Source organism: Xenopus laevis, chromosome 7S, assembly GCF_017654675.1.
Source record: "Xenopus laevis strain J_2021 chromosome 7S, Xenopus_laevis_v10.1, whole genome shotgun sequence".
NCBI lineage: Eukaryota > Metazoa > Chordata > Amphibia > Anura > Pipidae > Xenopus > Xenopus laevis.
Window position 1 is genome coordinate 99,555,426 of NC_054384.1, and position 224,665 is coordinate 99,780,090.

The 224,665-nt window shown below is 40.0% G+C and overlaps 6 protein-coding genes across 14 annotated transcripts; 2 read left to right on the forward strand and 4 right to left on the reverse strand.

Annotated features, from left to right (window-relative positions):
* Window positions 1–15,912: 15,912 nt before the first annotated feature.
* On the reverse strand, window positions 15,913–39,441 carry kcna7.S (potassium channel, voltage gated shaker related subfamily A, member 7 S homeolog). 2 transcript variants are annotated; one of them, NM_001085636.1, is given in 6 exon segments: window positions 16,265–17,338; window positions 34,688–35,365; window positions 35,492–35,712; window positions 35,783–35,837; window positions 38,254–38,257; window positions 39,431–39,441. In NM_001085636.1, coding segments are annotated over 2 exon segments (1,470 nt in total). In that variant the 5' UTR covers window positions 35,288–35,365; window positions 35,492–35,712; window positions 35,783–35,837; window positions 38,254–38,257; window positions 39,431–39,441; the 3' UTR covers window positions 16,265–16,468.
* An 18,306-nt stretch (window positions 39,442–57,747) lies between these two features.
* sirt2.S (sirtuin 2 S homeolog) lies at window positions 57,748–79,446 on the forward strand. 4 transcript variants are annotated; one of them, NM_001095167.1, is given in 16 exon segments: window positions 57,748–57,874; window positions 61,334–61,380; window positions 62,874–62,913; window positions 64,393–64,503; window positions 64,591–64,632; window positions 64,794–64,900; window positions 66,983–67,039; window positions 68,962–69,030; window positions 69,126–69,255; window positions 69,544–69,603; window positions 69,740–69,795; window positions 72,024–72,100; window positions 72,328–72,379; window positions 72,496–72,563; window positions 76,214–76,280; window positions 78,686–79,446. In NM_001095167.1, coding segments are annotated over 16 exon segments (1,242 nt in total). In that variant the 5' UTR covers window positions 57,748–57,762; the 3' UTR covers window positions 78,833–79,446.
* Window positions 79,447–88,796: 9,350 nt separating this feature from the next.
* LOC108697265 (G-protein coupled receptor 161) lies at window positions 88,797–98,073 on the reverse strand. 3 transcript variants are annotated; one of them, XM_041571619.1, is made up of 6 exons: window positions 97,938–98,073; window positions 96,635–97,037; window positions 94,320–95,041; window positions 91,870–91,974; window positions 90,808–90,924; window positions 88,797–89,171 (listed from the first exon to the last, which is right to left on the reverse strand). In XM_041571619.1, exons 2-6 carry the CDS (start codon window positions 96,994–96,996, stop codon window positions 88,912–88,914), a joined length of 1,566 nt encoding a protein of 521 aa, XP_041427553.1. In that variant the 5' UTR covers window positions 96,997–97,037; window positions 97,938–98,073; the 3' UTR covers window positions 88,797–88,911. The 3 variants fall into 3 exon arrangements, with proteins under 3 accessions (XP_041427553.1, XP_041427552.1, XP_041427554.1); XM_041571618.1 differs by lacking the exon at window positions 97,938–98,073 and adding an exon at window positions 97,774–97,931; XM_041571620.1 differs by lacking the exon at window positions 97,938–98,073 and adding an exon at window positions 97,601–97,753.
* A 273-nt stretch (window positions 98,074–98,346) lies between these two features.
* Window positions 98,347–112,843, forward strand: snrnp70.S (small nuclear ribonucleoprotein, U1 70kDa subunit S homeolog). The gene is made up of 10 exons (XM_018228230.2): window positions 98,347–98,487; window positions 101,703–101,858; window positions 101,948–102,010; window positions 102,774–102,828; window positions 103,007–103,071; window positions 103,754–103,816; window positions 104,450–104,531; window positions 110,458–110,559; window positions 111,406–111,493; window positions 111,763–112,843. Exons 2-10 carry the CDS (start codon window positions 101,712–101,714, stop codon window positions 112,490–112,492), a joined length of 1,395 nt encoding a protein of 464 aa, XP_018083719.1. The 5' UTR covers window positions 98,347–98,487; window positions 101,703–101,711; the 3' UTR covers window positions 112,493–112,843.
* Window positions 112,844–121,563: 8,720 nt separating this feature from the next.
* ptprh.S (protein tyrosine phosphatase, receptor type H S homeolog) lies at window positions 121,564–194,457 on the reverse strand. Of its 3 annotated transcripts, XM_018228231.2 has the most exons (19): window positions 193,831–194,452; window positions 150,580–150,625; window positions 148,042–148,317; window positions 146,483–146,758; window positions 146,017–146,292; window positions 144,446–144,721; window positions 137,271–137,537; window positions 135,653–135,964; window positions 133,390–133,656; window positions 133,125–133,209; window positions 131,041–131,100; window positions 130,772–130,859; window positions 128,906–128,996; window positions 126,535–126,611; window positions 125,986–126,120; window positions 125,752–125,874; window positions 125,010–125,170; window positions 123,735–123,870; window positions 121,564–123,607 (listed from the first exon to the last, which is right to left on the reverse strand). In XM_018228231.2, exons 1-19 carry the CDS (start codon window positions 193,885–193,887, stop codon window positions 123,461–123,463), a joined length of 3,156 nt encoding a protein of 1,051 aa, XP_018083720.1. In that variant the 5' UTR covers window positions 193,888–194,452; the 3' UTR covers window positions 121,564–123,460. The 3 variants fall into 3 exon arrangements, with proteins under 3 accessions (XP_018083720.1, XP_041427555.1, XP_018083722.1); XM_041571621.1 differs by lacking the exons at window positions 146,017–146,292; window positions 146,483–146,758 and having other exon boundaries at window positions 193,831–194,457; XM_018228233.2 differs by lacking the exons at window positions 144,446–144,721; window positions 146,017–146,292 and having other exon boundaries at window positions 193,831–194,456.
* Window positions 194,458–209,350: 14,893 nt separating this feature from the next.
* LOC108697992 (lysoplasmalogenase-like protein TMEM86A) lies at window positions 209,351–212,957 on the reverse strand. The gene is made up of 3 exons (XM_018228446.2): window positions 212,725–212,957; window positions 211,516–211,774; window positions 209,351–210,246 (listed from the first exon to the last, which is right to left on the reverse strand). The coding sequence occupies exons 1-3, from the start codon at window positions 212,773–212,775 to the stop codon at window positions 209,819–209,821; spliced, it is 738 nt and encodes a 245-aa protein (XP_018083935.1). The 5' UTR covers window positions 212,776–212,957; the 3' UTR covers window positions 209,351–209,818.
* Between the last annotated feature and the right edge of the window lie 11,708 nt (window positions 212,958–224,665).

The following is a 224,665-nucleotide window of genomic DNA, read 5'->3' on the forward strand; positions in this document are numbered from 1 at the left end:
GAATAGAATAAAAAATACTTCAAAGTATTTTTTTGGCTACTTCGACCATCAAATTGGCTACTTCGACCTTCGACTACGAATCGAACGATTCGAACTAAAAATCGTTCGACTATTCGACCATTCGATAGTTGAAGTACTGTCTCTTTAAAAAAAAACTTCGACCACCTACTTCGCCACCTAAAACCTACCGAGGTACAATGTTAGCCTATGGGGAAGGTCCCCATAGGCTTTCTAGCCAATTTCTAATCGAAGGAAAATCGTTCGATCGAACGAATTGCGCTAAATCCTTCGACTTCGATATTCGAAGTCAAAGGCTTTAACTTCGACCACTAGTAAATGTGCCCCTTAGTATGTTATAGAACAGCTGATTCTGAGAAAATTTTCAATTGGCCTTCATTATTTCTTTTATATCATTTTTGAATTATTTGCCTTTTTCTTCTGACTCTTTCCAGATTACAAATGGGGGTCACTGACCCCATCTAAAAATCAAATGCTCGGTAAGGCTTCAAATGTTTTTTTATTGCTGCTTTTTCTTACTCATCTTTCTATTCACTCCCTCTCCCTCTCTTATTCATATTCCGGTCTCTTGTTTAAATCAGTGCATGGTTGCTAGGGTTGTTTGGACTCTAGCAACCAGACTGCTGAAATTGCAAACTGGAGAGCTGCTGAATTAAAAGATAAATAACTAAACAACCACAAATAATAATAATGAAAACCAATTGCAAATTGTCTCAGAATATCACTCTTGACATCTTACTAAAAGTTAATATAAAGGCGGACAACACCTTTAAGTGACTTCCCATCAAAAATTCTCCTTTTGGCTTTTCTGAGCTATGATTGGTCTAAAAGCCCTGTGTGTCCTAGACCCTATCTATATCCTCACATTATAGAACAGGGAATGTCTTTAAAGGGCATATTAAGTCTAAAATAGAAAAGGCTAGAAATGCTGTATTTTGTATACTAAATATAAACATGAACTTACTGCACCACAAGCCTAATCAAACAAATAATTTTTGCTTTCAAAGTTGGCTACAGGGGGGTCACCATCTTGTAACTTTGTTAAACATCTTTGCAAGACTAAGACTGTGCACATGCTCAGTGTGGTCTGGGCTGCTTAGGGATCGTCATAAACAAAGCTGCTTGAGTTCTGCATGGCTGGGAAGTAAGGCGGGGGCTCCCCCTGCTGTTCATAAGTATGATTGTTTCCCTGCTCAGCAGTTAGGGACCGTCTGACAATTCCTATCCACAGCAGTAAATGAAGGGAGAATTTCACTGCATACAGTCAGGTTTCTTATAAAAACGGTACACATTTTTTAATTAAAGTATATTGGAGATAGGTTTCTTTTTCATTAAAGAAAGTAAAAATGGGATTTTATTTTTTTGCTTTTACATGCCTACTAGAGATTTGTTTGTTTTTTCCAAAGGATACTCTTTGAGTTTAATTGAACTATTCTATGCATGTACAGAACATAAAGAAGCTCTATTTGATACATTTAAGGAATGAAAGGGAGCCTTCTTCTGTTAGAGACATAATGTACAGTTCCCGGTGGAGCATTTGGAGCCGCTCTATAAATCTACAAGTCACAAACAAGCCTTTGTCCATGCAAGGAATTGTTGCCATCTGCAGTTCAAGGATTCCCTCATATTAATTTATTTTTTCTGCTTCTTATTAGAAGACGGCATCCCTTTAAAGAAAGCATAAGGAGAGCTTTCACCTTCCAACCAGCAGCTGTTTTTATCTGTCTTTCGGGCTGTGATGTGTGGCGAATATTACTGAACCAAGCAGGTGCCCAAGATGAGACGAGGATCTGCGTATGTAACTGAAGAGGCAATCATATGCCGAGTGTCAAGTGATCACACAGCGTGTTAGCTCATTGCCTTAAAGACTGCGCCCTCCTGTAAGGTAAGACAGGGATTTGTCCTCAATGATTTGTTATTCAATATAGGGATTCCCTTGCAGGGTACTCTTAAAGCATGTGTACTTTAGAGAAGACACCCTTTCTTGGAAGGTCTTGCTTGGTGTTCCACCAAAATGATGCAACAAAAACCATATTGATTACCCTGGCCTTTGATTATTCATGACTCCACTCTCATGTATCATTGCCAAATGTTTCATTACGGTTTAGCGCCGCAAACGAAATATGAAAAACGCATGTGTTATTTATTACCATGATGTTTTGATATGCTGGGACTGCTTTACTTCTACAGGAGACCTTGTTATACAAATAAGTCCATGAAAAATCAACTGGATATGGCAAATGACCAGTCTTATAAAGAGATATTCCAGGAACGAATGAGACGCCTCGTTTATTGTAATATAATCAAAAGAATATTGGGGTGAAACGAAAAGAAAGTACACCCTTTTAAATCTACTATATTAGCCTGGTAGAGTTGGCACCACATACAGAAACCAAGACAATTGAGGATAGAAACATGAAATAAAGACCTTTAGTGCAAGACAGATGTGAAGATTCGAGGAGATTTAGTTGACTCTTCTTTGGAAGACTAATCTTCCCGAAATAGCCTTTCCGCCGGCTAATATCTAAATCGCTGACGGGATGGCACTCAAAGCGCATTGTTTTCTGAAGTCGTCTGAAGTTGCCTCACGAGATCTAGCCGGAGGGAAGGCTTTTTGTGGAGATTAGTCACCGGGCAACTAAATCTCCTTGAACCTTCACATCTGTCTCTGCTCTTAATGTCTTTGGTAAGTAAAATAGGATTCAGGGATTACAAAGAAATCCTTGCATGGAAGGGATGAGTCAGAGTAGCATATAACAATTTCTTGCCTACCATTGCAAAAGTTGGTAGTTGTGGATACCAGTAACTTCCCAGCACCCAAAGGAGCTTAAATTATAGCATGGAGAGGACCACTTAAAGGAAAATAATGATTGAGGATTAACTTTAAAGGGTATCAATTCTTAAAAAAGTTACTCTAGCTGAGGGGCAGGCTGAAAGAATCCACAATCCCGATGGGGGAAACAATACTAATGCAGGGAAGGGTGCTCTGCTAACAGATGGCTGCACCCAATGCAGGTGGTCATACTGATGCCTTTATATGTACATAAATAATGAGGGCCCCCAGAGCTGGAACATTTGGTGGAAATGCAGATCACTTTATACGGGTCACGTACATGCACATTTTGAGTAATTTCTGGGTGTGCACCCCAGTATGGATTAGGGTTGCCACCTGGCCGGTATTTTACCGGCCTGGCCGGTAAAAATGATGGCTAATCCCAATGTTATTAATAGGGAAAAAAGATAAATATATAGGAAGGCCGGTATTTTTTTCCAGAAAAGTTGGCAACCCTAATATGGATACACGCACATAGAGTAGGCACCTGATGGCAGACCAAGACAGAAGTCAATATTTCAGCTGTAGTGTAATATTCTTAGCATATGAAGATAATCTTAAAATGTTTTTCTGGTCACAGGATACACCTAACACGGTAATGTAATATAAAGTCTACTGCTTGTCTATATCTAGTATCTCAAACCAACCAATCAGATGTATGGTTTCATACAGCTGGCCAGTAAATGCTGTCTACTGATTGATTGCTATGGGTTACTAGACAAGTAGTAAACGTAAGACCATTTATTACATAAGTTTTTCTTAGTCTGCTGTCAGCTAACTGTTCTGACCTTCAGTTATGTAACTTTAGCCCCACTCATCAAACCAGTCACTTCAGGAATCATATGCTGCTTTAAGAATTTTTTAACCCAAAATCCAGCTTCAAGGGTATTTCACTCAGTATTGGGTCTTCAAAAACCAATGGCACATCTGTGTTGTGAAGCAACTTGTTTGCAGTTCTGATTTGTTGCCAGTTGTTCAGTCTCAGTAAGCTCTATATTGTTATAGGAATGCTACACTGAACAATGAAAAGGGAATTACTATTGTGCAATGTACTGTATTAATTAATATTTCAAGAGTAGACACAAGGATTTTTGAGGACCATCAACAAGTTGGTTTTGAAAGCTTCGAAAGTTCAACCAGGAGACACTCTTTTCCCTACCTGAAGTGAACGTTTTATTCAGTCATCTAAACAATGCAGAACACATTAGGGGTTGGGATAGACAGAGGCTCCCTCATCGTGGATGCCTTCTAAGTCTCTGTGGTGCTTATTTAATAACAGTGGGCAAATCTGAACTCTATACTTCTAGGGTCTAAACTTCTCTGAAAAGCTTATTCTAAATCAGGAGCTTTGATATGAAATAGCCCTTAATATAAATCTGAAATGGGTTGGGCTGGGCCTGAAAGTCACCAATGTTTGGGGCTGGGACTTTTATGTAAAAAGGAAACATCTGGCTTCCAGCTAAATAAGGATAATATGAAATAAATGGGCCAGCAGTTCCAGTTAAAGGTATCATGCTGAACCTTCTACACCTGTCTTGGCAAATTTCTACTAACTTGGTAATGCAATGCTGAATATTATGAAAAAGATGAAAGAAGAGACTTTTCGGGGACTTCTAGAAACAACCAATCACATGTCAGATTACTGGGGGATCTTAAAAATAATATAGCATCTAACAATCTCTTTAAAAAGTCTTCTTCTTTCAGGATCATCGGTGGAGAACAATTTAAGCAAACGCAATGAACATCATCAGAAATGCGATTGCATTAAGCCAACTCATTGTGCCAGAAAACCAATCTTGTCGCCTGACCTGGCAAAAGTGCAGTGTTCACTTGCCTTCAACTGTTGGTGAGTGCTGGTTGCAAATTTGGCAAAACTGGTGTCACATTCATGTTAGCAGAAGAGCAGGTGCAACAATGTAAGAAGGTCTCCATGAGCCCCAGTGAGCCTGGGATGGCATATTGCCACTCAAGCCCTCATACCTCATTTGCCATCAGTTTCCTAAGCCTACCCACTATCTACCCATATGTAAAAACCCTTTCATGTTAGATTCTAAACCCTTCAGATTTCAATCTGTGTTTATTTCTGTGAAGGAACAGGGAATCAGATATATTCATGACATGGACCACTGAGATAAGGAAAGGGAGAGTACAAGCAAGGTTGGACTGGTCCACTGGGACACAGGGAGGAAACCTGTTGGATCTCACTGCCTCAGGGGCAGATCTACAGCTGTTAAAATGTCCAGCTCCTCCCACAGCTGCTTTCAATCTGACACTAGATACAGAACCCAGGCAAGGCAATCCATTCTTACCACCAATATAGAGTTTACCTGACACAATACAGGGCTCTATTGTGGTTTGCACCTGTGAATAATGCCTACATGCCTCCTCCACCCCTCATTGCCGTTTGCACCAGGTTTTGGAACTTTGTAAATGGCCCCTCTGGTATCTGTTGTATGTTGTAGAGATGGGCAAACAAATGGGACTTAATAAATGAGTTGGGAAGATCTTGACAAAGCTACGGTCGGTATCGAAATGGCTGTCGAGGCTTGGTGATGCATTTGGGAGACAGGGCCCCTCTCTGAGAAATTGAAAGAAGCTGAATGGATATCAGGCTGACCCGATAGATGTGGCACGGCTCTGTGGCTGTAGGACTTGACAACGGTCTGTAAAGCTCTTTTTCTTTTTCATGCTCAAGCAGGACATTTTAGCATCCGGAATTATATCGGCATGGCATCCATACACATGGCGTAGACTCCAACTAAGCAGGTGTAGGTGCGATTTGAATTTGCTAATCCAGTCATTGAATCGAACACAGAAAAATTGCCTATGGGTATTTAACTTAACTGAGCTTAAACTACAACAATTAGATATTACTGCCAGAGCATCAACCTAATTATTTGTTTCTGGAACATTGGGACAAGCTTCCACTATAGCTTTATAACACGCACTTGGGTTGTCAGCCTGAGCAGGCCTGAATTTACCAATCTTATTCAACCGCTGGAATATCAGTTATATTGAATAACTTACTGTAATCATGCCAACACATGACCTTGGTCTAAGATAAGGCTTCTGAGTCCCGGGTCACAGTTACATTTATTCTTACAAATGCTTAATATTATTTTACATGTTATACTTCGACCTGTTTCTTATTGTAGGGATAAGGCGATTACCCAGTATACAGGTATTTAATCTTTTATGCATTTCCCCCGCATCTGATTTATACTTATTGGATTGTGAGGTTAAAGGTCATGTAAAGGCAAAAAAATAAAATCCCATTTTTACTTTCTTTAATGAAAAACAAACCTATTTCCAATATATTTAATTATAAAATGTGTACCGTTTTTATAAGAAACCTGACTGTATGCAGTAAAATGCTCACTTGATTTACTGCTGTGGAAAGGAATTGTCAGACGGTCCCTAACTGCTCTGCAGGGAAACAATCATACTTATGAACAGCAGGGGGAGCCCCCGCCTTACTTCCCAGCCATGCAGAACTCAAGCAGCTTTTTGTATGACGATCCCTAAGCAGCCCAGACCACACTGAGCATGTGCACAGTCTTAGTCTTGCAAAGATGTTTAACAAAGTTACAAGATGGTGACCCCCTGTAGCCAACTTTGAAAGCATAAATTATTTGTTTGATTAGGCTTGTGGTGCAGTAAGTTCATGTTTATATTTAGTATACAAAATACAGCATTTCTAGCCTTATTCTATTTTAGACTTTACATGCCCTTTTAGCATTTAATTGAGAGGGGTCCCTTCTCCCACATGCAATACCTCTTGTTTTTAATTTGCTTTTAAATATGCATAATGGAATGGTTGTGAATAAATATTGCCTTTTTTATTTACATATTTTGACCGTCTAAGGATTTGTGCCATTCATGGGCTTATGGTTGGTGGTTAAGTCCCAAAAGTTTTTTTTGTATATATTTCATTTGAGTTGGGAAGACAAAACAGGAGTTAGTGTAGGGGAGCAGCACACAACGAAGTCCAGAATGTTTTGAGCTCCATACTGTTCTTCCATGTCAGGATTAGTTGAAAACAATCCAGTTTAGACCCACATGGAAGATGAATACTCCCTAATGTACTAGTTTTGCATCAGCATTTTAACATCCTGTACTGTGTGCTGTGTTACACTAAACTCCAATTTCATGCTCCCCAGATTATGTGCTGTATAGAGACATGAATAGTATTATATTATGCAATTTATGTATGATCCCAAGAGCTGAAAGAAACCCTAAATTGAGCCCAGATACCCTTTAAGATAGGAGTACTTACCCTGACTTGTAATCGTACCTGTATGTCTTATTAGTAACAGTATATTGGTAATAAAGATCTAAGGGGCCCCTTCTCATGACCAGTGTTAGTTACAACCATTTTTAGACCCCTTTCTATATTTGTCTGTACCTTTCTGTGGAAAGGAAGGAAGCAATAAAATGGACCAGCAAGTAAAGCTTTCCTCAAACCAGACCATTCTAAGTAACATATTTGCTTTAAGGAGAAGGACACAGCAAGAAAATGTGGAAAATGATATAAGGAATCCCCAGAAATGAAGAACGAGAAAGCCATTGACCTCAAAGTCATAAAGCAAGAGTGGCTGTCATATTATAGTCATCCCACACGGTCCAGTTACAACTACTCTGAGTACAAGAATTTTGGATATTCTGGCAGCCTAATTTTAACCTCGCTGTCTCAGCAGAAAGAATAGACACCTCCTCAGGAGATTTAGAGGATCCCTGGCAGCAATAAACCGATGTTCCATTCAATACTTAAAGGAGAGGGAAAGCTACGGAGGCATTTTATTGCCAATAGATTAGCTGTACTAGTGCAAGCTAGAATACTATATTTATTCTGTAGAATGTTTTACCATACCTGAGTAAAAAGCTCTAGAAACTCTCTGTTTGTTTAGGATAGGAGCTGCAGTATTAACATGGCGTGACATCACTTCCTGCCTGAGTCTCTCCCTGCTCTGGGCTCAGATTACAGTAGAGAAGGGAGGGGTGGGGGGGAGAGGAGCAAACTGAGCATGCTCTTGCCCAGGGCAATGAGGCTTAAGCTGAAGGTAGGAAGTCTGATACAGAAGCCCATGAGTACACAATAGAAGGAAAGAAATGCTGTGTTTCTTTTGACAGAGGACTCAGAGCAGCATTACTTTGGGGGTTTACTGGTATATTTAGATGGACCTTTCTGATAAGGCTTACTTAGTTTTAACCTTTCCTTCTCCTTTAATGGCCAAGTATTAGGCTGTATTTCGGTACTATTGCTTTAGGGTCTGCAGGGGGCTCTAGGACAGCAACTACCATTTATCAAACACCATACCAACCCTGTATTCCTGAGGAATGGAATTGTCTTTAGCCAGAGTAGACTCTCCTCCAAATGGACATGATTATATCATATGTCCAGGAAAAATGAAACTAAGAAAGCAGCCACAGAAGTGAGGGGAAGAAAAGTGAAGGCACAAAAGAGAAAAAACATAATTAAATGGGGGGAAAAGCAGGAGAAGAGCAAAACTGCTAAAAAGAGCTTGAAGCAAAGAAGACACAAGGGGCATATTTGTCAAAAGATGGTATTGACAATGTCCCATGATTGATAGTAAAAAGGAAATGAAAAGTACAAGAGCAATTAAAACATTAATAAGAATTAAAAGAAAGAAACACACACAAAGATAACGGATCAGATTCAATTTGATGAGAAAAGGTTTAGCTCTTAATTCAATTTCAATTCAAAGAATTTCCCTTAGAGCCAAATGCAGCAATACAATGAGAAAATCTTATCTCACTGTTTATCACACAGAAACTCTTCTGAAATCTATAGCTGGACATACATAGAGAGATCCACTCGTTTGGCAACCTCTCCAAATGATTGAATCTCTCTCCGATATACCAACCTTGTCGTGGGCGATATCAGGCTAATCTGATTGTGGGCTCAAGGACCCAAAAATTGGATCACAATAAGCAGATAATGGGCAACCTATGCGGTCCTCTATCCGACAGGATTTTAAACCTGCCTGAACAACATCTGGCTGGCTTTCACTCAGATATCGATCAGGAAAGCCCGTCGGAGGCCCCATACACTTAATCTTTTGGCAGCTTATATCTTGTGGTGTATGGGTGTGTATGGGAACTGAATTAGGAGAAAACTTTTTTTTCTACTCAAATTGAACCTAAGGTGTTAAACCATAAAATAAAATGTTGTCATTGATTTGAATCTGGCCCAATATTTGCTTAACATATTGTGTTCAGGTGGTATTTGCTGGTAAACAGTAACTGTCACAAATCGGCACCCAGAATCCAGAACCAATGCTAAGCTCCCTGGTCTCGGCTCTTGCTTCCACCTTTAACAGCCGCCTTTCAAATCGGGAGGAGCCCTCGGCTAATTGGATGCCGCCAGGTCTTATTAAGAGAGGAGCCAAGCGAGGGTTCTGGACGAGCAGAGGGGCACGATCGTTAAACAAAGTCTTTGGGCAGAAGGTCACAGTTCAAGGATTAGACGATTGGCCGGGTCGGTGCAGGCAGAATTCTAGCGGAGTCAGACAAGCAAGGGTCAAAGCCAGGAGATCAATCAAGACTTGTCCAAACAGGCACAGGTCAGTTTACAGAGAGTAGAATAGTCGGATTACAAGGCAAGGGTCTGGATCACAGAAGTCAGAATAGTCAATCAGGCAGGGGTCAAAAACAGGAATCAGATATCAGGAAATACAAGACTAGCACCCAGGAACTCACTAGGATGAACCAATAACGTGCAATGAGAAATTACGCAAAGTCCCTTTAAATAGGTTTGAATTTCGCTGACATCATCACGCCAGTGTCAATGCGCCTATAAAAATGGGAAATGCGCGCCACACGTGCCCTACGGAACTGGCACTAAGAGAAGAGAGGAGCAGCGTGGTGGGCGTCCCCGCTGATGGCGCGGCGGGCATCCCTGCCGCCCCCCTAGACCACCAGGGTAAGTCCTCACAGTAACAGATGTATCTAAATCGTTAATGCCCCCCTTGCAATAGGGGATTAATGATTTAATTGGGTGCTTGACAGTTTATAATCTGACAAATTCTCAACTGATGCAATCCCTTTAATTTTTTAATAAACTGCCAGTTTCTCTGCTGTTTTTATCACCCTATCACTCTTCTGCCACATTTCATATATTCAATATTACATTTTTTGCACAAACCCAACCAACAGATTCTGCCACTACATGCCATCTTGATATAAATGATACTTTTACACTTGAACATCAAGAAAATTGCCTCTGAACTTCTTTTATTTTAATCTTATGGACAGCACATTACAAAGAGGACCCTACATTATCCTTACTGAAGAAATCCACCCCCACCCAAATTATCCTGAGGCAGTTGATTTTCAGCCTGCAGAATCGTGTGGCATTAGCCTGAGACTTGCATTCTGTAGGGATACAATCTATAAAGTAATGATGTCATGTAATGGAAGCTAGAGAATTCTCATGGGGGAGTGGTCTCTGGGTGACTAAAAAGCCAGAGTAGGCTGCATCAGAACAGATCACCACTTTAGCAATAATTATTGCTAAAAATGTTCCTAGACTAACATAGTCTCCCTATGGCAAGAGTATAAATTTGCTTTCATTACAGCTAGACACCACATCAGATATAAACCTGCTTTGTTGAATGAGGTTCATAGATGCTCTAACATAGACCTTTTGGTTTTCACCTAATGACCGTTAGGGAGTAACATAGTAAGTTTAGAAAAAGAAACACGTCCATCAAGTTCAACCTTTTACGTCTATATAAAACCTGCCTAACTGCCAGTTGATCCAGAGGAAGACAAAACTCCCATTTTAAAGTCACTCGGATTTGCAGTAGAGGGGGGGAAATGCCTTCCTGACTCCAAGATGGCAATCACACTACTCTTGGATCTTGGATCAACTTGGATCAACTTCAATATTCCTTCAGTATAAAAGAAGGGTCGGACCAGACCCGCACCCTGAATCATCTTCCTGCCCCAACTGCCATTCTCTGAAATGGTCGCGGCAAAAAAAAAAAAATGCACACAAGCAAAGAAGAGAAGACGAGAACGAGAGGCAAAAACATGTATACATGAAGCACATGCGGCAGGGCGCAGGAGGTCCAGAGGGGGGGCCCCAGTCCGACCCTGTATATAAGTAGGTGGAATGCTACAATGATGGAGTCAGAATGCCTTATACAACTGTATCATAATCTAAATATAGCCCAGTTGGATTAGCCACCAATTGGCAGGTGGTCAAATGCAGAGGGCAGTTAGGGTGTAGCAATGTGCATATGGCTCCTTTCCTTATAAAATGTCCCCTATTAACTCAAAGGGCAGTCACAAAACAGTGAAGCTGAGAACAGTCATCAATATATCTAATGTATCAGTGAAAAGAACATGACCTTTAGGAAATCCAGGACCTACATGAACAGCAGTTACACAATGTATGATTCTAGCAAAATACATATTGGGACACTTCTGCCCAGTACCACAGTATATATTGTATGTGCTTACCAGTTAAAGGAGAAGGAAAGGCTACAATTAAGTAAGCTTTATCAGAAATGTCTATATAAATACACCAGTAAACCCTCAAAGTAATGCTGCTCTGAGTCCTGAGTCAAAAGAAACACAGCATTTCTTTCCTTCTATTGTGTACTCATGGGCTTCTGTATCAGACTTCCTGTTTTCAGCTGAAACCTCCAGGGCAGGGCTTGAGCATGCTCAGTTTGTTCCTATCTCCCTCTCTCCTCCCATCCCTGTTGTAATCTGAGCTCAGAGCTGTAAGTGAGCAGGGAGAGATTCAGGCAGGAAGTGATGTCACACCAATCTTATATGGCAGCTTCTATCCTAAACAAACAGAGACAGTGTCTAGAGCGGTTTACTCAGGTATAGTAAAGCATTCTGCAGAATAAATATAGTGTTCTAGCTCACACTATTGTGGCTAATCTGTTGGCAATAAACTGTCTTGGAGCTTTCCTTCTCCTTTAAGTGTGAGTGTTGTGTAACCCATATAACTCTTATCGACAAAATGCACAAGGGATATTATCAAGATCAAATACACCATTACAAAAACAAACATTTGCAATAAATAAACAATTTTATTCTTAGATAAATATACGTTTCACAAAATGGTTTTGTGCTTACATTTATTAAGAGCTGACCCGCCCATGTGGGCCAGTGAGGTGGCTGCCATTTTGTTGTTAGTTCCGTGTAAACATTCTGCCAACATTTTTTTTTTTTGCTCATTAGAATAATTGCAGATATGATCATATATGTAAATTATACCAGTTCACTCCAGAAAAAGAAAGAAAGAAAACATCTAGCAATTAGCTCTTTCCTTAAAAAAGAAAAAGTAAGGAGATTCATAATACTTACAACCAAGGAGCAAGCGAGTTCAGTTTCAACAGTTCACACTCTGAAGTAAAAGCAAGCTTCCTATTCCCATGGGTGCTCTGAATGCTGTAGTCCTCCTGAAGTCGCCAAATCCTCCAATCAACTCTTCCAACCAGAAGCAAAACTGCCACAGGCCACTTGGGTGATTCTGTCCATTTGTACCCTTGTTGAGTTGAAAGACTCAGTAAAGCAAATTGGCAACATAGCATGCCAAACCTTTCCTGGCAAAAATCCTCCAGTCATTCTATAATGTCCTAACAACCCCGCTATGGTAGTATACGAGGTAGACATGAAATGAACCCCCACACATGCCAGTATTTCTTGGTATTTTAGGGATAAAAAACCAAACTTACTGTTCAAACATTTTTTGGCTGAAGAAGAAGCAAATTAAAGATGAAGCTCAAGTTCTTTCAAGCACTTGACACATTAGCTGAACAGGGCTGTAAACAAACTTACATCCATAAGAGGGTAAAATGCAAAGCTAATTTCATGTAAACATTCTAAAACCGTTAAATCAATCGTTTTACAGTTTGGAAGCAATGGTTTACTAAATGCTGTGTTTGAAGGCTTTTCAGCAGGGATCTCACTGGTTGCTTGAGTTGGAAAACTCGCTTAGATCATTTTACCAATATATTTAGACAAAGCAGCAGATATACTGTGGTTTCTAAGATCTCTTATATCATTAAAACATGAGTAGACATCATCTTCAGATTTGGCCTTAGAATACTGACTGTTACTGTCCTTTATAAGCATTTTTCTGTTTGTTTGTGCTCCTTGAAACTAAGCAGGAAATCAAAAAATGATTGTCTTTAATAACATTCAATATTTGATTTCGGCCAAATATCGGTTTGGACATCTCATCCAGTATATGCAATGGTGCATTCAGATTTCCAACCAGGAGATTCCGATTTCTGGTTTACAAATGATAAAGGCTACTAAGAATATTAAGACAAAAAACACTGCAAAATGTTGATTTCTTTATGACTGCAAGAAACTAAAGTGGACTGTATAATATGTGTTCCGATTTAAGACAAAGCTTCCTGCTTATTATTTGGGTTCCTACAAATGAAAGAGGCAGCAGATACTTGGAACACATATGGAAATTGATGGATTACTAAAAAAATCAATTATCCTACAAGATTTGATCACGTGAACTCATTATGTAAGATAACGAAATCACTTTATAATCAGGGGCACTTCTAATAAATGTTAGCTTATGGGTTGCTCTGAATGTAGACTGGTTACATTTAAATGAATCCAATCCTTGCAGCCCCTCTACCTGGATTGTCTAAACCAGGTGTCCCTAAACTTTTTTTACCCAAGTCAAATTCAAATGTAAAAAGAGTTGGGGAGCAACACAAGCATGAAAAAAAGTTCCTATGGGTGCCAAATAAGGGAAGTGATTGGCTATTTGGTAGCCCCTATGAGGACTGGCAGCCTACAGGAGGCTCTGTTTGGCAGTACACCTGGTTTTTATGAAATCAAAACTTTTCTCCAAGCCTAGAATTCAAAAATAAGCACCTGCTTTGAAGCCACTGGGAGCAACATGTTACTCACGAGCCACTGGTTGGGGTCTAGACATATTTTTGAGTTTTTACATTATCTGGTAACCTTGTAAAAAAAAGCAGTTTAATAACCAAAAGGACATAAATTAAGTAATCTTTGAAGTGGACAATATACAAAAGCCACACACATATATATAAAACAAAACCACTAGCAGCATAAATAGGACTTCTATTGAAATGAGTTCTGCCTATCTTTAAATTAAAAAAATCTATCTTTTTTGTCATTATAAAGTTCAGGTGTTATTCTGTTATTCAGAATTCCTGGGACAAGGGATTCTCAGGATATGGGCAGAGACACACGTGGAGATTCGGGGAGATTTAGTAGCCCGGCGAAAAACCACCTCTTCTTCGGGCGACCAATCTCCCCGAACTGCCTTCCCGCAGGCTAGAATGTAAATCGCTGGTGGGATGGCACTCGGAGTGCTTTGTTTTCCAAAGTCGCCCATAGTTGCCTCACGAGGAAACTTTAGGCGACTTTGGAAAACGAATCTATCCAGCGATTTTACATTCTAGCTGGCGGAAAGGGATTAGTTGACGAGGAAGAGACGATTTGTCTCCCGAATCTCCACGTGTCTCTCTGCCCTAAGGGGTTTTTCTGTTAGTTGTAGCTCTTCGAAAAAAGTATATTAGAATCTATGACTTATCCCATGGGGTAACCTGTGCTGATATCCCAAGATGTACAAAGGTTAAGTTTAAGCATAGGACACGTCCACGGCATTAGTTATACCTGCAAATAGTTTTATTCAGGCAGTGGATCACACATACTACATGTTTAGGGATCTCCACACTACAAAAAAAATATTTAAACATTAATTGAACCCAATAGGATTCTTCTGCCTCCAATAAGGATTAATTATATCTTAGTTGGGATCAAGTACAAGATACTGTTTTATGTTTTATTACAGAGAAAAAGGAAATCATTTTTAAAAATGTGAATTATTTGTTTAAAATCGAGTCTATGGGAAATGACTGTTCCGTAATTTGAAGATTTCTGGATAACAGGTTTCTAGATAACAGACTCCATACCTGTATTTAAAGGGCATGTAAAGTCTAAAATAGAATAAGGCTAGAAATGCTGTACCTTGTATATTAAATATAAACATGAACTTACTGCACCACAAGCCTAATCAAACAAATAATTTATGCTTTCAAAGTTGGCTACAGGGGGTCACCATCTTGTAACTTTGTTAAACATCTTTGCAAGACTAAGACTGTGCACATGCTCAGTGTGGTCTGGGCTGCTTAGGGATCGTCATAAACAAAGCTGCTTGAGTTCTGCATGGCTGGGAAGTAAGGCGGGGGCTCCCCCTGCTGTTCATAAGTATGATTGTTTCCCTGCTCAGCAGTTAGGGACCGTCTGACCATTCCTATCCACAGCAGTAAATGAAGTGAGAATTTCACTGCATACAGTCAGGTTTCTTATAAAAACGGTACACATTTTTTAACTAAAGTATATTGGAGATAGGTTTCTTTTTCATTAAAGAAAGTAAAAATGGGATTTTAAATGAAAAATTAATTATACATAGGTTCTCTTAGATTGGTAGGCTGATTAAACCAATCTGAAAAACCGAGGAGATGGGATTAAGTGTCAAATGAAGGTGCTTTCAATTTCACTAGTCTACACTGCTTTGAGCAACAGATAATAAAACCGCTACGTACTTTTTAATTTATAATAGGCAGAATCCATTTCTAATAAAAGCCCTAACTTTTTTTTAGCTTATGCGGTAGGTTTATGACCACGCGTATATTCATCACTAGCATTTGCTCCTCCCTTTACATATTCGTTTTGTAACATTTAGAGATCTAATTTGGATCAGTACTGTAAACACTGATATTTTTAAAATATTGAATTTATTTATGTCTCAATCTTAAACCTCATCTAGTTTTCCCCATCTGATTGAGAGCACAGCTTTCCAGTCTTAAAGTTCATAGAAAACTCTTCTAGTTGTCATTGCTGCAGAACCTTAATTCTAGACATGCGTTGTCTTAATTTTATTTTTTTATTTTAATGTTCAGATTTGGCAACTAATGTACTTCTAAAAGGCCACCTTATTGCTCAGTCTGCATTCCGGCCCTGAATTACCTTTGCAGACATATTTATGTATTCAGTCATTTGCTGTCATTTGAGTCTTCTCTCCTCTGGCTGTTCCCTTCAGGCTTTCTCAGCACATGTAATTCAATAGCACATGTCTGTAGTTTCATAGTTTCATGTCAGTTTGATGGCCAGATGTCCCACTTGGGATCTTCATGGGGCATCCTTTGCCTGTTGGTACAAAGCCTCCTACTGACCAATAAAAAAGTGCAAGATCTACTGGGCATCTATGGCTCAGACAACATCAGATCATGTAGTATACTCACTTGAGGTTCAGTCCATCAAAATGTATCCTTCTTCAGGTGTTTAAGTTTGCTTCACTTCTCATCAACGTGGCTCTTTGGTGCCTATAATACTGCTTTTAAAGCTACAAATTATCTTCAGCTGCTTGACAACTTTTATAAATAAATCAACAATTTTTAAAGTTCCAGGATGAAATTGTGCAACGTCTCTGGATGAGGTTGTCTCAATGAACAGTGTTCTTTGTTGGAAATCCAAGATAAAAAGAAATCATTCTTTGGCTGACTCTTCATTGTAAATGTTATAATTTAAGACAAGGTTGAAGAGACAGTATTAAGTGAAGACATTCCAAAATCAAACTTCGGTTATCAAATGTGAGGGCTGGCCAGGAACCAGCTGTCTGTCATCAGCAGGGCCTAGTCCATCGAGGAATTCTGCCTTGGAATTGGTGACTATATTTCTAAGTTTGCTTATCATAGGACTCTTGTCTTTTCCTTTTGTCTTTGGGGTAAGTGGAGGACTATTAGGGCATGACCCAACATGGTCGTACTGGCCAATATCTGAGCATTCAGTTTCTCGGTGGTAGAAATAACTAAAATTGGATACAATGACTGGCACTGGCAAGGAGATGGTCAGCACACCGGCAATGGCACAAAGAGACCCAACCAGTTTCCCACCTACTGTTTCAGGTGACATATCTCCATAACCTACTGTTGTCATGGTGACCACAGCCCACCAAAATGCTTCAGGGATACTTGTAAACGCTGTATCCGCATGATCAGCCTCAGCAAAGTAGACTGAGCTGGAGAAGAGTATAACTCCGATGAAAAGGAAAAATATCAGAAGCCCCAATTCCCTCATACTGGCTTTCAATGTCTGTCCCAAGATCTGTAAACCCTTAGAGTGACGGGAGAGTTTAAAGATACGGAAGACTCGGACCAAACGGATAACCCTGAGGATGGCCAAAGACATAGCAGGTTGCCCTACACCTTTGTTGCGAGCGAGTTCAGTACCCAGCGCAACAAAATAGGGTATGATGGCCACAAAATCAATCATGTTCATTATGTCCTTGAAGAAAGCTGCCTTGCTAGGGCATGCAAAAAACCTCACTGAAAGCTCAAAGGAAAACCAGCAGATACAGATGGTCTCCACAATAAAAAAAGGGTCCTCGAAGGGGCTTTTCTCCTTCAAATGGTGTGTGCTGTTAGCCCGATGAAGATGTACCTGCAAGAACAACAAAAAAAAAATCTGAATTATTTATAACAAAAAAGCAATAATCACACATTTTGAAAAAATATTAATACATTTAAATTACCAGACTTCTTTTTAAAAAAGCGGTAGCATTTTAAAAATGAGACCTGTTTAATTTTAAGAACATTAAGGGGCAAATTTATCAAAGGTCGAGGTGAATTTTCGAATGAAAAAAATCCAAATTTCGAGTTAGTTTTGTGTACCTCGACTAGGGAATAGTCAAAATTCGATTCGAATTTGCAAAAAATTAAAAAATTAGAATTTTCGGAATTTATCATGTACTATCTCTTTAAAAATTCTAATTCGACTATTCACAATCTAAAACCTGCCGAATTGCTGTTTTAGCCTATGGGGGACCTCCTAGAACCTACTTGGAGTGAATTGGTGGGCTTTGAAAAATCGAAGATTTTTTTGAGAAAAACGTTGAATCTAATTTGATCGATTTCGCTATTCCTTCGATTCATACAATTCGAATTCGGCCGAATACGGACCTATTCGACCAAAAAAAAACTTCGACTTAATTGCGGTTGGTCTTTTTAATTTTAATTTTCGAAGTTTTTTCAATTTGAAATTCGACTTTTGATAAATATGCCCCTAATACACATATATTATTATATCATTATTAAATGATTAATAATAGTAGAATATAATCACAGATTAGACTTGTACATGTATTTTGGAGTCAAACATTTGTATTTCTGATCCCATATTAGTATGGCTGGGGTCCCAGCTTTTTCTAAACAGGATGTAAACATACCTCCCAACATTTTGGAAATAGAAAGAAGAACAATTTTTTTGACCACGCATGGCCACACCCCCTAATTACCAGGTAATGAAAGGTTGAATACATTTCTGTGGTTTTTATGTGTTATTACAGTATTGCTAATGAAGGTGAATTGCCATTTAAGATGCAAGTCACAGTTTTCCCAAGAGACAGCTTATCTTAAATAGTTTTTTTGCTTATCTTAAATTTTAACAAAAGTATCTAAGTGCCTCTCTGCCAAAAGCCAATTAAGTTTTAGAAACTTTGGAGCAGATTCATTAAAGGGCGAAGTGGCCGACTTCAATTCACCAGAAATCCCATCCCATCCGCAGGAACATCGCCAATTCACCAGCAGGCGTAGAAGACAATTTGGTAGCGAAACTTGACCATCGCTAGCGTTTTTTCGCACTCTATTGCCAGGTGACTTTTCGCTCTGGTGAATGGTCATTACATTGCAAATTCAGTAAATTTTACTGAACGTTACCTCTTTCGCCAGAGTTTACTTCGCTACCTCAGACCAGGTGAACTGATAAAACAAAGCTGCATCTTCCTCAATCTTATGTCACTTACATCATATCCTATATGCTGGAAATGCATTAAAAACGCTGGCGACTTTTCTTTTTTTAAAGAGGGATTGACTTCAAATTCAAAATTTTTGTTAACTTATTTGCACCGCAACTTCGCATTTTAGTGAATCAGCATAGTGGTAACGAATTTGCGCTTGGCAAAGTGGCGAGGAGTGGTGAAGCAGTCGATGACGAAAATTTGCCCGTTAGTGAATTGGCTCTTTTTCTGGCTGTACAGTGCAGGAGATCAAAGAAAAAATCGGGACATTTCAGTAACAATCCGGGACTGCAGGTTGAGATGTAAAAAATCGGGACTGCCCCGTGAAAAACGGGACAGTTGGGAGGTATGTGTAAAATAATTTTACCAATGTTATGTGCTTCTTATTGTGTTTTATCCTATTGTTTTTTCTTTATATCTTTCCATAATTTTATGATTTCCCCATTTCCCTCTGACTTCAACCATCTGTCCCTTGGCTGCATTTTATTTTGCTTTATAATATACTATTGCCTTTGTAACTTTCTTTTTATCTCTAACTTAATACGAGCTCCTGTTTTATCATATATAATTGATATATTAATAAAGTACAAGAGGGATTGAAGAAATGAAAGCTCTCTTCTTCTTCTCTTCTTCTTTGTATACCATGATAGGAGCACTTACAGGTCTGTTCTAGCCCCACTCACTTCAAAGATGGTTAATGAACAATACCACTGATAAAAATTGTAGTTCTAGGGGCAGATTTAAGGGCAAAGTGGCCGTTGCTAGCGAAAATTCACAAAAACAACAATTCGCAGGGACATTGCCAATTTACTAAAAGGCGTACAGAACAATTTGCCCTTTCACCAGGCAAATCTTCTCTCAGGCGAACGATCGTTACTCCGCAAATTCATCAAAGTGTGACTTTTACAATATGTTTTTTTTGCCACTATAAGCTATATGTAACCGCCATATTTAGATAGATGTAAGCGCAAGTATGGTAATGAAGCCAAATATCTGCGTCAAATGCCGTGCCAAAACTTTGCATTTTGATAATAAGCGTATTCACTGTGAATTAACATTAGCGAAGTTGTGCAAAGTGTGGCGGAGCCTTCTGAGGTGAAAATTTTCCCTTTAGTAAGTTTGCCACTAGGTCAACTTAAAGGGGACCTGTCACCTAGACATAAGAAACTGTATAATAAAAGTCCTTTTAAAACTAAACACAAAACCCAAATTATTTTTTTTAGTTAAAACAAACATCCCTGTTATAAACACATTTAAAAGTCTCAGCTGTCAATCGTATATTTTCTGCCCCTCCTCTATGCCTAAAACTGGCCACAGACGCAAAGATCCGATCGTGCGAATCAACGTAAGATCGGACTTTCCCATCTCCCAACCTGCCACTAACCATTCAGATCAAAGTCTTACCATTCCGACCAAATAAAGTAGTTAAAGAACAGATCAGCTGATGTTCTGCCCCTGATCGTATGATAGACAAAGCTGGTGACAGTCTCCCACTGAAAATCGTACGATCGGCAATAAACGCAGAGATTTTATCGGCAGCCAACAGAACTTTTCTAACCGCTCCGATCGACCAAACAACCGATCTCCACCGGACGAAAAATGTCTGGACTCTCCACACACGTTCCGAAAATCGTATGAATCCTCGATTCGTACTATGACGCCATTTCTGGCAGGTAGAATGCTTTCCAAAGTTTAGCCTGAGACTTCCCTTTCCTGCAGTGAAGCATTTTCTTTGTGTACATGTGACAATGTGATTTACAGGTGGTACGTCGCACTAGGGCTGATGCCCATGGAAAGATTTAGCGTAAATGATGGATAAAAATAACTTACCATAGAGCATTAAATAGCTGCTGTCTTCAAGCATTTCAGTTTAGTGACTGCTGTAATTTAATAACCAGTGCCTAAGCTTTAGCCTATAGATAAAAAATTTTAGGAGTATAACTGGATTTCCTTCCTAATATTTTCAGTGCTCTGGAAGTTCTAGGAGTACAAGATGTTCTTGAAACTATAACTCATTCACTGATACATTGTTGTTTTCCTTTATGTGTAACTTTGTTATGAGCTGTTGGGGGGCCCAAATCAAAGGGTGGATTTTCAGATGGAATTTAAAAAAAAAAAAAAAAACAACTGCTGTCATAGGACCTTGATGGTCTCCAAAAATCCAGACCAGTTTTAAATGCCCTTGCGTTCATCTAAGGAGTTTTCTGTTTCTTATATAAATGGAGTTAAAGAACTCACCAAGAGGACAGGGAAGGAAAAGGAAGAGCCAATTACAGGCACATTATACTCACTAATTATACATTTGGGGGGATATTTATTATTTATCGGAAGTCCGATTGTATCTCAACATTTTCTGCTACAAACCGATCAAATCTGCTCCGGTTTTTTATGCTTATTTATCATTATATTTTCCCGAAAATTCGTGATTTTTAAAAAATGTACAACTTTATAAAAAAAAAATCACGAATTTGGGATTTTTTGGGGATTTTTGCATTCGGAGTTTAGTAAATAAACCCCCTTGGATAATGATACATGAATTATCATTGAAACATGAACTCCCCATGGTACAACTATACTCACAAAATGACAATAACCTATGTGTCTGTTTATTTGGGCAGAATTAACAAACTGTGGGGCCAATTGGTCTTATTTGTGGTCTTATATATCCCAAAAACTACAGCTCACTTACTGTTTACCTATGTCTGGAATATTCTATGAGAAGCAGGGAACAAACACTATAATCCTAAAATTGTCTTCTTATGAGGTTTCAAAAGAAACATTATGTATTGAATTATTGATATAGAGCAAGGTGCTCAAACTTCAACAGACCGTCACTATAAATGTTGACTACCAAATATCTCCAGCTAATTAAATCCCAGTTATTTTTGTTATACAGCCTCCATCAAACATCCCTTTGAATAGTTAAGCGTCTATGCAAAGTGCCCTCATTATGCTCAAGGGGAACGCTCTGAACATAATGACTGTGCTTTATAGGCAGGAGAGTTTTATGATGTCTGATGAGTGATTTAATAGGATGGCTGAAGGAGAATGACTGGAATTTCTGCTCGTCCATCTTCTGACATCCAGGCAATGTTTGGTTTCAGATTTTATAGGTGGCACATTGTCTGTTTGACGTTAAGGTCAAGGTTTTTAGTCATCTGGCTGGGTCCCAATCCATTGCTTTGGGTGACAGCCTCAGAGCCCCAGCTTTTATTGTTGTGCGTGATTCCAGAGATAGAGATCAGGGTGCCAAAATGGTTTATTTGGCAAATCAGTCAGGTGCCCTCCATGTGTTGCTCAGCTACCACTCCCAGTAAATAGAGGCACAGGAAAAAGCTTTAATGCCACATACAAATCAATAACAAGTGCATTCCAGGAATATCTTAGCTATGCTGTGAACTCAACAGAGATGGGGCAAGTGCTCTATGTTCCATGAAGCAATAGTTTGGCTACTCTTAATTACATACATATATAATAATAAGGAAAGATACTCCGCCTTCCATGGATAGAACTAATCCATAGACGAATCAGATATAGGGACCATCCGGCACTAGCCAACACAGTGGAAATATGGGACAAGATTAGATCCAAATTTGGACTTCACAAACATCCTTCCCCTTTACTCCCAATAATAAACAGCCCAGCCTTCCCACCGGGACAAGGTTCCTCAAGGTTCCAAAAATGGCTTATTCATAACAACTTACAGTTAGTTCACTTTATGGAAAAGGGCAAACTTATCCCCATTGATAAGATGAGACAATCACACCAGATGTCCGCAGCCGACTTATATGCACTTTCCCTAATCCGGCATTACTATGGAAGCATAGGAGGGGACAAAGCTCTAAACAGACATTTGCTTCCATTTGAATCAATGTGCGCCGCAGATTAGTTCCCTACAAAAACTTCTACAAGAATCACCGCAGGCGCCACCACTGGAGAACTTTCAGAAATGGGCTAGAGACCTGGAAATAGACCTAGGAGAGTCACAATGCACTACAATAACCGGCATGCTAATGAACAGCTCAAGATGCTGCAGAATGAAAGAGACCAACTATAAAATACTCTCGAGGTGGTGTCTCTGCAAAACCGAACAGAGGAAAAAGTGCAAAAATGTAGCAGTTAAAGGAATTTAGCTATGGCTTTGCAACAACTGATCTATTTAGAGGAATGGTTTAGCTGGCCATAGACGTGCAGAATTTATTCTTTGTACGACAAAAGATTGTTCGTTTTAATGTAAAGATCTACTAACTAACTATTGCGAAAAATAAGTCGAAAAAATAACAAATCAGACTATAATAGGGGCACATTTACTATGGGTCGAATATCGAGGGTTAATTAACTTTGGATATTCGACCGTCGAAGTAAAATCCTTCGACTTCGAATATTGAAGTTGAAGGATTTACCGATTTTCCTTCATTCGTACAATCAAAGGAAAATCAAACAATTCGAAGGATTTTAATCCATCGATCTGAATTTTCCTTCGATCAAAAAAACCTAGGAAAGCCTATGGGGACCTTCCCCATAGGCTAACATTGATGCTCGGTAGGTTTTAGGTGGCGAAGTAGGGGGTCGAAGTTTTTTTTAAAGAGACAGTACTTCGACTATCGAATGGTCGAATAGTCAAACGATTTTTAGTTTGAAACTTTCGATTCGAAGTCGAAGGTCGAAGTAACCAAAAAAACACTTCGAAATTCGAAGTATTTTTCATTCTATTACTTCACTCGAGCTAAGTAAATGTGCCGCTATGTATGGCCAGGAAATATCAGTGACAGTCACCCATGGATATTGTCAGATACATGAAAAGGTATTATCGTTAGCCAACATTTTCTCACCATGGTACAAAATTATTCTGAGCCCAAAAAAACAGAAATTTCGAACAATGGGGCAAATTCACTAAAGGGCGAACTTTCGCCAATGCAGGCTCCTCCACAATTCGCACCACTTCAGCAGGTGTAAATTCGTTACCACAAAGCCGATTCACTAAAATGCGAAGTTGCGTATCTGTAGCCAAACGCTGGTGACGTCTAACTAGCGTTAATTCGTCAGCGTGAGCATTTCATAGCAAGCTTTCTACGCGTTCATTTCGAAACTTCGTTAGTACTCTTATGCTTTGGTCAATTTGAATAGAGCAGGTACATATAGGTCATATATATATGTCTTTATTAGAGATGTTGGTGCAAATGCTTGAAGTGGCCACTTATTATTACAAATGTCCAAGGAAGCAAAATAAAAACAAAAGAGATCCTCTTATGTCCTAGACATGAGCCCACCCTAAAACAAATGTGGCATGTCCCTCATATTGGTTAAAAAAAGTTGTTTACACAAAAATCTTTAATACTTAGGATTTTGAAAGCAATCCTGCTTTAAAAAATGAAAAAATGCCAGCGTTTTTTGAAACTTTTATGACTTTTCGTCATACAGGATATGATGTCACTGATATAAGATCGAGGAAGATGAAGCTTCATCTTATCAATTCGCCAGGTCTAAGGTGGTGGTAACATTCTGTAAAATTGCGGAGTAACGGTCGTCCACATGAGCAAAAAATTTCCTGGCGATAGGGCGTGAAACTGCACTAGCTATAGTCTTTTACGCTAGCGAATTGTCCTCTACACCTGTTAGTAAATTGGTGAGGTCCCTGTGAATTGTATTTCTGGCAAATTTTCGCTAGCGACTGCCACTTTCAAAAATGAAAAAACGCCAGCGTTTTTTAGAACTTTTATTCTAATTCGCCAGATCTAAGGTGGCGAAGGAAACTCGAAAGAGGTAAATTTCTGTAAAATTCACACTTTAGTGAATTTGCGGAGTAACGATCGTTCGCGTGAGCAAAAAATTTGCCTGGCGATAGGGCAAGAAACTATACGCTACAGTCTTTTACGCTAGCGAATTGTCCTCTAAATCTGTTAGTAAATTGGTGATGTCCCTGTGAATTGTATTTCTGGCAAATTTTCACTAGCGACTGACACTTCGCCCTTTAGTAAATCTGCCCCTATATCTTTGCGTCTATAGCCAGCTTTACACAAGAAAAATACCTCAATGGTAACGCAGCAGCACTGATAGCAAACAAACAGCAAAAAGGGTGAAGATTAATCTCCTAGCCTGTTTTAGGGTAGAGACCCATGGTCAGATTCGGGGATATTAGTCGCCTGGCAACAAATCTCCCAGAACTGCCTTCCCGCCGGCTAGAATGTAAATCGCCGGCAGGATTCATTTTCCGAAGTTACCCGAAGTTTCCTTGTGAAGCAACTTCAGGCGACTTCGGAAAACAAAGCGCTCATAGTGCCAACCCGCCGGCAATTTACATTCTAGCTGGCAGGAAGGCAGGGGAGGCAGTTCGGGGAGATTAGTCACCCCAAAGAAGAGGAGATGTGTTGCCGGGCAACTAATTTCCCTGAATCTGAGTGTGTGTGTCTGCCCTTAAAAACCAGGACTTTGCTTTAAATAAACATTTTTAACATGTAAAGGGTAAAAATAACTGACAATGGAATTGTTCTAATTTAATCAATGCATTGTTGAATATCTGAAACCTTTTTATCGGTACATTTATATCCAAAATGTTGCTTTTGTTACCGTACAATAATAAAACCAATCTTTCCAGTTGAGGAAAGCCGAGCTGAGAATCTGGCACTTTCTCAAACACATAAATACATCATAGGACTCAACAACTACAGTGAGAAACCATCAAATTCATTTTAAAAATGCCAGGAGGGGTAGGGATATTAGGATTTCTATTTTAAGCAAGTGTTGATGCCTTCTGGCATTACTGCTGGAATGCATAGTCCATGTGTGTAATGGGGAGGAGGGAATTATGTTTTACTTTAGGCTCAGGTGAACGATGCACATATGGGGGCAAATTCACCTGCAAAGTCTTTGGCCCTTCACCTGACACAAATTCGTTACTACTACGCTAATTCACTAAAATGCGAAGTTGCGTCTCTGTAGCTGAACGCTGGCGAAGTTTCTCTTGCGTTAATTCAGCTACAGGTTTGCTGATTATTAAATTCTGATGCTAATTGCACTGGTTTCTGTGCTGCCATGTAGTAAATATTTGTATTAATTACTAATCAGCCTTATATTGTGATATTTCTATTCTATGTGTACTGTATATTGTGAGTGGGTCCCTAAGCTCAGTAAGTGACAGCAGCACAGAGCATGTGCAGTGAATCAGCAGAAAAGAAGATGCGGAGCTACAGGGGCATCTTTGGAGACACAGATCTTTACTGCTAAAGGGCTGCGGTTGCCTTGGGCTGGGACAGAAGCCCAATACATAATGTACAACATTTCTAGCTACTTATTTAGTTAAGCTTTAGTTATCCTTTAAGACATATGACTTTAAACCTCTATATATTTTTTTTTGTTAACAGTCAATGCTATTTTTAATTTTTCTTTTCATTATAAGGGGATTAAGAGGATTCACTTTCATCCAAATCCAAAAATGATGGCTTTCTTGCACCCCTACTTAAAAGATGTGCCATGAGACCCAATAACTTCCATACCGCGGACATATCCTGGGACATATCTGAAATGCAGACCCAAAAAGAGGCTCAGCTGGTAGTGGGCAGGATTTGGGGGTATCATATTGTGAGGTAAGAAACTTTTAGTACAGTAAAGTCACATCAAATCACAACAAAAGCCAAAGGTATATGTTAACTGATATCTATGCAGAGAATCAGAACTATGTTGAGGGTATGTAAACACAAGGTATAACTTTTGTAACCAGTCATAAATTCTAAAAATGTATCATGTACTGCTAAAAATCCTTATATCAAACCCTTCTACTAACATTCAAAGCCCTTCCTTCTCTACTACGGGGCAAATTCACTAAGTGCCGAAAATGTGCTAGCGACGGCTTCGCCGCACTTCGACAGGCATAGTTTCGACAGGATCCGAAGTTGCGCCCAGGGAGGCGAAAGATAGCAAAGTTGCGCTAACTTTAATTCGCCAAGCAAAGCGAAGTTGCGCTAGCGATGCCTAATTTGCATACGGCGCCAAGTTAAAGTACAATGGACGTATATGTAGCAGCAAATACATTACACTACACAAGCCTGGGAAAGCTTCATAAAATAAAATAGAGTTGTTATTTTGCCCTATACATGTGCCCACTGTATAGTTTAGATGCCATATGTTAGGAAATGTAGGGGGAAGGAGGGTACCCCCAAAAAAATTTACGATCTTTTTCATCCAATCACCCTTAAAAAACGCCAGCATTTTTTGGGACTTAGAAAAAAAAATTTTTTTGAAGAAAGTCCTACTCTGTTGCACTTCGCCTGGTCTGAGGTGGCGAAGGCAAGTCTGGCGCAAGAGGTAACGTTCAGTAAAATCGGCAAGTTAGTGAATTAGCGTAGTTACGACCCTTCGCCGTAGTGCAACTTCACCTGGCGTAAGGGTGCAAAGTAGCGCTAGAGTAGGTCTACTTCGCTAGCGAATTTATGCCAGCACCTGTTCGTAAATCGGCGAAGTGGCAAAATGACGCCACACTGGCGAATTTTCGCCACTTCGCCCTTTAGTAAATTTGCCCCTACATTTCTTCTTATGTCTCGCTATATGTTCCTGGTCGTCTTCTCTGCTCCTCTCAGAGCCATCTTCTCTTCACACCATCCACATCCATTGCCACCTCTCGTCTCAAACCCTTCTATCTTGCTGCTCCTTATCTCTGAATTCCTCCGTAAGGAATCCTCTCTCAATCTCTTCAAGAAAAAACTAAGAGCCTACCTTTTGGAGCACTAGAAGACTCCATTTTATCCAAACAATCCAACTTTTTAAAAATGATTACTTTTTTCTCTGTAATAATAAAACAGTAGCAGAGATCCAGACACCTAACGAGAAAGGCAGAGCATCTTAATTGCATACAATTACAGATAAAGGAAATGGTTACTGATATAAATGGTTATTATTAAGTACAGGTATAAGATCCCTTATCCAGAAACCCGATATCCAGAAAGCTCCAAATTACGGAATGGCTGTCTCCCTGTCACGGCCGGCACCCAATACCAGAACAGGTGCCAAGTACCCTGGTCTCGGCTCGGCTTCACCAGTAGTGTGAGCACCGTTGGGCTTCGGGAGGAGCCCTCAGCTTACTTGGGTGCCACCTGGACTTAACGAGGGGTACAAGGCAAGATGTTCTGGCTAGCAGAGGGGCACGGCAGGTAGCAGAGTCTTTTGGGCCGAAGGTCACGGTACAAACGGAACAGGCAACAGAATCGTCAGACAGGCTGGGTCGAGGCAGGCAGATAACAAGAATCGTCAAACAGGCAAAAGGGTCAAAACCGGGTGATCAATCGTAGGGTTAAACAGTAGAGTAGTCGTAAGCAGGCAAGGTCAGGATCCAGAATTCAGAATAGTCAAATAGCCAGGCAGGGGTCGAAAACAGGGATCAAACAAGTTCAGAATACAGCAAAAGCTCAGAAAGCACCAGGAACGAAATCCTATCACGGGCAAAGTCCCACAGCCCTAATGGGCTTTAAATAGTGTTTGAATTGCGCGCCCTTGCGCGCCCTAGGACGCCGGCGCCTGCGGCCTACAGAGCCGCTCGTCGAGGCGGGCGTCCCCGCCGAGGGGGCGACAGGCGTCCCTGTCGCCCCCCCCTAGACCACCAGGTATGTTCGTTAGACTCCCATAGACTCCATTTTATCCAAATAATCCAAATTTTAAAAATAATTTCCTTTTTCTCTGTAATAATAGAACAGTAGCCTGTACTTGATCCAAACTAATATATAATTAATCCTTATTGGAGGCAAAACCAGCCTATTGGGGTTATTTAATTTTACATGACTTTCTAGTAGACTTAAGGTACGAAGATCCAAATTACGGAAAGATCTGTTATCCGGAAAGCCCCAGGTCCCGAGCATCCTGGATAACAGGTCCCTAACTGCCTTTAGCTCAAACAGTCATGAACTTCTCCAAACTAAAAAAACAAAGGTTAAGCAAACTAAAGAAGTGGGTGTTTTCTTCTGAAACTGCATGGCTGAATAGGTGATGGAACTCAGGGGATGGACAACCTCGAGTGGAGCTCAAGGTTGCTCCAATTTTTTACTACTCTTGAGCAGACGCGTTAACTTGCAATTTTTATACACATGTATAACTAATAGCCACATAGATTCCCTAGATATGCTGAGGTGCACTTTTTCGATGCATGGGGAGATCTCTCATAGGATCAGTAGATATTATTACACAAATAGAATCACTGGGCAAAACCAACAGATGAAAGATGAGGTTTGTGTTGTACAGACCTTTCCAAGAAAATGTTCCACTGATGGCAGAAATGCTTTTTCCATGATACACGGGGCTATATAAACGAAATTATCCAAGATCAACGCTCCACACCCACCTTGTTTTTTTTTTAATCTCTTCTCAATCTTTAAATCAACTGCACTTTACTACAAAGTAGTACTCACTCAACCCTTTTTATTCTCCTATTCTACTTACTATACTATATATATATATTTTTAAATATTTTTCCATTATTAAACCTCTTTTTTCCCATTAAGAAATAGGGAATGAAAAAACCCGATGGGCCCTGACCCTTAATGGGCCCCTGCCAGGCCAGACCCCTTTCCATTTTAGATTCTAACAAAAAAAGTTATTTTATGCGCAGCCCCATCTGCGCGTAGCGCCATTCACACAGGTGCCCCGAGCAGCGCAGTCACGCAGGAGCACCTTCACGCAGGCGCGCCATACGCGCTTGGTGCGTCACAGTAGGGGTGCGGGGGGGTCGGAGGGGGGCCCTGTACAGTAGTCCCGGTGGGCCTGGGGCCTCCCAGTCTAACACTGAATAAGCCACATGGTTAGAAGCAAGAGGCTCACTGACACCTGGACCCACTTGGTGTTTTTCTGGTATCCCGGTGGGCCAGTGCAACGCTGGGGAGGGGAGACACCTTCATAGACTACCAAATACCTCCTGTATTCATGGAGGGAACACAGGTCTCTGCTCTCCAAAATGGAGCTGTTGAAATTTAGAGAAGTACAAAATCTGAAAAACATTCAGCTCATTTTTATACTTTGCACCCAATTCCGCACTTAGTAAATCATCTCTACTGTTTCCAAGGCTTTTAAAATGTGGAAAAGGGTCTTACCAATGGCAAGACTAGATCGCTGTATCCCCCATGATATGGAGGTTGAGCAGTCAACAAGTGCAGCAAGATCACTACTGATATTCATTTCAATGACCTCCATTTCCACGAAATGCCCCATGTTAGTAGTTAAACAATAGAACAAATTTAAAATGCCAACAGTTGCATTTTTTCCCATCTTTTTAAAGTCCACATGCTGATAAAGCCCAGCTAATATATAAATGATTATAGTTATGCAGCATTTGATGTATAAGCAAATATAAATGCTCCATTATCCATCTCTATGGTTTTGCTCCAGGTCTGGCTGACTGAGCAGGGATAATAAACAGATTAGCCTGGAGAATCAGAGGTTAAAGTGATCCATGTGTTTGGTAACTGTAACATTATACACACCGCTTTATATTTCCAATACACTGTTCTTGCTTTCCATATGAAAATATACCAGTTTTTCTCAACAGTGGCATGTAATAAAGACACAATTATTAATATCTGAGATATTGTAATTAGAGATAAATGAGTTGAACATATTTCGGGGTAGAGGTAAAACACAGCCCTTGGCCAATGGCAAATTTGCTTGATATATTTGCAATTAATAATGGCTGTGCCATGAGCTTACACCTTTAGGGCTCTTACAGACGAGCGTTCAGCCGCAGGGGAGCGCAGGAGTAGACGAATTTAGTTTTTTTCAATGGGGCTGTACTCGCACAGGCGTATGTAGGCGCCGAACGCAGGTTGAGATGCAACATGCTGCATTTTTCCTGCGTTCGGCACCTACATGCGCCTGTGTGAGTACAGCCCCATTGAAAAAAAACTAAATGCGTCTACTCCTGCGCTCCCCTGCGGCTGAACGCATAAAAACGGAATGCAGGGGAGCGCAGCTTCAAACGCTCGTCTGTAAGAGCCCTTATTATAAAACAATTACTCCCATGTCAACAAAGGGGAAAGCAGCTGAATAAGGGGAGATTATGGGAATATTTGCATAATGGTCCGGTTTCAAGCCATTACTAACTACTGAATACAATTTATAGTGGGGAAATTGCATCTACCCATACAAACCAATCGGCAATACGTTTTGATAAGTCTACTACCAGTTAGAAAGTGAAAACAAAGTTCAGACTGGTTGCAATGAGCAACTGCACTTGAGCAATTTAGCAATAAATTAGTAAATCACATTGTGTGTCTGTGTGTAAGGGTGAGATTCTTATGGTTTCTCTGATTAGACACAAAGGGGCAAATTCACTAACCTGTGGAAATTCGCCAGCGCCAGCTTCGCTCACATCGTAACACTTCGCCAGGTGTAAATTTGCCAGGACAATGCTAATTCACTAAAACCCGAAGTTGGATCCAGGGCACCGAACTCTGGCAAAGTTGCGCAAGCGTTGGCTAATTTGCATACGGCGGGAAGTTAAAGTTGAATGGACGTATATGTTGCAGCAAATACATTACACTACACAAGCCCAGGGAACCTTAATAAAATAAAAAAAAGTTGTTATATTGCCCTACACGTGTGCCCACAGTATAGTTTATGTGCCATATGTTAGGAAATGTATTGGGGAGCCCGGGTACCCTAAAGAATTTACGGGCTTTTGCAGCCTATCACCCTGAAAAAGTAAAAGACTCCAGCATTTTTTGGCCCTATACATTTCACTGCACTTCGCCTGGTCTGAGCTGAGCTGGCAAAGGCAAGTCTGGCGGAACAGGTAACATTGAGTAAAAGGCGCATCTTAAGGAATTTGCGAAGTAACGCTCTTTGGCCAGAGCAAAACTTCGCCTGGCGTAAGAGTGCGAAGTAGTGCTAGAGTCTATCTCCTTCGCTAGCGAAGTTACGCCTGCGCCCGTTAGTAAATCGGCGAAGTCCCGAAATGATGTCTGGCTGGTAAATTTCTGCTAACGTTGGTCACTTTGCCCTTTAGTGAATTTCCCCCTATGGGTGTCCGAATAATGTTGACGTGCAACGGTTTTGACGCAAGCCACTTTTCTGACGCACGTCCAAAAATTTTTGACACTAGCGAATTTAGATCTGCAAATTTTCGCAGCAATTTCATGAATTTATTCACGGGCGGCAAAACACGGAAATTCACAGTGAATTCGTGCCTGACAAATTTATTCGCCCATCACTACTAGTCTCGTATTTCCTTGTGGTCTGTACCAACAGAGGCCAAAGCGAAAACAATAAAAACTGATCAGGCTTATTTCCTTTTATTTTACTCTGCGTCATGGAACATGTCATGAGGATGCGGCATTATATATTTGACATTAGTCCAGAGGATCATAAGTTGATGTATACGCCAAAGAAATAAATATATTCATAAATAGACATTTTCATAGACTCCCATGGATGGACCTCTTTATCAAAGGGACCGTTTGTAGAGCTCACTTTGTTCCCATGTCCAAGTTCACTGTACTGACAGCAAGCCAGAGAGGGATTCATAGTTCTTCTAGGGGGGCCTAGAAAGGAAAATCAGGGTCCAGTCTGAAATTCAAATATGGTGAACTATTTGCTGTATCGGATACTCTTGTAAATCTAGCAGGAGCATTATTATTATTATCCTTTATTTACATAGCGTCGGAGTGTTCTGTGGCACTTTATAGAAATTGTTCATCATTCACAGTCCCTGCCCCATTGGAGCTTACAGTCTAAGGTTCCTGCCACATATGCATACTAGGGACCTGTAGTCAATTCCACCAGGGCACCCTAGGCAACCCACCCAGCAACCTCACCCCCCCCTGCACAGCTCCCCCTAATGTTGCACCCTAGGAAGGTGCCTCTTCTGCATACCCCTAGTTCCAGCCCTGAATTCCACGCAGATATAGGGAGACCACAGACATTTGCTACCTGGCCAATCCACCTTAGGTAAAGACACAAGGGGCCATTTACCAACACATTCACAACTGTGGGTGGTCCACAATGTATACAATGGAGCAGCCAAATTGAAGCAATTCAGTGTGGTACTTGCATCCAAACCTGGCCCTGTGCTTTTATACTACATTTCATGCATCTCAAATGCACCTGCTGATGCTGAGGAACCCTTGAGCTATTGCCACCTTCATGTGGTGGTAGCTCTTTGGTTCCCAAAGTGGGTTGCACCATAGGCACACCAGGTGTGCACCAAGTGAATCAGATACAAATGCTCGTTTGCATGCACTCTCCAGAAGTGACTCATCCTTTACTCTGGAAATGCAAAGTGCAACTTGTACCTGATTTGGGCACAATCGCAGCAGATGCAACTCTTAAAGGGATACTGTCATCAGAAAACGTGTTTTTTTCAAAACGCATCAGTTAATAGTGCTACTCCGGCAGACTTCTGCACTGAAATCCATTTCTCAAAAGAGCAAACAGATTTTTTTTATATTCAATTTTGAAATAATAAAGCTGGAATTGTAGCAAAGTAACACTGCACTCTGAGTGTAAAACATGGTGTATTGCTGTTATAAATTACCCCTATGATGTGCGCAGTCCATCCTAAAGATGAAGAAAGATGTGCAGGTCACACAATAAAATAAGATACAGTATAATATTCTAATATAAAGTGCATCATTTAGTCATCTGTGAATCATTCCTATAAAGGCATGCATTTGCAAATAATTCAGTTATCAATTTAATCCAACATGCCCAACATTTTTGGGGAAGGCTAATTTTTGATCTATTGGAGAGTTTACTCTGATCCAAGTTTGTGCTCCAGGTTGTTATAAAAAGGCCTTTCATAAGTAACTATTTTAAGCATTACTGCTTTAATTGCAGGGTACATGGGCCATCAGTACAAACTGCATATTATTGTCTATTTCTGTCCCAGATTTGTACTGATGCAGGAAAGATCACAAAACTGTGTTATTCTATCTGTGTCAAACTGGGTATAGATACTATGCCCCGACCTTGCCCCACCCTGAGACTATTTAAATCTCTATTACTGCACCCTGTACTCTCTCTGTAAATAAAAGTCATGTTAAAAAATATACATCCGTCAGTAATGCAAAACTGGCTTTCTATTTAGCACACAAAGATGAATATCATGGGTAAGGAACCACAGATGGATATCATTGAGCTGTGGTATGTGATTCCAAGCTGTGATATTTGTTATGACCAATCCAATTGTTGAAGCACTGATTATAAATACTTATTGCTTTACTGGCCTTATAGGGTCGAATATTGAGGGTTAATTAACCCTCGATATTCGACTGCCGAATGTAAATCCTTCGACTTCGAATATCGAAGTCGAAGGATATACCGCAAATAGTTTGATCGAACGAAAAATCATTTGATCGCACCATTAAATCCTTCGAATCGTTTGATTCGAAGGATTTTAATTCATCGATCGAACAAATTTTCTTCGACCAAAAACCTTCCCCATAGGCTAACATTGCACCTCGGTAGGTTTTAGGTGGCGAAGTAGGGGGTCAAAGTTTTTTTTAAAGAGACAGTACTTCGATTATCGAATATTCAAACGATTTTTAGTTCGAATTGTTCGATTCGAAGTCGAAGTCGTAGTCTAAGGTCGAAGTAGCCAATTCAATGGTTGAAGTAGCCAAAAAAAACATTCAAAATTTAATGTTTTTTTAATTCTATTCCTTCACTCGAGCTAAGTAAATGGGCCCCCTAATGTGCACAGTCTTAGTCTTGTAAGATGTGTAACAAAGTTACAAGATGGTGACCCCCTGTGGCCAACTTTGAAAGCATAAATCATTTGTTTGATTAGGCTTGTGGTGCAGTAAGTTAATGTTTATGTTTAGTATACAAAATACAGCATTTCTAGCCTTATTCTATTCTAGACTTTACTTCCCCTTTAAGTATAAGCTGTGAGTTGACCAGCTATAACACAATTATGTGGGAAAATGGTACCTTAGCTAGTTGGGCATGCTGGTAGGTGTAGCTCCCCAAAACCTGGAGTGACATAGCTTAACTATAGGAAAACAATATAAAATATAACTTACCGGTAAAGATACATCCCTGTCATCTCTGAATTCTGGTAGTGTTTCTAAGCAGAAGATGACAATGGAGATGAGAATGACCATAACAGAGATAATGGCAATGATTCTTGCTGCAGATGAGCTATCTGGATGTTCAAATAGAAGCCAGACCTGCTTCATGAACTCACATTCTGGAAGGAGTCTTTCCTCCTCTTTCATAAATCCCTCATCTTCCCGGAATTTCATGACTACATCCTGTCCGAGCTCATAAAATAATAACTCCTCCATAAAGACATCTAAAGGGACATTGGGTGGCCGGCGAAGACGACCCCCCGACTGATAAAAGAAAAGTATTGAGTCAAAGCATGGTCGGTTTCGATCAAAGAAGTACTCATTCCTCAAGGGATCAAAGAAGTGTATTCTCCTCCTTGGGTCTCCCAGCAGAGTATCAGGAAACCGACTGAGGGTCCTGACTTGGGTCTCAAACCGTAGTCCAGACACATTGATCACCACCCGCTCACAGCAATTCTTTTGCCGGCAGATTTCATACTTCTTCTGGTCTGGAATCAGGGCAAGGTTTGAGTTCCCAGTCACTTCATCCCCGTTCTCCATGACCGAGGGCATACTGGTATTCTCAGCGTTGTGCTGATTGGTTTAAACTATCCATAGTTCCAATGGCTAACTGGATATAATTAAATTATTGGGTTCTTTTCGTTACTACTTCTCTTATTTTCAAGTTTCAGCCTTCACATTCTTTTTTTCCCAGATACTTATTTTTCTGTCAGCATTTGTCTTCCAAAACTTACTTTTTGAACCTGTCGGTCCTTTTCATGAGCTTGGCTTCATCTTACATGAGAATAATACATTTATGTATCATGGTCGCCTGATGCTTTTTTCAGTCCCCCTCTATGTTGACTTTGCCTTTCCTTTCCCTTGAATCCAGCTTATTTCCAGTAACACTTTCTTTCATACAATGAACATACAATGCCTTCCTTCTCTTTCTATTCTCAGATCACAACCATTCCTGCCTTCTTTCTTATAGTGGCTGCTGTATTCAGTGGCTTAACGTTATGCTTGCACTCTTTCCATCCCCTTCTTTCCAGACCCTCATACCAATGCCAGTCCTGCGCTGTGTGCTGTAAACAGATCCACAGAGATGAAGATATCAGGTTCTCTTGACTGCAGAATCTAACAGTAGTTCCATGCAAAATAAAAATACACATCTGTGGCTCCTCCTTCCCACACTCCTTCTTAATGTTCGGGACCCTATGAACACGACAGGTCACTCCTGCTCCAACTCCAACAGTGTTCAGCCTCTAAAAATAATACCCTGCTAACTGAACTCTTTAGGGGAGTGTGCCTTGCTGCGGATTCCAGAAAGACTTTCTCAGTATTGCCTGACTTCTCACATGGGAAAAAGCAGGATGCTAATTCCCAATCCAAGTTGAGAAATCTATTTGGAAAAGCGGGCAAGTGTCATAAAAAAGAAGAACACGGCCTTGATTTTCAAGCAATTTAACCTAATACCCAATAAACTAAAACCATTCCATGCTGGGGTTGGAAACAATGGCCAGTCTTAGTCATTTTCAGCATATATGCTTGTATTATATTATAAAGACAAATAACTATGCATCTGGCTATACAGTCATAGGAAAAAGGTTGGGAACCCCTCTCAGCCTGCATAATAATATAAAAATAACAGTGGTATGTCTTTCATTTTCCAGGAACATCTGAGTACTGGGGTGTTTTCTGAAGAAAGATTTTTAGTGAAGCAGTATTCAGTTGTATGAAATGAAATCAAATGTAAAAAATTGGCTGTGCAAAAATTTGTTAATTTGAATGCATGTAACTGCTCAATACTGATAACTGGCAACACCAAATTGGTTGGATTAGCTGGTTAAGCCTTGAATTTCATAGGCAGGTGTGTCCAATCATGAGAAGAGGTATTTAAGGTGGCCAATTGCAAGTTGTGCTTCTGTTTGATTCTCCTCTGAAGAGTGACAGCGTGGGATCCACAAAGCAACTCTCAATAGATCTGAAAACAAAGATTGTTCATGGTTTAAGGGAAGGCTACAAAAAGCTATCTCAGAGGTTTAAACTGTCAGTTTCAACTGTAAGGAATGTAATCAGGAAATGGAAGGCCACAGGCACAGTTGCTGTAAAACCCAGGTCTGACAGGCCAAGAAAAATACAGGAGCAGCATATGCAGAGGATTGTGAGAATGGTTACAGACAACCCAAATATAACCTCAAAGACCTGTAAGAACATCTTGCTGCAGATGCAGGTGTATCTGTACATCTTTCTACAACTCAGCGCAATTTGCTCTTTATGGCAGGGTGATGAGAAAGAAGCCCTTTCTGCACACAAGCCACAAACACAGTCGCTTGTTGTATGCAAAAGCTCATTTAGACAAGCCACAGTCATTTTGGAACAAAGTGGTTTGGACTGATGAGACAAAAATGTAGTTATTTGGTCATAACAAAAAGCACTTTGCATGGCGGAAGAAGAACACCGCATTCCAAGAAAAACACCTGCTACCGACTGTCACATTTGGTGAAGGTTCCATCATGCTGTGGGGCTGTGTGGCTAGTTCAGGGACTGGGGCCCTTGTTAAAGTCGAGGGTCGGATGAATTCAACCCAATGTCAACAGATTCTTCAGGATAATGTTCAAGCATCAGTCACAAAGTTGATGTTACGCAGGGGTTGGATATTCCAACACACTTGGAAATCTACAAAGTCATTTATGCAAAAGGAGACGTACAATATTCTGGAATGGCCGTCACATTCCCCTGACTTGAATATCATTGAAAATCTATGGGATGATTTGAAGCAGACTGTCCATGCTCGGCAGCCATCAAATTTAACTGAACTGGAGAGATTTTGTATGGACGAATGGTCAAAAATACCACCATGCAGAATCCAGACTCTCATCGAAGGCTATAGGAGGTCGTCTAGAGGCTGTTACAGTTGCAAAAGGAGGCGCAACTAAGTATTGATGTAATATCTCTGTTGGGGTGCCCACATTTATGCACCTGTCTAATTTTGTTATGATGTATATTGCGTATATTGCATATTTTTGTTAATCCAATAAACTTTATGTCACTGCTGAAATACTACTGTTTCCATAAGGCCTGTTATATATATATATATATAAACAAAACTCCCAAAATTTTTTATATGACTTTCTGTATGGCAGCATGGAGAAACAGTTAAGGTAAGGCTGATGTGAACCAGGGGAGGCAGCATCAGCAGGGCTTCTTACACTTGTTACTATATATATATATATATATATTACAAGAATAGTACTCTACTTTGCGTCTCTCTGCACATCATTTTTTTTTAAACCTATGGATACAGAATATTGCAGGTTTCTAGGCTTCACTGTTCTTAAAGGAGAAGGAAAGGCTAAAACTAAGTAAGCTTTATCAGAAAGGTCTATATAAATACACCAGTAACCCCTCAAAGTAACCCCTCAAAGTCCTGAAACACAGCATTTCTTTCCTTCTATTGTGTACACATGGGCTTCTGTATCAGACTTCCTGTCTTCAGCATAAACCTCTAGGGTAGGGCTTGAGCATGCTCAGTTTGCTCCTCTTCCCCTCCCTCCTCCCCTCCCCTCCCTGCTGTAATCTGAGCCCAGAGCTCTGACTGAGCAGGGAAATGCAGGCAGGAAGTGATGTCACACCAAGTGAATATGGCAGCTGCTATCCTAAACAAACAGAGAGAGTTTCTAGAGCTGTTACTCGGGTATGGTAAAGCATTCTACAGAATAAATAGTGTTATAGCTTGCACTATTGTGGCTAATCTATTGACAATAAACTGCTTCAGGCCCTTTCCTTCTCCTTTAATGCCTTCATGCCTGTCTAGAAGATGGTGTATGTAGCACAGATGGGCTGGACTGTACCTGTAAAACACCTGTCTATCTAGTCTCGTAGGCAGTGTAGCCTGGGGAACCCCATGTATGACAAAGGGATGGGTGTGGCTTATGTTATTTAACAAACTTTTTCCTTTCTCAAGGGAAAGGCCTGAACATAAAACTGGATCTTCTTCTACACTGCTTAAAAAGAGGTTGCTTACTTATCCCAGATTTAGTTTTCCTAGTTAAAATTAAATACTTTAGATATATCCAAATAACGAGGCCTTGAATTATGAAATGGTGCATAAGACTGGAAAAGCAGAAACCAGCAAACCTCATCTTTATCACCAACAATAGTGGTTCAAAAGAGATAGGTGTCGATACAAAACAGCGCAGAGGTACTGCTGCAAAAGTGCCTTTATTAACACGACATGTTTCGAGCACCAAGGCTCTTTATCAAGTGTATACACTTGATAAAGAGCCTTGGTGCTCGAAACATGTCGTGTTAATAAAGGCACTTTTGCAGCAGTACCTCTGCGCTGTTTTGTATCGACACCTATCTCTTTTGAACCACTATTACTGGCTTTGGATGGAAGCAAGGTGCGGCGATACTTAAATCTAATGAAGGAGGAATAAGTACCAGTCTCTTTACAATTTATCACCAACAATAGTGACTTATTTGCTGAATTAGGTGCCCCTTGCACCTTCAACAACTGCCAGACTGCAAATCACATAATGTCACATAATATCAGTTGCATCATGTAATTGCCTTGGATTTTTCCTGCAATGCAGGTCAAAGCTATTTTTTAAAGGGTGCTAACTTTCCTTAATAAAATCAAGTTTATCTTGTGCATAGAGATAAATGTACATTCACTGCCACGGCAAATAGAATGATGTTCTGGCTGAGTACAACTTCATTAAATACTCACAAGGATCAAAAGGGTTTGTGATAGGATGTGGCTGTCATAAGAATGTATAAGCAGGTCCTGATCAGGCTAGTAGTGTTGGGCGAATTTGTCCTTTTTCGCCAAAAAATTCATGAATTTCCTGTGAAATTCGCGAAACGGCGAAAAACGCTGCTGTGGTCCGTTTTTGGACATCGTTGTCTCGTTTGGATCCTGGCACATGAAAATGCGCCGGTGTAAAAAAAAAAACGAATGCGTTACTTGGGCAACGGCAGCAGTTTCGCAAATTTATTCGCCGGCGGCGAAGCTCGGGAATTTGCAACTAATTTGCCCATGGCAAATAAATTCGCCCATCAATACAGGCTAGTAGTATAAACAGATAGCAGTTCAAATAACTGAATCATAATTAAAACCGTGGCATTGTAAAATGTATAGGGTTGAGGTTCTAACCCTGGTAAATTATAAAAGTGACAATCACTCTGTCCTGAGCTAAGTGCGTTCAGGGGCTAGTAGCAGTTCAATTTAAAGACAGCAAGGTTATATATGATATTTGCAAATCGTTGATTAGACAATAAAGGGAATGTCCTGCAACTTCTATGGCTACTGCAACTCAAGGCTGTTTCTCTGCCTTCTTATAAATACAGTCAGAGAAACGTGTGATCCTCTCCTATGTACTCCTTCCTGTATCTCCATTGGCTGGCATTGTATTGACTTGTGTACAGACACATGGGGGCAGATTTTCTTAAGGGCAAAGAATATATATATATATATATATATATATATATATATATATATATATATATATATATATATAACCTATATGTACTAGGGATGCACTGAATCCAGGAATCGGTTCGGGATTCGGCTGAATCTTTCTGCTCAGCCGAACCTGAATCCTAATTTGCATATGCAAATTAGGGGCGGGAGGGAAATTGTGTGACTTTTTGTCATAAAATAAAGAAATAAAACATTTTCCCCCTTCCCACCCCTAATTTGCATATGCAAATTAGGATTCGGATTCAGTTTGGTATTCGGCCGAAAGGATTCAGGGGTTCGGCCGTATACAAAATAGTGGACTTTAAGCATTTGCACCAACATTACAATTAAAGACGTCCATCCAACTTTTAGGTACCCGCCCTATTCAAATGAACCTAAGCGCAAGAGTGCTAGCAAAGATTCACTAGGCAGAAAAGAACGCCTTGGAAAATTCGCTATGAAATGCTCACCCAGCCGAAGTAACAATAGCGAACATTTTCCAGCATTTGGCTTCCGAGACGCAACTTCGCATTTTAGTGAATTAACATAGTGGTAACGAATTTGCCTTGGCGAAGAGGCACGGAGTGTGGCGAAGCGGTAGATGGCAAAAATTCACCCTTTAGTGAATTTGCCCCATGGAGTGGATTTCGGTGTGAAACTGCATACGTTCACTTTTCCATGCCAAAATTTAAGCATTTAAGTCACAGCACAAAACATCTGATGCAGATGAATTCTAAAGAGTTCAAATAATACCAATTTGGCAACTTCTGCAGCAATTCAGACAGATTCTGAGCCATAAACTCAAAAGCAATCTGTGTGGACTGATTAAGGGTAAGTACACATGATCCAGTTAAGTCTCTGTGAGCTTTGATTTATATATCTGGCATCGTAGTATTTGTGAGGATACGCCCTGCACCTGACTTGCTGCTAAAATGTGCTTAGATGTCAGATGAAAGGATGGTAGCTTACACAGACACCAACTTAAAGAGAGTCCCAATGTAAAAACCAAAGAAGTTTGTTATCTCACCAGTAATACGTAGGGTCTGGGTGCTCATGAGCTTGATGTGGAGTTATCCAACCAAAAGAGAAAAATGGCAGGCACTCATAGATCCCACAAACAGGCTTGTAAAAAAACAGAGAACTTTATTTAGGCCATAAAAATAGAAAATTACATAGCACATTACACTTAATATCATAGGCTTAATCGTAGGCTTAATCATAGACCTTATACAGGCACAATAGATCCATGTGTATATAACCAAAGACTAAGGGGGTCATTTAACAAACTCCGAATGCAAAAAATTCTTGATTTTTTTTAATAAAATCGGACTTTTAAAAAATCACACGCTAGCAATGCCTAATTTGTATACGGCGCCAAGTTAAAGTACAATGGACGTATATGTAGCAGCAAATACATTACACTACACAAGGCTGGGAAAAAATATAAAATAAAATAGAGTTGTTATATTGCCCTACACATGAGCCCACTCTATAGTTTATGTGCCATATGTTAGGAAATGTAGTGGGAATGGAGGGTACCCCCAAAAAAATTTACGATCTTTTTCAGCCTATCACCCTTAAAAAAGTAAATTACGCCAGTGTTTTTTTGGGACTTAGAAAAAATATCAACTTTTTTTGAAGCAAGCCCTATCTACTCTATTGCACTTCGCCTGGTCTGAGGTGGCAAAGGCAAGTCTGGCGCAAGAGGTAACATTCAGTAAAATGCCCAAGTTAGTGAATTAGCGTAGTTACGTCCCTTCGCCATATTGGAAATTCGCCTGGTGTAAGGGTGCGAAGTAGCGCTAGAGTAGGTCCACTTCGCTAGCGAACTTACGCCAGCACCCATTAGTAAATCAGCGAAGTAACAAAATGACATCAACACTGGTGAATTTGGGCTAGCGTTAGCTGCTTTAGTGAATTTGCCCCTAGGACTGATAGATAGGTTATATAGTTGAGCAGCTCAAGGCTCCGATGAGCAGAGTCAGAGGGATTAAGATCCCTGGTACTAATAACCCAGAAGTGGGGACTAAGTGCATAGACTTTTCAGCACAGGCTGAAAGCTGGGGTACCTTCTCTGTTGCTGCTTTACTACTGCTGTAACTGTTCCCTTGCCTGCAAGGATCAAGCTGTGTTCTTGGTGCTGTGAGTATAAACTAATCCTTTATGCTATATGTCCTATATTAGGTAAATAAACTCAGTTCCTGTTTAAGCATAAAAGAACCACTGGCGCCCAGTTCTTGTGCATAAGCACATTGTTACAGTTGCACTACACCCTGCCTCCACACCATTGCGAGGGCTTACACCTGAGAGAAATGTCTCATCCGTGGCACAAATATATGAAAGTAAGCTTATAATAGAGACTCAAGTTTATTATAGCGCTACACACACTAACGTTTTTGGACCAAAATCTGCTCAATGAGCACAGTGTCAGGAGGTGCAGGAGGGAGAGGCAGTACCAGGTGGGCAACACCAGAGGATCTGCCACAACTAGATAATACTAGGCCTCATGGCAAAATTGATCAAACTTTCCAGACAATCAAGCGGTACAGTAAATAATTGGCCAAACTTCCTGAGCAGTTGTGGGTATGTATAGCTACCTTAGGCATAAGGTCAGACAGGCAACATTCTTCTCCTGTGTAATCACTGCTAGAACGATGCCCAAACGGAATTTGGTTTTGCGTGTTTAATATAATTACGTCATCAGCACATTAGAAAGAGGCACAGAAGTCCGAGCATCTGTTATTGTGCATTTTATTGCTGCATCTGCTAAATCGATCAGGACTAAATTTGAGTAATTGTCTGGCAGAGCTAATTACCTCTTAAATACACACACACAGAGTCATAGCCATGGTGCCCAGTGTATACACATAAAGCAACACTGTAAACACTGTAAGAGTCTGCTGTTTGTGCCATATTTTCCTTATAACCTAAATTATATACTGGAGAGAGACTATTGGATTAGAGACTAATTGGATGGGGGGGGGGAAACTTGATAAAATCTTGCAAAACCCAAATCGGTCGTTTTTTTCGGGCTTTTTCGTGAAAAGTCAGAATGGCTAATTCCAGCGCAGACCGGTTTCAGCAAAGGAGATTGGGAGAACAAAAACAACATGTTGGTGCTTAAAAGGGTGGTTTGCCTTTAATTTAAATTTTATTATGTTATAGAATGTCCTATTCCTAGCAACTTTGTCATTGGTCGTTATTATTTGTTTCAATGATTTGCTTTCCTCTTCTACCTCTTTCCAGCTTTCAAATCGGAATCCATGACCCCAGCAGGCAAAAACAATTGCTCCGTGAGGCTATAACTGTATTATTATTGTTACTTTTTATTACTTATCTTCTTATTCAGCCCCTCCTATACATGTTCAAGTCTCTAGGCTCTTTTGATCATCCTGGCTACTACTTATAACCTAAATTTTATACTGGAGAGACTATAGGATTAGAGACTAAGGGGCAGATTTATCAAGGGTCAAAGTGAATTTGAGGGAATTTTCGAAGTTAAAAAATTCGAAATTCAAAGTAATTTTTTGGATTCTTTGACCATCGAATAGGATACTACGACTTCGAATTTACTTTGAATTTGTTTCGAAGTAAAATAATTTGAATATTCGAATATTCGATAATCGAAGTACTGTTTCTTCAAAAAAACGTTGACTTCAATAGTTCGCCAAATGAAACCTGCCGAAGTGCTATGTTAGCCTATGGGGACCTTCTAATGCATTTTTCTAAGTCTTTACACATCGAAGTAAAATCGTTAGATCGTACGCTAAAATCGTTCGATTCGAACAATTTAATCGTTCGATTGTATGATTTTACTTTGATTGTTCGATGGCCAAATTCAGTGAAAAATTCTTCGACTTCGATATTCGAAGTCGAAGAATTTGAATTCGATGGTCGAGTATTTTTTACTTCGAAATTCAAGCCTTGATAAATCTGCCCCTAATTGGATGGGGGAAAAACTTGATAAAATCGAGCGAAAACCAAAATCGAACAATTTAGGCAGGGGCGCTCCACCAATGATAGTGGCTCGGATCGGCGCTGTTCTGAGGTGTTTTCCGAATTGTTCGATATTTTCAGGCTTTTTCACAAAAAAAGTCAGAATTTTTCAGCTTTTTGCCCAAAACAGTTGAATTTTTGGGCTAATTCCAGTGCAGACCACAGAAACTTGTAAAAAGTAGGATAGGAACCTCTCCCATTGACTTATTTACAACCTCGGCAGGTCTGAGATAGACATTTTCAGATTCAGACTTTTAACATCCACTAAAAATTTGGATTTCATAGTAATAACAAAAACCCTTATTGTTATTGCTACTTTTTATTACTCATCTTTCTATTCAGTCCCTCCTATTTATTTCCCAGTCTCTTATTCAAATCAGTGCATGGTTGCTAGGGGAACTTTGTGCCTCAGCAACCAGATTACTGAAATTGCTGCTGAATAAAAAGCTAAATAACTCAAAAGCCACAAACAAAAAAAAAATGAAGACCAATTGCAAATTGTTTCAAAATATCACTCTCTACACTATAGTAAAAGTTAATTTCAAGGTGAACAACGCCTTTAAGTCAATGCTATCTGTTCCACTGTCTGAGTAAGATACACACATGGGCAGGGTCAAAGTGAATTAGAGGGAATTTTCAAAGTAAAAAAATTCGAAATTCAAAGTCATTTTTTGGATGCTTCGACCATCGCATAGGATACTACGACTTCGAATTTACTTCCACTTCGATTCGAAGTAAAAATTGTTCGAATATTCGACCATTCGATAATCGAAGTACTGTCTCTTTAAAAAAACTTCAACTTCAACACTTTGCGAATTGTTATGTTAACCGCCTACAAACTTTTTTAAAGTCTTTACACATCGAATAAAAATCCTTAGATCGTATGCTTAAATCGTTTGATTCGAAGTTTTTTTTATTCGATCGTACGGTTGCCAAATTCGGTGAAAAAAACTTTGAATTCGATATTCGAAGTTTTTCAATTCGATGGTCGAATTTCGAAAGTTTTTTGTACTTCGAAATTCGACCCTTGATAAATCTGCCCCTTACTAATTACCAATATTTACTGCGTCACAACTGGGACTTCTATTCCTTATTTTTTACTAAGTCAGTGGATTGTTGGTAATAATATACATGGGAATGCCTATTACCTGATACTCATTACCACGTGGGTGGCTGCTTATTTTCTACTTATTGAATTCTAATGATTACATGATGCCAGGTAATGTAATGTATAAAAGGCAAGACAATGGCTCTTAGTAACCCATAGCAACCCATTTGGGGACTTATTAAAATACATACAGCACTTTCTCTGTGTCTCTGTTACACCCAATGGCTCATTTGCTGACATTGTTTCAAGAGTCAGAACTAGAGAACAGAAAGACATCAACAAAAAAGACCATTTATTTGCAAATAGATGTACAATTAAATGACTGTGTATTGGAAAGCCGCTAAGAATTTTCTGTTATTATGCAACAAAGCAGTTTTTGGGTGGATACCCTTCTTTAATGTGAATGTAAGCTAGCGAGTTCTATTTGTGTACATAGATACTGGAGCGACTAGGTAATGGTTTGGTAACTGGATCTGAGGATGATATATAAATAGTGGTGTAAATTAGGGGTAATGTATTTGTAACCCAAGGCTGCGACCACTTTCAGCACAGGAGATTGGGAGAAGAAAACAACATGTTGGTGCTTAAAGGGGTGGTTTGTCTTTAAGTTAAATTTTAGTATGTTATAGAATGTCCTATTACTAGTGACTTTGCGATTGGTCTTTATTATTTGTTTTAATGATTTGCTTTCCTCTTCTACCTCTTTCCAGCTTTCAAATCGGAATTCCGGACCCCAGCAGGCAAAAACGATTGCTCCGTGAGGCTACAACTGTATTGTTATTGTTACTTTTTATTACTAATGTTCTCATTCAGACCCTCCTATACATGTTCAAAGTCTCTAGGCAATTTTATCTTTCTAGGAAAAATCACTAAGATATAGAGACCAACAGACAGTGAAGTCAGTAGCAATAATATTTATAAAGTTTAAAAAATATTTATTAGGACATGCATAGGCTAACACGTTTTGTGCCGAGTGGGCACTCATAGGGGTAAAGAGTGAAGTTCCGCCACTAGAGTGAAATTCCGCAGCTCTCAGTTCATTTCTATGGGATTTTGAAAGGCGTATTTATCAAAGGGTGAAAGTGAAAGTTCACCCTTTGATAAATACGCCTATAAAAATCCCATAGAAATGAATGGAGAGTGGTGGAATTTCACTCTAGTGGCGGAACTTCACTATTAACTTCACTCTTTGATAAATATACCCTAGACTTACTCATGTGCTTACTCGTAGGCTCAACTTCACCTGTCTTCAACAATGCAATGCCATTAAGTTTCTTTTCCAGATTACTGATATACTGTAAGTTCTCAGTAGTGGCAAACAGCAAAGGGCTCAAACACCCTAACAGTAAACGATTTCCAAAATTCTATCAGCTCCAAAATACTCCAGCTAGGACACCAATCTACTGACCATGGATATAAAAAAAAGTCCCGATTGTGACAGCTCAGCCCTGATTGTTACTGAAATGTCCCGAGTTTCTGTTTGATCTCCTACACTGAACAGCCAGAAAAAGATACAACGTTTCTAAAACGTAATTGGCTTTTGGCAGAGAGCCCAGAATACGTGGCAGGTGCACTTAGATACTTTTGTAACAATTCAAGATAAGCAAAGAAACAATTGTAACAATTTAAGATAAACAGGTCCCTTGGGGAAACTGTGACTTGCAGCTTAAAGGGGAATTCACCTTCATTAGCAAAACTGTAATAACTAAAAAAAATTGTAAATACAATTATACCGCACCTGTTACTTCGGCCAATTATTTCTTGGGTGCATGTCCAGAGACCTGTTCACAAGGGTTCTCCACCATACAAGTATTTTCATCCAATAGACAGCACTCCAATAGTATTAAAACCGTCTTTATTTGTAGGACAGCAGCACAGATGCAACGTTTCGAGCGGCACCCCACTGCTTGACAAAGAGTGGGGTGCTGCTCGAAACGTTGCATCTGTGCTGCTGTCCTACAAATAAAGACGGTTTTAATACTATCGGAGTGCTGTCTATTGGATGAAAATAACTAAAAAAAACACAGAATTATGTTTAAACTTTCATAACCTGCCAAATTTTGTATAACATAGTAATTAGGGGGTGGCCACAAAAATGGGCGTGGTCAAAAAAAATTACCAAAACTTTTTGTCCCTCTTTCTTTTTCCAAAATATTGGGAGGTATGGATACACAGTGCATTTATTACCAATATTGTTAAAGGATACGTAAACCTTTAAAATAAGTGAATGTAAAACTGACGAGTGCTGTTTTAAGCATGTTTGTAATTTACAGTCATTATTTTTTTAATGTACTGTGAATATAAAAGAATTTGTTACAGCAGCGCTGAAAGAAAGAAAGAAAGAAAGATAGAAAGATAGATAGATAGAAAGAAAGAAAGAAAAAGACTACTTGGTGGTCAGACTGGTCAGAAACTGACCAGTAGGTGGCGCTGTTGTAACAAAATTCATTCATATTAACAGTACAAGTATCCCTTAATATCTTGGAAATGTACACAGCACTCTCATCGATTTTACATTCACTTATTTTAAAGGTTTACTTATCCTTTAAAGATCTACAGAACTGAGATTACCCCTTGCATTTGGTTTTAATATAAATCGGTAGGCCCTTTCTGCTTTCCCATTTCGCTTTTAGGAGGTGGAAAGCTGAAAAGGGCAGCTTCCCCCAATGTGATGTGCACGTTTGGTCACAGCCAGTATTTTTTTTTTATTATATAATGAAAGGCTTAACTGCTCTCATACTCCAGAACTATCACTTCTTCTGCCAAGCCTGGGAGGCTTTTTGATTCTTAAAGAAGGATTTATCAGATTTCTTGGATTAAATAGTACTCTTTCTTAAATCTCATTTTCTTCTTTTCATGAGAAGAAAAAAATAGGATTGAAAAGCCCAGTTAAAAGGAGCAAATAATAATAAAGATTATAATAATGTATGCATGTATATGTCTATAGCATACTACATACATAGGGCTGTACCACTAAAAATAATATATTAGTAGAACAGACTGGTGAAATACAACGTGTAACAAAAGTGCAAATGCACAGTTACATTCAAATTTAAGGGCCTTATTTATCAAAATTTGAATTTATATTATAAAAAAAGTCCGACCAAACTAGAATCCATGATTGGACCGGATCTTGGACAAACTTGATAAAATCGAGCAAAAACCTGAATCATACAAGTTTTTTCCCGAATCATTCGATTTTTGAGCTTTTTCCAGAAAAGCCCAAATTTTACGGATTTTTGCTTAAAAAGTCAGAAATAGTTGGATTTTTGGGCTAATTCCAACTCAGACCACAGAAAATTCCAAATAGGATAGGGACCTCTCCCTTTGACTCATATACAACCTTGGTACGTTTGAGATGCTGGATTTTCAGATTCAGATTTTTTTACATCCTCGGGGTATAATTAATCTAGAAAGAAATTTCCACAAAAAATTTAGATTTTATAGTAAAAAAACTTTTATTGAAGTTTTGACATTCAGACTTTAATAAAGTGTTAAGGGATAACGTGTCCTGCAGCGTTTGCAATCTAAGTATACAGTATTAAATCATGATGTCTATGTGCTGATTGGCCAGCATTAATGGTGGACAGATGCGAAACTTCCTTAAAGTATGAGAAACATATCAATACCCCAGTGAATTTAATTACAATATTTATTTCTAAAGTACCTTCCCTGTATACAAAACTTTGGAATATTTTAAATTATTAGAATTAAAATAGTCTGATGCCAGGGCCCTTTTTAAAAAAACACCCATTACTTTTTTCCATCTGCAACCTCAGGAAAACATAAACTGTTTATAAATGTGTGGCTTGATGCCGTTATTAGTCCGGATGGATAGTTTAAAGGCTTTCTCTATTAAAGGGCATGTAAATGCAAAAAAAAATAAAATCGAATTTTTACTTTTTTAATGAAAAAGAAACCTGTCTCCAATAAAACCCTAACTGCTCTGCAGGGAAACAATCATACTTATGAACAGCAGGGGGAGCCCACACCTTACTTCCCAGCCATGCAGAACTCAAGCAGCTTTGTTTGTTTCCCTGTAGAACAGTCGGCGACTGTGTAGAGATTTGTATTGGATTTTATTTTGGCTTTACAACCCCTTTACTGTTTCCAACTCCAGCAGCAGGGACAAAATCATGGGGCCAAATTTTAAACAGATAAACTGGGATTCTATTTGGAGGATTATTTGGCTGCAGCCACTGGTTCTGAAGATTTGGAGAACGTTTGTATTAAACAATACAAAAACTATAAAATCCACATTAGATTACATGACAACACAGCACCCAATGCAGTCAGTATATTCTGATTATTAATCAGTCTTGCTGTATCGGCTTCTGGCAGATATTATTTGACTTGTGCTGTTTTGATAATTTATGACGATCCCTAAGCAGCCCAGACCACACTGAGCATGTGCACAGTCTTGGTCTTGCAAAGATGTGTTAAGGGATACTGTCATGGGAAAAAAAGGGGTGGTTTGCCTTTAAGTTAAATTTTAGTATGTTATAAAATGTCCTATTACTAGCGACTTTGCAATTTCAGTGCAGAATTCTGCTGGAGTAGCACTATTAACTGATTCATTTTGAAAAATTTTTTTTTCCCATGACAGTATCCCTTTAAGAAAGTTACAAGATGGTGACCCCCTGTGGCCAACTTTGAAAGCATAAATCATTTGTTTAATTAGGCTTGTGGTGCAGTAAGTTCATGTTTATGTTTAGTATACAAAATACAGCATTTCTAGCCTTATTCTATTTTAGACTTTATTTCCCCTTTAAGTGTGGGCCTGAGAGAAGTTTATGATGCAAGAAAGGTTCTGTAATGCCTAAGCTAGCCTATGCATGGAATGTAACACCAACACAAACAGAATGTACAGTGCTGCAATATTACCTTCTTCTTAAATTATTAGTACCATCCTGCAGTCAGTTGAAAATGGGCAGGTAGTGTGACATTACATTTGGGGGCGGGTCAGAGGGTCAGCATGCCAAAGGGTTGTAGGGTTGGTCTGAGCAATTTTATGCAAAAGAGACTGTTTTGCCATCTTTCCTGCCTTCCAGCTGCCTTTCCCCCCAGGATTCCAGCATGATTGTGGTTGCAAGAGGGCAATACATTTGAAACAATTGCACTGTGCCTACCACAATTGTGTCACAATTAAGCAGTAATCTGCCTGGCATCAGTTCCGTTGTGTGGTGTCTGCTTCTGATTCTTCAGACACAAGTCTGCTGCGCCTAATGACGTTGGGCAAGAAGGTAACCTTGGAGCTGGGGTTGGAGTAGCTTGGCAAGAACGAGGTACGGGTTGGTGCAGATTGGATATATTTATTCTACAATCACTGCTTACAACACAATGATGAAAAGTTGGCCATACCCAGGGCCGGAACTAGGGGTAGGCAGAAGAAGCACCTGCTTAGGGCGCAAAGCTGTGGGGGTGCTGGGCAGGGGCCTGTTCAAAAGTTCTCTACCTACCCCTAGTCTGGGCCGTTCGCTCCCCTGCTCCGCTCCTTCCCGCCCCGCGTCACTCCCCTGTCCCCTCCACCCTCTCATCACTCCTTCCCTCCCCTTGTCACTCTGCTTGTCACTCCCCTCCACCCTCTCATCACTCCCTCCCCTGTCACTCTCCTCATCACGACCCTGCCCTTCCCTTAATCTCCCCTATGGCGCATGTGCACTAACGCCTGTCGCGAGCATGCGTACGCGCGGTTACAAGGGGGAGGGGCAGGGGTAGCCGACCGAGTGCCTATGGCACCCTGTCATCTTGTTCCAGCCCTCAGTAACTTGACAGCAATCCAATTTTCTGCAAAGGGGATGTGTTCACAAGGCCCCATTTACATGGCGTTAAAGGAAAAGTAACTCCGAAAATGTATTAAAAGTATGAAAAAGTAATGTAAATATAATGTACTGTTGCCCTGCACTAGTAAAACTGATGTGTTTACTTTAGAAACACTACTATAGTTCATATAAACAAGCTGCTGTGTAGCAATGGTGGAAATTGAAAAAGTCTATATGGCACAGGTTAAATAGTGGATAACAGATAACACCATTATGTTCTACAGAGTTTATCTGCTATTTGCTGTGTAACCTCAGCCTTTTCTCCTTTGCTACACAGCAGCTTATTTATATAAACAATAGTAGTGTTTTTAAAGCAAACACGACAGTTTTACCAGTGCAGGGCAACACTGTATTATATTTTTATTACTTTAAAACATTTTCATTTTTTGATGTTACTTTTTTATTAGATGAAACCAATGAATATGGGGTAGTCAGTACATATATGTACTGATTGATTTTGTGAACTGTAGGCAGTGGTGTAACTATAAGTAAAGCAGACCATATGCCAGCTGAGCTGAGGGTCTCAAGGGGGATAGAGTCCCAGAGGGGTATTAACTCAAATACAGTATTAGTAAATAAGTACGAAAAATGTCTCATCCTCAAAGTTAAGGGCAGCCCTAAAATAATATTGCTGTGGAGCCAAGTAAATTCTATCTTATAAATGCTATCCATACTTAGAGCAGACTTCTCCACTCATTTGTAAGAAGCTCACTCGATTGTGTTTATATATAGAGGTATATGTATATAGCTGCCATTTAATTTATGGTGCTTGTAAAAGAGTATGTCACGGACATGAAACAGAGCCAAGGCGTAGTGGAAAATGTCATCATTGTAATCCAAAGTGAGTGTTACAACTGGCAGAATAGGACCATTGTATAAATAAATTGTAAAGATACCAGAGGCGCAAAAGATTCAAAAGAAGATATTTTATAGGCATTGCCATCAAAATATAATTTGAACTTCACTGCCAAAAGCTTCACATATTCTGGGCAGGGATTTGAAAAGTATAAAAATTGTGTTATGATTATTTCGTGTTTTTTTCTTTGTATGATGGATAATTATCTGTCGCCATCTAGAGTCTGTTTGGATGTAATGGGGACCCAGAGGAATTACATTATTGTAATTGCTATAAATGTGTGTGTGATTATATAAGGTGGCACAATTTGATCAAAAATCTGTATCAAGGGATGCAAACAGGGTGTCCAGAACTATAAGTCAAAGGGTAAGTATAGTAGGTATAGTAGAAAAGGGCATCGGTCTTGAGTAACCTGCTTCAAGTGCAGAAATACATTCTGCATCCTGCTCCCATCATTAAATGGGTTGTTCACCTTAAAGGGCATGTACAGTCTAAAATAGAATAAGGCTAGAAATGCTGTATTTTGTATACTAAATATAAACATGAACTTACTGCACCACAAGCCTAATCAAACAAATGATTTATGCTTTCAAAGTTGGCTACAGGGGGTCACCATCTTGTTACTTTGTTAAACATCTTTGCAAGACCAAGACTGTGCACATGCTCAGTGTGGTCTGGGCTGCTTAGGGATCATCATAAACAAAGCTGCTTGAGTTCTGCATGGCTGGGAAGTAAGGTGGGGGCTCCCCCTGCTGTTCATAAGTATGATTGTTTACCTGCTCAGCAGTTAGGGACCGTCTGCCAATTCCTATCCACAGCAGTAAATGAAGGGAGAATTTCACTACATACAGTCAGGTTTCTTATAAAAACTGTACACATTTTTTAATTAAAGTACATTGGAGATAGGTTTCTTTTTCATTAAAGAAAGTAAAAATGGGATTTTATTTTTTTGCCTTTACATGCCCTTTAAGAAATTTCAGGAAAGACAACTGCATATACCATAATGTTAAACTCACAGCTGAAAGGGTAATTCGCCTTCGTTAACAAAACTGTAATGAAACAAAAAATAAGGATCGCACACTCTATTAAATCAAAAAAGGAAAATTTTTTACATGCTAGTTACACCACAAGGCAACAGCATGTCGCCCTACGTGTTTTGACCTAAAACGGTCTTCATCAGCACAAGCAAATTAGGTAGTGAGGCCCTTACTCACCTGGTTAGGAGTGCTATTTGTACTAGTTGGCCATTTAATGTCAGATAAAAAGTTATTCAGTTTAACAAATACTGTGTGTGTGTCATTACTTTATTCCTAGTGGGGCCACCTGTAGGTGCATTCCTGGATTCCACTATGTGGAGGCACTGCACAAGTAAGTACCAGGTACCCTGTCTCTCCCAATACCACTGCAGAGTGGCTCAGGTTTATCCCATGCCATCAGGTAAAGGTGGCCATAGACGTGCAGATTTACCTTCACATCAGACGGACGATCGTCCGGTGCCATCTCCCAACCTGCCACTAACCATTCAGATCAAATAAAGAAGGAAAAGAACAGATCAGACAATGTTCTGCCCCTGACAGCAATCATACGAAAGTTATTTGCGACAAAAGCTGGTGACAGTCTCCCACTGATATCGTCAGATCGGCAATACATGCAGAGATATTATCGGTAGCCGACAGAAATTTTCTAACCTGTCTGATCAACTGAACGACTGATCGTCATCTCATGGAAAATGTTGGGACACTCCACACACTGCCAGAAAATCGTGCGAAATGGAGATTCATACGATCAAATCTTTGCGTCTATGGCCAGCTTTAGTGCCACACGTGGAGTGTAACACCGACAAAGAGGTGTCGAAAGGGTTACACAGTCATCCTGTAATTCGGCACTTTCTGGATAATGGGTTTCCAGATAACGGATCACATACCTGTACTACATTTCTACATTGTGAAATTGTACTTCATTGCATTTTCCTAGCCTCGTCATATAGAAAGCTATAGAGACATACTGTGGGAATTAGACAGTGGCAAGCATGGACGGCTGTCCTATAACAATTTAATTTGTCTCCTGTGCTTTTCCATTGAAGAATTGCCTACAAAGCAGTTTAGCCAGGAGCAGAGTAGGGGGTAGGGTCCCTAGCAATGCACAAAGGCCTGAGGCCCCATCCTGATGAAGGGAGGTTTATCCCCCCGAAACGTTGATCACGAGGTGATATAATAAAGAGGGGTGTCCCCCCAACTGCTGATCATAGCGTGTGTGCGGATCCGTTTCTTGTTTGCTGTTGCTAAGGGACCTGGCCGGGGTCGACGGAGAAACCAGCACCACCAACGCAGTGAGAGGAAGGGCGAGTGTGCGGTAGGAACATATATTACTGAGGCCCCATCTGACAGCAATTCCAGTGTCGGACTGGCCCACCGGGATACCAGGAAAACTCCCGGTGGGCCAAGGTGTCAGTGGGCCTCTTGCTTCTAACCATTTGGCCTATTTCATGGTCATTCCCTATTTCTTTATGGGAAAAAATAATAGAAGAATTTTGAAAGTAGATATAAAAGACTAGAAAATAAAAAAGGTTGAGTGAGGAGAGGAGGAATAATAGTTTGGAAAGTGGACCCACGGTCTAAGGTTTTATGGACCGTGGGTTAAGGTTTTCTGGTGGGCCAACAGTCTAAGGTTTTCTGGTGGGCCCCTAGCACCCCAGTCCAACACTGAGCAATTCGGATACATAAAATGGCGATATAAACAACAGAACTTGTCCTTTCAAGGCTATTTGCACAAAAGATTTTTGCTAAATGAAAAAAAAATTCTAGTCAACTTTCCAAACGATATAAATGAACTATTAATGGATTTAAAGTGACTTGTAATTGTGTGAACGCTGTTTAATTATCCTTTCTTTTCTCTGCTTCTGACTCTTGTAACATGGAAGCTCTCCTTCAGGTCTGATATAAAGCTGCTTTCCGTCACATTGTTCTAGGAATGAGAAACAGCAGAGCATGGAATTTAAAGGGGAACTCCGGCTTCCAAACCAATATATGATAAAGAGGCCCACATAACATTGAAACCCCTAATATACCTATGACAGTTACCTGTTTCTTCAAAAAGTATGAATAAATGCCATTTTCTATGCTGAAATCCAGCTGTTTAACAGTTCTTCTCTTTCTGCATCATTTGAAATCCTGCCAGGGAAGGAGGGACTAAACACTGATGTTACAAATTGTAACAACTTCTCCACAGTTACAGACAGCATGCATGAACTACATAACCCACAATGCATTGCACTATGATGTTCTGTTCCTTATTGAAATCACATGTGCAGGGAATTGTGGGGATTTGAGGATGCAGGCTAAGGACAGATGGCTGTTAATACAAAGTAACAGTAGTCAGTCAGCTCAGCAAAGTAGTCAGACAGATCAGCAGGAGAGCAGGGGGCTAGGCTTAGGGAACTGTCAGAAACTATTAAAAATCATGAAAAGTCTGCATATTTTTTAAATGATGTTTAATGCAAAGTTGCTTGAAATTATGTTTATGTTTCAAAAAGCTTAAGTTATGTTTTTGTTATGGATGCGCCGATTCCACTATTTTGGATTCGGCCAAACCCCTGAATCCTTCGCCAAAGATTCAGCCAAATACCGAACCAAATCCTAATTTGCATATGCAAATTAGGGGTGGGGGGAAAACATATTTACTTCCTTGTTAAGTGACAAAAAGTCACGCGATTTCCCTCCCTGCCCCTAATTTACATATGCGAGTTAGGGTTTGGTTCATCAAGGCAGAAGGATTCGGCCGAATCCTAATCCATAGTTACATAGTTAAATCGGGTTTAAAAAACACAAAGTCCATCAAGTTCAACCCCTCCAAATGAAAACCCAGCATCCATACACACACCCCTACCTACTTTCACATAAATTATATATACTCATATCTAGACTAACTATCAGGGTCGGACTGGGGGCTTGGGGCCCACCGGGGCTACTGCCCAAGGGCCCACCTCCGGCCCCCGCTGCCGCTCCGGCATGCCACACCGTGCTAGTGCGTATGCGTGCGGCGCCGCGTTTGTGCGCATGCGCAGATCTTTTATTCTACCGCCACTAGGGTTGCCACCTTTTAAAAAAAAAATTAACGGCCAGTGGTGGGGGCGGGAGTTAAGGTGCGGACCTTGATGCAAAAAGATATGGACACCTTAGTGGGTCCTTATGGGGACCTTGTGCTTATGTAACCCCTGCAGTTCTCACAGTGTACACCAGATGGCACTGTGCCAGAGTATAAAAGGTTTAGGAACCATGTGCTCTGGGTCCATTGCTTTAGCCCAACCAAGCAGGCTGGAAGGGAATGGGTAGTGCTGACCCTAGGCACCTTGGCCCTAGTAATTAGACAGCTATACTCGTTTTATAGATCGCTCTAGGAGTGATAGAGAGGTTATTTAGTTGAGCAGCTCAAGGCTCTGCTGAGGAGATTAGAGGGATTAAGATCCCAGGGTATTACTGACCCAGAGTAAGGAACCAAGTGTTGAGATAGGGATGTCAGGAGTTCCCCTAGTCTGCCACTGGAAGATATCCTGAAAACTGGGCAATACCCATCACATGCTGTCAACTTACTCTCTGCTGTACATTCCCTAGCCTGTGGGGATTCAGCCTATACGTGCTGTGAGTATATGCTTCCTTTATGCTGCTGTGTATGTTCTATACTCCATTGTGGATCAATGTGCTGAATGATCTATGTGCTATTGTTCAATAAATACTGTTCTTTGTTCAACTGTTAAAGAACTACTGGCGCCCATCATTGTGCTATCGCACCAGGTTACAGTTACACTACACCCTTGCCTCCACACCGTTGCGAGGGCTTACCCCTGAGAAAGAGAGCTCATTGGTGGTCTCAGCCCACCAAGGAAAGTAGCTAAAACTGCCCTAGCACAAGTCAGTTTACTATAGCGCTATATATATATATATATATATATATATATACACACACACACATATATATATATATATATATATATATATATATATATATATATATACATTCCTCTATATAAATATGTTAACTAGCCACTGCTAGCCACCATTCCCTTTGCGGTCAGTGCATGTGGAGACAGTCACTGCCCCACAATGTCACCACGTGCCCCACCACCCTCCCAGACTTAGCGACAGGGAAAGGTGGCAACCCTACTATTTACATTTTAATCTAACGCCAAAGTAGTTTTAACGCCACCTATGCGAATTCCATTCACAAGAATTGCTAGGAGTCTGAAATATATAGTGGATAATGTACCCCCTACTATAATTTATAAAGATATTATGTTACCTCGGAGTTATGTGACCAGGTCACATAACTCCGAGGTGACTATTAATATCTGTATAAATTTTAAGTGGGGGGTACATTATCCATTATAATCTACAATTTCTGGGTTCAGTTTTTACTTTTTGAAGATCTCTGTATTTGCTTTTTACATAATGCCATACTTTAGTCTATTTTGCTGGTGTCTCTACAAGTTGTTTTTTATCTTTAACTGCAGCTCTTTTAGGTACCTGTATTTTATTCTTGCTTTCTAAATGTCACACATCTCCTGCAGCTGCCTCCCTGGTGTCGCTCTTTTCCTCACAGGATTCCCCTACATTTTCACTCTCCCTCCCGTCCACTATCTAAAGTATCTCTCCCCCTCTGTGTAACATTATTTTCTTTTACTGCATCAGAGATGGGTCATGCAGGGAAGGCGGGGGAGCGAGTGGACGGGAGGCAGAGCGAGACTATGGTAGTGTAAGGGAGGGGGAGCGAGACTTCAGACACTGGACGGGAGGGGGAGCGAAAATGGAGAGGAATCCTGTGAGGAAAGCGATACCAGAGAGGCAGCTGCAGGAGACTTGTGACAGGAGTGAGACAAGCGATGAAGGAAAGAGAAGCCCTTCATCGCATAAAACCGGTAAATCACGTTGTGGGAAGTGATGAAATGTGGAGCCCGAAAGCTATAGTGGTGGGTAGCAAGTGTAGAGGAGAAGGCAGCAGCTGCGAGTGCTGTCTCTTTAAGCTTATAATCGGCGCTTTCTGACGAAACGGTGAGTTCTGATGTCATCAGTTAAAAATGGAGAGTTCTGATGTCATTTCAGTCACATGACTCACTGAAATTTGTGTATTATAATAAATAAAGTACCCCCAGCTGTAAAATACGAGGATATTAGAAGTTACCTCGGAGTTCCATGACCTGTATAAAAACACTTATAATATCCTTATATTTTACAAAAGGGGGTACTTAATTCACTATATAATTTACAGTCTGGTCCCATAGGGAAATGACCAGACTGTAGATATTATATATATATATATATATATATATATATATATATATATATATATATATATATATATATATATATATATATATATATATATATATATATATATATATATATATATATATATATATATATATATATCGGGTACTGTGTCAATAGGCGAATAACAAGTTGGGCATATAGGACATTGGACCCTTCAGCAAGTATACAAAACTCTCCTAGAAAACATGGCAGCTAGCAACATGAGCTGAACGCAACATCTCATAACAACACCGCAGAGTTGTAACACAGGGTGTACAGGGTGTGGCACTCACTTTGCACATACCAGATTTCTCCATTCCCATTGGTGAAAAACACGCCAATCAGATCATGGTCTACCAATTGCACGCTGCATCCGTTTACACCAATGGGCAGATGGCAAATGCCGACTCAATGTGTTCACGTGATCCACTGTTGTTGTCAAACCCGGAAGTGGCCGACGGTACAATGGCTGCAGGTATAACTGTGCTGGTGATATTGGTGGATTTAACGCTTTCCACTCGCAATAATTATCTCAATTTGCATGGTTTATATAAACAGTGCTAATGAATACGTATTGGGCATATATTCAGGGCCGCCATCAGGGGGGTACAGGGGGTACACCTGTACCGGGGCTAAAGGGGGGCCCGGCTGTGCTGAAGACTCGAAGTCGCACCGAAAATTGTATGTGGAGGAGAAGTGCAAAGTTAGGGATTATCTGCAAGTTCCACGATCAGTAAACTCAATTTCAAGCTGTGACACAATGCACAACTGGAGTTTTCATGGCAGACGATCCCTAACTCTGCAATCTCGCCCTGCCCCAGGGCTTTTCAGCCAATGACAGCTTCTCCCTTCCTTACGTCCCGCCCCTGTAAGCACACGGTTCCTGTTTGGGCTCTTTTCTCTATGGCATAGAGAGAGCTGAGTGGCAGCATCCTGGCGCTTGCAGAGAAACAGAACAGAGACAAAGCAGTGCTGTGTATGCTGTGTTTAATATTTGCTTAGCTATGGCTCTTTGTAGTGTCATATATTTAGCTACCACAGAGTTTCCCTAGTGCTGGTATCACTAGAAACCTGGATCCTGTTATATACAGTGTGTGCAATGCCCACCAATGTTTTTTTAGAAAAACATTTACGGAGCCCCTGGTGCCAATAGTTTTTTTTTAACTTATAGGGGGGGCCTGACCACCAATGCTTTTTAAAAAAAATATTTATGGGGCCCCTGGTGCCAATAGTTTTTTTTAACTTATGGGGGGCCCTTACCACCGATGCTTTTTTAAAAAACATTTAAGGGGCCCCTGGTGCCAACAGTTTTTTTTAATTTAACTTATAGGGGGGGCCTGACCACCAATGCTTTTTTATAAAACATTTATGGGGCCCCTGGTGCCAATAGTTTTTTTTTATTTAACGTATAGGGGGGGCCTGACCACTGATGCTTTTTTATAAAACATTTATGGGGCCCCTGGTGCCAATAGTTTTTTTTTTAAATTATGGGGGGGCCCTTACCACCGATGCTTTTTTATAAAACATTTATGGGGCCCCTGGTGCCAATAGTTTTTTATTTAACTTATAGGGGGGGCTGACCACCAATGCTTTTTTATAAAACATTTATGGGGCCCCTGGTGCCAATAGTTTTTTTTTGTAACTTATGGGGGGGCCCTGACCACCAATGCTTTTTTATAAAACATTTATGGGGCCCCTGGTGCCAATAGTTTTTTTCTTAATTTATAGGGGGGGCCCTGACCACCGATGCTTTTTTAAAAAACATTTATGGGGCCCCTGGTGCCAATAGTTTTTTTATTTAACTTATAGGGGGGGCCTGACCACCAATGCTTTATTAATAAACATTTATGGGGCACCTGGTGCCAATAGTTTTTTTAAAATTTATAGGGGGGGCCTTGACCCCCGATGCATTTTTATAAAACATTTATGGGGCCCCTGGTGCCAATAGTTTTTTTTTATTTAACGTATAGGGGGGGCCTGACCACTGATGCTTTTTTATAAAACATTTATGGGGCCCCTGGTGCCAATAGTTTTTTTTTTTAACTTATGGGGGGGCCCTTACCACCGATGCTTTTTTATAAAACATTTATGGGGCCCCTGGTGCCAATAGTTTTTTATTTAACTTATAGGGGGGGGCTGACCACCAATGCTTTTTTATAAAACATTTATGGGGCCCCTGGTGCCAATAGTTTTTTTTTTAACTTATGGGGGGCCCTGACCACCAATGCTTTTTTATAAAACATTTATGGGGCCCCTGGTGCCAATAGTTTTTTTCTTAATTTATAGGGGGGGCCCTAACCACCGATGCTTTTTTAAAAAACATTTATGGGGCCCCTGGTGCCAATAGTTTTTTTATTTAACTTATAGGGGGGGCCTGACCACCAATGCTTTATTAATAAACATTTATGGGGCACCTGGTGCCAATAGTTTTTTTAAAATTTATAGGGGGGGCCTTGACCCCCGATGCATTTTTATAAAACATTTATGGGGCCCATGGTGCCAATAGTTTTTTTATTTAACTTATAGGCGGGGGGCCTGACCACCAATGCTTTTTTATTACACATTTATGGGGCCCCTGGTGCCAATAGTTTTTTTATTTAACTTATAGGGGGGGCCCTGACCACCGATGCTTTTTTTAAAAAACATTTATGGGGCCCCTGGCGCCAATAGTTTGTTTTTTTTAACTTATAGGGGGGGCCTGACCACCAATGCTTTTTTTATAAAACTTTTATGGGGCCCCTGGCGCCAATAGTTTTTTTTTTTTAACTTATAGGGGGGGGCCTGACCACCAATGCTTTTTTATAAAACATTTATGGGGCCCCTGGTGCCAATAGTTTTTTTTATTTAACTTATAGGGGGGGCCCTGATTACCGATGCTTTTTAAAAAAACATTTATGGGGCCCCTGGTGCCAATAGTTATATTGTATTCTTTACTGTTTCTCTAAGCTGTGCTTAATGATATTTATTGTATGCTGATATTGTTAATGAAATGCTTTTAAGAGCTACAAATTATATAACTTTCACACCACTTCTCCCTAAAATTTTGACATGTTCCCCCCTTTTTGCAGAATCGAGCGAACCAGCGGATCTTAAGGCACAAGCTGAAGATTCAGAGGTAATCTACATCTAAAGTCTGCAGTATAAAGGTCTATAATGACTAAGCAGGGCAAAAAAATGAAGTCCCATTCTACTTCCTGTTCTGCATAAGTATAAACAAACCCCTCACTTCCCCCAGCTGCAGGTTATGATACAAGGGGCTTCTCAAAGGTATGTGATTTTTTTTGACCTTACTCATAAGAACAGAAAGTAAAATGTGTACCCATTTTGGAATGTGGGATGCAAAAGCCATTGACTCAAACAAAGGAGTAAACTAACAAAAGATTGACTTAAGGTGACTGTGTCGGCAGCTTATTGGCCCATGTATGGGGGCCCCCGACGGGCTTCACCGATCGAGGCCAGATCTCGATCAGATGGGACAAAAAATCCCGTCGGATTGCGGCCGCATCTATTCGTTGATGCGGTCCCACGATCCGACCACCCATTGCTATTCATTAGGATCCGATCGTTGGGCCCTAGGGCCCACGATTGGATCAGCCCGATATTGCCCACCTCAAGGTGGGCATATCGGGGAGAGATCCGCTCGTTTGATGACATCGCCAAACGAGCGGATCTCTCAGTGTATGGGCACCTTTAAACAGAAGCAAATTTGTGTTCTGGCCAAGAATTTAAACCAACTGATCTGATAAAGGCAGACTGCTATGAGTCAGTGCCTCTAGCCAGAGTGTCTGGTTTTATTGTCTAGTTGTTTACTGTGGCCCTTTAAATGCACTTTTTTAAATCTTACTTTAAAAGTAACAGAGAAAACATAGTTTGGTGTTCATTTACCGACTATTTGGTATTGCATAGGGGCTGTAACCCATAGCAACCAATCACATTTTTATGTTTTAATTATAGCAGGCTGAACTAAGCTAAGCTATTGGTTAACAGAGGTAACAACTTAGATGCAAATTTGCTCAGTGAAACAAAATTAGCCCACATGTAAGTATATTACAAAGTGTACACTTAGAAATTAGTGCTCACTCAACGGATCAGCAGGAAGCGGTGAAATGTTAAAAAGCAATTTTTATTTCCCGAACATCACTCCTAACGCGTTTCGTGTGTTTTCACGCGTACAGTGTCGGACTGGGCCGGCGGGAAACCGGGAAAAAACCCGGTGGGCCCCCGCCGGCCCAGTCCCGGTCCTAGATTGGCCCCCTGAACGGAAATAAAAACTGTGTGGCTCTGTTTAATCGCCATTGGCGCATGCGCGCGGTGGGCCCGACATTCGCGTATGTGCACAAGTTTTTGCGCATGCGCCCCCGAGGTTTACAACCCGGTGGGCCCCGACTGCGCCAGTCCGACCCTGCACACGTACTCATAGGCACAGAATTGTAACAGTGCCTTTTTTTGCTCTCTAGTAGGAAAATCTGCAAACTTTTTGATTGTGGATGCCCTTAACACTAAAGTAATATTGTGTCTGTGTGGTACTTTATTAAACGTGATCCACACAAGAATATATAATCTAATAAAATTGGTGTTTTTTTGCTCACAGTAATCTTTGTTTAACAGGACTCGGACTCCAGTGAAGACAATAGTGGTGCATCTGAAAGTAAGCTTTTAACTGCCAACTATGGGTATAAACAAAAATGGTTGTTTTTACTAAACTTTTTAATATTTTTGTAAAGGGGTTAAAACAATTAAATATTGCCTCACAACATTAACCTCCTCTTTCCACATTTTTCTTGACTTTTACATTTTATAATCATGAGAGGAAGTGCAATAACTCACTATAATTCATAATAAAATACACAAGTTTGTTTATTGATTTGCCAGTTATACTCCATAGAGCTGTGCCGTTTTTAAAAGCTACAATAACACTCATCTACAGGCAAATGGGGGACAGAAAACAAGAAATTAAAGGGATACTGTCATGGGACAAAAAATTTTTTCAAAATGAATTAGTTAATAGTGCTACTCCAGCAGAATTCTGCACTGAAATCCATTTCTCAAAAGAGCAAACAGATTTTTTTATATTCAATTTTGAAATCTGACATGGGGCTAGACATATTGTCAATTTCCCAGCTGCCCCAAGTCATGTGACTTGTGCACTGATAAACTTCAATCACTCTTTACTACTTTACTGCAATTTGGAGTGATATCACCCCCCTCCCTCCCCCCCCCCCAGCAGCCAAACAAAAGAACAATGGGAAGGTAATAAGATAGCAGCTCCCTAACACAAGATAACAGCTGCCTGGTAGATCTAAGAACAGCACTCAATAGTAAAATCCAGGTCCCACTGAGACACATTCAGTTACATTGAGAAGGAAAAACAGCAGCCTGCCAGAAAGCATTTCTCTCCTAAAGTGCAGGCACAAGTCACATGACCAGGGGCAGCTGGGAAATCTACAAAATGTCTAGCCCCATGTCAGATTTCAAAATTGAATATAAAAAAAATCTGTTTGCTCTTTTGAGAAATGGATTTCAGTGCAGAATTCTGCTGGAGTAGCACTATTAACTAGTAGATCAAGATGTTGGCTTTTTCAAAGCCAACATAACTAGGGATGCACCGAATCCAGGATTCGGTTCGGGATTCGGCCAGGATTCGGCCTTTTTCAGCAGGATTCGGATTCAGCCGAATCCTTCTGCCCAGCCGAACCGAATCCGAATCCTAATTTGCATATGCAAATTAGGGGCGGGAGGGAAAGTGCATGACTTTTTGTCAGAAAACAAGGAAGTAAAAAATGTTTTCCCCTTACCACCCCTAATTTGCATATGCAAATTAGGGTTCGGATTCAGTTCGGTATTTGGCCGAATCTTTCACGAAGGATTCGGGGGGGGGGGGATCCAAAAAAGTGGATTCAGTGCATCCCTACTATTAACTGATGCGTTTTGAAAAAAAAATGTTTTCCAATGACAGGATCCTTTTAAATGCATTATGTTATTTTTAACCTTGGGCCTTCAGAACACAGGGTATTTTTCCCCGTTTAAAAATGTGGTGCTATACTCATATGTCTTCACCATTGTATTGCAAACACAATGTAAATATCAAAATTTCCACTATTCATATTTAATTGTCTGTTTTTAATAGTGGATTTCCTGCGTAACCTCTTTTCCCGTACACTGGGCATTGGCACCCCAGAGAAAGTCCTGGATGAGCTGAGCCTGGAGAGTGTGAGCAAGTTCATGCTAAGTGAGAAATGTGAGTGTGAGCAGCTTGCACTAAAGAAAATTCTATTGATGTTTTTTCTGTGACTTTCCACTAATGTCTTTTTTTTTTTACTCATAGGCAAGAATGTGATCTGTATGGTAGGGGCTGGTATCTCAACATGTAAGTCTGGACATTTTTCAGAAACCTTATCAAACCGCAGTCTGTTTTCAATTTCCTTTCTCTCTCTCTAGTATTTTTCTTACAACTCAAAATAAGTATTCACCTTTTATAACCACTTCGCCCAGCCCTCCGTGACACAACTGCTTCTTATTCCCCTATAGCTGCTGGAATTCCGGACTTCCGTTCACCAGGAAGTGGGCTGTACGCCAACCTGCAAAAATACAACTTACCATATCCAGAGGCCATCTTTCAAATTGGATACTTTAAGGTACATACATCAATTAATTTATGTGGTAAAAAGTAACTTGATAAATAGTACTACAATACTCATTCTGGTGTTTTTGAAAGTCACAGTTATAGGAGAATAGCTCATAAAAAACTAAGCATACACTAAACTAACATCAGTGTATTAAGTGTAATACTGCTTGAATGCAACTTTATAATTCACTACAGTTTCACTCTGGAGAGCCACGTAAATCAAAGTCATTATGTTATTGTGAAAGTGCATTTCACGATAAAATTATGACGGTTCTCCAGAGTGAAATTTTTGCTGATTTGTAAGGTTTGAAAGATCTGGCAGTACCTCTACTCGGTATGAAGAACGCATTATCTACTGATATCTTTCTTTAAATGCCGCAATTCTGAGTAATCTCGGGGAAGTGCCTTCTTCCACATTTTCTTGTGATTACTCCAATATTAAAAGGTATTATTAGGCGCTTTATCACCCATAATAGAGGCAATCTCCTACATGTAACAAATTGCTGCATATCACTAAAATCATGGCATGTTCAGCAGGTCAGTGTGTTTGGCGACAACTCCTGGGAAGGAGCTTTAGAATATTAAATATGTGAATGCATTACATGTTCAATCTGCTGTTTTAGTCTTTTCTGCCAGTCAGTGCAGGCAGTGTCCGACTGGAACACCAGGGGCCACCAAAAACCCTTGGACCAGGGGCCCACCCAAACACCTTTAGACCAGGGCCCACTCTAAGTATTATTTTCTTTCTTTCCTCACTCAACCTCTATTCTCCTAATCTCTTTTCTTTACATACTATAACCTATTATTCCATCTACTTAGCCTCTTCATTCTCATAGAAATAGAGAATGGCCATGACATAAGCCAAATGTTTAGCAGCATGAGGGCCCACTGACACTTTGGCCCATCGGGAGTTTTCCTGGTATCCCGGTGGGCCAGTCCAACACTGAGTGCAGGGCACAAACTCCTTAGCACCCGAAAGGCCTCCTATTGTGTTTTGTTAGATATCAAGAGGTGGCATGGCCTGACAATAGATGGTGATGTGTCTCTTGAGTAGTGAACTAGATGAACTAGGCCAGAAATGTCATTCTTCATACCAAAAACAACTTTCTAGGATTTCTTATAACCTATGAAAAAAGTATGGTGTTGGGGAGCACCAACCATCAAACACAGTGTATGGTGTGCAAGGCCAAATAATAATTATATACAAAAAAAAAAGGGAGAGAAATTGAAAGAACTGGCCCTCACAGTTGCACCTTCCCATATATAACCTCTGAGGTAATAAGAAGTATTAAAATTAAAACATAACTTTTAATCGGCATTTAAAATCGATGTCCAAACAAAAAATATTTAAAAAGACAGCTAGAAACAGGACGTTGATTGACCGGGTAAAAGGAGGGTTGTGACGAGTGGTGCTGAGCAACCGTTTAACCAAGTGATAGGTTAATTCTAGTGGGTGTTAGGTATAGATTATGAACCAAATCAGCAAATGGCTAATTTGCCGTGCTGGTAAATACCAGTTCTGTGGCTAGTTAAGAATTCTAACCCACGGTTCATTCAGCCAGTTCCAACCCCTTCACCCTCATAGTACACCATCCGCTGTAAAGTGCTCTTCACTGTAAATGCCGTGTTACTTAGGCACTTAATTTTTCCAAAAAACTAAGATTCTGGCCCACGGATCATTTGACCACATCCAACCCCTTCACCCTCGTGATGCACCCTCCCGATCTGTTTTCCCATTAAAGTCCCTATCAGACGTCCTCTGATAGACGTCCTCCAGTGATGTTGCCCATAACAACCAATCAGCAATTAGATTTCCTGCAAGTTAGAAAACAAAAGCAAAGATCTGATTGGTTCCTATGGGAAGCATCACTGGAGATATTTATCTCCAATGTTAGTAAACACGCTTTCAGATCTACCTGAAAACCTTAGTGGTCACTCTTTTTTTATCTTACCTGGTCTTTAAAATTCAGTGTTTTTATTATAATTTGTAGGTATATCCCTACTGCCTTGGAGTTTACAGAGCAGGTTTTGTACCAAGTACACTTTGTATAAATACAATACATTTGTTTTATTAATTTATTTCACATTTTAGGAGAACCCAGAACCATTTTTTGCACTGGCTCGAGAACTATTTCCAGGGCAATTCAAGGTAAGCAACAAATGCTAAGAGAAATGAATTGTAGAATGGGTGTTTAAAAGTAGAAAAGTATTCCACTATACCTTTTTAGACACAGTTTTACTCCTTATTAGACACATACTAAATCACGGTGGATTAGGCTATCCAAGTTCCAAAAGATGTTCTGTAATGCATAAACATTTTTTTCCCAAAGCACATAATTATCAGTATGTACTATCCAATGGCTATTGCTAAATGTTTGCAGTGGGCTGATAGAACTTGAACAAATTTTACATCAGTTGTCAAAGCACTGGGAGAGGATAATAAAATAAGTAATGGTACATATAATGAAAAATTAAAGAGAAGATTGGGTATGTTGCTGAGTTTACGGATTTACTAACAATCACATTTCTATAACAAATTTTCCTATATTTAGAGATTTATTAAGTGCAAAATCCACAAAAACTTCTAATGCAATACTTTTTACAATCAGATCTTAATTAATAAATTCCATGACATTTTTTGTTTTAGAGAAAGTGAGTTTAGTCGTGTTTTCAAAAACCTCTAAAACCACTAAAACGAGACTTGATAAATAAGAGTGGAGAAGAAAATAAAGTGCACAGAAGATAAGAGAATAATGTTTGTAGAATAAAAGATAAATAAAAATTTACTGTAAGAGTAAAAAAATACGTACATGAAACGGGATAAAGAACGGCAAGCGAGAATTGTGGGAGACGTTAGAGTAAGGCATGTAGAAAGATGAATTAAAAGTAAAAGGAAAACATCATGAATGTAACCGTGATATGGGATGGGAATGAGACACATGATAGAGGGTGAAGAGCAGTGATAATACTGTGGAAAGAAAGGGAATAGTGAGTGGGAGAGGAGGAAAGAGTTTGATAAGATATTTTGGAGGAACCTAAAACATATGGTTGGAGAAGGAAAGCTTGAAGAAGGAGGAAAAGGCAAATATTTTGATGTGTTATACAGCTTTTTCTAGTGGCTTGCAGCTTGAAACCTTCATGGCAATTCTGTTTAAATTATGCTTTTCCTTAATTTTTGTGTTCTAAAAGTACCATTAAACAATGCTTGCTACTGTGACACTCTTTTCTTCAAGGGATCCTGTCATTGGAAAACATGTTTTTTTAAAAGTGCACCAGTTAATAGTGCTACTCCAGCAGACTTCTGCACTGAAATCCATTTCTCAAAAGAGCAAACAGATTTTTTTATATTCAATTTTGAAATCTGACATGGCGCTAGACATTTTGTCAATTTCCCAGCTGTCCCTGGTCATGTGACTTGTGCCTGCACTTTAGGAGAGAAATGCTTTCTGGCAGGCTGCTGTTTTTCCTTCTCAATGTAACTGAATGTGTCTCTGTGGGACATGGGTTTTTACTATTGAGTGTTCTTAGATCTACCAGGCAGCTGTTATCTTGTGTTAGGGAGCTGCTATCTGGTTACCTTCCCATTGTTCTTTTGTTTGGCTGCGGGGGGGGGGGGGAAGGGAGGGGGTGATATCACTCCAACTTGCAGTACAGCAGTAAAGAGTGATTGAAGTTTATCAGGGCACAAGTCACATGACTTGGGGCAGCTGGGAAATTGACAATATGTCTAGTCCCATGTCAGATTTCAAAATTGAATATAAAAAAATCTGTTTGCTCTTTTGGGAAATGGATTTCAGTGCAGAATTCTGCTGGATCGGCACTATTAAATGATTCATTTTGAAAAAAAATGTTTTTCCCATGACAGTATCCCTTTAAATAACCCACCAAACCTTCCACCACTTATCTTCTTCTTCTTTGTTATAAAAATTAAAATCATTTCCTGAAATCCTCCCTTCTCTTGATTTATTCTAGCTCCCCCCTCAGCTCTGTTCTTACCTTGATTTAGTTCAACCCAATCTTTAAGTTTAAAGTCTCCAGAAGAATGATGTATTGGTTTGCTTAATTTTCCAGCCAACAATTTGTCATTATTTTATGCGTCTGTTGAAGGAGAAGGGCCTGCTTCTTCGTTGCTATTCTCAGGTAGTAAAATTCATAGTCATACTCTTGACTGTTGTTTTTCTCGCAGTAGAACTGTCACCAGTGGTCTTTTAGTAATCATTTTTATTCTGTGTTAGAACATTGACACCCTGGAGAGGGTGGCAGGTCTGACTTCCGAGGACCTGGTGGAGGCTCATGGAACATTTTATAGTTCCCATTGTGTTGGCGCCTTCTGTGGGGCTGAATATTCTCTTTCTTGGATGAAAGGTAACTATTTCTTTATTCCCTAAAATAAGGGCGTAAAGCCAACTGCAGCTGTGCTAACTGACAGATGTAATATCCCTATATTACTATTGCAGAACTTATTTGTAGGTTAATTTAAAAATGTAATGTTATGACACTAGAGCAAGCATGTTTGCAGCAGTAAAAAATATATTAAAGGGATGTTGCTTAGTGGGCATATTTGTTATTTTTTTTCCCACTGACGAACACAATCTCTAAAAATGTTTTCTGATTGCCATTGTTAACTCTTCATTACTCCTTTTTTTCTTAAAGAGAAGATCTTTTCTGATCTGATCCCAAAGTGTGAAAAATGTAACAATTTGGTTAAACCAGGTAAGTGATTTAATGAACTATTAAGCTCTGAACAGAAAAGTAGATACGCTGTCGTATGGGCGATTTTTTTGCAAAAGATTAAACAGCTCTGCATAGCAAGCCTATTGATAATGACTTGTATAACATCTGCTTTTAGATATTGTTTTCTTTGGTGAAAGTTTGCCATCCAGATTCTTCTCTGCCGTTAAGTCTGTAAGTTAATAGTTATTTGATATCTGTGTTGTGTGTTTGTGTGAATGTATAGAAAGTGCAATATCATTTCTGACCCCTATTTCATCCATCAAGCCACCTGCCTTTCTGTACTTTATGAAATAAATCGAGTTTTTGAACTTAAAGGACAAGAAAAGGCTCAACCACTGGAGGTGCCTCCAGTAATAAGAACCTGTACTGTTTTTCTCCTGGCCAGTGTGTCATACACCCTGAGTAATTATCTCATCTGTCCTGTATGATGTACAGCAGTGATTCCCAACCAGTAGCTCATGAGCAACATGTTGCTCTCCAACCCCTTGGATGTTGCTCTCAGTGGCCTCAAAGCAGGTGCTTATTTTTGAATTCCTGGCTTGGAGGAAAGTTTTAGTTGTATAAAAACCAGGTGCAATGCCAAACAGAGCCTCAAAGTAGGTTTACAATCCACATAGGGGCTACCAAATGGCCAATCACAGCCCTTATTTGGCAGCCCAGGAACATATTTCATGCTAGTCTTGCTCCCCAACTGCTTTTACTTCTGAATGTTGCTCATGGGTTGTAAAGGTTGGGGATCCCTGATGTACAGCAATGTCTGAGGGTCCTTATCCCTCCTGTGTTTCCATCACCAACAACCTCACCACTCTCATCTCATTCACTCGTTCCTTGTTTTTTCCCCACGTTTTGCTGTTTGCTTTACCTTTTAAGGGCTATGGAAATGATTGCTGCTTTAAGGTGGCCATAGATGCAAAGATGATCGGACTTCCCCATCTCCCGACCCGCCACTAACCATTCAGATAAAAGTCTTACCAGTCAGATTAGTTAAAGAACAGATCAGCAATGTTCTGCCCCTGACAGCAATCGTACACTATCTATGTCCAACCAAACCTTGTGACAGTCTCCCACTGAAAATCGTACGATCGGCAATACACACAGAGATATTATCGGCAGCCGACAGAAATTTTCTAACCTGTCCGATCGACCAAACGACCGATCTCCGCCGGACGAAAAATGTCGGGACTCTCCACACACGGTTCAAAAATCGTACGAATCCTCAATTCGTACGATCAGATCTTTGCGTCTATGGCCAGCATTAAAGGTTACAGTTCGGTGGAAGATTCCCTTATCTTGAATATTTTTCATATTTATGACAAGTCTAATTCAGTGCTGTTTATTTATGCTTTCTCCTATAAAACAAAAAAAAAAACAGTTTTCAGTTTTTTGCTCTTGACAAGAATTCTATGCCTGGGGTGTAAACCAATATAACCTATGTAAATGTAAAAGAAAAATTGTGAATGTTACTAATATGACACTTAAAGTGGACCTGTCACCTACACATAAAAAACTGCATAATGAAAGTCCTTTCCAAATTAAATATGGAACCCCCAATTTTTTTTTCATTAAAACATCCATACCTGTTATAAAGGTGTTTAAATATCTAAACTGTCAATCAAATATTACCTGACCCGTCTCTATGCCCATAGAGGGGCAGTCAATTACTTTCACTTTCCATTCAGAACTTCCTACATGTCACTGCTTTCCTCACATTCCCCCTTCCCTCCTCAGGCTCTATAATTGTGTAGGGCACTGCACATGGACATTAGGTCCCTCATTCTGGTTCATACACAAGATTTTGGGGTGATACACAATTTCCCTTAATAACCCTGTCCACAAAATGGCACCTGCCTGCTTGCTGTGATTGTATAATTCCAAAACAGAAGGAAACAAAATTTAAATAATAAATACAGTGTAAGTAAAGTTTATTTTGCTCAACTAACATGATAGAAAAGAATTTGAAATTATTTATTAGGGTGACAGGTCCCCTTTAAATGGGGCTTTTGTTTTACCTTTACTGCCTGTCCTCCATCTCCAGACTTGTAGCCCCCCACTTTGGTTAAATTCTAACCTCCCTTCCCAGCATAAAGCACAACAGATGCCTGTCTTTTTTCATGTGCAAGCTATGCAGAATTTTAGGTTTGCGCCTTGCAGTGCTAGGGTCCTAAGTTTTAGGCAGGGCATTGTGTGCAAGGAATTTGTATCTGTTTTCTATTTTGTTTGGGTTTATCACACTTCAAAAATATACAGGGAGGTTAAATGGCTTGTGAATGTGATTGGAATCTTAGACTGTAAACTCTACCGGGACAGGGACTGATGTGAATGATGAACAATCACTATAAAGCACTGTGGAGTATCTCAGCTCTGTATAATAATAATAATTTCTCTTTTTCTAACTAAAGGACTTTCCCAAGGTTGATCTGCTCATAGTGATGGGAACCTCTCTGCAAGTTCAACCATTTGCATCTCTTGTCAGCAAGTAAGCTGCTTGTGTTGTATCTGTTGTTCAATAGATAGATATAAAGAAAGAAAAACAGACGCATATATGGGTTATTTTTAACTGTCTACAAATAGATTTTTGCCTATGGGGCAAATTAGTCATTGGAAGCAGCTCAGCTTTGTAAACTACAAGTATTGCTTCCCTACCTGAATTTAGCCTTGTTTCTACTACAAGACATTTCTTGATGACGTATTGGTTTATTACAGAGTTTCTAGTAAGACCCCTCGACTTCTAATAAACAAGGAGCTGACAGGTCAGGTAAGTTATGAAAATGAATAACCTTCATTTGAACTTTTAGCGAAGAAATGAATGTAGAGACGATGCTTTCACTTTTGCTCTTATGTCACTTGCACTCTTTCTATTTGTCATTCTAGGGCGACTCATTTTTAAGTGTTCTAGGCTTGGGGGGAGGCATGGACTTTGATTCTGAGAAAGCATACAGGTAATTTGAAAATCCAATTAATTTAGCATTTGATTGATTTCAGAAATTCTGGATACATAGTTTTGAGTTCATATTAAATACAATGATACCATAAATAAAGCAGCCTTATGTTTTTGCCTGGAGCAACAAATGGCTCATGGAGTTTGTCCGCAACAAATATGATGAATTAGTTGGGTGCACTAAGGAAACTTTAAAGGGATACTGTCATGTGACTTGTGATATCACCCCCCTCCCTTTTCCCCCCAGCAGCCAAACAAAAGAACAGTGGAAAGGTAACCAGATAACAGCTCCCTAACACAAGATAACAGCTGCCTGGTAGATCTAAGAACAACACTCAATAGTAAAAACCCATGTCCCACTGAGACACATTCAGTTACATTGAGAAGGAAAAACAGCAGCCTGCCAGAAAGCATTTCTCTCCTAAAGTGCAGGCACAAGTCACATGACTGGGGGCTGCTGGGAAATTGACAAAATATCTAGCCCAATGTCAGATTTTAAAATTGAATATAAAAAAATCTGTTTGATCTTCTGAGAAATGGATTTCAGTGCAGAATTCTGCTGGAGCAGCACTATCAACTGATTCATTTTGAAAAAATTTTTTTTTCCCATGACAGTATCCCTTTAAGGGAGTTATTTACTAAAATCTGAAAATCTCTCACTCTTTTCTTAAAACCACTTCAACCAAACTCCATTCCACATTTTTAGCTTATTTATCAAAAATCTGGTGCGGGAAAATACGATAAAATCGTGAAAAAATCCAAATCGTAGAATTTTTACGAATTTGACGCCTCAGACTCCAACTTTTTTGAATTATTGCCCGAAAACCACAAATGATTTGGATTATTGTACAAAAGCCAGAGTAGATCTTGATATCTTCCAATTGTAAACGGGACATCTGCCATTGAATTCTACATGACCTCAGCATGGTTTGAGGTGGAGTACTTTATCTATTCAGACTTTTAGCAGCATTGGGATTTAATCAATTACAAAAAATTCTAGTTTTTTTTTCTCTCCAAAAAATTTTGTCTTCCCCTTTAAAACTCCGACCAGAAAAAACTTTAAGGGTACAACTTCACGGACAATTTCTCTGCGTTTGTGCCGGATCAGACGTGCTGCTCTAAAACGCAGGCGTCAAGTCTGATGCGACGGAAAACAAGATAAGAAATACAAATGCCGGATGGTGTCGCAAGAGTTCATCTGACTCGACATGACTCGTCTGCATCTGACAGTCGCGTCGGACAAACGGTGCAATACCATCCAACGTTCCTGTTGCTTACCTTGTTTTACGTGGCATCTGACTTGATCCCTGCGTTTTTGTGCAGTGCGTCAGATCCGGCACAAACGCAGAGAAATTGTCCGTGAAGTTGTGCCCTTAGTTATAAATTATCCCCTAAATGTCTGTTTTGCCCACACACTTGCAGAAGGTTTGACTGAGACAGTACTTTTGTTTAATACAATTGTCAGACATAATTTCTGTTTCAGAATGCTAGATAATTATGAGGCAAAACCTCCCAATAGGGGGGCATATTTATTGTATATAATTTTTTTCAGTTATTAAAGGGATCCTGTCATCGGAAAACATGTTTTTTTTCAAAACCCATCAGTTAATAGTGCTACTCCAGCAGAATTCTGCACTGAAATCCATTTCTCAAAAGAGCAAACAGATTTTTTTATATTCAATTTTGAAATCTGACATTGGGCTAGATATTTTGTCAATTTCCCAGCAGCCCCCAGTCATGTGACGTGTGTCTGCACTTTAGGAGAGAAATGCTTTCTGGCAGGCTGCTGTTTTTCCTTCTCAATGTAACTGAATGTGTCTCAGTGAGACATGGGTTTTTACTATTGAGTGCTGTTCTCAGATCTACCAGGCAGCTGTTATCTTGTGTTAGGGAGCTGCTATCTGGTTACCTTCCCATTGTTCTTTTGTTTGGCTGCTGGGGGGGAAAGGGAGGGGGTGATATCACTCCAACTTGCAGTAAAGAGTGATTGAAGTTTATCAGAGCACAAGTCACATGACTTGGGGCAGCTGGGAAATTGACAATATGTCTAGCCCCATGTCAGATTTCAAAATTGAATATAAAAAAATCTGTTTGTTCTTTTGAGAAATGGATTTCAGTACAGAATTCTGCTGGAGCAGCACTATTAACTGATTCATTTTGAAAAAATGTTTTTTTCCCATGACAGTATTCCCATGACAGTCAGTTCAGAAACAACATTTTGAGCAGACTTGCAAAGATTTTATCATATAGGAAGCAATGGCATTTGACTCAAAGCTGTTACACTTTCTGGCAAAAATCCAGTGGGGGGAAATGTGAATATGGTGTGATTAATAATTCCAGAATGACAGAAGGATTTTAGTAGATGGGAAAAAGACTGAATTTCTATAAATATTCCAGGAAAATGTGACAAATCCAACTGAGCTTTGATAAATCTACCCCACAGTGTTTTTGCCATCCGCATATCACACTATGTACTAATACACACTGGGGCAAATTCACTAAAGGACGAAGCGCTTAACGCTAGCGTTAATTCGCCGATTCACTAACGGACGCTGGCGTAACTTCGCTATTGTTACTTTGCACCCTTACGCCTGGCGTATTTGCGCAACAGACGTAAGTACGCAAATTCACTGACGCGTGCATTTTTCTGAACGCTACCTTTTACGCCAGACTTCCTTCGCCACCTCAGACCAGGCGAAGTGCAATAGAGTAGATAGGGATTGCTTCAAAAAAAGTTAAAAATTGCTGGCGTTTTTTCTTTTTTTATGGGTGATAGGCTCAAAAAAAGATCGAAATTTTTTTTGCGGCTCCCCTCCTTCCCCCCTACATTTCCTAACTCATGGCAACTTAACTATACAGTGGGCACATGTGTAGGGCAAAATAAAAATTTTATTTGCTGTTTTGAAGGTTTCCCAGGCTTGTGTAGTGCTGATACGTATTCCTCCATTGTAACTTCAATTTGGCGCCGTATGCAAATTAAGCATCGCTAGCGTAACTTCGCTTTGCTTGGCGAATTAACGCTAGTGCAACTTCGCAACCTTACACTTCCCCTGAGCTCAACTTCGGATTTTAGTGAATTTGCGTAGCGCTGGCGAAAATATGCCTGGCGAAGTGTGGCGAAGCGGACGCTGGCGCAACTACGAATCTTAGTGAATTTGCCCCAGTGACTCCCTGTGAGGCTAGATTCTGTGGGCATGACCTAGTAATTAATAGGGCATATATGCCACAGATTGTTGTTTAAAAAAACACAAGACATCATCCCTACATTTTCAGATGTAAAATATACTTTAAGATGACATCACAAAATCGATTCATTTATTCAGTGCCACATCAGTCCCTATCACGTATACATGATGGTTATTCAGATTAGAAGCCAATTAACTTGCCTATCAATTTTTGGAGAGCGGGAGGAATATGGAGAACCCAGAGGAAATCCACACAAAGAGAATATGCAAACCCATTGCAGATAGTGTCCATTGCAGCGTAGTTCTAAACATTATTATGCCTTGGCTGCAGCCCATATACTGGTTAAACTTTCAGTCATTATTTGGTGTTAAATGATTATTATCAGTAAAACTGATTATAAATATTGTTGTTATAAATAATGTTTGAAAAAACAAAAACAAACCCTAATAGTATGTTTGATTGTAGGGACGTTGCATGGCTTGGAGACTGTGATGACGGTTGCCTTGCACTGGCCGATTTCTTGGGGTGGAAGGTACAGTATATGCTACTGATGACTCAATAAATTTGGTACTTTTGATACTATGTTTTGGCTCTAGTCGATATGGTTTAATTTTTAGTGAGGGGTTTGGTGGGTGAGAAAGCCATTCCACACACATGGGATAAAAATCACTGTCCAGCTTTATTTTGAATGGTTAAAACAACAAACAGGCATCTATTACAGATGTACTCCTACACTATGACATGTTAAATCACCTGACGCGTTTCCTGCCTCTTTCTGGCACTTCATCAGAGGTGAGGTCACAGGATATCCTGTGCCTTATATACCTGTGTTCATTAAAAAAATCTCAGATATGAAATAAAATAAACAAACAACATATGTTTTGTTTGTTACAAGTCATATTGGTCACAACTAGTATTGTCATAATATAATATTATAAGAAAGACACATTGATTTTTACACTTCCTTAACAATAAAACCATTCACTTATAAATCATCAGATGTACACATATATAGGATGTTATACACGCATTATGGCTGAAAAAAAGCATGTTACCTCCCAGTCATTATTGAGACCATGTGGATTCCTAGTCCTTAAGGTAAAAATCCAGAAAATTTCAATTATTCTCTTAATATCGCCTCCACGTGGTCCCAATTTGACATGTTCTATGCCCTGAAATTTAAAATGGGAAAAATCAAACCCGTGTACACATAGGGGCAGATTTAAGAAGGGTCGAATATCGAGGGTTAATTAACCCTCGATATTCGACCAGGAACTAAAATCGTTCGACTTCGAATATCGAAGTTGAACGATTTAGCGCAAATCCTGCGATCGAACGATCGAAGGATTATTCGTTCGATCGAACGATTAAATCCTTCGAATCGAACGATTCGAAGGATTTTAATACAACGATCGAAGGAATATCCTTCGATCAACAAATCACAGGCAAGCCTATGGGGACCTTCCCCATAGGCTAACATTGACTTCGGTAGCTTTTAGCTGCCGAAGTAGGGGGTCGAAGTTTTTCTTAAAGAGACAGTACTTCGACTATCGAATGGTCGAATAGTCGAACGATTTTTAGTTCGAATCGTTCGATTCGAAGTCGAAGTAGTAGTCGATGGTCGAAGTAGCCCAAAAAACACTTCGAAATTCGAAGTTTTTTTAATTCGAATCCTTCACTCGAGCTTTGTAAATCTGCCCCATAATGTGTCTACCTATAGCAGAAGTTCGTTTATTCAAAGGATTTATTTCTTCTATTTTTTCCAGATCTATGGGTATTAAATGCTCTCTTACTCTCTCTTTCAATGGCCTGTAGGTTCTGCCCACATATTGAACACCACTTTTTTAGTGAGACTGTTCATTTCTGCATTTCTATATCATCTACTATTTACAGTGATAGCAAAAGGAACTCGTTTATGGCAACTGAGAACTACTAAGCTAGTATTTAACAGGTTAAGGTGGCCATAGATAACATATATGTGTGGTTCACACTGAGCTGTTTTAAATGACTGCGTTATCTCTACCTCTATAATGTTACCTCCATTTTCATGCTAAGAGGATCAAGAGGTTTCTAGGCACTAACCAAAAAAAAGGCGTGGATTCACCTTGTTGTTGGTTGGCCAACTACATTTTTAAATATTAGGAATTAATAACATTGCAATTTATATTCAGAACTGTAGAACCAACTGCCTACTGCTTTGTGGTACAGGTATAGAACCAATTAATACTAGAAAATAAGATAAACATTATATAAACCCAATTGGCTGGTTCTGCTTCCAATAAGGATTAATTGTATCTTAGTTTGGATCAAGTACAAGGTGCTGTTTTATTAATACAGACAAAAAGGAAATTGTTTTTTAAAATGAGATAACTTGAATAGAATGCAGTCTGCGGGAGGAAGCCTTTCTGTAATTCAGAGCTTTTCAGATAACAGGTTTCCAGATAACAGATCCCATACCTGTATATTTATGAAACAGGTACCGTACATACTCGAGTATAAGCCGACCCGAGTATAAGCCGAGGTACCTAATTTTACCTACGAAAACTGGGAAAACTTATTGACTCGAGTATAAGCCTAGATACAACTACAGCCCTGTCTCCCAGCAGCGCACATTCCGCCAAAGCGACCCCCCAGCAATCAACCGGACTTCTTTGCAAAGTTGATGGTGACAGAGAATTGCCAAACGGATTACTGTGTGCATTGTCCCACTACCATGTGCAGAGGGTGCTGTGTGATATTGCCATCACTGTTATTCTTTCATATAACCAACAGAGGGCGCTGTGTGATATTGCAGTCACTGTTATTCTTTCATATAACCAACAGAGGGCGCTGTGTGATATTGCAGTCACTGTTATTCTTTCATATAACCAACAGAGGGCGCTGTGTGATATCATATATATATATATATATTTATTATTTTTTTTTATATATTTGCAGGCTGAACTGGAAGAATTGGTAAAGAAGGAACATGCAGAAATAGATGCAGCAGCAGAAGCAGCAAAGAAAAAAGAAAGCAAGCCAGACAATTCATCCAAAGAAGAGAGTTCTGCTGCAAATACTTCAGATGATAAAGCAAACAACTGATTTATGTTTTCTAGATTTAAGCTTATGGTATTTCTCACATATTCATTGACTTTTTAAAGGGATGCTAAACACAGTAATTGTATTTGCCTAGTTGTGCTTTGTACAGAAGAAAGCCTCTAGTATTTCTATGTACAGACTATGAGAAAACGTTTGGGCTTATTCACGTCCCCACTCTTCCCTTTGGTCTCTCTCATGTGTGACCTCTTCTGAGTGGTCATGTCTCTAGTGCCATGAGACTGTACCCCCAGATCTTCACATTAAGCCCCAGCATCTTGGTCACGTACCCATTTATTTATATTCTGCACAGATATTTAGACTGCCGGATAGACAGGAGAGGCTTGATTTATATAACAAAGCCAGAGCTTTAATAGCAATTGTCTATAGAGCTTTATACTTTGTGATGGCCATTTTTGAATGGTTGATAGTGGAGGACTGGCAGAGATTGGCCGAGGGTTGTCAATATTTCAATTGTTCTTGCTAAGTATTACTGTAATTTATTCCCTAGATCACCAGAGAGCTGCAGTTTTACATACACATAGTATTTATGATATGCCAGTGGCTGGAGACTAACTGCTATTTTCATCTCTTCTTAATAAAAATGAATGTTACTTTAATCAGCTCTAAAAGTTTCCTTCATCAACTGTTCTAAACATATAAACAAAATAGTGTACCAAATACTTGAACTAGTCCAGTTATTTAGAGCTGAGAGTGCAGTTTAGGAAACAGTGTCCTTTAAGGCTGGCAGAGGCCGCAGCTTCTAAAGTGCCACGTTAGCCCATCTGGAGTTTCTTTTATAATAATCGTACATGAAAAACATTGGATCGATAAATATGTGGATGATATGTTAACAATGCATTGAAATACATCTCTGTTGTTTATTATAACATGTTTCCATGGCCTAAACATATTCAGTATAATGTAGACAGTGGTGTTTTAATACAATGGTCATCTTTTATTTTCACTGGTTGTGGTTGGAATGAGGATGATGATCAACGAGGAAGATTAATAGGTAAAAATGAAATTAACAATAACGAAATCTACCCTTATAATAAATCTTAGTGGGTTTGTGGGCTTACTAGACCTAGTAACTAGATAGTATTTTAAAATTATATAGTGAATAAAGTACCCCCTCTTGTAAAATATAAGGATATTATAAGTTACCGAGGAGTTTCATGACCATATAAAAACATGAGGCCGAAGGCCGAGTGTTTTTATACAGGTCACGGAACTCCGAGGTAACTTCTAATATCCTCATATTTTGCAACTGGGGGTACTTTATTATAATACACACGTTTCAGTGAGTCATGTGACAGAAATGACATCAGAACTCACCGTTTATAACTGATGACATCAGAACTCACCGTTTATAAGGATATCATTTACAGGATATTCATGGCTTTTGTGTATTATAAATTGATAATGTCTCCCAAGACCTTATGAGGCACTTCGTCTCATTTTACAATCTGCTTGGGTAGAGATCAGTAGTGAGCAAATAAAATGGAAAACGCTACATTAAAGGCTGCAGAGTGATAATAATAAATAATAATTTAAATAATAAATTATAATAGTGCTGCTCATCCACGCCTCCTTGACTTCTTTAAATAGGCTGTTATACATCCAGTTGCCTTGAAGGGCTTGAAAAAAGACCTATACAGGTCTGAAACGTTGTGTTTTATCTGGGTCAAGAGCCTATGGGGCAAATTCACTAAGCGCCGAACACTAGCGTTACTTCGTTAGCGTTTGGCATTTTCGTTACTGCGCAAATTCACTAACGAACGCTGGCGCAGATTCGCTAGTGTTACTTCGCACCCTTACGCCTGGCGAATTTTCGCTACCGACGTAACTACGCAAATTCACTAACGCGCGCAGTGTACTGAACGCTACCTTTTACGCTAGACTTCCTTCGCCACCTAGAGTAGATAGGGATTGCTTCAAAAAAAGTCAAAATTTTTTCTAAGTCCCAAAAAACGCTGGCGTGTTTTCTACATTATGGGTGATAGGCTGAAAAAGATCGAAAATCTTTTTGGGGCTCCCCTCCTTCCCCCCTACATTTCCTGATTCATGGCAACTTACCTAGACAGTGGGCACATGTGTAGGGCAAAATAATTTTTATTTGATGTTTTGAAGGTTTCCCAGGCTTGTGTAGTGATTCTACGTATTCCTCCATTGAAATTTGAATTTGGCGCCGTATGCAAATTAACCATCGCTAGCGTAACTTCGCTTCGCTTAGCGAATCAACGCTAGCGCAACTTCGCAACCTTACGCTACCCCTGAGCGCAACTTCGGATTTTAGTGAATTTGCGAATCGCTGGCGAAACTACGCCTGGCGAAGTGCGGCGAAGTTACGCCTGGCGCAACTACGAATCTTAGTGAATTTGCCGCTTAGTCTCAATAAAGGCATTTTAAAGGACAAGGAAAGTCTAAAATAGAATAAGGCTAGAAATGCTGTATTTTGTATACTAAATATAAACATGAACTTACTGCACCACAAGCCTAATCAAACAAATGATTTATGCTTTCAAAGTTGGCAACAGGGGGTCACCATCTTGTAACTTTGTTATACATCTTTGCAAGACTAAGACTGTGCACATGCTCAGTGTGGTCTGGGCTGCTTAGGGATCGTCATAAACAAAGCTGCTGGAGTTCTGCATGGCTGGGAAGTAAGGAGGGGGCTCCCCCTGCTGTTCATAAGTATGATTGTTTCCCTGCAGAGCAGTTAGGGAACATCTGACAATTCCGATCCACAGCAGTAAATGAAGGGAGAATTTCACTGCATACAGTCAGGTTTCTTATAAAAACGGTACACAGTTTTTAATTAAAGTATATTGGAGATAGGTTTCTTTTTCATTAAAGAAAGTAAAAATGGGATTTTATTTTTTTGCCTTTCCTTGTCCTTTAAGAAAATACATTCATGGATGGTGCTGTCTGTGATACAAAGACCACCATGAATGTGAACATGGTCTTAAAAGTTCCTGTAGGTAGGTAACAGAGTGTGTTTGTAAAAAAAGGTAGTGGTCAACACCAGCCTCTATTATCGGCCCTCCACCACGTAGGCCAGAAAAATCCGGCCCTCTGTACCTCAGAGGTAGATAAATATGCTAAATACATTAAGGCTCATTTAAAATTGTTGCACAGGGTGCAAAGTGCAATTTACAGCAGCAAATCACCATTTTTTTATCCATAGTGCAGCTTTTATTCCCCAGAATTCAAGGGAGAAAGCTTGCACATTTCAAGTTGCATCAGTGCACCAAACCTTTTAATGCAATCCCCGGAATGGAACCCCCAGAACTCCATTCAAGCTGGTGGTAATTCCAGAGTTCCCTAGCTTCATTCAGTCACAGCCGCCTGAACAGGTGCTTTGGTATTCCTCACAAATGCTTGTAAATACAAGGAGCATTTATTGGCACAAGTACCTTTTTTGTGCCCATTTTTATGCTTTTTCCAGCCTGTCATACCTATCCTCCATTTTCCTCCAGGCCTTGAGGAAAACATACTATCGCTTGTGAGGCATTTTTAATTTATAACATTGTCACACAATCTATTTCCTCTCAAATATTAAAGGGCATGTAAAGGCAAAAAAAATAAAATCCCATTTTTACTTTCTTTAATGAAAAAGAAACCGATCTCCAATATACTTGAATTAAAATTTTTTTTTATAAGAAACCTGACTATGCAGTGAAATTCTCCCTTCATTTACTGCTGTGGATAGGAATTGTCAGACAGTCCCTAACTGCTGAGCAGGGAAACAATCATACTTATGAACAGCAGGGGGAGCCCCCGCCTTACTTCCCAGCCATGCAGAACTCAAGCAGCTTTGTTTGTTTCCCTGTAGAGCAGTCGGCGAATGTGCAGAGATTTGTATTGGATTTTATTTTTGCCTTTACATCGTCTTTACTGTTTCCAACTCCAGCTGCAGGGACAAAGATCATGGAGCCAGATTTAAACAGATAAACTGGGATTCTATTTGGAGGATTATTTTGCTGCAGCCAATGGTTTTGCAGAGTTGGAGAAAGTTTGTATTAAACAATACAAAAACTATAAAATCCACATTAGATTACATGACAACACAGGACCCAGTGGAGTCTGTATATTCTGATTATTAATCAGTCTTGTTGTATTGGCTTCTGGCAGATATTATTTGACTTGTGCTGTTTTTATAATTTGACAATCCCTAAAATGGAAATACCCAAGGATTGACTATTTATATGCTAATTCCAAGCCTACTTATGTGAGTGAAATCTCTTTTAAACTTATTTAGTAAAGGTTTTTTTTACACGATTTTGAGCACATCTTTTTAGAAACTAATGGATGCCAACAGCGCCTAGAAACAAGGGGCAACAATCCTTATACTACGCAAGCAATACTTATAAACGTCTGTAAGTATAAAAATCTGGAAACACAGACGGCGTCATTTAAATGTGTTCTGGTTAAAGGGCAAATTAATCCCACAGGTGAAGGAAAGCAGACACTTGCACCCATTGTTAATGAACTCTACGATCACTGCGGGTGTAATAATGAAGAAATACTATACTATATATTACCCTATCTTTGTCTACCCGGAGCTTACAGCGCTGGTTTACTCTACACAAATTTCATTGAGCATGTGCACAGTCTTGGTCTTGCAAAGATGTGTAACAAAGTTACAAGATGGTGTCCCCCTTTAGCCAACTTTGAAAGCATAAATTATTTGTTTGATTAGGCTTGTGGTGCAGTAAGTTCATGTTTATGTTTAGTATACAAAATACAGCATTTCTAGCCTTGTACTATTACAGAGTGGTGCCTGCCTGCTATTCAAATTTCTATTTTAGACTTTACTTTCCCTTTAATGATAATTAACTATATGGGGCTGTGCTCCCCTATTTATTTTAGCCACGGTGAGAAGCAGACACCATATTAATGATTTGAGGCACTCATCATGTTTCAGGTCCAAGTATGGGACCGGTTATCCAGAATGCTTGAGACTAGGGGTTTTCCAGATAATAGATCTTTCTGTAATTTAGAACACCATACTTTGATTCTATTAAAAACCATTTAAACATTAAAGTAAACCCAACAGGATTGTTTGCCTCCAATAAGGATTAAGTATATCTTGGTTGGGATCAAGTACAAGCTACTGTTTTATTATTACAGAGAAAAAAGAAATCATTTTGAAAAATTCAGAACTTTCTGGATAACAGGTTTCTGTCTGACCTGTCTAACGTTTACTATAGATTCACTGCTGCCTGTTGTGGCTTACTATACATCCTTTATGCACCCGAATGTTTTAAATGAATTAACACATTTAGTGTTCAAAGTTTAATCCACAATAAATGAAAAAAAAATAAAAAAAAAGCAGTTCTACAAAACTTATTTACAAAAGTACCATTCAAATTTATACAATATAAAAAAGCATGAAGTTATAAAAGTATAAAAGTTAAAAAAAAAAAAACACACTTGCACACAGAAAGAACCCCTTGCAGAAGAATTGCTTTTGCTTTATTGAGGACTAAGGGGGTTATTTATCAAAATCCGAATTAATCTTATTATTTTCTGAAATATAATCCGTCCAAATCCGCACGGGTTATTTCCCTTTATTTGATACATAAGGGGACATAACCCGTGCGGATTTGGACGGATTATACATTTTCCCGAAAATTTCCTGTTAGTGAAAAAACTGAAAAAACAAAAAAAAATACGCCCGTAAATTAAAATCGTATGAATTTTTAGGATTTTCCACTTGAACAAATTTGGGGATTTTTGCCCAAAAACCAAGAAAGAAACCCAGCGCAGATCAGGATATCTTCGGGACTGCTCCCATTGACTTATATGCAACCTCTGCAGGTCTGAGATGCCAGATTTTTTGATTCTGACTTTTTCCCATCCTTGGGGTATAATAAATTCAGAAACATTTGTTTTGTTTTTTTGCTAAAAAAAAAAAAATCAGGATTTATAGTAAAAAAAACCTTGAGTTTTTTTGCATTGACTTTAATAAATAACCCCTTTAAAGCCAAGACCAAAATCATGCTGGATTACATTGATATGAGGTTTATAATTGTCTTAATGACATGATTAAAGGATAAGTAAACCTTTAAAATAAGTGAATGTAAAATTGATGAGGGAGCTATTCTAAGTACTTTTGTAATTTACATTCATTATTTATTTTCTTTTTATTCCAATATATTAAGGGATAAATGTACTGTTAATATGAATGAATTGTTACAACAGCGCCACCTGCTGGTCAGTTTCCCACCAGTCTGACCACCAAGTAGTCAAGGAAGTTGTCAGGAGAAAGAAGGAGGCTGCTCTGATGTTCTTCTGCTTAGGAAAGATGTGAGAAAGGTTTCTAATTCTTTTCCTAAGCAGAAGAACATCAGAGCAGCCTCTTTCTTGACAACTTGACTACTTGGTGGTCAGACTGGTCGGAAAATGACAAGCAGGTGGCGCTGTTGTAACAAAATTCATTCATATTAACAGTACATGTATCGCTTAATATCTTGTAATAAAAAGTGAATAAATAATGAATGTAAATTACAAAAGTGCTTAGAATAGCCCCCTCATCGATTTTACATTCACTTATTTTAAAGGTTCACTTATCCTTTAAGTACCCATAAACCGTTCTACAAAAAGAGTACATATTTACAAACAAGCATTTACATTCATACATTATAAAATAACTCACAAAATGTAGTTGAATAAAAACAAAGAAACAAACAAAAAAAATAAACATTTGCATATCTGTAGAAAAAATGGTTCAAAACACTTTAAAAATAGTCAACACGCAGCTGGGAATTCAATCAGAAGTTATCAGTGCACAGTACAGTGAAAAGTTTTTTAATTATTGGGGATACCTACAATTTAAGGGGTTGTTCATATTTGAGTTAACTGTTAGTATGATGAAAAGAGTGATATTCTGAGACAATTTGCAGTTTGTTTTCATTTTTTATTTAGTTATTTAGCTTTTTTTATTCAGCAGCTCTCCAGTTTGCAATTTTCAGCAATCTGGTTGCTAAAGTCTAAATTCCCCTAGCAACCATGCATTTATTTGAATAAGACTGGAATATGAATAGGAGAGGCCTGAATAAGTAATATTAAGTAGCAATAACAATACTGTTGTAGCCTTGCAGAGATGGGGTCAGGGACCCCCATTTGAAATCTGGAAAGAGTCAGAAGACAAATACTATCTAAGAAATCAGAAGCTTAGAATTACTCACTGTTACATACTAAAAGTTAACTTAAAGGATAAGCAAACCTTTAAAATAAGTGAATGTAAAATTGACGAGGGTCCTATTCTAAGCACTTTTGTAATTTACATTCATTATTTATTTATTTTTTATTACAAGATATTAAGGGATACATGTGCTGTTAATATGAATGAACATCGCCACCTGCTTGTCATTTTCCGACCAGTCTGACCACCAAGTAGTCAAGTTGTCAAGAAAGAGGCTGCTCTGATGTTCTTCTGCTTAGGAAAAGAATTAGAAACCTTTCTCATGTCTTTCCTAAGCAGAAGAACATCAGAGCAGCCTCTTTCTTTCTCCTGACAACTTCCTTGACTACTTGGTGGTCAGACTGGTGGGAAACTGACCAGCAGGTGGTGATGTTGTAACAAAATTCATTCATATTAACAGTACATTTATCCCTTAATATCTTGAAATAAAAAGAAAATAAATAATGAATGTAAATTACAAAAGTGCTTAGAATAGCTCCCTCATCAATTTTACATTCACTTGTTTTAAAGGTTTACTTATCCTTTAAATGTGAACCACCACTTTAAGGCACAGTGCTCCAAATCATGTTGTTTTTCTGTTTAAGCTACAGTTAAAATCAAGCTGGCATGTTTTTGTTTGCTTGAATAAATGGCGCTGGAGTAAATGTTGTAATGAATTCCCAAGTATTGCAGGCAGTGCTCAATAAATACTGGATTGGCTGAATACTTAAAAATACAACTTACATGGGTATTCTGAAGGATTAAAAGGTAGTGCTAGAACTGTAAATAAAATCTAGATAACAAGACAATCTAGTTTTGTGTGTGACCTAGTGAATACCTGGTTTAAAACAGAGGCAGTACAAAGAACCTATTAGTAGTATTAAGCTTAGTGTAGGGGGAATATATTTGTTGGCACAAATATATATAGTGAAGATATAGTGAAGATATAGTGGACCTATCAGGAATTCTGTCCAGGGTTTTATTTGAAATAAAGTCAGGAGCTCTTTAACTGGAGTATCTGCTGCCGCTAGGGAGGGGAGTGGGAATTAACACTAAATATCTTTAAAGGGATACTGTCATGGGAAAAAGAAAATTTTCAAAATGAATCAGTTAATAGTGCTGCTCCAGCAGAATTCTGCAATGAAATCCATTTCTCAAAAGAGCAAACAGATTTTTTTATATTCAATTTTGAAATCTGACATGGGGCTAGACATATTGTCAATTTCCCAGCTGTCCCAAGTCATGTGACTTTTGCTCTGATAAACTTCAATCACTCTTAACTGCTGTACTGCAAGTTGGAGTGATATCACCCCCTCCCTTTTCCCCCGCAGCAGCCAAACAAAAGAACAATGGGAAGGTAACCAGATAACAGCTCCCTAACACAAGATAACAGCTGCCTCTAAGATCTAAGAACAGCACTCAATAGTAAAAACCCATGTCCCACTGAGACACATTCAGTTACATTGAGAAGGAAAAACAGCAGCCTGCCAGAAAGCATTTCTCTCCTAAAGTGCAGGCACAAGTCACATGACTGGGGGCAGCTGGAAAATTGACAAAATGTCTAGCCTCATGTCAGATTTCAAAATTGAATATAAAAAAATTTGTTTGCTCTTTTGAGAAATGGATTTCAGTGCAGAATTCTGCTGGAGTAGCATTATTAACTGATGGGTTTTGAAAAAAAACAAAAAAAAACATGTTTTCCGATGACAGGATCCCTTTGATAAATCTGTTTACAGTATATTATCAAACAGTTTAAAATGGACTGTAAACAATAATTTTCCTGGTTTTATCCATGTATTTATTTGTCCTTGATGTGTCAAACATAGCCCATCATAGAGGGCTTATATGTTTTGTCATTTCCTATTTAATAACATAATTATTCTTCTATTGATTAATTATATTGTGCTCAGAATAGGTAATAAGAAGCAGAAATTTTGGACAGGTGCAGCATAGCACCCAATGAGAGGTCTGCTTTTGAACAGGTGACCAATAAATGCTAGCACTATAATGATAATAATAATAATGTAAGCAATGAGCAGAACCCATGTACTTTAATACATTTTCCTATAGAAAGTGGTATGGGGGCAAATTCACTAAAGGACGAATCGCCTAACGCTAGCGTTAATTCCCTAGAGTAGCGCATTTTCATTAATTCGCCGATTCACTGACGGACGCTGGCGTAAATTCGCTAGTGTTACTTCGCACCCTTACGGCTGGTGAATTTACGCAACGGACTTAACTACGCAAATTCAGACGCACGCATTTTTCTGAACGCTACCTTTTACGCCAGACTTCCTTCGCCACCTCAGACCAGGCAAAGTGCAATAGAGTAGATAGGGATTGCTTTAAGTTAAAAAAATTTCTAAGTCCCAAAAAACGCTGGCGTTTTTTCTTTTTTTATGGGTGATAGGCTGAAAAAGGTCGAAAATCTTTTTGGGGCTCCCCTCCTTCCCCCCTACATTTCCTAACTCATGGCACTTTAACTATACAGTGGGCACATGTGTAGGGCAAAATAAAAATTTTATTTGCTGTTTTGAAGGTTTCCCAGGCTTGTGTAGTGACGCTACATATACCTCCATTGGAACTTCAAGTTGGCGCCGTATGCAAATTAATCATCGCTAGCGTAACTTCACTTTGCTTGGCGAATTAATGCTAGCGCAACTTCGCAACCTTACGCTTCCCCTGAGCGCAACTTCGGATTTTAGTGAATTTGCGTAGCGCTGGCAAAAATATGCCTGGTGAAGTGCGGCGAGGCGGACGCTGGCGCAACTACGAATCTTAGTGAATTTGCCCCTTAGTCTGTAATATTTTACCACTATACGGAAATGATTCAAGGTTACAAGGCAATTGTACCTAATGTTTGGTAAAAGTCAATACATTGTTATGAGGCCCTCTATACATCACATTTGCTGCTTTCAATGTTTCCTTCTTCGATGCTCTGAAGCTGGACTTTCTGCTTTTGAATAACACTGATTCTGTTTCTGTTCGTGCCAGAATTTCCTGGCGCAGCTTGAACAGCAGATGGAAAACTCAAAACGTCTTCTCCAAATAAACTGATTTTGGCATCTATTTCAATTGCTTTGGCCAAGCTGAATGCATACGATTCCAGGGATGCATTGGGTGAAATAGGTTGGTTGGCAATTGTTTTGGCATCTGGGGGGGGGAGGTATAATTATAAAATTATATACATTATACAAAACAATGTTTAAAAGAAACGTAATGTAAAAGAAATTTCGGGCAGGGCCCTCTTTACCTCTTTTATTAGTTATTGGTTGTTTTAATAGCTAAATCTGTATGTTTAATGTTTACACCTATTTATTGCACAACTCTGCTAAATATGTTGACACTTTATACATACATTAGTACATAAATTATACTAATATACAAATATATGATCCCAACTCAGATATAATTAACCCTTAGGGGCAGATGTATTAAGGGTCGAAATATCGAGGGTTAATTAACCCTCGATATTCGACTGGGGAATGAAAATCCCCAAAAATCCTTCGAATATCTAAGTCGAAGGATTTTGCGCAAATACTTCGATCGAATGATTTGAAGGATTTAAATCCAACGATCGAAGGATTATTCTTCGACCAAAAAAAGTTAGCCAAGCCTATGGGGACCTTCCCCATAGGCTAACATTGACTTCGGTAGCTTTTAGGTGGCAAACTAGGGGGTCGAAGTTTTTTCTTAAAGAGACAGTACTTCGACTATTGAATGGTCGAATAGTCGAGCGATTTTTAGCTCGAATCGTGCGATTCGAAGTCGTATTCGAAGGTCGAAGTAGCCCATTCGATGATCGAAGTAGCCAAAAAAACACTTCGAAATTCAAAGTATTTTTTCTTCTATTCCTTCACTCGAACTTAATGAATGGGACCCTTAATGTAGGAAAAACAATTATAGTTGGTTTAATCAAGAAGACTTTAAGGTAAGGAGATCCAAATTACAGTAAGCCCTTAGCCAGAAAATCCAAGGTCCTGAACATTCTGGATAGCAGATTCCATTCTTCTATCAAACTAATACTAAGAATACTACTAATACTAATTATATTTATACTGCTCAAACTAATACTATGAATATTAATACTAATTATATTTATAATATAACTATTAAAATAATACCACTTATACTAATACTACTAACACTAGTACTACTAATAATACTAATACAAATACTAGTAAAACTACTTATACATAGAGCCGTTTACTTTGTGTGCCTGATTGATCTCATTTGGAGCAGTAGACAGCTCTTTGACCAACTTCCTTTTCAAAGAGAAGGAAGGCTCATTATACTAAAAGGAGTTCCATCTAGATCAGTGATCCCTAACTAGTGAGCAACATGTCGCTCTCCGACCCCTTGGATGTTGCTCCCAGTGGCATCCAAGCAGGTGCTTATTTTTGAATTCTTGCCAAAGAGAGCCCCCTGTTGACTGCAAGTCCACATAGGAGCTGCCAATACCCAATCACAGCCTTTATTTGGCACCCCAGGGACTTTTTACATGCTTATGTTGCTCTCCAACATTATTTTAAACTTGAGTGTGGCTCACGGGTAAAAAAGGTTGGGGACCCCTGATCTAGATAGAGGAAGTCTTTATCTTTACACTAGATAGTGGAAGTTACTTATTCCAGCTTCGGCCTTAGTAAAGATGGCAGGCTCAGTGTAGGGAGAGATATAGGTCATTTTGGGGACTGTATTTTTAGGGACTTAAAATGTTAAAGGCTTACTTTATCCTTTAAAAAAAAGCTAGAAGAACAATTTCTCATCTATCAGAAAATGTAATATTTACCATTTTTTTGCTCCACCTCATCTTCAAATGTCACTGAACTTTTTCGTCGAGAATAAATTAGTCTAGGATGTGGTGTTGCATCTGAGCTGGTATCATCAAGCAGCATGACATCAGTACCTAAAAATACATTTATAGGATAAAAAAAAACTTTTACTTAACAATTTAAATATATAGATCTTAAGTTGGATTCCCAAGACTAGAATCTGTCACAGGCTGTGAATATCCCCTTAAAAGGTATCTGTTGATTTGGCCAATTTAGAGATCTGTGTATGGCAGAGAATAAAATACACCACCTTTTTGCAAACAGAAAGGATGGTCCCCTTGGAGGTGAAGGAAAGTAATTTTAACTTAAAGGTTAAATTGGTTTATTTACTTACCTGACACCCGGGCTGGTGCTCTCGTCAGTAGAAAATTGCCCCGACCCAGGGTTCTGACACAGAGCAATCGTCTTCTTCACTTCTTCGTTCATCATATTTCCTAGGGCAGACGCATGCGCAGCAGAATGACATAGCTGGCTTTTTCGTTTAAGTTCAGCTCTTCACTCCACTGCGCAGCCGTGCTAATAAGGAAGAGCAGCAAGAGGATTGCTACGTGGTGCTCACTGGAAGAATCCTGGGCCGGTGCAGTTTTCTGCTAATAGGAGCACCGCCCTGGAGTGTCAGGTAAGTAAATACAATCACTTGTGGGTAGGGTTGCCACCCGGCCGGTATTTTACCGGCCTGGCCGGTAAAACACCCGCCAAGGCCGGTATTACAAATTTACCGGCAATGTAGCTGCCGGTAAATTTGTAATATCCCTAACTAAAGCCCTTGGCACAGCCCAATCTGCTCAAAACATACCTTTTTTTCGCCACCTGGCCAATCGCACACTGCGGCCCCGCCCCCTTGTCATCATGTCCGCCCCTTTTGAGGTCACACACCGCCCCCTTTCCCGTCAAGCCCCGTCCTTTACCTCCCCCCAGCACCGGCCGGGGGAAATTTTATTGAAAGGTGGCAACGCTACCGAGACAGACTCTACTTATTGCATGCTTTGGGGGGGGGGGGAAATAAAATAAAAACTTACCTGACTCAGCTGAACAGCTGAACCCAGTATTTGTAGTTGTGCTTTGATGTTCAGATTCTGTACCACGTGCCATAAGAGCAGTGAGATGAGGTGATAATCCAAGATCTAGGGGGCAACATATGAGAATACATTGACAATTCTGGGAAATTGACAATATGTCTAGCCCCATGTCAGATTTCAAAATTGAATATAAAAAAATCTGTTTGCTCTTTTGAGAAATAGATTTCGGTGCAGAATTCTGCTGGAGCAGCGCTATTAACTGATGCATCTTGGAAAAAATTTTTTTCCCATGACAGTATCCCTTTAAAGAAGGATGACAAAAAAGACCAAAACATGAAACAGTAGAGAAGGGAAATTAATTAGCACAAAAACGCATCAGAAGGGAAAAGCAGACTTAAAACTGTAGCGAATGAGGAGGGTTGGTAGAAAAAGTACACAGACACTAAACTGAGCCAACAAGTAGCCGGTTTCATCAAATATATATACATTATATGCATACCTCCCTCTTATTTATGTAAGCAGATGAATACATTATTGAGTTACTTGCGGAGCTTTAAAAGTAAACAGACACAGCTTGCAAAGGAGGTTTGGCAACCTTGCAAGCTGTGGTTGGTCTTCCCTCTCTAAGTAGTCAGACAGCAATGACTTAGAGGAAAACCACATAGAAACAGAGAGAACATATGAACTGCAGATGGGTCTCTTAACAATGCCAGGCACAATTGGTAACCCCCGAGTCATTTTGCAACACACACACACACATATATATATAAGCTTAACCCATATGCACAGTCATATGAAAATGTTTGGGAACCCCTCTTTAATTCTTTGGAGTTTTGTCTATCATTAGCTGAGCAACTTCCTTTTAATATATAACATGCCTTATGGAAACAGTAGTATTTCAGCAGTGACAAAGTTTATTGGATTAACAGAAAATATGCATCATAACAAAATTACAGATGCATAAATTTGGGCACCCCAACAGAGAGATTACATCAATACTTAGTTAAGCCTCCTTTTTCAAATGTAACAGCATCTAGATGACCTCCTATAGACTTTGATGAGTGTCTGGATTCTGGATCGCGGTATTTTTGACCATTCGTCCATACAAAATATCTCCAGTTCAGTTAAATTTGATGGCTGCCGAGCATGGACAGCCTCCTTCAAATCATCCCATAGACTTTCCATGATGTTCAAGTCGGGGGACTGTGATGGCCATTCCAGAATATTGTACTTCTCCCTCTGCATAAATGTCTTTGTAGGTTTCTTATTGTGTTTAGGGTCATTGTCTTATTGGAATATCCAACCCCTGCGTAACTTCAACTTTGTGACTGATGCTTGAACATTATCCTGAAGAATTTGTTGATATTGGGTTGAATTCATCCGACCCTTGACTTTAACAAGGGCCCCAGTCCCTGAACTAGCCACACAGCCCCACAGCATGATGGAACCTCCACCAAGTAGGTAGCAGGTGTTTTTCTTGGAATGTGATGTTCTTCTTCCGCCATGCAAAGCGCTTTTTGTTATGACCAAATAACTCAAAAGTCCAAAGTACTTTGTTCCAAAATGACAGTGGCTTGTCTAAATGAGCTTTTGCATACAACAAGCGACTGTGTTTGTGGTGTGAGTGCAGAAAGAGCTTCTTTCTCATCCCCCTGCCATACACATGTTCTTTGTGCAAATTGCGCTGAATTGCATAACGATGTACAGATACACCATCTGCAGCAAGATGTTCTTGCAGGTCTTTGCAGTTGATCTTTGGGTTGTCTGTTACCATTCACAATCCTCTGCATATGCTGCTTCTTTATTTTTCTTGGCCTGCCAGACCTTGGTTTTGCAGCAACTGTGCCTGGGGCCTTCCATTTCCTGATTACATTCCTTACAGTTGGAACTGACAGTTTAAACCTCTGAGATGGCTTTTTGTAGCCTTCCCCTAAACCATGATACTGAACAATCTTTGTTTTCAGATCTTTTGAGAGTTGCTTTGAGGATCCCATGCTGTCACTCTTCAGAGGAGAGTCAAACAGAAGCACAACTTGCAATTGGTCACCTTAAATACCTTTTCTCATGATTGGACACACCTGCCTATGAAGTTCAAGGCTCAACAGGCTAATCCAACCAAATTGGTGTTGCCAGTAATCAGTATTGAGCAGTTACATGCATTCAAATTAGCGAAATTAAGGGGGTACCCACATTTTTGCACAGACAGTTTTTCACATTTGATTTGAATTCAAAAACTGAATACTGCTTCACTAAAATTTTTTGCCCAGAAAACACCCCAGTACTCAGATGTTCCCTGGTAAATAAAAGACATACCACTGTTGTCTTTTTTTTGTTAAAAGCCGAGTAGGGTTCCCAAACTTTTTCATATGACTGTATGTTAAGCCCATTTAACTTGAACATTTTATAAGAAATACAATCATATTGCAAACATTTGATATACCATGTGTTACCTGTTATTCTGTTTGAGATGCTGAACATTCTCGATGTTCTGTGTTGCTGATGAAATGGGTCTCTGTACCGGTTCCCAAAGCACATGCCAAGAAGTTCCCTTCGTACGGTTTTGTTCCACAGTCCATAAATCAATGGATGGCAAATTGCACTCGTAAAAGATAGCCATGTGGCTAAAGTCTCCATTACTGGAGAAACACTGTTTTTCCCCTTTAAGGCCTCGGTGCTTATAACAATCATATAAGGCCCCCAGGTAAGAACGAAAGCACCAATAACGACCATTATAGTTATTAATGCCTTGCATTGGTTAGCTGAATAAACAATACCAGAAAATGCATTTTTTCTGCTTCCTGACGAGGATGTGGATGTACTGGAATTTTTTCTCCCATTCTTTTGTGAAGCCTCCTGAACAATTATAACTGTCCCACAATGAATCTTCCGTGCTTTTATCCTTGCTACACGAAATATGAATCCATAGCAAATCATCATTACTATGAAAGGCAACAAAGCGCACCATATCTGCCAAAAAGCAGTGTATCCTGCCTCTTTGTGCCATGCTGCAACACACATCCACTTGAAGTGATCAAACTCTAAGGTGGACCATCCAAATAGAGGAGGAAGGCATCCTATAAGAGAATGAAGCCAAACATACACCAAGGCAAGTACTGCTCTGTTTCCAGTGATCTTCATAGGATACACCATAGGATAAAGAACTGCATAGTACCTTAAAAACAAACAAAAAAAAACAATAAATCTGAGCAGCAATCCAACTGATCTGATGGTGGGGATAAAAGAAGTAAAAAGTATTCTTTTACAGCTGTATTGTACTCTGGAAAAGAAATGATGTATCTGTTCCTGCCTTAACAGTTGACATACCAACATGGATAACTGCCTAAAATTACACTTTTAAAATATAATAAATAATACTATGTTTCTCTCACCAATTCCCTTAGGGGCCTTAGTGGAGGCAAATTTAAGCAATTTGTCCCCCTGAAATTGAACGGCAATATACGTGGGCAGGAAAGTGCCTGCATGTGCCAATGCCCTAACAGAAGCCATTTTATTATTATTATTATTATTATATTATTTATTTATCCCCTTATACACAAACATGGCTACCTTTAGCTGTCCCATTCGTTTTGGCTGGCAGTCTGAATGCTCAGAACTGCAGAAAGGGCATCTCTAGAAACAGCATGCACATGCAACATGGTACCCTGGCAGATGTTATTTTCAAACAAAACATATTCTCCGACAGGATCGCAGAACTACCAACCTGCCACACCTACCCAGATAGTTGTCCAATATGGCTGAAATAAGCCAAACACTCTGACTAAAACTGCAAATGTATGGCAAGCTTAAGGGGCCTGGCACACAGGGTGTAATATTTCCCAAAACCTGTACTGTTTACACACTTAGAAGTGGGCGCAGCATTGAAGTCAAGGCTACTACATGCTGGCAGACAAAACGACACATACTGCACTCTGTTATAGGGATACGGTCATGGGGAAAAAAAAAAAATTCAAAATGAATCAGTTAATAGTGCTGCTCCAGCAGAATTCTGCACTTAAATCCATTTCTTAAAAGAGCAAACAGATTTTTTTATATTCAATTTTGAAATCTGACATGGGGCTAGACATTTTGTCAATTTCCCAGCTGCCCCATATCATGTGACTTATGCCTGCACTTTAGGAGAGAAATGCTTTCTGGCAGGCTGCTGTTTTTCCTTCTCAATGTATCTGAATGTGTCTCAGTGGGACATGGGTTTTTACTATTGAGTGTTGTTCTTAGATCTACCAGGCAGCTGTTATCTTGTGTTAGGGAGCTGCTATCTGGTTACCTTCCCATTGTTCTTTTGTTTGGCTGCTGGATATCACTCCAACTTGCAGTACAGCAGTAAAGAGTGATTGAAGTTTATCAGAGCACAAGTCACATGACTTGGGGCAGCTGGGAAAATGACAATATGTCTAGCCCCATGTCAAATTTCAAAATTGAATATAAAAAAAAAATCTGTTTGCTCTTTTGAGAAATGGATTTCAGTGCAGAATTCTGCTGGAGCAGCACTATTAACTGATTCATTATGAAAAATGTTTTCTTCCCATGACAGTATCCCTTTAAACAAAATAAATAGGAAGGAAACTTAGCATGGTGGCAATAATGGAATAAAAATCTTCTATGTCTGAGAAAATTGTTACATAATAGGAAATAATTTAATATTATGTAAACTAAAACATATAATTTTCCTGTCTGTTGCCAATAATCCTTTAAATTTATCCAGTATATGTCAATTTGTTATAAAAAAAAAAAAAAAAAAACTTACCGGTCTATTGCTATAATGCCTAGGGTGAGCATGCTGGCGGAGCTAATGAGCATATAAAGTAGTGCAGAAAAGTTGCACCAAACCACTCCAAAAATCCATTCCCGCAGTATTGAGCTGACGACAACAAAAGGCAGAACAAGCATCGACAGAAGCAGGTTGGAAAGGGTTAAACTGAAGACAAACTTGTTGCTAAGCGATAGCAAGTAAGACCTTTTGTATAAGGTGACCACGATGACTAAATTCCCTAGGCAAATGAGAATGTCAATGATGATTATGGCTATAGATTCTGCCACTTTGGTTGGTCCATTGTCAGCCACGTTGCCGTCTTCCACGTTCGCTCCATCAGATGAGCTGATGTTCATGGTCAGTCACAAAGGAAACCTATCTGAAACATGCTAGGAATCTGAGAAGGAAGATACATATTAGAATATAAAAATAATATCACAAAAGGCACACGCCAACATAAGTCACGCAGTATGAATATAATCAGTAGCGTCACTAGAGGGGGGCGGGCCCTGGTGCGTGACGCGCAGCCGGGCCTCGCCCCCTCCGTTCGGCCGCATTTGACAGTGGTGGGTGAGCTGCCGGGTGTCCCTGAGGGGGTGCAGGCCCTGGCCCGCTCGCACCCCCTGCTCCCCCGGTAGTTCCGCCACTGAATATAATTATGGCGAGGTTTCTTTAAAATACAATAAACTGGGAAGATGGGGGGACAAGTCATTTTAATTCTGATGTGCAGGATTCTCATTGGAAGGGAAAGAAACTTTCTATAGAGCAGGGTTGTCAGGTCTAATTTTCAAAAACAGCCAAAGTCGGCTACAAAACCAGCCAAGAGGCACTTCAAAAGTAGCCCAAAATAACTCAATATGTGTAGGCTTTTCTACACAAGTCAGTCCCATTGCATGCTGGGTATTGTAGTCTTACATTCAACTTGGCAGATGGCAAATTGTTATACAAACACTACATTACCCAGCATGCCTTGAGAGATGCAGGCTTTTCAACCCCGCAGAGCCGAATAGCGAGTAGGTCGGGATCCTGCGGAGGATTTCAAACATCGCCCTCTAATCCACACGATTCAAATACACATTGCCCGCCATTTCTACTTTTCCTAACACGATCCACAGTTGCAAATCGCTACTTACACTTTCCACAAAGTTGTTCACGGCAAAATTCCTCCCCCCTGTGTCTTTCAAAAACTCCCGACGCCGCAAGTCTCATCACGCGAGAATAGCGTTACGACTACGCCTAATCGCAGTGACGCATAATTAGCTGCCATGTGAGAGCGACGAGTAAAGTAAAAACTTACATTTCCTTTGGCTTCTGCGATGTGGCGCTACCCTGTGGCTCCGCCCCCTTTTACGGCGCTGCCCGCCGGCTCCGCCCCCTTTTGCGTCACGACCCGCCCCACCACTGGCCGGTATTTTATTTTAAAAGGTGGCAACCCTAGTCATAGAGTAACTAGGAATTACATATTATATAAACTTCCTGCAGCCCATATGTTATACGGTATATAAGTCAGCAGCACGTATAATTGGTACAGGCTTCCGCCTCAGAGCCACTAACAATAGAGCCCGCCACACGCAACAGTGCAGCTCTTTCTTCTCAACCCCTGTCGCGGAGGAATACAGAAACTATTGCGCCCTAAGTAGTTCCGAAAGGGGCGTGGCTTGGTGGCACCTTGGCTCTGGCCGTGGTGCGGAAGGATTCGGAATAGATATGCTGTGCAGCCGTGGCCTTTTCACACGACGTGCGGCCTAGCTGGAGTAAAGGAGACGGGAATATCTCGGGTGTGAGGCGCCCGGTTTCCCCCAGAGGACAGCGTCGTGGATAGAGGCTGAATTCCGGGAACTGTCTCGGTAAGGCTGTGGGTGAGCGTTAAGTTTGTGAGTGAGGAAAGGGCCATTCGTTGTTACGGCTCTCCCGTGTGTGTGTCTGTGGTATTACTAGGCCGGAAGCCTTGAGGTTGGGCGCCAGAGCCGTACAACATAATAGCGGGGCTGCCGCGTGTGTTGTAGTGATCGCAGCTGAACGTGAATATAACGAGCCCTGCGCGCCTAAACCTTCTCTCTATTGTACAGTCAATGAATCACGTGGGGCCCCAGACGCCTAGAGAAGCCCAGGCAAAAACTTGACTTTAGCTGTGACTTTATAGCAGAAGTAAACCTTTAAAATAAGTGAATGTAAAATTGATGAGGGAGCTATTCTTAGCACTTTTGTCATTTACATTCATTATTTATTTTCTTTTGATTCCAAGATATTAAGGGATTCATGTACTGTTAATATGAATGAATTTTGTTACAACAGCACCACCTGCTGGTCATTTTCCCACCAGTCTGACCACCAAGTAGTCAAGGAAGTTGTCAGGAGAAAGAAAGAGGCTGCTCTGATGTTCTTCTGCTTAGGAAAAAGAATTAGAAACCTTTCTCACATCTTTCCTAAGCAGAAGAACATCAGAGCAGCCTCTTTCTTTCTCCTGACAACTTTCTTGACTACTTGGTGGTCAGACTGGTGGGAAACTGACCAGCAGGTGGTGCCGTTATAACAAAAATCATTCATATTAACAGTACATGTATCCCTTAATATCTTGGAATAAAGAGAAAATAAAGGAGTGTAAATTACAAAGGTGCTTAATTTTACATTCACTTATTTTAAAGGTTTACTTATCCTTTATGCGCGTTGTTGCGCTTCTCCGTGTTTACATTTGTACAGCCATCCATTATCCTATCATCTCCCTAGTAGCTGTGTGGGGGGGGGGAGCTTGCGTAGAGATCTCTGCAACACCCTTTCTCTTTCCCTTTATTGGAACCTAGGGGAATATTCAGATATCTGCAACCTCCATTCTCCCAGCATTTGCCTTTTTGTTTAGACACCTGAGGGTATCCAGCTGTAGGTGCACTCCTTGTCTCAGCATTCCTCTTCTTTATAACTTTATATATAGAGCTACGAGGGTATACAGGGCTGTGCAGTTATGCTGAATCCCTTAAAGGGGTCGTTCACCTTCAAAACACTCTTTTCAGTTCAGTTGTTTTTAGATTGTTCCCCAGAAATAAAGACCTTTTTTTTTTTCCAATTACTTTCCATTATTCATTTTTTTACTGTTTTTCCAAAATCTAAGTTAAAAGTTACTGTCTCTGGTTATTTCAGTCTGGCAGCTCAGTAATTCAGGTGCAGACTCTGAACTGTTACAATTTTGCAACATTGAGTTGATCCATTTCTCAGTAGCATCTGTGGAATATTGGCAACTATTGTATCAATTCTACTCAGCAGGGACATAAATAAGAAATGTTTCAACTAAATGTATCAATTAAAGCTGGCCATAGATGTAAAGATTTTTAAAAGATCTTTTCGTTATCGTGAGACCACGATTATCTCGAAGCGATTGTTTAAGTGTACGATTTGTCATCAACTAAAAAGACCATTTCAAGAGACATTGCCAGGAAAACCAAGAGTAGCTGCCTGCTTAGCCCTGCAAACATAAATTGATTGCACTGGGACCGATAACATTTTTTTAAACCTGGACTGACAGATGGATGAAAAATCGTAAGCTGCGCGATCGTTCGATTCCCACTAACCTCACGATAATCTGACTGGTCTGATTGCACTGAAATCGATCGTTCACCAACGAAAAATCTTTTCGTCTACAGGGAACAGTTTACAGAGTCAGCGACCCCCACCCAGGTCTGCTTCAGAAGGTGAAAAATTACATTTCACACTTCAATATTAGAAAAACGGTCACACATAGAAAATAGGAAGTCATTGGAAAAAGTCGTTATTTCTGGTGATCTGTCTGAAAACAACTAGTTGTGTGAAGGTGAACAACTCCTTTTAGGGGAAAACACATTTAAAGCTCCATTTAAACTTCTGCAGCTCTGTGTTATAGTAACAGTTCATTTAATTTTTAGGTCACGGAAATATAATTGATTTTGTAGGGTAGCCCCCCACCCCTTTAACCCAGCCACTTAGTTGTTTACCTGAAGGGTAAGGGCACATTAAGATTCGGGGAGATTTAGTCGCTTGTCGATAAATCGCCTCTTCTCCATACGACTAATCTCCCCAAAAAACCCAAACGGGCATGTTTCTGTGCCTCTAACACACCGATACATGTATGATTAAAAGATGTCTACTCTGCAAAGTAGTTAATCACCCTGCATTAAGATCTGACTGTGTGCCAGTTCAACTGCAAATACAGGTACGGGACCTGTTATCCAGAATACATGTATGATTAAAAGATGTCTACTCTGCAAAGTAGTTAATCACCCTGCATTAAGATCTGACTGTGTGCCAGTTCAACTGCAAATACAGGTACGGGACCTGTTATCCAGAATACTCGGAACAGATCTTTCCATAATTTGGATCTTCATACCTTAAATCTACTAGAAAATCATGTAATTAAATAAACCCAATAGGCTGGTTTTGCTTCCAATAAGGATTAATTATATCTTAGTTGGGATCAAGTACAAGGTATTGTTTTATTATTACAGAGAAAAAGGAAATCTGCTTTTGGATTATTTCATTATAATGGAGTCTATGGGAGATGGCCTTTCCGTAATTCGGAGCTTTCTGGCTAATGGATCCCATACCTGTAGTGTAAACAAGCACTAATGAGGAGTTTCCGGGTATAGCGAAATGGTTGTTCATACAACACCCTCAACAGTAGAAAATGGTAATAAGGTTCATATTGCTGAACCATTTCTCGAGTCATAAAGCAGAGTAAATGTGGCTGGATATAAAGCTGGTCATAAAAGTGTGACTTGGTGTCCAGAACAACATGCGCATGCCATATGCAAGGGGCAATAAGGGGGGCAGCATATCCGAAAACAGGAATAGTCGAATGTGTATCTAAATCCACAGCGTCGCAGTAGAAAAAAAATACAACCACGTCTTGTGCTTTTTGTTGCACTGCATTATAAGCTGTATGTCTTGTGATGTGGGATTCTGTGACTGCCTGTTTAGCTACTTATGTTTTTATAAAGCTGATTCAGTGGGGTATAATGGGCATACGATATATATACACCTGCATACGTAATTCTCCCTAATGTGTTTTTTTTTTTTTTCCCTACAATTTTTACAGGTCTTCAGAATGACACAGTTCTTGCCTCCAAACTTGTTGGCACTCTTTGCCCCTAGAGACCCAGTACCATACCTTCCTCCTTTAGATAAACTGCCACATGAAAAACATCACAATCAACCATACTGTGGGATTGCTCCATATATTCGAGAATTTGAGGTGAGTACACGGCTATATGATTCAATGCTAAATGATTCATCCCAGCAAATGTAATTATATTAATCTAATGTCATTGGGACCATTCTTAGGACCCTCGAGATGCTCCTCCTCCAACTAGAGCAGAGACCCGCGAGGAGCGTATGGAAAGGAAGGTGAGATGTTTATTGGTAATACTGTATATTGAAGAGCATAGATGACTGTTACATGGCTTGTTGAGTTCCAACAACATGTTTTAAGCCAGTCCACACAACAAATTGTGGGAAAACATAAAAGTTTCTGTCGATTCTGACCAGTGCACACCGTTTTTAAAAAAATACACACACAAGTTTAAAATGTGAGCACAAATGAAATTTTGCACACGTAACCAAGAAGGAATTAGAGGGAACATAGTAGGTGGGTAGTGGAATTCTGTTTTAAGGTAGTCATACAGGATAAAATCTGCTTGTTTGGCCCTAGGGCCGAACATTCGGGTTAATCAGATATTGCCAAATAATCGGATTGCACTGAAGAGACTGGGTGCCGACGGGATGAGGACCACATCAACTAGCCAATGCCATCCTCGATTGGGAAAAATCTAACCTCCTTGATCGACATCTTGGCCAGATATTGATCATGGAGACCCGTCGGAAGGCCCCATACACTGGCAGATAAGGTTCTAAAGTCTAAAGAATCGATATCTGCAGCTTTAATCTGCCGTGTATGGTCGCCTTTAGAGCCCTATATCTTATCTTCCATCAGAAGTATCTACATTAGGCTGATTTTATCTATCTCTCAAGAGGGATATTTTTCAGTGGTTTGGTCTTTTGCTGGAAGTTAACATTTCTGTTGTGGTAAAATGACCCTGCAGCTGCTTGTACTGTGAGTGAAACCTAAGATTTCAAAGTCACCTCAAAACCTTTTTCATCAATTTAACAGCGAAGAGAGAAGATTGAAAGAAGACAGCAAGACGTTGAGAATGAACTCAAAATATGTAAGTGCTGCTTCAAGTTACATTTTATGCCTGTATTTTGCCTTGCTATCTTGCATTTGGGGAAAATAGTGCCTGAACCATACATCTTGGCAGTTTATAATGCTTTCATCAACAGTACAAATTCAGAACACCCTGTTTAAAATGTTTGGTTGATAAGTTTTAATTTTTCACCTAATAGGGGATCCACACAATGATCAGAATGCTCAAGGAGATGCCTTCAAGACCCTCTTCATTGCCAGAGTGGTAAGTTTAGTTTGTATTCTTTTCTTTGTGTCAAGGTGCCGTAGGCTCCTTGTAGGGGGTGTTTTGTCTGCTCTAAGGCAGAGAAGAGTGGCAGCCAAAAGCCGTTCGCCCATTGACTTCAATGCATTTAGACAGAAAAGCAGCCGTAAGAAAAAACGCCCATTTTTAATGCATTTGGAGTGAGAAAAATTGTTGCATGCGTCAAAAAAAACATGTCGCTCATCACTACTCGGCAGCAAACTCTCAAGGTAGCATACCTTCTTTAAAAAACCAGTAACATAAAAATAATTTTAGAAAAAATTGGTTTCTACAAAAAACGCGGAGCAGAGTTATCGGTCAGTTATTTCTTAATAAAGACGAATTTAAATGTCTCTTGGTGGTTTTTTTTTTCGTTATGTAGAAACACATTTTTAAAAAATTATTTTTTTTTATGTTACTGGTCCTTTAAGCCGAGTATAGTAATAGACGGTTTGCTCTCTTCTTGGATCTGTTGTCCACAGGTTATTTGCCCTTTTGGTTCACTGTATCTTAAACAACTCCCAGCATCCCTTCACCAGCTTAGCTACATGAGGGATGGTAATACCTATAGTGTTTTGGTCTGAAAATACTAGCCTTTTCCTGTGACTTTTTGAAAAAAAAAAAAATCTTGTAGCATTTTTTCATAATCTGATTTTTGTTTTAGAATTATGATACAACAGAGTCCAAGCTAAGACGCGAGTTTGAGGTGTATGGACCTATTAAACGGGTAAGTACATCTTATTATTCATGTTAATTTAAGCCTAATACAGGTATGAGACATGTTATCCAGAATGCTCGGGACCTGGTGTTTTCCAGATAAGAGATCTTTCTGTAATTTGGATCTTAAGTCTACTAGAAAATCATGTAAACATTAAATAGAGTGGTTCTGCTTTCAATAAGGATTAATTATATCTTAGTTAGGACCAAGTACAAGGTGCTTTTTTATTACACGGAAAAAAGAAATCTTTTTTCAAAATGTGGATTGTTTAGATAAAATGGTGACGGCTATTCTGTAATTTGGAACTTTCTTTATAATGGGTTTCCGGATAACTGAATCCCATACCTGTACTGTGAGGCAGACGTTTCTTTTTTTGCTACATGACCTATTTTAGCTGTCTCTTTTAGGCCCCTGAGGCTGCACAAACTGCAGTAAAGAGAATCATGGTTTAGAAAGTGTTTTCTCGTTTTAAAAAGCAGTGGGTCACATATTGTAGGATATTAGGCTGATGGATGCAAAATGACTATAAAGCATTCTAACTCTATAATTTATTTGTTTTAAAATTAATACCACTTTACAAAATCTCTCGGTTATCAGTGTCGCCACTGTTTTAATTTACAATGTAATGTTTTTGTATTTTAGATTCATATAGTATTCAATAAGCAATCTGGGAAACCCCGTGGATATGCCTTCATTGAGTATGAACATGAAAGAGATATGCACTGTAAGTTTCTTATTCTCAAACAAAAAGTATCCGTTCTGTTTTTTATCTTTTTTTAAAAATTAAAAAAAAACCTTTTACTTTGAAAAGCCCTTTGCAATAAAGGGCTGTGTTTCCAGAAGGTAAGTAACTATAAACCATTCAGGTGGGCACTCGAATTCCAGGAATCCCCCTGTAACACTCGGCATTCCCCAAAGGAGAAGTTTGCCTTAAAAAGAATTTAGCTTAAATAGAAAACAAAGATTTACAATTTTTAGGGTTTTTTTCCTAAAATGTAAATTTTAAAATTAATTTGTGCTCATATCCTAGTATCAGCTCAGTGCTGTTGCTGACTTTCTAAACTGTTACAATTGGATAAATTAGTTGATAATAGTCAATGTGCTATACTATTTCAAAATGCTTTTTGAAGGTGAACCGGTGCTGTAACCAATTTTTAAATCTATCTGATATATTGTCACATTTCACAGAAGAGTTTAATGTAAAGGACTTTCCCAAGTGTGAAGATTCGGTTTGGGGTTTGGCCTGGATTCGTCTTTTTATAGCAGGATTCGGATTCAGCTGAATCCTTCTGCCTGGCAGAACTGAATCCTAACCGAACAGAATTAGCATATGCAAATTAGTGGGGGGAGGGAAATTGCGTGACTTTGTCACAAAACAAGGAAGTAAGCAAATTTACCCCTTCACCCCTAATTTGCATATGCTAATTCGGTTCGGTATCCGGCCGGATCTTTTGTGAAGGATTCGGGAGTTCGGCTGAATCTAAAATAGTGGATTTGGTGCATCCCTAGTGAACATAATCGGATTAAACATTTGCAAATGTTTTATTTGTGCCTGCCTGTTGCTATAAAGGTAAAAACATTTGTAAATGTTGTTCCTCCTCATCCCACCAACAGATTCCTACCGTGTTTTTTTTTTTAATCCTATTGAAAACTGACCAATGACATTGGTCAGTTTGAAGTTTGTTTTGTTTTTGACACTGTGCAAAAAAAAGCCTGTACAGAACTATTCAGGAGATTGTAATAGAGGATAAAATGTCAACGGCCTAGTGTGCTGTTGCCGGTGTAGAACAAAAAAAGGTAAGTTTAAAGCAATAGAATCTGTAGAGTTTTTTTGATGCTTCAGATTCCTCTTTACCTACTTGGGATTGCTGTAGTCCGGGTCCTACCAAGGATGGCTTAGAGGACGGGCAACACTATTTACATGTTCAAGTGCCAGGTGTTCCATTTCTTGAGCAGCTGGCTAATGTCTGCTCCAAGAAATCACTTGGCTTTATTTCGCTAAGTCTTTTTTTGTAAAGGGGGGTAACTTGCATCTCCCCTTTGTGTGAATGCATAACTGTTGCCCATCCTTTAGATATTTTTTTTTATTGTATTATTTAGAGCAAAATACGTAACTGTGACAGTGCAATGTGAGGGGGGTGTATTAATTTTGTGTTCTTATTGCCACTGCAGCCACCATTGTGATGGCAATTGTCACTGCTGGCTTGCAGCTGAATCTAATGCTCCCCTTTACAACATCTCATTGTATGGTTGGTATAAGGGTTTGTATGATGGGTAAGACTTTGCAGCATTTACACACACACAAGACATGGAAAAAGCAACCAATTTACCTTGCACCGTTCCCACATTTGAACTAATACTCGAAGAGATGGTTTGTTTTATTACATATTTTCATACTTAAAGGTGAAGGAAATCTACCAAACCCGTTTATTGCCAATAGATTAATCACAATAGGGCAAGCTATAACACTATATTCTGTAGAATGCTTTACCATACCTGAGTAAACGGCTCTAGAAGCTCTTTGTTTAGGATAGCAGCTGACACATTAGCTTGCTGTGACATCACTTCCTGCCTAAGTCTGTCTCTGCTCACTCATAGCTCTGGGCTCAGATTACAGTAGGGGAGGGGGGGAGAGGGAGAGCAAACTGAGCATGCTCAAGCGTTAGCCCTGGAGGTTTAAGCTGCAAGAAGGAAGTCTGATACAGAAGCCCATGTGTACACAAGTGAGAGTAGGAAAGAAATGTTTCTTTTGAGAAGACTGAGTAGCATTACTTTGAGGGTTTACTAGTGTATTTATATAGACCTTTCTGATCAAGCTTACTTAATTTTAGCCTTTCCTTCTCCTTTAAGGAAACTTTGGGTGACTGTTCCCATGTGTCAAATAAGAAGTTTTTAAGATAAAGAAAAAACAGTCCAGCTATTCCTCTGTAGCCATACAGTAAGACTGGGACAGTATAAACTTTTAAGATACTAAATCTACAGTAGTGGATTTTTCTTATTGCCTCTTCGTACATAGTATGTTGTGGGGTACACAATGGTTTCTTCTGGGCTCTCGCCGTTGCTCTTTCATTCACATAATACTGACCATTAGTAAGGGCCAGGAGGGTTTACTAATTCTAAAATAAAACATTTAAATTTTGACTTACATACTGTCATATTAAAATCCATTCCTGGATATTCCACAAGGCAACAGTGTTTGTATCCAGTTTTCCTGCTTGCAATATCCATTTTACTTTTCTGTGCAATCAATGTCCAAAAACACTTAACTGCAGACATCACAAAACTCATTTTGAAATGCCGTGTAAGTCCATTTTGCATTTACAAGGAAACCATACTTTTTAGAACAGTGTCAGGTGAGTTTGTTCTAGGTTACATAGAACTCGTTAGCTGGTACAGTGATCTGAATGCTAGTACAGACAGAAATATTTTATGTTGGAAAAAAAACTTTTAAAAAAATTGTTTAAGGTAGCCCAAAAGATATAGTATATAGTATAATAGTTAGAAGCTGCCAAGTCTAGTTTCTTGTATTTGAACCATGATATATTCCGAATACAATGGGAATCTGTACTTATAGGAATAATGTGGAACAGAGCTCGGTTCAAGAGCTAGAATATTCTTGCTTGTATGCCATTGCCTGGGTTTTGACTACTAAGTTACCTGGCATGTAAGTGCAGACCGAAAAAAAACGGTGGACTGTGTTGCTTACCATAACTGGACTGTCTTGCAAGTGGAATCCCCAGCAGGCTTTTTGTGAAAAGTTGCACTAATCACAAATAGCTTTGCACTTTGGGTGACTGGGACTTTAGAGCGATATGCAATGTGACCTATCGCTCTTTAGTCTTCTGCACAGACTCAGGCAATGATGTTGGAATTCTCATGAGCAAGCAGCTGCTAATTATGGTATGTCTAATGACATTCCATGTTGTACAACTTACAAGTTTATTAAGCTTGAACTTCAGCAGTGATACTGTAGCCAGATTTCAAGGCTATTCGTATTACTCTGCAGAGTTAACTAGTAACTGGAACAGGTAGTAGTTCCTATCAGTACAGCTTCCCTCTAACACAGATCATGGTTATTCCAAATTTCAAGAGTGTTTTTGTTTTTTTTTACAAAAACAAAAGGTAGTGTAGGTTAAGTGTTAATTGAAAGATAGGTGACCGTTTTAGTTTAGAAAAAAAAAATTATTGCATTTGGTAGTTGCTACTGTGCAATTGCTGATGAGAAAGATTGGTATATGGTGAGGTGGTAGGGCCCAGGTAAGCCACCGCAAGTGGATATCCCTTTTGCCTTCTCATTGGCGTATGATGCTACAATCAAATAGAGGCAGTTAACGAACCACCAGCCAGCCGGCAATGATAAATCTTCACTTTCTAAAGGATGAAGCTGAAGACTGTGCTTGGATGGAGTGGGGTAGGTGTGGGAAACTAGATTTGACTTGGTGTATGTTTGTCCACCATATGGCCCTGTTGCAGTCCGTCCAAATGGATTTGGTATGTAATCAACACCAGATTAAAGGCAGTTTTGGGGATTTGTTACTGTTTGAACAGTCTTTGTGACCTCTGCCTAATTTACAAAACTGGCATCTGCTTTTGTTCTCCCATTCATCCATTCTCCTTGGGATAGATTTATCTATACCTGTTTTTTTTTTTTTTTTTCATTTCTTTTTAATATAATCCCAAACCTATATCTGCTTGTCCAAGAGGAGCTGCAAAATACATTTTAAAGATCTCCGGGAAAGCTTGCTCTTTATACACTAACATTGCATTTGGTTAATTGGCGTTCTTAAACGTTTACTGCATGTATAGGTGACTTTCCACTCTCTTTCCCTCCCCCACCCCTCCATTCGAAATGCTGATTTCTTGCCATGGGTAGGCAATCATTTATATTTGGCACAATCTACTATATTTAAACCTGGGTAGTTGAGAGGCGGAAGAAATGATGGATAATGTGCGGGGCGTGGACTTTGTTCTGAAATATGAACATAGATTATGCCCATGGTGGCTAAAAATAAAATTGAGCCAAAGCAAGGAGTCCGTGTGGCAACCACCATTCAACTATTCATCAAACCAATCAGTCAATATACAGTTACAATGGAAAGAATCGAGGCAGCCGAGGCAGGTAAGACAGTTTCTCAGCTGCGAGAAATTCGTCAATTCCAATCCAATTTAAATTTTATAAAAAGAGGAACTTCCCGAGGTTCAAACATCTTTCCAAGATATCGTCATGAAATTCGTTGAATTTGAGGCGGTAATTTGAAAGGTTTTGTAAGTAGTTTTACCAGGTAATTTTTTTTATTTTTAACTTATTGTAGTGGTACTGTTTTTAGTTCATCTTGCTTTGTGGCAGCTCCTGACTATAGCATTGTGTGTGGTTAAAGGGGCTATAAACACACTGCAGTATAGGACATCACAATGGCAATTTACATTGGACAATTATGAGTTTGCTGCATTGGGACCAGAAATTAAGTTGCAGGTTCTTCACATTCAGCTTAAGCCTCAACACATACTGCATTATCAAGTTGAAATGCTGCCTGTATGAGTATATCCTCATCTGTTTGATAGCTGAAACATCCTGAACAAAAATACTCCCAAGAATTTTATCAGGGATATATATGTAAGTTGTGTTAGGAACAACAAATTTAAAATTTTAACATGTTTTTCTTTCAGCATGGTTGGAAAAGAACTGGGAAGTCAAGAAGGGGGCATTGGAGTGTTGGTGATGAGTTTTTGAAAGGAAATGCTACTGCTGGATAGCTCATTCGCTCAAACCTTATACTGAAGTTGTTGAACTATAGGGGTTGAAACATTAAGCCATAAACTTAATACTTTTAAAGGAGAAGGAAAGCTACCGAAGCAGTATATTGCCAATAGATTAGCCTCAATAGTGCAAGCTATAACACTATTTTTCTTCTGCAGAATGCTTAACCATACCTGAGTAAACAGCTCTAGAAGCTTTGTTTTGGCTAGCAGCTGCCATATAAGCTTGGTGTGACATCACTTCCTGCCTGAGTCTCTCCCTGCTCACTCGTGGCTCTGGACTCAGATTACAGCTGGGAGTGGCAAAAAGGGAGGGGGGCGAGAGTAGCAAACTGAGCATGCTCAAGCCCTAGCCCTGAAGGTTTAAGCTGAAAACCCTCTGATACAGAAGCCCATGAGTACACAATAGAAGGAAAGAAATGTGGTGTTTCTTTTTACAGAGGACTCAGAGCAGCATTACTTTGAGGGTTTACTGATAAAGCTTACTTAACTTTAGCCTTTCCTTCTCCTTTAAGGAAACTTTTAATAACTTCCACTATTTGGCCAGTTAGGTATGGAAGATAAAATATACCTCTCCTATCTCGTGATTGCTGCTGTGTTGTTTTTGTGTGGTTCTATCCAGGTTGGGCATTTGTTCATACAGGTCTAAAACTGTTCAGGAAACCTTCACCAGTGCTGTCCAGTAGAGCATTTACTTCTCTTCTCCAACACTTTTTGGGTTTTTTTAATGCAAGATTTTGTTCAGTAGTAGAAACTCTGCTTGATGCTGTGCATAATTTAGTCAGCAGTCTTTTTCAATGTGAAAGTTTAAGACTGCGCGTATGGGAGGGGGGATTTATGTTCATTTAAGCTAATTGGGTCTCTTCTGCCCTTCGGGAAATATTGTTTTACAGCGGCATACAAGCATGCAGATGGGAAGAAAATAGACGGACGGCGTGTGTTGGTCGATGTCGAGAGAGGACGCACTGTGAAAGGATGGCAGCCACGCAGGCTTGGTAAGGACAGCCTTTCCAGGATTTTTATTTAATCTGCTCAAAGGATCAATTTTTAAAGGGATTATGCAATTTTTTTGTGATGTTTTTATTTCTAAATTACAATGTTCACATTGCAAATAATTCACTATACAATGTAAAAGTAAAAGTTAATTCCTGAACCCGCAAGTGTTTTAGTTGTAATATTGGTGTAGGCGCCATATCGGGTCATTTTGCCTGGTCATGTGCTTTCAGAAAGAGCCAGCACTTTAGGATGGAACTGCTTTCTGGCAGGCTTTTGTTTCTCCTACTCAATGTAACTGAATGTGTCCCAGTGGGACCTGGATTTTATTATTGAGTGCTGTTCTTAAATCTACCAGGGAGCTGTTATCTTGTGTTAGGGAGCTGCTATCTGGTTACCTTCCCATTGTTCTGTTGTTAGACTGCTGGGGGGAAAGGGAGGGCTGATGATGTCACTCCAACTTGCATTAAAGAGTGACTGAAGTTTATCAGGGCAGCTGGGAAACTGACAATATGTGTAGCCCCATGTCAGATTTCAAAATTTAATATAAAAAAAATCTGTTAGCTCTTTTAAGAAATTTGAGAATTCTGCTGGAGCAGCACTATTAACTGATGCATTTTGAAAAATGTTTTTTTCCCATGACCGTTTCTCTTTAAACACTCTGTACAGTGTGGAAATGGTCATCTTGAATATAATTAACCTGCTGCGTCTACATCATTGACCCTCATTATAATGTAATTACTTACAACCCATTCTCGTTACAGTTTAGTAAAGTAGTGGAATGAATCCAGTACCAAATATAAGCTGTGAAGAACTTCTAAATCATTGTATTTTCTTTCATTGCCAAGGTGGTGGTCTTGGAGGCACAAGAAGGGGTGGAGCTGATGTCAATATCAGGCACTCTGGCAGAGATGATACATCTAGATATGATGAGAGGTACTTGACCATTTTTTTCTTCTTTCATTTGCATTCCGGTTCTACCAGATAATATGTAGTTGGATTGTACCTGTTTCTTGGTCCACTTAAAGCACAGGGAAAGGTAAAGACACTGGGGGTGTTAGGCGCTCCACGGTATTTAAATTTCTCACTAGATTTTGGCACCCTTTTGTGTGGGTTGATGTACAATATAGGCATATCTGATAAGTGGTCCGGAACATAATCACTTTGTGGTGTATAATAAAAATTGTTGCCTCTCTATTTACTAGGGATCGTGATAGAGAGCGGGAACGGGACCGTCGTGAAAGGAGCCGTGAGAGGGATAAGGAGCCGCGAGAGAGACGCAGAAGTCGTTCTAGGGAGCGTAGAAGAAGAACACGCAGTCGAGAAAAGGAAGAAAGAAAGCGTAGCCGTGAAAGGAGCAAGGACAAGGACAAAGACAAAGAAAAAGATAAGGACAAGGACCGAGATCGCAAGCGGCGGAGCCGTAGTAGAGAACGCAAACGTGAGCGAGACCGCGACCGGGAAAAGAAAGAGGAACGTGTCGAAGTAGAAGTACCTGAGGCTGCAGATGCACCTCAAGACGAAGCACAAATAGGTGATCTGGGCATGGATGGCATAGAACTTAAGCAAGAGCCTGAAGAGAAAAGCAGAGATCGTGACAGAGAGAGAGACAGAGAAAAAGACAGGGATAAAGATCGGGATAGGGACAGAAGGCGCAGTCATAGGGACAGGGATAGAGAGAAGGATCGGGACAGAGACAGGGACAGGAGGCGAGATAGGGACCGTGATCGAGAGAGGGACAGGGATCACAAACGAGAGAGAGATAGAGGTGAGCGCAGTGAAAAGAGAGAGGAGAGAGTTCCAGATAATGGTATGGTTATGGAACAAGCAGAGGAGACCAGCCAAGACATGTACTTAGACCAAGAATCAATGCAGTCTGGAGATGGTTACTTGTCTACAGAGAACGGCTATATGATGGAGCCTCCTATGGAGTGATCTTGTTTAAAATGAGGGATTCCCCTTCCTCAAATGAACTTCTCTTCCACAGCCTGATCTGTATGCATTCAGACGCTCCCCTCCAAATAACGTATGGACTTATTCATTCATTCATACCGTTATATATTTTTTTCATTTTAAATCACACGGAGTAACCATACTGTTTAACACAGTTGAAACGACAATTGTTTTGTTTTTTTTAAATTTTTTGTAGGTGGGTATGTTTTACAATACAAGTATGTAGCCATCATCCTTGAACCTGAGTAAAGTTGCAAACATTGCCTTTTGTTTTTTTTGTTTTTTCTTTAAATGGCCTCATGAGAATAAAAACATTTTTATTGTTAAAACGAACTGATTCTTCTGCCCTGTGCCCTTTGTGCCTGTGAGGGAAATGTGGCCATTTTTGTTGGAGAGGTACATACTCCATACCAATACTTGTATATATGCATGCACATACAAAAAAAATAGGTCTGACTAGAGTTGAGGATATTCATCATTTACCATCATAATGCATAGCCATAGCCAGCAAAATGTGCCCATAAATGATGGAATGCCAGGCATATCAAAGACATTAAATAAACATTCTACACAGATTTCACGGTCTTCCCATCTTTATAATACATGGCCAACTAACCACATACTTTGACAACCACCACTCTACAGCAATACCAAGTCCTTCAAATTTAATATTCAGAGTATTTAATTTTCAGTCATTTTATGGTGCCAAATTTGCATCGTGTAAAAGCACCAGGTTCTGTCTTAAAGGAGAAGGAAAGCTGCTGAGGCAGTTTATTGCCAATAGGTTAGCCACATTAGTGCAAGCTAGAATGCTATATTTATTCTGTAGAATGCTTTACCATACCTAAGCAACCAGCTTTAGAAGCTCTGTTTGTTTAGGATAGCAGCTGCCATATTTGCTTGGTGTGACATCACTTCCTGCCTGAGTCTCTCACTGCTCACTCATAGCTCTGAGAGGAGCAAACTGAGCATGCTCAAGCCCTAGCCCTGGAGGTTTAAGCTGAAGACAGGACGTCTGATACAGAAGCCCATGAGTACACAATAGAAGGAAAGAAATGCTGTGTTTCTTATGACAGCGGACTCAGAGCAGCATTACTTTGAGGGTTTACTGGTGTATTTATATAGACCTTTCTGATAAAGCTTACTTAATTTTAGCCTTTCCTTCTTTAAGCAGGTTGCACAGTAGATATACTTTGCCAGAAAGACATGGTTACATTAAGGGGAAAGATTGTGAGGAAAGCATGACTACCTGTGTGCTGCTAGTTATATTTATAGGCTTATAAAAATACACATATAAAATGCCACAAGATTATCCTTGTAGTGTGGGTAGAAATGTAGAAGCTCTTGATCTGGTACATAAGTGAAAAGGACACAAAAAGAATGACTCCGTCCTCTAGATCAGGGGTGCGCAGGACGTCTATCACGGGGTTCTCCTGTTTGTTCCTGGTAGACCGCGACCTGCCAGGAGTTAAAACGGCGCTTCATGGCCGTGACATCAAAAGTCTTGTGTGGCGGCATGATAGACAGACCACCAAGTGCCATAAATTGCCTTGTCTATATCCCCACCACTCCCAAGTGCCGAGCTGGGATTAAGCAGCAATGCGAACCAGCAGCGTCAGATTGGGAGGGGGGTGCAATAGACTGAATCAGAGACATCGCAGCTTGGCGCTTAGAATATTTGGAGACTTTTTCATTTGTCTGTTGCTCCTTTATCTAAATCTGCTGAGATTCGCAACAGGGAGCGCAATGGAGTTATAAACTGAGCGATCTTTAATAATAATTTCCAAATTAATGTTTATAATGAATCTGTTCTAAGGCTGCTGTTGCCTTACATTGGTACAACTCTTTCATCTGCAAGACTGCAATTCCAGTCAGCAAGAGAGGATCATTCTTGTTCTTTACAGTGTAGGGCCACAAGCCTAGAATCCATTTATAGTAATGAATCACATTATAAGATACAGTATAGGAACAAGTACAAAACTTAATGCTTTCATGGTTACTCATAATACATGAGTCCCCACAGACAATGTGCTGACATGTTTGAGATATATTGAGTAAAAAAGGTAAAAAAAAAAAAATAGTAAAAAGGTGTGTGAACTCTGGCTCCTCTATTGTCAAACTATAAAATCTCAAAGACCCATAGCTACACCGTTGGCTCAGTAGTCAGTGGCTGACATAGGATATAGTACATAAAGGTTTTCTCAAAAGTAATGTGAATAGGGCTCAAGGGCCAAATGGAACTCACCCATGTGTACTAAGAGAGCTTAGTTCAGTTTTAGACCAGACTTTATTTCTGATTTTCTCAGATTCGCTTTCATCTGGTATGGTACCTATGGATTTGAGGAAAGCTGATGTAATTTGTACTGTATATAAAGAAAGTCATTGATCTCAGCCTGGCAATTATACGCCAGTAAGTTTAACATTCATGGTGGGAAAATTATTTGAAGGTTTGTTAAGGGATCACATTCAAAATTATGTTCTGGAGAATGGCATTATAAGCAGTAATCGGCATGGCTTTATGAAGGATAGGTCATGTCAAATTGGATAGGTCAGCGCTAACAATGCCCGATGTTCAGGTGCCTTCAAAGGCCCTTTAACATTACAGTTGAAAATGTCACCCTACATCCAGTCCTCCAGGGCAGGTGTCTGTGTGTCCCTTTTGACCCATCTCTCACATTCTCAGGCCAAATCACATCCCTCACCAGAACATGCGCATCTTTTTAAGAAACATTGCAAAGATACTTCCCTTCCTCTGCCCCTCCACTACCAAAACACTAGTCCATACTCTCATACTCCCCAGGTTAGACTACTGTAACATTTCAAGCTGGTCTCCCTGAATCACCATTGAATTCAATCCTCACTGCTGCTGCCCCCCCCCCTCATGATCTCACCTGAATCGAAATCACTCCCCTCCTCCTCACGACTAAAATCTGTTTCCTGGCTTCCGGTCAAGTGGCACATAAAAAATATAAAAAGCCCTTCATTCTTCTGCTCCTCTTTAAAGGGCATGTAAAGGCAAAAAAAATAAAATCCCATGAAAAAGAAACCTCCAATATCTCCAATATACTTTAATTAAAAAATGTGTACCGTGAAATTCTCCCTTCATTTACTGCTGTGGAAAGGAATTGTCAGATGGTCCTTAACTGCTGAGCAGGGAAACAATCATACTTATGAACAGCAGGGGGAGCCCCCACCTTACTTCCCAGCCATGCAGAACTCAAGCAGCTTTGTTTATGACGATCCCTAAGCAGCCCAGACCACACTGAGCATGTGCACAGTCTTAGTCTTGCAAAGATGTTTAACAAAGTTACAAGATGGTGACCCCCTTTAGCCAACTTTGAAAGCAAAATTATTTGTTTGATTAGGTTTGTGGTGCAGTAAGTTCATGTTTATATTTAGTATACAGCATTTCTAGCCTTTTTAGACTTTACATGTCCTTTAAATATCAGATCTCATCACCCCATACACTCCCTCCCGGGCCCTGCTCTCAGCTCAGGACAATCTACTGACTGACAGTTCACCAAAACAGCTAAAAACTTTTTTCACTGATTGCCCCCCGCAGGGCTGGACTGGGAGTCAAAACAGGCCCTTGCATTCCAATTACACAGATGCCCAAATAGTCCTCCACCAGCCCACTAAATAGTGTATGGGACCTTACAGCATCCCCTGGCATTTCATAGAACCCACTGATTGCCAGTCCGGGCCTGGCACCCCGTCTCTGGAATGCCTTACCATCTTGCATCAGGAAAGCCCCCACAAAACCCACCTACTAGATGAAGCACATTGCTAGCCTTCCTCTGCAGCAACGCATCCTTATCCAACACATTTATATTTGAGGGTTCCTCCATCTAAAGAGGAACCCTCAACAGCAGTAGGCGCAGACATTGGTGTCTGCTGTATGCCAGTCCCTCTCACCAATGCACCAAAGTTTGAAGATTTGAACACAATAATTCTGGCAGTGCCTCCCTCTCCATGTAAACCCAAATATAACTGTACTCTTCAGAAAGCCAACAGGTGAAACATGTTGGACAGATAGAACTGCAGCCCACCGGTGATGGACCAATGCAATATATATATATCTATATAGAAACACTTGTGTCTGCTGTAGGGACCCTCAAACGGTGCCGGAATCTGGATCTGTAGTATGTTTATGTAAGTACGCCTTTAAATGATTTTATTAATAAATTGAATGATGCTATTGACTTTTCTATTTCCTTGAATCGAGTGCAGTGCATAATGGAGTACTGAAATGTATGTACAGGGATATATACAGAATAATACTAAAAATAGCAGTCAAACATCACTAACCTGATTAATCACTGTGTTTGGTAGAAATTATATTTCTATAAGGCAAATAATTTACTAGTAGGTGTAGTAGGGTAATTGAAAACCAACAGACCCAACAGTCATGACGGATTCTGCCGATTCTGTGTCATTGAATCATTAAAGGGCATGTAAAGTCTAAAATAGAATAAGGCTAGAAATGCTGTATTTTGTATACTAAATATAAACATGAACTTACTGCACCACAAGCCTAATCAAACAAATAATTTATGCTTTCAAAGTTGGCTACAGGGGGTCACCATCTTGTAACTTTGTTAAACATCTGTGCAAGACTAAGACTGTGCACATGCTCAGTGGGGTCTGGGCTGCTTAGGGATCATCATAAACAAAGCTGCTTGAGTTCTGCAAGGCTGGGAAGTAAGGCGGGGGCTCCCCCTGCTGTTCATAAGTATGATTGTTTCCCTGCAGAGCAGTAAGGGACCGTCTGACAATTCCTATCCACAGCAGTAAATGAAGGGAGAATTTCAATGCATACATAGAAAAAACGGTACACATTTTTTAATTAAAGTATATTGGAGATAGGTTTCTTTTCCATTAAAGAAAGTAAAAATGGGATTTTATGTTTTTTGCCTTTACATGCCCTTTAATCAAGGCTTGTTCCAAATAAAAGCAGTGTTCAAAATATTAATAGCTTGTTCCTAATAATAGCAGCATGGAGTTCAATTAGTGAGCTCATTCATTCTGTGAATAAACAGGTGTCAATTCCAGCCCTTATTTAAAGGGCATGTAAAGTCTAAAATAGAATAAGGCTAGAAATGCTGTATTTTGTATACTAAATATAAACATGAACTTACTGCACCACAAGCCTAATCAAACAAATAATTTATGCTTTCAAAGTTGGCTACAGGGGGGTCACCATCTTGTAACTTTGTTAAACATCTTTGCAAGACTAAGACTGTGCACATGCTCAGTGTGGTCTGGGGCTGCTTAGGGATCGTCTTAAACAAAGCTGCTTGAGTTCTGCATGGCTGGGAAGTAAGGCGGGGGCTCCCCCTGCTGTTCATAAGTATGATTGTTTCCCTGCTCAGCAGTTAGGGACCATCTGACAATTCCTATCCACAGCAGTAAAGGAAGGGAGAATTTCACTGCATACAGTCAGGTTTCTTATAAAAACGGTACACATTTTTAAATTAAAGTATATTGGAGATAGGTTTCTTTTTCATTAAAGAAAGTAAAAATGGGATTTTATTTTTTTGTCTTTACATGCCCTTTAAGGAAGGAAGGAGCAAATGTTGTGCTGCTGGTTATAGTACATTTCTCTCTGAAAATCTGAGTAAAATGGCTCATTCCAGACATTGTTCAGACGAACAGCGTACTCTGATTAAAACGTTGATTGGAGAGGGGAAAACATAAAGAAGTGCAGTAAATGATTGGCTGCTCAGCTAAAATGATTTCAAATGCTTTAAAATGGCAACCAAAACCTGAAAGATGTGTAAGAAAATGGAAAACTAGCATTTGGAATGGATAGAAGAATAGCCAAAATGGCAAAGACTCAGCCAATGATCAGTTCCAGGTAGATGAAAGAAGGAGTAAAGTTACCTGTGATACTGTTACAATTAGAAGACGCCTATGTGAAGCCGAGCTATCGGCAAGAAGCCCCATCCGCAAAGTCCCATTGTTGAAGAAAAGATGTGCTGAAGAGCTTACAATTTGCCAAAGAACACTTTGACTGGCCCAAATAGAAATGGTGCAACATTTTGTGGACTGATGAAAGCAAGATTGTTCTTTTTGGGTCTAGGGGCCTCAGACATTTTGTCAGACGACCCCCAAACACTGAATTAAAGCCACAGTACACTGTGAAGCCGGTGGCACAAGCATCATGATATGGGGATGTTTCTCATACTATGGTGTTGGGCTTATTTATATCACACCAGGGATCATGGATCAGTTTTAATACATCAAAATACTTGAAGAGATCATTTTGCCTTATGCTGAAGAGGAAATGCCCTTAAAATGGGAGTTTCAACAAGACAATGACCCCAAATACACCAGTAAATGAGAAACATTTTGGTTCCAGCCCAACAGGATTGATGTTATGGAGTGACCAGCCCAATCCCCAGACCTTGATCCAATAGAAAACTTGTGGTGTGACATCAAAAATGCTGTATGAGAGGCAAAACCAAGAAATGCAGAAGAACTGTGGACTGTAACAGCAGTAGCAGTTCTCAGAAACACTGATTATACAACTAAATAATAGTTCAGTGATTCAAAGGAAAGCAAAATCTTGAAATATTTTTCCATTTATACAGTGAATGAGTTTGTAAAGAAGAATGCAGGGACTGCTATATTTTGGAACAGACTAATATTCCCTTTTCTTCACTTTCTGTAAAAGAATAACACAAATCGGATCCATTTTTGATTTAGATTCAAAATTATGTGCAGAGTTCCCAATGCATTTGTGTATATGGAAATAAAAGCCTTTTTAAACACACCGCTATCCAATCCTGCTGGAGCACGAAAAACTTTTCCAATAAGCAGGAAACAAGCAAGGCAACTGTCTTTTAGCAGAGGATTTTAATAAATTAAATATGTCTTTTTTTTCTCTTTGACATTTACAACATAAAGTACATTCTTCAGAAAGTATCAGTGTGCAATAGTGTACAAGGCAGATCAAATACATTTACAAAACCTTAGAAAAAGATTACATTATGTACAGTTAGCATTCCAATAAATTAGCAATGAAAAGAGAGATGTTCTTATTAGAAGTACAGGTACAGGTTATCTTCCACTTAGTTTCCATATTAGGATACATACAGAGGTTTAGCACTTGAATAGAAGCGGCCATATTTTTTTTTACTACCGCTACTCAAGATTTACTGAGACCTGGGGAGAATCATTCAGCTGAGGAGAGTACAGTACAACAAAATGGTATTTGCATGTACAGGTATGGGATCTGTTATTCGGTAACCCGTTATGCAGACAGCTCCAAATTACGGAAAGGCCGTCTCCCATAGACTCTATTTTATCCAAAAAATCTAAATTTATATAAAGGATAATTAATCCTCATTGGAAACAGAACCAGCCTATTGGGTTAATTTAATGTTTAAATAATTTTCTAGTCAACTTAAAGGGCATGTAAAGGCAAAAAAATAAAATCCCAATTTAACTCTCTTAATGAAAAAGAAACCTATCTCCAATATAATTTAATTAAAAAATGTGTACCGTTTTTATAAGAAACCTGACTGTATGCAGTGAAATTCTCCCTTCATTTACTGCTGTGGATAGGAATTGTCAGACGGTCCCTAACTGCTCTGCAGGGAAACAATCATACTTATGAACAGCAGGGGGAGCCCCCGCCTTACTTCCCAGCCATGCAGAACTCAAGCCGCTTCTTGTTTATGACGATCCCTAAGCAGCCCAAACCACACTGAGCATGTGCACAGTCTTAGTCTTGTAAAGATGTTTAACAAAGTTACAAGATGGTGACCCCCTGTAGCCAACTTTGAAAGCATAAATTATTTGTTTGATTAGGCTTGTGGTGCAGTAAGTTCATGTTTATATTTAGTATACAAAATACAGTATTTCTAGCCTTATTCTATTTTAGACTTTACATGCCCTTTAAGGTATTAAATTATGGAATATCCGTTATCAGGAAAACCCTAGGTCCGTGCATTCTAGATAACAGGTCCCACACCTGTAATAAGCTTTGTCTTCAGTATTTTCCATCTGTTAAGGAAACTAGGTGAAGAATAAACCATACTTGTATAAGTGTTTTACTTACCCTTTAAAATATATATTTTTAATTCAGTAGAAAGAAAACAGGCCTATAATATCATTCTTCACGGAGTTCATTCCCAGGTACCATTGTATTGATACAGCATATAAATATAAAAAAAACATACATGGGATTATTGCTCTAATACAAATATTGTGATCAAAGGCAACAAAGACATAAATGTTAGAGGAAAAGGTTACCTTTAAATTAACTTTTAACCTGATGCAGACGATACAATTGCAATAAAGTCTGCAATCGGCCTTCATATTTATTTTCATTTTTGCTAAATTATTTGTTAATCACTAATAAACCAAGAGGCTACGCTAAATCTTAAGACCAGAACCAGTCGCCCTCCATCTGTTGTTAAACTCAAGCCCTGATCTTTGGGAATGATATAGTACAATAGATGGAGGGCTAAAGGCTCATTGTACTGTATTATTTTGCATTATCGGTGTTATCGTGCTTCTGCCCAATTTGCAATAAATAATATATTGTTTTATTCACTCTGATTCAGATATGTAATAAGTGCTCACAGCACGGAACGATATCATGGATAAAACATAAGTGCTCTAAACATTATCTGTATGCCTCAATGTGCTCCAGGCTCAGGTCAACCTGGAACATGGTAGAGTGTAAAATAACAGTCCACTGTAACCATAGCAACCTCAGGAAGTGCAGTTGTGTCTCTGACATAGTAAAAACAACAACGTTCTGCTTAAATCTGAGTGATACCACAGAGACACACTCACGGAAGAACTGCCTCCTTCATTTCAAATACAGATACATTGATAATATAACTGAATTTACACAGTACCAGGTTCAATTTCTACTTAAAAATTAATAGAGGTGACTTTAGACTGGGGAGCCTTAAAGGAGAACCAAACCCTTGCTTATAAAAACCCCTAACCCCCTACCCTACATAGACCCCTCTCCCTGCTCCCCCCAGCCTAGATGGTACCTTTGGTAAATGTCCCTAATTCTTTACTTACCCCTCTGTGCAGATTCAGGGCATCGGAGTTCACGGGTGCCATCTTCGGTAATCTTCGGGTCTTCTTACGCCGCTTCGGCAATTTCCGTTACTTTCGGTGCATTGAGGCGAAAGAATATTGCTCCAACTGCGCATGCACTGTTACGCCACTCTATTCCCGAAGAGTACCGAAGAGAAGAAGAAGATGGCGCCCGTGAACTCTGATGCCCTGAATCTGCACCGAGGGGTAAGTAAAGAGTTAGGGACATTTATCAAAGGTAAACCGGAAGTGACGTCATTGGAAGACCCGCAAACCCCAAGAACCTCCGACCCGTGTCTATACCCGCTCCCGAAACTTCTACCTGCAACCCGCTGGGTACGGCAGGTTTTTGCGGGTACCCGACCCGCTGCAGGACTCTGGTCTCCATGACCCCCTTTAATCCAGTGCAGTATGTTCTGTAACCAATAGTAATTAACCAATAGTAATTAAACGGAATCACATATGTGATTCTGAACACATTCCCAGGACTAGGTTCTGAGAGTTACTGTATGCTTGGTCCTGTTTCTGGGTCCAATTAAGGGGACAGTCTTTTTTCTCCCCATATAGAACATCATCTAGAAGAGGCTCCATGTATATGTGAGCTATGGTTCTGCTTGCCTAACTTTGTCGCTCAAAGCAGTGGCCTGGCCTAGAAATCTAAGATGGCATCATACAAGGACTGGGGTAGACATTTTTTTCCAAAAAATTATTTTATCCATAGCGGTATGAAAATTTAAATGACAAACATATTAAAAAATATTTTTTAAAAATAATATTTAAAATAGATTTCCTCTTTAAGATTAAATATATATATATATATATATATATATATATATATATATCCTAATAAAACCTTTACATACAGAAACGTGTTTGACATAGTCAGCAATACTGGAGGGCTGTTTAAGCTCACTGATAACCAAGAGAACTATCATCAAGATATGGCACCTAGAGGGGGCCTTATATTTATATTGCATAAAATACTTGGCACTTAAGGTGTGTTTAGTTTCGGCATATAATATCAACACACACCTTCATCTTTCACTCCTAAATCTTGCTTTTATATTCCAATACAACTTTTGAGGACCATTGAGGGGCCCCAGCCATTACTAAACTGCAGCTCCCAAATCTCAATACTGCTGATCTATTCTAAACATTTATGTTCAATGGAGGAATTTTTTTTAATTGCCGGCAAATCAATTAAGGCAGCAGGCATCGTAGAAAGTGCATCTGGAGAAGAATATGCACAGAAGTTTATATATATATAAAACTATAAAAAAAAAACTCAAGCACAATAGAGACTGTTTGTTCTACACAGCAGCAGGTAGTATTGCACAGCAATGGATCGGTACCCTGTCTGGGCTAATAATTCCCAGTACTAACCAATCCCCAATCTGCAAAACTGTCATCATGGGTACAAATCCCAACTGCCACGTGGCATCATGGAATGGGATTGTTGACGCTTTACAATGTGCCTTTAACGTTAAAAGCCCTATTTAACTCTGCATCATATATCTTATTTTTCTATGACTGTTAAAGCGAGTTATTTTGTACTTTTTTCTTATGTACAATGAATGCCCTGGATGAGCATAACTGCTCAGTGTGATTCTTTTATTGATTGGTCAGAACCTCTGAATGGAGAATTTGTGGTTTGGAAGCACCAAACGATTTGGTTTAGGAGAAGTCAGTTTGGTGACTGCCGAGATTATTGAATAACCAAAAGGAAAGCCAATCATCAGATGCCAGCATCTTCCCTAGAACAGGATGGTTATTCATAAGGCATGAAACCCAGTTAAGGCACAGGAATAGCTGCCTGGCCAAAGGCACCTAATTAGCATTTAGTAAAGTCTCTCTTTATCTCCAGTGGTTCGTTGCTTCTTGTGGTCATTTAGAGATTGTCTTTTGGTAATCCCCCAAAACGCTGGCATTTTCATAGATAAGATCTCCACTAATCTGATTTTCATAGATATTTTCTTCCGAAGGATTTTGAATCAGATCCAGCATACACTTATTCAGGAATACGTACTGACTCTGAAATACAATAAAAAAATTTGGAAAATCTAGCTTCCAAGCTCCATTTCCATGGAAAACCATGTAGCCCAAAGTTTAGCAAGGCTCACAGCAGTCATGTGTACATTGAATACTATTCTCCACCTACCTCTGTCTGCACCATTAAAGGACGGTTAAGTCTCATCTTGTGAACAAAGCCATATATTCCAATACGCTGCTCCTTCTCCATCTTCTGGATCAGGTAATCCAGGGCAATCAGTGTCCCAGTCCTCCCAACACCAGCACTGCAACAGGAGGTTAGACAGTAATTAGACTGAAGGTAAAACTATGGAAGAAACCCTATGGCAGGTGAAACAATAAAAAATATAAGAAAATGTTTGTTTACACACAACCTTGTGATGTGCAGGTGAGGAAAAACTCAACCTGCACCAGACCCTAACCCACAAAACCTTAACCCACACCCTGACCCATCCCTCAACGTGTTGCCATTGTAGGATGTGCATCCAACCCAAACCCGGTGGCTTTTCACTCTTTACGCTACTTCTGTATGTGCCTCTGGTAAAAGACAAGGAATTATAGGGAGCACTGGAGGAGTGTACTTCCCCAGTCTGACCCACAACCAACCCTAACCCACAATAGTTTGCCAAATTTCAAACCAAATCCACCCATCTGGAAGTAAGGGTCAACTCAACATCACTAACACAAACCCATCAATTAGGACAATCCTTTAGGGCTTTTGAGAGACCCACTGCTCTGTCTCCAAAACAAGGGTGGAGGAGGAGTTCCTTCCAGAAGGACCACCTTATTCCTGATTGGAGCAGGTGGCATACCCTTGCAAAGGCAGAAGCATTTGGTGAAATAGAATAAGGCTAGAAATGCTGTATTTTGTATACTAAACATAAACATGAACTTACTGCACCACAAGCCTAATCAAACAAATAATTTATGCTTTCAAAGTTGGCTACAGGGGGTCACCATCTTGTAACTTTGTTATACATCTTTGCAAGACTAAGACTGTGCACATGCTCAGTGGGGTCTGGGCTGCTTAGGGATCGTCATAAACAAAGCTGCTTGAGTTCTGCATGGCTGGGAAGTAAGGCGGGGGCTCCCCCTGCTGTTCATAAGTATGATTGTTTCCCTGCAGAGCAGTTAGGGACCGTCTGACAATTCCTATCCACAGCAGTAAATGAAGGGAGAATTTCACTGCATACAGTCAGGTTTCTTATAAAAACGGTACACATTTTTTAATTAAATATATTGGAGATAGGTTTCTTTTTCATTCAAGAAAGTAAAAATGGGATTTTATTTGTTTGCCTTTACATGCCCTTTAAAGATTGAAGGTTCCTCACTGAAGACTTCCAAATGCAAAGATTTGAATTATTCATTCCACTGCACAAATTACTCATCCTTTATTATCACCCACCTGCAATGAACCACCGTGGGTCCACTATTCCTTTTCTGGTCCATGTATTCTCGAACAAGGTTCCGAAACTCGACAATATCTGTTGTGTTTTCTGGAACACCATGGTCAGGCCAGACCGTAAAGTGAAAATGACGAGCAGACTTATTGCCTTGTTGCTTGGCCTAGACAGGCAAAATATCTTTGTTATTGTTTCTTGATATGTTGAGGTTATACACTGCTTAATACCAGAAGCTAATGGATGTCAATCAACGGTCACATTTACTCTAGGGCAATAAGATAATGAAAGCAAATATGCAACTTGTCACAGCGTGTTAACTCAGATAAAGTCATTATTTTTACTCCGTAACCACTTTGTGCTTATTAGATATCAAATTGCTCGAGATATCAAAATTAATTTGCTTTGCATTAGAAAAACAAATAACATGTTTGAATAAAAGGGGGTTAGTAAATGCATTACTAATGTAATATAAAATACAAATTAACATTGATCAACAATCTTTATAGAGACTGCATTCTGCGAAGAGCCCTGGAGATACAAAAATATATATCTGTTTTAAAGTAAGCTTATAACAACATGATTATGTATCAACAGAAGAAAATAATGCCCATGGTAAAGTTATTAAATCCAGTTATTAAAGCAACTAAAATATTAGCAAGTCATTCTATAAAAGCGGTGGTCTTCAAAGGTCGGAACTGGAATATTGTACAGGAGACTTTAGTTGTAATTCATGTGATGACCTACATGTTTAATGGAAAAATCCCGTATTGTCCAATCAGGAAGGATGGTTTCTGAGGTTACGGTCACTGTGATGTCTCCATATGTGCATGGGGTATAATCCAAGGGCCAATAGTGTTCACATTTCACCTGTAAGAGAAGAATAATAGGAAAGAATGTACCTATGGCAGTTCTACGAGCAAACAGATCTATAGACATTTGCCTCCAAACTGAAGGTGCAATTGATGAGACGCAACCTACCCTGCCATTCTCCATGCAGTTGGTCAGCATTACAATGGTACTGACTTGATTCTCCCAAACCATCCTCCAGAAGTCTGCACTTGTGTTGGGCATTGGACCTTGGGAAGCTATGAATTCCTTAGAAGAATTGAAGCCCTAAATGAAAAAAGATAATTTTATGGAAATTTGTTAAACTTGTTCAATATCTGCAAGGGTGCATGCTGTTCTGGCATCACTGACAGTAATGGAACTAGAGATTAGGACATGGTTCCCTTGCCCAAATTGTATTCATAAATAATGCTCTGCTTTTCTGAAATCAGTTGGGTTGGGTTCCTATTCACTCCAGTAAAAGTTCACTTCAGTTTTTGTCAATGATGGGCACTTTGTTTAGGGGTGCTGTATCCAGAGCATTTACATTGTCACTGAAGGTGACATAGGGCACCTTTGATGACAGCAATAGGGGTTTTGGGTAGTGGAAACATGCCTGATAAAAGCAACAATGAACTATGGAGTAAAAAAAAAAAAAAGGATTTACCAATGATGACAAAACAGTGGCACAGTAGCACTTACAGGCATATAGTTAGCATTGATATAATCAGTAGTGTCATTCCCATCAATTTGGTTGAGTTTGACTCTGGAATGGTCATCTGAAACAGGAACATAAAAAGAAATGAATAGACGTGGCTGTACATGCGCGTTTTAATACACTTATCTATTATCACAAGTCTCGGTGTTGCTGGTTTTCTTCAAGTATACTTTGAAACCTTTACTGTGCACCCGAGGTCATTGAAGAAGCGGAGACAGAGCAGAGCTTAAACGTTCCTGTACTATTTAAATGCAATGAAGTTGCTGGCTTGCCTGACCGATATCACTGGCCATTGGTCATTGGAGAGTGCAAAGTGGAAAACTTTTGGACACTGTGTTTGGCTACGATGCAGGATGATCAGCTACTAATGACACAGTATGTTTAGGCAGGGGATGGGTATTCATCACTCCTAATGTATGATGTGTGATAGATGGCAGTATCTGTTAATTTCAATGTTTTAAGGTGGCCTTGAGAAAAAGATCCGCTCATTTGGCGAACATCGCCAAATGAGACGATCTTTCCCCATTTAAGCCACTAACGGGCATGGCTATATCGGGGGTAATCTGAACGTTTGGCCCTATGGCCGAACGATCAGATTACGATGAGAGCGCAATGGGCTCCGGCGGGAACGGTCGGGACAAAATCAAACCTGTCCGATCGACCAAACAACTGATCTCCGCTGGACAAAAAATGTCGGGACTCTCCACACACGGTCCGAAAATCGTACAAATCCTCGATTTGTATGAAAGGATCTTTGCGTCTATGGCCACCTTAATTCTCTATAGATGCCAGTACCAATGGACCTCACTATATATGAACTGCAGATGCCAATAACTATTCCTTGAATAGGCACACAGATGCCTTCCACTCCTTTTCAACTATTTTATTTTCCTAAAAATATTCCTATTTACAGGGCTCAAGGCTTCTTCAGTAAAGAGTATGACTGTACGTTAACACCTTCATCCATAAACTAGAAGATAAAACAACCCTAAGGTATGACACAACTCAACCCTGACTCACACTCAAAGAACAGCATATCGGTTAGTGCAATTTCCTACCGATTCGTGTGACCCAATAGTAAAAAAAAACCCATCCATACTTGTATATCCCAAAAGATGAACAATGTGTGTCAAGGACAAAGAAAGTGCAATACAATAGACGTCCACAAAACATGCAAACGATCCTCTGTACAGTAGAATGGATCACTCCGTTCGAAGATGAAAATTCCAAAACTTTATTCAAACGAGTAAAAATCACACATAGGAAAAGGTAGAGAGCACTACATGGAGCACCGATTTACGTGTTTCGTGACTGATACGAGAGCTTGCTCAGTAATACACTGGGCTATGTCAATATGTTTGTATATAAAATTGCTAGCTTTATTTGCATACCAATGCTGCTGTTCAGAAACAATTGAACCAGTCCTAAGAATAAAGTAAGCCATATTGGTGTCCCCAAATGTATTACCCATTCGTTGTCCTTGAAAGCAGACATTTTGGTAAAGGGTGATAAAAGTTTAAAAAAATTAACCTCTAACTATTATGGATGCTTCTTAAGTCAGTGAAGAAATATTAAGGAGTTAGGTGAGGGGCCTGGGCGGATGTAATGGATTAGCTGCCAATAACCCCATGATACACTTAATTCACCATTGGTGGAAAGGATTTGTTCATATAACCTGCTGCTGGTGGCATAAAATTAATAATTCAAAAGAGAAGTAAAGCTTAACTGTAGACGTAGGCTAGAAATGTTGTACATTATGTTTTGGGCTTCTGTACCAGCCCAAGGCAACCACAGCCCTTTAGCAGTAAAGATCTGTGTCTCCAAAGATGCCCCAGTAGCTCCCCATCTTCTTTTCTGCTGATTCACTGCACATGCTCTGTGCTGCTGTCACTTACTGAGCTTAGGGACCCACTCACAATATACAGTACACTTAGAATAGAAATGTCACAATATAAGGCTGTTTAGTAATTAATACAGATAATTACTGCACAGAAACCAGTGCAATTAGCATCAGAATTTAATAATCAGCCCTGTAGCATCAGCTTATATTACAGGGGAAGCTCATTTTCTGCTGGATAATTAGTGACGAGCCCTAAGCTTAGCTTCTCAACAGCCAATCAGAGCCCACTGAGCATGTGAGTGTCACAGACACTTTCCAAGATGGTGACCCCCTGTGACAAGTTTGAAGTCCTGGATCATTGCTGCTATTGACAAGCTGAAACTTTAGCCTCGTGCAATAAGTTCAGTATATAAAATGACATTTTTAGCCATATTCATTTTAAAAATTTAGTTCTCCTTTAAAGGGCAACTAGTAAATTATGTATTTATAGTGGAAAATTTCTGAATTCTACTCACAAGGCAAGACATTGGTGAATCGATTCTTGTTTCTGTTTTCTGGGAGTTCTGCTGCCCGTTTAGACTGGTCTGTACCTACAGTGCTGAGTTGCTGTTGGTTGAAAAGATGGAAATGATTTGTCAGACATATGATGCAAAAATACTTTTATTTCATCCCTTTGGCTTCTTCCAGATCATCATGAGTACCCGCCCCAGACATCACACTCTCAGGCTGGACCTTTGCAATATTTTGCAGGTCATTCTGAAATGTATCCCCTCACAAAACTTGTTGGGTACCAGTAATTCTCAAAGGGGAATTTAAACAGACTGTGTAATATGTTGGCACATTATAAATATAGGTTGACAATACATATTGATAAGCATATTCACATACTATGATATTTATCTCACTGCAAACTGCACCTCCCCTCCATCAAAAGCTCTGGGGCATCCTATTGAGGAAGTCCAAGACAATTTCTTCATTACACTTTCCCAGTTCCTAATACTGGGAGGGGGGGAGCTCAAGTGGGAGACCTCAATTGTCTCACAGGACCGTGTGGTTTCCTTGAGCACATCCACAATAAAAACATGCTATAATTGGACAGCCAGTAAAGTGCGAGTATGCCCCCAATGGACCTTTCTATTCTCACTAGCCTTGGAGTTCTGGGCTGTTACTGCATCATAACATGGGTCATCCCTCCCTGGAAGCAAAGTGAGGGCTTTAAAGTTTTTGGGTGAAGGTAAATAAAGTTACAAAAGCAGTGTTGGACTGGGGTGCTCGGGACCCACCATAAAACCTAAGACCGTTGGCCCACCAGAAAACCTTAACCCATGGTCCATAAAACCTTAGACCGTGGGCCCACTTTCCAAACTATTATATCTCCTCTTCTCACTCAACCTTTTTATTTTCCTAGTCTTTTATATCCACTTTCAAAATTCTTCTATTATTTTTTCCCATAAAGAAATAGGGAATGACCTTGAAATAGGCCAAATGGCTAGAAGCAAGAGTCCCACTGACACCTGAGCCCACCGTGAGTTTTACTGGTATCCAGGTGCGCCAGTCCAACACTGTCGACACTGTACAAAAGGGGATAGAAGATCCTTGGTGGTACCTATATCCACTGCATCTTTTGCACTTTACCCCTTGCTTGGTTTTATGTTGATAGAGAAACCTTTGTTTAGGCCAGTGATCCCCAAACTGCTGATGTTCACCCAGTGGCTTCAAACCAAGTACACATTTTATGTTGAGAAGGCACAAAGTTACAAGGGTACTGCCAAACATAGGCCAATCACAGTCCATATTTAGCAGCCAGCCAGCTCTTCAACATTGAATGTAGCTGTCAGTTTACAGAAGGTTGGGACCTGCCAGTTAAGGTATGAAACACCTTACATGCAGCACCTTACACAACTCACTTTGGTAATGTCACTGCATTCATTTTAATGGCTAAAGTTGTGATTATGATTTCAATGCAAATTTGCATAAAACAAGCTGGCATAATCAGGACCTCAGTCAGTATATGTTATACATTCTTTTGTTATTATTAAAACACTCCAACAACCTTAAACATAGTGTAGATTGAAAGCCTGACGCGCTTTGTGGATATATGGGGCACACAGACATAGGCTCATAGTGGTCCTAAATTGTGCCAGCTCGATTTATGCAAGAATCTCTTGGTGTTTTCCCTAAGCTGAAGTTCTGGGGCATGCGCACCAGTGAGATGTAGTGAGTCTACCTATTGTTCAGAATAAACTCATTCACCTCTACATATGATTTAAATGCACTGATATGATAAACTGTCTGAACCTAATGTCTAGATAAAGTTGCTCCATCTGTATATATCTTATTTCATTGGCTGATGACAAAGTGGAGTCACCAAGCAGACATACCTGATACTCTTCTGCAAATCCAAAGTCACTATCTGCCTGCTGTCTCTGGTAATAATCGGAAAACTCTGTTTTAATCACCGATGGGACTCTAGGAACAAATTGGAAACCAGATTTAGCAACAAAAAAAAAAAAGTCAAAAAAATGCATTTGTAAAGAAACTTTTGTTGGAAACAAGGGTTCAGTTATATCCTACATATCCTACTATATCCCAAAACTGTCCCTGTTGGTCCATATGGAGCATTAGGATGTAGCCTGTGCAGCCCTGTTACCTTTTTGTCTTTATTTTTTCCAAATTGCTGGAATCTTTGCCAAATGGGTTTTTTAAACCTCTGAGGAGAAAAAAAAAAAAAAAAAAAGATTTAAAAAACAAAAAAAATGTGTAATACATATTTTCAGAAGCACCAACATATATATGTCAAATTACTGTCCCTCCTGTTCTGATTTCTTTTCCAAAGTGTGTTACTATACATTGTATTTTACCACTGTGTCTGTATATCATGGAAACATGATGTGTATTTAAAGGGCATGTAAAGGTAAAAAAATAAAATCCCATTTTTACTTTCTTTAACTTTTCTGAAAAAGAAACCTATCTCCAATATACTTTAATTAAAAAATGTGTACCTTTTTATAAGAAACCTGACTGTATGCAGTGAAATTCTCTCTTCATTTACTGCTGTGGATAGGAATTGTCAGACGGTCCCTAACTGCTGAGCAGGGAAACAATCATACTTATGTACAGCAGGGGGAGCCCCCGCCTTACTTCCCAGCCATGCAGAACTCAAGCAGCTTTGTTTATGATGATCCCTAAGCAGCCCAGACCACACTGAGCATGTGCACAGTCTTAGTCTTGCAAAGATGTATAACAAAGTTACAAGGTGACCCCCTGTAGCCAACTTTGAAAGCATAAATTATTTGTTTGATTAGGCTTGTGGTGCAGTAAGATCATGTTTAAATTTAGTATACAAAATACAGCATTTCTAGCCTTATTCTATTTTAGACTTTACATGCCCTTTAAGTTGTAGGTGCAACAAACTAACACATTGGGCACATTTATCTAATATTTTAAACAATTCCCAGATTTTTAGAGCAAGATATATATATATATATATATATATATATATATATAAATGTCAAAAAAGGTCCGCACACATAGGACTTGGATAAAGAAGAAAAAGTGTAGTTTATTCAACGTTTCGGCCCAGTCACTTGAGCCGTCCTCAGGAAGTGAAGGTGCACCAAATACTTGTATGTATATATATATATATATTCCATCACAAAGCCAGCACTCTCGATACATGGTTTCAAACGCCTGGGTGCAGTATCAACAATTTTAATCTGTAATACGCAAGTAAGATCCGCACTCACAGGACTTATAAAATTGAAAGAAAATTTATTGCAAGGGTCTAACGTTTCGGCCCCCTCCGAGGCCTTTTTCAAACTTTGAAAAAGGTCTCGGAGGGGGCCGAAACGTTAGACCCTTGCAATAAATTTTCTTTCAATTTTATAAGTCCTGTGAGTGCGGATCTTACTTGTGTATTATATATATATATATATATATATATATATACACACACACACACACACACACACACACACACACACACACACACACACACACACACACACACACACACTATAACAAACAAGGGAATGTTGTGCTCACCACTAATTTCCAAAATCGTTAGGCGGGGGTGCAATGAGGCTGTGACCACCTCTTGTATTTGACTATATGTATTTTGTGGTCACAGCCTCATTGCACCCCCGCCTAATGGTTTTGGAAATTAGTGGTGAGCACAACTTTCCCTTGTTTGTTATAGTTTATACAGGAGCAGTGACCAGCTCCATGTTGTAGCTCCCACCCCTCCCAGCTATAGTCAGGTGATCCCACTGGTGTCTAATAAAAGGGCAGCCAAGTTTGGGAGTTTTACTTTGAAAGCAGCAAGTAAGTTGCAGGTAAAACTTAGTCCCTCTGTAAAATGTATAATGAAGCAATAGAATTCTTAATGAATCAGATGAAAATTAAGCGTAGGACTGGCCAGATATGGGATGACTTTGACGTAGTTGTTCAGCTTAAATATATTGCAATATATGGACAACAATCGCTGTTTTGTTTAAAGGGTAAGGCATTTTCCAGTAGCAGTATGCACAAAATGTCTCTGTCTTAAATATATTGATAATGGGTTGAGTGCAGAGGACTCTTGTATTTGTCTATATGTATTTTGTGGTCACAGCCTGATTGCACCCCCGCCTAATGGTTTTAAGAATTAGTGGTGAGCACAACTTTATATATATATATTCACAAAGATTTCCAACCTCACCCTATCAGACGAAACAAATTAAAATCTTTACTGACCTCCTTTTCCTCAGGACAAAGTAAGCAAGCAGCCCCACAAGAAGCATGAACAAGAGAACGCCAAATATGCTCCCAACAATAACTCCTGTGGATAGAAATAAGGATATGATCATTATAAATAACTGGAAACAGCAATGGGACAAACCTGTGCAGCAACTAAAGATAGGAAGGATGTAGTAACATATCTATATATAGTATATCAGAGCAGCAAGCCCCGCCAAAACTAAATATGCCCCTACAATAGGATCCCACCATACAAACTTACCCACATTATCTGTATCACAGGATATGATTAATGAGGCCTGTTTGTTATTTGCTACAGTCACTACTGCGATTTTGTATTTCCTTGCAGGCTGCAAATTTTGTATTGTCACATCTTTTCTACAATCTTGTTTTGGAACTGTTTCTTTGTCAGCGCCATCCGCTAGGATTTTGAATTGGTCAAACGAACCAGTGGGGCAAGGAAAAAGTACCCTTAGTTGATACCCTCCACCAACTTTGAAACATGTGATCTCTGGGACAGCATTTGGATCTGGGAAGAAAAAACAGTTATAATTTAAGCACATTTCTATTCTGCAGAATAGTAACAGACTTTTTATTTTGGCTCAGTCTCATTAGTTATACCAATAGGTTCCTTCCATCTATGATCATTATATGGTTAAGTGCTGCGTTCTCTTTGGCTCTTCCGGTTCCTCATGTCTCATTTGTGATTGTTTGTGTTGGATCAGGACATCGCATTCCATAGGGTGGAATTTCTTGGAAGATCCCATGCAGGTGCGCTGCTCCAGTGAGTTTAAGTTGAGAAACATGCCTAATTCGGAAAGCGCCCCTGTACAGAATCCTCCATAAAATTCCACCATGAGGAATTAGATGTATGATGTCCTCAAAGATGAACCCCTCCAGCTCAACAAAGGTAAGTGCTGGGGGGTGAGGGAGGGCTGCATTGCAGAAGCTGCCCGAGACAGCTCCTGCCCTAAAATCAGCCCTCCATGCTGCAGCCTTTTTCATATACAGGTATGGGATCCGTTATCCGGAAACCAGTTATCTGGAATGCTCCGAATTATGGAAAGGCCGTCTCCGAAAGACTCCATTTTATCCAAATAATCCAAATATTGAAAAATGATTTCCCTTTTCTCTGTAATAATAAAACAGTACCTTGTACTTGATCCCAACTAAGATATAATTAATCCTTATTGGAAGCAAAACCAGCCTATTGGGATACTGTCATGGAAAAACATGTTTTTTTTCCAAAACACATCAGTTAATAGTGCTGCTCCAGCAGAATTCTGCACTGAAATCCATTTCTCAAAAGAGCAAACAGATTTTTTTATATTCAATTTTGAAATCTGACATGAGGCTAGACATTTTGTCAATTTCCCAGCTGCCCCAAGTCATGTGACTTGTGCCTGCACTTTAGGATGGAACTACTTTCAGGCAGGCTATTTCTCCTACTCAATGTAACAATCAGTCTCAGTGGGACTTGGCTTTTACTATTGAGCAGGGCCGGATTTGTCATCCGTGCCCGGAGGCCGGCTTCCTCTGTTGCCCCTCCCCTCCCCTTGGATCGAGCGCATGTGCATCTGTTTTGTCCACAGCCAGAGCATAAATTTAAGTGCGACTGGGTGACATGTTGTCCCTGAGCTTCTGCTGCCCTAGGCCTGGCCGAAAATCCGGGCCTGCTATTGAGTGCTGTTCTTAGATCTTCCAGGGAGCTGTTATCTTGTGTAAGGGAGCTGCTATCTCGTTACCTTCCCATTATTCTGTTGTTAGGCTGCTGGGGGGGAAGGGGGGTGATATCACTCCAACTTGCAGTACAGCAGTAAAGAGTAATTGAAATTTATCAGAGCACATGACTGGGGGCAGCTGGGAAATTGACAATATGTCTAGCCCCATGTCAGATTTCAAAATTGAATATAAAATAATCGGTTTGCTCTTTTGAAAAATGGATTTCAGTGCAGAATTCTTCTGCAGCAGCACTATTAACTGATGCATTGAAAAAAACATGTTTTCCCATGACAGTATTCCTTTAAATGTTATCAAGATTTTCTAGTAAAATTAAGGTGTGAAGATCAAATTATGGAAAGATCCGTTATCTGGAAAACCCCTGGTTCCGAGCACAATTGCAATTTGGGCACAATTGCAACAGCACAACTAAAAAGAAGTGCACATTTTTTGAACATGAATGCCTAGCGTTAATACACACAATCCATTTTAGAGCAACTGCACTTGTGGCTGCATACATAAATCATCCCTGATAAATATTTTACTTAATATTCACGTCGCTTCTATATATCGCTTTTATCCCAGTGCCCCCAGGTTTGTTTTGTTTTATATTGTAATCTGCTGACACAGCATGTCACTGCCCAGACTGGAGCAGAATCTTCAGTTTTAATGCAGTCCCTTCTATACAGTCATTCTGCCCAGCAGGTCTGCTTGGCTCTGTTTGTTTCAGCTACTAACATGTTTTTTGTTAAATACATTAGAGCAAGACATAGGAAAAGAACAAGAGTACGACTAATAATACATACACGTCTGTTCGTTCCTGGTGATTGGGTCACTGTATGTTTTTATAGGAACAGCCGCTGCTCTGCGATTTCTTCTTGATGTTGCTGGGTAAGAACTAAAGCTTCGCAGGGTAAGGTTGTAGGATGTGCCAGGAATAAGACCATCCAGATTCCCTTCAGAACTTGGGCTTGAAAAGTCTTTGTTTAAACTGCCTGTTCCACTCTCTGCTTTTATTTCAATTCCAGTGAAACTGCCATCTGAGGGGTTTGTCCAGGAGACGTAAACAGCCGTGTTAGTGATGTTAGTGATACTAAAACCCCCAGGAATCCCTGGGTCTGGAAAAGAAATAGCAAATAATAAAAATGAAAAACGTCAGTTTGGATTACCCACTCGTTTTATTTTATGCAGAATGGTGTTTTTGAATTTCTGACAGTTTTAAAAAGATCATATTTGTTTTTCGGATTCTTTCACTCTTACCTGGAGGAATAGAACGCAGGCGGGCTCTGTTCCGCTACAAAAACTTTAGTGCCAATTTTTTTTTTTTTAAATAATGTTACGACGTATGTATATGAAATAAACCAATGTAAGAGCGTGAAACAGCAACGGACATCATTTTAGGGCTGTCAATGTTGAAAACAGGAGCTGCACAGGGTGCTTAACCTTGCTTAAAGGAGAAGGAAAGACTAAAATTACGTTTGCGACACACGGGCCAATAAGCTGACGGTTTTTCGGCAGCTTTTATTGGCCCATGTATGGCCACCTTTAGATGATGCTGTTTGTAGATATTATCATTGAGCAGAATGTCTGCAATCAGAGCTGCCTCAGCAGAACAGGCATTTTTGGGCATTTTCTGCTCCATGTACCTACACTCAGAAGCTGTACTTGCAGATACACAGAGTTGCAGAAGTGACCGGATCCTCTTCTCTACAGCTGCAAAAAACAGCAGGCTAAGAGCATTGGAGCTCATGCCTATAGCCTTAAAGGGCATGTAAAGGCAAAAAAATAAAATCCCATTTTTACTTTCTTTAATGAAAAAGAAACCTATCTCCAATATACTTTAATTAAAAAATGTGTACAGTTTTTATAAGAAACCTGACTGTGTGCAGTGAAATTCTCCCTTCATTTACTGCTGTGGATAGGAATTGTCAGACGGTCCCTAACTGCTGAGCAGGGAAACAATCATACTTATGAACAGCAGGAGGAGCCCCCGCCTTACTTCCCAGCCATGCAGAACTCAAGCAGCTTTGTTTATGATGATCCCTAAGCAGCCCAGACCACACTGAGCATGTGCACAGTCTTAGTCTTGCAAAGATGTTTAACAAAGTTACAAGATGGTGACCCCCTGTTGCCAACTTTGAAAGCATAAATTATTTGTTTGATTAGGCTTGTGGTGCAGTAAGTTCATGTTTATATTTAGTATATAAAATACAGCATTTCTAGCCTTATTCTATTTTAGACTTTACATGCCCTTTAAAAGGAGAACTAAACCCCATGCTACATTGTATCATGAAGCAGGTGAATTCTGGGAACTGTAGTATTCTGTAGAACATAACCAATATGTGTAACAAAGATTCAGCAACACCCAAGGTTAAAAAGTAGAACAAGTGAAGCCATGGGAATAGGAATTACTATAGAGCTTACTAGTTAGTAGATTTGTCACAGCTTCCACACTAGTCACGTTATTGATGACAGAGATGACGGACACATTGTACAGGTTTCCTGCAGTCAGATTGCTGATCACCAATGTGGTGTTTATTGTGCTGCTTTGGTTTAGTGCTCCAGGGTTTCCGTTCCAATGTACAGTGTAAGTATAATTTTTCTCATTGATATCATTGGGTGGAGTCCAGTTGATGGAAAGTGCTGTGGTGTTAAGCGGATTTCCACTGACATTGGTTGGTGCATTAGGGGCTGTCAAGAGAAAGAAATACGTGACATGTTGAGAGAATCATACTGGAGTCAAAAGTGCTCTGACTGGAGAGAGAAACTAATAGCCCTCCCTTTAGCTTTGCCACCTGTGCAGATTTCACCTGGATTTCACCTGCCTGTCCGGATTTCCAAATTAGGAAACCAGAGAGGACTTTGAAGTTAATGACATGGCGATTTGTCATGGGCGAATAAATTCGCCAGGCATTTTGCCGCTAGCTAGCTGGCCGTTGGAAAACCTGCCTCTCCAGAAAACTGTTACGCGTCAGAATTGTCACTGGCATAAAATTGTCGCGCGTTATTCGGAAGCCCTTTGACTTTAATGCATTTGGACAAAATAATTGCTCGTATAAAAATTGTCGCTCATGTCTAAAAATTATTTTGACGCCCATTGACTTCAATGCATTTCGCAAATTTTTTGCCATTTCGTGAATTTTGCGGTAAATTCACAAATTTTTCGGCGAAGCCAAACGCTACAGATTCTCCCATCGCTAATGGCGATCATTGCTGCTATGGAGAAGCTGACATTTTAGGCTGGTGCAATAAGTTCATATATTCATTTTTAAAGTTTAGTTCTCCTTTAACTTTTTGAGCCGTATTTTTTACACCAAAAAAAAAAAAAGGTATAGAGGTGTAAAATTTATTGTGTATTAATAAAGTATTTGCAGCCCTCCCTTTTCAATACACTATGGGGTATCATCACTATTACAGAAACAATACATTACAAAGAGTCAATCACCATATTTACAATGGTCTGTAAATGACTCAAAAGTACCACACAACTCTGATCTGTTCAGTTTTTGTCTCTCATTTAGGGAAAATTCACTAACCTCCGAAAATTCGTCAGCGACGGCTTCGCTCACAGCGCAACACTTTACCAGGCGTGGATTCGCCACGACAACACTAATTCACTAAAATCCAGGGCGCTGATCACTGGCGAAGTTGTTATAATGCCCTACACATGAGCCCAGTGTATAGTTTCAGCCTCAGTGGGACTTGGCTTTTCCAATTAAGTGCTGTTCTTAGATCTTCCAGTGAGCTATTATCTTGTGTTAGGGAGCTGCTATCTGTTTACCTTCCCATTGTTCTGTTGTTTGGCTGCTGGGGGGGAAAGGGAGGGGGTGATATCACTCCAACTTACAGTACAGCAGTAAAGAGTGATTGAAGTTTATCAGAGCACAAGTCACATGACTGGAGGCTGCTGGAAAATTGACAATATGTCTAGCCCCATGTCAGATTTCAAAATTGAATATAAAAAAACCTGTGTGCTCTTTTGAAAAATGGATTTCAATGATGAGTTTTGAAAAAAAAAAACATGTTTTCCCATGACAGTATCCCTTTAAAGTCTCATTTAAATAACTGAAATTACACCCGCTATCAAAGGCAATTTTGGAACATCCTTAGCTTAGTATTCTAGATCCTATAGCAGTGGATGCAGTTCTATAACATGGATCTCTCCAAGTAAAAACATGTTAATTTGTGCCATAGGTTAACACAGGGGGAACATAATGGGGTAATGCTGTTTGATACTCTATTAATTTAATCTGCCTGCTGGTTAATTTTACAGAATTTTGCACACAGCTACACATATACATTATGTGAAATCATTATCCAAATAAATTAATTGTGTTCCAGTATACAACATTCTGGGGGGTTCTACCTGTGCCTCTGGTGCACACTTGAACAATGGAAAGCAATCTAATTCTCTCAGTGTAATTAATTGCTAATTGGCAAGTGTTGCTGGTCACACTACACTTTTAATTGAATATTTTTTAATTTCAGTGAATATCTATTATATCTTTTATCGATTGTGTTAATAAAATAAATGATTTAAAGGGGCTGTTCATCTTTGAATTAACTATTAAACTGACCATAGATGTGAAGGTTTTTAAAAGATCTTTTCGTTATCGTGAGACCATGATTATCTCGAAACGATCGTTTAAATGTACGATTTGTCCATCAACTAAAAAGACCATTTCAGGCAATATTGCCAGGAAAACTGAGGGGAGCTGCCTGCTTGGCCCTGCAGATATCGATAGATTGCACTGGGACCGACAAAAAGTCACTGATGACATATGGAAAATTGTAAAAAATACCAGACATTCCAATCTTACCAGAGATGAATCTCTGGAATTGAAACAATTGAGAAATAATCCCAAAATAATAATAAAACCTTCAGACAAGGGTTCTAACATTGTGGTCATGAATTCTTCCAAGTATGTTTCCATGTGTAAAAAAATCTTGGACAACAGACATTGGTACCAACCTTTATTTTTGCCACAGTTACACAAATATAGAGATACATTATTTAATAAGGTGGACCAGGCATTCCAGGCTGGAGTCATTGACCAACACATATGTGAATTTCTAAAGGTAAAACATCCCAGAATTCCAAACTTTTATGCTCTACCAAAGGTGCACAAATCCGGCAGTGATCCCCCCGGGAGACCCTTTGTCTCTGGGTACGGATCACTCACGGAACCTATTTTTGACGACCAGGGCCGGACTGGGAGTAAAAAGCAGCCCTGGCAAAAAAAATCAAAGCGGCCCACAAATGCGTGCTAGTCTTTTACCTATACACACACACATATATATATATAATATCCTTATCATTTACAGTCGGGGGTACATTATCCCTTATAATACATGAGTAATACTCAGAGTTCCCTGTTTAACTCAGCCTGCAGCCTTGTGCCTTTATACGGTCACAGAACAACCCCTCAGTGACTTCTAATATCCTTATCATTTACAGTAGGGGGTACATTATACCTTATAATACATGAGTGATACTCAGAATTCCCTGTATAACTCAGCCTGCAGCCTTGTGCTTTTATATGGTCACAGAACAACCCCTCAGTGACTTCTAATATCCTTATCATTTACAGTAGGGGGTACATTATCCCTTATAATACATGAGTAATACTCAGAGTTCCCTGTTTAACTCAGCCTGCAGCCTTGTGCCTTTATACGGTCACAGAACAACCCCTCAGTGACTTCTAATATCCTTATCATTTACAGTAGGGGGTACATTATCCCTTATAATACATGAGTGATACTCAGAGTTCCCTGTATAACTCAGCCTGCAGCCTTGTGCCTTTATATGGTCACAGAACAACCCCTCAGTGACTTCTAATATCCTTATATATACCTCCCATCCCCCATATACACTCTGTGCTGCACTTACCTACACTATCCCCTGATATTTACCTCCCATATACACCCACATATACAGCAAGCAATAGGACAGTTTTCTGCCTCAATACCCTGTAATGTGACAGTTAATTTTAAAACAGCAGAATAGGGAACAATGCTATTGTCTTCTGTCTCTACTCCCCTGAAACAGTTAATTATAAACAGCAGCAAGCATAACCAACAATACCATCTGTCCTGTGTCCTTAAAGCCCCCCCCCCCTTTCCAGCAGCCAGTATGCCTAGAGAATTTACGATCCTTCTTGTGACCCACGTTAACTTTAAACAGCAGCCTTCCAATAAGAGTGTGCACTTCTCCAGAGCAGCAGAGAACAGGCGCTCAGTGCAGGCCAATCCTCCCACATTCTTTTATTGAGAGACGTGCACACTCTTACCTGTCCCGTGCTGTTTAAAGTTAAATGGTACAGCAGACCAAAGCCACAAGACGGATCATAATGTATTGCTGATTAAAAGATTCATGCTATTAGAATGAAGTTTAGGTCAGCGCTGCTGCACTGCTCCTACATGAATATGTTTACCTTTGAAGAGTAGAGCGCTGCTCGCTCAAACACAAGCAGGTCATCAATCTGGTAGGAGGTGGGCTAATTGCAAGGGCAGGCATCAGGAGAATGCACGCTCCTGCGTGCACTCTTAGCATATAATCAGAAGAGGCTGCCCACAGATCTTCTTCCAGTCTCCGCCCTCGTGGCTCAGCCCTCCCCCTGTCCTAAAATGCTTGCCGTAAACCTAAAGTAGACGGCAGGCATTTTTTCTAAAGTAAGCACCGCATCTAATAAGGAAGAGTGTGGCCCACTTCAACACAGAATAGAGCGGCCCCTCGGGCATTTGCCCGAATTGATACATTACCAGTCCGGGCCTGTTGACGACATTCATTATCTACGTCAGGGCGTAGCTCTGGGCGCTAAATGCAGCCTTTAGCTATGCAAATCTGTACCTGGGTGAATGGGAGTGTCATGTCTTTTCGGATGATGGTCCTGTGCCATATCCTCAGACGGCACAGGTACATCGGTGACATCATGATGATATGAAAGGGCTCGGAGCAACTTCTGAGAGCATTTGTGACCAAACAACACTTACAACTTCAACCTTTCTTTCACCATGAACTTCGATAGCTCCAAACTTGAGTTTTTGGACATAGAAATTAAGAAGGATCATCAGGGCTTAGTGTCTACTAATCTATTTCAAAAGAAAACATCGAGGAATAGTTTACTTCACGGCAAATCTATGCATCCCTTTAAATGCATTGAGGGTTTTCCCAAGGGACAATACACAAGACTGAGGAGGATTTGCTCCTCGGATGAGGATTTCAAACACGAGGCATATAAATGTAACACCTATTTGGGCCACTCGGGGTTAATTCACCAGCTAGAACACTAGAGCATGGGTTACACGCGACTTACACCTAGGGCAGGGCCTTCGCTAAGTGGAAGTGTTCCCTCTATGGTGTAGTGCAACTACATCCCCCCCCGGCTACTGTGCACACAAAAACAACTTGGGCGCCAGGAGGTTCTTAACAATCAGGAACGGTTTATTATGCCAAAAAGGGCAAATGACCACAGGTTTGAGGAAAACAGCATATTGAGAGTTCACACAGAACAAGGCAGGCTCACACAGAGAGTACACAGGCAAATGCAGTACAACCTTTCCCTCCTGGAAGTTGTCAGGAAGCAGCTTGTACCCTACAGTCCCTCTTCACTGAGGTCCCTGACTGGAGGCAACACACAGAGCCTCTGGGAAGCTACTCCCTTACTGCAAATCCTTGTTGGAGCTTCAGCTGCTCTTTCTCTCTCACCTCTCTGCCTTTCTCTCCTAGAGAGACTATGACAAGTCTGCCCTAGTATATCTGTTCCTCATTCACGGGGTTACCTGGTCCCCGACTTGGACACATGACTTCTTCTGGGCCTATTGCACTCAGTCCCCCTGAGCACATCCAGCTGGAATCACATCCAGAGGCAAAAAAGGAAGATGCCACTCCCTGCACACACTATATAGGAGTGAGTCAGAGCAGTGTCATCAAATCTCTCAGCCTATCACTGTAAAGGTTATTCTGTAACAGGGATTCTACCCAATAACCCAAGGAAATGGTGAAAAGATTAACTATTCAGGGATAAAGTCTTGGAAGTTAAGTCCCTTTTTTAGGTGAATTTATTTTGAACTTAGTTGCTTGTGGACACTCCTTGTTCTTATATCCCTGATTACAATTATTATCCGTTCTGTTGTTTGTTTACATTTAAAGTTAAATTCATGTACGATTGTTCGATTCCTACTAACTTCGCGATAATTTGAAAGATCGGTCGGGTTTCGCTAAAATCGGTCGTAGAAAAATCTTTGCGTCTATGGGGACCTTAAGTAAGATGTAAATGGTGATATTCTGAGACAATTTGCAATTGGTTTTAATTTTTTATTATTCATGGTTTTTGAGTAATTCAGCAGCTCTCCAGTTTGCCATTTACCCAAGCAACCATGCATTGATTTAAATAAGAGACTGGAATATAAATAGCAGAGGCCTGAATAGAAAGATCTGTAATGAAAATTAACAATAAATGTGTAGCCTTACAGAGCATTTGTTTTTAGACCCCCCATTTGTAAGCTAGAAAGAGTCAGAAGAAAAACTATAGAAAATAAATAATGAAGACCAATTGAAAAGTTGCTGAGAATTGTATTCTATAACATACTAAAAGTTAATTTAACAAAGTCATTTATATGGTTTCTAGAAATGGATTTGGGTGCTCAATATACAACATTTATGTCTGCAAGTGCAATTTTGATAACAAATGCAATGTTTTTTTCCCCACAATTAAGCATTTTTCCCCAGAAAGGTGATGCACCAGATGTAATTGTACCAGTGTGTCGAAATTAACACAATTGTGCTTGCACTTCACTATAAATCAGACACAATTGTGCCCACAGTTTTTCAAGCAACAGCTTTATGGACACGACAATCCAAATCAGGTTGGTAACCAATCACTAGTAGCAATCAGTAGTCAAGTGCAGGTATAGGAAACCTGTTTTCCAGAAAGCTCCAAATTAAAGGTTGTCTCCCATAGACACTATTTTAATTGAAAAAAAAAAAATTTAAATTTTAAAACAAATTTCCTTTTGCTCTGTAATAACAAAACAGTAGCTTGTACTTGTTCTCAACTAAGCTATAAATAATCTTTATTAGTGGCAAACCCATCCTGTTGGGTTTAATTAATGTTTTTATTATTTTTTAGTAGATTTGAGGTCCAATTATGGAAAGATCCCTTATCCAGAAAACCCCAGTTCCCAAGCCTTCTGGATAACACGTCCCATACCTGTACGTGTAGACCACGCTGTGTTTCTTCAGACTGTGAGTATTTCATTGCCTGTAAACAACATTTTTGGGGGTTCTACCCCTTTGTAAAACACACACTTGATCAGTGGAACACAATGAAACGGTCACAATCTGATTAAGAACAAACTGCCATGTGCACATCTCCAAATGCGTGTTAAAACTTAAATAACATTTAAACTGTCACACTGTTGGGTTCTATTGAAGTGATCACATGGTATGTTGGATGTATATAATCTTCTATTTACAGTTCCTCAGAATATGTTGTTGCTTTATGAATATGAGTTAATAATAACAGCTGATATGATCACACAATATGTAAAATTCTAATAGAACATAGAACACTCAAAAAACACAAATATAAACCTACTTGTGGTGGCCTGAATGGGTCCAACCTCAGAGCTTTCTATCCAATCCCACGTCACAGTATATACAGAGAATGAGTAGGTTACTCCAGGGAGCAGATCTGTCTCTTCTATACTCGTTGCATCGGTGCTTCTACTCACATTCCACATAGTGCTGTCATTAAACACGTTGATCTTATAGGTGTAAGTGCTGCTGTTTGTATCAGTAGGAGGGTCCCATGATAAAGTCACAGAGGTTGTTGTTTGGTTTGTTATGGACACATTATGTACTGGTGAGGGACCTGGGAAATTAAAGATCAAAATTAAGATAGAGATAGAGGATAGATATATGTTGATTTTAAGATAATTGCTGCGTAATCACCTCAATAATTAATGAGTAGAGTTAGTACAGGTTCCCAATAGTGATGGGCGAATTTGGGGCGTTTCGCTTCGGCTAAAAATTCACAAATTTCCTGCGAAATTTACGAAACGGCGCCGGTGTCTCATTTTTGATGCCGGCGTCCGTTTTTTTGGACGCCGGTGTCCGTTTTTGGCGAAATTGCGCCGGTGTCCAAAAAAACAGACACTGGCGTCCATTTATTTTTGACGCCGCCGAATTTTCACGAATTTATTCGCCGTCTGTGAATCAAGGGAATTCACCGCAAATTCGCGCCTGACAAATAAATTCGCCCATCACTAATTCCCAATGCAGTGAGGGGATTCAACAAATGTGTAGGTGTTGCCCAGAGGGCAGACATTAGTTTGATATTATAGGTTTACACTCTATGATGGGTTTCTCTGTGTTTCAATAAACTGCCTTAAAATTGAAGAAAGTGTCTGTTGTGGATCCCGCAAGCTTTAAATATACAGAATATGTGTATATAGATATAGTAGTCCTTGCATACTTTTCAAGAATACTTTGCATTTGATGAAGATACAGACCAATTTTATTAGTTTTAAAAAGAATGTGGAGAGATGGCACAAGCTTCATGGTCATTTATCAGATTGTAAAAAAATTTCAGGAGGGTTCTACCCATTTCTCAGGTAAACAAAAAGAACACTGTTACAGGAACAGGACCTGTTATCCAGAATGGTCCGGACCTGAGGGGTTCCGGATAATGGATCTTTCCGGAATTTGGATCTTCATCCCTTACATTAAACAACCCCATTAGTCTGGAATTGCTGCCAATAATGATTGATTATATCTTAGTTTGGATTAAATACAAGATGCTGTTTTATTATTACAGAGATAGAAAGGAAATGTATTTTACATTTTTGGATTTTTTGGATTATAATGGAGTCTATGGAAGGCAGCCTTGCCATAATTTGAAGCTTTCTGGATAATGGGTTTCCAGATAACAGATCCCATACCTGGGATACGCACAAATTGGCATGAGCAGTCTCCAAGTTCTCTTTAAAACCGACATCATATTGTAATTGTTGGCTATGTGTCACCATCTGTTTTCTACTACATGGAATCCTTTCTGCAGATAATGAATGAATCCTAACACAGTAAGAACATACAGTTACATGCACACACATATATATTCATAGCTTCTTGACACAACAATCATAAAAAAAAGAGGCATGGACTTACTTGTTGTGCCTTGAATGTTTCTGTTCTCAGAGCTTTGTGTTTCATTAGACGCCACAGTATATACAGAGAATAAGTAGGTTACTCCAGGGTTCAGATCTGTCACGACTATACTTGTTGCATTAGCGCTACTATTCACGCTCCATGGTGTGCTGCCATTAAACAACGTGATCATATAAGTGTAAGTGCTGCTGTTTGTATCAGTAGGAGGGTCCCATGATAAAGTCACAGAGGTTGTGTTTCGGTTTGTAATGGACACACTTTGTACTGGTGAGGGTCCTGGGAAATTAAAGATCAAAATTGAAGTGATCACATGGTATGTTGGATGTATATAATCTTCTATTTACAGTTCCTCAGAATATGTTGGTGCTTTATGAATATGAGTTAATAATAACAGCTGATATGATCACACAATATGTAAAATTCTAATAGAACATAGAACACTCAAAAAACACAAATATAAACCTACTTGTGGTGGCCTGAATGGGTCCAACCTCAGCGCTTTCTATCCAATCCCACGTCACAGTATATACAGAGAATGAGTAGGTTACTCCAGGGAGCAGATCTGTCTCTTCTATACTCGTTGCATCGGTGCTTCTACTCACATTCCACATATCGCTGTCATTAAACACGTTGATCTTATAAGTGTAAGTGCTGCTGTTTGTATCAGTAGGAGGGTCCCATGATAAAGTCACAGCGGTTGTTGTTTGCTTTGTTATGGACACATTATGTACTGGTGAGGGACCTGGGAAATCAAAGATCAAAATTAAGATAGAGATAGAGGATAGATATATGTTGATTTTAAGATAATTGCTGCGTAATCACCTCAATAATTAATGAGTAGAGTTAGTACAGGTTCCCAATAGTGATGGGCGAATTTGGGGCGTTTCGCTTCGGCTAAAAATTAACAAATTTCCTGCGAAATTCACGAAACGGCGCCGGCGTCTCGTTTTTGATGCCGGCGTCCGTTTTTTTGGACGCCGGTGTCCGTTTTTGGCGAAATTGCGCCGGTGTCCAAAAAAACAGACGCTGGCGTCCATTTATTTTTGATGCCGCCGAATTTTCACAAATTTATTCGCCGTCTGTGAATCAAGGGAATTCACCGCAAATTCGCGCCTGACAAATAAATTCGCCTATCACTAATTCCCAATGCCGTGAGGGGATTCAACAAATGTGTAGGTGTTGCCCAGAGGGCAGACATTAGTTTGATATTATAGGTTTACACTCTATGATGGGTTTCTCTGTGTTTCAATAAACTGCCCTAAAATTTAAGAAAATGTCTGTTGTGGATCCCGCAAGCTTTGAATATACAGAATATGTGTATATAGATATAGTAGTCCTTGCTTACTTTTCAAGAATACTTTGCATTTGATGGAGATACAGACCAATTTTATTAGTTTTAAAAAGAATGTGGAGAGATGGCACAAGCTTCATGGTCATTTATCAGATTGTAAAAAAATTTCAGGAGGGTTCTAGCCATTTCTCAGGTAAACAAAAAGAACATTGTTACAGGTACAGGACCTGTTATCCAGAATGGTCCGGACCCGGATAATGGATCTTTCCGTAATTTTGATCTTCATACATTACATTAAACAACCCCATTAGTCCGGATTTGCTTCCAACAAGGAATAATTATATCCTCGTTTGGATTAAATACAAGATACTATTTTATTATTACAGAGATAGAAAGGAAATGTATTTTACATTTTTGGATTTTTTGGATTATAATGGAGTCTATGGAAGACAGCCTTGCCATAATTTGAAGCTTTCTGGATAATGGGTTTCCAGATAACAGATCCCATACCTGGGATACGCACAAATTGGCATGAGCAGTCTCCAAGTTCTCTTTGAAACCGACATCATATTGTAATTGTTGGCTATGTGTCACCATCTGTTTTCTACTACATGGAATCCTTTCTGCAGATAATGAATGAATCCTAACACAGTAAGAACATACAGTTACATGCACACACATATATATTCATAGCTTCTTGACACAACAATCATAAAAAAGAGGCATGGACTTACTTGTTGTGCCTTGAATGGTTCTTTTCTCAGAGCTTGGTATACCATTAGACGTCACAGTATATACAGAGAATGAGTAGGTTACTCCAGGGATCAGATCTGTCACTACTATACTCGTTGCATTGACGCTACTATTCACGCTCCATGGTGTGCTGCCATTAAACACGTTGATCATATAAATGTAAGTGCTGCTGTTTGTTTCATTAGGAGGGTCCCATGATAAAGTCACAGAGGTTGTGTTTCGGTTTGTAATGGACACACTTTTTACTGGTGAGGGTCCTGGGAAATTAAAGATCAAAATTAAAATCAGAATAATTATTCTCTACTTTTTATTTACACTTTAAGGGGGTTATTTACTAAAATCCAAATTTTTCTCATTCTTTTATTAATACAACTGCGACCAAACTGCTATCCACAATTTTACCTTATTTATCAATAAAATAATGCAACAAATTCAGCGTGGGAAAAAGACTCCATGAAACGGATAAAATCGTGAAAACATTAAATTTTTTCATATTTGACTCCCGAAAACTCATATTTTTTGTATTACCGCCCAAAACACCACATACAAATCCAAGTGCATGATATCTTCCAATTGTAAACTGGACATCTGCCATTGACTTCTACATGACCTTGGCAGGTTTGAGAAGGAGTATTTTTTTGATTCGGAATTTTAGCAGCCTTGGGGTATAATACATCTTGAAAAAATGTGAGTTTTTGCCATGAAAAAATGGCATTGCCCCCTTTAACTCTCCAACCAGGAATATTGAGACTTTATGGGGCAGATTTATCAAGGGTCAAATTTCGAAGTAAAAAATACTTCGAAATTCGACCATCGAAAACTTCGAATTCGAACTTTTTTCATCGAATTTGGGTATTCTGCGGTCAAAGGAAAATCGTTCGATCAAACGATTAAATCCTTCGAACAATTTTATCGTACGATCGAACGATTTTACTTCGACTTCCAAAAACTTAGAAAAATGCTGTAGAAGGTTCCGTTAGGCTAACATAGCACTTCGGCAGGTTTAATTTGGTGAAGTATTGAAGTCGAAGTTTTTTTTAAAGAGACAGTACTTTCGATTATCGAATGGTCGAATATTCAAACTATTTTTACTTCAAATCTAATTCGAAGTCGTAGTATCCTACTCGATGGTCTTTCTGTAATTTGGAGTTTACTGGATAATGGGTTTCTGGATAAGAGACCCCATACCTGTACATGAGATGGTTAGGGCTCTGAACATTTTGTTTTCTTATATGTCATATCACTCCCAGACAAACCATAAACAGGGCAAGATTTAATCTTAACCTTTACTCCAGGTATATTACTCAATGGAAGTGCAAAACTGGTTTACTATGGGTAGGGGGGAAAGTACTAAACTGCTAAAGAAGTAATATTTCACACTTTAGAGCCTCTACCGAAGGCACATGTTAAACCTCTGTACAGATGTGACTGTTCAAAGCTTTGCAGCCTGGTTGCAATAAACAGGCATCCAATTGATAAGCATTGGTGCCAGGATTTTGTAAATTACAGCCCAGGTGCAAGGAGCAGCGCTAGTAGTTTAACTATATATTACTGGGCCCCACAGAAAATTATTTTTCAGGCCCCCAAATTGTTTAGAGGTTGACTTGTTTTACCAATATTTATTGAATATAATAAATATCGTACATCAGGGGAGCCCAGGATCGCGGTCTACCAGTAGATTGTGTTAATGTTCCTGGTAGACCACAATCTGGGGCCCGGCGTCACTGACTTGAAGAGAAGAGGCACGAAGAAGATGAGCAGCACAGCACCGAGGGAGGGGCACGAGCGGCACGAAGGGAAGATAGGGGAGTGAGCAGCACAAAGAGAAGGGAAGGGAGACGAGCGGCACAAAGAGAAGGGAGGGGAGACGAGCGGCACAAAGGAATGGAAAAGGAGAAGAGCAGCAGAAAAGGAAGAGAGGGGAGAAGAGCGTCAAAAAGGGAAGGGAGACGAGCGGCACAAAGGGAAGAGAGGGGAGACGAGTGGCACAAAGAGAAGGGAGAAGATCGGCATGAAGGGAAGAGAGGGGAGACAATCTCTGAGATTGCCTATGACTAAATGTAGGTAAGCATGAAACACGTTAGGCGCCATAAGGGGATTTTTTGATATTTTATAAGATGTAATAAACTTATTTTATAACTTACAAGCATGCTTTGGGAAATTTCTTAAGTTATATGGCTATACCTCTGTTTGGTCACTAGAGAACTCCAGCATGCTATAATAATGTTTACTAGGCTCTATATCCAAGGTTACTAAAATAGCTTTGAATTAGGGGGTGTGGTCAAAAAATGGGCGTGGTCAAATTTTTCGATGTGTGTTATCAAGGTAGATCTCCTGATGGGGGCCAGCTGTCGAGAGTAGATCCCAGCATAACAAAGTCTGGGCACCCCTGAATTAGGGCCTCATGGAGCCCCTATACATCCTGCCCCCTGCAGGGTCTGCTTCCTCTATAGTTACACCCCCGAGCAGCTCCTCATTCAGCAGTTATTCCCAGCAAGCCAGAAATCTACTATAATTACCTGACTGAGCCATCACTGCTGTTCCTCCATGCCATATCAGTAATAGCTGTCAAGGAAATGCAATATATTCTGTTAGTTCATGGAAAGAAAACATAATATAGATGCAGTATATAGATATAGATATAGATATAGATAGATACACAATGTATTGTTAAAACAGTACTAGGGTTAAGGCATCATTTTGTCATGTCTGGTACGTGTAAAAAACTCAAATCAGAAAGTGACCTATAGCAGGGGAAGATGTGATCTCTCATATTGATGTTGCATTCTTTATTAGGAGGTATTCATACACACTAACTATGAAGATTTTCATTCATCCAGGTCATGGTATATCTAATATAAGTAATTCTAAAACAACTGGACTTGCTGAGTAATTATTGAAGATGTTTCACTACACCGAGTCACTGATTCATATGTGGATGACACTTGGGTTAAAATCAGATCCAATGAAGTGCCGGCCTTTACAGAACACATTAACTCAGTGGACAATAACATCAAGTTGGATATGCATCCAAGAGGGGGGTAACTTGAAAACTGAAGTATACGGGAAACCCACTCATACGGATCAATATCTGTTGCTTGATAGTGATGGGCGAAATTTGTGAAGCGGGTGAAAAATTAGCCAAATTCACTGACGCACATTAAAGTCGGAACTGTCGGCATAAAAAAAAAAATTGACGCCAGTGAATTTATTAGCCGGTGGCGAAATGCAGAAATTTGCCACGAATTTGCGCCTGGCGAATAAATTCGACCATCACTATTGCTTGATTCTCACCATCAGCTGGAACACAAATTGGGCGTCATTAGAACCACAGGGCGGAACTTGTGGCAACTGAGCATAAACATCTCATAGGAACTTTGAAAGCGTGTGGCTACCCAGACTGGGCATTTGTCAAAATAACAGCAACCAAGCCCAACAGGAACACCAATAGAAATAACCGCCCAGAGACACAAGGCGGAACATAGTCATCCCATATGTAGCTGGAGTGTCAGAGAGACGCAGAAGGATTTTCAACAAACACCACACCCCTGAGTACACTGATCTATATTTGGGGAGACAAAACAACTGCTCACCAAGCGAATGGCTCAACACAGGAGGGTGAAGTCTACAGGGCAAGTAATTCTACACCTAAAAGACAAGGGACACTCCTTTAAAGATAGCAAGGTCCAAATCTTGGATAAAAGTTTGAAAGAGGCGTGAAAGAGGCGATTCATGTCAAAGTGGAGAAACCATCCCTGAACAGAGGCGGGGGCCTTCAACACCACCTGTCTGCTACATACAATGCTGTTCTAACATCTGTACCCCGGCGGTTCCAGAACACTTCACACATCCATTCATACAACTCTCACAAGTAACACCTGTTTCTAGGAGTTGCAGGACACATTGGATAATCCTATCACAGTAACTACACAGAATCTACACCTCTGTGAATTTCTTCAGATGTCACCTCTTTGAAGAGTTACAATGGGCCATTGTGATTGGATTAGTGGAAGAGTTTATATGCCGAGAATTTCCCACACCAGTCAGTTGAACTGAAGAAGCTGCTCGGATGAGTAGTGAAACGTCTTCAATGAATACTCAGCAAGTCCAGTTGTTTTAGATTTACTATTAGATATTCATACACATTCCTACCAACAGACTTCAGTTAATTTGCTTCAGTGGGAGGACTAGTAACTCATAATACAAAAGACCTATGAATAACCTGTAAGGGTGAAGAAGCACAGGGTTACTAGTAGCAGCTACTTGTCATGGTTACAACAACATACAATGCTGATATTTTACTGATAACTGTCTCTATGTGGGATTCTCCGCATTGTCTATGGCGGGGTATTTTGTGTTGTTTTGTAGCCATGACAAGTAGCTGCTACTAGTAGCTCCATATGTCTTCACCCTAAAATATATTTACAACCAAATAAATTGAATAAAGCATTGTGTATTACTATAATATGATCAACCACCAGGTGTCATAGTTACTTTAAAGGGATTCTGTCATGATTTTTGTGATGTCGTTTTTATTACTAAATTACACCGTTTACACTGCAAATAATTCACTCTACAATTTTAAATTTCATTCCTGAACCAGCAAGTGTATTTTTTAGTTGTAATATTGGTGTGTAGGTGCATCTCAGGTCATTTTGCCTGGTCATGTGCTTTCGGAAAGAGCCAATGCTGCACTATGGAACTGCTTTCTGACAGGCTGTTGTTTCTCCTACTCAATGTAACGGAAGAAGTCGCAGTGGGACCTGGATTTTAAATATTGAGTGCTGTTCTTAGATCTACCAGGGAGCCGTTATCTGGTTACTCTCCCATTGGTTTGCTGATGGGCTGCTGGGGGGGAAGGGAGAGGGGTGATATCACTCCAACTTGCAGTACAGCAGTAAAAATTGACTGAAGTTTATCAGAGCACAAGTCACATGACTGCGGGGAGCTGGGAAACTGACAATATGTCTAGCCCCATGTCAGATTTCAAAATGAAATATAAAAAAAAATCAGTTAGCTCTTTTGAATTTCAGTGCAGAATTCTGCTGGAGCAGCACGATTAACTGATGCGTTTTGACAAAAACATGTTTTCCCATGACAGTATCCCTTTAAGTATGAAACAATCTGCTCTTTGATTGGTTGATTAGCAGTTTGTATGGACTTCGGTTGATCCTACAGGTTCAAGGCGTGTAGTCTCCCGTGTATCCCTGTAGATCTATATATATTGGAAAAGCCCAGTATCAGATATATAGGTATAAAAAACTAGCCCACTAAACAAACTACTCCCGCCTAAACCCTAGCTGGAAGCTGGGATTTATACACTAGAACAAGTGTGGACCGACCAAGGTATGGCCTCATTCTCTTACCTCAGAGGAACTTACTCTATCCCTACCTTGCAGTTGCTCACTTACCACAAACTGTGAATGGCAGTAATCAGACCCTCAGATCCAGAAATCGCCAGCTAGCAATATCCCCAGTAGCAGAAGTGCTTAAGCAGGAGCAACCTGGCCACAAAATATCCTTGTTCTATAAGGTCCTTTTAACACCCATCGTACAAAAAACCCCATTGAAAGCCAGGGACCGACGGGAGGCCAATATAGAACCAATGACTGCTGAAAAGTGGAATCAAGTACTCCAACCCCACCTGACAATTTCACCCATATATAAAATACTAAAACTGTACTTTATACACAGGGCCTATTATACTAGAACCCTCTCGCATAAACTCAACTCAGAGCTCTTCCTACATGTCTAAGGTGTAAGATGTTAGAGGAAGGTACTTTAATGCATGACTTCTGGTCCTGTATGAAAATAAAGCCATACTTGGTGGCTATACAGACGAGAATCACCAAATTGCTGGGGTTGGAGATACCACTTGACACAAAGTGGTACCTACTGGGAATGGACCCCCCCCCAACTCAGTCGACTCTCCCCGGCCAAAAAAAATAGTTCTCAAAATACTCTTTCAAGTCCGTAGGCTTATAGGATAAGTAAAATAAGTGAATGTAAAATTGACTAGAGTGCTATTCTTAGAACTTTTGTAAATTACATCTATTATTTATTTTATTTTTATTCCAAGATATTAATGGAAACATATACTGTTAATATGAATGGATTTTGTTCCAACACCACCACCTGCTGGTCATTTTGGACCAGTCTGACCACCAAGTAGTCAAGGAAGTTGTCAGGAGAAAGAAAGAGGCTGCTCTGATGTTCTTCTGCTTAGGAAAAAATTAGAAACCTTTCTCAAATCTTTCCTAAGTAGAAGAACATCAGAGCAGCCTCTTTCTTGACAACTTTCCAGACAACTTCCTTGACTATTTGGTGGTCAGACTGGTGGAAAAATGACAAGCAGGTGGCGCTGTTGTGACAAAATTAATTAATATTAACAGTACATGTATCCCTTAATACAGGGATCCCCAACCTTTTTTTACCCATGAGACACCTTCAAATGTAAAAAGAGTTGGGGAGCAACACAAGCATGAAGAAAGTCCCTTGGGGTGCCAAATAAAGGCTGTAATTGTGGAATAGCAGCCTATAGGAGACTCTGCTTGGCACTATACTTAGTTTTTATGCAATTAAAACTTGTATCCAAGCCAGGAATTCAAAAATAAGCACCTGCTTTGAGGCCACGGAGAGCAACTTCCAAGGGGTTGGAGAGCAACATGTTACTCACGAGTTACTGCTTGGGGATCACTGCCATAATATCTTGTAATAAAAAATAAATAAATAATGAATGTAAATTACAAAAGTTTTTAGAATAGCACTCTCATCAATTTTACATGCACTTGTTTTAAAGGTTTACTTATCCTTACTTATCCTTTTTCTCTGTAAGTGACTTGTACTTGATCCAAACTAAGATATAATTAATCCTTATTGGAAGCAAAACTAGCCTATTGGGTTTATTTAATATTTACATGAATTTCTAGTAGACTAAAGCTGGACATAGAATCAAAAGATCTGATCGTAAGAAGCGAGGATTTGTACGATTTGTACGGACCTTGTGTGGAGAGTCCCGACATTTTTCGTCCCGGCGGAGATCGGTTGGTCGGTCGATCAGGTTAAAAGATTTCTGCGGCTCCCGATAATATCTCTACATGTATTGCCGATCATACGATTTTCAGAGGGAGACTGTCACCAGCTTTGGTTGGACATAACTTTCGTACGATTGATGTCAGGAGCAGAACATCGACTCATCTGTTCTTTTACTACTTTATTTGATTGGAATAGTTAGTGGCAGGTCGGGAGATGGAAAAGTCCGATCGTACGATTCATACGATCGGATCTTTGCGTCTATGGCCAGCTTTGAGGTATAAAGATCCAAATTACAGAAAGATCTCTTATCTGGAAAATCCCAGGTCCTGAGCATTCTGGATCATAGGTCCCATACCTGCACTAAATATCGATAGTACAATTAATTTGTTTGCAACATTTTAATTATATAAGAAGAGGCCTCTATCATTTCATTATGTAAAAGGTGCTACAGACTTTTCTCCGGACTTTTTCTTCAGAATTCTATCAGCAGTTTTGTGCTACATTATGTCTGTCACCCGGCTGCTATTTCAGCAGCCAGTCATGTAATATTTATTGTCTATGTATATGGGAAAAACCAAAGGAATTCTGACATTACAATAAGGAAGGAGGAACCTATTATTTTCGATTGATGCCTTTTATTACAAGTTAATTATTCATCTCGTCACACTCTCACCTTATTTTGTAATTATTAACCTAGAATAACATGCTAATTGCATACAACCATTACTTTATAACCCTGATAAGAAGATGGGACTCTGTGACTGTAACTAGGAAATGGAAATTTGATTAACGTTAGCTGCCTTGTTGTATCTGCAGTTCATACCTTTAGGGCCACACAGGACGTTTTGGGTAGATTTGGTCGCCTGGCGACTAATCGCCTCGTTTTTGCGGCGACCAATCTCCCCATACGCCTTCCCTGAATATGCGCTGGCTAAATTGAAAAAATGCTGGCGCTTATCACACGCGAAGATTCATTTCCGAAGTTTCCTCATGAGGCAACTTCGGGCAACTTCGGAAAATGAACCATCGCGTGTGATTAGCGCCGGTGTTTTTTCATTTTAGTCGGCGCATATTCAGGGAAGGCATTTGGGGAGATTGGTCGCTGCAAAAACGAGGCGATTAGTCGCCAGGCGACCAAATCTACCCAAAATGCCCTGTGTGACTTACCCTTAAGCAGCAGTATACTGTAAGTACAGACTGATAAATCCCACTTGTGTAATTAAGTGCAAAGTACTGATGGACGAACCTGACAATTTCTTTTTTGACAAGCAACAAATTTTTTAATGCTCGACAATTTTTTCACCCATTGGAGTCTATGGAAGTCTTTTTTTGCGGTGAAACCTGGTGAAAAATGTCACTCTTCACTAGTACCAGGCCCTTGAGCAGCCTTTGGTAACCAGCTACTAACTAACTACTTCCCTGCAGTCCAATGTACCTTTCTATGGAAAGAGTCATCTCAAGCACCAAACAGGTCATCTCTATTCTTCTGACTTAAGGGCAACGTATCAGAAAATGCTGTAGGTTTAAATCAGAGATAAATGTGACTGAAAATGATACCACAAGCTCTCTGGTTGAAAGGCTCAGCTCACCCCCATTATCCCTGCCTATTTATACATGATCCTGGCAAAAACTATAACGAGGAAGTGCAAATTAAATTATCCTTCACATGAACCCTGTACCTTTATTAACATGCAAAGTACAACATTTACAGCACTATTCAAATAAACAGCACTGGGGATTTAAAACCTCTCAATCCAAGGGTCAACATTGTCCTCTTGCAAAGAACATAATCATGATTATTAATTTTTTTTCATTTATCTCCAACATATACTGTACCACAGCACACTGTACATCATTCATGCTATTTCCTGCCCCAGTGAGCTTACAATCTAAGATCCTTATCATGTACATACCTGCTATGGTTAGTTTTTTCAGGAGCCAAGTAACCTGCCTTTATGTTTTGGAGAGTGGGGGGGAAAACCAGAAAAAAACCCACCGGTAGAACATACCAAGTAGAAAATATCAAGAATGTAATTTATATTCTATGAGGTTCTACATTTAGGGGGGAGATTTACAAAAGGGCGAAATTTCACCAGCGTGACGTCATTTCTGCACTCCACTAATTTACTAATGGTCGCTGGCGTAATTTCGCCAAGGAGATAGACTCTGGCGCAACTTTGTACTGTAACGCTAGGCGAATTTTTGCTCTGTTGAAAGAGCGTTACTATGCAAACCGTTACCTCTATCTCCAGACTTGCCTTCGCCACCACAGACCAGGGGAAGTGCAATAGAGTAGATAGGACTTCCTATAAAAAAAAGTTGAAAATTCCCAAAAAACGCTGGCGTCTTTTCCTTTTTACAGGGTGATAGGCTGAAAAAGAGCAAATTTTTTTTTTACCCCCTACATTGATAACATATGGCACATAAACTAAACTGTGGGCACATGTGTAGGGCATTATAACAACTTTATATAATTTTATTAAGGTTCCCTGGGCTTGTGTAATGTAATGTATTTGCTGCAGCATATACGGCCATTGTACTTTGACTGCATGCCGTATGCTAATTAGTCAACGCTAGCGTAACTTTGAACTGCTGAGCGTATTTTTGCTAGTGCAACTTCGCAAGCGTTCGGTACCCTGTGCACAACTTCGGATGTTTGTGAATTAGCGTTGTCCAGGCAAATTTACTCCTGTCAAAGTGGTGCGATGTGCGCAAAGCCAGCGCTGGCGAATTTTCGCCGGTTAGTGAATTTGCCCTCAAGGTCCTTGACTGATCAACTTATCTGTGACATTGCCTTGATAATAATAGTGTGTATTTGAAGTACAGGCCCAAGATGAAAGCAAAGGGGAGACATGTAAAGCCTGCATGAGGGTGGGAGGGTGTACCTGTATACAGAACCAGTGTGCAAAGGTTTGACTATTACATACGTCCCAATATTCTGGTAATAAAAAGACCATGTCCATTTTGCGGCCACACCCCCTAATTACCATGTTCATTTTACAAAATTTGGCAGGCTATGAAAGTTTGAACACATTTCTGTGATTTTTCTGTGTTATTACGGTTTTGCTAATGAAGGTGAATTGCCCTTTACGTTTGAGTTCTGCAGCTGTCATTGTGCTAAGATCTGACTCACGCAGGCAATGACTTGTAGATTAACATTTGTCTTTAGTAGGTTATAGAATGGCTTTAACAACTTTTCTATAGGTCTTTAATTTTTTTTTTATATAGTTTCTACACTGCCTCTGCCTCTTTCCAGGTTGCAAATGGGGGTGGAGTCTGAACCTGACAATCAAATAACGATTACTCAGTTATTGTTACTTTTTATTCCTTATCCTTCTATTCAGGCCCTCACCTGTTCATCTTACAGTCTCACATTTAAATTTGTGCCTGGTTGCTAGGGTAAATTGGAACTTAACCAAATCCAGCTGAAATTCCAAAATAAAGAACTGCTGTACAAAAAAAAAAAATTTCCAGAAACCACAACATACAAAAAATGAAGGCCAATTGCACTTATTGTATATAAAAAATGAAGACCAATTGCCCTTATTGTATATAAAAAATGAAGACCAATTGCACTTATTGTGTATAAAAAATGAAGACCAATTGCACTTATTGTATATAAAAAATGAATACCAATTGCCCTTATTGTATATAAAAAATGAAGACCAATCGCATTTATTGTATATAAAAAAATGAAGACCAATCGCACTTATTGTATATAAAAAATGAAGACCAATCGCCCTTATTGTATATAAAAAATGAAGACCAATTGCCCTTATTGTATATAAAAAATCAAGACCAATTGCACTTATTGTATATAAAAAATGAAGACCAATTGCACTTATTGTATATAAAAAATGAAGACCAATTGCCCTTATTGTATATAAAAAATCAAGACCAATTGCACTTATTGTATATAAAAAATGAAGACCAATTGCACTTATTGTATATAAAAAATGAAGACCAATTGCATTTATTGTTAACTGCTGTGCGATCAGTGCAGTCACACATATACTCAGGGGGGTTATTTACTAAAACTTTTTTTCCCCCCCATATTTTACCAGAAACAAACGACCTAACTCCCATCTGCCAAATTGGCTTATTTACTAGGATTTCAGGTCGAAAACATTTGCGTTAAAAAAATGTTTTTGAATTTCAGAAAAAAAACCTCAAAAGATTCAAGTTTCAATTTGCATCTTAAGACTTTATCAAATTGCCACTTGAAAAACTCAAATGTATTGAGTTTTTGAGCGAAAACCTGCGTCAAACACCCCAAAACTCCCAAACTTAAAAACATCTTCCAGTGGTTAAAGGAACAGCTGCCATTGACTTTCACATGAATCTGACAGGTTTTAGATGGAGTATTTCCTGATTCAGACGTTTAGCAGCTTCGGAGCATAAATCCTGAAAAACTCAAGGTTTTTTTCCTCTAAATTTCTAGGAAAAATTGAGTTTTAATAAATAACTCCAGAGAGTCTCTCGGAAACAATTATTCCTAATAGTGTTGTGAATGAAGTCTATATAGCTGTCCAACAAATCAGCCCTATTAAAGGTGAACTAAGCCCTAAAAATGAATATGGCTAAAAATGTCATGTTTTATATACTTAACTTATTGCACGAGGCTAAAGTTTGAGCTTGTCAATAGCAGCAATGATCCAGGACTTCAAACTTGTCACAGGGGGTCACCATCTTGGAAAGTGTCTGTGACACTCACATGCTCAGTGGGCTCTGATTGGCTGTTGAGAAGCTAAGCTTAGGGCTCGTCACTAATTATCCAGCAGAAAATGAGCTTCCCCTGTAATATAAGCTGATGCTACAGGTTTGCTGATTATTAAATTCTGATGCTAATTGCACTGGTTTCTGTGCTGCCATGTAGTAATTATCTGTATTAATTACTAATCAGCCTTATATTGTGACATTTCTATTCTATGTGTACTGTATATTGTGAGTGGGTCCCTAAGCTCAGTAAGTGACAGCAGCACAGAGCATGTGCAGTGAATCAGCAGAAAAGAAGATGGGGAGCTACTGGGGCATCTTTGGAGACACAGATCTTTACTGCTAAAGGGCTGTGGTTGCCTTGGGCTGGTACAGAAGCACAAAACATCATGTACAACATTTCTAGCTACTTCTTTAGTTTTACTTTCCTTGTCCTTTAAGACCAAGCTGCGGATATCACCCTATAACCTGCCTGCAGCCAATGATTATTGTTTCCAAACTTGTAAATGTGATTACAGGGATGGGATCCGTTATCCAGAAACCCATTATCCAGAAAGATCCAAATTACAGGAGGGCCATCTCCCATAGGCTCCATTTTAATCCAATTCAATTGTCCTTTTTCTCTGTAATAATAAAACAGCCGCTTGTACTTGATCCCGACTAAGATATAATTAATCCTTATTGGAAGCAAAATATTCCTGTTGGATCTTATTCAATAGATTTAAAGGTATGACAATTATGGAAAAAATGACGGAAAGACTCTTTGTCCAGAAAACCCCAGATCCAGAGCATTATGGATAACAGATCCCATGCTGGTACTAAACCCTCATTGTAACCAGTAGATTATCAGGCTTTTCAGTAATCGGATATATACATTCTACATGTTTCCTCATTCCATAGATTGAGCAATCACTGTACATTCATGGAATTAATAATTATTTCTACACTTAGTGCCCATTTGGTTATAATTTATTGCAAGTGCCGCCTCCTGGTGTTGTTGCTTTTAACATTGAAATCGACTGGAGAAGAAGAAGAAGAACAGGTTGTGCATTTTACAATGTTTTTCAAGGAATGCTTTATAATTAACTTGTTATTGCTTTACAGGCAGTGGTGTTGTGTGAATTTGCTGTGTGTTACAGATCATAACTTGCTCTTATTTTATACTTATACAATGATGGTTCATAGCAGGGATGGGAGTCAGATGTCGGATATCACAGCATGTCGTGTATTTGGAGGAGAGGCCAGAGGTATTATTGTGTAGGGTGGCCCTTTCCATTTTTTTGTACCCAACTTTCATATACAGGTGTGAGATTCGTTATCCGGAAATCCATTATCCAGAAAGCTCCTACAGAAGGGCCGTCTGCCATAGACTTCATTATAATCAAATAAATCTGATTTTATTTTTAATTATTTCCTTTTTCTCTGCAGTAATTAAACTGTACATTGTATAATCCTTATTGGGTTTATTTAATGTTTACATGATTTTCTAGTAGGCTTAAGGTATGAAGATCCAAATTAAAGGGATACGGTCATGGGAAAAAACATCTTTTTCCAAAATGAATCAGTTAATAGTGCTGCTCCAGCAGAATTTTGCGCTGAAATCTATTTCTCAAAAGAGCAAACAGATTTTTTTATATTCAATTTTGAATTCTGACATGGGGCTAGACATATTGTCAATTTCCCAGCTGCCCCAAGTCATGTGACTTGTGCTCTGATAAACTTCAGTCACTCTTTACTGCTGTACTGCAAGTTGGAGTGATATCACCCACTCCCTTTCCCCCCCCCCTGCAGCCAAAGATAACAGCTCCCTAACACAAGATAACAGCAGCTGGTAGATCTAAGAACAACACTCAATAGTAAAAACCCATGTCCCACTGAGACACATTCAGTTACATTGAGAAGGAAAAACAGCAGCCTGCCAGAAAGCATTTCTCTCCTAAAGTGCAGGAACAGGTCACATGACCAGGGGCAGCTGGGAAATTGACAAAATGTCTAGCCCCATGTCAGATTTCAAAATTGAATATAAAAAAATCTGTTTGCTCTTTTGAGAAATTAATTTCAGTGCAGAATTCTGCTGGAGTAGCACTATTAACTGATGCGTTTTGAAAAAAACGTTTTTTCCGATGACAGTATCCCTTTAAGGAAGGACCCGTTATCCGGAAAACCCCAAGTCCCGAGCATTCTGGATAACAGGTCCCATGCCTGTATAATCAAATACTTCATCATCAGTATGTGTTTTCCAAATAGTGGCAAATGTCCTACAAAGACCAATAGCCCTATAAATGTTATTACTGGTGCCCCTCACTATCTTGTTCTGCCACTGACACAGCAGAATCAGACAAAAAAATCTATTGTAAATAGTGGTGGGCGAATTTATTCTCCAGGCCCGAACTTGCAGCGAATTCCCATGATTCTCCACTGGCGAATAAATTTGCGAAACTGCAGCAAAAATTCGCCAGTGTCAAAAAAATGGCTGCCGGTGACCATTTTTTGGACGCTGGTGCATCTTAGCCGGCGAATGTGCGCCGCCATCCAAAAATGGACACCACGTCAAAAACAAGATGGCGGCACAGTTTTGCCAATTTTTCACAGTTTTATGTATTTTGCAGGAAAGTCACAAATTTTTCGGTGAAATGGGACCAACACCCCAACACCGACTAAATTAGTGTTGTGACCAGGCTTCATTTTACTAGTCTGGCAAGTAAAAAAAAAAATCATGATACCATTATTAGTTAATAAAAAAAACAAACCCTCAAAACATAAGAATGGAAAAAACATGGAAAATATGCTATTGTTAGTTCTAGGGGGTTATTTATCAAAAACCAAAATATTCTCACTATTTTCTGAAAACCACTTCGACCAAATCCGCATGGACTTTCCCCCCATTTATCAATAAATTTGTATGAATTTCTGATGCGGGAAAAGACTCAATAAATTTGTAAAAAAAAAAAAAAAATCGTATGAATTTTGCAGATTTGTCACCTAAAACTGCAACTTTTTTGAATTTTCCACCCAAAGTTTTTCAGATTGTTGTACAGACCTGGCACAGATCATGATTTTCTTCCAATAGTAAATAGGACATCTGCCCTTTACATGAGCTTGGCCCGTCTAAGTTGGAGTACTTTTTTATTTAGAGTTTTAACACCACCATTTAGGGTCACGAAAAATGTAAGGTTTTTTTTCCTATGAAAAAGTGGTGGAATCAGACTTAAGCAAATAAGCCCTTCATCTGCAACATTGGACAACCCTGGGAATCACATACCTCTAAACAATCGAGTTCTAGTTAAAGACACAATTTAGGTTTTGTTACAATCCACCCGGGTCAGACCACCTCTCCCCCAATTCCACACAACGTCAGGCTTAATCTTCATAAGCCCCAGCCCTTTTTGTGGTTCACTATTTGGTACAATTGGGATCTTTGACTTCGCGGAAGTTCCTTCAAACCCTTTAAGTTTACGGTTATTATGTTCTAGAATAACTCATTTCTTTAAGCAACTTCTCAGTTGGTTGTCATTTATTTTTTTATAATTATTTGCCTTCTTCCTCTGACTCTTTCCAGCTTTCAAATGGGGGTCACTGACCCCATCTAAAAAACAAATGCTCTGTAAGTATTGTTATTGCTACTTTTTATTACTCCTCTTTCTATTCAGGCCTCTCCTATTCATATTCCAGCCTCTTATTCAAATCAGTGCATGGTTGCTAGGGGAATTTGGACCCTAGCAACCCGACTGCTGAATTTGCATACCGGAGAGCTGAACAAAAAGCTAAATAACTCAAAAACCTCAAATAATAAAAAATTAAAACCAATTGTAAATTGTCTCAGAACATTCCTCTCTACATCATACTAAAAGTTAACTCAAAGCCGAGCAACCCCTTCAAATACTTCCTGTGTCAGGCATGCTGCTTTTGTATTCACGCATATTTAAACAAATTTTAAGTAAATAATAGAATACGGTCTGCACCCATAACATGTGTGTCATGTATGAGCCAAGAGACAGATTCTTTTTCAGTATATTTCTGTAAATGTTTAGCAGGAACCCACCATGGGCTGGTCTGAGCTTTCCATAGAGCCCTATCATACCATTCTTTATAGCTGCCAACAAAAGGTGTGTTACAGGTGTGCACAAAATGCACTAATTGTATAACACAGATGCTTAGGTACTGTGGGAAGGCATTTACTGAATTAGATAGTGAATAAAGTACCCCCTCTTGTAAATTATAAGGATATTAGAAGTTACCAAGGAGTTTCATGTCCATATAAAAGCATGAGACCGAAGGTCATGGAACTCCAAGCTAACTTCTAATATCTAGTGATGGGCGAATTTATTCGGCAGCCGCAAATTCGCGGCGAATTCCCGCGATTCCCCCGGCAAATAAATTAGCGAAACCGCTGTGAAAATTCACCGGCGTTAAAAAAACAGGCGCAGGCATCCAAAAAACTGACGTTGCCATCAAAAACGAGACGCTGGTGCCGTTTCGCAAATTTTTTGCCATTTAGCGAATTTCGCAGGAAATTTGCACATTTTTCGGCGAAACGCCCCAAATTCGCCCATCACTACTAATATCCTCATATTTTACAACAGGGGGTACTTTATTTATTATAATACACAAGTTTCAGTGAGTCATGTGACAGAAATGACATCAGGACTCTCCGTTTATAACTGATGACATCACTACTCACCGTTTAGAAGGATATAATTTACAAGATATTCATGGCTTTTGTGTATTATATAGTGAATAAAGTACCCCCTCTTGTAAAATATAAGGATATTATAAGTTAACGAGGCGTTTCATGACCATATATCCTATATACTTGCTGACACTTGTATCAAAGGAAACGTTGGGATATTCACCCATAGCTGCAACGAATTTCCCTGGAACAAGTAATATAGGTGTATGTGATGTTTACACTGTTTGGTGCAATATATTTCCCCCCCCCGGTGATTTATCCGTACAGTATAGAAGCCTCTCCTCGACTGGTGTTTAGAGAATACGCCTCAGCTGGAAACCACCTACTGAACCACAATCTGACCTAGAAATGTGTGACTGACTATACACGGGCTGTGTCAATTCTTTATGTTTTCTAAAGCTAAAAACACAGAAAATGCTATGATTAAAACACTTTCCCACCTAAGATAAATGATGGTAGGGTACAGGTATGGGACCCGTTTTCCGGAAACCCGTTATCCAGAAAACTCCAAATTACAGAAAGGTTGTCTCCCGTAGACTCCATTTTATACAAAATAATCCAAACTTTAAAACATTATTTCCTTTTTCTCTGTAATAATAAAACAGCAGCTTGTACTTGATCCCAACTAAGATATAATTAATCCTTATTGGAAGCAAAACCAGCCTATTGGGTTTATTTAATGTTTATATGATTTTCTAGTAGATTTAATGTATGAAGATCCAAATTATGGAAAGATCCATTATCCGGTAAAACCCAGGGCGCAAGCATTCTGGATAACAGGCCCCATATATGTACTTGAGCCAAACAAAGATATAATTAATCCTTATTGGAAGCAAAACCAGCCTATTGGGTTTATTTAATGTTTATATGATTTTCTATGCAGCATCTGCATCTGACAGTCTTGTCACATCGGATCACCATCATTTGTATATCTTACCTTATTTCTGTTACATCCAGATCGCGCCGAAAACGCCCGTATAGTCCTACCCTTATTCACCACTAGTGATGGGCGAATTTGCGCTTTTTCGCTTCGCCGAAAAATTTGCGAAATTCGTGAAACGGCGAAAAATTCGCGAAACGGCGCCAGCGCCTGTTTTTTCGACGCCGGTGCCCGTTTTTGACGCAAATTTTCGCGGGTGTTTCGCAAATTTATTCGCTGGTGGCAAAACGCGCAAATTCGCAGCAAATTTGCGCCTGGCGAATAAATTCGCCCATCACTATTCACCACTTAGTTCATTCCAGTAGCCCTAAGTTTACAATCCAGCCCAACACTTCCACTGGAGCCCTTGTCATACATTAAAGGAGAACTAAAGCCTAACTAAATAAGTTGTACATTATGTTTTGTGCTTTTGTACAAGCCCAAGGCAACCACAACCCTTTAGCAGTAAAGATCTGTGTCTCCAAAGATGCCCCAGTAGCTCCCCATCTTCTTTTCTGCTGATTCACTGCACATGCTCTGTGCTGCTGTCACTTACTGAGCTTAGGGACCCACTCGCAATATACAGTACACATAGAATAGAAATGTCACAATATAAGGCTGATTAGTAATTAATACAGATAATTACTACATGGCAGCACAGAAACCAGTGCAATTAGCATCAGAATTTAATAATCAGCAAACTTGTAGCATCAGCTTATATTACAGGGGAAGCTCATTTTCTGCTGGATAATTAGTGACGAGCCCTAAGCTTAGCTTCTCAACAGCCAATCAGAGCCCACTGAGCATGTGAGTGTCACAGACACTTTCCAAGATGGTGACCCCCTGTGACAAGTTTGAAGTCCTGGATCATTGCTGCTATTGACAAGCTCAAACTTTAGCCTCGTGCAATAAGTTCAGTATATAATATATGGCATTTTAGCCATATTGCTTTTTAGGATTTAGTTCACCTTAAAAACTTGCCTGATTTTTTCCCCCTAAAAGTATTCTGGAAGCTGCCAGCAGTAAAACTAGTGCCACATGTACATGTAGTTCTGCTTGAGTTACCAAGATGATCCATTTTTTGTGTTCAACCTCTGTGAACAATATTGCAGTAATAACCAGTGATACACATTTCCAACTGAAGTGCACAGTGTTATCTTAGATCATTACTTGGGAAATATACTGTAAGCCGGCAAGTCTGACATCTATAGGCAGCAGGCTGTTTCATACTTAGGGGGTTATTTATCTCAATATTTTCTGATAAAAATTTCGACCAAATCCGGATGGGTTTTTGGGCTTATTTATTAATACACTTTCCCGAAAATTTTGTTTGCGGGAAAAAATCGTGAAAAATCAGATTTTCACGATTTTTTCAGATTTTTCACCCGAAATCTCCGAATTTTGCCTGAGAACTTTGGGGTATTGCCAAAAACCCAGCGCACGTCAAAAAAATTATTGGGACTTCTCCCATCGACTTATATGCCACCTCCACAGGTTTGAGATGCCGGATTTTCAGATTCTGACTTTCCCCCATCCTCTGGGTTTATTAAATTGATTTTTTTTATTGATTGATTTTTTTTTTAAAAGTCCGATTTTATTTAAAAAAAAAAAATCACAAATTTAGCGTGATTTTTTGCATTCGGAGTTTAGTAAATAACCCCCAAAGAGTACTACTTTCTGGTACCAAAGGCTGCTCAAGGGCCAGGCATTAGTGAAGAGTGAAATGATTTGCCACGTTTCACCGCAAAAATACTCCAGTAGGTGAAAAAAAATTGTCGCTCAGACTTCAATGCATTTGGCAAATTTTTTCGACGTTTCAAAAACAGGTCAGGTTCTTCCATCAGTACTTTGCACTTAATTACGCAAGTGGAATTTATCAGCACTGCTGTCTGTACTTACAGTATACTGCTGCCTAAAGGTATGAACTGCAGATACAACAAGGCAACTAACGTTAATCAAATTTCCATATCCTAGTTACAGTCACAGAGTCCCATCTTCTTATCAGGGTTATAAAGTAATGGTTGTATGCAATTAGCATGTTATTCTAGGTTAATAATTACAAAATAAGGTGTGAGTGTGACGAGATGAATAATTAACTTGTAATAAAAGGCATCAATCGAAAATAATAGGTTCCTCCTTCCTTATTGTAATGTCATTATTCCTTTGGTTTTTCCCATATACATAGACAATAAATATTACATGACTGGCTGCTGAAATAGCAGCCGGGTGGCAGACATAATGTAGCACAAAACTGCTGATAGAATTCTGAAGAAAAAGTCCGGAGAAATTTTGGGCAAGTGTCTGTAGCACCTTTTACATCATGAAATGATAGCGACTTCTTCATATATAATTAAAATGTTGCAAAATATATCAATTATATATATATCAATATATCAATTGTTAGCATCGATATTTAGTACAGGTATGGGATCTGTTATCCAGAATACTCCTGGGGTTTTCCGGATAACAGATCTTTCCTTAATTTGGATCTTCATAAGTCTGCTAGAAAATCATGTAAACATTAAGGGGCCGATTCACTAACTTTGAGTGAAGGATTCGAAGTAAAAAAACTTTGAATTTCGAAGTTTTTTTTGGGCTACTTCGACCATCGAATGGGCTACTTCGACCTTCGACTACGAATCGAAAAAATAGTTCGACTATTCGATAGTCGAAGTACTGTCTCTTTAAAACTTTGACCCCCTAGTTCGCCATCTAAAAGCTACCGAAGTCAATGTTAGCCTATGGGGAAGGTCCCCATAGGCTTGGCTAACTTTTTTTGATCGAAGGATATTCCTTCGATCGTTGGATTTAAATCCTTCGAATCGTTCGATCGTACTATCTGCGCTAAATCCTTTGACTTCGATATTCGAAGTCGAAGGATTTTAGTTCCTAGTCGAATATCGAGGGTTAATTAACCCTCGATATTCGACCCTTAGTGAATCGGCCCCTAAATCAACCCAATAGGCTGGTTTTGCTTCCAATAAGGATTATTATTATAAATGTGCCCTGTGTGTGCGCCACGTTTAACTTAGTCAGGAGTAAAAGTTTCCAACTTTGGGGAAGCAAATAAATTGTAAAAGAGATACATTATTTTAATATGGTATCGTAATTATTGGGATATTGTAAAAAGAGAATTATGGAGCTAAATAGGCCAGTGATCTACGACATGTACAGTCCTTTCATTTCATATTCATTCCATGTAAATGCATTGGAATTGCTGTCCCTCAGCCGGACAAACCAGTTCTAATTTCTGTCTTTAATTCAGTGAGTCAACATATATGGAATGCACCCGCCTTGTTCATTCGCTACTAATTCCATGGTAAACTCCTTTCTGACCTTTAAGTTTCTATGGCTGAAATAAATAAAACACACCTTTGAGCGCTAATATGGAAGCACATAAAAATTGTTTCTGAACTTGCCAGCAGGTGGAACGTGCCTTTATTTTCTAAAATATGACGAAAAAAAGACTTAAAGGAGAAGGAAAGGCTTTATTTACTTGGGGTACCAAAAGTTAGGCACCCCCAACTTATTTTATTTACTTACCTCACACCCCAGGCCGGTGCTCCTATCAGCAGAAAACTGCACCGGCCCGAGGTTCTTCCAGCGAGTGATCAGCTTCCTTATTCTCCTTTCTCTTTGTGGGTGTTCATGCGCAGTAACTTGAAAAGCCGAACTTTAACAAAGTCAACTTTCATTCTACTGCGCATGCGTTTTAAGAAAGAAGAAGAAGGAAGCCGATCGCTCCGTGGTGCTCTCTGGAAGAACCCCTTGATCGGTGCAGATTTCTGCTGATAGATACCTAAGTAGATACCATCACTTGGGGGGGGGCCCGGCTTTTGACACCCCCAATTAAAGGGCATGTAAAGGCAAAAAACAAAATGTCATTTTTACTTTCTTTAATGAAAAAGAAACCTATCTCCAATATACTTTAATTAAAAAATGTGTACCGTTTTTATAAGAAATTTATTCGCCAGCGTTTTTTTTACGACTGCATCCGTTTTTTTCCGACGCTGGCGAATTTTTGCGGGCGTTTCGCGAATTTATTCGCTGGCGGCGAATCGCGCAAATTCGCCGTAAATTCGCCCATCACTACCAATAACCATGAAAATTAAGCCATGGGTTTTTTCAGGGAAATGTTAAACTCATCCATGTTTGGTCCATGCATGCCATCATACATAGTTACATAGTTACATAGTTACATAGTTAAATTGGGTTGAAAAAAGACAAAGTCCATCAAGTTCAACCCCTCCAAATGAAAACCCAGCCCCATACATACACCCCTCCCTACTTTCACATAAATTCTATATACCCATACCTATACTAACTATAGAGCTTAGTATCACAATAGCCTTTGATATTATGCCATTGCTCTGTATCCTACAATAGGGAAATCCACCTTCTCTTGGGAAATGGAAGTAGAACACAATGACCAGCTTTTATTCACCAACTCTCCTAAGCCAAAATATCACGGTGGAACATTCCCTGGACTTTGATAGGAACTTAATTTTCTATAAAGCGTTTTTAGACATGGCAGAACCCTAGTCTCATCTACAATAATACATCATGTACAGTTCCATCGTAGACAAAAATAGTCCAAAGTACATCCCCACCTCATAACTTGTCCTGTTTATGTCTAGTCCTGTTTATGTCTACAGCCCAAGGTTTGCTAAGGTAGATATGGGGAAATACAATGAATTTAAAAGACTAGAATTTTTTGAGATTAATGTGCAAAATAAGCACAGGTCGAAATATATTTTTTATAGATTTGCTCTGAGTCGGACTGGGCCGGCGGGAAACCGGGAAAAAACCCGGTGGGCCACAGGCTCTTGTGGGCCCTGCCGGCCCAGATCCGCTTCAAAGTGGCGGGACTCGTCTTTGTCGGGGGTGCGGACTCACTGTGAAATAAAAATTTTGCGTGTGCGCACTGACGTCACGCTGCGCGCATACTTAGAAACCCGGCACCGCATGTGCGTACAGACAAGAGCGACACGGCGCTCCGGAGAGGCAAGGGGGGCCCTGGGGCAGTAGCCCCGATGGGCCCCAAGCCCCCCAGTCCGACCCTGTCTATTTTGGCATGTAATCGGAAACATCTGATTGGGAGAGGTTTTGCAGAGACCTGTGACCTTCACAATTATAAAGCTCCAATTAAGGAACAATGTGTCTATAGTGAACCCGCAATTTACTGAGAAGGAACTGCCTCGTATATATTAGATTTCAGGAAGTATTCTATTCAGTTATTACCGTTATTACAGTTATTACTCCTTTGTGAGAACAAACAGAGCTCTAATAATCAGTGGCCTGGCACTTTCACTGTTAATAACAATGTGAAGGAATTGAAACTGGCAGTTCATGTAAAGGAAACTGTAAGTGAAATGTAGAATGCCGTTAAGTAGAAATCCCCTAACCTGTCTGATCAACTAAACGACCGATCGCCATGGCACGAAAAATGACGGGACACTCTATACGCTGTTTAAAAAGCGTACAAAACAAAGATTCCTACAATCAAATCTTTGCATCTATGGCCAGCTTTAGAGATATTTCTGTGACAGTCAAAGAAACTATTAAAGGGGTTGTCCACCTTTCAGTTAACTGTTAGTATGATGTAGAGAGGGATATTCTGAGACAATTTGCAATTGGTTTTCATTTTTTATTAATTGTGGGTTTTGAGTTATTTAGCTTTTTATTCAGCGGCTCTCCAGTTTGCAATTTACCACGGCAACCATGCATTTATTTGAGTAAGAGCCTGAATATAGATATGAAAAATAAAAAGCAATAACAATACATTTTTACATTTTTAGCTTAACAGAGTATTGGTTTTTAATTGGGGTCAGTGACCCCCATTTGAGAGCTGAAAAGAAGACAGAAGAAAAAGGCAAGTAATTAAAAAAAAACAAAAAAAAAAACAATGAAGACCAATTGAAATGTTTCTTAGAACTGGCCTTTCTATAACAAAGTTAACTTAAAGGTGGACCTTTAAGAACGAGTCGATTACAATTACAAGGGATTATCTAGAGGTCCATTGAACAAGCTGCCAACAGTTTATTAATAATTTGCCCTTTATACTTCAATTAGTGGCAAGAGGTTGTTAAGGGGGTTATTTATCAAAAGTCGAATTTTAGAGAAATGTGATTTTTTTTTAAAACTTAATAAAACCAACTTTATTCACAATTCGAATGGTATGTTGTGCTTCAAATTTTTTGGACTTTATGGGGCATCATTTTCAAAGAAGAACTTGGCAAATGAATGGCTCATCATTACTAACATCTTCAAATCCGTAATTCAAGGGACCTCTAGCATTAACTTTTACATGAACTCGGCAGGTTTTTGGTGGAGAATAGTCGAATTAGAACCGTTTCCAGGGTCGAGGTGTGATAAATCTCACATTCTAATTCAAATTTGCATTGGTGGTTTTAAATTCAAATTTGTGAGTTTGAACAAAGTAAATTCAAACCTTAGTAAATATGCCCCTAAATGTCCCCATTTTACCACAATTTCAAGATTAATAATTATTTGTCCATATGGGTTAAGGATCCTTTTGTAAAACTGCACTGAATCCAGGAATTCAACAGAAGGCCATCATTTATTTTGCAGATGGTTTTATTGCTTCAAATTCAATATGCAAAAAAATTTGTGAATGCTTGGGGGCACATTTACTAAGCTCGAGTGAAGGATTCGAATATAAAAAACTTCGAATTTAGAAGTATTTTTTTGGGTACTTCGTGTCGAAGGTCGTAGTAGCCTATTCGATAGTCGAACGATTCAAACTAAAAATCGTTCGACTATTCGACCATTCGATAGTCGAAGTACTGTCTCTTTAAAAAAAACTTCGACTACATACGTCGGTAGTTTAAACCTACTGAGGTACAATGTTAGCCTATGGGGACCTTCCCCATCACTTTTCTTTTTACTTCGATCGATCAAACTATTTGCGCTAAATCCTTCGAATTCGATATTCGAAGGATTTAACTTTGAGGGTCGAATTTGAGGGTTAATTAACCCTCGATATTCGACCCTTGATAAATGTGCCCCTTACTGTTAAAAAAAATTGTTAAAATAAAAAAAATGAAAAAAATGAAACAAAAGAAAAAAAATGCATGCTTTAATTATAATTGCCAACAAATTATTCGCGCTTGAAATCAAGGAAAAGAATACGGAAATTATGACTTTTCATGTTCATGTGGTGTAAACATATTTTTAGCAAATGTTTGACTCAACTTGCAGAAATTTTTGATACAAAAAAAAAAAACTATGAGTGAAAAAAAAAGTAAAAAAAGAAAAGCTTTTAATATTCTCACGCAATTTTTCTTCCTTAATTAAAACTACTAGTTGTCCCTTTTTACTTTACATCCATGAAAGTTTTTACTCTTCAAAGTGCATAGAAATATTACGTAGAAATATACAAAAGGGATATTTGGACCATTTGGTGCAAACATTTACCCCGCACACCCAAAATCACCTGCAAACTTCGAATTTTGAAGTGTTTTTTTGGCTACTTCGACCATCAAATGGGCTACTTCGACCTATCGACTACGACTTCGACTTCGAATTGAAGGATTCGAACTAAAAATCGTTTGACTATTCGACCATTCGATAGTCGAAGTACTGTCTCTTTAAGAAAAAACTTCGACCCCCTAGTTTACCGCCTAAAAGCTACCGAACCCAATGTTAGCCTATGGGGAAGGTCACCATAGGCTTGGCTAAGTTTTTTTGGTCGAAGGATAATCCTTCGATCGTTGGATTAAAATCCTTTGATCGAACGATTATTCCTTCGATCGAAGTATATGCGCAAAATCCTTCGACTTCGATATTCGAAGTCGAAGGATTTTCATTCCCAGTCGAATATCGAGGGTTAATTAACCCTCGATATTTGACCCTTGATGCATCTGCCCCTTAGTGTGTGGCAGGTAGGGATGTCGCGGACTGTTCGCCCGCGAACTAATTCGCGCGAACATCGACCGTTCGCATCCGCCGAATGTTCGCAAACGTTGCGCAACGTTCACCAATTTGGGTTCGCCTTAGCTGGCGGCTTTTTTTTGCCATTTCTCCCCCAGACCAGCAGATACATGGCAGCCAATCAGGAAGCTCTCCCTCCTGGACCACCCCCACACCCCCTGGACCACTCCCCTTCCATATATAAACTGAAGCCCTGCAGCGTTTTTTCATTCTGCCTGTGTGTGCTTGGAAGAGCTAGTGTAGGGAGAGAGCTGTTAGTGATTTGAGGGACAGTTGATAGTAACTTTGCTGGCTAGTAATCTACTTGATACTGCTCTGTATTGTAGGGACAGAAGTCTGCAGGGATTTGAGGGACATTTTAGGTTAGGTAGCTTTGCTGGCTAGTAATGCCACCTAGCTGTGTGAGCTTGTTCACATTCTGTCTAAATAATAACAATAATAATTCCGTGTCCGTAAACACCACCTGAGTGACGTTTTTCAAGCAGCAATAATATATTCCGTATCCACTACTGTATACGTTGCCCTTGCAGGCATTGTTTGCCCAGTCTTTAACCAAGTGCCACCTAGCTGTGTGAGCTTTTTCACATTCCGTGTCCAGAAACACCACCTGAGTGACGTAGTGTGATTTCTGCCCTTTACAGCACAAAACGCAGCGCTGTGTCAACAATGGATTTTTTAGAAACATTTTTGCCCTTGATCCCCCTCTGGCATGCCACTGTCCAGGTCGTTGCACCCTTTAAACAACTTTAAAATCATTTTTCTGGCCAGAAATGTCTTTTCTAGCTTTTAAAATTTGCCTTCCCATTGAAGTCTATGGGGTTAGCGACGTTCGCGAACCGTTCGCATTTTTGTCCGGACGTTCGCGAACATGTTCGCGAACATTTTTTCCGACGTTCGCTACATCCCTAGTGGCAGGTGATACTCCTCATATCAGAGTGAGGTCTCTGTTTCAGTTCATGGAAAAGGTCAGTTCTAACCTCAATATTTTTACAAATAAAGGCTTATATCACAAGCACTGTTTACTAAACACAAGTTAGCACTGGAACCCAGTCCCAGTCTGTGCCAGTAAACCAGTGAAACAATAAGCAAATTGAAAGTGGCCAGGATGGAATGTGCCCAAGCTTTAGCAAAGGGTGCAGTAAAAACTGTTTTGGACAAGGATTTAAAAAAAAAAAATCATATTAGTAATTTACTTGATTAAAAATTCTAAACATTTGAAGAATTATGTAAAGTTTGGTAGACACACTCACCCTGTAGCATTCTGATCTCTGACACTCAAAACATTATTGCCTTTAATTCATATTTTAAACACAGGTTATGGGATCCGTTATCCAGAAAGCTTTGAACTACGGAAAGGCCGTCTCCCATAGACTCAGTTTTATCCAAATAAGACAAATTTTTAAAAATGATTTCCTTTTGCTCTGTAATAATAAAACAGTAGCTTGTACTTGATCCCAACTGAGATATAATTAATCCTTATTGGAAGCAAAACCAGCCTATTGGGTTTATTTAATGTTTACATGATTCTCTAGTAGACTTAAGGTATGAAGATCCAAAATTATGAAATGATTCTATAGTAGACTTAAGGTATGAAGATTCAAAATTATGAAAAAATCCATTATCTGGAAAGCCCCAGGTCCTGAGTATTCTGGATAACAGGTCCCATACCTGTATTATAATACCTTGCCTTGCATGTTATTTTAGTAACAAAATATAACCCTGTATTTCTTCTGATGCAACGGGTGTATTTGTGACAGATGACAGCATAGACTGCTTGACTTCTGATGAAACTTACCCTAATATTTTTATTTTTGAGAGCTAATTGAGGCCTTTATGGGTATGCAACCATGCCTTAGTTGTACCATGATATCATGGAAATTTGCAGTACAGCAGTAAAGAGTGACTGAAGTTTATCAGAGCACAAGTCACACGACTGAGGGCTCCTGGGAAAATGACAATATGTCTAGCCAAATATCAGATTTCAAAATTAAATATAAAAAAATCAGTTTGCTCTTTTGAGAAACGGATTTCAGTGCAGAATTCTGCTGGAGCAGCACTATTAACTGATGCGTTTTGGAAAAAAAACATGTTTTCCCATGACAGTATCCCTTTAAGTATGCAAATGCATTTTGCTGTGACCCCTCTTAACAGTTCTGCACCCCCGTTCCATTACTGGGCTGAGCATGAGAAATAGAAACAGTATCTGCATTATACACCAAGTTAAGATTACTAGCGTCGGCTTAGGTTGTGCTAAACTAAATATAAATATTATCTTGAAAAGTGAGAATGTGTGGTTTTGCTAAAAAAAAAGAAGGGCAATCACCCATGACGGTTTAAACTTCTATGGTTCAAAAAGTTACCCATCAGTTATCACAGCAGCTTCTAAAGAAAAGCCTGGCGAGATTAAATCAATATTTCAAAGAAAAATAAAGCTTTGTAAAGAAGTCACCTGTCAACCTAAAACAACAATTTCTGTGCAACTATTCAAGAGCAAGATGTGACGTTGTGATAATGCGCTGAGCCTGCAATAGTCAATAGACAAGAACCCCGTGTATCCTAAAAGGCTAAAACAACACTGTCCAATTGCCTGTGGCAACGAATTATCAGTTTCCTTTTATTGGCCTGATGCTGTTGGAATAATGAAAGCAAAAGTCTCATTGGCCCCATACTATATACAATAAGGTGTTGGGCCTTTATAACGCACTTCTGAGGATTTTCATGATGTGCCATAAAAATGCAGGGGTAGATTCACTAATGGGCGAATATTCGCCAGCGTCAGCTTCGTACAGCTCGCCAGGTGCAAATGCGTTAAGGCTACACCAATAAACTAATATGCGGAGTTTCATCCTGGGCAGCCAACGCTGGAGACTTTTCGCTAGCATTACTTCGACAGTGCGAGCATTTCTTAGCGAAGATGCGCTAGCATTCGTTTGTGCATAGCGAATATTCCCTAGTGTTCTAACGCTTAGGTCAATTTACATACGGCGGGAAATTTAAAAGTTGTATGGACGTCTTTATTAGAGATGTTGGTGCAAATGCTTGAAGTTACCACTTTTTATTACACATGGGGGAACCTTAATAACCTTAATAAAGACAAGAGAGTTAATATAATGCCCTACACATGAGCCCACTGTAAAATTAAAGTTCCTTATGTTATAAAATATCTGGAGAAAACCGGTTACCCCAAAAAGGTTTTGCAGGCAATCCTGCTTCAAAAAAGGAAAAATCGCCAGCTTTTTGGAACTTTAATGCATTTTCGGCAGACAGAATATGATGTAAGTGACATGAGATTGAGGAAGATGCAGCTTCTTTTTAGCATTTCGCCTGGTCTGAGGTGGCGAAGTCAACTCTGGCGAAAGAGGTAACGTTCAGTAAAATCCACACTTTACTGAATTTGTGGAGAAATGTCCATTCACCAGAGTGAAAAGTCGCCTGGCGATAGAGTGCAAACTAACACTAGCAATGGTCTTTTTCGCAAGAGAATTGGTGCCTGCAAGTGAATTGGCGATGACTCTGCGGGTGGCAACGCCGGCGAATTGTTGCTAGCGTTAGCCACTCCGTACTATAGTGAATCTGCCCCTAAGTTGGAAAGTGGACCCTGGCAGGAAAGCCTGAGCATACTGGAATAGTCACAAATGTTTACACGTTGACATCATATTTGATTTTTAAACATATAAAAATGAGTATTGTGCAGACCCGACTTATATCTGGCCACAAATCAGCCCGGTGTTGACCAGGCAGGTGTTGATTTTCACGTTGGCTTGAGGACCACATAGGTTTGTCCTTATTTCAGTCATTGTAATCCAATCGCTTGGCCCAGTTCCAAAATTGTTATATTTTGGGCCAAGTGCTGATCACAACATAACATCCCCACTTGAAAGCCTACTTGCCTCAATTGGCACAGTTTGGTGGTATTATTGCTTATAAAGTGCTCTCAATGTCATTTTTCAAGCATCTCTTTATATGTCATTTTTGTGCCATAATTTCGGGGTCATTCAGAAGAATACCATTCTCTTTGTCTTGTTATGAGCTTACAGCTGGTACTAAGCCGTTATGTACAAAATATCTCCAGCTAAAAATAGAACGGTTCCTCCTGTTTATTATACAGTGACTGCAGTACTCCAGAGGGGTAGAGAACTCTTGAGTTCATACAGCATCACAGAACACCCTCGGGGCAATAGTTTTCAGACAATTTTGATTTTAACCCTTACTCCGAGGTCACTAATTTGTCCTGGCCCCAATAGCTCAGAGAAATTCAAGACATTTCTGTTATAAAGTGGGTCTTTCAGGAGTATCTAGGAGGCCACATTATGACCAAATCTCCCCTCAGCTGGCCTTCAGGCTTGTGCCTTCACTGGCCTCTGTTCTAGGTCCCTTTAGGAATGAAAATAGTCCCAGGTTTGGGAACCATTGGTTTGAAGGGGAATGAGACTTTTCTACCTAAGCAAGGCAAAACGTATATTATGCTAGCTCTCACTAGCATGTAGCACCGCAATTATGTAAAAATGTACTGGTTGCCCAATAATCCTTTCAGCCTCTGTAAAGAGGAACTATTGCAACCTATATACATGGTATATACTCTATTTAACCGCATAAAAATGCAAAACATTGGGGCCTGTTTTATAATTTTCCACTTCCTCAGGAAATCCAATGTATTACATTGCAAAAGGCAAGGTAGTGTATATACTGGGGCAGGTACCCACATTGACACTGGTTCCTACCTTCTACCTCTATCTCCCAGGAGACCCTATCTGCTCACATCTACCCTCTCTCTCATGGTCAGGCCACATCTTGTTGCCCCTGGCTGTTATTCTATCAACCTGAATAGTAGAAATGATGCTCAATGCCATTGTTAATTATTAGGAAGTGAAACAGTAAATCAGATATAGGAAGGTAACCATGACTACACCTCCCCAAAGTCTCCAAATGACCACATCTCTCCTTGAGGTGGGCAATATCGGGTTGACCCAATCGTGGACCCTAGGGCCCAAAAATTGTCTCACAATGCTGAGAATAGAGGCGGTTGGACTGAGGACGACACCAACGAATGGATGCGGTTCTTGATCTAACGGGATTTTTAAACCTGCCGCATTGTCTGGTTTGTTCTTTTATTACTTTATTTAATCTGAATGGTTAGTGGCATGTCTGAAGATTGCGACATCCAATTGTTCATCGTATACAAAGGTAAAATCTGCAGGTCTATAGCCAGCTTTAGTCTGTCGGCATCTTATATCGGCCCATATATAGTACAGGCATGTATGTTCTGTTATCCAGAATGCTCGGGACCTAGGGTTTTCTGGATAACAGATCTTTTTGTAATTTGGATCTTCACATCTTAGGTCTACTAGAAAATCATGTTAACATTAAATAAACCTAATCAACTGGTTTTGCTTTCAATAGGGATTAATTATATCTTAGTTGGGATCAAGTACAAGCTACTGTTTCATTATTACAGAGAAAAAGGAGATACTTTGGATTACTTTGATAAAATGGAGTTTATGGGAGATGGCTTTTCCGTAATTCTGAGCTTTCTGGATAACGGGTTTCCGGGTAATGGATCCCATACCTGTATGACAACCGTTAGATCTTTATTAGGCTGCAACCCTTATCTGACTCTTATTTATTTGCTAAAACAAAATACCTTTAATACACAATCCATAAACACTGTTATGCTATATTGTAAGTAGGTGTAGGCAGGATTGGCTCCAGCACCCTACTATTCAATTGCTGCGGAGACGCATGACTTCATCTAATTTACTCTGTAATTAACTTACTGTCTGCACCATTATTCCCTGCATGCAAAGGGCACTAGGAGGAATGGGCCTGCTTTATTAAGGCAAGTTGTCATGGGGATTCCCGATAAAAAACAATGAACAAAGTCTTCCGGCTTTACTTATTCACGCCCATAGAACTTTTTTTTTGTGCTTCAGGAAACTTCATTTCTCTGAATCATAAGACTTTTCCAATGTAGGTTCTGTTTCAGTAATTCATAAGGTGGCCATACACAGACCGATAAAAGCTGCCGACAGACCGAGTCGGCAACTTATTGGCCTGTGTTTGGGGCCCTCCGATGGGCTTCCCCAATCGATATCTGGCCGAAAGTCGGACAGGACTAAAAATCCCGTCGGATCGTGGCCGCATCTGTACGTTGATGCAGTCCCGCGATCTGACCGCCCGTTACCCTTCGTTATGATCCAATCATTGGGCCCTAGGGCCCTCATGCTGGACATGTCGGATAGAGATCTGCTCATTTGGCGGCATCGCCAAACGAGTGGATCTCTCAGTGTATGTCCACCTTTAATGTATGGGCAAACAATTGTACCCAGTGTTGTTTATGAGAAGTCAACATGAATACAGAGAAATAATAGAAAAAAAACTACTGTTAAACTATTTTTTGGGTCTCAAAACTATATCAAAACATTAGAAAGCTGGAAATAGAACAAAAAGACAAATAATTAAAAACTAAAAAAAAATAAACAATACAGACCTGAAAAGTTGCTTAGAATTGGTCATTCTATAATATACTAAGAGGCCCGTTTATTAAAGTCCAAATTCATGTCAATAATTGCTGAAAAGAACTTGAAAAAATCGTAGAAAAAAAACAAATCGTACAAATATTTCGGATTTCCCCCCCGAAAAATCGTTTTTTTTTTCAAATTCTTGCCCAAAAACCACAAAATCTTTGATTATTGCACGAAACCCATCGCAGATCAGGATATCTTTGGGACTTCACCCAGTGACTAATATGCAACCTTGGCAGTTCTGAGATGCTGGATTTTTGGATTTTGACTTTTTTCCATCCTCAGGGTAAATTCCAAAAAATTTGTGGGTTTTTTTCCATATTTTTTGGGAGTTTGGCATTCTGGGTTTAATAAATAATCCCCTAAAACTTAATTTAAAGGTGAATCACCCCTTTAAGGTATGGGACCAAATCATAGCTAGATCCCTTTTCCAGAAACCCTAGACCCCAAGCATTACAGATAACACATCCAGGGGCGCTCCACCAATGAGGCGAGTTGAGACACTCGCCTCAGGCGGCAGCGCCCCCCTGGTTACCAGGGGCGGCAAAAATGCCGCTCCTGGTAACTAAGAGCCGAATTTCCGGTTTTCAACCCGGAAATTCGGCTCTTCTAGTGCAGAGAGCGCAAACGCGCTCTCTGCACTAGCGTCGTGCAGCGCCCCGACCCCCTCCTGCGCAGAAAATGTGAGCGCCGTGAGGAGGGGTCGGGGCGGCAACGGAAGGTCGCCTCAGGCGGCATAAAGGCGCGGATCGGCGCTGAACACATCCTGTTATCATCCTGATATCCCTTTCTGTACTCTGGTTCTGACTCTTGAAACAATGTAGCAGAAATCAGTTCTCATCCAAGTAATTTTCCAGTAGGTTTCCCTTTTGTAAATAAGAAAAAAAAATCACTGATGACTTCAAGAGTTCAAGCTACTGTTGTGTAATGGCTGCTTTAAACTGTTATACTCTACTCATCCTCGGCTACCAAAACATAACAAATTGGCGACAAGATGTCTCGTCTACCTCTGGAGCAGCCTGCACCTTTTCTCCCAAACCCTGGTGAGCCTAGCATACCTTTTACTGCTTGGATCCGTATGTTTGAAAATTACATTATTGCTGCTGACCAAGGGGAGATTTCTGCTGCTAGAAAGTGTGCTTTACTTATTCACTGCCTGGAAGCAGAGAGACAGAGTATATTCTATACATTACCATTACCTGATGAGACGTATGAAACTGCACTATAAAAAACTTTTTTGTGCCAAGAGTAAATGTGGTTGCTGAAAGATATCATTTCCGCCAACGTGGACAACGTTATGGCGAATCCACAGAAAACAGTGACAGAGGCTAAAACTCTCAGTCAGGGAACTGCTGGGAATGTACAGACTGTGAATTCAGCTCTGTGGCCTAATAATGCACAGTCACAGTGCTAAGGAAAGGAATTCACCTACACTGCAAAACCATGCAGCAAATACAAAGCTTTCGCTGTGGTTCAACACAACACACTGCAAATTATGTTACATGTCCTGCAAAAGCTAAACGGTGCTGCAAATGCAAAAAGGTAGGACATTATGCTAAGATCTGCCGTAGTTCTGCTAAACATGTTCATGAAGTCACTACTACAAATGTTACTGTATTAAGTGTGGATAAAGCTGGTACATTTATTCCAGACAAGTTTATATGTCAGTGTCAGTACTGCTTCTGCTGACAAGGGACACTCCATTAACCTGATGCTTGATACAGATTCAGCTGTTTCTATACTACCAAAGGATATTTTCTTGAAATACTTTGCAAAAGATCCACTTGTTGCACCTGCCCTTAAACTAGTCAGTTACTTAAAGGATCCAATCCCTGTGCTTGGTTACTTGCCAGTGACTGTACAATTTGAATCAAATAATGCAAAATGTGACTTTTACATTGTGAATAAGGGTAAAACGGATAAAAAACCGATGCCGGCATCAAAAACGGACACCAGCGTCAAAAACGAGACGCTGCGCCGTTTCGAAAATTTTTCGCCGTATCACGAATTTTCCGGCAAAGTGAAACGGCGCAAATTCGCCCATCCCTACTGCCATTCATTCTTGTGTTACTTGTCAGAATTGTGACAAAACAGCTATCACACATCCACCACCACTTCAGCCAGTATCATTTCCTGATTCAGCATGGGAAAAACTTGCTATTGATATTGTCGGTCCTTTTACAGATGCTCCTATAGACTGTAGATTTGCTATAACCTTGATAGACTATTACAGTAAATGGCCTAAAATTGCATTTGTTTCTCATATAACATCAGCTACACTAATAACATTTCTGTCTACAGTCTTCCACAGAGAAGGTAATCCAAAGGAGTTTAATATCAGACAGTTTGTCTCATATGAGTTTGAATTCTTTCTGAGAGAGAGGAATATTGTGCATAGGAAATCTTTAGTGTATTACCCACAAGCAAATGGAGAAATTGAGCGATTCAACAGAAGTCTGAAAGAAGCACTACAGACAGCAAATCTTACAGGGAAACGTTAGAATGTATTTACAACATAGTTCCTACATAACTACAGAGCAACGCGCCATGCAACAACCCAATCATCTCCAGCTGAATTATTACATGGCAGACAGAGGCGCACATGTTGCAGACATCAAACTTCCACAAAATATTGTGCCTACAAAATCGTCTACTGCTGACATTGCCAAATGCAAGGCTTATACTGACAGAAAATGTGGTGCGAGCGAAGTACACTTTCAGCCTGGATCTTTAGTCAGAATTAAGAAACCAGGAATACTGAAACAAGGACAATCTAAACTTACTACACCACTTGAAGACGCCAGTGAGGACCATACACATGGACGCATCTGGAATGCAAGTCGTCTTGCTCCTGTTAGATATGACTTTGGAGAAGCTCCATTTGATGAAGGACATTTTCCTACTCCTGATGTCAACTGCAATAGGCCTGAAGAAAGTGAACCAATAAGGCGTACGGAGAGAATCAGGAAACTACCTGCATGGACCAAGGACTTTGTTATGTGAAGAATGTATAATATTGTTTTAAAATGCATACGGTTTAATTGTTGCTGTTTATTATAGTTGTCCAAATGCTTTCCTACTATAGGGGGGAATATGTGGTGTTTATACAAATGGCCTGTAGATGTCACTGTGCTCAAGACTTATACTGTGCATACGTTCTATACAGCTTGTGGTGTTAGAGATCAAGCTACTGTTGCGTAATGGCTGCATGAGCACTTATATACTCTACTCGTCCTTGGCTACCAAAACATAACACATTTTACTGTACCTTAATAAAAAGACAATAAAAGCTGGGGAAACGAGAAAGAAAATACAAAACTATTTCAACTGCTCAGCAAGATAAGCCTTTAATCACTCCCAGTTAACCATAAAAGCCACTTAAATTGTTTTATTGTATTGTTATTACGAAAGATGTTGCTCTTCTCCATGTATTTCAACTGAGGCAGAATTTGTATCCTTCCCCTTTCTGTACCATATAAACTGCAATAAAAAAAATATATATATATATTTTTGTTTTGTTTTTGTTACATGGGCACATCTCACAAAGGCAATGGTTTATTGCTAAGCCATGAGCAAGTGAGAATATAGTCAGCCAGAGAACCATAATTTTGCCCAGATTCCCCATCACTAAACAGAAGCCATGTCCTCGTATAGGCTTTGCCATTTTAAAGGAGAACTAATGCTTAAAAAGTAGTGTCTACACAGGCTGTATTTTAGAGACTGAACTGTACCAGCCTAGAAATTCAGCAGTCCTATAATTCGGGCTTCAAGTTTTTCACCGCAGCTCCCCATCTTTTGATCTATCTGTTGAGTGCCCATGGCACCGCACATGCTCAGTATGTCCTGGGCTGCTTTCGAGACACTACGCTTAGAGGTTGTAAGAGTTATAAAAACTTTGGCATAAAGTAAGCCTTCATCTGTCATAGAAACTCATTCGGAAGGGCTAATTTACTGGTTTCAGAGCTGCCATGTAATGGGAATTGCTAATTGTGTATTGTGATAAATATATTCAGTATATTGTGAGTGGGTCCCTAAGCTCAGTAAGTGACAGCAGCACAGAACATGTGCAGTGAATCAGCAGAAAAGAAGATGGGGAGCTACTGGGGCATCTTTGGAGACACAGATCTTTACTGCTAAAGGGCTGTGGTTGCCTTGGGCTGGTACAGAAGCCCAAAACATAATGTACAACATTTCTACCTTTTTTTTTGTTGATCTTAGGTTGGCCTTTAAATTTTCTGGTGAGTTATATGAGCAGACTGACACTGAGCTAACATTGCGATGATGCCGTTCATTTTTTTTCCGTGAAGTTGCAGAACTGCCAATAACTTGAAACGAACAACAAAAGAATAACCAGGGGCTCAAATCCAGGAAAGGTCTGGGCCGTATGATCGCTTTAAAAGGCAGGCTCTGGGCTCACCAGATTACACTCTGCCTGAAGGCCTTTCATATATTATCTCTGTTATATTGTTGGGTTATTTTTGGAAGCACTATCTATAGCATTCACAGTGACGTAGGAGACTTCATTGCTGTGCGTGTGACTGTAGACGGCACATATAACTTTTAACTTCCTACTTGTGTTTTTGTTTTGTTTGCTGTATAGGTATATATATATATGTATAATTAACTGACAGTGAGTTATCCGGCTGTTAGAATATAATTAAAGTCATTGGAGGAAACAAATATTCGCTAGACAAACAAAGTCCCACGCTGAGCTCATTAGTTTCACAGGAATGACAAAGTATTTAGCGTCTCGTCTGCTGCCGGGGAGAAAACCACAGATATCCAAATTGGCCCCTGTGCACAATGCGTGTAATGAAACCTGCCCACTAGAGTCATTATTCAACTTTTGGGGAAAAGCAAATGTCTCTGCTCCCCACTAGTAACACCACTGCTGGTGATGATATACATATATTCCTGAGTGTGTGTCCAGAAAACCTGCCATAAAGCAAGACAGGAATGCTGTCCCTGTTGCAGAAAGGAAACTGCTGCCGAGTCAGGAGTAACAGGAAATATTTTTCCTCCCATTAAGGTTCACTACATCTTCCAAAGTAGATATTTTTCCCCAAAATTGCACTACTATGCACAACTTAATACATTTTATTTCGGATACAAGAACACATGATTTGTTTTGACAGCGGTATTTCTTTATATTAGTTACTTTGAGAAAAAAAATTCGGATTTTGATAAATAACTCCCACAGATTCTGAGTAGTTTTCTTTAAAGGGCATGTAAAGTCTAAAATAGAATAAGGTTAGAAATGCTGTATTTTGTATACTAAATATAAACATGAACTTACTGCACCACAAGCCTAATCAAACAAATAATTTATGCTTTCAAAGTTGGCTACAGGGGGTCACCATCTTGTAACTTTGTTATATATCTTTGAAGACTAAGACTGTGCACATGCTCAGTGTGGTCTGGGCTGCTTAGGGATCGTCATAAACAAAGCTGCTTGAGTTCTGCATGGCTGGGAAGTAAGGCGGGGGCTCCCCCTGCTGTTCATAAGTATGATTGTTTCCCTGCAGAGCAGTTAGGGACCATCTGACAATTCCTATCCACAGCAGTAAATGAAGGGAGAATTTCACTGCATACAGTCAGGTTTCTTATAAAAACGGTACACATTTTTATTGGGGTATATTGGAGATGGGTTTCTTTTTCATTAAAGAAAGTAAAAATGGGATTTTATTTTTTTGCCTTTCCTTATCCTTTGAAGACAGTCAGGCTTATTAATTAATGGAACAAGAACTGCAAGAAATGGGCACAGACGGCTCTGGTTTTTGCATTTTTCGTGTTCCCATTCTTCAGCTCTTTGTGCTTCTAGATTGGAGTAAAGAGAGGAATCCTTACAGGGATGACTGGAGAGAAGAGATTATTCTGAATTTAGCTTTACATCCAGTGGTAAGCATTTGGGTGGCATGTGGGTGCCAAAGTGAAATTTTGTTCTCCTTAGTAATCTAATGCTTTTGCTCCTGGCACCGATGACTGACCCCTTATGACTTACTATTGTTTTAGTCCAGGGATTGTTGAAGTTTTTTTAATTCAAGCTCCCCTTGGATGTGCCGGTTAATGCCCCCCCTTAGCTTATAACAAGGTTAAAAGGGGTGGTTCACCTTTAAGTTAACATTTAGGGAGTATATTTATCAAGGGTCAAATTTAGGGGCAGATTTATCAAAGGTCAAGGTGAATTTTCGAATGCAAAAAATTCGAATTTTGAGCTATTTTTTGTGTACTTCAACTAGGGAATAGTCCAAATTCGATTCGAATTTGAAAAATTGTAGAAGGTCCCCCATAGGCTAAAACACCAGTTTGGAAGGTTTAGATGGCGAATACTCGGATTTGAATCCTTAAAGGGACAGTACATGATAAATTTCGAAATTCTAATTTTTGTTTTTAAACTCAAATCGAATTTGGACTAATCCCTAACTAAAATAAACTCGAAATTTGAATTTAAAAATTCTAATTTTCAATTCCACCCTTGATAAATCTGCCCCTTAGTATGTTATAGGATGGCCAATTCTAAGCAACTTTTCAAATGGTGTTCATTATTTATTTGTAATTGTTTTTAAATTATTTGCCTTCTTCTGACTCAGTCCAGTTTTCAAATGGGGGTCATTGACCCCCCCGATCTAAAAAAACAAATGCTCTGTAAGGCTACAAATTATTACTGCTACCTTTTCTTAATCATCATTCAAATCAGGCCTCTCCATTCATATTCCAGTCTCTTATTCAAATCAATGCATGGTTGCTAGGGTAATTTGGATCTTAGCAACCATAATGCAAAAACCGCAAACTGGAGAGCTGCTGAACAAAAAGCTAAATAACTCAAAACCACAAACAATACACAAATGAAAACCAACAAAAAAAATGAAAATTGTCTCAGACTATCACTCTCTACATCATAATAAAGTTACAGTTAAAGGTGAACAACCCGTTTAAATAGGAATACATTGCGATTCGTGAATTTGTCCCGTTATGATTCGCTGTAAAATTCACAAATTTTCAGCAAAATCTGTGTCACGGCGAAAAATTTGCGAAACACAAATTTTCACGCCTGCGTCAATTTTGACACCGACGTTAAAATCAATGGGCGTCTGAATAAGGTTGATTCACAACGATTTTGACGCAAGCAACTTTTCTGATGTGCGTCCAAAAACTTTTGACGTGGGTTCGCAAATGTATTCGCCGGTAGCAAAACGCGAAAGTTCGACACGAATTCGCTCCTGCCAAATTTATTCGTCCATCACTAATTGCTATTTCAACCAGCCATTGCACCATAGTTCCAACAATAAACAAAACAAAAAAGAAACACCTTGTTCCAGGACAGGGGTCCCCAACCTTTTTTCACTTGTGACCAACATTCAAATGTAAAAAGAGTTGGGGAGCAACACAAGGAGGAAAAATGTTCCTGGGAGCCAAATAAGGGCTGTGATTGGCTGTTTGGCAGTACACCTGGTTTTTATGCAGCAAAACTTGCCCCCAAGTCCGGAATTCAAAAATAAGCACCTGCTTAAGGGTAAGGTCACACTCGGCATTTCGGGGAGATTTAGTCCTCTGGCGACTAATCGCCTCTGCGGCGACCAATCTCCCCGAACGCCTTCCTTCACTCTTGCGCTGGCTAAAATGAAAAATTGCCGGCGCTAAGCACACGCAGCAATTCGTTTTCCGAAGTCGCCCGAAGTTTCCTCAGAAAATGAATCGCCACGTGTGCTTAGCGCCTGTGATTTTTCATTTCAGCCATTGCAAGAGTGAGGGAAGGCGTTCGGGGAGATTGGTCGCCACAAAGACGAGGCGATTAGTCGCCAGGCGACTAAATCTCCCCAAAACGCCCAGTGTGACCTTACCCTTAAGACCACTGGGAGCAACATCCAAGGGGTTGGTGAGAATCATGTTGGGGATCACTATTCTAGGAGAAGCAGTCATCCAGCATGGATTCCCTATTACTGCTATAGCCATTTGTGCAGCTGAACATTAACAACAGCTATAAATCCAAAGTGAGCAAGAGAACAGGAGTCTTGGAACTGATAAAGATCCTCATTACTGAAAACTCTGACTCCTCATTTTATAATTATAATGTCTGTGCAACTGGAATGGAATGGAATGTCATTCTCAGCCTCAAGGCTTGCTTATCTAATTACACTTTACAATCCTTATGATTTACTAGGTGCAATACAGCAATATATATGTTTATTAAAGTATCGAAACTGTTGTAAACGGTGTCATTTACAGCCAATTCTTTAATGGAGTGATTCATATTCTCATATATTCATGTGCTCCCCTGTGTCAGATTTATACTACAGCTACGGGATCCGTTATCCAGAAAACTTGTTATCCAGAAAGCTCCGAATTACGGAAAGGCCGTCTCCCATAGACTTAATCCAAATTTTTTCACTGTTATAATAAAACAATACCTTGTACTTGATCCCAACCAAGATATAATTAATCCTTATTGGGTTGAATAAATACAGGGAATAATGTACTGTCTATGTTTCTATTGTATGGATAGTATTGTATGGATAGTATTGTATGGATAGTATTGTATGGATAGTAGAAGTTGCTGTGGAGCTTGTACAGGTATGGGATCCATTATCTGGAAACCTGTTATCCAGAAAGCTCAGAATTACTCAAAGGCAATCTCCCACAGACTCGATTTTATCAAAATAATCCGAATTTTAAAAAATGTTTTCCCCTTTCTGTGTAATAATAAAACAGTAACTTGTACTTGATCCCAACTAAGATATAATTAATCCTTATTGGAGGCAAAACCAGCCTATTGGGTTGATTAGGAGGCATTTTTATCAAGGGTCGAATTTATTTGAGTTTTTTGAAAACTCCCCTAAACTCCCATAAATTCGAAATTTGACTAGTTCAAATATATTAATAAAATAGAATTTTGTAAACTCAAATGAATTTAAACGACCCAAAAACTTGAATCGAATTTGATTCGAATTATAAAAACTCGATTCAAATTTAAAAAAAATTAGATTAGAGTGAAGGAAGGCTTTAAACATCACCAAATTGATCCCTGGACCTCTCCCATTAGAACTCTACAAACATTTTTCGTTAGATCGACACCCGACGACATGATGATAAATATCAAAATTCAAATTAAAACTTAAATTGAGTTTTGATAATTCACAATTCGAATTTGAGAGTTTTGACCCAAAAAAAAAATTTCCCTTATCCGGAAAGCCCCAGGTCTCGAGTTTTGTGGAGAACAGGTCCCATATCTGTACTTTGATGCTACCCCTTTGGAACTGCGCGGTTTCCACTCATGGTGCATGAAGTTATAGTTATGGAAAACTATTGGGTTTGCATTGGCGATTCAAGATTGTTCTGGGAACCTTTAGAAATCCATACAATTATTTATACAATAATTAGATGCATTGTGACCTGACCTCATTGAGGCAGGAATTAAACCATCCCAATATGGTTTCTTGGATAGGCTATGGCCAAACACAATAATTAATGAAGAAACATCTGGGGATTCCCAAGTTACTTTGTGGTGCCGCATTATATTCCAATAGCTCTGTTATGTCACTACAATGGAAGAATGGAAGAGCCCATCCCTAAAATGTATCTTCAGAGAAGCCACATCAGGTAATGAGTAGTGATGGGCGACTTTCTCCCGTTTCTGCGAAAAATGAGTGAATTTCCCACGAAATGGCAAAAAATTTGTGAAAATTGATGCCTGCGCCAATTTTGACACCAGCGTTAAAGTCAATGGGCGTCTGAATAGTGTTGACGCGCGACGGTTTTGACCTGAGCAACTTTTCCTGCGCATGTCTACTAGAAAATCGTGTAAAGCACTGCGTATCTTGACAGCGCTATATAAATAAATGATGAATAAATGATGATGTCCAAAATATTTTGACAAATTTTTGTAAATTTATTCGCTGGTGGCGAAACGTGGAAATTAGCCAAAATTCACGTCTGGTGAATTTATTCGCCTATCACTAGTAATGAGGTAAGGATAGCCATGATTGCTTTGTTGAATGTGTCAGTTCCTTCCAGTTTTTACCACTTAATGAGCACAAATGCTGCGGTTATTGAAATGCTTATGGAGATGTTTATGGGCAGCCCTTGGAGGAGTGACACTCAGACCAAAACTTTCCTGATGGGAATCATTGTTGTATGTGATAGAACAGGTACTGGAGTTTATAACCGAGAAAGGGGGAATCAGCGTAACCAGTATTTTATCCCAGAATTCCTTATTAACGGGGTATTAATAGCCACTGCAAGGGCAACATGTTCCCTTTAAGCTATCTAATGCTTGTTATGGGACCGGTTATCCAGAATGCTTAGGACCTGGGGCTTTCCGAATAAAGGATCTTTCCGTAATTTGAATCTTTATACCTTAAGTCTACTAGAAAATTATGTAAACATTAAATAAACCCAATAGGCTGGTTTTGCTTCCAATAAGGAATAATTATATCTTAGTTTGGATCAAGTACAAGATACTGGTTTATTATTACAGAGAAAAAGGATTTTATTTTTTTTAAACATTTGGATTATTTGGATAAAATCGAGTGTATGGGAGACGGCCTTTCTGTAATTCGGAGTTTTCTGGATAACGGATCCCATACCTGTACTTAAAGGAACAGTAACACCAAAAGATGAAAGTGTTTTAAAGTAATGTAAATATCATGTAGTGTTGCCCTGCACTGGTAAAACTGATGCGTTTGCTTCAGAATCACTACTATAGTTTATATAAACAAGCTGCTGTGTAACAATGATGGAAATTGAAAAAGTCTATATGGCACAGGTTAAATAGTGGATAACAGATAACACCATTATGTTCTACAGAGTTTATCTGCTGTGTAACCTGAGCCTTTTCTCCTTTGTACGGCTGCCCCCATTACTACACAGCAGCTTGTTGCAAAAAAATAAAATCCAATCTTTACTTTCTTTAATGAAAAAGAAACCTAAATCCATTATACTTTAATTAAAAAATGTGTACTGTTTTTATAAGAAACCTGACTGTATGCAGTGAAATTCTCCCTTCATTTACTGCTGTGGATAGGAATCGTCAGATGGTCCCTAACTGCAGGGAAACAATCATACTTATGAACAGCAGGGGGAGCCCCCGCCTTACTTCCCAGCCATGCAGAACTCAAGCAGCTTTGTTTATGACGATCCCTAAGCAGCCCAGACCACACTGAGCATGTGCACAGTCTTAGTCTTGCAAATATGTTTAACAAAGTTACAAGATGGTGACCCCCTGTAGCCAACTTTGAAAGCATAAATTATTTGTTTGATTAGGCTTGTGGTGCAGTAAGTTCATGTTTATATTTAGTATAAAAAATACAGCATTTCTAGCCTTATTATATTTTAGACTTTACATGCCCTTTAACCTTCTATGAGAGACAGGAGAGCAAGCTAGAGTCCTGCGCATACCTGGACCCGACCTGAACCCATAGCCCGCCACACTACAACCTGCACATTTTGATCAGCTACCCGACCTGGACCCGCAACTAGGGTTACCATCTGGCCGGTATTTTACCGGCCTGGCCGGTATTTTACCGGCCTGGCCGGTAAAAATGATGGTTGATCCCAATGTTATTAATAGGGAAAAAAGATAAATATATAGGAAGGCCAGTATTTTTTTCCAGAAAAGGTGGCAACCCTACTGACAACTGCCTTATCCGAACCCCGACCAGCAACCCGCCGACCACCGCCAAACAGGAAGTGATGTTCCTGCAAACTGGAAGTGACATCATCAAAAGTGGGCGTGGCAGAAACAAGCTTTTTTAAAACTTTAAAAGGAGTAAAATATAAACAATATAACATAAGATAAGAAATATAGATGAGACCCGCATCTATACCCGCACCTGAAAATCCTTCCCTAATTCCGCAGGGTGCCCCTTTTTTTGTGGGGTACCCGACCCACTGCAGGACTCTTCAGCAAAGCAGCATTGCCTCCACCGGGTGAGTTTATGGAGGCAATATGGTTTACTCTATCTAATCTGAGCAAAAGTCCAACCAGGAATCACATTACTCCTTTAGTAAAAAGCCAAGTTGTTTGAGTGAAAGTTGCTAAGGATTCTGAGAATGCGGTTCTGCAAATATTGACTTCTTGCTGCACGGAGACATCCATTCAATTATACAGTCTGCCGGCCCTTCAACAACTCTCTCTGAGTTTACCAAGTAACCAGTTCTACACTCCGTTTCTGTTCTCTGTGATCTTTTCATTTGAAAGTGCCAAAACTTAAAATTGTATTTTATTTAATGTTTTATACCAGGATACTTTACTGTCAGTCCAAATTATAACTACGCTGCAATGCACTGAGATTATGTTCCACCAGGACTCCTCAATAGAATAAAATAAGTTTTAAAACATTTACAAAAAATACATGACAGCACCGCCCAGTAATTACAGAATCAGCCAGAAAACAAATGCCACTTCTTAACTTCCTACTTTTATTTCCATCCATCCCAAGGGGTCAAAGAAAAAAAAAAAAACAATTAAAATCCATACACTAGGAAATACAGGTATGGGATCTGTTATCCGGAAACCCGTTATCCAGAAAGCTCTCCATAGACTCCATTTTATGCAAATAATCCAAATTTTTTTAAAAAATGATTTCCTTTTTCTCTGTAATAATAAAACAGTACTTTGTACTTGATCCCAACTAAGATATCATTTATCCTTATTGGAAGCAAAACCAGCCTATTGGGTTTATTTAATGTTTACATGATTTTCTAGTAGAGTTAAGGTCTGAAGATCCAAATTACAGAAAGATCGGTTATCTGGAAAACCCCAGGTCCCGAGCATTCTGGATGTAAGATCCTTTACCTGTACCATAAATCTGCCCATTGTTCATTATTTGCTCTCTGTGTCTGAGTGGGTTTCCTCCTGGTACCCCCTATATTCTCCCACACTCCAAAAAACATACAGGTTGGTTCATGAGCTCCTGATAGAATTGGCCTTAGTGTGGGCGACTGTGATAATGACCTTAGATTGTAAGCTCCGCTGGGGCAGGGGATCATGAAATTATCTATCATATAATCACCCATGGGCCTAGGGCTGGCAGCTTTTGGGGGGCAACCCACAGGTGCCTATGTAGTAAATCTAAAATGGCCAAAAATAATACTTTTTATTAAATCTAGCAGAATATTTTGGTCCAGTGAGTCTATAGCACCAGTCCTAAATACAGACCCGACTATGGCCTAAAGCACTTGCACTAAATATTAGATAATGATACTGTAGCCTTAAAAGCGAAAGGAGACATTCACCATATGTTACATTATCTAAAGCATTTTTTTTTTATATTTCACGATTTTCTAATTATTCCTATTTCCATTCTGTCTCTCTGCAAAGTGAAATGGAAAAAAATGGTCAGCTCGGTTGTTATAGATTATCTTTCTGTTCAGGCCCTTTGCTATTCTTACTTTATTCTGGTGTCTGGTTGCTAGGAACAATGGCCCTAGCAATCGGATAGCAACTTTAATTCTAGATTGCCGCAGAGTAAAAAAATTGCACCCATTGCAAATTACCTTTAAACCCAATGCATTAGTGATGCAGGTAATGTAGTAATTAATGCCAAAACTTGGGATTACAATGAGATATTCGTCATATAGCTGTGGCCCTAAGGCTGTTTGGTTGTAGAACTACAAAGGTATGAAAGTAGTTCCGGAATGCTAGAATGTGCAGTTTTACGGTACCTGGAGGATGTGTAGAAATACACAGCAATGGCTGCTAAATTATTTACACATGAAATAAACCCAATAGGATTGTTTTGCCACCAACATATATTTATGAACCATCAGGTACAAGACATTTCTGTATTTCAGGGCTTTCTGGATAATAGATGACATTTCTTTATTACAGAGAATTAAATGGGGAACAGGCAACTATCAGCTTTTGGAACATTCAGAAGGGGATTCTGGGAGTTGTAGTCTTGCCAGAGTTTCCTGATGTGAACAGGTGGGCACTTACCTGTGAGAAGAGTAGCAGCTCCTTGCAGTGGGCAGAACGGATGTGGATAAAAGCCATTGGTACATGGAGGAGTCCCACCTGCTCTGATCCCTCCGACACCTGGAGAGGAACCTGCAGTAGTCGCTTCTTTGTCTTGTGAGCTCCCAACTTTTCTGCTTCAGTCACTGGTGTGTTGTGAGGAGCAGCCCAGACTTGTAATCTCCTTGTAACAAAGAGGCAAAGTGGGAAGTAAAAGGCACAGATCTCTTATGGCAGCAGCTGTCAAACTATTCTCCTCCTCTGAGCAAGGCAGGACTTTAACCTGCTGCCATTCTTCATTTGAATCAGGGGAACCTCCCATAGTAGGAAGTGAAAAAGCCTCGTACTAATAAACACTGCTCACTTGTCTTTCACCAATGAACGGAGGAAGACGCTTTCTGCAAATACAATCTTCCCCTTTAGTAAACTGACACCTAGAATCCTCCTGGGAATAACATGACATATATCTGTATATAAAATACCTGTGTATCAACGAGAGCAGCATCACCTGTGCCTATCACTTTACATATCCAACCTCCAGCAACACTAGATCATTCCTCTGAGCTCTCATTCATAACATCAAATAAGGACTTCAAATACCCAGAATGGATCATTTTCTCCCTGATGATATGGGGGGTTAGATGTAATCTCTTCATCCAGTTTTCTATAAATTACACATTTTACAACTAGGGTTGCCACCTGGCTGGTATTTTACCGGCCTGGCCAGTTGTTATTAATAGGAAAAAAACTGCAAGAATATACTGTAGGAAGGCCGGTGTTTTTTTCCAGAAAAGGGGCCTCGGGGCCCCTACCCAAGATGCAAAGCACACTCTAGCCCCCCTCCCTGAGCCACAACCCCCCCCCCCCGAATAGGGTTGCCACCTTCCTATATTCTTGCCGTTTTTTCCTATTAATAGCATTGGCATCAAGCATCATTTTTACTGGGCAGGCCAGTAAAATACTGGCAAGGTGGAAACCCTACCCCCGAAAACTACTTTCTCTTTCTTTAAGCTGCGCCGGGGGCCAGGGAGGAAGGAAGCAAGTTCCGCGCAAGGGGCGGATCTGGGCCGGCGGGGACCACGAGCGCTGGGGCCCACTGGGTTTTTTCCTGGTGTTCCATCAGTCCAGTCCGACACTGGCCACAACACAAAAGGGGTTATTTATCAAAATCCGGTTTTTTTTTTCAGATCTTTTTAAATAAAAAAGTTCGGCCAAACTAGAATCCGTAATGTGACCTTATTTATTATTAAAAAAGCACAATTTAATCGGCTCAGGGACTAATTCAATGAAATCGAGCGAAAACCCAAATTGTCTGTTTTTTTTGGAGTTTTTTCCCCAATCATACAGTTTTTTTTTTCTGGCTTTTTTCCTGAAAAGCCCACATTTTTCGGAATTTTGCCTAAAAAGTCTGATTTTCAGGCTAATTCCAGCGCAGACCACAGAAACTTCCAAATAGGATAGGGACCTCTCCAATTGACTTATATAGAACCTCGGCATGTCTGAGATGTCGAAATTTTCAGATTCTAACTTTTTCCACCCTCGGGGTATAATAAATCTCGAAAAATTCTAGGTTTTTGAGCCACTAAAAATTTAAATTCTATAGTGAAAATTTTTTTTTTCACGTTTTTGGCATTTGGACCCCCCAAATACAGTATAGCTGGTGAGGTTGCCAAACAAGCATTTCTTTCACATTAATGCCCACGTTGAAGTGGGAAATATTGGGCTGAGCCGATGATTAGGCCCTCCAGCCAAAGGTCAGACCATAATTTGCTGTAATGCTGGAGGCAAGGCCATATTTGTACATAGGCGCCCGAGAGCCTGTACCCAGGGCGGCAGCTTTAAAGGTGCCCATATAACAAATTAAATTTTTGTAACAATAAACAGTCAGCACCAGACCTAAATACAGCACTGGCTGGCATTCGGATCAAGGACATCATACACACGCAGATAAGCTGCCAAATCAGTCTGAAGGGCCAGAATTATCCTTTTATATCTGTCCCTGTATGGGCACCTTTAGCCTCTATGTTACTGGTTCAAAATCCTTCAGTGATAGTGGGTTTCAGATGGGATCTCTGATACATTGTAAGAATTTAAGATAAGCAAAGAAACAACTGTCACAATTTAAGATGCGCAGGTCTCTTGGGGAAACTGTGATTTGCAGTTTAAATTATTCACCTTCATTAGCTAAACTGTAATAACACATAAAAACCACAGAAATGTGTTCAAACGTTCATAACCTGCCAAATTTTGTAAAATGAACATGGTAATTAGGGGCTGTGGCCACAAAATAGGCGTGGGCAATAAAACTTCGCCACGCTCCGTGTGGCAAATCTATTTATCTTCCTTTCTATTTCCAAAATGTTGGGAGGTTTATGATCATCAGCCAATAGGCCACAGGTTACAGGCTGCATGGGTGGGGGTATCTTATGAATTTGATTCTCTGGGTTCAATCTGTACCCCTGTCACTGGCCAGCAAAAATGTAATAATAATATAGATTATTTCATGTACACAGGTGGCACGGGGGGCTGCCGTATTGTTTGCATTTGAAAATTATCCTGGAATTTATAATACAGTGACAGTTGGCAGGCCTGGATTTGCGGCAAGGCCGCATAGGCCCGGGCCTAGGGCGGCATGCCGCCCAGCCGCATTATGGGGACGTGTGCGTCCCCATTCAATTACAGCAGCTGCGCCGGCGTTTTTTCGCCGGCACGCTGGGAAGGGGAGGTGTAGGTGGGCGCTAGGACCGCGCGGCCTAGGGGCGGCCGTCAATGAAATCCGGCGCTGACAGTTGGAGGGCCACAAATCTACCCTAGTGCACTGATGCTCCGAGGTGCCAGTATTTGGTATATGCTGTGTGCTGCCATTTTTATTAAGGGCAATGTAGTTAGCTCAAGGTATTCAGTGCCCAAACGTGTGTTGTTTTGCCTCCAAGCAGTGAGGTGAGGTGTTGGGGTTACCACCTCACCCCTTTAAAGCCAAACACATTGCTAATTAGCAATTCATTTAGATGCATGCTGCATGGCTGCACATAAATCAGATCAGTCTGCAGCATGCATCTAAATGAATTGCTAATTAGCCATGCAGGCTGTGGTTCCATATGTGTGCGGTTTTAAAGGGATGAGGTGGCAACCCTAGGGGCAGGCAATGTTCTATGTGTGAGGCCTGGACTGTCAATCTAGAAACTCTATCAAGTGCCAGAGCAGCTGCTATAAGTTGCCTTAGACCAGTACAGCAATGGGACCTGTTATCCAGAATACACAGGACTTGGGGGTTTCTGGATAATGGATATTTCCATTATTTGCATCTTTATACTTTGTCTAGTAAAAAATCACATACACATTAAATAAACCCAATAGGCTGGTTTTGCTTCCAATAAAGATTAATTATATCTTAGTTGGGATCAAGTACAAGGTACTGTTTTATTATTACAGAGAAAAAAGGAATTTTTAAAAATTTGGATTATTTGGATAAAATGGAGTCTAAGGATACTTTATTCACTATATAATTATATCCTTCAGCATTTTGCCTTTATATGGTCATGTCTTAAGTGACTTAAAATATCTTTATATTTTACATTAGGGGGTACATTATTGACTATATTATGTCCCAGCAGGGTCGGACTGGGGGGCCTGCGGCTGCTGTCTCAGGGCCCCCTGTCGCATCCCCACCACACCATTGTTCTTTTAATTTGTATTTCTATATTTAATAAGGATTAGGACTCATTTGTGTATCTGCAATGCCTTTGTTTTTTAGAAGGAGACATAAGGTTACGGCTTCCCCTTAGGTGAACGTTTTGGTGCACATGTGAAATGGCCTCCAGCATGGGGGGAAAGAAACATCTGAAAATACCTTTCTCTAGTGATCCTCGTGAATCGCCAAAGGTAAAACATTTGAATGATGAGAAATTGCCACCTTCTGCATGTTTGTGCCATTGCGCAATTGAAATGTTTTACCTTCAGCGATTCACGCGGATCATAATGGAGGGGCATTTTTGGACGATGGAGGCGATTTTGTGTTCAAGTCCCGTGTTCTTGGCTTTAGGAAGAGCTATAGGCACATGGTTGTTCTTTTTTTGGGAAGCTGCTTATAGGGCTGTTACACACGGGTGTTTGTTTGTGTGCTCCCCTGCGTTGCACTTTTTCCGTTCAGCCATAGGGGAGCGCAGGAGTAGACGCACTCAATTATTGTCAATGGGGCTGTACTCACACAGACGCATGTAAGTGCTGAAAGCAGATAAAATGCAACATGCTGCGTCTCAACCTGCGTTCGGCGCTTACATGCGTCTGTGTGAGTACAGCCCCATTGACAATAATTGAGTGCGTCTGCTCCTGCGCTCCCCTGCGGCTGAACGGAAGAAAGTGCACACAAACAATCTTGTGTAAGAGCCCTTAGGCCAGTCTCACAATTATATCATCCAAACTTTTAGGGGCCAATTCATTAACTTTGAGTGAAGGAATAGAAGAAAAAAAACCTTGAAATTCTGGCTACTTCGACCTTCGCCTTCGACTTCGAAACGAAGGCTTCGAACTAAAAATCGTTCAACTATTCAACCATTCGATAGTCGAAGTACTGTCTCTATAAGAAAAAACTTCGACCCCCTAGTTCGCCACCTAAAAGCTATCGAACCCAATGTTAGCCTATGGGGAAGGTCCCCAAAGGCTTGCCTAACTTTTTTTGGTTGAAGGATATTCCTTCGATCGTTGGATTAAAATCCTTTGAATCGTTCAATTCGAAGGATTTAATAAAAAGTATTTGCGCAAAATCCTTCGACTTTGATATTCGAAGTCGATGGATTTTCATTCCCCAGTCGAATATCGAGGCTTAATTAACCCTCGATATTCGACCCTTGATGAATTTGCCCCTTAAACTCATTCCCCGCCAAACTTGTTCCGCATAAACAAAATACTTTGAACTTGATAACTCACTGGAGGTGCTCCATGCAGGCCCTGCCGCAAACAAAAAGCCTTCTTATACTCAAAACAACATAGCAAACGTTTCGGGGACATGCCCCTTGGCACTGGATGAAGGGGCATGTCCCCGAAACGTTTGCTGGGATCTCACAAATAAAAGAAGCTTTTTTCAACATTTTTGCAAAAGCAGTATGCTGAGTGTGCCTATGTTCTATGTTGTTTTCAGTCTCACAATTACCCCACCTGTAATAACATAACAAGTAGATAATACACGAGTCACAAATATGCTGTTAGTTATATCCTTATAATACACAAAAGCCATGAATATCTTGTAAATTATATCCTTATAAACGGTGAGTTCTGATGTCATCAGTTATAAACGGTGAGTAGCGATGTCATTTCTGTCACATGACTCACTGAAACGTGTGTATTATAATAAATAAAGTACCTCCTGTTGCAAAATATGAGGATATTAGAAGTTACCTTGGAGTTCCATGACCTGTATAAAAGCACTCAGCCTTCGGCCTCGTGTTTTTATATGGTCATGAAACTCCTCGGTAACTTATAATATCCTTATATTTTACAAGAGGGGGTACTTTATTCACTATATAAATGGAGCTCAGTGATGTCATCAGTTAGAATTGTTCTTTCACACGATTTACTGAAACTCGTATCTTATAATAAATAATATACCCCAGTTGTAAAATTTGAGGATATTAGATGTCACCTCTGACTTCTATGATGCATAAAGGTGCGCATGCTTTTATATGGTCGTGGCATCGCTTGTGACTTTTATTATCCTTATATTTTACAATAGTGATACTTTATTGTTCTTCAACGTTTTTATTGGGTTTCACAAAGCATAAAAGATTTACAATGTAGCAGATCACATTAAGCTCGAAAGAATAAATAAATGCAGCTGACAACACAAGATTACATAACAACTATATAAATATAAACCAAGAAAAAAAAGACCAAATCTCGCATGGTGAATTTACCAAATCCAGAAAGTTTTATGATGATACATAACCATTAAAGCTGCCCAAAATAAAGGTTTAAAATTAAACCTGTAACAGCTCCAGAATTTTAGATTTATGCCTAGGGTCAACTTGATCAAAATAAAGAGGTAGTAATTAACTATATAATTATATCCTTCAGCATTTTGCCTTTATATGGTCATGGAACTCTTCAGTGACTTATAATATTCTTATATTTTACAATAGGGGGTAAATTATTCACTATATTATGTCCCAGCAGGGTTGGGCTGGAGTTCTAGGGGCTGCTGTCTCTGAGCCCAATGCAACAACCCTTGTTAACCCTGCCACACCATTCACTTCATTTTATTTCTTTCTCAATCGTCACTATTAGAATCATTCACTGTTATTATTTTTTTTTCGTTGCTGGTACCAGCCACCCCCTCAGTTCTGCAGACGTTTGTGGCCACATTTACAAGTAGAACACATGGAGGGTCGCGGAAATGATGAAATAGGTGGGTGCACATTTTGGGTGCTATAAAAGAGATTCTTTTCAAGCGTGGGTGTTTGTGGGTTCCTGTTTGCTATAAACCAGAGTCTTTTCTCCTTTGACTGGCAATGAACAACGACGAAATGCAAACCCGTGAATGCTCCTAATTTCTCATGCAAGAATGGAGGGGTTTGTTCTGCTAAAGGAACTTTCTGTCTGGCAAATGTACATCAAACAGGCTTTGGTTACAAAGCAACACTTGATGTGCAGCGGCAGACAATGGCATGATTATTATTATTATTGTTGTTGCCAGGATAGAGCAGGTGTCTCTGGTTTTTCTGTGGAAATGACAAACGAGGAACCGGCACACAGAAGTAATTGCAAAAGGGCAAGTAATTGCATAAAGACACATTAATGTGTCAAGCGATACACAACGTTTTGGAGGCGGGCCCCTTCGTCAGGTGATGATCGACCTGATGAAGGGAAATGTGTATTGTTTGGGGTTTATCCCCTTTTGCAATTATTTCTGTGTGCCGCTTCCTCGTTTGTCGTTTCCATTGGATCCATGGGAGGTCAGTCTCCCTAGAGGATTGAGCACCAGATTTCAGGAACATAAGAGGGTCAAGGAGTGAATGCGAATTTCACTTTGACCAGTCTGGTTTTTTCCTGTCTCATTCAAAGGTTCCCTAAAGCATTTCTGCCTCATTCTTCATTCTGTGCCAGGGCAGGTCTGTCCTGCTTTCTCAACTAACTAGGGTTTCCAAAACTGAAGCCGAAGCTTCGTTAGTGACTTTAAAAGTGACAATATAACAAGCCATTTTCTGCTACAGTAATTTTGTAGAGTATTTCCCCCATACTTTATTCCTGGCTTTCTATAAGTCAATTAAAATGGTCATTCCTGATTTTCCTGCAAGTTTGTATTTGTCATTGGTTACTATATTCTGAGTAGCGACCAGTACCATTAATAGCTATATATTACAGGTAGGGTTGCCCCCTTTTCTGGAAAAAAATACCGGCCTTCCTATATATTTATCTTATTTCCCTATTAATCACATTGGGTTCACCCATCATTTTTACTGGGCAGGCCAGTAAAATACCGGCCAGATGCCAACCCTAATTACAGGGGTGGGATCTGATATTTGGAATTTGGAAAGGGGTCACCATGACTTGAGGTAACTTAAATGGCTCTTTTCCCCAGTTCCTCCAGTGCTATTTTTTATAGACACATGAGGGTCCCCTCCAGTGACATCAGAGATGGGCCTTCGTGCACAGGAATATAAACAGTAGAGGTACAGCGAAACAGGTCAGGTTCAGGATGAAATGAGATGGGTTTGGGTCGGGGTAAAGAGGGTAAAGAACCTATTGACATCTGCGATGCCTTCTATACAGAGCAAGAACTAGGGGTAGGCAGAAGAGGCACCTGTCTAGAGTTCAATGATGAGGGGCACTGGGCAGGTACCTTAGAAGAGTCTTCTGCCTACCTCTAGTCCCGGCCCTGCTCTCAAGTCCTGGTCTTGCTCTTGCTCCCCCAGCTTGCCAATGTGCTCTCCGCTCTGAAATGTGCACACAGGGAGGGCGAGGTGGCTGGCAAGGTTGCCTAGGGCACCTGGTTGGCTTGGCCCATTTTTGGCTCTATGGATATTGGTCCATTCAGCCAGTTGGTGGTGCTTCTCGTCTGCGGCAGATGAGGAAGTGAAGAGGAACCGAAACTGAGGTCCAGCATTGGATCCAAACTAGGCCCTGACATTTTCAGTACAAAGAGGTTCAACTAGCCTCTCTACTAAGCACCCCCACTTCCTGCAGTTCCCATTCTTTCTGTTTTTTGCAATGAATAGAAAGGTGTCCATACAATGTGTTGCCTCTCGTAGGGGCAAATTCACTAAGATTCGTAGTTGCGTCAGCGTCCGTTTCGCTGCACTTCGCCAGTCGTATTTTCGCCAGCGCTACGCAAATTCACTAAAATCCAAAGTTGCGCTCAGGGGAAGCGTAAGGTTGCGAAGTTGCGCTGGCATTAATTCGCCAAGCAAAGCGAAGTTACGCTAGCGATGCTTAATTTGCATACGGCGCCAAATTGAAGTTACAATGGAGGTATATGAAGCATCACTACACAAGCCTGGGAAACCTTCAAAACAGCAAATAAAATTGTTATTTTGCCCTACACTTGTGCCCACTGTATAGTTAAGTTGCCATGAGTTAGGAAATGTAGGGGGGAAGGAGGGTAGCCCCAAAAATGGTTTCGATCGTTTTCAGCCTATCACCCATTAAAAAAGAAAAAACGCCAGCGTTTTTTGGGACTTAGAAATTTTTTTTAACTTTTTTGGAAACAATCCCTATCTACTCTATTGCACTTCGCCTGGTCTGAGGTGGCGAAGGAAGTCTGGCGTAAAAGGTAGCGTTCAGAAAAATGCGCACTTTAGTGAATTTGCGTAGTTACGTCCATTGCGCAAATTCGCCAGGCGTAAGGGTGCGAAGTAACACTAGCGAATTTACGCCAGAGTCCGTTAGTGAATCGGCAAATTAACAAAAATGCGAATTAACGCTAGCGTTAGGCGCTTCGTCCTTTAGTGAATTTGTCCCAAAGTCTACCATTGGCCAGGCCAAGAGCAAACACTGAAGGCCCATGTCACTCTCTAGAGTAGAAATCCTCTGTGGGTTTCAACAGATGTTCATGTCTAATAAAGATGCTACCGTTCTCATAAAAAGATGTGAATAGAAATATGCAGTAAAGATGTATTATTTGCACACAGTGAGCTCTGCCCTTTTCTGCTGCTGGATTATTAATAGAAAATCAATGTAAAAAAATCATAATTACATACAGGGTATATTGACTATATAATAAGAGTGCAGGCAAAGCTGCTTGTTTGGACAACACATATTAATGTACATATTATAGTCAAATATATATAGTACCTATGTGTGCTGCATTTGCCATGCTGTTTGTTTTATCCAAAGCATTCTCTGAATATTTGACCAATGCAATCTGTTTGTGACCACTAGAATTGCTGAGACAAGCGACATTGTAACTCCTACGATTGTTTGTAATTAAAATTAATTAGAAGGAGAGAGAAGGAATGCTGTGGGCTCCAGTGTGATCTGGTTGAAGAAAAGCACCTAGACATTAATGTAGATTGCAGTTAGAAAACATGTTTTAATATAAATATCAAGCCACAGGGAACACTAGATGAGGATCAAGCACACGAGCACTTCACACTTACTAGGGATTGACCTGGAATTAAAGGCAGGTAGTTCAGTAGTGGAGAGAGGTTGGTACAAAGTACCAGGTGGGTAGGCAGGAGGGTAGTTAAGCAAAACTAGGTTGAGGCAGGCTGCAAAGGTTCTCAGTCGATTATCAGACCAAAGTTCACAACAGGAATCAGATCAGGATACAGAATACAGGAAAGGCAAGCACAAGCGCATTTCAGTGAAAAGCCAAACTTTAACTAAAAAGTCGGCTATTTCGTTCTACTGCTCATGCGTCTGCCCTGGGAAATTAAAGAAAGAAGAAGCCAGAAGAGGATCGCTCTGTGGTGCTCACTGGTATAACCCCAGGCCGGTGCAGTTTTCTGCTGATAGGAGCACCGGCCCGGAGTTTCAGTTAAGTCAATAAAATCACTTGGGGGTGCCTAACATTTGGCCACCCCAAGTGCAAGATGCCTTTCCTTTTCCTTTAACCATGGAGCTTGGAAAAGATTAGTGGTGTTAGTCGATTGGACCTCCCGGATGGGGTGCCAGTGCCTAAAGTTGAACAGGGATGAGTATGTTGTGCTGCCATTGGCTGTGGACCAAAAACTGTCCAAGATTAACATTATGCTAGAAGGCACTTGAGAAAGGGCGTCAAAGGCCCGAACATGTTGTGTCTCACAGTTTGAAATAAATAATTATAAGCAGTTAATTCTGCATTTTGAGTGCTCTCCTCTTACTTTTTATAAGATTGATACTTCTGGATGAACGGTACATCTATGCAAGAGGATTGAAGCATTCACTTCTAAACTGCTGTCTCTTATAATTATTCTAGAAGAGTTGACATTTGAGAGCAGGTGATGCCTCTTTACATGATATGATCAGTGTCACTAAACTGGTCCTGCCGCCAACCCAAACCATTCTAACCCCCAAACTTATCATTACTCACTCCCCACCAGTGTCTTTTCTCATTGTGTCTATGTAGTTTTGTAGTTTTGAGTTATTCCTGTGATTATTTTTCAAAACCCTCTCCCCCACAGCATTGTAATTTTTTTGGTCAGCAAAAATCACCAAAAATAAAATTCGCCAAATCATTCTTCTTATCTCTACTAACAATATTGTGTCTCAGATGAAGTCCCAGGGGACAGATGGATTCCTAAACCCAAAAAAAAGTGTTGCTCCCTACTAAGCAAGTATGTATCCCATGGCAAGTAGCTGCTACTAGTAGCTCTGTTTGTCTTCACCCTGAGGGCAGTGGCAGACGGGGAGATTTGTCGCCCCAAAATGCCTTTCCAGAAAATGCCTCTCCATTTGAATTAATTGAAATCGCCAGTGCTAACATTTCACTGAGTCGCCAGAAAATTGGTCATAGCACCAGCGATTTCACTTGTTGCAAATAATTTTTCAGGAGATTTGTTGCTGGCCGTTGCATGTAAATAGTCGCAGGCGACTAATCTCCCCATTTGCCACTGCCCTAAAAGGGGACCATGATAACCCAATTTTGGGTCACATCCTATAGGTAAAAAGTTCCTTTTCTAGCTCTATCAAAACCTGCCTCCTGGCCACTAATTGATTGATAAGGTGTGAGCTGTATTTGCCATGAAGGAGTGGCCCTGTGCACATCATACAGAAGACACACAATGTGATGCTGCTTAAGCACACAGCTCTGAGAATGGACAAATAATGTGAATGTACCAAGCATGCAGGGAGGGTGTATCATTGAGTGTTATGCAGCGTTAATAACTGTGCGTGTTGTGGCATTGTGCAACAGCCGCACAGAGACTCTGGGTCTGACGTCACACAATGAACAACATTTCCCATTTCATTGCAGCACCTGTACAGCACCTGTATGTTGTCCCTGGCATGTCTCCTCCCTGCAACATGCTACATTCGGTTTACCAAAAATACATTGGAAACTCCCATGATACTTATTTATGTTGCCTTTGTGGTTATGAACCATAAATTATTATTATTCTGTATAAAGCTCCAGCCTATTCCCTACTGTACAATTAAGGCAGGGGATTATTAAGAGACCTGCTCTGCTTGGTGGAAGAAAGGGCTGTTTAAAGCTTAAGGCAGAGTCCCATGGGGGAAATCTTGTATAAATTACAAATGATGCAATATGTTGTGTGCCAGTTATCAGGCATTGCAGTAATTAAACCAGGGATGTCCAGCCTATGAATTGAAGCTTCCTATGATTCCCTCTGACAGTTGAGGATTCTGAGGAGCCTCTGAGCCTTGCAGCCCTGTGCTTTTGGGGTTTGAGATGGGAGAGGATTGTGGGACTCAGTATTCTTCATTTATGAAGTGTGGAGCAGCGTACAAAGAGATGTCAGGAAATCGCAGGTCTTGCACTCCTTTCATTATTATATGTACATTCATAGAAGGTCCGGACTACAGTGAATCAGTGCAGACAACTCAATCACTTGCTTATAAAGAAGTTTAGCACTGGGAAGGGCCACTGCCTTGCCATGAGGATAAATAGCAATTCTCCTGTGGTTTACCAGTTATAAACACAACCCATACAGGGCCGCCATCAAAAATCACAGGGCCCTGTACAACAATATTTTCTGGGCCCCGCCTACCCCAACCACATGCCCCGCCCCATACATAGGCCAATCAGTTGCTGACTCAGTCTGGAGGGGCGGGTTAAATTAACCCATGCATGTCTGGTTTTTGTGGACAAATGAGAACCAGATACCCTTTTGCCCCGCCCCAGACCCAGTGCGCCCCCTCACTACAGTAAAAAAGCCTCACAGACACGGCGCTATAAAATGAACACTAAATATACATTGGTGGCCAGGGCCCCCCTACAAGTTAAAAAACCAACTGATGGTCAGGGTACCCAGGTTTAAACACTAGAGGTACATTATTTTTCAAGGTCCAAATGTCGACCGAAATGTTGGAACACTGAATTATGTGTGTATTAATAAAGGACATTATTTCACAAAAAATAAATCATTCCAAAACGTGTGCATCCCGAACAGGAATAAGGGAAAAAGTGCAGACGCTATATAAATACGTTCATTTTCTTTATCGAGAGTGCTGGCATCTCGTGGAACTATATATATATATATAGCCTTAAAGCAATGGGGTATCTGGTACTCTCATTTGTCCACAAAAACCAGACATGCATGGGTTAATTTAATCCGCCCCTCCAGACTGAGTCAGCAACTGATTGGCCTATATATGGGCCCCTGTTGATGGGCCGCCCTACAGCCTATGATTAAGTGTTGAAGACACGAAATGCGTAAGGCATAGGACACAATAAACTTTCAATTTGTTTGGACTATTTGATGGAAGACTGCCTTCATTTGAGAGATTTATCCTTCTGGTCGCCCTACAGATATCCTTATATTGGAAGTGAGGCACCCAATACTAAAAGTTACATCATCCCAATTTAAAGAATAGGGAAATAACCAATTATATATCGGTATAAAATGACACCAAAGTCCTGAACACACGGATCCAATTTACTGTTCAGAGTAGGACATAGACAGAAGCATGCAGCCCCTGAGGCTGTTGGAATCAAAAGAACTTGACAACTATGTGAACGCAATCTAGATTTTATCTTGTACAGACACAACACAAAGAAGGTGTATTTATAGACACAATGTTTGGGGAAAGCAGTTGCTGCTTTGGGAAAGGGAACATGATCCACATTGATAGGGGTTTTCCTTAAGTTTGGGAGTTTTACTTTGAAAGCAGCTAGTAAGTTGCAGGTACAACTTTGTCCCTGAATTCTTAACGAATCAGATGAAAATTGAGCGTAGGACTGGCCAGATATGGGATGACTTTGACGTAGTTGGCCAGCTTAAATATATTGCAATATATGGACAACAATCCCTGTTTTGTTTAAAGGGTAAGGCATTTTTCAGTAGCAGTATGCACAAAATGTCTCTGTCTTAAATATATTGATAATGGGTTGAGTGCAGAGGAATCTTGTATTTGACTATATGTATTTTGTGGTCACAGCCTCATTGCACCCCCGCCTAATGGTTTTAAAAATTAGTAGTGAGCACAACTTTCCCTTGTTTGTTATAGTTTTCCTTAAATTAGTCTCGATTAGCAGCAGATTATAGAACTCTGAATTTGTGCTTTGTACCTTCTATGCCAACAGGAATGAAAAACTCATCACCAGCCAAACAAATGTTGACCCTTTGGTGAGATACCAACAGCTATAAACTTTGGCTGCCCAACCCAATGACTCAGGAGAAAGTTCAGCCAAGGAAATATCCTGCTCAGTTAGTGTGTAGCAGCAGAACGCAATTCATACTTTTGCTTGCAGCAGGGAATGCCTATAGGGCCAGTGCATTTTAATGTCCAGGAATAAGTCCAGCCTCTGTATAAAGCATCAACCTTTAGGGTAAGGCCACACGAGGAGATTCGGGGAGATTTTGTCGCCTGGCGACTAATGGCCTTATCTTTTGCGCGACTATCTCCCCGAACTGCCTCTGCGTTTTTCCCCATAGGCTAGAATGAAAAGTCGCCTGCGCTAATGCACACATGGCGATGCGTTTTCTATAGTCGTCTGAAGTTGCCGGCAACGTGGCGTGTGCATTAGCGCAGGCGACTTTTCATTCTAGCCTATGGGGAAAAACGCAGAGGCAGTTCAGGGAGATAGTCGCGCAAAAGACGAGGCGATTAGTCACCAGGCGACAAAATCTCTCTGAATCTCCTCGTGTGGCCTTACCCTTACAGAGGAGGCCTGTATTTAGTTGTGGTGCATCTGTGGGTGCTGGAGTTCATTAGGAACTAAAGTCCTTTATAATCGAATATAAATATAAATAATAAGCCACTGGGGGTCATTTATAAAGTTTGCGCAGCGCATATTTATTCGCAAATGGTTGTTTTGCCCATGCTTTTTCCTGAACGCTAAAATATTGCACTGCTGTGCCCGTCTTTCGGGTTTTTCGCGAATTCGCATTGTGCCTAATTTTTCGCAAATGAGACGGGTCTGTGTGTGAGTACAGTCACTTTGTGAGGTTGTTGTGCACGAAAATAGCGTTGACAGTAACGTCGACGATTTGTGAAACTGTTTTGCGGATATTTTCTCCGCCACCAAAGTTGTGGCGTAATTCAAACGCAGAGTGTGTGCATAAATATTCGCAATTTGCCTTTTTTGCCATATTTAAAAATCTCTTATAGGCATTCGCAGTGTGACAAACAAATTCGCAACTCTGTTTGCACGTTCTTATTCAGCTTTATAAATGTAACCAAATCATTCACTGTGCGAATCATTCTGCCCTGCGTGAAGTTCATAAATGAGCCCCACTATGTTTTCAGGCCCTTTGAGGCTCAAAAGTCGGATACGTTTTTGCCCCTGAGGAAAATAAAGACTTTGCAAACATGTTTTCCTGGGAATTCCTGCAATCATAAATCTTTATTAGTAAAATAAAAAGGTTTGGTGGCCCTTTAATACTAGGCCAATCTTGGAGTGGTCAGATGTAGGTTCTGATCCCACCAACCAGTCCTTGAGTTCAATCAACATTTTGTGCTTTGCTTGTTGCTATTTTAAATGTACCAAAAGTAACCTGAAGCCTTGAAGTAGAACAGACACGAGCATACCCTGGACTTGAACTACTACTCTAAGCTCTATTTTCGGCCTAGGGATGCTGGGAGTTGTAGCACAACAGGAACAGGAGATTCTCCTGCAGGGATGGCAAGAAGGCCCCTTACAGGAAACATTTTTTGTGCACCTGCAAAGTAAATGAAATTCCTATTTTTTAGGAAGGGGTTTATATAGGAAAGTGGAGCAATGCCCTCTATACTGGGGACAGTCCTAGCAGGATCCAGAGCAGGGGGGCAGGTAACAGATTATGGAAGGATGGGAAATAAGGATGGAGGACTTTGATAAGTCAAGTGGTCTAAACAGGGTTCATCATAAACTGGTCACCACCAGTCAACCAGCAGGTGCCTCCAAGATGCAGGTAATGAAATGGGCAGAACTCGCTGATAGTGGACTTGGCTTGGATGGACCATGGGCTTGTTTTTGGCATAAAAGGACAGTGGGTGGGGCAGATCAGGGGTGTGGCCATCCATTTGAGGGTTTTGTTTTTCATTGAGGCCCCATTTTACTTGTTGGCAGGGTTCTCCACCCAGGTGACCAATGGGCCAATAACTGGGGCCCTCTGGGGGGAGGGTCCTGCAACTATAGTAGTATGAGACCCAATGATTACTGATGGCAATCCTGGATCCAAATCAGTCCCGGCAGTGAAAGGATAACAGTGGATGCTGGGAGTTGCAGCTCAGCACTAACTGGAGTGTTTTATGTTTGACCAAGAAGATGAATGTGCTTTTTACCCTCAGTTTGGAGATTCCAGGCCCAGGGCTGCATTACTGTAAACCCGTTCCTAACTAACATGAGCCTGGGTACTGATAGAGTCTCTTCATTTCTGGCTGCAGGAGCTGCTGTTCATTTCTTCTTCCATGAAAAGTCATCCTCCGAGCCACCAGCTATGGAGTTCGCTATAAACATCTGTCCTCCATAATAGGTGGCCATCACAATTGCACGGGAGTCGGCTATGGGGAAGCAGAATTTATCTACCGCAAGGAAACAGTCTGACACCACGAAAATGAGGGAGCCGAGTGCAGCAGAGACGTGTGCCCAGGAAAACTTGTAGGATGCCAGGCTGACCCTGGCCAGAGCTCTCCATGCCATGGTGCCAATCAGTGCCGAGTATCCAGGAACCATGTACAGAAAAGGTCCATGCAAGTAGGGCAAAGTGAAGAAGAAGAAGGTGGCACAGAGTAATGCTATAAGAATAAATAACTGCAGTCTGAGAGGACGGAAGCCAAAGGCAATTATGTACATGAGGTGGGCCAAACCAAACATAACCATGCCTGTAAGAGAAGAAAGAATAATTAAAAGACAGTAGTAATTCAGATTTGCACTGCCAACCCACACAGCCATGTACAGTATCATTTTCTTTTCTGAGCACTTTTGCAAGCTGAATTGGTCATTTTTTTCTTTTTGTTTTCATGATATTAGCAGTTTTATATCACTAATACGATGAATGCGTAACAGGAGCACCCCCTGCGGTTCAGGAAAAACATCACAGAACTTCAAAAGCTGCAAGTTACTGATGCAACAAGCATCTCCTGATGCGCAGGTGCAATGGACTGGAGCAGAAAAGTGCCCCCGTTTGAAGCACTTTGACACATGCATTTATTACACAACAATTCCGTGCAAAGTGAAGCCTTCGGAAACCAGATAGAGGTATTTACTTGTCGCACGCCATCAGGGTCGGACTGGGCCGGCGGGACACCGGCAAAAAACCCGGTGGGCCCCCGGCCCTTTTGGACCCCGCCAACCAAGATCCGCGGAGAAACGTAGTGTGCGCCTTGGCAGATTTATTGCTTTTGCTACTTTTTATTACTCATCTTTGTATTCAGGCCTCTCCTATTCATATTCCAGTCTCTTATTCAACTCAATGCATGGTTGCTAGGGGAATTTGCAGGGGCGGAACTACCGGGGGAGCAGGGGGTGCGAGCGGGCCCGCACCCCCTCAGGGCCCCCCGGCAGTCCGCATGTTCCTCGGCCAGTTCCTGGTGTACGGAAGGGGGCGGGGGGCCCGGATGCGCATCCTGCGCCAGGGCCCACCCCCCTCCAGTTCCGTTTTTGGGAATTTGGATCCTAGCAACTAGATTTCTGCAACTGAAAACTAGTGCAAATTGCTGAATATAAAGCTAAATAAATCAAAAACCACAAATAATAAAAAATGAAAACCAATTGCAAATTGTCTCAGAATATCACTCTCTTCATCATACTAAAAGTTAACTCAAAGATGAACAACCCCTTTAATACCAAAAATAAGAATTTTAATTCTCCCATAAGGCATCGTGGTTGGAGACATGCAAATCACTCAATGCATAGTTGGCCAATGGGATACAAAAAAGTGATTTGCATGTCTCCGCACATGATGCCTTAAAGGGGAAGGAAACCTAGTCGGCGCAAAATTATTTTTCTGTAAATTCACATTTTTTTTTTGGTAAATTCGCAAATTTTTGGGCGAAGTGAAACACCACAGATCACTATTCTACAATCATTCCAAACATCATTTGCAAATTAAAGATATTCTTCTGCTGGAAATTCCATATTGTCATACTCACCGTGGAGGAAGAAATCTGTCCAGAGCAAGCAGATGTCTCCAGCTGCCGAGAACATCAGTCCCACCAAAATCTTCTTGGAGTACTGGCTGAAGCTTCCCAGGCTCAGTGAATGGACCACAATGAAAAAGCCCAGGCAGAGGATGGGCAGGCTCTTGATAATGGCATGGAACAAGTCCGGCTCTGTCAGCGGAAGCCACAAAGCAAAATAATTGTAGCAGGAAATCAGGAACGGCAGCAGCTTTAGAATAATGCTTCTCACCTGTATAGAAAAGAATGGCGTTAACACTGTTGAGCCTGGCCATGGGTGCAACCACGTCTAAACTCCTAATTATTGGAATTGTCTATTTAAGCTATACACATTGTAATTACAGGGGCCACTGTATCATACAATGATATGATGATATTAAGTCTTCATAACTGTCTGTGTCTTCCTTTGTGCCAAGAGTGTAAGCAGGATAAGAACCCTGACCTCAACCCAACTGGGTGGTGCCAAATAAGGGTTGTGATTGGCTTTTGGTAGGCTCCATGTGGACTGGCAGCCTACAGGATAATCTGGCAGTACATCTGTTTTTTATGCACCAAAACTTGCCCCCAAGCCTGGAATTCAAAAATAAGCTCCTGTTTTGAGACCACTGGGAGCAACATCCAATGGGGTTGGGGAGTAACATGTTGCTCACGAGCCACTGATTGGGGATCACTGATGTAGAAAGTGATATCCTGAGACAATTTGCAATTTGTTTTAACTTTTTATTATTTGTGGTTTTTGAGTTATTTAGCTTTTTATTCAGCAGCTCTCCAGTTTGCAGTTGCAGAAATCTGCTCGCTAGGGTCCAAATTACCCCAGCAACCATGCCTTGATTTGAACAAGAGACTGGAATATGAATAGAAGAGGGCTTGATGAGAAAGATGAGTAATAAAAAGTAGCAAAAACAATAAATCTGCAGTCTTACAGAGCATTTGTTTTTTAGGTGGGGTCAGCGACCCCCATTTGAAAGCTAGAAAGAGGTAAATAAATTAAAAGCTGATGACTTATTGAAAAGTTTTGGCCATTCTATAACATACTTAAAGCTAACTTAAAGGTGAACTACCCCTTTAAGGCAGGAGATGTTGCACAGGCAGGTGTCCATGTAGTTTAGGCCATGAATATTGTATATTGTTCCTCCACACCATTGACTAAGCAGTTATCATACACAATCCTAAATTACTTACAGTCGCCACAGATGAGTTCCGGTATCTGGAATCTGTCTCTAAAATATCCATAGCTGGTTGTATATAGATGTATAACTCCAACGTGAGCTTCTTCTCTTCTGAGTAACTGCTGAATGAATGAAAGCAACACAAACACTGTGCGCGCCAGATGCACTTTAACCTGCCAGTTGTTGAACTGGACTTTTACCTCAAGCAAAGTGTACTGATAACGGGGTGCTTATCCATCATCTCTCTCTAAGCACAAATCAACAACAGGGGACATTACAGTTACAATAGTGATAATAACTGCAGCCCCTGACCTTAAGGGCAGAGAAACACGGTCAGATTTGGGGAGATTAGTCACCCGGCGACAAATCTCCTCTTCTTCCGGGCGACTAATCTCCCTGAATTGCCTCCTGCCGGCTAGAATGTAAATCACCGGCGGGATGGCAATCAGTGCACTTGGTTTTCTGAAGTCGTCTGAATTTCCCTCACGAGGAAACTTCGGCAACTTCGGTAAAAAATCGCTTTGAGTGGCTTCCCCCTGGCGATTTACATTGTAGCCATCGGAAAGGCAGGGAAAGGCATTTAGGGGAGATTAGTCGCCCCGAAGAAGAGGGGATTTGTCGCCAGATGACTAATCTCCCTGAATCTGACCACGTGTCTCTGCCCTAAGATTTAGGGTCTGGCCACACAGGCAGATACGTGGAAATTAGTCGCCAGGCGACAAATCTCCTCTTCTTGCGGCGACTAATCTCCCAGATCTGCCTTCCGCCTGCTAAAATGTAAATCACCTGGGGGCAGGCACACGGAATGCTTCGTTTTCCAAAGTGGCCGCAATTGCCTCACGAGGAAACTTCGGACGACTTCGGAAAACAAAGCGTTCATTGTGCCTGCCCCCAGGCGATTTACATTTTAGCCGGCAGAAGGCAGGGAGATTGGGGAGGTTAGTCACCGCAAAGAAGAGGAGATTTGTCGCCTGGCAACTAATTTCCACGTATCTGCCCGTGTGGCCCGACCCTTAGGATCACGTTTTTATTCTACACAATATTCAAAAACAAGGCAGTGCTGGATTTTCATCTTATCTGAATCTGTGCAATTGTAGATAAATTGTCAGAAATAGAACTTTAGACCTGTGTGGTGGCTGCTAATATGTAAACGACAATTAGGAGGCAGACACTGGCTGAAATACAAGCAATATTAATACCCAGTATGTATGTAGTGTATCTATGCCAACCAGACGCCGAGCTACTTCCATGAAAATACCCATTTTATAGGCTGATTTTGTTTAGGATTCTTTAGATTGTCATCACTTGCCGAGGGTTTCTGTGAATGTTCATGCAGGCTGCTACGTTTCATGCAATCGTTTTATGGCCGCCTCCTATCAATATCCTTGACTCACGTCCTGGCACCACTTTGTTTAACAGATATCAAGTTTAAATATAACAAGTCATTAAGGTTTTATAGGCCAGAAAGGCATTTACAAAACAGGAATAGTCGAGAATGGAGGTCTAATGGTTTACGTACAGAATTCAGGGGGCATTAGCATTTCTTATATCAGCCATATTATAAGAAGTTGTGGCACCCAGTCCCGTCTCTCACCCGGGTCCCTATATTTTATTAATTATTTTGTGGGTGCCTCTGGTCTCATGGATTTGCTAAGGGGAATCCAGGTTAACCAGGCAAATCCAGGAGGGTGTCTGGGGGTGAGTTGGGGTCCATCCAATGCATCACCGCTTTATTTTGGTATTATATAGTAGCACCCTAATTCTCATTTGGACCTGATTTATGGTAAGGATCTTATTCAGGTCTCTGAACAAGCAGAACAAGCAGAACAAGGCAATAGGTTTTGGGGAGATCCCTTGGACTATTTGTGAGCATTATGTTAAGATAAAGGTGGCCATACAGGGGTCCTTTAGACCGATCCGGCAGTTTATCTGCCTGTGTGTGGGGGCTTCTGATGGGTCCCCCCGATCGATATCAGACCAAAAATCGGCCATATATCGATCGGACAGGTTTGATTGAGGCTGTATCATATCGATCGAGGACACATCGGCTAGTAGATGCAATGCTATGACCCTATGGCCCGTCTCCGCCCATTCACTTTGTTGTAATCCGATCGTTCGGCCCTAGGGCCAAACTAGGGTTACCGCCTGTCCGGTTCTGACCCTGACAGTCCGTTTTTTTTGAAGGGTTGCCTGGGTCAAAACTGCCTGCTAGGATTTCCAAATTAGGAAAACTGGGCAGGATTCCCTATGATTGACATGGCGATTGGCCAATCGCCGCGTCATAGACCCGCCCTCTGACAACATTGTCCGCCCCTAAGTGTCATGACCCACCCCCTCCTTGCCATGGCCCCACCCCCTGCCCAGTCGCCACTGGGCAAAAACGTGGCAACCCTAGGCCAAATGTTCAGATTAACCCGATATCACCCTGCTGTTGTGGGAGAACGAGCGGATCTAATAATGTGTGGCCACCTTAAGACTTCCGATTGCACCTTCAGCTGCATGCAAGCCACACCCACCCCTGTCCTGCTCGGCCACTCGCCGGCTCGATGATGAAGGGGGCCACAATAAAGCAGACCCTTTGGTCTAGACCCTGTCTGTATTATAGTTAGGCTGCTGGGGCATGTGGTCTGTAAATGTCACTGTGCACATGAGTTGTGCTGTGCATGCACAGTACTTTCTATACAGCTTGGGGTGTTAGAGTGAAGCTACTCTTGAAGTGTAATGGCTGCATGAACCTGCTAATAAAGCACTGTTATACTCTACTCATCCTTGGCTACCAAAACAGAACAGGGGAGAACCAGCTCATAATGTAAAAGGTGGTATGATGGGATTTACATCTTGAGCAGCAAAACAGAGGAACCACCTCTATTCCCATATACATAAACACATATATACATAAACATACATACTAGCTCATAGAAAAAGAGACAAGTTTACCGACACAAACCCCTAAAAATGTAAAAAAAAAATAAAGTGACGATTTATTCCCAGCACCTGTATTTTGAAGTAAACAAATGGCCACCTTACAATAGAGCTGGCAGTTATGGGGCAACATTGCCAATGACACTAAAAGCTTTGTGTCCAACTGCCAGCTGCTCTGCGGTAAACAGTCCTTTTTCATGGCAGTTAATCTCTTTATTTAACTTGCTGTCACATTAATAAAGCAGTGCAGCTCTCCGTAGCCAACAAACGGCAAAATACAACAAATGCCGGCACTTTATTTGACGCTATATAGTATAGGGTGACAGTTAGAGGAAGGACACTTGGAGGACACTTTGGAGGACACTTCTCTTGGCAACAATGACTCTCGGAAGTAATATTGGTCTGGCTGGTGATATGATTAGCACTACTAGTTATGACTCCAGAGACCATGGCAGAGAAGAGCAGTGGATAACAGTCCTGGAGGGGCATTGGTGTCTGTGACACTTTTTCATGAGTCAGAAGAACCAGGGAACAGAAAGGGAGGATAAGACTGCTTTCAATTTCAGTTACATTCTTGTTAGATATTGCCATTATTTTACAAGGTGAATGGTAGTGATGTGCAGGTCGAGATTTCCCCAACCCGCAACCAAGCGCCGTCCCTCCGCCCGACTCCAAAGTTCTTTTTATAGATCCGCCCACCAACGATGTCACAAAAGGGGCAGGGCGAGCAGGCGCAGCGTCTATAAAAGAAGAACCCGGAAGTTGGAAGCCGGCATTTGAAGGTTGTGGGCGGGGAGAGCAGGAGAAGAGCTCAACCCACGACGAGGAGACTGAGGTCGGCCTGAACCCTCCCGACCCGCACATCACTAGTGCATAGTATCTCTATAGAGACAAGCAAATTATTAAATATGAATCACAATCATTAGAATAATCCAGGTCTTTGGTGTGGTACAAGGCTATTAAGAGTTCCTTTCACTTGTTTTACCCATAATGCAACAACAGCCTCTGCTCTTCTGGGAAGGTTTCCACTAAATGCTGGAACATTGTTGGTGGCACTTGTTTCCCTATTCAGCGACAAGAGTATTAGTGAGGTCTGGCAGTGATGTTGGGGTTCAGGCCTGGCTCAGAGTCCCCCACAGGGGGACGGGTTCATTTTGGTTGAGGTCAGGGCTCTGTGCAGTTCTTTCAGTCCCATTCTGTAGGGCTTTGTGCTGGAGGAGGAAAGAGCCTTCCTGATCCTGATAGCATGGGATGGGCAAGAATGTCATTTTATATTGTAGCTCTACTCACATTTGCATTTAATGGAACCACCAGCCAGATATTATTGTTCCACTGATACCTTTACTGCCTGCAAAAAGGATTAGGCAAAGTCCATTCTCCTGTAATGTGCCAAATGGTGGAATGCCAATTATCACTTCAGAGGATGCGGTTCTTCTTCTCCAGAGTCCAATGACGGTGACATTTAAACCCCAATAGAATATGTGATGGTGCTGCAAGGTTATGATCACCCATAAAAACATTCCAGTCTCTTATTCAAATCAATGCATGGTTGCTAGGATAATTTGGACCCTAACAACGAGACAAACTGGAGAGCAACTGAATAAAACGCTAAATAACTCAAAAACCAGAGATAATAAAAAACAATTACAAACTGTCGCAGAATATCACTATCTACATCATACTAAAAGTTCATTTAAAGGTGAACAACCCCTTTAATAAATCTGCACCTTAGATTGAGTGAGCAGATATTTTAGACACACAGGGGCACATTTACAAAGCTCGAGTGAAGGATTCGAATTAAAAAAACTTCAAATTTCGAAGTGTTTTTTGGGCTACTTCGACCTTCGACTATGACTTCGACTACGAATCGAACGATTCAAACTAAAAATCGTTCGACTATTCGACCATTCGATAGTCGAAGTACTGTCTCTTTAAGAAAAACTTCGACCCCCTAGTTCGGCAACTAAAAGCTACCGAACTCAATGTTAGCCTATGGGGAAGGTCCCCATAGGCTTGCCTGAGTTTTTTTGATCGAAGGATATTCCTTCGATCGTTGGATTAAAATCCTTCGAATCGTTCGATTCGAAGGATTTAATCGTTCGATCGAACGAATAATCCTTCGATCGTTCGATCGTAGGATTTGCGCTAAATCGTTCGACTTCGATATTCGAAGTCGAACGATTTTAGTTTCTAGTCGAATATCGAGGGTTAATTAACCCTCGATATTCGACCCTTGATAAATCTGCCCCACAGTGTAAGTGTGAGTAGTGTTGTATGGGTGCAATTTCACATGAATGAACCCTGTAGTCTCACAATGAATCTACTTTAAGGCTCCTGTAATCACTGACCCTTATAATTGGCATTTTCAGTTGCCACTTTGGAGATTTCCAGAATATAAAGGGTAAATACATAAAGAAAGACCAGCTGCAAAGCTGCCACCATCATAGATAGAGCATCAGTCTGAAATGCATTGAAAGTGCACACAGTAAAGTAGGTGAAAGCGCGTTACAGACAGTTTCGTGTCATACACTGTAGTAGCACAGGTCAAAGCCAACTTTGTGGTACCAGAAAATTTATGAAAAAGTCCAAAATTAGGATGTTCTGTTTTTATCATCCTCATGTACTTTTAAAGTGTCAACCCTCATTTTACAATAATATTCGAACAAATGGAGGGCGTGAAATAAACAATGGTTACAATATAAACCAGAAACAAAAAGGTTAATGTCAAGACTTATTCGCGTATCTGATTCTACTGTCGTCGGGTGGGTGGGGCTTTAAGTTATTAAAAGATGGCTGAACACAGCAGAGCTGATAGCAAAGTACTACCAGCTACACATGATTACAGGGACTTCACCTTTAAAAGAGAACTAAAGCCTATGCCCAAGGCAACCACAGCCCTTTAGCAGTAAAGATCTGTGTGTCCAAAGATGCCCCAGTAGCTCCCCATCTTCTTTTCTGCTGATTCACTGCACATGCTCTGTGCTGCTGTCACTTACTGAGCTTAGGGACCCACTCACAATATACAGTACACATAGAATAGAAATGTCACAATATAAGGCTGATTAGTAATTAATACAGATAATTACTACATGGCAGCACAGAAACCAGTGCAATTAGCATCAGAATTTAATAATCAGCAAACCTGTAGCTTTAGCTTATATTACAGGGGAAGCTCATTTTCTGCTGGATAATTAGTGACGAGCCCTAAGCTTAGCTTCTCAACAGCCAATCAGAGCCCACTGAGCATGTGAGTGTCACAGACACTTTCCAAGATGGTGACCCCCTGTGACAAGTTTGAAGTCCTGGATCATTGCTGCTATTGACAAGCTGAAACTTTAGGCTGGTGCAATAAGTTCAGTGGCAATTTTAGCCACATTCATTTTTAGGGTTTAGTTATCTTTTAAAGAGTTCTGCACAGTATCATGGATGTTCATAGCGCTTCACTCTTCTGAACAAAGTTCTCTGCTGTTGTTCCTGGGATCTGTTGGTGCTTCTCTCCCATATTAGGTTTCACAACTCTGAGTGCTCTTCCCACCAACTGGGACCACTCTGGCCCTTACTTTCCACATCCTATTTAGCGCCTCTTTTAGGCTTTGGTACATCTCCAGCTTCTGATATTCCTTCTTGACATTGCCGTTCCTTGGCTCCATTAAATATATCACCACCACCATCTTCTGGTCCTTATCTTCTACCACCACAATGTCCAGGTCCATCTGGGTCTGAAGGTCCTACAAGATCTTAGCCCTATTAATCCCCACAACTGTTTGGAATCTAGACTTTTAGGGGCAGATTTATCAAGGGTCCAATTTAAAAGTAATGGGAGGTTTTTTTTTTAACTCCCATAACTTCGCAATTCGAATAAAAAAAGACCAACCTAAATCTATATAAAAAAAAAATGTATAAAAATTTTTTTGCGGGTGAATTTGATGCGTCATCGGCGTTTGGTGGAGCATGCGCAGTAGGAGACATTTGCCGGTTCAGATCTACTGCGCATGCGACGAAAGTCACAAAGTTTCCGAAAAGAAATCGTAAACGCCGATGAATACAGGAAGAAGAGCACTCGGGAGAAGATGGCTGCCGTGAACTCCGCTAGAAGGAGGGGTAAGTAACAAGTTAGGGGCATTTGCCCGGGGGGAGGAGGGAGTGATTTTTGCGCCTAGGGGGTCTAATTCTCCTTTAAATGATTTTCTGGTAGACTTAAGGTATGAAGATCCAAATTACAGAAAGATCCCTTATCCAGAAAACACCAGGTCCCGAGCATTCTGGATAACAGGTCCCATACTTGCTCTTTTGAAAAATTAATTTCCATGCAGAAGTCTGCTGGAGCAGCACTATTAACAGAAGCAAAATGTTTTCCCACGACAAGTATCACTTTAATTTATTGGAGGCAAAACTATCCGTTTGGGTTTAATTAATGTTTGATTTTTTTAGTAGACATAAGGTATAGAGATCCAATTTACAGAAAGATTCATTCTCCGGAGAGCCCCAGGTCCTAAGTATTCAGGACAACAGGTCCCACACATGCACTCAGGGTCAGACTGGGGGGGGGGGCTCAGGGTCCTTCGGGGCCTCAATCACAAAGGGCCACCCATGCCTATGTTGGGCTCGTTTGTGGGCGGAGGACAAGTGGGTGGAGTGGGCGGGGCAAGAGGGCAGATCGGCAGGACAAGAGGTGGATCAGGTGGGGCAAGATGCAGAGCGGTGGGGTAGCCAGGTGGAGGTCAGGAGCGGGAAAAGGTCACTATATGGAATGGGTCTGGGCCGGCGGGGTCCATGAGGGCTGGGGCCCATCAGGTTTTTTCCCGGCATCCCGCTGGCCCAGTCCGACGCTGCATGTACTTCAAAATTCTTACATTGATGTAAAAGTCACTTTTTTGCTTGAAAATACAATAAAGAAAGTCCACGGCAGACGATTTACGCGCAGATATCACAAATACACATCTACACCATCGTCAAGTATAGGTATAATTTATTTTTTCTTTCCAGCAAAGAAAAAAAAATAAAGGACATAGATTTCATATATTTTCAAAGTTGCAAAAGAAATATATAAATTATTTGTATATCTTTGAATTTTTTTTTTATTTTTTAAACATTTTGTCTTTCATTAGAAAAAAAAAAAAAAAAAAAAGAATCCTGTTGTTGGCTCCTCCCTAAGAAGTGGCTTTACTGAACTGCATTATTATTATTTCACAGGAACACCAGTCAAGTACTTGCTTTACTCCTCACCACAGAAACGGGTTTTTTGTTCCAGCTCGCATCATCTTAAGGTAGTTACGACGACGAGCACCGACCCCATGCAGGACAGCGAAAGGCACATTAACAGAACACATTTCTGATTTTATTTTTTTTGGCAGAAAAACCTCACAAATACCAAAAGAATTAAAACTATTTCCTTAACCTTTAGGGCAGAGACAAACGCTCAGATTCGGGGAGATTTAGTCGCCCGACGATAAATCGACTCTTCTTTGGGGTGACTAATCTCCGCAAACTGCCTCCCGCCGGCTAGAATGTAAATCGCCAGTGGGATGGCAATCGGTGCGCTACGTTTTCCAAAGTCGCCCGAAGCTGCCTCACGAGGAAACCCCGGAAAACGAATTGCTCCGAGTGCCACCCCGCAGGCGATTTAGATTCTAGCCAGTGGGAGGCAGTTTGGGGAGATTAGTCGCCCCGAAGAAGGTGATTTATTGGTGGTAGGGATGCACCGAATCCAGAATTCTGTCTTTTTCAGCAGGATTCGGAATCTGGCGAATCCTTGTGCCTGGCTGAACCGAATCCTGATTTGCATATGTAAATTAGGGGTGGGAATGGAAATCACATGACTTTTCGTAACAAAAGAAGAATTTTTCCATGTTTTCCTTTCCGGACCCTAATTTGCATATGCACATTCGGTTCGGTATTCGGCCGAATATTTCACCAAGGATTCGGTGCATCCCTAATTGCTGGGCGACTAAATCTCCCCGAATCTGAGCATGTGCCTCTGCCCTTAAACTCCAAACAGTCACTGGGACTTATTTATAAACACATTTGCACCTGGGCAGTAAGCCACAAGAACCAATCAGGGATTAGATTTTTTTCAGCCATCTGCAATGAGAATAATAAAAGCAAACATCTGATTGGCAGCCATAGGTAACTGCCCACTTGCAGTGTTTATAAACGAGCCCCATTGGGTGTCTCATGTGCAGGGATAGCCAGCTTGCTGCAGGAGCCCAGATCTTAACATTATGGGGGTCCTGGGGGAAGATGGAAGGTGCAGGGTATAGTCTCAGGTTGGCTGTGTCTGCACATGAGCATCAAACAATTAATACAGCATAAGTGATAAGGGAAAACTACACCTAAAATAGAAGTCAGCTTGAGTGACATAAGTGAACTGGATCCATCTCTTTTTTTAGGTTTAGTTGCCCTTTGAACAGGTATGAAAGGAAGGTGAAACATTCCACTCGAAGAGCTCTGAAAAAAAAAACAAAAAAACTAGAGAAAGCAGACATGAGAAATATCCACAGCAAGAAGAACAGATAGAAATAGCTTAGACAAGGGCAATTGCTGCAATTACTTGCTTCCTATACGAAGAGCTACACAAGTCTTGCTCTGTCAGAAATAGAGGTGTGTATATATATATATATATATATAGTGAATAAAGTACCCCCTCTTGTAAAATATTAGGCTATCATAAGTTACCGAGGAGTTACACGAGGCAGACAGGTCATGGAACTCTGAGGTAACTTCTAATATCCTTATATTTTGCAACTGGGGGTACTTTATTTATTATAATACACAAATGTCAGTGAGTCATGTGACTGAAATGACATCAGATCTCACCGTTTATAAGGATATAATTTACAAGATATTCATGCCTTTTGTGTATTATATATATATATTAGGGATGCACCGAATCCACTATTTTGGCTTCGCCTGATTCGGCCAAATACCAAACCCTAATTTGCATATGCAAATGCAAATTAGGTGTTGGAAGGGGAAAACATTTTTTAGTTCCATTTTTTGTAACAAAAAGGCACACGATTTCCCTCTCCGCCCCTAATTTGCATATACAAATTAGGATTTGGTTTGGCAGGGCAGAAGGATTCGGCCGAATCAGAATCCTGCTGAAAAAGGCAGAATCCTGGATTTGATGTATCCCGAATATATATCTATATATATATATATGTGTCTTATTTCTTAAAAACCCTTTTTAAAAGGGAACTATCACATATATGAAAATGTAATATAAGCTTCAGCATACTTAAATAAGAAACTTTCTAAATACAATCAATTAAAATTCTGCATCGTTTCTGAAATAATCAAGTTTATCTTCACTATTCCTCTCTCAGCATCTGTTTCTCTTCATTCTCTCTTCATGCAGCAGTTGGGTGTCAGATATTCATTGACAGTTAGATCCAATATATCTTATAGGGGGGCTCCTTTCCTAGCAGATGTATTAGAGCTCACTTAAATAACTGATTCCAGTACAAACAAAATGTAACATAATAACTGCCTTTTGCACAAATCCTGCATGTAGAGAGACATGATGTCTGGTGATTGTAATAGAGTGAGCTCTAATACATCTTCTAGGCAAAAGGAGCCCCCCTATAAGATATATTGGATCTAAATGTCAATGAATACGTGACACCCAACTGCTGCATTTAGAGAGAATGAAGAGAAACAGATGCTGAGAGAGGAATAGTGAAGATGAACTTGATTATTTCAGAAACTATTCAGAATATTTAATTGATTATATTTATAAAGTTTCTTATGTCAGTATGATGAAGCTTATATTACATTTTTATTTTCGCGATAATCATGAGACATAGAAGTACGAGTCCCATTTGCAGAGGACACAACTTCAGGAGTACAGGACTTCAGAGAAACCGATTATCAGAAGGGAAAGAAATACTTGCTGCAAAGTAGAGGTATTACCGTAAAAAAAAAAATAAGGGGGGTTTCAAGCCCCCCAATCGCTATGTCCGCCAATCAAACGCGGTTGCATCCGTGTCAGGTGGTGAGCAATAGCCTGTGGCAATGCATATATTATACTTTCTGTAGGGGTCGGGTATGTTGCAGTATTTATCTGGACTCTCCCTGTTATACATTAGGTTTCTAGCACTCTAAAGGCAAATTATTGCTTTCTACATAGCGAGAGAGAAAAAAAGAAACACGTCAGGACAAAAGAAAAATCTGTATACTGTTAGTAAATGCGTTGGTTCAATGCTCCCCAACATTCTCATCCATTTCTAATTGCAGATAATCAGCAGAACCCACGGGGCCCCGGACTTCTGAAATAGCTAAAGCAGATCATTCATTGGATGATATGGAGTATTTTCCAGGAATAAAAACTTTATGTTTGTGGAGAAAGGGCACCTCCCAGCCACAAGTAACCATTGCTTGACCTGCTGGTCTATAAAAATATCAGCATCCCAGACTCTACATCGTTTTGCTGTGGGGTGAAATATTTTGGCAATTTTATGGAACCCCCCTTCAAAGGATAAGTAAACCTTTAAAATAAGTGAATGTAAAACTGACGAGAGTGCTATTCTAAGCACTTTTGTAATTTACATTCATTATTTATTTTCTTATTATTCCAAGATATTAAGGGATACGTGTACTGGTAATAGGATTTGATTTTGTTACAACAGCGCCACCTGCTGGTTATTTTCCCACCAGTCTGACCAGCAAGTAGTCAAGGAAGTTGTCAGGAGAAAGAAAGAGGCTGCTCTGATGTTCTTCTGCTTAGGAAAGGTTTAAGAAAGGTTTATAATTTTTTTCCTAAGAAGAACATCAGAGCAGCCTCTTTCTTTCTCCTGACAACTTCCTTGACAACTTGGTGGTCAGACACTGATCAGCAGGTGGCGCTGTTGTAATGAAATTTTTGTATTAATTGTACATGTATCCCTTAATATCTTGGAATAAAAAGAAAATAAATAATGAATTAAAATTACAAAAGTGCTTAGAATAGGACCCGCATCAGTTTTACATTCACTTATATTAAAGGTTTATTTATCCTATAATGTTATTGTATGAAAACCTTATATTTATACAGA

Coding starts and splice junctions, on each gene's coding strand:
- LOC108697992 (XM_018228446.2), bottom strand. CDS start 212,775: ATGGATATTTTAGAGACAGATTCCAGATACCGGAACTCATCTGTGGCG. Junction 211,775..212,724: donor GGAACTCATCTGTGGCGACT/GTAAGTAATTTA, acceptor TTTTCTATACAG/GTGAGAAGCATTATTCTAAA. Junction 210,247..211,515: donor GACAGATTTCTTCCTCCACG/GTGAGTATGACA, acceptor CTTCTCTTACAG/GCATGGTTATGTTTGGTTTG.
- LOC108697265 (XM_041571619.1), bottom strand. CDS start 96,996: ATGAACATCAGCTCATCTGATGGAGCGAACGTGGAAGACGGCAACGTG. Junction 90,925..91,869: donor CAGCTGTTCAGCTGAGTCAG/GTAAGTTTTTAT, acceptor ATGTATTTTTAG/GTACTGATGTCATGCTGCTT. Junction 89,172..90,807: donor TGAGGTGGAGCAAAAAAATG/GTAAATATTACA, acceptor TCCCCCCCCCAG/ATGCCAAAACAATTGCCAAC.
- sirt2.S (XM_041570545.1), top strand. CDS start 58,614: ATGGTCTACCAATTGCACGCTGCATCCGTTTACACCAATGGGCAGATG. Junction 58,810..61,333: donor TAATTATCTCAATTTGCATG/GTTTATATAAAC, acceptor CCCTTTTTGCAG/AATCGAGCGAACCAGCGGAT. Junction 76,281..78,685: donor CCGATTTCTTGGGGTGGAAG/GTACAGTATATG, acceptor ATATATTTGCAG/GCTGAACTGGAAGAATTGGT.
- snrnp70.S (XM_018228230.2), top strand. CDS start 101,712: ATGACACAGTTCTTGCCTCCAAACTTGTTGGCACTCTTTGCCCCTAGA. Junction 102,829..103,006: donor TGAGAATGAACTCAAAATAT/GTAAGTGCTGCT, acceptor TTCACCTAATAG/GGGATCCACACAATGATCAG. Junction 104,532..110,457: donor ACATGAAAGAGATATGCACT/GTAAGTTTCTTA, acceptor ATTGTTTTACAG/CGGCATACAAGCATGCAGAT.
- ptprh.S (XM_018228231.2), bottom strand. CDS start 193,887: ATGGCTTTTATCCACATCCGTTCTGCCCACTGCAAGGAGCTGCTACTC. Junction 137,538..144,445: donor ACCCATTCAGGCCACCACAA/GTAGGTTTATAT, acceptor TTCTCTTGACAG/CCCCTAATGCACCAACCAAT. Junction 123,871..125,009: donor CCCACGGTGGTTCATTGCAG/GTGGGTGATAAT, acceptor CTCCTGTTGCAG/TGCTGGTGTTGGGAGGACTG.
- kcna7.S (XM_018226779.2), bottom strand. CDS start 35,287: ATGCCCTCGGTCATGGAGAACGGGGATGAAGTGACTGGGAACTCAAAC. Junction 17,339..34,687: donor ACAGGGATGTATCTTTACCG/GTAAGTTATATT, acceptor TTGTTCTTGCAG/GTACATCTTCATCGGGCTAA.